This window comes from Lynx rufus, unplaced genomic scaffold (genome assembly GCF_022079265.1).
Source record: "Lynx rufus isolate CCGP_SWC_20201006 ecotype Redwood Valley unplaced genomic scaffold, mLynRuf1.p SCAF_3, whole genome shotgun sequence".
Lineage (NCBI taxonomy): Eukaryota > Metazoa > Chordata > Mammalia > Carnivora > Felidae > Lynx > Lynx rufus.
Window position 1 is genome coordinate 51,989,930 of NW_025814845.1, and position 243,793 is coordinate 52,233,722.

At 37.9% G+C, this 243,793-nt stretch overlaps 2 protein-coding genes across 10 annotated transcripts; one reads left to right on the forward strand and one right to left on the reverse strand.

Moving 5' to 3' along the window:
- Positions 1-105,152: 105,152 nt before the first annotated feature.
- Positions 105,153-187,026, reverse strand: CENPC (centromere protein C). Of its 5 annotated transcripts, none has more exons than XM_047091152.1 (19): positions 186,802-187,025; positions 182,558-182,604; positions 177,177-177,247; positions 176,374-176,468; positions 171,800-171,905; positions 166,323-166,608; positions 165,180-165,395; positions 161,566-162,179; positions 155,994-156,185; positions 149,743-150,034; positions 138,455-138,598; positions 135,743-135,825; positions 130,417-130,476; positions 124,672-124,776; positions 116,581-116,709; positions 114,512-114,607; positions 112,687-112,841; positions 106,512-106,602; positions 105,153-105,369 (listed from the first exon to the last, which is right to left on the reverse strand). In XM_047091152.1, the coding sequence occupies exons 1-19, from the start codon at positions 186,817-186,819 to the stop codon at positions 105,299-105,301; spliced, it is 2,871 nt and encodes a 956-aa protein (XP_046947108.1). In that variant the 5' UTR covers positions 186,820-187,025; the 3' UTR covers positions 105,153-105,298. The 5 variants fall into 5 exon arrangements, 4 of the variants coding, with proteins under 4 accessions (XP_046947108.1, XP_046947107.1, XP_046947109.1 ...); XM_047091151.1 differs by having other exon boundaries at positions 155,991-156,185; XM_047091153.1 differs by lacking the exon at positions 130,417-130,476 and having other exon boundaries at positions 155,991-156,185; positions 186,802-187,026.
- Positions 187,027-199,009: 11,983 nt separating this feature from the next.
- STAP1 (signal transducing adaptor family member 1) lies at positions 199,010-242,420 on the forward strand. Of its 5 annotated transcripts, none has more exons than XM_047090968.1 (9): positions 199,010-199,212; positions 207,896-207,967; positions 213,519-213,632; positions 216,334-216,390; positions 219,335-219,507; positions 220,993-221,121; positions 228,957-229,026; positions 232,736-232,832; positions 242,094-242,420. In XM_047090968.1, exons 1-9 carry the CDS (start codon positions 199,093-199,095, stop codon positions 242,114-242,116), a joined length of 855 nt encoding a protein of 284 aa, XP_046946924.1. In that variant the 5' UTR covers positions 199,010-199,092; the 3' UTR covers positions 242,117-242,420. The 5 variants fall into 5 exon arrangements, with proteins under 5 accessions (XP_046946924.1, XP_046946927.1, XP_046946926.1 ...); XM_047090971.1 differs by lacking the exon at positions 242,094-242,420 and adding an exon at positions 237,851-237,883; XM_047090970.1 differs by lacking the exon at positions 242,094-242,420 and adding an exon at positions 234,415-235,004.
- Positions 242,421-243,793: the final 1,373 nt, after the last annotated feature.

Here is a 243,793-nt window from a genome sequence, read left to right on the forward strand (position 1 = left end):
CACCAAGGGAGGAGCTAGTGATCCGCTACACCTGAATGCTGAAGTAGCAGATGATGGCCACTTCAAATTGTTAGAACGATTCCCATCTTTGAGCTGACACACTAAATTCAGAATCTCTTGGGGCACCTAGGTGGCTCAGTCAGTTAAGTGTCTGACTCTTGATATCAGCTCAGGTCATAATCTCATAGTCTTGAGATCAAGCCCCCAAGTCAGGCTTTGCACTGGGTGTGGAGCGTGCTTGAGATTCTTCCTCTCCTACCCCTCACCCACTCATGCACACATGTGCTCTCTCAAAAAAATAATAATAATAACAATAATATTGTGTTAGTCTACCCATATCCTTAACTGTAGCCCAATATAAAAATATATGCTCTCCTTTCTGGACTAGCACACTTAGAAACCATTCTTACATGTTTTCCAGATTTCTGCTGATGTTTAGCAAGTCTTTTTATGTTTAAGCTTTTTCTACTGGATTAGCTTTGTACCTGCTCCTGGGATATGCTGGGATTGACTTATGTCAAGGTATCGAAAAATGGTAGGGATACAGCATGAGGAGACTTGACATATCCTTTCAGAGTAATTGCCTCAAGAGAGGTCCTTACAAGTTGTCCAGTCAATCTGGGACCAGCCCCACAGACAGGAAGGAGGGGCTGCCTCTGACGGTAAGGGAAGCTCAGAGGGGTTTGGTTCCTCAAGCTATTCAGATTCATTTTAGTCCACTAAAATGTCCCCATTTTAATTCTTAGGGTCCCAGTCTTTCCCAATCAATGTCTGAATATTAACACCCCCCCCCAAAAAAAACTCTGGTAAGGCTGTGAATTCAACTTATGTTATAATTTAGTAACTCATAAGATCAGATTGCAGTTACATCAGCCTGTAACTTTAAGGGAGAAGAAATTTTTTTTATAGGAGACACAGAAGGTTCATACCACAGCCATACCACCCCACAGTCTTTGCAGTCTTCATTCCTATTAGAAGAGTCTCTCAGAAAAGCCCCTCAGTCTTCTAAAGCCTACATTATCCCTGGGGAACCTATGTGATAATTTAAGGAACTCATGCCACTGCATGCCACAGACTACCAGGATCCAGTTTTCCCGTAGTAACAGAAATATCACTGCCTTCAAATCCAACCAAGTCAAATAACTAATCCAAATTCCCATTAGCCAGAATTTACTTCAAGAAACAGAAATCTGGTATTGTTAACAGCCTGAAATTTAATACAGGGCATCACATGTTTGCAAAGCTCTAACAAAAGATGGGGTATCAGGTGTCAGGGTCATACCACCATGGATTTTTGAAAATAGGAACACAGTGCTGAAGTTCCACCCCTGAATCAAGAAATTACTGCCACCAATTCCACAACTCTCTCTGGACACCCACAAAGCTACTGACCAGACTCTGAAATTCTCAGCCAGGTACTCTAGCTGCCTCCTGACACGTCTCTTGCTTGCCTGCTGCAGCAGCACCAGGATAATGACCTCTGCCTCACTTCCACCTTCCAGATCTCTCTTGAGTACATGCTACTGCCAGAACATGATTTCCTTCCAGAACACCAGCTTCAATAGATTCCTGAAAATATATTTTTAACTTTCCAACCAGTATAATTCAGGAAGGCACATAAACAAGTGAGCATAAGCCTTGAGTGTCAATTGACTAAATCCAGCAAAATTCAGCCACTTAGTTCTCCTGGCCATCCGGACACTGTCTTCAATCCAACGGAAGGATTCTTGCCTTCTTCTCAGCCTTGGTTTATCTGGAGCTATCCTCACAAGAATAGCAGTCTCAGATCTGAGTTAAGGAGTTACTACTGGTTTTTGATTGTTTCTCTTGTTTTCAAACATCCCTTTACCAGCCTGTTTACAATCATCTCCTTTGGAAAAAAAAAAAAAAAGTACAGTCAACCCTTCACTGGCTCACAGAGTTGCTTTGTTTTTGCATGCTAGTTTGCAAGCCTGGGCTTGCACAGAATATGTGTGTAGTATAAGAAAAAAATTAGAAAGAGGCTATATTAGCTTCTTATGGCTTCCACAACGAAGTACCATAAAATGGATATATTAAAACAACAGAAATGTATTCCCTCACAGCATTAGAAGCTAGAAGTCTGAAATCTAGGCTCCATGCTAACATCTCAGACACTAGGTAGGATCATTCTTTGGCTAGCTTCTGGTGGTGACCACCAAACCTTGGCATTCCTGGGCTTACAGTGTCACCACTCTGATCTCTGCCTCTATCATCACTTGGCATCCTTCCCGAGTGCCTTGTCCTCTTTTTATAAGGGCCCATCCTCATTCAGCATGAGCTCACCTTAAATTGGTTACATCTGTAAAGACCCTATTTTCAAATAAGATCATATTCACAGGTGCCAGGAGTTAGTACATAAACATCTCTTTTAGGCAGGCACAATTCAACCCATAACAGAGGCAAAACGGAAATCTCACACGAAGAGTCAGTATAATCAGCAGCATGAACTTTCCCTTAGAATTTCAAGGAAAATGACAAGTGAAGGTATGTCATGGCTTCCAGTGTGATGATGGGCTTGGGCAACTTATTCCCATATAGGCAATTATGCGCATAGAAAACACAGGTGTAAAAGATGGGAAATTTGTAAACTGATTTAAGGAGAGATCATTCTTGGGGCACCTGGGTGGCTCATTTGATTAAGCTTCTGACTTCGGCTCAGGTCATGATCTCATGGGTTCATGAGTTTGAGCCCCACAGCAGGCTCTCTGCTGTCAGTGTGGAGCCCGCTTCGGATCCTCTGGTCTCCTCTCCCTCTGCTTCTCTTCCACTTGTACATGCACTCTCTCTCTCTCTAAAATAAATAAACATTAAAAGAAAAAGATTGTTCTTAAGGAAAGAAGAAATCCTTCACTAGATGATATAACACTTTTCAGAGGGTTTTAATCCTCTGATTTTAATCCAAGATAAATACAAAAGTCATTCTTAAAAAGAGACTGATTAATTGTGTGAATATGGACTTCCAGAAAGATCAGGTATCAATTATTATACACTTTATATAATCCTTTATTTTGCCTTCCTAGCTTCGAAATCCAACCTCCATTTTCACCTACTAACAAAGACGCAAATTTGTGATTCATGTAATCACTTAACAAATACTTACTGAACATCTACTATATGCCAAGTGTTGGATGCTGGGGATTCAAGGTTAATTAAAACATGGTCTCTGCTCCCAAGTTACTTCGTGATAGTCTACTAGGAAGAAAAAGTGAGTCAACACATCATTTGAGTGCCATATTATAAATGTCACAGAGATATTTATTACACAGAAGGTGTTATGGGATCAAGAGAACAGCTAAAAATTCCATCCTGGCGGTGGGGTAGTCAGGAAAATCTTCACACCCAGAGAAAACAATAGTAGAACTACTGAACTATAAAGAGTGCACAAGGGTTGGCAGAGGTGTTTTAGGCAAAGGAAACAGTGTATGTGCATAAGAAAGTGTGAGAGACAGCAGAGCACAATGTGGGAACTGCAGGAAGTTCAGCATGACTGGATTTAAATGAGAAGTGAGGAGGGGGGGGGAGGGGAAAGGCAGAAGGAAGTCACAGCTGAGGCAAGGAGCAAATATGAAAAACCTCCGTGACAAGTGCAGTGAAGAATGCAGTCAACTTAACCACTGCTCAGCAATACCTGTTCTCCTCTCCCCTGGGCACACGAAAGATTACATTTCCCAAACCTTGGAGGTAAAGGGATTGCAGGGCCAGTTCTGGCCAAAAGGCTGTGACAGAAGTGATATATGTCACTTCTGGTTCAAAGCAAAGAAAAGCCATGCAGCGTCTTCATGTGCTCCCAACGCTTGCTAGAGTCACCAGCAACATCCAGATGGTTGAGCCTCCACCAGCCTGGATCCCTGAGTAACTGTGTGAGGCAGAGTTACATACTCCAGTACCACAGGGGACACATATGAGTAAGACTTGAACATTTGCTTTGTAAAGCCACTGAGATTTTCAGCTAATTTGCTAGCACGGCATAACCGTGCTTTAACCTGATGAACACAGGGTGCTACTCCAAGAACATTTAATCAGGACAATTGCTTAACAAGATTTGTATTTTAGGAAACCCGCATTGGCTATGAGGTACAATGTAGACAGGGAATATCAAGGACGGATGCAGGGAAACAGATTAAAGGCTATCCTAATAATCCAGAGTTAATTGGTGTTGTTACCTCCTTTCCAACGAAACCTTACAATACCAAGCTTGGGGAATCCTGGGCCACACCAGGACAAACGAGGCTTCCTTGGGCCCAGCCCTCTTCCAGAATCACTGCATGTAGAGATTCCCTGCCAAACACATGTACTCATTCACGCAAAGAGCCTATGACCAGCAAAAGAGCCTGGATATCTAGTTAGGATAAGAAAATCTGTGCTGATAAAGTACACATAACAACTTGCTCTAAATTACTCTGAAAATGTCTTTTGTGCAGCCTTTACTCTGAACATGTAGCATTCTGAAATTCAGAACAGAAGAATCAGAGGGAAGAAGGCCCTCAGGCCCCATTCACTGTCTGCCTATCCATAAATTGTTCAAAAATCCGGCCGAGATTTCCCTGAGCATCACATAAAACATAAAGAAGTTACTGAGATTAAGGTACTTTAGAAGCCAATATAAAACGATCAATATGTTTGGATGTTTGGTGCTAACAAATAAAAGTGCACCACAGTGACACCCCACATGGTTACTAAACCAGTTGGAAATCGAACATACTTGGAGACAACTCTAGTCTGGGATTTCGATCTTTCGGCCACTCCGCTAGTCTAATGGTAAGTCTCTTAGTGACCTTGGACAAGCCACCCACCTTCAATGTCTCCATTTCCCTTGACTAGCTTAACAGTGAGAAGATTACTTTTCCCCTCAGAGAGATCATGTAAGAAGTTGTAACTGAAGCGTTTATTAAGCATTTTGGATGCCTTTCATACACACAGCCTGAAGTTCAAAGCAGTTCCATATATGCCTAGACAGGGACCCATAAATGCATTTGGTCTATATCAAGGGATGACTCTGCCATGTGTTACTGGTGAGAAATAAAGGACTTGTATTAAAAATGCATAATTTAATCAAGAGAAAACCACTAATCAGTAGGAAATATGCAACCTTGATGTTATGGGATTTTTTTTTATCGTTCATGTTATTAGAGCTGCCACAATTTCTCATGGATCTATTGAAATGAAAATTAATGTGAAGGAGAAGTTTTGAAAGATAAAATGAGATCAAACCATAAGGTCCTCAAGAGAGCCTGGCACTCCTCTGGGGCAAATACAGAGAAGCAAAAGCAGCATGACAGCCCGGCTGACATTGTTTCTTCCTCCAGTTCAAAGTTACAAATCTGCAAGCTAAGTTTTGCACTCCTTCGGAGGTCAACAAACCACGTGGTCACTCTATGAGGGCCCGAAGAGTGCCGAACACAGGGGCATCTATAATACAGCATTGCTTTGTCATGTACTCTCTGACTCGTGTGTAGAACTGGCAAAATCTCTGAAAATTCTACATGATCCTATCAGGCCTTCCTATGGGTTAATAATTAGATACAATCATCCAAACAAGACTTTATGAGATGCAGCAGGGAGTCCTGTTTGAATCCTATTCAGTCACCAACTAGCACATTTGACAATTTCATTAGAACTCAATTATTAGGAGCATCATTTAGACGTTCAGGACTGGGACAAGAAGTGTGTGTGTGTGTGTGTGTGTGTGTGTGTGTGTGTGTGTAGCTCTTTCTCTTTTGTGTTGTGTTTGCTAAGAGAAAGTCCAGAACAATAGAAAAGGTGGAAAACAGGAAGAACAGAATGGTGTCCAGCTAGTTCTAGCACATCCTCAGCTGGAACCACCCAGGCAACCAGATCTTGAGCCCAGGGAATTGGGGCTGGTGGAATATCACATTGGCAGCTGTCAGGCAAGATTGATTTGAGGGGTGGGCAACACTATCTTGTCCATAGCAGTTCCCCTATGTTTTAAGAACATAACTTTAAAGGTGAACATTTGTAAAAGCATACTTATCATGGTGACTCTACTGTAAGTGTTTCTGTGGGCAGCATAGATGACAATCGTCACATGAGCTTTCATTAGCTGCACTTACCAAGTGCCTGCAGCATGTAAATTCCAGAAAATAGCTAAAAATGACCTGAAAGCAGCCCTTCAAACTGAGAAACTATTCTTCATCACTAAAGCTTTTGTTTTTAAATACGTCTGTCTGAGAGAAAAGAGTGGAGGCAAGAGATGGGCAGAAGTGTGTATGTCATGCCAAGAGGGATGAAATAAGGAGAAGGTAACAGGGAGGTAGTGGATAGGAAAGTGGGGGTCTTAGGTGGAATAGGATCTGTTCTCATAGTTTCCCAACTGGTAAACCCAATACTACAATTCAACTCAAATGCTGCTATTCATCCTTGCTTTTTAAGATTTTGAAAATCATATAAAAGAATTGCTTGCAGGGGCGCCTGGGTGGCGAGTTGGTTAAGCGTCTGATTTCAGCTCAGGTCATGATCTCAGTTTGTGAGTTCGAGCCCCGCATCAGGCTCTGTGCTGACAGGTCGGAGCCTGGAGCCTGCTTCGGATTCTGTGTCTCCCTCTCTCTCTGCCCCTCCCCCACTTGTACGCTGTCTCTCTCTCCCTCAGAAATAAAATAAACATTTTAAAAAAATTAAAAAAAGAAAAGAATAGCTTGCAGGGTGCATGGGTGGCACAGTCAGTTAAGCATCTGACTCTTGATTTTGGCTCCAGTTGTGATCTCACGATGGTGGGATCAAGCCCTGCATAGGGCTCTAAGATGAGCGTGGAAGCTGCTTGGGATTCTCTCTCTCTCTCTCTCTCTCTCTCTCTCTCTCCCTCTCTCTCTGCCCCTCCCACTCTCTCTCGCTGTCTCTCTCTCAAAATAAATAAATAAATATTAAAAAACAAGAAAAAAAGAATACCTTGCTTTTTTAAAAACATCAGAGCTACCAGGGTTACAGGAGAGCTTGGCATTCTCAGGTGTCAAGTGGGTCTTGTATGCATTGGTTCATGGGGCCACACTCTTCCTAAAGTTACAGGTGATTTTTAAATATTTGTTTACTTTTAAGAGACAGTAAATAGGGGAGGGGCAGAGAGAGAAGGGAACAGAGGGTCAGAGGCGGGCTCTGTGCTGAAATGGCTGACAGCAGAGAGCCAGATGTGGGGCTCAAATTCACAAACCAGGAGATCATGACCTGAGCTGAAGTCAGAGGCTCAAGCAACTGAGCCCCCCCAGGCACCGCAAAGCTACAGGCAATTTTAAAGGTGTGGCTGAGGTACCCTTCCTTCTGCATTTCTATTATGGATACTTTTTGAATGAGGTTTTAGTTAACTGTGTTGGTTTCTTGGCAGAAGCAGAAATTATGCCAAGAATCATGATCCTATTGTCACTTGATAATCTTTCTATTTCCAAGACACAAGTTCCTAGAATTATAATTCCTATGAGGTCCCAATTCATTCCAACTCTTCCAACAGAGGCAGGGCCATACATCTCAGGCCTGAATTCCAGAATTAGAATAACAATTGACTTTTGCCACCTAAGTGCATGGTAAATGAGACAATGTTAATGACTATCTCATGATTTTTTTAATGTAATGTATACATTGCTAGTGTATACTCTGAACTCTGAAAAAATTGCCATAACATTTTTGCCTATATTGCATTTTGTAAACTGATAATAGAAAAAGAGATTTTCTTACTGTATTCTACATAACAAACTTTTATATTTTCTTTTCATTTTATTTTTTTTTTTAATTTTTTTTTCAACGTTTATTTATTTTTGGGACAGAGAGAGACAGAGCATGAATGGGGGAGGGGCAGAGAGAGAGGGAGACACAGAATCGGAAACAGGCTCCAGGCTCTGAGCCATCAGCCCAGAGCCCGACGCGGGGCTCGAACTCACGGACCGCGAGATCGTGACCTGGCTGAAGTCGGACACTTAACCGACTGCGCCACCCAGGCGCCCCAATATTTTCTTTTCATTTTAAACCAGTGTGTATTTTTGCTTTGTTTTCCCAATTAAGGTCCCAGAGCATGGAAATAAAGACAGATAGTATAGAATTATACACATACTAGTTGCATAAAAATAGTATTTATTTCTTCTCATCAAAGAAAATATAACCTATATTGTTAAATCTAAAATAGAATATACTAATCTTTTTTCAATTTGAAAAAAAGGTCAACATCTGTTGCAAATTACTCTTCAATTCTCTAAATATTTTTTCAGTTCCCACCAAGTCCACCTTATCATTCCTTGTGGTATTTTATGCCTTATGCAGAACTTTGCCACAATAATCTTAGTGGGGGAGAAATTCTTCCTTTTATATAGACTAGGTCTCTAGGACACAGACATGTTAAATAACATGGTCAAAGTAACGGAGCAGTAAAGTAGTGGAACTGGAAAGGAACGATGTGACTAAATCCTACAATGTTTGTCCTGGACTCCTTCCTCCTTCCCTCCCTCTCTCTCTCTTCCTTTTCCCTTCTTTCTTTCTTCCTATTGTTTTAAAGCCTTCTTTCTTCTAACATCTAGAAGCTGTAAGGATTCTAGAGGCCTTGCACTTCTTTTTCCTTTAATATCTTCTCAGAAAATTAGAAGGAAAGGAAATAAGAAGTAAAAGAGTGAGGGGAGAGGAGGGGAACGAAGGAGAGGTTGAAGGGAGTCCTTCCCTGTATAGTAAAACTCCTTGAAAGAGTTCTCTATACTCACTACTTTCAATCTTTTCCTCTTTACTTCTGTGTGACCAAGCATGTCCTCCATCACAGCACTGATACCGAAGCCGGCATCCAGGCCCATCCTGTCAGTTCGGAACATTACAGGTCACATTGCTGCAGGATTTTTTTTTTTTTAATTTTTTTTTTCAACGTTTATTTATTTTTGGGACAGAGAGAGACAGAGCATGTACGGGGGAGGGGCAGAGAGAGAGGGAGACACAGAATCGGAAACAGGCTCCAGGCTCTGAGCCATCAGCCCAGAGCCTGACGCGGGGCTCGAACTCACGGACCGCGAGATCGTGACCTGGCTGAAGTCGGAAGCTTAACCGACTGCGCCACCCAGGCGCCCCTTGTTGCAGGATTTTTTACCTCAATACCTGGGGTCCTTGTTTCGCCGCTTCGAAAAATGAAGAGATGGACACAGAATAAAATGAGCAGCAGGCAAAAGTTTATTAGAGTCTAAGATTAGAAAGTAAGAATAGTATGAAAGCTCTCCTTACAGAGAGGGGGCATTCAAAAGTGAATACCCCTGACTATAAGCAAAGGACTTTGTTTTATAAGGTTCTGGTCATTCCCCCCACCCAACTTCCATTCCCCCTTGTTCCTTCTCAGGTTCTACCCTTATTGGCTTGATAACTCTAGGTGCTGGGTTGTCCATTCCCGATTGGCTTGAATCTGTCATGTGAGGAATCAGACTATGGTCATGCTGTCTGTCATGTAACATAAGTATTATGGTTTACCTATTTTAGTTAGGTATTTTGATTGTCAAATTCCTGAGGGAAACCTGAGGGGAATATGTGGTATCTGTTACAATCCTAAGAGGAACCTTAAGCCTGAGGGAGTTTGCTTCTGGTCAGATGCTCCCAGCATTGTTTTAACATACATGGTTTTCCCCACCCAGGGAACTCAGGTCCTAACTTTCCCCCCTCTGTCTATTTTATCCTATCTTTCCCTATCATAATCTCATCCCTAGGCAAGGCAGACCAAGCAAGGAACACATTAGCGGAGGCTCAAGGGATGGAAATGCTTGTTCATCATTCAAAGGAATCTGTAGGACAGGCCGCTCATCAGCACTACCCTAGAGATGTAATCACCAAATGTACCAAAGGAAATCTCTAACATAAATAATAAAGATACTTTTTAGATTTCAGGTCTCTTGAGATGGAAAAGACCCCTGTGGACCAGAAGAAGTGACACCAGGACAGCTGCTAGCATGACCTCCTGGGCCTCTAGTCAACAGTGTCCACCTTCTCAGGAGACCTCTGCCCCTATTAGCTAGGATGCAATGGAGTTACTTAGCTCAGAGGACAGAAAGCTATCAGCAGGAGGAAAGAGGAGGAAGGGACAAAAGCAGGGAAGAAATGTGTCTTGTTTTGCAAAACCAGCAACTCCTGCCAAGGAGACCCCCAGCTAGGTGTTTCACCCAATACTCCCTTCCATGAGCCAGTATAAGCCATTTTGGAGCTGAGAACCTGTGCAGAAGACCTCCTGAGTTGTTTTAAAGTTACCTTTAGCTCAGTGTAATACTAAAATCTCCTATGGCTGGGGGTGAGTTTCAACACTTTTTGAACATACAATGTAGGCACTAGCATGTTGACTTACTAGCTATGCACAATCAAACTGAAGTGCCTAAGTAATAGAATATGTATAAGTTCCTTAATGTATATGCAAGTTCCCTGACCCTAATACACTGAATCAAACCCCTAATACACTGAATCAAAGCCTCCTGTACTAGCCCCACGGGGAGACAGGGCTTTGAGAGCTATCTCCCTGTCTTGTTACTTGTAACAAATAAAAAGTTCTTTGCCCTTCAGCACTCCCCTGGGTTGTATTCAATTTAATGCACCCCAAGTGGCAAGTTCAGTTATAATACTGTTCTGGCTAAGGCTACCAAGGCCTTCCACATGAAGGATTCTCAGACATGTTGGCAACATTTAGCAGACCTATAAGTAGCATTTGATACTATTGGTCACTCTCTGCTTTGAAACACTGTTTTCACTCAGAGTCTATGACCTATCAAACTTCCCTAGCTTCCCTCTTCCCTCCCAGGGTGCTTTCCCTCCATTTTCCTGGCTACTTTCTATTATTTGCCCAAATCTCAAATTTGGAGTATCCAGTGGCTTTGTTTGGGGACATTTTTGCCTTCCTATCTTGTGATTTCATCCAGCTTCATGACCGTCAATGCCATCCACATGCTGATAACTACCAAATTCCTGTCTCATCCAAGATGCTTCTCTGAACACCAGCCTAGTATATTCAACTGCCTATTGACATCTCCACTTGGATGTCTAACAGGCATCTCAAAGTTAACATGCAAAAACTGAGTTTTTGCCATTTCCAACCAAAATCTGCCTGCCCCCAAATCTTCCCCATCTCAGTATCAAGCCAAAACCTTGGCATCATCCTTGATTTCTATCTCCTTCTCACAATATACACACAATCCACTAGCATAATTTGTTCGCTCTACTTGCAAAATATATGCAGAATCCTCTAATTCTTACACCTTCCTCTGATGGCCTGGTCCATGCCACCATCACATCTTGCTTAGACTGTTGTAATAGCATTGTAACTAGAATTCCTGATGTTGCCCTTGCCCATTTTCAGTCTATTGTCAAAACAGCGGCCATGGGATCTCTTTAAAATATAAGTCAGTGCATGTCTCTGCTCTGCTCCAAACCCCCAGACAACTTCCTATCTCACTCAGAGTAAAGCCCAAAGTCCTTACAGACCTCAAGGCCCCATGCAGTCTGGTCCCCCATCCCTTCCCTGGCCATGTCTCACTAAGTTCACCCTTCCTTACACCAGCCTGCCTGCTACTATTCCTCAAAGACACAGGTACATTCCTACCTCCGGGCCTTTGCTCTTGCTGGTCACTCTTCCTAAAGTGCTCTTCCCACAAAAATCCACTTGACTTACTTCCTTATCTCTTTAGATTTTTCCTGAAATGCTATCATCTCAGTGAGAACTTCCTGATCACGCTATCTGAAATTAACAACCATGCACATAAACTTCCTCCACCCGCTTAGTTTCCTCCTTGGTGCTCGTCACTCTACCGTACTCCGTATTTTCACATTTGTCTTCTTTAAGATCTGTCTCCTCAGTTAGGCTAAACTGAATGCAGGGATTTTTGTCTGTTTTGTTCACTGCTCAATCTCTCACACCAAGAATAATAGTAGACACTCAGTAAATACTGTAGAAAAGAGGAGGAGGGAAGCAGGAAGGGAGTGAGGGGAGGAAGGAACAAACAAAGGAAGGATTGCAAGGATCATTAAAGCCCTAGTTCCTCTCAGTGTGAAAACAGCCTCTAACGTCTTTTTTTTTTTTTTTTTTTAAAAAAAAAAAGACGTTAGAGTGGGAGAGAGCCAAAGCATAAGAGACTGTTAAAAACTGAGAACAAACTGAGGGTTGATGGGGGGTGGGAGGGAGGGGCGGGTGGGTGATGGGTATTGAGGAGGGCACCTTTTGGGATGAGCACTGGGTGTTGTATGGAAACCAATTTGTCAATAAACTTCATAAAAAAAAAAAAAACAAAAAAAACAAAAAAAAAAAAAAAACAGCCTCTAACTCCTTTATGACATTTAGTCACCCCGTGGCATCAGCCTACTCCAATGCTTCCTGAGTAGATGTAGATAAATAGAAACTATCAGCCTCTAAAGAACAAGTGGCATCCTCTTAACCAAATGCACTTTTTAAATGCCCATGTGAACCAATTAAAATATGAAGTGGTTCCAACTTCCAAAAGCTTTTTTCTTAGACAACAAACCAGGCAGAGGCCAGTGCCCAAGCTGTTCCTCTTCCTCACGCCATGTTAAGTGTGATGTTGGCTCTGGATAAATGTTAAATTGCAGCTCTACCCTTTTTATTTCCCAAAACTAGGTTTTGATTTATCTTACTGCAAGTCTTGAGCGTCTGGAATTTTCCCAAATGAACTAAAATTCCTCCATCAGTAAAAGTACTGCTCATTACCTGTGTTAATTTCATCTCTTTCTCTGCACTCGATAACCCCATCTGTTGCAATTCCAGCTGTGAGAAGGGAGAAAAGCAAGAAACTGAGCAGACCTAATGCAGAGACACTGTGGGTTAGCAACAGCTCTTTCACAGAGGAAAAGGAAATTTGTAACTAGCAGTGGACACAGCTAAAATAACCTGGCTAAAATCCCTCAGATTTTACAAGATCCTTGTTCACTATTTTTAAAAAGTTCATATTTAGGGGCGCCTGGGTGGCTCCGTTGGGAGCCGACTTTAGCTCAGGTCATGATCTCACGGTTCATGGGTTCGAACCCCACGTCGGGCTCTGTGCTGACAGCTCAGAGCCTGGAGCCTGCTTCGGATTCTGTGTCTCCTTCTCTCTCTGCCCTTTCCCTGCTTGTGCTCTCTCTCTCTCTCAAAAATAAATAAACAATTTTTTTTAAGTTCATATCAGAGCGCCTGGGTGGCTCAGTAGGTTAAGCATCTGACTTCAGCTCAGGTCATAATGTCACGGTTCATGAGTTCAAGCCCCATATCTGGCTCTCTGCTATCAGCACAGAGCCCACTTCAGACCCTCTGTCTCCCTCTCTCTCTCTGCTCCCCCTCCCCTTTCTCTCTCAAAAGTAAACAAACCCTAAAAAAGAAGTGATAAAAAAAAGTTCATATTTATACTTCAAAATGTCCAGCATCATTTACTGATATATTTACTTTTATAGATATATTATATAATGCCCTGTTTTATAAAAGCAGACCCTACATCAAAGTGCATATGACCTAATTCTCAACAGAAAGCTACTAGACCCCCATGGGATACCAAAATTCTGAATATGGGTTTGCAGAACTTTCAGGAAATGCTAGGCATAATAGGTCATTCAGTAGATGCCCAAGAAATGTAAGTTGCCTCTCTGCCCCTTCAAAGGAACAGCCAAACAGGCAGGTTGAGTTCATCTGCACTTGCTGTGACAAAGCTTCTCAGCAATTCTCCTGTTGGAAGCCACACCTGGCGCTACATACCTGCCCCCTGCCGTCTTCGGAGAGCCTTCCTGAGGCTCCAGCGAGCTGCTAAAGCATTTTCTTCCTCTTCAGAATAGGATGATAAGCCAGGTTGTAGTGATTCAGGATGACACTTCAACAAGCTCGATTAATATCCAGTAGGCAAGGATCTGATTTATTTCAAACCTGCCCCTACTCTAACGGGGAGGGCTGTGCACCTAAAGAAGTGAACAGCTCTTGTGAACTTTGCTCCCTCTCTGTGCTCTCCCTCTTTCCCTCTCTCCCTCCTTCAAGGAAGGGTTCTGCAGGCTGGAGTCAAGACAGTGATTTTTAAAACCGATCAATTCTTTGCTATCAGTATTTTCATAAGTGAGGCCAGAAAGAGACCGAGGCAAAAATAAGAAGATGTTAATGTGTCTTCAATATAAGGTTGCCGGGTAAAATATAGAATGCCCAGTTTTAAACAAACCACATATCTTTTTAGTATAGGTATGTTCCTAATATTGCATCGGACATACCTACACCTAAAAATTATTTATTTTTTTTTATTCAAATTTAACTGGGCATCCTGGACTTTTATATGCTAAATCGGGCAATCCTATTTCAGATTCCCTTTCCTCCTCTTTCCTCATTCCCCACCCCCCCTCCCCCACCCCCCACTCCTCCACACTGAAAACTGGTGGGGGGGGGGGGATGGCAGTCCAGGAAGGCTTCCCAGAGGAGATGGGACCAAATTAGGTCAGGAAGAATATGCACTATACAAAAGAAAATTTAAGGGGAAAGGAGGAGAGTTCCGGGCAAAGGGAATGATCTGAGTATGAAGATCCATGCATGTTCTAGAAATGAAAATTGCGGTATTACCCGAGTATGAAATACAGGACAGAGAAGAGCGGTGATGAAAATTATGTAATAAGTAGGAGCAGACCATGACCCTGTGCGCCAAGATCAAGGGCCTGTTGCTGCAGAGCTCTTGAAATGTTTTAAGCAGGAGATGATGGGATCCAATTTGCTTTTTAAATAAATCCTTTTTGACATGTGTACAAACTACATGTATGGATGATAGAGTTAAAGGCAGAATCACCTTTCATGCACCCAGAAAAGGCTGAAGATGATGAGAAGCTGAACTGGGGATGTGTGAGAGGGATGGAGGGGTAAGGAGACAGACTTGGTAAATATTTATGAGGACAAAAGCACTTGAAGGGTCTGATGGCTGATTGGAATGAGGGGAGAGAAAGCAGGGAGGTCCAGGACCACCATATGGGTTCTCCTTGGATGCTGCAACCGTGGTAAAATTCCAAACGCGGTGGAGCCAGGTTAGGGAGAGTAGTGGAGGGATGTTATGAGCTCAGTGTGGAGAAGATAATGTTAAGGTACTTAAGGGATGTCAATAAGGAAATGTTCAGTAATTATTTCAACACATGAATCTAAGACTCAGGGGGATGAGTTTAGAGATAAAGATGTGGTAGGTATCCACATAAAAATTTATGTTTACCAATTAAGGTTATGTTGCCTGGTGTAATGTGGTTTTAACAGAATTCAGATCAGTTTCTCTGGATCTGGAGGTGTGGATTCCAGGGCTGATACGGTGGCTACAACCTATCATCAGGGAGCCAGGCCCCCAGCTTTCTGCATGCTTTCCTTCCTCAAGGTCATCTCCTGGTCTGGTGTGGCTCTTTGAGCTCTGCCCAGTATGTCTGCATTGCAGGCAGCTGAAAGAAGGTGGGCAGCGCAGGAGACGGCATTTCTAGCACCTTTTAGAAGGAGCCTCCCCTGAAATCTCACACCCCACTTCTGTTCACAGCTCCTCAGCCAGATCTTAGCCATATGGCCCCACGTAGGTGTAACAGAAGTTAGGAAGTGTGATGTTTTAGCTGGGCCCATTAACTCCCTGTGTGAAATCAGGGTTCTGCTAACTAAGGAAGAGGGATGAGTAGGTATTGATTCAACAAACGGCAATCTCTGCCACATCATGGAAATAGGTAAGATTAAGGAAGAGTTTGAAGAGTAAAAATATAGCAGGTCAAGGTAGACCCAAAGATTTAAGGATTTAAGGGAATGATGTAAGGGGCAAGCAAAGAAAAGAGACTGAGAAGGGAAAACAATAAAGGGAGGAGAAGAATCCAGGGAAGGAAGAACCTTTTTATAGTTTTCCAAATAATGATTCATTAAGCTTTCTGCAGTAGAATCCATATTTCATCCTCCAGATTTAAACCGGACACTTCTGGGTTTTTTCAATTGGTTATTCACATTCCCAGCTATAGTTTTGTATTACACACTTGTTTGTGCCTGATGTCTGTGGTCAGTTAGTTTCTTCCAAACTGGCACCTTTGGAAACCTCATTACCTCCTTCAAGCCATCAGAATATGCTAGAACAGCAACTTACTAGATAATATCTTCACTTTCAGATACTGAAAAATTTAACTCTACGGCTCATTCAAAAGTGTTGAGTTAATGAGAACATTCAAAGTAACAAACAATAGATGCCACATTGGAATGCTTAGCACAGAGAAGAAACAAAGTTATATGGATATCCCTCGATAAAACAGAGTTCATTATTAAAAGTTGTCTTTAAAGCAAAATGCTGATATTGAAACCATACTTTTCTCATTCACTTGTGCTTCCTATGGAAAAAAATCAGCCCCAAGACATATAAAACAGAACTGTCTGTCCTCCAGAGCCAAGACTCCCCTCCACTGATGGGAATGAGGAAATGAAACAGGAATGAGGAAAAGATATCATTAGCCATAGTATATAGGCTTATACTCTCTAGATAGAAAAAAGAAATTAGCAAGCCTGTCAATGAAAGGCAAAGTGGGGCTAAATGTAGGCCAGATAGGAGAAAAGAGACTCACTATCATTGTTGCCTCCCAAAAGCCAGCATGAGTGAATTTTCAAAGGATGGTAATGTTACTTACATGACCATTTCTCTATGATCCAGCACTGTCAAGAATAGTGTCTTCCAGCTAATTAAGGGTCCTAGGTGTTCATAAAATCTTAGACATCTGTAATATACTAGGGAAGTGAAATATTTTAAATGCAATATGACATTTTAAGTCTCTGAAGTCTCTTAGATCCCCTGAAGTTATTAGAAAGATAATATTACATAATCCCATTGTACAATTAGAAAGTACATGCAAAGGGGCCATCCCCACATGTGAGATGAAACAGGCATAACTGAACTTCTCACCCCCAAAGTCCTATAAGCCCATGAGAACAACACAGGTAATAAGAAATAACATTAGAACTCAAGACTTAATGCCTCCAAGATGTCTGGTCCCTCAGAATATCACAACGGCACCTAATATATATGGCTCATGTGGATTGTCAATATTCAAAATGATCAGTAAAATGCATTAAGCAATGATTTTACCTCATTGATAATAACAAAGCATGTTGCCGTATCACAGTTGCTCAGAAGCATCCTTGCAAGGATCAGGTACAGATACAGGTGTATAGAGGAAAAACTGTCTTCCTCCTTTACTTCCTCCTCTACTCTTACACGAATACCATATTTACAACACTCCTAACACCAGATGTGGGGGCACTGTCCCCTTAACAAGTAATTCTCTATGACACTGGCTGGGGGTCCTACAATTCAAGTCGATCCTGACACTATGTACTTGGAGACAATCTCAGATCTCACAAGTTAAGGGTTCCCACAAAGCACACACCCCCACTTCAGGGCCAATCACAAGTCCACATTGTCTCCTTGTTCCTGACCAACTGGCTACACATCAGAGGCTCCCATGACCCCCTCCTTGGGTTTGATTAATTTTCTAGAGCAGTTCACAGAACTCAGGAAAACAGTTTGCTTACTGTTTACCAGTTTATCATAAAAGAATACGATAAAGGAGACAAATAACCATCCAGATGGAAGACATGTAGAAGGCAAGCGATGTGCAAAGGGGCATGGAGCTCCCCTGCCCTCTCTAGGAGCACCTCTCTTCCAGCACCTCTACCAGTTCATCAACCCAAAAGCTCTCCAAACCCCATACTTTTGGGTTGTTTGTGAAGGCTTTATCATATAGGCATGATCAAGTATTAATTCCATTTCCAGCCCATCTCCTCTCTCTAGGGAATATGGGGTGGGGCTGAAAATTCCAAGCTTCTAATGATGGCATGATATATCTGGTGACCAGCTTCCATCCCAGAGCCCACTCAGAGACACCTCATTAGAACAAAGACACAGCTAACACCCAGGAAATTCCAAAGAATTTAGGAACTGGGGTCAAAGACCAAATATTAGAACCAAAAAATGTTCCTCGTGTTCTTATTATTCAGAAAATTACAAGACTTGGGGCACCTGGGTGGCTCAGCCAGTTATGTATCAGACTCTTGGTTGTGGCTCAGGTCATGATCTCACAGTTCGTGAGTCTGAGCCCCGCATCATACCCCACCCTGGCAGTGTGGAGCCTGCTTGGGATTCTCTCTCTCTCCCTGTCTCTCTGCCTCTCTCTTTCTGGAAGGAAGGAAGGAAGGAAGGAAGGAAGGAAGGAAGGAAGGAAAGAAAGAAAGAAAGAAAGAAAGAAAGAAAGAAAGAAAGATTACAAGACTTTTTAAAAGCTCTGTGCCAGGAACTGGGGCAAAGACCAATATAAATATTTTATATTATCTCACAAGATGTGTGCAGAAACACAAACAAAGGTCTGATGAAAGCTATCTCAGATAGCAAAGAACCCATTATTTTTAAATTTTCACATTTAGGTATTGTATGTAATCAGAGGTCTCAGGAGATTTATATTTAGAAACTTAGATCTTACACATGACTGATTCTAACCTTGATCCTCCTAGATAAAAACTTACAACATGGTTTCTTTCCTTTCCCCTCCCCACCTGAAGGTCTTTCAGTATTTGATTATGACACAGTTATAAACCACCGGTCCAGATGGTTTACCAACCCCAGAGGTAGATGTAGAAATATAAGAACAACAAGTGCAGTATTCTCCAAATTGACATTATCTCGGATTTCTGCAGCAACAAGATCACTCACACACATTGGATTACTTCCTGGCACCTTTCTCCCATGCTGATTCCATTTATAGGTTTAATGTCTGTTCCATAACTAATGTTACAATCTGTGGCAAGTACTAATTTCCTATTGCTTTGTAACAAATTGCCACAAGTTTAATAGCTTAAAACAACTATTATCTTACAGTTCTAAGGTCAGAATCTAAAATGGGTCTTAATGGATTTCTCAGTCCATTTGGGTTGCTACAACAAAATACCACATGGGGCGCCTGGCTGGCTCAGTCAGTTAAGCATCGGACTCTTGATTTCAGCTCAGATCATAATCTCACGGTCATGAGATGGAGCCCTGAATTGGGCTCCGGACTGACAGCACAAAGCCTGCTGGGGATTCTCTCTCTCCTTCTCTCTCTCTGTCCTCTCCCCCACTCATGATCTCCAAATAAATAATAAACTTAAAAAATACCACAGACTAGTTAGCTTGTTAGCTTATAAACAACAGAAATTTATTTCTCACATTCTGGAGGCTGGAAGTAGAAGATCAGTGTGCCAGGATAGTCAGGCAAGGTTCCTCTTCCAGGGTGATATCTGGAAGTCTGCTGTCTGCAATGGCCAAATGCAACATTCCAATGTCCAACTCTAACCCCTACTCTCCTGCCTCCTTCTTTCACGTACAAGGGTCATTGGGATCATATAGGCTCACTTAAATAATCCAGGATAATCTCCCTATCTCAAGGAGATTAATTTAATCACACCAGCAAAACCCCTTTCCCACATAAACTACCATATTCACAGTTCTGGGGATGGAGACATGAACTTCTCTGGGGGACCATTATTCCTACCTACCACAATAACAAAGAAAAACTGGGAGGAATTTAGTGGATTATCTATGCTATATTTTTAACGCTTATTTATTTGTGAGAGAGAGTGCACGTGCAAGTGGGGGAAGGGCAGAGAGAGAGGGAGAGAATCCCAAGCAGGCTCTGCACTGCCAGCACAGAGCCTGACATGGGGCTCAATCCCACAGACAGTGAGATTATGACCTGAGCCAACATCAAGAGTCAGACACTCAACTGAGTGGGTGACTGAGCCACCCAGGAGCCATTATACTATTTTAAAAAGAAATGAGACTATTTAGGGTAATTTGTATCATTATGTCTTTAGCAAGGACAATGCTTCCTATTTTCCCAGTCACTTCAAATTGTTAACCATTTTCTACAAAGTCTTCACTTACTCCCAAAGACATAGCATGAACCATAAAGGAAACATGGTTTTATATGGTTTTTAAAATGTGCAGCCTTAACCCAGCAAACATTAACTTTTGTTTTTCAAAGTGTAAGGCATGACTAAGGTCATTGCTCTGCCATATTATCAAAGGTCTTGGGACAGAAACTAAAGTCTTTTATTGTGATTCTATGCATTGTCCATAGAACTGGTCAGTAACCTCTACAGAGGAAAAATATCAGAGTTATAAAAGAACAAAGATTATCTGCTTTACTTTCTACATTTAAGCAAGTAAGAGAATCTATTCTGGCCTTAAACTTCTCCAGAGGTTTCTAATTCTTCTGAAATGAATGTGTGTGTGTGTGTGTGTGTGTGTGTGTGTAGTTAGTTTGTTTGAAAGATCTCCAGAAGAGAAAAAATAATTTACCTCAGTAACCTTTTCAAATAGGAAATAGCTTTGATTTTTCTTACACTGACTAATCTCTATGTGGCTGTCAGAGGATACTATTTAAGTAGAAAGCAAGAAAAAGAGGTCAGAAACCCATCTCGCTCAGAATAGCAATAGAAAAAGAGAAGAAAATATCAGGACACTTCTTACCAGTCTCTTCTTCCTGGTACAGGAGAAAAATCTCAGTTTAAGGCAGAATGGATTTTAGCCCTTTTACCAATTTTATCCATGTCCAAAAAAAATTTTAACAAAATCTTGAAAGATGTACATATTATGGTCAATGAGATATACATAGTCATAGATATTACTCTTATCCTAAATGTCTTGTGCTCGACTATCTATATTCTTAGAATCACAGAAAAGATGTAGTAAATGGCAGAGGATGGGGCTCTGGGCTTCTAAAACAGGTTTCCTTACCTACTACCTGTATGAGCCTGGGCAAATGACCTGACCTTTCTCAACTTTGTCTTCGCATCAGTAAATTGTTGGTAAATAACAGTACCTATCTCACCTCCCTTCAGGGTTGTTGTGAAGTACTTTGTGCAATGCCTGGCACCTACTAAGATCTTAATAAAAGCTAGTCATTATTATAATCTAAAAAGTACTCCAGGGGTGGTGCATGGGTGGCTCAGTTGGTTAAGCATCTGACTCTTCATTTCAGCTCAGGTCATGATCTCACAGTTCGTGAGATAGAACTCGTGTGGGGCTCTGCACTGGAGCCTACTTGGGATTCTCTCTCTCTCTCTCTCTCTCTCTCTCTCTCTGTCCCTCCCCAACTTGCACACACTATGCACATACTCTTTTTCTCTCAAAATAAATAAATAAACATATAAATAAATAGTACCCCAGAAATGAAAGAAATATATCAAAACAAACAGCAAAAAACAATCTGAGTCCCAAACTCAATCTTAGGATATGGAAGAAAATTAAAGAAATGCATATAAATTGGTGCGTAATTAGTCAAATTTTTGTTCACATCCTACTTTGGCACTGCAGGGTCATGTCTTCTCAATTTATTTTTCTCACTGAGAAATCTACTGAGAAGAATTTTCATCAAAGATTTCATTGCTTTGATGCCCTGAGTAGAAGGAATTGATAAGGCACAAAAGAACGGAGAACTGCCTGCTTCATTAGTATTAAGGAATTAACCCTCAAACATCTAGAATTACAAAAACAGCCACCAACCACTGGGGATTGGTTAATTATAGAAAATCAAGCAAAGCTGAGGTCTTAGCAACTTAAAATCTGGTGTGGTCTCCAAGCATAATTAATATCCAAATGCAACAAAAATGTAGGAAAGAGGCCAGGCATAACAGAAGGTGATCTGTGAATGTTGTTACATGAAGGACAAGAATGATGGAGGCAGAAAGGGAGAGAAGGAGGGAGGGAGTAAGGAAAGGAGGGCTGACTCATTTTCCAGAGACAGAGGATGATCTATGGCCAGCCTTGTTTGCCCCTTCTTTCTCATTCCAAACTTCACCTTTTCCAGCCTCCCCTTCATGTGCGTGCACACACACACACACACACACACACACTCCAATCCAGACATAGTCTAATATTAAACTCATGGGGGTCACAGAAATTGATCTTAGATGTGTGAAGCATCCCTACACAAACCATTCAAGTTTCTACATTTAAACTTGAATTGCTCTGCCAAAACTAACATCCTCTGCCACAAGGACCTAAATCTATCTCTCCTGCAAACAGTCCCTGACTTAGCAATGGCCCATTCATACAAATGGCTGTCATCACTCTCGTCCTATGCTCTATTTTACTGGAACATAAAAGCAGTCCAAAAAACATTTATGTGCTCATAGAGAACCTACTGGTTTGGAAGAGAGGGTAAAAGGAAGTTATAAAAAGGTAGAAGCAGCTTTAGTGACTCATACTCTGGGAACAGATTCCCGGGTAAAGTTAATCTGCCCTAATCAGCTCTCTTCTGCCTAATATCATTACTAAACCTGCCTGTTTGTTTGTAGTCTCACGCCCTTTGCCTTGAATTCTATAAATTAGGTATTCATTTGGATTATCAAGCCCTCTCCTTAGCATTGCAAATGTTTCACAAAAGGTTAATGGGCTTTCAATCATGAACATATTCATATTGCATTAATTCAATCAGATCGCCTTCTTCCTAACTCCTGGAAAGCATATGAATTAAAGAGTTTAAATCTGGAGAAAATATGAAGACAATTAGAGGCATTGAGAACTTTTTTTCCATTCATCCATCTATTCTTTCATTCATTCATTTAGACATATTGAATGCATCAGGTGCTAGGCCCTGTTCTAAACACTGGAGCACCTAGTGGCCAAGGGTGGCCCTTGGGGAGGTGAGAGGTGTTGTGGAGGGGAGGTGTCGGTGTACCACAGTTGAGGGTTTAGTGCAGAATGAGGGCATAGAGTCTGTAATGAGAATCCCTTCAAGGTCAAAAATATTCAATTTAGTCAAGCAAAGGAAATAGAAGTGTGGTGGACAATTTTTATCTGTTTGAGAAGTTTGTCCCACCCAGGGAAAAGAGAAAAATGTTTTTTCCTTCCATCACTGTTTCCTGGACACAAAACATAACAGAACTAATTTACTAATAACGTAATTTACTCATCTTCTGGGTCTTTTGATAAAAATTCATTCTGAGAGGGAGAGAAACTTGCTATTGATTTTATACCCTTTCAAGGTGTTTTAAAACTTACTTCCACTTTTAAACAACCCTACGTTACACTACTCCAGAACAATTATGATCTTATTCTGATTTCTTATTTCAGATCTTATTTCTGAATTCTTATTCTGATACTTGTACTGGTGATGACCTCAGAAATTATTAAAGGATCTGGAGCTGAATCTCAAACACGAAACATTCAAGAGTCTCATTCATGTTGCATTACACTTATTTTTACATTGCTTTTCCTCACTGAGTTATTCTCATCAATTGCCTATACTCTCAGTATACCTGCCTCTAGCTTGCTTCCTACCTCATTTGCAGCTCTACTCCAGATAATCCAGCCTGTGCAAACCGTGTGTGAAATAGGAGTGAATGGGAAGTCTCAGAAATTCTCCCAAAGAAAAGTACATGAGTTTTAATGTATGAATTTTGTGACATTTATATCAATGTTCAGATATTTTCCTACATAATTTCTCTGTTTTGTTTCAGGTAACTGAGGATGTCCGATAAATGACCTCCAGTTAGAAATAATAATATTACAATTTACCATAATGAAATCAGAAGGGAAGCTCATAGTGGAAGGGCTCATTTTTATGGTGATCAAAATATATTTTTGTGTTCTTAAAAACAAATATTCTTACCTTCATCTGCCCTTGCTGTATTCCCATTGTCAAATGTATGAGTGACAACTGACCTAAAGGAATAAACTTCAGTGGGGTCTAAGGACAGAAGCCAGTTTTCAATACATAGACAGAAAAGGTAGTAACAGCAACACATACCTGGTATTATATTTGAGGTGTTCAGAGAAAGTTTCTCTTCCCAAAATATGTCTGATCTAACAGCTGATTCTTTTTTAAAGCTCCATCTGGCTTAAAGCTTCTTACTTCTTATTAGGCAAATGTTCTTGGGATACTTCTTTTTTTTTTTTTTTAACATTTATTCTTTTTTGAGAGAAAGAGTGTGAGTGGGGGAGGGGCAGAGAGAGAGGGAGACACAGAATCCGAAGCAGGCTCCAGGCTCTGAGCTGTCAGTGCAGAGCCCCACACCAGGCTCGCACTCACAGATGGCAAGATCATGACCTGAGCCAAAGCTGGACGCTTAACCAACTGAGCCACCCAGGTGCCCTGGGATATTTCTGTTTTCTAAATTAAAAGTCACAATATTCTCTTTAGTACTCTCCTTACCAGTGCAAATACTTCCCAGAAGGTGATGGGTTTTAGCCATGAACATACTCATTTTGAATTAGCTCAATCAGATTGCTTTCCTCCTAACTCCTGAGAAGCATTTGAGTTAAAAAGACATTTGATTCTGGAGAATATATATTTCTTAACTTATACTTGAAACTTTCCTCTGTTGAGAGAAGACTGTAAACTGTCCACCAAAATCCTTCTCTCCTTATGACACAGAAACAAAATTGTAGCAAAATCATGTGGCTTACTAGATAGACATTTCCTGACCTCCCTTGCAGGTAGGTGTGACCACCTGACATAATTGGCAGAAGTGATACCCATTTCCTGGCCAATGTCTTAAGATAGCAGGATTGTCTCATCCACGTGGTTTCTCTTTCCTTCAGAAAGCAAATGACAGGGGCGCCTGGGTGGGGCTTGAATTTACAACCCTGAGATCAAGAGTCATGTGCTCTACCCACTGAGCCAGCCAGGGGTCCCAAGTGTTAGCCATCATTGTCATCAGTGTCTCCCGCAGAGATTATGACGACAATCTCTTAATTTCATCATCCTGAACAATTCTTTATCCCTCTCCAGCACTAAACTTAAGATGCAATTTCTTCTTCATTTTTAGGTGGCTTCCCATTGCCTTAAAATAACATCTAACTCCTTCCCATGGCTTAAAAGACCCTTCATGAACTGACCCTGCTCACTTCTCTAGCTGACCCCACTGTGTCCTACTCCCATGCCCTGTGCACTTACCAAATTGGCCCCGTTCAGGCTCCTTTAACACCCTGTACTTTCCAAGGCATGACATTTAACTTTAAGGGCTGTCCACTTGCCGTCTCTCTGTTCCTCATTTAAGCAGGAATTAAATGCATATTTGAATTGTTTAATTAAGAATGCCTCTGAAACAATGTAGTGCTTGGTCCCTATTGTCTTTGCATTTAACAAAATTGATTCCCAAATGCTACCCTATTGGTTCTTTTGTGTATGTGTGCCATGCAGAATCCTTGCCCTCTGCATTTAGGAGTTCTATTTATACTGTGATACTCTCTGAGGATATCTCTTGCATTTTGAGTGCTGAGTCTTGGACTCTTGGCTCTTATATTCTGCGGCTCAAACAAAAGATCACTTCCTACTTTACATTTAGAAACAATTCCAAGGATAGAATGGCCTTGCTTTAGCAGGCTCTGAGATAACCATTATTCTAAACTGATGAGCCAGAAAATATTGTGTGTAAGGGTGCCTGGGTGGCTCAGTCGGTTGAGCGGCTGACTCGGCCCAGGTCATGATCTCACAGTTCGTGAGTTCGAGCCCGGCGTCAGGCTCTGTGCTGACAGCTCAGAGACTGGAGCCTGCTTCGCATTCTAAGTCTCCCACTCTTTCTGCCCCTCCCCTGCTTGCATTCTCTGTCTCTGTCTCTGTCTGTCTCTCTCTCTCTCTGTGTCTCAAAAATAAATAGAATATAAAAAAAAAATAATAATGTGTGTATATGTGGCAGGTGGAAGAGATATTTGAGCTACAAAACCCAAGTTACTGTCCCCCTCTCTCAAATCCAAAGTGTTTAGAAAACTCTGGAGTCAAATTACTAAGAGTAAATACTCTCCCTGGGTTTTCATCTTCACTGAAATGACTGGGAAAAGGTTTGGTCAGGTTGCTTCCCAGGCGCATTCTCCTTCCCACTTCCACACTTCAGGTTACTCACCGTGCCTTTGTGGAATCACCTGCCCTTTGGTATCTCTCTATTTTCCCTTATAACCCTCTTCAGTCTGCCACTGACTGCCCCTGATGATTTGAGTTTTGGTTCCAATGATTTGCACTTCCCATAATGTTCATTTGAACTAATATTTGTATGCAGCTTTAGGATACGCCTTATCTCATTTAATATAAGAGGCTGCCCAGCACAGTAGCCAGAGAGCGTGCCCTAGAGCCAGACTCCCTGAGTTCATAATCCCTGCTCAGCCATTTACTAGCTGTGTGACCTTAGCTGAACTGTAAACCCATTCCAGGTCGAAAAGCAATAGCTAAACCCTCTATATCAGCTCATATTCCACGAGTAAGACAGCACTGGCTTCGCAACATAGCTTGCGAAAGAGATTAGGTCCAAGAATGTTAAAACTTTAAAGGCTCGAAATCAGAAGTTAGCTATGACTCTTCCTTCTCCCCAACTTCCCATACCCAATTACAAAGTCTGAGTGATTCTATTATGATGCTTCTTTTATCTTCCCTTCTCTTTCATCCCTACTGTTACCACATTGGCTGAAACCACTAACAATTCACACCACCAGGTCTCCCTGTCTCTCCCATTCTCTCTTCCCAATTCAACTTTTTATCACCACGTGAGTGGGTGGTATGAAAAAAGTGTAAAACACCCTGCAATCTTGTAATTCATCTGAGAAAATGGCATTGTGCATATGAGAAAACAAATTGGGTGAGGCAATAAGTACAAACAAGAAGGCCAGTGGAAAATCAGAGGAAGGAGAAATCACATCCAGTTTAGGCAGTCAGGAATACTTTAGGGAGGACACGATCTATCTGAGCCCTGCTTGCTTGCTTTCTTGATTTCTTGCTTTCCTAAATTTTCATCCAACAAATATTAATTGAGCATCCACTTTGATATTGGAAAGACATCTTAACTTTTCAGTGCAAATTAAATACAACACTACATGAATGCAGTAAGTTTTTAAAGATCCTTGAGATTGAAAATTCTATTATAAGTAAGAGCCACTAGTCTATACTAAGCACACCAGCAGAAATATTGCTAAACAACCTCTATATTATTTACAAGATGGTCACAAGTCTACAAAAAGTAGGCATGACATAAGAGAAAGAAAATGCCACAAAAGCACAAAGGTGGCCAGCACAGCTTACCTCAGAACTAAGACCAGGGAGGGTATACCCCATTGTTTAGGTCATTATATTTACTTCAGTCATGTTTGTTTATTAAGGAGTCACTCCTTGTTTCCCCCTCTCAACTTATTTTATAACCAAGAAATCCCCTCTGGTTCCATAGTAGTGGGTGTTCACAGTGTCTGTTCTGATTGGTTGATTTCAGTGCCATATCAGTTAATTTAAGACCATACTTGTACAGAGGCATGAGCTACAATACTAAGACAGTGAATATCAGAAGAACGGAATCAAAAAAACATCCTGGCCTTCATCAAAATTGGGAATTTGTCTCCTGTTACCCATTCCCAGGGGGCCTCCTCATCGTATCTTCTCTTGTTCTGTAAAATCAAGTTCTCTTCAACTCTTTATCCCCCCTCCCTCCACCAAACACCATCAAGGACAAAAGTCTGAAACTTAAAAAAAAAAAAATCTGAAACTTAGTCAGAATAAGGTATAAATGACTGATAACAATTAATGTCTCACACCTTCCAGGGTATCCTACTTTTTAGCAAGGGACAAAGCCCTCCCCAAACAATAGCTATAGTAAGCTATGTGTTGACTAAATGCTTATTGAATAAAGAGATCTATTAAATTAAATATAACTCAATATCTTATAAGAAAGTCTTTAGGGGAAAGTAGCAGGTCATTCCAGGATCTTTAAGAGCTGCCTGTTTGATCTACATCAAAAGCCAATTACAACCAGAATCTCTTTTCAAAAACTCTGTGAAGATGTGCCAAAAATAAATAAATAAATAAATAAATAAATAAATAATGTATAGCTAATTTCCCTCACAAATTCTCTAGCTCTGAGACTTCTCTTAGAAAACATAAACACAAAGGAAGCCTTCACCTATCTGGCTCTCCATCTCAAAAACACCTCTTGAATAGTATGACCAGAATAACCATGGATTTAGTTCCTATAGTCTTTGTTAACCAGGTTCTCAAACCAATGCAAATACCTTTTGAGCCTCATGTGCCAGAAATGGGTTTACTAACAGTTAAATTCAGTTTGGCTCACAAGCACAGAGCAAAACTGGGCCAATGCCGCTAATGTTGCACCAGGGACATGAGCTACAGCAGGAACCACACATGTTCATTTCAGGGTGGGGCAGAAGCAGCCAGGAGGCTGGTCCTGGAGGCTAAAGGATGGGATCCTGGCTGGTACAGGCTGATCGAATGAGCCATACAGGTGACAGAGATTCCAATTTCCTATCTTCCAGGACAGACTGTTCTCTGGAGGAAAGCCTAAGCAATGTTGTATCTTTTGAAGTCTCCATCGTAATACCCAAGACAACCATCCTTTATAAAATGTCACCCCACCCCTGCCATCACTCTTATCTCCCTTGTCCTGCTTACAATTTCTTGGTTGGCACTTCTCATCCCTTATTTGTTCACTGTCTATCTCCTTCCATAAGAATGTAAATTCCATAAGAACAGAGACTATTTTGTTCACTGATGTATACCCAATGCCTAAAATACATAGGAAGTATTTTTTGAGTTGAAATGAACAGAAAGTGTATTACCTATGGCACTGAGACAGTGCCTTGTATTCTTGGGTTAGATCTCTCCACCAAAATTAAAACAACCTCTTTTCCACTATCACCATTTTGCTTTGTTTTGCTTAGCCAGCCTACTACTACTTTGTATGTGCTTCTTAGGAGAAGCTTTAAAGGAGACAGTGTTTAGGAGCCCATCTTTACTCCTTCTGCCACTACCCCCCACTTACCTGAACCCTGGAATCAGTTTTTCTTTTTTTTTCTTTTTACACATATGACATATCTTTTCCCACATTCACCTCCTTTCAAGACGAGAGAGGAAAAAACAAAGAATAGAAAGGAGAATGGTTTAATCAGAAATGATGCCATTTGACTCTACCCATCATGCCTGCCCCATTAGCCGCTATGGTCCTGAGATGGTGTCATTTTGTGATACAATCAAATACTATCGATACCATTCTCAATTATCATATATAGACTGAGCTAATTAACCTGTTGAGGGAAACGCTGCCCAAAAAAGTTTGAATGTCTCATCTCTGGAGTTATTTCAGGTATCTTCCAAGAGCGTTGGTTTCCTTGCCTCTAAAATGAAGGTATTATTTTACTAGAAGGTCTCTGAGGGGTCAACTAGCTCTAACGAATTAGTACAATGTGTCCGCAAATAACACCAGAAAGTGAAAAAACAGCCTCCAGTGAATAATGGGAGGCATAACAACATGGTCTGGGTGTCATCATGAGATTCATTTGAATATAATCTGATATTCATTTTAAAACTCACACTCTCTACCTAAGTCAAATGTCATACTAGAGCTAATTTGTGAACCTTGATAAAGTTTGGGCAGTAAGATCTTCAAAAATATTATTTCAATGGAATCATTTTATATGTTAACTTTGAAAATGTCAACAGCAGGGGCCAAGTGGAGGCGCTCAGGAGGTCTATGCATTTGCCATTTCAAAGGCTTAGCTGTCAGTGTAGGAGTAGGGGGGCAGCCTGCTGTGCTCCATGTTCTGAATAAACATTTCCAGAAATATTTAGCAGATAATAGGGCTCCCACTGGGGCCGTGTGTTCAAAGGCACCACATTGAGCCACCTACCATGAAAGACGAGGATGCCAAAGCTGAGAGTGCTCTGGATTTCAGATTGGGTACCTGCTTCCTGTACAGGACTTCTAAACACACAAAGCCAGGGGAAACTAAAGCCCATCTTAAAGGGGAAGTGCTTAATGCTTGCCAGAAGAAAATAACATAATGGTCAATGTCTGAGTAATATTCAATAGTCTTCCATCATGCAGTAGGTCTGTGAAATAGTCTGACAACTTGAGAATTGAGGGCCAGAATTCACTGCTTGCCAGACTAACACCCATCAATTTGAAAAGCTCTGAAATCCTTCTTGACTTTAAGCAAGAAAACTGGTTGTGGTTAAAGTGACAGTGATCTTTTTTCTCCTGCATTTTACCTCTGAAGACATTAGTTCTGAATTGGACCAGAACGTTAAAAGCAAACAGATAAAATTGAGGCATTATCATTTTGATTAACTTTATGAGAAGAAAGATAGTATATGGATGTTTATCTACTTTAAATCTTCTAAGGAATGCAAAAGACAGACAGACAGACACACACACACATAAATACTACTGTGCTTTGTAAATAATAATAATGAAAACATTATGCATGATTCACACATGTTCCACAAACCTCTTTGATGACTTACAATGTTCTAGTGAAGCAATGTCCAAGTACTGAGGATTTTTAAATGCCTGAGATCAGATTCCTATTATCCAGAATATTGCAAACTAGTACACAAGAAAGGCATCTACATGGAAAAATAGTAAACAACACAACAAATGCCATAGAGGTTAGGAAAATGTGCTTTGGGGACACAGGAGAGAGTTGCCTTGCAACACTGTGGGAAGACAGTGAAGGTGTGTAATAGGCTTTATTACACCTTTGGTGAAAACTAACATCCAAAAGATCAGTAAAAGTAAATATTACCGTTCACTCTTAGATAACAATGGCGATAGAAAGGTTTTCTGGTGTGTAACTTCTTCAGACCTTTTTTTTCATAGTTTCGCTTCTTTTAGAGATGAAGTTCTTTATTTTGCTCCCCTCTCCCAGGAAACCTTGAATACCATTTTTTAGTCCTCTTTAAAAGAAAGCCTTTCAAAATGTGAGTGTTAAAAGTGAGAAACCGACCTGGGTGTGGGGGAAGTGCCCTGCTGGAAGTTTCTCATCCAGTTGCCTTTTACTGACCTCTAGTGGACACACATTGCTATGTCATGGAAAGCCAACAAATTTATACACAGAATTGTAACGTTCTGAATCATATTCAATGGATTCCACCACCCATCTTCCCTTCTTCTGTCTGGATGCTTAAAACTTTTTCCACTCCATTTTTATGTAAATGTCATCACAAACCTAGATCCCATGCAAGCTCATGATGTACAAAATACCCCTCCACATGTGGAAGTGCAAATAAGGAACCTTTCTCCCATAGTGCTGATTTCAGAATTATCTTAGACAAGACAGTGGACCTTAATAGCAATTATTAGAGCAGGGAGTCCCATGAGGTTCCAGACAGAAATTGTAAGAAATTTTTTCTTTTTATATGTCTTTCTTCCGAAACAACTAATTTCCTTACCCATCCTTATCTCATCTGAAAGAAAATTACATTCAGCCCAAGTTTCAGCTCAAGAGTTTATTGCTAAACAAAACAAAACAAAACAAAAATGTTCCCCATGATTTGTATGGCAATTGGAAGGGGAAAACTCCTTCATCCATACCCACTAGATGCCAATCCCTTTGTTCCTCTGTACCATTTCTCCTCAACTACTTTCCATAAAGAAGAAATAAACTTGATCTATAAAGGCATTAATAGATTTGATTACATTTGTATGGCAAACGGCTGGGTCATTGTGTCAGCGAGGGTATTCTAAATGTTAATGCAAGGGCTGCTTGCCACCCAGCAGATTGGAAGGTGAGACAAGGCTACGATAAAGACCTTAGTGTCAAAATGTGTGTAATACTTGGAATCTGAAAATAGATAGGATCCTTAAAATAATGATAATTAAATACAATACTTTAATAACACTAGAGGAAAGAAAAAAGGAACATATGTAGGAATCATGGGGCTCAGGGTGACCAAAGGATAGAAAAGCAAATGCCCCATGAGAAGACTGAGACCAGTTCTCGTAGGACCCCTGGCTCCAGATAACATCAAGCCCCTAGTACATGTCAGAAGGCTTTTACTCTGAAATAGCACATATCAAATCCTACAAATCTCTCCCCCTCACCTCTCTCTCTCCCTCTCCATCTCTCTCTATCTCTGTCTCCCCCACCCCCATTTGGCTGGTACTTTAAGCACAGTTTACTCTAGCTGTTGGGTAATCCACAAGTGGTCCCAGCCAGCGTAGAATGAGTTTCCCCTCAGACAGTCTAATTACAACTCAATAAATTCTTGACACACCAAAGAAGGGCTGTGCTGTAGGTACAACACAAATTAAATAAAAAGTTAGGAGAGTTTTGCCTCAGGGATGTTGTCATTCAACAAGAAGCTGACAGCAATTTATTTCCTGTCTGCCTGAGGTCAGGCACTGTTGTTTCCACCTTCATTGGATAGAACAATAGATTATGTAGATAGAGAATAGAGAGGAGTGTTCCCTAATAGATTGCAGATAACCTTTATAAGTATAACATTTTTAGCCCATTATTTAAAAACCCACTGTAGTTGCAGGAGTTTTGATCTCCAAAAGGAATAACTGCATTTTAACTAAGGGTATTAGCAAATCAAACCTGAGAAAGCCTTTGTAAAGGAGATCTTAGGTCCCAGAGATACTTGCTCTTTGAAAGATCATTGAGTAATTATGGCTCATTATGTTGAAAGGAAGGCAGCTTGGTGAATGGCTTAGAAGGTAAGAGACCTCTCAGGCTGGTTTAAAAAAAAAGAAAATATGTGAATTCAAAGTGCTACGAAAGAAGTCAAGAGATTCATAAGTCACTTGCTCCTCTTTTGGCTTTGGAGGCAAAGAATGCAGTGTATTCTTTTCCACCCAATAGAGCTTCCTATTACATTTTATTATATTTATGCCCAGTGCAGGTAACTCAAGTATTCACTCAAGGCCACTGTTAGACTATCCAATAGCTAAACTAAGAATATGCTTAAAGTCCAAGCAAAACAAGAGCACCAAAGTGGGGAGAGGAGGGGAGAGGAAATATTAATATTAATATTAATATTAATAGCAGCATAGCAAGCCTCTGAAGTCAATGCATCTAGGATTGCATCCCAGGTCTACCATGAACTACAAAACAGTACTTATGTCATAGGTTTGCAATAAGAAGTGAGTAAATTAATTTATGAAGAACACTTAGAGTATTTGATACACAATAAATGCTATACAAGTTTGCTATTACTATTTCTCTATCATTCAAATACTGTGTCATTGGCTTTGTTTTTTTTTTTCATTTTTAATACATAACAGTGGGGAGAAGGCAGAGCATCAATGCCTTACACTGCTCAAAGCATCTAAAGTCATAGTCTTGCCTTGTGAAGATAATGACAAATTGCTAACATATAATGAACATTTTCTTGAAATCCATTAAAATTAAAGAAGAAATTCATAAAATCACAGAGATTTGCAGATCTGATGTCCCTCTTGACCCAAAGGAAAAGTCATACACTTTAATAAGATAAACGGTTGGTATTTATAGTACAATAACAGAACACCTTCACATTGGACCTTATTTCTGGGTACCTGATGGAATTTCTGAGGCATCTCCAAAATTAGAATGTTTATTCCCTACCCAAGTTTCTCAAACTGAATAATTTGGGAAGTAAAGCAAAGAAATGGAGGAAGAAGAGTCAAAATATTGCCTTTAAAACCAAAGGAAGGCAACTTGGAAGATGTGGCTTGGACCAGAAATAAAGGCTTACCAGCCTGCTAACTGGTGGTACTAGACGTGACACGCCTCCCCAGGAGTGGTGGGCTGATGGGGAACGGGGGCTGCCTGTCTGTCCATCGAGGAATACAGGGGCCCCCTGATCTCCTGGCTTCTCCTAAGAGGGAGAAGTATGGAGACTAAGCCACATATGCTCAGTTATTTTCCCAAGTGTACCACCACTGTCCACAGGGCAGTTAATGGGCCAGGATTATGCTTATAGAAAATCTCTCCTCATGGAAACCAAGAGTTATGCGAAAACATTTCCCACTCCAATGTTTCCCAGTTTCCTCATGTCCATTGCATTTAACTAGTATTCCTATAGTTGAGCAGGAGTGTAGTCATCATCCTGAGGGAAGGGAAACGGTTTTCCATCAGGGCAGTCCAGTGCCCATTTTCCAAGGATGTTCCCCAGATACCAACTACTGCACCTCCTGGGAAGGCCTGTTGAACAATTAGATTTTCCCCCAGAAGGTTCTAATATAGATCAAAATCATACATCAATTAAACCAATCCCAAGGGTATTCGGAACACATAGCTGAAAATCAAGTCTTTCCCATTTCTCATTCTAAACTTTTTTTTAGAAACATTGTCTAGAGTATAGCATTTCATACCTTCTGCAAAGAGATTAGACAATATTAGAATAAAACTCACTCAATAATATGCCACTATCAACATAGAAATTCTCAAATTTTTAATAGAGAGTCCTTTCTAGCATCAACATCTCAGTGAGAATTTACAGCTCAAGATTAAGTACACTTGCAAGCTTGAGCTAAAGAAATTAAGCTCCAAAATCAAATTTTCTTTCCCTTTTGAATTGCAGTTCAAAGTTTGGTATTCTTAAATAAAAATCTAAAAAGAATCCTCCCTGACTTATTATTCTGTTCATCAGATTTCTTATGTCACCTGGATTGAGGTGTTCTGTCTTGTTTAGCATCACTAGCTATATCATCTCTCCCTGAGTGAGCATCATGACTTCAGGGCATGAATTTGCTAAGATAATGCCAACTGCTTTAATAAGTAAATACCAAAAGCCAAGCACTTTAACATGACTAAGTTTATTTCATTGGGTCCACTGTGGATTTCCTGACTACCAGGAGGGGGAGAGTGGTGCTTTCTGCTCTATACCATCATTCAGAGGCCTAAACTGATGAAAGCTAGGCCATCCTCAACTCTTCAACTCATGGCCTCCAAGGTCACCCTGCGCATGCATATCCTAAGGGCAAATCGGGAAGGGTGAAGAAGGCACATCCACAAGTTAACCTCCAAAGCCCCTGAGACACACATGGGAGAGAGTAAACACCTGCCCCCTGGATACAAGAGGGCCTGGGAAAGGGAGCCTGTGGCTGCATAGCAACACTCCACTGTGGAAGGAAAGGCAAGCCATCTGTTGTCTCTGCCACAGGCTCTGAGAAGCTATTTTATTTCAATAACAAGCCTCTGATCTGCCACACTTTCCAAAGACTTCAGAATTAATGGCACGCAGAGATTACCATCTAGCAGTAGAAAATTTAGAATATAAGGCAAGGTTCAACCCTAAAGCAGTTATCCCAGACAAATTTTGTTTCATAGAACCAAATGCTTAGTGTTGCCAAAGGCCACAAGCAAAATAAAGAATGGTATCTGATGGAAGAAGATGTCTCAGGTTTTAACCTCACCAGGCTATTTATCAGTCCAGACAACTATCCAGAATTCAGAATCTGTGGACTTAAACTCAACTCAGGAACAACTCCTAGCAAGGGCTTAATTTTGGCATTCTGCATTTACCATTTCTGAGGGGATATCCACCTATGCACAAGCTTTTAATTTCCAATTCCCTCTTGAGGCCTGTGTTCCTGGCACTTCATACTAAAAAAGACATAGACTCTACCTAATGACAGAGCCTCCACACTCTTTCATGAACAGACTTTCTCCATCTTGTGCCTGAGACAGTATTTCCACTGCTTCTTGCTATAGAATTACTTAGGAAAAAGAAAAGTGGCCCCTGGGGAATGATTTTTCTCTTAGGTAATTAACCAACAGAGAACCAACTGGAGACCACCAGGTGTGGGGACTCTTGGCCTATGGCCCGACCAGGAAAAATTCAAAGTGAGCCCCTCACAGTTGCCTTGTTGGTGTTGAACGCAAATGAAATTTGGGATAGCAGATCCAGTACTACATTCCAAGACCTGGCATCCATAATTTAAGGCTTGAAATTCACTCATGCTTTATAATAAAGGTGAAGACAGCAAACATTATTCTGCTCCAAAATGCCCCCAAAAACCTTAAAGACTTTTTTTTTCCCCTGTGTCTCAGCTGCCCATGTGCAAAATTAAATCCTTCTAGAGCTTAGGCCTACTTCTTCCCTGTAGATTCATTCAAAACAGTCTATTCCCTCTTTTCTCTTCAAATGAAGATGGCTATCTTTAGAAAGATATCTGTGGCCCTTTAGGCCATTTCTGACATGGCATGTTGCTGAGTCCTTCAGCCATCTTTGACTCACTCTCTGTGGAACAAGTTCTCGTGTGTTCGCGTTTTTCTAAAGGTATGATCCTGAGATCTGAATGTGATACTGTAGGTTAGGAATAAATAGAGGAAAGACATTCTACTGTCACTGTATATAGATTTCTAAGAATCCTGACTGCTTGAATTGACATCTTTTAACCATTTACGTGTAAAGTTAAACTATTAATTAAAATTTCAAGACTCTTTTAGAAATTCTGATGCTCATGTTCTTAATGCTTGTGTTTTCAATGACTGGGAATGTTTTTGATCCCAATTCTGAAAGCATACTAGTTTTGTCAATCCAGACTACTAGTATAACTTCCTGAGCCTCAGTTTCATCTTAGAGTTGGATTATTGTTCCTCCCTATTTTGAATTGATTTGTTAAGGCTACCATAACAGACTACCATAGACTAGGTAGCTTAAACAGCAGACACTTATTTTTCCATAGTTCTGGAGCCTAGAAACCAAGATCAAGGTGTCAACAGTGTAACACATTTCTTCTGAGGCCTCTGTCTTTGGCTTGCAATGGTCACCTTTTCCCTGTGTCCTTACAAGGTCTTCCCTCTGTGTGTCCACATCCTAATCTTGTCTTCTCATAAGGACCCCACTTATCCTGAAATAAGGCCTACCCTAATGACCTCATTTAACACTAATTATTTCTTTAAAGACCCTATCTCCAAACACAGTCAAATTTTGAAACACTGGGGGGTTAGAACATCAACACATAAATTTTGGGAAGATACAATTCAGCCCATAATAAAGGTAATTGTGTAATGAAAGGAAATAGTGCTGGAGTCACACGATATGATGTCTCAATAAATGCTTGTCAAATGCCTGAATCGGATAATGGGCCTCCATCCCCAACCCCCAATCAACTCCCCTTGAGGCTTGTTTGTTTGTTTTTATTGTTGTTGCTGTTATTTGAGGACAGGGACTAAACCTTAATTATTCCTACATCCCCAAAGAACCTCCATAGACTCATACAAATAGTTGATCAAGGAGTTCCTCCTGAATGAAACTGAAATACATTTCATTGAATCAATCTAATAAGAACCGTGGCAAAGATCCCCGTGTTAGCCATCTTCCAATTCTTTTTTGCTTTCATTATTTTCCATTCTTTCCTCTTTCACAGCCCCTGTTACTGCTCCTCCTTGTCATGTCCCCCAACAGAGCAAACTCATCAAACATCTCCCTATCTTCTAACCTCTTTTTAGCCCTTGCTTTCCTCCTTCCTCCCATGCACTTGCCAAGATGTTGAGTTGCCCTGTGTTGCTGATCAGTGACTAATTTCCTTTTTATCAGGAATAAAGAAACCCTTAATTGCCTCCTGCAATACCACTGGCATAATCCTGACACTAACACATCACAATGAACAGGAGGCCCATTAATAAACATGCAGTGCTGTGAAGAATTTCACTGATCCCTCTCCAGGTCATTAAATCTATACATGTTTGATGGGCAATAAAAGAGAAATGTGGAATGGTAATGGCAGCCGCCGCTGTCCTAGTCTGCCTTAACCACAAGGAAAGTCAGGAAATGGTCCACACATTGTTCTAAATACGTATGCATTCAACTCATTATTACTAATTGTGAATGCCTATGCATATTTCACAGGCAACTGGTTCATAAATAAAACTCGGGCTGAAATTTCAGCATTAAATTCTTTCAACATCAAGTAGGGGCATGGCATCCAGTTTGATTAAATGAGGAGGAGTGGTGTGCTCTAACTAGAAAAAAAATTTTAATGTTTATTTATTCTTGAGACAGTGCGCACGAGCAGGGGAGGGGCAGAGAGAGAGGGAGACACAGAATCCGAAGCAGGCTCCCTATCAGCACAGAGCCTGAAGCGGGGCTCAAACTCATGAACCGTGAGATCATGACCTGAGCTGAAGTCGGTCATTTAACTGACTGTGCCACCCAGGCGCCCCATCTGACTAGAAATGTTTTTGTGTGCGGGTGACTTGGAGGGCAGCTGCTAATCAAAACACATTTCTGTTTGTCACCTTTTATGATATAAATAAAGGATGTTGCCCTATGTTGGTAAGATATTAAGCAAAGTCAGATTCTAATTCCAGAAACAAATCATCAACAAGCCAGTAAAGATAAAACAGCCTCACAAGTTTATCCTTTAAAGCAAAAATCAAAGGAATAATTCATATCGTGTAAGACAGGTCAAAATTACTGTGGACATTTTATTTCTATTTCTTACCTCACAGATAAAAAGTCAAACATAGAACTATACATCATAATGTAGAATAGTTAAAATACCTAACCTTAAGAATCAGCAGATTCTACATCATCCCACAGTGATGGCTAGCACTGAACCAACAGAGACAAAAATACTGCAGTAAACCTTTGACAACGGAACATTCAATGTTTGAGATTTCATATACTTTTCAGTGACCCCCAAATTCCATGGCTTATAGTCATTTTTAATTTTGTGGACCCTGAATTTGAATCACATCCCTTCTCCACCACCCCTCACCAGGAGTCCGATACGATGAAGTAAATCCCAGAACTAGTGAATGTGCCTGGCCGCTGGGCATCTGTTCATTTGGCTATCCCTGATGTGCCTGCCCTCTTCTCTCATCTGTAATAACTCTCACAGCATAATTTTTAAAACAAGAAGGCAAGGGTGACTTATTGGGAGCTAGGAAAGGGGAGTGTAACTCATGTAAACTCTGACCCTGAGGAGAAAACCAAAGGGTAAAGGTGATAACAGAGGGCTGAGAAAGATGTAACATTTGCCATCAAATTGTGATTTGACAGATTCTGCTTAATCAGAGTTAAGTCCAAAATTTGGCTGAAGATCATGACATGAATGCACTCACCCTAGCCTTAATTTCAAATCTGAAAAAGATGAAGCCTGAAGCGATTTCAGTGAAAGCTTGGGCCAGAACAAAGGTGATTTATCTGAGTGAGAGGGTATTTTACACAGAGGGTTTTACACCCAGACTCTGGAGCCAGGACACCTGGATTTGTTCCCAAATCCATCACATTTTTATCAGAAGGGGTATCATAATACCTTGAGCATAGCCTCTTTGATAAAAAACATCACTGAAAAGCAACCTGATCCTGATTCACTGAATTCTAGATTCCAATTTCAAGAATATTCTGGCAGACATTGTTGGTACCTTTCCCATATCCCCTGAGTCCTTCCCTGATGTCACCTGCAACTTTGATGGCTAGTTCCTATATACCAATGACTACGGGCCCTACCTCAGGTTCTGTGTCTCTGGCTTTCTATGGCCACCAGAGCATTCTCAGCCAGGAGCTGGAAGTGACAGCATGCTAGAAGCAATTCTCAACCAATGAAGGACAGCATATCTCAAATAATTATACTAGCTGCCTTCTGTTCAGTGTACAATTCTACATATGTTCTTTTTTTATTGTTATTTTAGAGAGAGAGCATATGTGAGGTGGGGAGAGGGGCAGAGGGACAGAGGGAGAGAATCTTAAGCAGACTCCATGTTCAGCACAGACCCCCAAGAGGGGGCTTGATCCCACAACACTGACCTCATGACCTGAACCCAATCAAGAGTTGGGCACTCAACTGACTACTGAGCCACCCAGGAGCCCCAGTTCTAGGTACGGCCTTAACAGTATCTTAGAAAGTTCCCTGCAGGATTAAAACTTGGTTCCCCAAAACAGTAGCCAGCTCATTAACACAGTCTTGATTGGCTTCCCTCTCTCCTCTGTCTCACTTCCCTACTCCTTCACCATATTTCCTAAGATTTTCTCCCCAAATAATACATTTACACCCAGATGCTCGTCTTGGGGTCTGCTTTTGGAGGAAATCAAACTAAGATACAAGTGAAGTACAGAAGTCTCCCAGCTTTGGGAAATCCCATACTCTCTTTCTCCCCCACAGTGCAAAATTTACAATGAAAGACTAATAACCAATACCAAGACCTTATATTTCTCAAAAAGGTAAGCCTTACATTCACTCTTATACATGTGACTAAATCACAAATCCATACTTCGAGATAAAAAGCTACCCTTGTGTGGAGTCTAAACTGAACCTAACCAAAAGGTTGCCATAAAATTTGTCTTTTATTGTCTCCTCTTCCAAAATTAGCTACCCACAAACAGTTATCAAAAAGTCCCATCTCTTCTCTTTCTATATCTTACTAGTAGGGTAATGATGGATATGAATTGGGGTAAAATCTGGGAAAGGGGTATTTGGCCAGTATGTATGTATGTTAAAGGTAAGCACTCTAAACCTGAAAACAGTGTCTGCGTCTTCAAAACAGGGATAATGATGGTACCCACATGAAATACTTAATGTGAGGATTAAATATGATCATCCATGGTAGGTGTTAGCAATGTCTGGAAAATAGAAAGCTCTAAATTGAAGCTATCTATATCATTAATATTATTATTAAAATGGAGAAATGGGGCCAAGGGGATTGTTTAACCAGTTCAATTATTCTTATTACATTTTTTTGTAGGAATTGCCACACTGCTCCAATTCTGAGATGTAGATTTCTTCACACTGTAATGTTTCTAAAATCTGGATATAATCCCACCTTTGATGTGCATATTTGATACGCTGAAATGTTTTTTGTTTCTCTGACAAACTCTTTTTACATTGATGGTGCATCTTATAATCAATAGCATCTTAAAACTGAATATTAAAAAAATATCCAAAAGGAGAGTATTATGGTACATCCTATTAATGCTGTTGAAATACCGAGAAACCCAAAAAAGTTTTGTGATCTGTCACTGACACATATAAAATTCCTACTGTTCTTGAGGTATGATTGTGTCATCAATATCACAACTCTATGTGTGCTGGCTGATGTTTTAAGCCAAATAATTCACAGTTCAAAAGCAGACTCTCTATGAGATATTAGCCTATAGTTACACATAAATTTCAATAAATGCATTATTTTATAATCCATTTGTGAAAAAATGCTTATTTGGCACATAGGAGTTCATGTTTAAATGAAGTCCAATGTCTACAATCTCTACGTCAGTAGCAAGTAATAGGGTAGGATCCCATTCCTTTAGCATATTTTGAAATTTTTTATAAGCAATCACTGTTTTATATCTGATTTAGTTGAAAACTGGTGAGAAACCTGGGTAAATTATTTACTTAAAAAACAAAGTACATGGATAATCATCTAGACTTTGACAAAACTCAATGATCCATTCCTTCTACGGACAACCTTAAAGAAGAGTGATATCTCAGATAATCACACTCACATGAAAATGACTTCCAGGGGTGCCTGGTTGGCTCAGTCAGCAGACCATGTGACTCTTGATCCCCTGGTCATGAGTTCAAGCCCCACACTGGGCATGGAGCCTACTTAAAACCAAACAAACAACAACAACTTTCAAACAGTTGTTCCATTCCAAATTTCCCTACAGATAGACAAACCTCCTATTGTTTATTTAAAAAATGTTTCTATTTAGGGGCACCTGGATGGCTCAGTAGGTTGAGCATCCAACTTCAGCTCAGGTCATGAACTCACAGTTTGTGTGTTCAAGCCCCATGCTGAGCTCTGCACTGACACCTCAAAGCCTGGAGCCTGCTTTGGATTCTGTCTCCCTCTCTCTGCCCCTCCCCCACTTGCACTCTGTCTCTGTCTCTCAAAAATGAGTAAATGTTAAAAAAAAATTTAATGTTTCTATCTATGATATATGTTTAAATTGTGTTAAAAAGTTTGGAAGAACTATCTCAAAAAAAAAAAGCAGACTGACAAGAACAACTAAGCTTTTGCAGCTCTCAGCTTCTTTGACTTTGAATATAAAGATCTTCACAATGTGTAAGTCTTATGAACAAGTGGTAAGGGAAAGTGGGTAAGTCCCCCAGAGAAAGGAAAGCAATTGGAAATGGAAAGTTCTAGAAACAGGGCGAGCATGGTCTAACTGAACAAATTCTAGCCACGGGAAAAACATGGAAAGTTATCACTGCCTTATTACAAGAATAGTTTCTAAGAAAACTCAGAGGGACCACTAAGGACTTTTACTGAATTCTGATTCTGCAGATGTGGCTAAAAAGCTGATCTTTACAGATGAACAGTTAAACTTTTGACCACTCTCCATCTACACACATACTAATAACTTTTAACACCAAAGTAAACATGCAGCCAAGCTGCCTGAGTTTGAATCCTGGCTATGCCACTTTCTAGCTGTGTGACCTTAGGGAAACTACCCAGCTTCTCTGTGCCTCAGTTTCTTCACCTGTAAAATTGATACTAATATATTATCTATCTCATAGAGTTGAAATAATTGAATAAATCAATATATAGTACCTGATGCATTCAAAGCACTCAGTGTTTTATATTGTTCAATGTATAGATGTTTTGTTCCTTTGCATTTTGCTTCAATTGGTGTCTTCTTTTACAGTTTATCAGCATTTGCAAATAAGCAACTATTAATTCATATTAATGCTGGAAAATAATGAATAGGCAATCCTTTGGAAACATAATACATATAGCATGGCCATGTCTCAAAGTATTAATCTAATTGCATTCTAGATATTTCCTTCCCCCTTTCTCTTGCTTGTAGCAAAGGGCTACTTTTTCCCATCAAACATACTAAAGTGGAAAAAGAGATTCAAATTAGCATTTAGAACAAGTACCAGAGAAAGATTCTGGTCACATCCAGAGTGCCTCCAAAAAGACTAGCCAAGTCTGGGCAGGAGGAAAAGGGAGACAGAAGGATGGTGTTTCAAACAGGAAACAAAGGAAAGACCAGAGGGATGAGAAGTCCAAAGTAGGAAGGAGCTGAGAACCTTTATCAAAGATGAGACAAAAATAAAGAAGAAGGGCCTCTGAAGGCCCTCCATCATGGACCATCCCCTCATTGTCCCATGATGTCCCTCTCCTGGACTCTACACTTAAGAAAACTCCTCCCTGAGCCTCCATGTGCCATATCCTATTGCTCTCCCAATAGGATATGGCACATGGAGCCTAAATCCCTTCCCATTTCTATACCATATTCCATGGACCCCACTGTCCCTAAGCCATTTCCAGAGCCTATACCCAGCCTGTTACCCAAGTAGACCCAAGGGAAGATGCTTGCATGGATATGGTCAGAGTTTGGATTTACAGGCTAAGATGTCAATAGGAATGTACCTGAAGCCCCTCACCATGGAAGATGGAGCTGGGAGTGGAGAGGGAAGGCAGGGCCAGATGCAAGTCAATGCTTGGGACTGTATCTTCTCAGGCTGCAGGATTCTGGTGTGGAACTCCAAAGAGTATGAGAAGTCTCAATTAGAATCAGGACTTCTAGGTTGCCAGGGGCTGGTGAGAGAGGAAAATGAGGAGATGTTGGTTAAAGGCTACAAACTTCCAGTTTGAAGAGGAATACGTTCTGGGGATGTAATGTACAATGTGGTATACTTGTATACTTGAAAGTTGCTAAGAGATTAGATCTTAAATGTTCTCACCATAACAAGAACAACAAAATGGCAATTATGTGAGGTGACGGATGTGTTAACTAACATGCAATTATGCGTGTAAACATTCTGCAATATATAGACACATCAAATTATCACACTGTATGTCTTAAATTTACACAATGTTATATATCAATGAAGCTTAAAAGCAGATAATATGATAGAATACATTTTATTTACCACTTTGCCAGCTTGATGTGTAGCTTTTAAATACTTTGACTTATGGGGCACCTGGGTAGCTCAGTTGGTTGAGTGGGCGACTTCAGCTCAGCTCATGATCTCACGGTCTGTGAGTTCGAGTCCTGCATCAGGCTCTGTGCTGACAGCTCAGAGCCTGGAGCCTGCTTTGGATTCTGTGTCTCCCTCTCTTTCTGTCCCTCCCCTGCTTGCACTCTGTCTCTGTCTCTCAAAAGTAATAAAAAAAATTTTTTTTTAATTTTTAATATTTTGACTTATGGTCAAGATATCGGCCTTCATGTGTATTCTTGCTCTGGGTCCCACAAATGTTAGGGTCATGCCCTGTGAGTAGAAAGGGGATGGCCCTGCCCCTGTCACACGCATATTATAAGTTTCTACAATGTAATCGAAGGGGATATATCACAAGAGTGAAAGTGCCAAAAGGCAAGTATCATATCTGCTTTATCCATTGCTATAAACCAAAGGTAAAATAAAGCCAAGAGGTCAAACCTGGCCTGCTCTCTGGTTTTGTATGACCTGTCAGCTAAGAGAGGTTTTTACATTTTAAATGGTTGAAAAAAATCAAATGAACAATACTTCATGGCAATTAAAAATTATATGAAATTCAAATTTCAGCATTCATAAATAAAATTTATAAGCTACACTTATTTAGGTACCATCCATGGCTGCTATGATGCCACAATGGCAGAGTTGAATTGTGACCTGCAATCTTTTTTTTTTTAATGGTTATTAATTTATTTTTTGAGACAGAAAGAGAGAGACAGAGACAGAGAAAGAGGGAGACAGAGAATCCCAGGGAGGCTCCACACTGTCAGTGCAGAGCCTGAAGCCTGATATGGGGCTTGAACCCACGAACCATGAAACCATGACCTGAGCCAAAATCAAGAGTCAGACGCTCAACTAACTAAGCCACCGAGGAGCCCTGTGACAAGCAATCTCATAGCCCACCAGCCTAAATTATCTGCATTCTTGTCCTCCACAGAAAAATTTGCAGATTCCTGCTATATGCCCAGTGCTTCTTAGAAAATCTCGTATATAATTGGTTTTCAATAAATGTTTATTAAATAAATGAATAAAAGGATGAATTAATGTCCCCTCCCAGGGATTCATCTGAATCACTCTCAGGTGTCAGAACTGCATCCCTTCTCAGAGGGCTGGGCTATATTGTCACATAGTGACATATGCCACTTGGTAAAAACTTGGTACATTTACCAAGGCCCAGGGCCCAGTGACTTTATGAAGATTGCAGGCTCAAACTTGGTTAGTTCTAAAAAGAAAGAGAGAGAACCATCTCTCAGGAATGAGACTCAGGGAGTCAGAACACCCATTCATTAATTTATATTATAAACTACAACTGTTATTCCTACCAGAATACTATTATATTCTTCCTGTATTGGAAAACAACCTGGAAGAACATTATGAATAGGATATTAGCTGCTTCAGTGAATTAGTGGCATCAGACTGGATTGCCTGTTGTATTTGTTTCCACAAGAGTTAGAGGTTATTCTGTGTGATCTGAGCCTCCTTTTCCCCTGGTCAATGCTTCGATGAGAATTACCAGCACTTACTGACGGATATCTCCCTTGTCTCTGCTCCCACGCTGACCTACCTCCCCTCATTAATTACATGTGCTTATTCCATCACCTTACAGTCAATTCTAGGAGGTCTGGGAGTCATTCTGACTTAAGTTGACTTTGCCTATGTCTACTATAATTTATTATATATGTGTCAATTTTATAGATTAACGTAAAATAGGAAAGATTATTTTCCAAGTTCTGGCAAAGGAATGAGAGAAATAAATAACTCACTACACTATGCCTTATACTGTCAAATACTAATGTAACAGACACACATGTTGTGTGTGTGTGTCCACATATGACACATATGCCACATGTGTATGAACAAGAGCTTGCATGTTTTTAATTACTCTGCATATACATGTACAAGAATATTTTGTTGCCTTTGGCATTGAGGTTCTCAAGGGATTAATACTGGAGTTATACAAACTACAACAACCAACTTTAAAAAGGAAAAAAATATTACAGCTACTATAAATGGTGTGTTAATAATTATAAAGTGCCATAAGTGTTTTTATAAGTAGCAAATTACGCTTAGAACACCAAATGATGATAAAATCATTGCAGGACAAGCCAAGGCATTTAAGCAATTATTTAACTGCAGTGATGAGCTAAATGTAGCTCCATATTTAAAAGCAGCCAACATGAAAAATAATTTTAAATAACTTCAGCTAAAATTTCCCAGTGCTTTCCATGTGCCACACATTTTATGCATATTGCCTTGCATTTAAATTCTCACTGGTTTATGATACAAATACCAGCATTTTCTTTACTTTTCCTAGTAAGAAAACTGAGGCAGTTACTGTGAAATGATTATGTTTCTAGTGCTAGATTCAGACTGTCTCCATTTATAATACTGAATTTACTTTTAAATTATTAAATTTACCACCACTTACTCTGTCCTCTTAAGTAAGTTAGTTACCCTCTCTGGCCTCCAAATTTCTCATTGGTGAAATGAGATATTTGTAACTGACTCTTAGTGTTAGGCAGTTAGTTAGGCATGAAGGAGAAGGGATAAAGCAGGTGCTGGCGACACCCATAGAGCCACACCCCCAGCTCCCAGAGGTTAACAGCCTTACCTTCCAAGCGGCCTCCAAGGGCTAACAGAACAAGAAAGGCCTAGCCACTGAGCCAGCTCAAAAGCCACCAGGGACTTCCAGGAGCTGAGCATGTGCACAAAAGGTGCAACTTGCCCTTACATATCTTTAAGGTCACAACAAAAGCTCACTGACACTCATAAATATACAATACATAAATAAATACAAGTATAACAGAATGTATCATGGGTAGGCTCATGCGCAGAAGCCAAAGTGTTTTGTAACCACCAGCTGTCAATCAAAAACGTCAATCAAAGCCAAATTTATCACAAAGCACACTTAAAAGGGTGCAGCTAGAGCTTCCCAGTGCCATTGCCACTCTTGCTCCGGCAGTGATCTGCTTTCACTCTTGAAAGTGTACTATACTTATCTATACAATAAACTCTATCTCCCCATTCTGGTCTCAGGTCTCCAACTCTTTGGTGCATCTGAGACAAGAACCGAACGACTCGGTAACATTAACATCGTCATTTAAGCCAAAATTAGATAAAAAGATAAAATGGTGAAATAATCAGTAGAACATCTGGCACGTAATACTCAGTTTGATGTTGTGAGGTAGACAGAAAAGTGAGGTAGCAGGCATGAAGTCACAAAATCTGCAAGTTACAGGGCAAGACTAGGACCTGGGTTCATTTCATTCAAAATCCAGCGCTCTTAGTGCCTACATTCTAACATGTCTGCTTACTGAACAACTGATGAGACTACATTAAATGATCTCTATTATTTAATTAATAAAATTAAATTAATTTTAATTAATAAAAGAGTCTATTTTAATTAATAAAAGAGTCTATTCTTCTTCTGCAAAGACCCCAAGATGGCTTTCAGTTTTCTTCCCCACCCCCCACCCAAAATCAATGCCTACAAGAGAAGAGGAAGAATGTGTATGTTTTCCTTGGGTAGACTCTACAAAAGGCAGCCCAGATTGAGGTGCCTGGCTGTGTCCTGCCCAACAGAGTGAGCAGCCTTACAGATGAGGGGTCCTAGTATCAGGCACTTATCAGGTGCACCACTGGAAGGAGGGGGTTGCTGAAGGTGAGCTGCCACAGTGACAATCAGAAGTCAAGACAGCACCACACAGGGCACTAGCTGATTAAAAAATCTTTTGCCCCTTTTCTGTAATTCTTTTCCACCCACAGCACTCTCCCAACCCCACACACCACTGATGGGTCCCAATTGACAGACTGAGTCAGGAAAACAGGAATGGAAAAGCAGACCATACCTGCCTTCCCAGGGCACATCCTACCAGGGATCAGGCCAGGGCTGGGAGAGGGAAACGAAAGTAAGATAGACAAGGGAGCTAACTTCTTTTTTCTTCCTTTTATTTTTTTTATTTTTAAAATTTTTTTAAGTAGGTTCCACACCCTATGTGGGGCTTGAAATCATGATGCTGAGATTAAGAGTTGCAGGCTTTACCCACTGAGTCAGCCAGGCACCCCACGAGCTGACTTCTAAATTAGTCTGGAATAAGTATTTTATACCCTAAAGTGGCTAGAAAGTTATGGAATCCCTCTCTAGAAGTCATTAACAAGCAGGAAAGGAGAATAATTACATATCACAGAAGGCACTAACTACAGAAAAACAAAACTGTTTCATGCTTACATCCCACCCAATTCAGACAGTTTAATTAACTGATGGATAATATAGTTTATATACTTTATGTATGATTTATAGTTTATATGGTTTTATAAAATAATCAGTGTGTTTCTTTGTTTACTGTTCTTGTTTCCCACTAGACTATAAGTTCCATGGGGGCAGACGTCACTTCCCCAGTAGCAGCTCAGCACTGACACACAGGGTCCCTCTCACTGATATTTGTTAAATAAAATTTTTTTGATTTAAAAAAATGTGAATGTGTATAGAAGTTAACTCTCCTGAATTTTCATTGTAAAGTTTTCAATAACTCACCTTAACAATCAAAAGTATGCTTTGTCGCATCCACATATGAAAGATGCCCTAATTACCAGATTAATTGATTAAAAAATTAGACTTTGAAACATGAAAAAAAGTTGGGAGGAAAAAGAGAGAGAGAGAGAATCTTCTGCTGGAGGATTCATTTCCTCTGGAAATGCCTTTTTAAGTATAAGTTCAATATTCCTTGGAAGGAGAGGACCATGGAAAAACAGCATAGGGTTAATCCAATGGAAAGAAAGCCTCCCAAAAGTGGCTGATGTTTGTTTCAGAGAAAAGGCAGATGGGGTGGGGGGTGGAGGGAGTTACTTTTTTCTATACTTCTCTCTTCTCCTTACGTCTCTCAAGGTGATATTTCATCCCAGAGTGATCGAAGTCCCTGAAATTTCAAGAACAGGCAGGCCTTCTTTTACAAGCAACAGTAAAAAATTTTGAGCAGCTAAGCATGTTACTAGGGAATTAATAATAAATCTGTACAGATTGATATTCCCCTGAGATAAAAGGAAAGAGAAAATATTAAAAAACCGATGCTTCTGGCAAATGAAAAACTAATGGAGTGTGTATCTCTCCGGGGAGAGAGGTACTCTGCACTTGCTTTCATTCCTAAGACTGAAGCCTATCACGTGGGCTAACGGGCAGGGTGCTGGTGTCCCGTCCATGATGCTGTGACAGAATAACCCCGACCCAAACAAATAGTATGGTGCAGAAAGAGCCCAATAGGCTTAGATTAGAATGGCAGTTCTACCATTTCTCAGCTGTGTGACCTCAGTCATATAACCTAATGTCCTTGAGCCTCAGTCTGCAACAAAAAGGAGAGATAATATCTACTTTATAATGTAAGAAGAATTAAACAAGAACACAGGCACATTGGCTAGGATCTAGTAAGGATCAGTAAGCTTTCAATTCTTTCCCTGTACTGTAGTACATTTTTCTAGTTAACTTTACCTTGACCCAAAAGAGCCTTTTACTCACATAAACTACTTACTAACTCATGTACTACTCTATTTTAATAACAATTCAAGGTCCATAACTTCAGAAAGTCTTTCTTACCCAATTTTATCATATTAAATTCAACAGACATTAGTTCCTTGACATTGTTGATCATGCTACTTAGGTTCTATCTCCTTCCACAAGCCCCACATCACCACTGACATTAGCATTGGATTATAAGAGCCGTGAAGCCAACGTATATATTTTTTTTAAGTTTTTTTTTTTTTTAATTTTTTTTTTCAACGTTTATTTATTTTTGGGACAGAGAGAGACAGAGCATGAACGGGGGAGGGGCAGAGAGAGAGGGAGACACAGAATCGGAAACAGGCTCCAGGCTCCGAGCCATCAGCCCAGAGCCTGATGCGGGGCTCGAACTCACGGACCGCGAGATCGTGACCTGGCTGAAGTCGGACGCTTAACCGACTGCGCCACCCAGGCGCCCCTTTTTTTATTTTTGAGACAGAGAGAGAGACAGAGCATGAACGGGGGAGGGTCAGAGAGATAGAGGGAGACACAGAATCTGAAACAGGCTCCAGGCTCCGAGCTGTCAGCACAGAGCCCGACGCGGGGCTCGAACTCACGGACCGCGAGATCATGACCTGAGCCGAAGTCGGCCGCTTAACCGACTGAGCCACCCAGGCGCCCCAACGTATATATTTTTTCACCATTAAACCCCAGCATCTAACACAGAACCTAGCTAGCACTGTGTAGGTATTCAGTAGATATCTGTTCCCTGAATGGATGAATGTAAGATGCATTCATTGAGACAAACAACTGCTGTCCTCAAACAACTTCGATATCCCGGTGTCTTAGGCCGATGTGGGTCAGGATGCGGCTGGGCTCTGCACAACCATTCAGACACTGGGATCTTTTCATCTTGCTTTTCCACTTCCTCCAGAGCCTCTGAAACCTCCACTGAATCTTCTACATCTAACCAGCAATTAAAGAAAGAGAGAACCCATAAGGATTTTCAGGGAGATTTAGGAAGCCAGGTCCAGAAGTGACATCCATCACTTCCCCTCACATTCCATCAGCCAGAACTCAGGCATACGGGCCCAATTACCAGTAGAGGAAGCTGCATAATGTAATACAACTATGTCCCCAGAAGGAAGAGGGGGACTCTAGCCAGAAAATCGCACTTAATAGGTCAGTCTATATGCACTGAGGGACTAAGTGATCAACATTAGGAATTAGACAGGCATTTGTCATCCAGCAATAACAGTCAAGGTTTGGGAACAATATTCTAAGAGCCAGACAGGCTTGGGGGGAAAGAGAATAAACAGAGTAGAAGAAACTAAAATCCAAAATAAGAGGCTAGGACTGAAAATCAATACAGAGATTCTACAACTCCAAGGACAGTGGCCAGTGTCATAGCTCACTATCACCAAATATCAATACCAAACCAATGGCAGCAAAGCTAGCTAAGTTACACCTGCTTCAAGTCCATCATATTCTGGAAACTGAAGCAGTTGAGTTTCATGTGAGACCAATGTGCCTCAGTATGCAGAATTAGACAGAGACTGTCAGTAATGCCAACAACCAATGAAAGAGGGGTCTATAAGCCCTATTCACTAGAGATGATTGGGAAAGATATGGATCCCTCAAAACCTTAAGCCTCTGTATTCCTCATTCTATTATACACATGTAGACCAAGGGGCAGATTCTAAAAAGGTGATGCTTTTCTGGAAGGAACGTGTCTTATCTTAGTTCAGACTGCTATAAAGAGATACCATAGACTGTGTGACTTAAACCACAAGCATGTATTTCTCCCAGTTCTGGAGGCTGGAAGTCTGAGATCAGAGAGTCTCAGCACAGTTGGGTTCTGGTGAGAATCCTGATCCTGATTACAGATGACCATCTTCTTGCTGTGTCTTCACATGGCGAAGAGTAGAGAGAAGCAAATTCTCTCCTGTCTCTTCCTATAATGGCCCTGATCCTGTTATGGGGCTCCAGCCTCATGATCTGATTACCTCCCAAAGGCCCTGCCTCCAAATACCATCACATTGGGGACTGGCTTCAATATACAAATTAGGGGAGCAGGATGCCTGGATGGCTCAACCAGTTAAGCATCCAGCTCCTGATTTCAGCTCAGGTCATGATCTCACACTTCATGAGATCAAGCCTTGCATCAGGCTCTGCTCTGACAGCATGGATCCTGCTTGGGATTCTCTCTCTCTCTCTCTCTCTCTCTCTCTCTCTCCGCCTTTCCCCTGCTCTCTGTCTCTCAAAATAAATAAATCAAAATATATTTTTTGATACATAGATAGATAGATGATAGATAGATAGATAGATAGATAAAAGGAAAGAGAAAATATTTTAAAACCAATGATTCTGGCAAATGAAAAACTAATGGAGTATATATCTCTCCGGGGAGAGAGGCTTGGGATTCTCTCTCTCTCTCTCTCTCTCTCTCTCTCTCTTTCTCTCTCTCTGCCTTTCCCCTGCTCTCTGTCTCTCAAAATAAATAAATCAAAATATATTTTTTGATACATAGATAGATAGATGATAGATAGATAGATAGATAGATAGATAAAAGGAAAGAGAAAATATTTTAAAACCAATGATTCTGGCAAATGAAAAACTAATGGAGTATATATCTCTCCAGGGAGAGAGGCTTGGGATTCTCTCTCTCTCTCTCTCTCTCTCTCTGCTCCTTCCCTGCTCACTCTCTCTCTCTCTCAAAATAAATAAATTTATATATATGAGGGGCACTGGAGGGGGGCATACAAACATTCAACTGACAGCCGGCCTTACCCTAGAGGACAGGTACAAGATCCCTGCATTTGCCCAGGAGGCAGGGGCCTGAATCTCCAGCCCTCTTGCTGCTGCGACATCCTTGCCTGTACAAGGAGGTCCAGTGCCCCCTGTGGGATTGCCCTGAAGCACTGCCCTTGACAGGACAATGACAAGACAATTCTCCATTCTCACTTTCAGGTTTCCCTTTTCAGCACATTTTCCCCCTGCCAAGCATAGTAATTAGTGCTTCTTTGTGGGCTTAATTGTAAATTTGTTTTGATTAATTAGCCTCAGAGCTGACTTGGCAGTTATTGAGACATTGGAGAGAGTTTTGGATTTATTTTGTGTTCAGACCCCCCATACTCTCTGGGATTCTTCTCTCTGTTAGCAGCAAAACTTCAAGTTCAAAACTGTCTATGTTAGAAAATGCTTTATGTGTCTAATTAACTATTTGTCACTTTGAGGTAGGTACAAAGATAAAATCTCACCATCCTGTGTAAGGTGATGGATGTGTAACTTTTTATAGTGCCATGGACCAGGGAACTCAAAAATCAATTTCTAGACTTGGGAACAATGACAAAATTGTCTAATATATTAATTTGTGCTGTGACACATTACTCATGATGTACCCTTCCAAATGGTTCCTCAAAATCTTAAAGCCTCCTCTTCTACTGAAATTTTCTTAGGTCTCTACCTCCAGAAATCAATGTGAAACTGAAGCTGGTAATATTTAGCCCAGCAGAGCAGAGCCGAGAGTCACAATAAGATTTGTGGGAACAGAGTCCAACCAAGAAACTGAAAACCCTAGAATCCAATCCTATCCCTGACACTAAGTAGCTGGTTAGGACCCCCAGATATCCATCTGAAATGAACGTAAGTAAAATAGGGAATATTTTAGCTCATGTAACTGAAAAGTCCAGGGATTGGTCTTCTGACATAGCTAAATCAAAGAGATCGAACCATGTTGCCAAGGCTCTATGTCTCTCTCTCTCCTGTATTTGGCCTCTCTTTACTTTCTATATTGGCTTTATTCTGCAGATAGTGTGTTCAAGGTAGCTAGGGCAGACAGCTTACAGCAGCCCCATGTATACATGGCCCTTACAACTCTCAGTCTCATTAAAAGATAGTTTTTCTCTCTCTGAACATACAAAAGCAAAATTTTACGTTAGTCTCTGATTATCTAATTTGAATCATAGGTCCACCCCTGAACCATTCACTGTGGCGAAGGGACAAAAGAATCTGAACCATGCAGTTTCTTTCTTATATACTTCCTGCAGTAAGAAAGAGGGAGGGGAGGGGATCAAAACACAGTGATAGAATCATCATCACCACATGCAGTGGAAAAACGTGGTCCAAGAAATGAAAGATCAGGTGCTATTACCAGACACGAAGGATAGAATAGACAAACAAACAAACAAACAACAACAACCAAAGAAAACAACACAAATTTGCCACATAACTTATTTAAACCATCACTTATTTATCTGGAAAATATGCATAAGAATATCTCTATTCACATTGCCTGGAAGTATAAAGGTAAAGCACAAAAACATGCCTCAAAAAAGGACTTTGGGGAGCAAATATTTGTTAGATGCTTTAAAGAAATAAATTACATCTCTTCTACACTGCTATTGAATGTATAAATTTGCATCAACACTCTGGAAAACAATTTGCATTGTCTTGTAAAACTGAACATTCATAAACCCTACAATCCAGAAATTTCCTTCCTAAGTATCAGAGACAAAGTGACTGCATTCCATCTGCTCTCCTGCAGTTCTCACCCTCCCTCTCCTGCAGTAGGTTTGGCCATATGGCTACTTTAGGTAGAGGAAGTGTGGCTAGAAGTCATCTGTCACTTGTGGGAAAAGGCACCAAAAGGCCCAGTACAGCTCCACAGTGTCCCTGTTTCCCAAATGGGCAAAGGAGGTCTCACAGTCTTGAAGATGCATCTAATGGTGCATAATAACGTAGCCTCTGTCAGCCTGAGTCCCTGAGACTCCCCCACCAAAGTCAACCTTTGTTGTGTTAGGCCATCTATGTCTAGGGGTTAATTTGTTATCACAGCATAATCTGCTTATCCTGTCTGACAGTTCTCAAGAGAAACTTCTGCACATGTACAAGATGATCATAGCAGCACAGTTCATAATAGTAAAAATGTTCGTGCAGCCCAAATTCCCAATGACAAACATGATAGATAAAAAAATCATGGGATATTTGCACAGCAATAAAATATATTGTTACAGGCAACATGATACATGAATGTTAACAACATAAGGCCAAGTGAAAAAAGCAAGTTGGGGAAGACGCCGTAAAGTTTGATGCATGCCCTTTTATAAAGTTTAAAAATAGGCAAAGGAAAATATATTATTTAGTCCTACAGATATACATGGTTTTTGTTGCTGTTTTTTAAGCAAGAAGAACATCAGAAAAATCAGTATATTGATTACTCCAGGAGGTGACATGGGAGATGGGAGAGGGAAGAACACACAGGTAAATATAGAGTTATTGGTAGTTGCAATGGACTGAATACTGGTTTGGTTTGGTTTGGTTTGGCTTGGCTTGCCTTGGTTTGGTTTGGTTTGGTTTGGTTTGGCTTGGCTTGGCTTGGCTTGGCTTGCCTTGGTTTGGTTTGGTTTGGCTTGGCTTGGCTTGGCTTGGCTTGGTTTGGTTTGGCTTGGCTTGGCTTGCCTTGGTTTGGTTTGGTTTGGCTTGGCTTGGCTTGGCTTGGCTTGGCTTGCCTTGGTTTGGCTTGGTTTGGCTTGGCTTGGCTTGCCTTGGCTTGCCTTGCCTTGCCTTGCCTTGCCTTGGTTTGGTTTGGCTTGGCTGCCTTGGCTTGCCTTGGTTTGGTTTGGTTTGGTTTGGCTTGGCTTGGCTTGCCTTGCCTTGGTTTGGTTTGGTTGGGCTTGGCTTGACTTGGCTTGCCTTGGCTTGCCTTGGTTTGGCTTGGCTTGGCTTGGCTTGGCTTGCCTTGCCTTGCCTTGGTTTGGTTTGGTTTGGCTTGGCTTGGCTTGCCTTGGCTTGCCTTGGTTTGGTTTGGTTTGGCTTGGCTTGGCTTGATTTGCCTTGGCTTGCCTTGGTTTGGTTTGGTTTGGCTTGGCTTGGCTTGCCTTGTCTTGCCTTGGTTTGGTTTGGTTTGGCTTGGCTTGGCTTGGCTTGGCTTGGCTTGCCTTGGCTTGCCTTGGTTTGGCTTGGCTTGGCTTGGCTTGGCTTGGCTTGCCTTGGCTTGCCTTGGCTTGCCTTGGTTTGGTTTGGTTTGGCTTGGCTTGGCTTGGCTTGGTTTGGTTTGGTTTGGTTTGGTTTGGCTTGGCTTGGCTTGACTTGGTTTTAGGAGGAAAAGATAATTTGGAGCATGACACTGGAAACCACAGAATCTTATCAAGGGAACCAATTACTGCAACTTTCAATTTTCAAACTTTTATCTTCTATATAGAAGGGGCAGTCATTGGCAAAACCAGGAAACTGTTGGAGTCTCTTTGGCTAACCAGTCTCCTAAAGGGGTGCCCTTTCCCCCTTGTATTAGTCCCCTGAACCTCCTATCTTTAAGATAACTTTTACCTTCATATTCTCTCCATTCTGTCACCTACCAAAACATGGTTTTAACAACAAGCTGGAACCGCTTTTCCCTATGATGTGTTCCACTTCTCCCCACTCTCTAAACACTGTCCCAGGGCAATCTCAACAAATATGCCTTCAACAGCCCATATATGCTGACAAATCCCAAATGTACACAATTCTCTTCTGAGCAACAGAATTGTAATTCTGCCCATTTGTCATCTCTGTTTGGTGTCTGACAGACCTTTTAATTCAAAACAGACAATATGCACTTTTTAACTTTTCCCAAAATGCTATGCTTCCTCCTACTTCCCCCTTTTGGATCAGTGCTACCACTAGGTACCCAGTTTCCAGAACCCTGGTTCTGGAGTTAATCCTAGACAATTTCCTATCTGTAGATACCTGAGCTAACCTTTCCCAAAAGACACCAGCAGCAGCAGCCAGGGTAAAAATGAATGACTAGAGAAGATATAAGGACTATTCTTGAAGACATGTAAATCAATTCAAAGAATCCTCATGAATAATGGAGGGAGTGTGGATATTAAAAAGACCAGGTTCTGTGTTAATAACTATATTTGTAGTTAATCAAATCTGAGTTAATCAGATTTTACCAATAGACTGGTAAGACCTAGAAATAGTCAAATTACATAGTTTGGATGTCTGTTTCTTCTGCTGTAATGTAAATTTCTGGAAATTGTGAGCTGAGTTTTATCAGTCTTCAATTTCTCTGTGCCTATGGTGCGTCTCAATATATAGTAGATACTTGACACTGGTTACTATTTATTTTTTTAATTTTTACTGGCTACATTTTAAAGCATTTTTTAAATGTTTATTTTTGAGAGAGGAGAGAGAGAGTGTGTGAGTGAGGGAGGGACAGGGAGAGGGGGGACAGAGGATCTGAAGCAGGTTCTATGCTGACAGCCGAGAACCCAATGCAGGGCTTGAATTCCCGAACCTCGAGATCATGACCTGAGCTGAAGTCAGGCACTTAATCAACTGAGCCACCGAGGCACCCCTCAGTGTTGTTTTTGAAACCAGGTTCATTCATTTATCTTGTGGGCTTCCACATTTAGATCAGGTCATTTCCTTTATGCTATAAGAACCAATGTCTGATGTTCGTTGTGGTGACACTTATAAAGCCAGCCGGTGGACCATAATGAGGCCTGAAGTCAATAAATAAATAATGTCTGAAAAGAACAGTGAAAGCACAACTTTTGCCCACCAGTCACTACTGACTGTGAAAAGAACGCTGTGCCCATGGCAACCCAGCAGCTGAACTCCGATGGTGAGGGTTTTTTTCTAATCTTGGAAGGGGGGCAGATGTGCATTCACCCGCCTACCATACTTAATAATAACTTCTAAATCTGGCATTTCCTGATAATACAACAAGCTTATAAAACAGCTTTCATCCAAGACCTTAAGAGGTCTCAAATCAAGCAAGTATTATCAGCATTCGAAAGATAAGAAAACCCCCAAAGATTATGCAATTTGCCCAAGGTCAGACAGAAAAACTTACTAAAGCAAAAATACAGCTCAAGGCAACCAACTCCCAGTCAGTTGTTCTAATTAGACAGTCCTCTCCTGGGCTGAGCCTGAAGCTCTGCCTTAAGTTCTCACAAACCTCCAATGGATCAGCTGAAGTCCGGGGAATGTTCCCAGAGGGCAGCGGTGCTTAATTGAACACCTTGCAACTTGCACGATTCTGTTATTAGTCTCATTAATTAGTTTAAAGCGTTTCTCACAAAACAAATTCTCAAAACACACGGAAATTAAGGATCTCCCTCTTGTTTTATAATCTCATAAATTAAGACATTAGAAAAAAAATATAATTGAAATGAATGTATCACATTTCCACTTACAACTCGACAGAAAATAAAGCTACCGGTTGTACCAGGTTAGGGTAACTTGGAAGATTCTGAGCCTTCAGAGGCCATCCACAGACACTCCCTTCACGGTGCAGAGCATTCCGAGTTAAGCGGCACGAAAACAATCACTCAAAAATACTAAGCGATAACATCTAAGACATTTTCCCTTTCATCTTTACGCTGCTGCATTTGCTGTTCCCTAAACCCTGAACATCCTTCCTTCTCATCTCTCCTTGATCGTTTTAATCATCTCTTTCCTGATTCCTTGCCTGCCCTCTCCATATTTTGCCTCACCCCTCCGCAGTGGAATATAGCCCTCTGTGCTCCATGACCCCCTAGGCCTCTCTCTGTCAACTACTTCTCTTCTTGTGCTTAGATGTATTTCTCTCCCGTACCTTCAACTGAGCCCTGGGAGAGCAGGACAAGGGTTTCCATTTTGTAAAGGTGGGAGAGAAGCCAGAAAAGATCCTCATCTCCTGTGATCTAGCTTGATACATAGAAAAGTTTAGGAAAATTGTCCAAAACTGGAAAAGGGGATTTTCCTATTTCAGATCCAGCACGTAAAGAGCTTAGAAGTTGTCGCTCTAATCCTTAGAAGAAGAAAGCGAAACACATGAAAACCAATGACTTTTCTTGGACCCATCAGAGGACTGAGATTGCAGGAGAAACTGCCATCCTAAAACCTAGAAAGACAAGCGAATCCAGAGAGTTACGGCTAAGCTCTGCTTACCTAGAGTAGAAGCTGGCTGGTAGAAACACTCACATGGCAATTTGGATGAATTGCTGGAGGCCAAGTGTGGACTAGTGTGAGAATCATAAAGCCTGGGGAGCTGCAGTCTTACAGGGCCCTCTTTGTGGGTTTTACCTCCAGAAACCTTCCAGATTCTCATTGTGAACAGCCAAGAAAGATCCTCTTCTGGCACCGGTAGGGGCAAGCAGAAAGTCACCTTTGTGAAATACCCAGAGCGTTTCTGTAGCAAAGGCCCACTTTACGTGGAAAAAGACGTCATCAGAGCCTAATCCCACCTGGGGATGGGCTTTTTTCTGACTACAACCCCCTCCAGCCTTGCTGCATTACAAAAGGGGTAAAAGTAACACTAAGAAACACTTGTGAAGATCACAGGCCAGGCCGACTAAAAGACTAAAATTTAATCATAAGATAGTGGAAACCTTCCCTTGCCCACATTTCACCACCACACCAACAGGGCTCCAGTATAATTGCAATGGATTACAGCTGAGAGAGTTGCAAGATGAAGGCTCTATCCAGGGAGAGATCCTAAGGGAAGACCAAAAAGACCACACGGGATTGTAAAACAAGGACACTCAAGGAGTTTGAAGCCTCTGACACCCGCAGCTACGGCAAACATTAAACAGCCCTACCGTTCGCCATGTTTTTAAAAAAACCTTCACACACTACAGGCCTTTTTAACCTTAGTTCCTATAACTCAATACAACACGTAGGTATAGCTCTCAACAAAAAAATTACAAGGTACACCAAAGGCAGGAAAAAACTGAAGCAGCAAAGCAAACATTAAAACCGGAGTTGATACAACAGAAATTTGGGATTACGAGACACAGAATTTAAACTACCTATGACTAATGTGTTAAGGGCTCTGACAGCAAAGTAGATAATATCTGAGATCTGATGGGTAATACAAGCAAAGAGATGGAAACTCTAGCCAAGTATCAAAAGAAAATGCTAAAAATCAAAAACACTACAGAAACGAAGAACGTCTTTGGTGATCTCACCAGCAGACTTGTGACAGCCAAGAAAAATCAGTGAGCTTGAAGGCAGGCAAATAAAAACTTCCCAAACTGACATATGAAGAGAAAAAAGAATAAAAAAAACAAATGGACCATCCAAGAACTATGGGGTAATTTCAAAAGGTATTACATATGTGTAATGAGAATATCAGAGGGAGAAGAAAAACAGAATAAAGCAGAAGAAATATTTGAAGTAATAATGGCTGCAAATTTTTTCGAAATTAAGGACAAACACCCAACCACATAGCCAGGAAGCTCTGAGAACACCAAGCAGGATAAATAACAAAATAATTTACACTAAGGCATATCATATCAAACTACAGAAAATAAAACACAAAGAAAAAGTCTTGCAAGAAGCTAGACTGGGAGGAGATGGGGTGGGAATCATACCTGTATTAGATCAAGGATTAGAATTATAGCAGACTTCTGTGGTGCCTGAGTGGCTCAGTTGGTTAAGCATCCAACTTCGTCTCAGGTCATGATCTCACGGTTTGTGACTTCAAGCCCCACGTCAGGCTCTGTGCTGACAGCTCAGAGCCTGGAGCCTGCTTTAGATTCTGTGTCTCCCTCTCTGCCCTCCCCTACTCAACCTCTCTCTTGCTGTCAAAATAAATAAACATTAAAAAAATTAAAAAAAAAAAGAATTACAGCAGACTTCTCATCAGAAATCATGTAAGCAAGAGGAGAGGAGAGTGAAATATTTTCTGTTGAAGGAAGAAAACCAAAGCTGGAAAATAAGATTTTAAAAGGACTTATGTATTTTTATAGGGGGCGGGAGTCTCCTTTTTAACAACTTCCTTGGTGTATAATTGATGTACAGTAAATTGCATATGTTTTAATTGTGCAACTTAGTAATTTTTGACATATGTATATGCCCATGAAACCATTACCTCAATCAAGATAATGAATATATCCATCACCCTCCCAAAGTTTTCTTGTGCCTCTTCATAATTCCTCACTCGTAGCCTGTCTTGCCCCACCTCCCCAGGCCATCTGTGATCCACTTTCTGGCACCACACATTATTTTGCATTTTCTGTAATTTTATATGAATGGAATCATACAGTACAGTATTTTATGTCTGGCTTCCTTCACTCAGCATAATTATTTTGAGAATTATCCATGTTGCAGCATGCATCAACAGTTTATTCCTGTTTACTGCTGAGCATGGGTTCTGTTTATGGATTTCCCACATTTTGTTTATCTATTCATCTGCTATTTGCCTATTTTGGTTGTTTCCAGTTTGGGGCTGTTACAAATAAAGCTATTACAAAGTGGGTAAATAGCTAGTAGTGAAATTGGATTATATGTTATGTGTATGTTTATTTAAGAAACTGCCAAACTGTTTTACAAAGTGTTTGCACCATATTTCATTTTCACCAGCAGTATATGAAAGTCGACTTCTCCACATCCTCACCCACACTTGGTAAGGTCAGTGTTTTTAACTTTAGCCTTTCTAGTAAGTGTGTGGTGGTATTTCATGGTTTTTATTTGCATTTCTCTAATGACTAATGATGTTAAACATCTTTTCACGTTCTTACTCACCATGATATATCTTCTTTGGTAATCTATTTCCTGTTTTCTAATTGAAATTTTTGTTTTCTTACTGATTTTAGGGAGTTCTTTACGTGTTCTTGATCCAAGTCTTTTTTTAGATATATGATTTGCAAATATTTTCTCCCAGTCATTGGCTTGTCCCCTCATTCTCTTAAGAGTGTATTTCAAACACTTTGCTAAATTTCTATTTATCAGTTTTGTCTTTTATGCATCATATGTTTGGTGTCATTCCTAAGAAATATTTGCCTAATGCAAGGTCATAAAAGTTTCCTACTAAGTTTTTTACTAGAAAGTGTATAGTTGTAGATTTTGCATTTAGTTTTACGATCCATTTTGAATTCATTTTTATATATGATACAAAGTATGGTCGAAGTTACTTGGTTTTTGTTTTGTTTCATTTTGCATGTCTATCCAGTTATGCCCTTACCACTTACTGCAAAAGCCATCCTTTCTCCACTGACTTGTCTTTGCAGCTTTGTGAAAACTCAGTTGTCCATATACCTATGCCATACATATGTGGGTTTACTTCTGGACTTTCTCTTCTATTCCACCAGTCTATTTGTCTGTCTCTGTACCACTATCACACTCTTTTGATTACTGTAGCTTTATAACAAGTCCTGAAATTGGGTGATGTTAGAGGTTGGAAGGGAAAGTATGATCAGCATTGAGGTGTGGCCCCAATTTGTTTTAAAAGAACCAACAAAGGACACCCAAGTGACTCAGTCAGTCATTCATCCAACTTCGGCTCAGGTCATGATCTCAGGGTTTGTGAGTTTGAGCCCCTCGTCGGGCTCTGTGCTAACAGTGAAGAGCCCACTTCAGATCCTCTGTCCCCCTCTCTAACTGCCCCTACCTCACTTGTGCACACACGTGCCCTTTCTCTCTCTCTCTCTCTCTGAAAAATGAATAAACATTTAAAAAGAAAAAAAGGGATCCACTGAATAGCCTTGAAGAAAGCTGTAACACTGTGACATCACCTGAATTCAGATTTTTTTTTTTTACTTCGAAGAAAATTTCATTGTTGTTGTTTATCATTAAACCATGCTGTTCCTATCTCCTGATTGCATTTGTAAAAGAAAGAAAATGCTGGAAAATATTTGTCTATGAATATCTTATGTCTTATCTCTGTATGTATAGCTCAGGTGCTATCAATTGCTACCTGAAAGGATGTGTGTTGAACAGTTGCTTATAAGCGATATAGGTTAAGAATCACAGGACTGCAGAAAGCACATGTAGAAATAATCTTTAATGCAAGAAAAAAAACAGAAAATGAAACGAAGCTGGACTATTGGTGTCCTTTATGCAGTGTTAATTAGGATTGAATAACCCCAGATATGCTGATGTTTGATAATATGTGCTGAGGTAATTTTCCTACTATAATTTTCACCCCCCTCCCCCCCCCATGGGTGGGAATAGAGCCTTCTCTAAATGAAGCAGATACTTCCTCTTCAGCCATGCTAGAGAAAGGCCCCTTAGGACAGAAAATAAGAATTAGGAACTTAGCTCAGACTGAGACAAGTATCCCAACCGAAGACATGGAAATTCTTCAAGTCGATACCTGTCCATGGAGACGCACAGTACAGCAGGCAGGGAGGGCCCTCCTAGAGGACCGGCTTACACAGTAGCTGCAGTAAGGAGCCCTTGTGTTTAAATTAGCCCTTGTGTTGGACTTCCTAGATATTATCCCATGAGACTCAGCAAGATCTTGCTCTAGGAGGCAGCCTGGTTTGCGCTGTGAGAAATGAAGGACGAGGACTGGATGTGGCTTCCTTCTCAGAGGCCTGGGATGAGGGAGTGACAGCAGCAGCTGGCAGAAGGAAGCTGTGCTCAGAGAAGCAACAGGTGGCAGAGGCAGTGACACGCTGTGCACGAGGAGCGGGAAACATTTTTCCTTCCTCCTTTCTTGGTTCTTTGGCTGGTTTAATAATTCAGTTGACATAAGACCAATTAACAGGGGAAAAACACATTTTATTTTGTATGTACAGGAGCCCCATAAAAATAGGAGACCCAAAGGCAATTGAGCAGTTGGGGCTTATATGCTATCCTGAGCTAAGGAATAGGACGGGGTCTGGGGCTTCAAAGGGGAGGGCAGCTCACAGCAAATATTTGGTAATCAGCCATTTGCCCTACCATCCAGATAAAACCTTTTTCAGATGAAACGTTATTTCTGGTAATAGCTCTCTTTCTGGGCCAGGCCCCCTATCTAAAGTCTTTTAGGCACTTATGAGAGAGATAAAACTTTTTCCCCCGAGTCTTACATCATCTCGATTGCCTGGTGGCATAATCCACATGCCAAAGTGGCACACAGTGGGTGGCATAGCCTGCTCCCCTTCAAGGGGAACATGGGAAACCTGCCACCAAACGTGGAAAAGCACTGAGGAATCCTCAGAGTGTTGGTGGTTTGATGAGAAAGCATAAAGTCTGGGATCATTTTGAAGGAGAATAGAAAAGAGAATTTAACAAGGAAACATAGTTTGTGTTCAAATCCTGGCTCTGCCACATATTAGCTGAATTAACTAAGGCAAGTAATTTATCTTCCTGTCCCTTAGTTTCCTTATCTGTAAAATGGGTATAATAGTAATCCTATTATTGGGGCGCCTGGGTGGTTAAGCATCTGACTTCAGCCCAGGTCCTGGTCTCACAGTTCATGGGTTCGAGCCCCACGTTGGGCTCTCTGCTGATAGCTCAGAGCCTGGAGCCTGCTTTGGATTCTGTGTCTCCCTATCTCTCTGCCCTTCACCCACTCAGAGTCTGTCTCTCTCTCTCTCTCTCTCAAAAATAAATAAACATTTAGGGGCGCCTGGGTGGCGCAGTCGGTTAAGCGTCCGACTTCAGCCAGGTCACGATCTCGCGGTCCGCGAGTTCGAGCCCCGCGTCGGGCTCTGGGCTGATGGCTCAGAGCCTGGAGCCTGTTTCCGATTCTGTGTCTCCCTCTCTCTCTGCCCCTCCCCCGTTCATGCTCTGTCTCTCTCTGTCCCAAAAATAAATAAACGTTGAAAAAAAAAAAATAAAAAAAATAAATAAATAAACATTTAAAAAAACTTTTTAAAAATAGTAACACTATTATAAATAGGTTGTTCTGAGAAGGACATGAGTTAATACATATAAAGTTTGTAGAATAGTGTTAAACAAATGAAAGGTCATTGTTGACATAGATCAGTAAGGGTTCACCAAAGCATTTATTGGTGGAAATGTAGTCATGATGCAGTTAATGAAAATGTTATAAAATAATGTACATTTTAATCAATGCTGTCAATATATTCAGAGATACAAAGAGAAATTATGGAAAAACATAGTCCAATGTCTCTAGACTGGGAGATTACAGGCCCTTTTAATTTTTTCCTACTTCTAATTTTTTTTAAATTTATTTATTTTGAGAGAGAGAGAGAGAAAAAACACGAGTGGGGGAGGGGCAGAGAGCGAATCCCAGTCAAGCTCTGCACTGTCAGCACACAGCCCGACATGAGGCTTGAACTCACAAACCCATGAGATCATGACCTGAGCCGAAACCAAAAGTTGGATGATCAACTGACTGAGCCACCCAGGAATCCCTTTCCTACTTCTAGAATTAGCTATAGTAAACTTTTATAATTAAAAAAAATACATTTTAATACACAATGAAAGAGCAATACAAAAATTCTAGAAAGCTGATTGATAAAAATTAGATCCTTCAATATGCCCCTAAAAAATTAATTTTAAGTTTAAAATGCTCTGAGAATTCAGAGGAAAAGTCCCAATTTGACTCTTTACTAGTGTGATGTTTAACAGTTATAGTGCCTGCTGGTATCCAGCTATCCTTTTTTTTTTTTTTTTTTTTTTTAATGTTTATTTGAGAGAGAGACAGAGTGTGAGCAGGGGAGGGGCAGAAAGAGAGGGAGACATAGAATCTGAGGCAGGGTCCAGGCTCCGAGCTGTCAGCAGAGCCCAAAACGGGGCACGAACTCACCAATCCTGAGATCATGACCTGAGCCAAAATCAGATGCTTAACTGACTGAGCCACCCAGGTGCCCGTATGCAACTATCTTTTTAAACATGATTCCATCCTTGTCAGCAAAGGATACTATGCTAGAGCCACTCTCCGTGAATAGGAAGGGAATTGACAGAATTAAAAATAGTCACTTGGCACAAAAGCAGCTATACATTAACCTCATCTTGAAACACTGGATAAGACTGACCACTCAGGGGGCGCCTGGCTGGCTCAGCTAGTTAAGCATCAGACTCTTGATCTCAGCTCAGGTCATGTTCTCATGGTTCAAGAGGTCAAGCCCTGCATTGGGCTCTGCACTAATAGTGAGGAGCCTGTTTGGGATTCTCTCTCTGCCCCTCCCTCACTCTCTCTCTCAAAAAAATGAATAAATAAGCATAAAAATATTAAAAATAAGACAAAATCCTCTTGTGGAAGGTGCCATCTCTTATAGGAAAGAAAGGAACATGCTTATCTCCAAAGACAAAGGGTCGCCCAGAAGGACATTTCCCGCCAATAACTACCTTAACTCATACTCTGACCTATTGTATTTCTACAAAACTGCCCACTCTCTGTCAAACCTCGCATAAAATATTCAGGTGTGTGTCTTTGGGTCTTCATTTCCTTAATGAAGGCTCCTGTGTCATGTAAACTTATATAAATGTGTATGCTTTTCTCCTATTAATCTCTGCCACTTTAATTTTCAGACCCAGCCAGACACCCTCAGAGGGTCAAGAAAAACTTTTTCTTCCCTTACAATATACAAATAAAGGTGAATGCAATTGAAAGGCATGATACCCAGCAAATATCTGTAACTGAGGGCCCATTTATCCAGAGTGATTTAAAAAAAAAAAAAATTCTATGAAAATGACCATCCTCTGTGAATGGTGACTGAATCTAAGTCAGATTTTACACTTGGAAGACACTTTGTTTTGATGGTGATGTGTCCTTCTCCTTCTTCAAATGCAGGGAAAACTCCTTGAGCACCGCCTCAGCCTTTATTATAGAAGTCCTGCTTTGTAATGGAGTCATTATCTTTCTGAGGACTGAGTAAGAGAAAGTGTTCCTTCTTTTTTGTATTGAAGTGCCTGCTCCTTGACTCAGTTATTAAAATGAGGGAGCAAATAGCTCCTTGTTCTAATTTTCCTTATCAGCCTCCACAGGGCCCATTTCAGGCTGTCTGTGAAGTGTTAGAATGCAATTGTGTGCTTGAATAAAAAGGAGAAACTGAATTAGAGCCTCTTAAGACCATTATATTGTCTTATTTAGTGACACTGTTTGCCTCACCATTACTAAGCAATGAGCTGAGTGTTCTTCCTGAGTAATAATAATAATATCCCCATTTAACTAGCACTTTAGACTTTGCAAAGCACTTTTGCATACTTTATCCCTTTTGAGCCATTCAACAATGCCAGAGCTGATCAGGAGGGCATTATGATCATTAGTTTATAAAGGAGGGGACTGAACTGTGGTTAAGTTATCGTTTAAAACTTGAAAGCCAATATTTGAAAGCAGATGAGCCTGGTATTAAAGCTGAGCTTGTCCCTAAAACATTAAAAAGATTTTTTTTTTTTTTTAAGTGGGGTGGTGGGGGGAGGTGTGCCTGGGTGGCTCAGTTGGTTAAGCGTCCGACTTTGGCTCAGGTCATGATCTCGAGGTCCATGAGCTGGTGCCCTGCGTCGGGCTCTGTGCTGACAGCTCAAGAGTCTGGTGCCTGTTTCGGAATCTGTGTCTCCCTCTCTCTCTCTGCCCTTACCCCGCTCATACTCTGTCTCTCTTGCTCTCAAAAATAAATAAAATGTAAAAACAAATTTTAAAAAAGAAAAAGATAAGCTCGTCCCACCTTTGGGACAGACAGCATTCCAGCTAATAGGAACTCAATGCTGAGCCTCCCTGATGCTTCTGGGTAGAAGCCCCTGAATCCTAACTTACATGATTACTCTTTGAAAGGACACAAATGAGGTATATCAGAAGCACTTCATATTAGTGAACATAAGCATGAATATTTGTTATTAATCCATACATTATGGAGGACAGGTCATTTTTAAAGGGTTTACATTTTTGAACAGCTTGTTTTAACCATGCATATTTATGTGAATATTTTCATCATCTATGTAGATACTCTGTCATATGCCAAGAAAAGTCCACACTTTATAGAACATTTCAACATTGTCACAAGTGATCTTTGATTATGAATGACTCTAGCACATATATAAGCTGGTTTGCTTCTGTTAGAAACAAACATAATCCTGGATATATTTGTATAAACCAATTTTCTGATAAATCAAGTTTTATGAGAGGTTTTTTCTTATTTTGTATAATTCTCTAAAGAGGCTATTTTATGATGCGAGTAATCTGTCTTTGACTAACTGCACTTATCAATTTGTATTTTGAGTTAAGTATAAGGTTTTCTTCCAGCAGAATGTCCATGAATGACTTTTAGATATTTCAGAGCTTTAGTTTAAGGGGGCGCCTGGGTGGTTCAGTTGGTTAAGCCTCCAACTTAGGCTCAGGTCATGATCTCACAGTTTGTGGGTTCAGGCCCCGTGTCAGGCTCTGTGCTGACAGCTCAGAGCTTGGAGTCTGCTTCGGATTCTGTGTCTTCCTCTCTCTCTGCCCCTTCCCCACTCATGCTCTGTCTCTCTGTCTCTCTCAAAAACAAATAAAGCATTTTTTAAAAATGTAACCCTTTAAAGTCAGCTATAGCATCTGTTGAGTCCCTCCTGGGTGCCATGAATCTATTGCAGACCAAGAATTCGAAGACAAGCATACATACACTTGTGCTCAGGTGTTCACAAACGTAAGTGGGAGAGAAACTAACTTGGGAAATGTTCTAACTTCCCATTGATGGCCTGCAAATTCCCAGAGATTTCTAAAACTATTTACATCATTACCACAGATAGCATCCTATCTTAGCCTGGGGCCTCTGGAAGGTAGAGCCTTGGTAGTATTTTGGTGGGAGGCGGTGAGGTCAAAGCAGAGGGTAAGGAAAAAGGGCAAGGAAGCAAGGAAGGAAGGGATGGGATACACTAAGGCACCGCTGTGTGACCTTCACTTCATAATGAAGCATATTAAAACTGGTTTGAATCAAGCAGTACCAAACTGGCAGTGGTTAGGAGGGGTCCACTGACTGGAGCAGGGGAAAGGTTTTTATAGAGCAGAGATGGAAGCAAAGCAAGGAAATGATTTGACTGGCTATAGCTTGAGCAGGTCCACTATTTGGGAAAGCCTCATTGGCTGTTGTTGGCCGGTTGTCCTCAGGTTTCTATTTCTTAACCTGGAGGCATTACAGGCTTAGGTTTTGGTTTGCTTTAGTAGGTTGCTAAGGTAGAACAACCTCAGTCTACGGGCTTCCTTGTATAAATAAGTCCTCCTCTCCTTCTCTTCTGTTTCCAGCTCTTGGGTTTTTTGAACAAGGGAAAAGAATTAGAGAAAAGTGTTGTCTTTTTATTTATGGATGCTTCTGTGGTCTAAGACATGGATGCCCTCTGGGTGGCAAGTGTCCAAATGCTGGTTCTTCTGTGGAGCCCATGTGTACATCCTTTTCTGGAGGGCTGGGAGTGGAGGGAGTTTCTGCCAAGGCCTCTATTCCACAGAGTTCCTTGATGTGAGAGACATGCCTCAGCCCAGCCTCCCCAACACCCCCTTAGCTCCCACTTATGGTGGTCCACTCCTTGGGCTCTTGCTCCGGGAGTCCCCTCAACCTGGCATCCAGCCCCCTCAGGAAGATGAGAAAGGAAACTACTAGCAAGATGGCTCAAGCAAGCTACTTCTGGAGCATATACTTGTCAAAGGGGATTCCTTCACACTGTTATGGCAGTCTGAAGGGCTCAGTGATTTTTTTTCCAGGGAAGGGAAAAGTAGGGAAGGGGAGGGAAGGGGAGAAGGTGGGAAAAGAGACAAAAGAAAATGTGTAAAACTAAACACAGGTATCCAGAGCAGCCATTTCAGGGCACGAGACATCCTCAGTCGAAGCTATACATCTTCTTTAATCCTCTCTTCCATTTGATTTTCTGACCTTTGCCCTTTCCACTCAAATCACTAGCAGGTGATTAAATGACTAAAGTTAATCTAATTCCTGTTGTGGTGGTATTGACAAGTCTGAATGATGTAATGGTCTAGCCTACCAGATAACACATTTGCAGTTTACTGGGTCCTTCAAAGCCTTACCTGTAAGGAAGAGGGGTGGGGAAATGTTAATTTTGAACACTATCGCAAATCAATAAGGGAGACATTTTAGATAGGCAAGAGCATTCTTTCAGTTCTTCTTAAATCTATCATTTATCTAAGTTGCTGCTTCCTATCCTTCCTAGAAGCATTAAAATCTATATTTTTACTTACATCAAAGAGAAACATAATCATTTTATAAGATTTTTGTGGCACATCTTGAGATAATTGGAGACGTCCTAATGTGCCACAAAACCAAGGATTGAAATTCCCTGTACTAAGTGGTTTGGTAATTTATGAAAAACTTACGTATTAAGGTACTTCCAAAATGAGACCAAATACTCAAATTTTCCCTCTAGAGCCTTGGTTCTAATCCTTAAATTATTCCGATCCGCTTTTGCAGGCGCTACATGTGACAACTGAGCTATATTTGCTAGAGATACTATAAATTAGATGGTGTGTTATGTCTTTTTCTTTGATAAAGTTAAACTCTAACCATTAGTCAGAAACTGATTTAAGTAGATTACAGGTCCAGAGCGCCACCTGCTGGTATAATATGTACACTCATGCAACTTTCCTTGATTATAGCTAATACTCTGGTCATTTTTCTATTCCCAAAAATCACAAAAATAAATTTTAATTTCAGAAAAGATGTAATTAACATAAATTAAAATGTGTATATTATTTTTCTGAATTAACATCTTATAAGGAAAAAAAAGTCACTGAACTCAGATAACCTAACTTGGCTCTACCAATTTCTAGCCAGAGAATGATGAACAAGCTTTTAATGTCATTGAGCCTCAGGCTTCTAATCTGTAAAACTGGGTTTAAAAAAGACTGTTCTGGATGAAATACAATACCATAGAGTCTGAGGAAGGACAAAAAGTACTGAGAGTTGAGGAATGAATGTAGAATGAAGAATTTACTTACATTGATCCCAAGTCCTGCAAGATAAGATTTGCAGTTTGGTGGAAAAATAAGAGAAGAAGGTACTGCAAGAAACTAAAAGACACTGTGCAAGGGATGTACGTCCCTTAGGAATTTATGTAAAATGCTTCTTGTATGCCCAATCTTTAGATTAAAAATATATAGCTGCCTCTTTTAAAAAAAAAGTGTTTTTAGTAGGAAAAAACCCCTAACATCTAGACTTAGGAAAACATGAAAGGCAAGAGACTAGAGATCACAATGAGATGAGAGAAAAGGTAAACTGCAAATAAGGAAGTAAGTGGTTCGGAGGCTAGGACAGACAGGGATTCATCCCCGAGCATCCAGATGAAGACAATGTCACAAGTGTGGGTAAAAGTATATGTCACAGGGGTAGAGGTACCACTAGGTTAGGTGTTGGCTGAGTTGTCTAGTGGATATTGGTTGGTCAATGGCAGCAGAGAGAAAAGAGCATCAGCAGGTGTCAATGTCATTATGAAATATAAGGGAGAAGCTAATACAACAAGTAGGAAGAGAAGACGGTATAGGCAGATGACATCAGTGCCAAAGCAGGTGTAATTTTTGCTTGAGGACAGCAGTTTCCTCATCAAATATGTATATGTATATGTATATGTATATGTATATGTATACACACACACACATATATATATATGTATGTATATGGAGAGAGAGAGAGACCCAAAAGTCATAGTGTAGTTTAAGTTTTAATAACTCCAAAATTATAAATGCTACCAACTTGCAAAAAAATCATTTCAGGGTTTAACTATTTAAATTTTATTCACTCTTATTTAGTTTTGTGGTTTTTAAATACAAATTTCTAATGTTAACTTGTAGTTTCAGTCAGAGTTTGCCATCTTCAATCAGAGGAACTGAAAATATTTATTCAGCCAAGACTGATGAAGACCATCCAACCTACTGAGATTCATAAGCACCCCCTAGCAACAGTGGGGGTGATTTTGATTCCTATTTCATAGGAATAATTATTTGATACAGGAAGGTTGGGTTGAGTTTCCTCTCCTTCTCAGTATGGCCAGCTTCATCCAGACACACATATTCATGTATTCACTCATACGTTCAGAGACCAGTTCAAAAGCTATAAACTTGGGAAAGCTTCCCAGTTTGTTCCTGCAGATGCGCAAAACAGCTGGTCAACTGTTAAGATGTAGCACTGTCTCAATTTCAAAAACTAAGGTCATACTCCTGGGAAATTTTTGCTAAATGGACCAGGTAATAACTTAGATTTCCTGGCTTTTAACTGGTTCTTTCTCCCTTGTAAAAAGAAATCAGCTACATTGAAACATATGTTAATAAAAACTACCATCAACTTTACCATGTAAATGGTATATGCCATATGTTAGTTTGTGTCAGTGTATTGTTTATTAAACATTATACTATGTGGAAAACATATTTTTTAATGTTTTATTTTATTTTCGAGAGAGACAGAGCGTGAGCAGGGGAGGGCAGAGAGAGAGAAAGACACAGAATCAGAAGCAGGCTCCAGACACTGAGCCTGCACAGAGCTCTGCACAGAGCCGGACACAGGGCTCGAACCCATGAACCGTGAGATCATGACCTGAGCCGAAGTTGGACGCTTAACCAACTGAGCTACCCAGGCACCCCAGAAACACATTTGCTTATAAAAGTACAAGACTTGAGGTCATGCTGCTAATTTCAGCATGTGTTCAGGGGTGGTAAAATAGAATTGCTAAAAAGCATGAACTCTGGACTCAGACTACCTGGGTTCTATCTTCTAGCTAGCTAGGTCATCTTTGGTTAACCATCCTGAGCCTCAATTTCTTCTACTATAAAACGGGGATGGTAATAATACTCCTCATCTTACAGGTTCATGAAGAGAATTTAAAGAGGGAACATCTGGAAGGCTATAGCAATGCAACAGAAAGGTTGTTACTTATAGTACAATTAGTTCTACCTTCAGTCCATCATCCCTCTCCTGCCCAACCCCCCACCAATCCACATGCTAGCCTCGCCTGTCTCAGCAATCATTTGAAGTGGGAAATTAAACCTAGCATACAAATCTTCTTTTTCCAAAATCACTCTAGAAAATAATGCTCCTTTTTCTTTGATCTTCTTTCTCTACATAAGAAGTTGGGGCTTAAATGTAAGACAATTAAATTCATTTTAATTTCAGGGGGATCTGAGCATATTTGAGCCCTGTGTCTACTCACTGTAATCGACTTTAAACGTTAGATTCTAGTTCTTAGACCAAAAAGAATTGTGGATTTATTCTTGGCAAGCCAAATTCTCATTCCTTGGTGTTCCCTGGATACAAATGAAATGGAGATTATTAAAAGGTTAAAATATTTTTGGAAACTGTAACTATTATGCCTAGCTTTAACTAATTAACCCTTCCATTGAATTAATGACAGGGTTAATTAGCTCATAGAGAATACATCATTTAGTTTGGAGGGGGAAAAAGCCTTGGAGATTAGAGTCATCCTTTTGCCACCTTGTGGTTTCATTTGCACACTGCATTGTGTTAAACAGATCTTTATAAAAGCTGAATAGATACACTGTTCATCTATGTAATATTAATGTATCTCAGCATGATATTTAAAGCTGCCACTTAAAAATACTAGATGATTTCATTTGGTCCCTGTTTTTCAAAATGCCAGATATTCAAAAGTTCAGTCCCGATAACCTTTTAAAGGGGAGAATATTTTGTATACATTGGCAATAAATGACATAAAACATGAGAAACTGCCGAGTTTAAGAAGGAAGACTAAAATTTGCACAGTTCTGCGGGTTTCTTACTTAGAAGCTAGTCTCTGCAAGTGTATCGTTCCTACTTATTATCAGTAAAACTACTGATATCCCTGGAAGCTATAATCAATACGATTTCTTACTTGAAGACAAAGTGTAGTTGTGGGATGCTATTGTTAGTTTGTTAACTTTCTATTCTTACATCCAGACGGCCATTTTCTGCACCTCCCCCACATCACTCTAACTGCTGACAAGGCGAGAGCCCTAATGTCCCTTTCATCTTCAGTCGCCGCATTGGCTGGAGGACACAACTCCAGGGTATCAGTGCCAAACTCAAGAAAACCTTTAGGTTCTATATTTTCTGGTGCACTTTTATTTCCACCATACACTTGAATCATACTCTTATTTACGTAGCACATATAAAACAAAAATTCTCCTATGTTTCCATGGCTCCAACAGAGAACTACCAGAGATGACCTTTGAAACTAAAACAGAATCCACAACTTAAGCTAATCTGTAATTTCCCAACTAAAATGCTAACTGAACATTAGACTACAAACCATGCAAAATGTACTGAATTAAATAACAATAATTCTGCAGTTCAGTCACTTGGATTGGGCTCAGCCAATGGCTCTTCTGGTCTTCACCACCTCACACATACATCTCTGGTCATTTGCTGGGTTGGCCAGAAGGTGGTTGGTCTTTGAGGAGCTTAGTTGGGACTACTTGTCTCTGTTACCCATTGTCTCTCACCCCTCAGCAGGCTCACCTAGGCTCATTCTCATGCCGTCAGAGCAGGTTTCCAAGGCCAAAACTGAGAAGTATTCAAGGACTCTTGAGACCTATGCTCAGATTTGGTACACTATCACATCTGCTGCGTTCTATCAGCCAAGGTGAGTCACAAGGCCTGCAAAGTCACGTTGTAAGGGCATATATCCAGGCAAGAGTGAAGGATTATTGTGGCTTTTTTTTTTTTTTTTGGTCAATCTGCCATGTATATACCCAACACATGTAATTGCATCATCTTTAGTCAACACTGTCAAGTGACTATTAATAGACATAGAGGAAGAAATTGATAGCAATACAATTATAGTAGGGGACTTTAACACCCCACTTACAACAATGAATAGATAATTCAGACAGAAAATCAATAAGGAAACAGTGGCTTTGAATGACACATTAGACTAAATGAACCTAACATATATATTCAGAATATTCCATCGAAAATCAGTGTAATATACATTGTTTTCAAGTTCATATGGAACATTCTCCAGAACAGATCACATGTTAGGCCACAAAACAAGTCTCAATAAATTCAGAAAGATTAAAATCATATCATGCATCTTTTCTGACCACAACAGTATGAAACTAGAAATCAATCAAAAACAAAAATAAAACTGGAAGGAACACAAATACATGGAAGCTAAATAACATACTAATAATCCGTAAATGGGTCAACCAAGAAATCAAAGAGGAAATCAAAAAATACATGGAGACAAATGAAAATTAAAACACAACAGTCCAAAATCTTTAGGATGCAGCAAAAGCTGTTCTAAGAGAGACGATTATAGCAGTATAAGCCTACCTCAAGAAACAAGAAAAATCTCAAACAACCAACCTTACACCTATAGGGACTAAAAAAGAACAAACAGCCCACATTCAGTAAAAGAAGGAAAGTAATAAAGATTAGAATAGAAATAAATGAAATAGAAACAATAAATAAATAAATAACAGATCCAGTGAAAACAAGAGTTGTTTCTTTGAAAAGATAAACCAAATTAATAAAACTGTATATTAACTTTCTAATAAAACTCTATATATTATACATATATATATATATATAATGGAATATTACTCAGCCATAAAAAAGAATGAGACCTTTCCTTTTACAAAATGGACCTGAGGGTATAATGCTAGGGGAAATAAGTCAGTCAGAGAAAGACAAATACCATAGGATTTCTCTCATGTGGAATTTAAAAAAAGAAAAAAGAAAGAAAGAAAGAAAGGAACAAAGGGGAAAAAGACAAACAAAAAACAGACTTTTAAATAGAACAAACTGATGGTTACCAGAAAGGGGGGGGGGGATGTTGTGAAATAGATAAAGGGGATCAAGAGCACACTTATCTTGGTGAATAATGAGTAGTGTATAGAATTGTTGAATCATTATATGGTACATTTGAAACTAAGAAAATAAACTAAATTAAAAAAAAATTTTAACAAAAAAACATGAATACTTTCAAACTGGTTCCCATTCAGTTTAGGACAGCTGACTCCTGGTGTTACCAAGAAGCTAATAATATTTATGTGGAAACTTATTCAAATCATTTTCACAAACTATTTTAACCTGAGCATACTGTACACTTACTTCACAGGCTGTAACTAGGAAGTAATAATTACCATCAGTGCCATGCAGAAAAACAATGTATTCTAGTGAGGAAAGCAGAGAACAAAAAGCAGATAAAACATTTGCATTTTAGTGCCACCTGTGACTCCCTAAAATTGTGTCTTCAGGTTAAACCTAAGGACCAAGTAGTTTTCCAAATTCATAAACTCCACTCGACCAAAACAAGAGAAACCAATGGAATGAGGAAAGGTATATCTGGTGATGCTAAAGAAGAAGGCAAATGGTTTTCCTGAAATATTCTTTTGGGGGGTTAGCCTGATAGAACAGAAAGAGTACTGGGTTGAGAAACAGAAAGCCTGGACTCTATTCCTAGCTCTACCACTTACTGACGACCTTGGAAAGATCTTGATATCTGTAAGGTTATGTTTATTCATTTCCATAAGTTAAAGCACTAGATTTCAAAAACCCCTGCCAACTCTTAAAAAAAAAAAAAAAAAGGTATGCTGAATTCACCATGTAATCACTGTGCCTAGTTCCCATCCTTCCTCACCCTCCCACTCCTACCTCCCACCCATCACAAAAAACAAATCCAAAACTATGTGTGGAGAATGGCCTCAATCCAGCTGGGCCAAGTGTACTTGCAATGTAAATGGGAGATTTCAATATGCTAACGTTGGGAGGGAGTGAGTCTTGTTTGACAGTCAGACTACATGACAGACAAGACAAGACAAGACTGCCAACAACCTCCTGGATGTGTGACTGGGGTGGCGGGTGCAAAGAATGACAGTGACATGAAGGAAATAAAGGCTTTTCCCAGGAAACAGATGATCCAACAGAGAATAAAAATGAAGTTGTTTTGAACAAGGTAGATAAGACTTCAAGATAAACTCCTTGAATAGCTGCAGGAATAAGGTTTGAAAGCCAAAGGTTAGAAGAGGAGAACAGAGAATATAACTCAGGGAGCTGAATGGGGCTGTGTGCCAGAAAAGGGGAAGTTCAGAGAGATTTCTAGGAATGAAGTTCCAGGAAAGAACCAGAGCTCAGTTCAATTCAGTAGATTAAACAAATCTGTATGGAGACACTATTTTATGCCAAACAATATTCTTGCAGTAAAAGGAATTTTTGAAATACATATTCTTGTCCTTGTTGAGCATTTTAGTAAGGGAAGACAGACCATAAGCAATATAAATAAGCAAATAAATACGAATTAGAAAGTGCCAGGGGTTATGGGGATAAATAAAGCTGCAAAGAGGCTCACAGGTGGGATCAAGTAGGTTGCAATTTTAAACAGCACAGTCAGGGAAGGTTTCAAGGAGAAGGAGGCATTTGAACAAAGACAAGGAAGGTGTGAGGGGGTTAGACAGGTGGGCATCGTGGGAAAGATAGGCAAAGCAGAGCATGCCTTGTATATTCTAGGTGTAGAGAAGCCAGTGTAGCTGGAATGGGGTGAGTGGATGGAGACGTGCAAGAAATCAAAGAGGAGAGCTGGTGTGGGGGGGATGTTGGAAAGCCACTGTAAGGACTTGAACTTTTACTTGGAGTCTCCTGGGAAACCAGAAGTCTGGCTTCTTTGAGCAGAAGTCTGGCTTGACTGCCATGGGGCTTTGGGCTCAGTGTGGCCTGGCTGGTTCATAAACAGTATATAAGAAGGTCTCTTCCAATTTAGTTCAGTCTCTGGTTCTCCCAGAGGGTTTTCCGCCTCTCAGAGTGGAGGGTCAGCTTAGGTAACGAAGGAGGGGCATCTCCGCCCATGTTGATCTCTGAGGTATCCTAGCACCTCGCCTGGGTCTCACTTGTGAGCATCCTTCTTTCAGCCTTTTTCAGCTGAAGGATCTGAGTGCTGACTATTCTGTCAACACTGCCCACATCGGTGGTCTCCTCCACCACTGTGACTGGCTTTTGCCCTGACCCTCATTGACCTCTGTGACTTTCCCATGACCCCCATGAGCCTCCAGCGTTGAGCTATCTACCTGCAAGCAACGTAGTCCCACACTTCTGGACACATCCCACATACCCCAGAAGGACATAGGAACCATCTTCATCCCCTTCACGCCACTCATAAGTGTCAGGGAATCAAGTAGGGTAAATCCCCCACAACCACTTCACGCTGGGGAAGGACTGCTGGACCTCTCTACCCAGATTCTCTGATGGAAAACCAGCCACAAAGATACTCTGCTTTCAATTGCCCAAACTTCTCTTCCCCCCAATCCAAGGTTTATACCTTGAGGTGGGGACAGGGAGTAGGCCCTACACCTACCTCCATTCTGCAACTCTACCCTCTCTTCCCCATGTAGGCTCCTGCCTGAGCTGAAAAAAAAAGGGGGGGCACCTCTCCCCTTCTGTGTAATACATGCCTTGATATAGCCTGCATTCTGTCTCCTCAATACCTTGGTCTCAGGGTCCTTTTACACTCTTGAAAAATTTGAGGACCCCAAAGAGCTTTTGTGTGGATTGTATCTATTAAAATTTAATGTATTAACAATTAAAATGGATAATTTTTAAGTGTTTATTTCCAAATTATTTAAATTATTTTTTAACTAGCAATAAACCTATTACATGTTAACATAACACATAGTATTTCATAAGGAAAAAAAACACATTTTCAGAAAGTGTGGCATTATTTCATGTTTTTGCAAATCTATATCTACTTAATAGATGTCTTTGTTCTGCTGCTCTAACAAAACTACCATAGACTGGGTGACTTAAACAATAGAAATTTATTTTTCACAGTTCTGGAGGCTGGGGAGTCCAAGGCTACATCAGCAGTCAGCAGATTCAGTGTCTTGTGACCTAACCTTGGTCTGCAGATGATTGAAGACCTGCTTACTGTGTCTCACTTAGCAGGGAGGGAAGGAAGAAGGAAGAGGGGGCAGAGAGAGAGAACACTGTCCTGTCTGTTCTTATAAGGGCACTAATCCCATCATGTGGGCTCCACCTTCATAAGCTAATTACTTCCTAAAGACTCCATATACCATCAAATTGGGGACTGGGGTTTCAACATATGAATTTTAGGGAGACACAAACATGCATCCATAACAATAGAAGACAGCCGGATTCTCACCTCTGGGTCTGCATTCAGTGTGCTGCAACATGTTGTTTTGGTTGAAATACACCAAGAAAATCTGGTCACACAGATATGTGTTTGGAAAAAGGAGAGGTACTTTAATAACCTTTTCAGATTATAGTGTATATTCTTCTTTGATACTATGAGAAAACTTGGCAAGTGGTAGCATCTTAAATGTTAGTTGCAATGTTACATCTGAAATGCACATTATCGAACTTTCTGAACTCCATTATATTAAGCTCCATTGGTTTCTCTTATACTTAGAATGGATCTTTTATCCATATATGATTTTGCACCACACGTGGCTCATTTAAACATATTGGTTCACTGAGTTACACAGATCTTCCAGTGTTAGCACATTTCACTCTAGCATATCAAAAACTCATGTTTATTTAGGAAGCAGTTTACAGCAGATCACGGATACAAGCTGGCAGATACAAGTCTCCAAGTCTTCAAAGAAAATTCTAATTCTCACCTGAAAGCTCAAATTTATTATTGGACACAATATTCTCAGTTTCCTTGTTTTTACAGGCTCATTTAATTAAGTTTAAAAACATGTCCGCCCAATACCTAAGTCTGAATAACAATAGCCTCTATCAGTCACTCAGGTAAAAATGATGTTCCCTGAAAAAAGTGGCTGGTTCAGCTCACAGCTCAAGCATAAGTGCTCTTCCTCCAGACAGCCATGGTACTTTTTAAAAAAAATAGTTCTTTTGAGATAAAATTCATGTGCATACAGTTCATTCAAAGTGCAAAACTCACTAATTCTTGGTACATTCACAGAGTTGTGCATCAGGCATCATCACCACTATAGATTTTAGAACATTTTCAATCCCTGTGTAAAGAAAATCACCACCCTTCTTTACACATCATTCTCCAATTCCTCTTTCCCCACCAGCACTAGGCAACCATGAATAAAGTTTCTGTCTCATAGATTTACCTATTCTAGACTTTTTATATAAACAAAATAATGTGGTCTTTTGTGACAGGCCTCACTCCCTTAGCATAATGTTTTCAAGGTTTATCCAAGTTGTAGCATGTATCAGCATCATGTTTATGGCCAAATAATACCCCACTGTACAGATATCCAGATTTCACATACGCACTCATCCGTTGATAGAGTTGGGTTTGTTTCCACTTCAGAGTTATTATGAATATTGCTGCTATGAACATCTGCATACAACTTTTTGCATGAATACATATTTTCATTTTTCTTGGGTATATATCCAGAAGTGTGATTGCTGGATCATATGATAACATAGGTTAACTATTTAAAGACCTATTAGACCATGTTCCAGGCAGCTGCGCTGTTTTTCATCCCCACCAGCATTTCATGAGGGTTCTGATTTCTCCACATCCTTTCCAAGACTTGTCTTTATCTGTGTTTTTTATACTAGCCATCTTTAATGGTTATGATATATCACTACGGTGTCAATTCACATTTCTTTAATGGTTAATGATGTTGAGCATCTTTTCATGTGATTATTGGCCATTTGTACAAATCTTTGGTGAAATATCTTTTCAAATTATTTGCCCATTTTAAAATTGGATTATTTGTTTCTTTATTATTTAATTGTAGAAGTGCTTTATATATCAGATATACAAGGGTCTCTCTTTATTTTTTTTAATTTATTTTTGAGAGAGAGAGAGAGGGCACAAGTGAGTGAGGGGCAGAGACAGAGGGAGAGAGAGAGAATCCCACGCAGGCTCTGGGCAACGCAGAGCCCAAAGCAGGGCTCCAGTTCACGCAATTCAGGACTCAAACTCACGAACCACAAGATCATGACCTGAGCCAAAGTTGGATACTTAATCGACTGAGCAACCCAGGAGTCCCAAAGATACCAATCTCTTATCAGACTTACAGTTTGCAAATATTTTCTCCCATTCTACGAGTCTTTTACTTTTATTAATTTTTTAAAAATATTTATTTATTTTTGAGACAGACAGAGACAGAATGCGAGTGGGTTAGGAGCAGAGAGAGAAGGAGACACAGAATCCAAAGTAGGCTCCAGGCTCCAAGCTATCAGCACAGAGCCCCACATGGGGCTCGAACTCACGGGCCGTGAGATCATGACCTGAGCTGAAGTCAGACACTCAACAGACTGAGCCACCCAGGCGCCCCAAGTCTTTCAATATTATTAATGATGTTTGTTGAAGCATAGTTTTCGTGATGTCTACTTTGTTGTAGAATGAATGTTTGTATGCCTTCAAAACTCATACATTGAAATCCTAATTCTCAATGTGTTGGTATTTGGAAGTGAGGCCTTTGGGAAGTAATTAAGTCATGAGTGGAGCCACCATGATGGAATTAGTGCCCTTATATAAAGAGACAGAAGGGAGATTCCTTCCCTCCTCCATTCCCTTTCTATGTGAGGTCACAGTAAGCAGAACTCTGCTGCAAACCAGGAGGTGGGACCTCACCAGATACCGAATCTGCTAGTGCATTAATCTTGGACTTCTTACCTCCAGAACTGTGAGGAATAAATTTCTGTTGTGTAAGCCACCCAGACTATGGTTGTTTAAGCCACCCAGAATAAGACAACTTTAATCCAAGTGTTGTTCTCTCCCCATGTACTTTCTTGCACACTATTTGTGTTAGGGTTCTCCAGAGAAACATAACATATAGAGATATATATATAGGATACATAGGATATATGTAGAGATATAGATATTTATTATAGGAATTGGCTCTCACAATGACAGAGACTGAGAAGTGCCACAATCAGCCATCTGCAAGGTGGAGAACCAGGAAAGCCAGTGGTGTGTCATTCCAAGTCTGAAGTCTTGAGAATCAGGAAGCTAATGGTGTAAAGTCACAATCTGAATCCAAAATCCTGAGAACCAGGGGCCCCAGAGTCCAAGGGCAGGAGAAGATGGATGTCTCAGCTCAAGCAGAGAGAGAAAGAGGATTTGTCCTTCCTTAGCCTTTTTGTTCTATCTGGACCTCTAAACATGCCCACCCACTCTGGAGAGGACCATCTGTTTTACTCAGTTCATCACTCAAATGCTAATCTCTTCCAGAAACACCCTCACAGGGATACCAGAAATAACATTATACTAGCTATCTACGTATCCCTTAGCCTAGTCAGGTTGACACATAAAACTAACCATCCCACTATTACTCAAAGCCATCTTCCACCACAGCAATGCGGGGTCACAGGGAGTGAGGTGAATCAGAATAATCTCCAGCATTTTTCTGATAGAGATACCAAAGAAAACACAGCATGTGAAATAGTACAAAACTAGAATAGGCCATCTACCTATTTTTCAGTAGGAGAGATTGAAAGATGTACATAGAGAGAGAAAGAAAGACCCAGAATGCTCTCTTCTCAGAGCTGAATCTCAGTTTCTAGTCCCGAGTCTCTACTTCCTGCAGTTTTTCCTTCTAGTGAACTGCTACAATATCCTCCCAATAACATCAGCCAATATTTTTTTCTTTCTGCTAGAATTGGGTGGGGGTCACCTGGAAGTAAAAGTGACTGGACATTTCAGTGCTTTCTTATTATTGGAGCACCCTGTGGAATTAGAGGTATAGCAGCATCAGTGGGGTTAGAGTGAAACACCAGTGGGAGAACACATTTCTAACATGGTAGGAAGTCTGGATGTGTGATTTCTCAGTGAGTCAGTGGAGATGCAGCAGCTGATATTTTGATAAACAAAGGTATCTTACAAATCACCTTAACCTTGATCATAAAAAAATCCATTGGTTACCAAAAAGTTACTTTAACTCTGTTGTCCAATTGCAATTCATTAATTGTTTTAATGAAAAAAGACGACTAAGAAAACATCAATGATACCACTTCACATCTACTTGGATGGCTATAATTTTTAAAAATACAGAAGATAAAAAGTGTTGGCAAGGACATAGACAAATTGGAACCCTAGTGCATTGATGCTGGGAATGTAAAAATGTAAAATGGTGTGTCTGCTGTGGAAAACAATTTAGTGGTTTCTCAAAAAGTTAAACATAAAATTTCCAATAACACAGACATTCCACTCTGATGTATATACCCAAAATAACTGAAAGCAGTGGGATTGGGTAACTGTCCACAGGGCTGCTGCAGCAAATCACTGCAAACTTGGTGATTTAAAACAACAGAAATGTACTCTCACTGTTCTAAGTGGCTAGAAGTCTGAAATCAACGTGTCAGCAGGGCCACACTCCCACTGAAGGCTCTAGGGGAGCATCTATCTTGGCCTTTTCCAGACTGTGGTAGCTGTTGACATCCTTTCTTTAGCCTCCCTAGCATAACTCAAATCTATGCTTCCATCTTTATGTGGCTTGTGGGTGTCATTTTCTATCTTTTAGAAGGACACTAGCATTGGGTTTAGGGCCCACCCTAATCCACGGTGCTCCCATCTCAATTCTTAACTTTTTAAAAGTTTATTTATTTATTTTGAGAGAGAGAATAAGCAGAGGAGGGGCAGAGAGAGATAGCGCAGAGCCTGACCCGGGCTCGATCTTACAAAGCATGAGATCATGACCTGAGCCAAAATCAAGAGTGGGATGCTTAACTGAGACACCCAGGTGCCCCACAATCCTTAACTTAATTGCATATGCAAAGATCCTTATTTCCAAATGAGATCAATCATGAGGTTCCAAGTGGACATGAATTTAGGGGACACTATGCACCCTGTACACTAATGAAGGGAATAGGCCTCAGAGAGATTTGGATTCAAAGTCCCAAATCTTCCCCTTTCTAACTCTGTGACCTTAGCAAGGCATGTCTTTCTGGGTCTCAACACTGGAAATGTTAATTATATTCTGTTATAATATTTTGATATGATTTTAAGTGTTTAATTATATAACTAAAAAGGGAGGAAAATCAAGTAGTGGAAAAGAGACAATGCTTCATGATTTTTTCTTTTTTAGATACTCTGAAGAGTTTAATATTAAAAATTGTGACATTTTTGGTCCTCAGATGATATAGACTAATAAAGATAATGAATATATTGCTGAAATACATACTTGAAGGAGTTAATTTAAATAATAAAATTCAATACAATTAATGACATTTTCAGTGTCATCAAAACTGTTTTTGCTGATCTCTCATTCCAAATCCTGTTTTGAATTTATTTCCTCTAAATAAGTAGTAACCAGTATGAAATGATACTATCTTGTAATCACTTTTGTGGGCTGAATTGTGTCCCTGAAAAGTTCATCTATTGAAGCCCTGACCCCCAATACCTCAGAATGTGACTGTATTTGAAAATAAACCTTTAAAGAGGTAATTAAATTAAAATGAGGTCAAAAGAGTGGGCTCTAACCAAATATAAATAGCATCCTTATTAAGAAGAGGAATTTGGACACAGATACACACACAGAGGAAAGACCATATGAAGACACAAAGAACTCATCTACAAGCCAAGAGAAAAAATCAACCCTGTTGACACATTGATCTTTTTGCCTCCACACCTGTGAGAAAATTAATTTCTCTTCTTAAAGCTGCCCAGTCTGTGGTACTTTGTTATGACAGTCATAGCAAACTGATCCACTTGCCATTCATTTTTTATATATCACACTAAAATCTGAACATATTCATAATTTTCTCTACGATCAAGAACTAACTACTCTTTTAGGAAATGCTACGTGGGTTGTAATGTAAACACTGTCTGGATACATGGCTGGTGTTTCATTGAGCCCATCTGATGTTCCAGAACAAAGTGAATTTTGCCTTAAAGATAAATCTAAGCCTCTACCTTTTAGGATATAGAACACCAACCTTGACTTTACTTTTTTTTTTCCTTCAGTTTTTGTTCACTAAGATTCAAAAAAATCCCGAAGTCTAATCTCATGCAGGGATAACGCTGTCACGTTACTATGGAAATTTAGAGAAAGGAGAGCTCACATCTGGTCAGGGGGTGGGGAACGTTCCATTGAGGGGGTGATATTCAAATAGACCCCCTAACAATGAGACCAGCAGCAATTCATAGGCAGTATATTCTAGCTGGAGATAAAAGATTAAGAAAATGAATGAAGTCTGAAAATTTTGGTGTTTGGAGAACTTGAGATAATATCATTTCATTAAAGCATGTATATGTGTTTAGAGGTGATGAATAAAAACAAGAGTATTCTAGAAACCAATTATTGAAGATTATTATAAAGCTAAAGAATTTGGATATAAAAAACCAGTGCATTTCAACAATTCACCTGAGATGTTTGTTAAAAATGCAGTTTCTTGAGCCTTATTCATGATTAAATAAGTCAGAATCTCTACCAGTGACTCTCCAGAGCATGCCTTTGTAGCTAGCTCCATGGGTGTTGTTTGTCACACTGAAACGTGAGAACCATTGCAAAAGGTGGTAGGACACTATTAAATGGCCCTGAAAATTTTTGAGCAAGGGAATAATCAAATTATGTCTATATCTTAGGATGATTAATCTAGTAGCTATCGGTAACATGGCTATAATAAAGGAGATATTACAGACAAGGCAGGAGACAGGTTTGGGAGGCTGATGCATCAGTCTAGGCAGAAAACAAGGCTAGGATAAGGCTGGATATAAAGGGCCTATTTGTCATTTGAAATACATGACAAAACAGAACTGCAGAATTTTATAATAATAATATATAAGAGGATGAGAGAAAGGAAACATCTGGAAAGACTAAGGTTGCAAGCCTAAGTAGTTTAGGTAATGTTAATTACAGGTAGGGCAGTCATAAGGAAAATTTTGTTGGGCTTTTAACCACGCATGATGGATTCAGACTGGGACATGTTGAGTTTGAGATTTTTGTAGGCATCCAGAGCAAGACATTCAACTGGCAGTGTGAAATATAGACTAGAGTCCAAGAGTGAAGTAAAAGCTCAAAATACAGATTCAACATTTATCTGGCTAGAGATGAAGCAATCTGGGTGTATGACTCTTGGCTATTGTCTACCCAACACAGGCCCTAGGGGAAAGTCATACAGAACCCGTGGGTTTAATGAGAATTTGTAAGTTATAAACTGAAATTGTATTATTATTACTTTTTAAAAAATGTTTTTAAGGTTTATTTATTTTTGAGAAAGACAGAGTGCTAACAGGGGAGGGGCAGAGAGAGAGGGAGATACAGACTCTGAAGCAGGCTCCAGTCTCTGAGCTGTCAGCACAGAGCCCAATGCAGGGCTCAAACTCATGAATTGTGAGATCATGACCTGAGCCAAAGTTGAACGTTTAACCGACTGAGCCAGCCACCCAGGCACCCAGAAATTGTATTATTAATGATATAATTTCTTGCAATGTTAAGGATAGCTTACGCTATGATCTGTAACTAAAATTACATCTCTGGGCCTTCTACATTACGTTTATTTTAAAACTAAAACAAACAGCCTTCACAATATAATTTTAATGAATATTACACTTTTCAGTATAGAATCAAGTTACAGTAAAGGCTAAAGAAATGTATCTCTTGGGGCCTACCATTCCTTACTATTTCCAGTATCTTCTGAGTTCATATGTAAAAAAACACTTCTTTTCTGGAGTGCATTCTCAAGTTTCTTCATATGATGTCTAATGGTCACAAACTTTTTTAATGTTTTCATTTTAACAATCTATCTTACCTTCACTTGATTACATGGCTATGTATAGATTCTAAGTTCAAAATCATTCTATCTCAGGCTTGGAAGAAATTTTCCTTTTCTTACCAGCCCACTATTGTTGATGAGATGTCTGAAATTGATTCTTATTCCTTTGTAAGGCTCTTGTTCTATTTCTCTCTGAAAGCTTTTAGAATTTCCTTTATTATCCTTAAGAGTTCAGAAAATGTTGTCAAAATGTTTCTAGATGCATCTTTTCAAATTCTTTTCTTCTTGGCTCTTAGCGGATTCTTTCAGTATGAAAACTTTTCTTTCTTTAACTCAGGAAAATTGTCTGCCATTATTTTTCTCCTTTCCAGTCTGTTCCTTCTTAATAGAACTTCTACAAATGCTGTACCTGCTAAATCTAGCTACCATGTCCCTTAACTTTTCTGTATATTTCTCTTATTATCTCTGTCTTTCAGATTGCTGATTGGTTTTTCAACCATGTCCTTTTTAGTATTTAGCATGCCTACAGAATATTTAAATTACTAATAACTCTTTTTTATTCCCTGGCAGGTTTTGTTTTTTTTTTTTTCAACAACACTGATGCTTATTTTGTGGATCCAATTTCTTCTTTAATACTTCCAAAGATACTAACTAGAATTTTTCTTTTTTTAGATTTTTTTCTCTTACCTGAATTGTTTTCCCTCTTGGTTGTTGGGCCAGTTCATCCTGATCTTTTTCATGCCAATTTTTTTCCTGCTTGTGTGGTTTTCCTCTGCAGTTTGGTTGTTCTTTCTCCCTAATAATCCTTTCATTTGAGGAGGATAGTAGGCTCCATGTAGAGGAAGGGACACTTGTCAATAGCAAGCTTCCCTTCAGGGTGTAGCCTTGGAACCAACCAACAGGCAGACAGAGCTGCCATTTGAAAAAATAAGGACACAGAGTATTTAGCATTTTAACCCATAAATGCAGCCACCTATTCTTTTAATTTTCATCTGTATCTATTTTGGGGGATCCAAGCTGTGTTCTACTTTTTTCTCAGGATCCAGTACCTAAACCTGGAACTGCTCAACAATCTCCTCCATTCTGGGGGGTCGGGGGTGGTGGAATGTGTGGTGCTTAGTCTATTATCTTGAATTAGGAAACTTTAAGTTAGTTTCTTAACAATACTCTTTTAACCAGTAGGCATGATTAAAGTTAGATAATATTCAGATACTTTGCCTTGTATTCAATAGCAACAACAAAATTCCTTGTTGCTGCTTCTTATCATCATCATGAAGAGACTTTATTCTTTAGAGTGGTTTTAGGTATACAGAAAAATTGAGTTTAAAGTACAAAAAATTCTTACATGCCCCCTCTTCTGACAGAAGTTTCCTCTATTATTAATGTCTTGCATTAGTGTTTTATATTTGTTACAGTTGATAAATGAACAAACACCATGTTATATCACTATGTTATACATACATACATGTATGTATCTACGTTTTATTTATATATATATATATACATATATATACACATATATATACATACATATGTATGTATATATATATATATATATATATATATATATATAAAACAAAGTGATCATCACAATTAATCTAATTAATACCTGTCAACATACATTTTTTTTTTTTTTTTTCAGGGCACCTGGGTGGCTCAGTAGGTTAAGTGGCCAACTTTGGCTCAGGTCATGATCTCTCAGTTCATGAGTCAGAGTGCCGTGTCAGGCTCTGTGCTGACAGCTGGGAGCCTAGAGCCTGCTTCTGTTTCTGTGTCTCCCTCTCTCTCTGCCCCTCCCCTGCTTATGCTCTCTCTTTCTCTCTCAAAAATAAACAAACATAAGAAAATTTTTTTTATTTTTTTCTTGCGATGAGGACTTTATAAACATCTGTTAACAACTTTCAACTGTGCAATACAGTATTAACTATAGTCACCATGCTGTACACACATCCCCATGACTTATTCTGTAGCTGGAAATTTTTACCTTTTGACCCCTTCCACTCATTCACCGACCTCTCATCCCCCACCTCTGGCAATCACCAATCTGTTCTCTGTATCTATGAGGCTGGTTTTGATTGTTTTTGTTTTAGATTCCACTTCTAAGTGAGATAATGTGATATTTCTCTTAAGGTTCATTCTTGTTGAAAATGGTAAGATTTCCTTCTATTTGGGGGCTGAATTCTATTCTATAGATAGATAGATAGATAGATAGATTCTACATAGATGATAGATATAGATATAGATATAGATATAGATATAGATATAGATATAGATATATAGATATAGAATTATATACCACATTTTCTTTATCCATTCATCTATCAATGGACATTTACTTTGTTCCCCATATCTTAGCTATTGTAAATAATACTGCAATGAATATGAGGGTGCATACCTTTTTAAGTTAGTGGTTTTGTTTTCTTCAGATAAATATCTGCAGTAGAACTGCTAGATCATGTGGTAGTTCTATTTTTAATTTTTTTTAAAAGAAAACTCCATTCTATTTTTCATAGTAGATAACTAATTTACATTCCGACCAATATTATGTAAGAGTTCCCTTTTCTCCACATCCTTGCCAACATGTATTTCCTGTCTTTTCAATAACAGCCATTCTAACATGCGTGAGGTGATATCTCATTGTGGTTTTTATTTGAATTTCTCTGATAGTTGGTGATGTTGAGTTCATGTACCTGTTGACCAGTTGTATGTCTTCTTTGGGAAAATATCTATTCAGATCTTCTGCCCATTTTTAATCAGATTTGGGTTTTTTGCTATTGAGTTGTATACCATTACCATGCATTCTTATAGCACTTTATTGTTTACAAAAACCTTTAGTTGCATCATTTAATCATCAGATAGCAGGTGTCCAGTAAATACTTTTGGATCATTGAATGAATTAAGCAGCTGTTTATGAGCTACAATTGGATTGTAATTAAATGCAGATGGCAGGACAAAAATATTAAAATAACTATCCTTCTTAAGTTCAGTATGTATCATTTGCTAAATTACCTATTCCAGACTACTAATAATTCCTTGGTATCTTGATAGGGTTGATCTGCTTCACTGGAGTGAGAATCTGATATCTAAAATTTTCTCTCCCTCTGGCTCATCAGGCAACATGACTAAGCACATAATCATAATTTTTTTTAAAACACCTACAATTATACTTTATCAAAATATTGTTTTTATAACCCCACTAAATTGTAGCAACATCTGGCACAAATTATTAAAACTAGTTTTACTAAAAATATGCTCTTTATATTACCCACATTTGAATCATATGAAACATTGCTTTTGAAGGCCTACTCTGTGCTAAGAAAGTATATTCTAACTAGCAAATATTTGTGCTAAGATTTTAGGAAATTTGGTGGGAAGAAATTACCAGAATTACCAGAGGAAGAAAATGCTCAAATATTAAAAGACTAATAAGATATCTTATACTACGTAAATCCTTCATACTAACAGCATCAGTGGTTTGTGACCTACATTTTCTGATGTGCAAGATTCTCTGAGGGAAAACAAAAAGTATTCACTCATAGAGGTCTGATCTAAAAAGCTGATCTATCATTGGGTAGAAATCCAACCACAATGGTAGCTCAGAGTTTCAAAACCTAACCCTGCCATAACTATTATTTGTCTAAGTCCTTTAACTCTGATGGATTTTATATGACAATGTGGGAAAAGGGTCTATATCTTGATTGCTGAGGAAAAAACTTTTGCCATGTTGTGTCCTTTTTTTTTTTTTTTTTTTTTTAGCATTTATTTATTAGAGAGAGAGAGAGTGCAAGCAGGGGAGGGGCAGAAAGAGACAGAGACACAGAATCCAAAGCAGGCTACAAGCTGTCAGCACAGAGCCCGATGTGGGGCTCAAACTCACAGGAGGCAAGATTATGACCTGAGCCGAAGTTGGACGCCTAACAGATGGAGCCACCCAGGCGCCCCATCATGTCCTATTCTTAAGAGGCCATTAGAGGAAAAATATGGCAATAGCCAAATAAGGAAACTATTATTCTTTTCTTTTTGTATATGTTCTGCATGTTATGGCCTGATTACAGAATAATCAGGATGCGCCAAAAAAGAACTATGAGTTCCAGAAGGCCAAGAATATCAGAATAATATGAAGCCTGGGAATATTGAAGTAGTAGGAGTGTGTATAAAGTAGGAGTGTGTATGAAGCCCACTGTCATAGTCTTAGAGATCATTCTCATCTTTAACCATCATAACCTTGGCAAAGGAACACAAAAAGATTTGGTGGAAGGGAAATGAGTTTGTCGACTTCATATACCAACTACTAACCCTAATGTTGCTATGCAGTGAATTTTAACCTATTAAACTTCTTAATATAAGCCAAGAACCTTCACACGATATAAGATTTAGCCCCACACTTCCGTAATAAATCTTTAAAAAGTAGAAGATAACAGAAGAATATTCCTTAACACTATAAAGAATATTAAGAATATCTATCTTTTTAAAAAATTTTTTAATGTTTATTTATTTTTGGGAGAGACAGTGACAGAGTGTGAGCGGGGGAGGGTCAGAGAGAAAGGGAGACAGAATCTGGAACAGGATCCAGGCTCTGAGCTGTCAGCACAGAGCCCAACGTGGGGCTGGAACTCACAAACTATGAGATCATGACCTGAGCCAAAGCTGGATGCTTAACCAACTGAGTCACCCAGGCGCCCCTAAGACTATCTTAAACCAGTATCTTAACAATGTACAACAATGTACATTACTGTTATTTTATTTATTGTTAATATTTTTTAAATTTACATCCAAGTTAGTTAGCATATAGTGCAACAATGATTTCAAGGGTAGATTCCTTAATGCCCCTTATCCATTTAGCCCATCCCCCTCCCACAATCCCTCCAGTAACCCTCTGTTTCTTCTCCATATTAGAGTCTCTTATGTTTTGTCCCCCTCTCTGTTTTTATATTATTTTTGTTTCTTTTCCCTTGTGTTCATCTGTTCTGTGTCTTAAAGTCCTCATATGAGTGAAGTCACATGATGTTTGTCTTTCTCTGACTGACTGATTTTGCTTACAATAATACCCTCTAGTTACATCCACATAGTTGCAAATGGAAAGATTTCATTCTTTTTGATTGCCGAGTAATACTCCATTGTATATATATACCACCTCTTCTTTATCCATTCATCCATAAGTGGACATTTCGGCTCTTTGCATACTTTGGCTATTGTTGATAGTGCTGCTATAAACATTGGGGTGCATGTGCCCCTTCGAAACAGCATACCTTTATCCCTTGGATAAATACCTAGTAGTGCAATTGCTGGGCCATAGGGTAGTTCTATTTTCCATTTTTTGAGGACTCTCCACACTGTTTTCCAGAGCGGCTACACCAGTTTGCATTCCCACCAGCAGTGCAAAAGAGATCCTTTTTCTCCGCATCCTCGCCAACATCTGTTGTTGCCTGAGTTGTTAATGTTAGCCATTCTGACAGGTATGCAGTGATATCTCAGTGTGGTTTTGATTTGTATTTCCCTGATGATGAGTGATGTTGAGCATTTTTTCATGTGTCGGTTGGCCATCTGGGTGTCTTTGGAGAAGTGTCTATTCATGTCTTTTACCCGTTTCTTCAATGGATTATTTGTTTTTTGGGTGTTGAGTTTGAGAAGTTCTTTATAGATTTTGGATACTAACCCTTTATCTGATATGTCTTTTGCAAATATCTCCCATTCTGTCAGTTGCCTTTTAGTTTTGCTGATTGTTTCCTTCACTGTACAGAAGCTTTTTATTTTGATGAATAGTTCATTTTTGCTTTTGTTTCCCTTGCCTTTGGAGACATGTTGAGTAAGAAGTTGCTGCAGCCAAGATCAAAGAGGTTTTTGCCTGCTTTCTCCTCAAGAATTTTGATGGCATCCTGTCTTACATTTAGGCCCTTCATCCATTTTATTTTTGTGTATGGTGTAAGAAAGTGGTCCAGGTTCATTCTTCTGCATGTCACAGTCCAGTTTTCCCAGCACCAATTGCTGAAGAGACTGTCTTTATCCCACTGAATATTCTTCCCTGCTTTGTCAAAGATTAATTGGCCATACGTTTGTGGGTCCATTTCTGGGTTCTGTATTCTGTTCCATTGATCTGAGTGTCTGTTCTTGTGCCAGTACCATACTGTCTTGATGATTACAGCTTTATAATACAGCTTGAAATCCTGGATTGTGATGCCTCCTGCTTTGGTCTTCTTTCTCAAGATTGCTTTGGTTATTCTGGGTCTTTTCTGGTTCCATGCAAATTTTAGGGTCGTTTGTTCTAGCTCTGTGAAGAATGCTGGTGTTATTTTGGTAGGAATTGCATTGAATGTGTAGATTGCTTTGGGTTGTATCAACATTTTAACAATATTTGTTCTTCAAATCCATGGGCATGGATATTTTTCCATATTTTTGTGTCTTCTTCAAATTCTGTCATAAGCTTTCTATAGTTTTCAGTGCATAGATTTTTCACCTCTTTGGTTAGATTTAGTCCTAGGTATTTTACAGTTTTTGGTGCAATTGTAAATGGGATTGATTCCTTGATTTCTCTTTCTGTTGCTTCATTATTGTAAAGGAATACAACCAATTTCTTTGCGTTGATTTTATATCCTGTCACTTTGCTAAATTCATAGATCAGTTCTAGCAGATTTTTGGTAGAATCTTTAGGATTTTCCATATAGAGTATCACGTCATCTGTGAAGAGTGAAAGTGTGACCTCCTGGCCGATTTGGATGCCTTTTATTTCTTTCTGTTGTCTGATTGCAGAGGCTAAGACTTCCAATACTATGTTGAATAGCAGTGGCGAGAGTGGACATCCCTGTCTTGTTCCTGACCTTAGGGGGAAAGCTCTCAGCTTTTCCCCATTGAGGATGATATTAGCATTGGGTTGTTCATATGTGGCTTTTATGATCTCGAGGTATGCTCCTTCTATCCCTACTTTCTTGAAGGTTTTTATCAAGAAAGGATGCAGTATTTTGTCAAATGCCTTCTCTGCATCTATTGAGAGGATCATGTGGTTCTTGTCCTTCCTTTTATTAATGTGATGAATCACGTTGATTGTTTTGCGGATATTGAATGAGCCCTGCATCCCAGGTATAAATCCCACTTGGTCGTGGTGAATAACTTTTTTAATGTATTGTTGGATCTGGTTGGCTAATATCTTGTTGAAGATTTTTGCATCCATGTTCATCAGGGAAATTGGTCTATAGTTCCTTTTTTTAGTGGGGTGTTCGTCTTGGACTCAAGGTAATGCTGGCTTCATAGAAAGAGTTTGGAAGTTTTCCTTCATTTCTATTTTTTGGAACAGCTTCAAGAGAATAGGTGTCAACTCTTCCTTAAATGTTTGGTAGAATTCCCCTGGAAAGCCATCTGGCCCTGGACTCTTGTTTTTTGGCATATTTTCGATTACTAATTTGATTTCTTTACTGGTTATGGGTCTGTTCAAATTTTCTATTTCTTCCTGTTTCAATTTTGGTAGCATATATGTTTCTAGGAATTTGTCCATTTCTTCCAGGTTGCCCATTTTATTGGCATATAATTGCTCATAATATTCTCTTGTTATTGTTTTTATTTCTGCTGTGTTGTGATCTCTCCTCTTTCATTCTTGGCCCTTTCCTTTTTCTTTTTGATCACACGTTACTTTTAAAATCAGAGACAAAGCTTTGTTCTGATAATTCTGGCCAAAGTACTTAAATGTAAAACCTAAACCTCTCATAAGAACCCTCTTATAAAAGAGAAAAAATAAACACACACACACATGCATACACTTCCAAATTCAGTCCAGATGTAGATCCTAAAATAGTCCTATAACCTAGCTATAGCCCCTCTTAGCCACAGGATGAAAGATATTGAAGAAGACACAAATAGAAAGATACTACTTATTCACAGATTGGAAGAATTAGCATTGTTGAAATGATCATCTTACCCAAAGTCATCTATAGATTCAATGCAATTCTTACCAAAATTCCAATGGCATTTTTCACAGAAATAGAAACAACAATCCTAAAATTCATATCAAACTATCAAAGACCTCAAATAGCCAAAAACAATCCTGGGAAAGAACAAAGCTGGAGGCCTTACACTAAGTTCAGACTGTCTTAAAAAGCTATAGTAATGAAAACAGTATGGTATTGTATACAAATAGACTCATAATCCAATGGAACAGAATAGAAAGCCAAGAAATAAATCCATGCATATGCATTCAACTAATCCTTAACAAGGATACCAACAATGGACAAAAGGGGATCTCTTCAATAAATGGTTTTGGGATAACTGTATATCTATATACAAAATAATGGAGTTAAGATCTTATCTTACACTATACATAAAAATCAACTCAAAATAAAGACTTAAACATAAGGCGCGAAACTCTGTAACTTCTAGAAGAAAACATAGGGAAAAATCTTGACATTAGTCTTGGCAATGATTTTTGGGGGGTTTCACACCAAAAGCACAGGCAACAAGACCAAAAATAAACAAGAGACAACATCAACCTAAAAAGCCCTGTACAACAGAGGAAAAATTCAACAAATAAAAGGCAACCTACAGAAAAAGTATTCACAAATCATATATCTGAAAAGAGTCAATAACCAAAATATATAAAGAACTCCTATAACTCAATAGCAAAACTAAATTAAATTAACATGAAAATAAATACAATTTAAAAATCATAAGAGGACTGAATAGATATTTTTTCAAAGATTATAAATGGTCAACAGGTATATGGAAAGGTTCTCAATATCACCCCTCATCAGGGAAATGCAAGGAGTCAGAGTTATCACCTCAAATCCACCAGGATTGCTATTATCAAGTCAAGAAATTGCCAAATGTTAACAAGAGTATGAAGGAAAGGAAATCCTTGTACACTGTTGATAAGAATGTAAAACTGTACAGCTTTTATGGAAAACAGTATGGAGGTTCCCAAAGAAATAAAAACAAAACTACCATACAATTCAGTAATCCCTTTTCTGAATAATAGCCAATGGAAATGAAATCAGGATCTCAAAGCGGTATCTACATTCCCATGTATGTTGTAGCATAATTCACAATAGCCAGGATATTGAAATAAACCAAGCATCCACTGATGAATGGACAGAATAATATGGTACACACACACACACACACACACACACACACACACGGAATATCGTTCAGGTATTAAAAAAAAAAAAATCCTGCCATCTGCAACAACATGAACCTGGAGCACATTATGCTAAGTGAAATAAACCAGAAACAGAAAGACAAATACTGTATGATCTCACAGGTAGAATCTAAAAGAGTCAAACTCTTGGGGCGCCTGGGTGGCGCAGTCGGTTAAGCGTCCGACTTCAGCCAGGTCACGATCTCGCGGTCCGTGGGTTCGAGCCCCGCGTCGGGCTCTGGGCTGACGGCTCAGAGCCTGGAGCCTGTTTCCGATTCTGTGTCTCCCTCTCTCTCTGCCCCTCCCCCGTTCATGCTCTGTCTCTCTCTGTCCCAAAAATAAATAAACGTTGAAAAAAAAAATTAAAAAAAAATAAAAGAGTCAAACTCTAGAACTAGAGAGTAGAATGGTGGTAGCCAGGGGGTGAGGGGTGGGGAAAATGATATGTTGGTCAAGGGTACAGAATGTCAGTTATAAGATGAATAAGATCTGGGGATCTAATGTACTGCATGGTTATAATTAATAATATTGTATTGTACAATTGAAATTTATTGAGAGTAGATCTTAAGTGTTCTCACCATACATCCCCCAAATGGTAACTATGTGAGGTAATGAATGTGCTAACTTCATTTTGATAATCATTTTACAATGTATACATGTTATATATCAAGTTGTACACCTTAAAAATACATCAGTGTGCCTGAATGATACTAAAAGCGTGATCTATAAAAGAAAACAATTCATAATTTGATTTCATCAAAATTAGAACTTTGCTTTTCAAAAGACCCCATTAAAATGATGAAAAGGCATGCCACAGACTAGGAGAAAATATTTGCAAACGACTCCTATCTAAACACACGACTCCTATCTAAAACATATTTTTCCCATTTTATTGAGATATAATTGACATATAACATTGTATTAGTTTTAGGCATATATATTTTTAAACATTTATAATGTTTATTTTTTATAGAGAAAGAGAGACAGAGTATGAGCAGGGGAAGGGCAGAGAGGGAAACACAGAATCTGAAGCAAGCTCCAGGCTCTGAGCTGTCAGCACAGAGCCTGACATGGGGCTTGAACTCATGAACTGTGAGATCATGACCAGAGCCAAAGTCAGACACTTAACCAACTGAGCCACCCAGGCACCCCAGGTGTATATATTTTTAAATGATCAAATCCAACATTAAAAAATCCAAATTGAAAATCGTTAAAAGACATAAAGAGACAGACATTGCACTGAAGAAGATATATGGATGACAAATAAGCATATGAAAAGATGTTCAACATCAATAGAGAAAAACAAAGACTATAATGAGATATCACTAACAGAACAGCTTTAAAAAAGGGGGGACAATAGCAAATGCTGGTGAGGATGCGAAGAAACTGGTCATCTCATATATTGATAGTGGGAATGTAAAACAGTACAGTCACTCTGGAAAATAGTTTAGCAGTTTCTTAAAAAAACTTACCATATGTATTTCCGCACATTTATCCCAGAAAAATAAAAACTTAAATTTACACAGACACAGGTACACAATACTATACCATCTTTCCTTGTATCACATCCATACCAAAGAACACTACTCAGCAATAAAAAGAAATGAACTATTGGTATGTACAACAACTTGGATGGCTTTCAAGGGCATTATGTTGAGTGAAAAAAGCCAAAGGTTATATACTCTATGATTCATTGATGTAACACTCTGTAGGTGGCAATATTAAGAGATGAAGAATAAATGAGTGTTTGCCAGAGGTTAAGACTAGAAGGCAGGGTGGTGGGAGGAGGGGAGTTGATGTGACTATAAAGAGGGAATATAAAGGATAGCTTTGCAGTGATAGCTTTGTATCTGGATTGCAGTAGTGGTTACATATGATAAAATGAATGGAACCACACCCACACATTTTACCCATGCAAATTTTGTGTTGGACATTGTATTAATAGTTACATAACATGTAACCATTGCGGGAAATTTTATGAAAGGTGCATCCATTCAGCAAGTGAATGGATAACAAAACTGGAATACTACCAGACAATAAAAATAAATTATTACAAGCATCATGAGCTTTTGTGGGAGATGACCATGATTGATTAATGGATATTAAACTTATCCTCCCAGCACAACTCTAAACTAGCAACATGTTAAGAAGTAACTATGCGCAGGCATTGGCCAACAGTGTAGGATGCAAAAAGTTAACTCCACAGTCACCTGATTTCATTCCTAAGGGCACTTTTCAACACTGAGCACAGGGAGTGGAATTCAGAGCAATGACCTCACTGAGCAAAGAAAACAGATTATATGGGGCTGTTGACAGAGCTGGAATTGTAGAGTGGGATATCAAAAAGGAAATAGAGCTTCAGAAATCTGCATGGTGCCCAAGAACAGTGTTGTGCAATAGAACTTTCCGCAATGATGGAAATATTTAATGTGCTGTCTGGTGTGTAGCCACCACTAAGTACCAAGCTACTGAGTACTTGAAATGTGGCAAGTGTAAGTAAGGAACTAAATATTTTGTTGACATTAAATTTAAATGGCTAGAACATATGGTTTGTGGCTACTGCATTAGCCATCATAGCCCTAGAATTTGACTGAATAAATTGCAAATATGCAGAGCAAAATTCTGTGAGCCCTTTCTAGCTTACCTCACTTTGCATAATATAGTCCCGATTGATCCATGTTGTTGCAAATGACATGACCTCCTTTTTTAAGACTAGCATCTATTGTATGTATATATGCCACGATTTCTTTATCCAGTCATCTGATGACAGTTTGTTTCTATATCTTGACTATGGTGAATTGTGCCATAATGAACATGGGTGTGTAAATTGCTCTTCCAGGTATTGACTCATTTCCTTTGGATATATATCCAGAAGAGTGAGTATAGAACTGCATGATAGTTTTATTTTTAACTTTTTGAGGAAACTCCATGCTGTTTTCCATAAAGGCTGTCCCACTTTACATTCCTACCAATATCTCACTTTTATGTGTGAAATATATATATATATATATATATATATGTATATATATACACATATATATACATATATATAAAAGTAGAACACATAAAAGAGTAGAACAGTGGTTACTGGGGATGGGGAAGTGAAGGAAATCAGAAGATGGTTTTTGAAAGGGTACAAAGTCGCAGCTATGTAGGATGGGTAAATTCTAGAGATGTAATTTGCAGTGTAATGACAACAGTTAATAGAGAATAATACACTGAAAATTTGCTAAGAGTAGACTCCAGATGCTCTCATTACACACACAAACACACACACCAATGGAAACGGTGAGAAGACAGACATGCTAGTCGACTGCAGTACTCATCTCACTGTATATGTCAAAACACCATGTCATACACTTTAAATATATACAATTTTTATTAAAAGCAAACAAACAAAATATCTTTGTGAGGCCTGATGATTACCAGGAGCTGTGAGCTGACAGAAGTGGCAAAATATAGACACCAACCAAGGTAGAGAGCCCTTGTTGAACAACCCAGCCTTTTACTTTTAGACACAGAAAGGCCACACTTGAGGAAAGCTACTCTGTCTCTAGAGCATGGTTTTACAACCTCAGCATTACTGACATTTTTAAACAGATAATTATTTGGCATGCATGTTGGGGGTGGGAGGGGGTGTGTTCATTTTAGGATGTTTGCCAGCCTTCCTGGCCTCTACAAACTAAGTGCCAGTAGCATCCACACACATACTCACTGTAACAATCAAAACTGTTTCCAGACATTGCCAGATGTCCACTGAATCATAAAATCACCCCTGGTTGGGAATCACTGCTCTAGAGTAACAACCAATCTAAAACTATCCTAACAGACTAAAACAAATTCTCAACAGGATCATGCTGATCAATAATAATTTAACTTCCAGGGTGCCTGGGTGGCTGTTTGTTATGCGTCTGACAGCTCAGGTCATGATCTCAGTTCATGAGTTTGAACCCCATACTGGGCTCTGTGCTGACAGATCCCCTGTCTCCCCTTCTTTCTGCCCCTCCCCTACTTGTGTTTTCTCTCTAAAATAAACAAACATTAAATAATAGTAATTAATAACAATTACTATTATTTAGCCTCCTAAATAAAATTCTTTAAAAGAAGAAAAACTCGGTAAGACAAATGAAAGGTTATTTCCAGTAATACAAGTATGAAGAAGTCAAACAAAAATGGTCAAAAACTATCATTTCAAGGCACTGGAAATCAACCAAAGGTAAATAATAAGTTGAGAACTATTCCTGAAAATTGCTAGAGCTTTGGATAAAAAACAGTTGGGAGTCTATGGGATTCTTGAGTGAGGTTCTCATCCTACCTAAATTGGTCAGTAAAGATTATAGCTTTAACAGGTTGTAGCAGACTATAAAAATCAACAACTTTGCTGTAAGATGATGGACTTGATTCAGTGCAGCAGTGTAAACATACAAGTTTGCCAGTTAAAGTGGGGGACATCAGGAATGGACCAGGAAACCTGTAGTTACTAGCCAAAAGTTTCTGTCCTAGTTCTCGGAGAGCAGCAGAGCTGCCAGAAGTTTACTGAGATGATCTTGGAAACAAGAATGAAGGGCTATGATTAGTTCTGTAAACATTCTAGCTCAAATATGATGCATGCATAGAAGAGACCCAAGAATGACAAAACGTAAAAGTCAATGAAGACGTTAGAACTGGCTACAACACTGTATCTCCCCCATCCCACACAGGAAGCAATGAGCAGAGGGTAGAAAGTCTATAGACTCAAAAGTGTTTGATGTTAACCTCTGTTTACATCATTTCCTGATTTATATATATGCTATATAAAGACAGAAGCTACCTCTATGGATGTAGTTTTATTCTGGATAAAAACTGAAAGAATTTTAAAAATTGAGCAGAGAGAGCAAAAGCTCCACACCACAGAGGCAACAGATTCCATAGTTTGAGTCCAGGCAAGCTCCTAAGTTTAAAAAAAAAAAAAGGAGAAGGAGGAGGAGGAGGAGGAGGAGGAGGAGGAGGAGGAGGAGGAGGAGAGGAAGAGGAAGAAGAGGAAGAAGAGGAAGAAGAGGAAGAAGAGGAAGAAGAAGAAGAAGAAGAAGAAGAAGAAGAAGAAGAAGAAGAAGAAAGAAACCTTAAATATAAAACATAATCAAGACTTGCTACATTACCTAAAATGACTAATTTTCAACCAAAAATTATTAGACATGCAAAAAACAGAAAAGTATGAAACATACTAAGAGAAAAAAGCAGTAGCTAATGGTAATGGAGTCTGCATGGACCTAGATGTTAGATTAACAAATATTTCAATAAGAGATTAATAAACATGTTTAAAGAATTAAAGGTATGTGTTAAAAATGAATCAACAAAAAAGGAAATCTATATGTAAAAATATAAACTATAAAAATAACCAAATTTAAATTCTAGAGTTAAAAAGCATAATTACTGAAATTAAAAATAAAAATCATTAGATGGGCTCAACAGCAAATGTGAGATAGCAAAGACTCATTGATTTCAAGACAATCAATAGAAAGTATCCAAAGAATTAGAAGAAAAAAAGATTGAAAAAATGAACAGATCAGAAACAAACACGTGTAATGAGAGAGGAAAGAGAAAGTAAAAAACTTTTGAGTAACAGCCCAAAACTTCCCAAATTTGATAAAAAACATTAACATTCAGATACAAACAGCTCACCAAATCCCTAGCAGAATAAATACAAAGAGAATGCATCTAGAAACACCACAAAGTGATAAAATACCAAAAAAATCTTCAAAGGAGCCACATAAAAATGACACATCACAAAGAACAATATACTTAACAATGGACTTCTTGTCAGAAGTGGAGGACAAAAAGCAATGGAAAAACAAACTCAATGTGCTAGAACAAAACAAACTGTAACCTTAAAATTACCTACTAAGGGAAACCATCATTCAGAGATGAAGTCAAAATAAAAGCACTCCCAGATACACAAAAATTAAGGGAATATGTTGCTAATAGACTTACCTTGTAAGAGATACTAAAGTTCAAGCTGAAGAGAACATCACATGGTAAGTTAGATACATAGGAAGGAATGAAGGACAGTAAATATAAAAGACTGTATATATGTTTTCTCTTTTTTAATTAAAAGAGTATCACTCATTGGAGCACCTTGGTGGCTTAGTCAGTTGGGCGTCTGACTTAAGGCTCAGGTTCAAGCCCTGTGTCGGGCTCTGTGCCGACAACTCAGAGGCAGGAACCTGCTTCAGATTCTGTCTCCCTCTCTCTTTCTGACCCTCCCCGACAACTCAGAGGCAGGAACCTGCTTCAGATTCTGTCTCCCTCTCTCTCTCTGACCCTCCCCTGCTCGCACTTTGTCTCTCTTAAAAATAAACATTAAAAAAAAAAAAAAGAGTATCATTCAAAACAATAATTATAACAGTAAATTTTTGGAACATATAAATACACATAATCAAATATATGCATATCATAATGTAATTTATATAATAATGATGGCATAAATTAAAAGGGGAAAGAAATAAAACGATAGCAATGCAAAATTGCTAAATTTTACTGAAATGAGGTTAGTAGTAAGTAACCTCACACAGACTGAAATAAATTTAAGGTGAATAAAGAAATCTCTACAGCAACCACTAAAATAATTCAAAATATAAATCCAGAAGATTTAAAATGGCACACTATAAAAACTGTCTAAACCAAAATAAGGCAGAAAGGAACAAAGTTATAACAAACACAACAAAAACCCCTTAAGAAGTACAGAAAACAAAATGGCAGACATAAATCCAATCTTACCCATGTTTACATTAAATGAGTGGATTAAATATTCCAATTAAAAGGCAGAGATTAGGGGCACCTGGGTGGCTCAGTTGGTTGGGCTACCGACTTCAGCTCAGGTCATGGTCTCACAGTTTGTGAGTTTGAGCCCCACGTCAGGCTCTGTGCTGACAGCTCAGAGCCTGGAGCCTGCTTCAGATTCTGTGTATCCCCCTCTCTCTACCTCTCCCTTATTCACACTCTGTGTCTGTCTCTCAATAATAAATAAACGTAAAAAAAAAAAAAAGGCAGAGACTATTAGACTGGATTTTAAAAACTCCCAACTATGTGCTTTCTAAAAGAGACATGTCTTAAATTCAAAGACATAATAAATTAATGTAAAAGGACAGAAGATATATCAAATGGTATATGTGAGACAGCTGAAGTAATTACCAATACTAACATCAGGCAAAATAAACTTTAGAATGGAAAATCTTACCAAAAAAGGTATTTCATAATGATAAATAAGTCAACACAACAGTAAAATAATAAATGAAAATGAACCTCAATAGTCTCAAAATAGATGAAGGGAAAATTGACAAAGAAAAGGAAATATTCAATAGGTAGAATCAGAGGTATCAATATTCCTAATCAGTAATGGAAAGAAAAACTACACACAAATCAGTAAGGATATGGAAGACTTAAACAATACTATCAATCAACAGACAGAATATTCCAATAGCAACGGAATACACATTTCTAACACAGGAAACATTCTCAGACAGACCATACTGCAGATCATAAGAGTATCAATAAATGTTAAAGGACTGAAAGCATACAAAATATGTTTTCTGTACACATCAGGGACTAGCAAATCACACTCACATGCTGAATGAAGATCATTGCATTTCTGTATGTAAAGTTTTATCGCAACATCTATTTCATTTACTTTGTCTACGGATGCCTTCATATTTCAACAGCAGAACTGAATAGATGCAATAGAAATCACAGGGCTGCAAAATCTAAAACTGTGGGAAAACTTAGCAAATCTCCAAATTAGTTCAGCAAAACAAATCTGGGAAACTCAAATATTTGGTAATTATAAGAGGCACTTCCAATAACCCACTGGTCAATGAGAACATAACAAGAAAAAATTTTAAATGTCTTGAATTAAATGACATATCAAAGTGCAGCTTTCAATGGCTGAATTAGAAAGGGAGAAAATTCTAAAATAAACAATCTAAATACATTCACCTTAAGAAGGTAGAAAAAAAAATCAAATCCAAAGTAGAATGCACTGAATTATAAAAATCAGATCAAAAATGAATGGAATAGAAACACGAGAAAAATCAATGAAGGTTAATTATTCTAAAAGAGTAACAAAACTGATAAATAGCAAAAAATGACCAAAAAAAGATAAAAAAATTGTTAATAGCGTAACTTGTGCTTCAGATCCTGCACTAAGCATTTTTATATTAACTTATAAATATTTTAAGATATTATATCAAATCTCAAGAAAGCTCTTGAAAGAAAAAAATATGATCTCATGCAAATCAAGCTGAAATTTAGATATAGGCAAATTCTTCAAAAACCAAACTTACCAAAATTAAAGAGATAAGAAATATGGATATTCTGATACTTACTAATGAAGTTAAAGCCCTAATGAAAAATCTCCCCAGAGAGAAAAGTCCAGACTTGGATGGTTTTACTGGTAATTCTTTCTTAACATTTAAGAAGGAAATGTTAACAATCTTGTATACTCTTCTAGAGATTACAAAAAGAAGGAACAGTGCTCATCTGGAATACTACTAAGCAATAAAACATGAATGAACAACCGATAGACAAACCACCACAGTGGATGAATCCTAGATACTGTGTTGAATGTAAGTATTTTATGAGTCCATGTATATAAAGTTCTAGAACAAGTAAAACCTCTTTACCATGATAAGCAGAACAATGGCCCACGAGATGGAAGTCAGGCTGGCAGGAACTGGACAGAATAGGAACATTAAGTGGAAGAAATTTTGTGGGTTACTTAGGTATAAGATGTACTTGCAAAAACTCATTGAACTGTGAGATCCATGCATTTGACTATTTGTAAGTTACATCAATAAAATAAATGCTTCACTTAAAAAAAAAAAAAATCAAGCCATTGCAAATTACTGAGCAAAATCTGGCCAGTCTAAGTAAAGACCAAAACACAGCTAGTCCTATTAACTCTTTGTGGGGAATAAGCTTAGAAATTCCCTGGGTTTACACCAATGGGTTAACAAGTCATAAAGAAGTACAAAGCCATAGGATGCTCACACCAAAGTTTGGGTAAACAAGATTAGGCAAATAAGGAGAAGGGGGTGCTAAGGCCCCCAGGATAAAGTAGGGAGGAGCATAGGCCCCAATACATAGGTATATGAAACAAGATTAGGTATTCAGGGCACAAGTGACCCCCAATTTAGTACTAGAGCAGAAAGCTGCTTTCACATAGGAGGGAAGAGTCAAGTTAGGTAAACAAGGTAATAAACAGGGCAATAGACTGCTGCGCTGCCCAGAGGGGAGAGGATTAACAAAAGAAAAGGTGCCTTGTTAACCCTGAAGTCACGTGTCCTATCTCATCTCCTAGACTAGCTAAGATAAACAGAGGGGGTAGGCCTCAGGTCTGCTTTTAACAACTTTCAGCAGGGCCAGGATTTTGTTTGGTATTAACCCAAACCCTAACCCCCTAACCCCGAATATCTTCAAGACTCCCTTTCCCTCAGGTCCATGAGCTAATCTTCACAGATTTATTGTCTCTTTGTGCACGTTCATCACCATGTTTGTAAGCCTTCGGATCCTAATAAAAACAGGGCAAGGACACTTATTGGGGCTCTTGTCTTTTCCCAGACATTAGCCATCTCTGGCATTTTAATCCTGCGTCCAGCTTTCTTGCTAAACAAGAAAGAACTTTAGACTTAGAGTCTACAACACCTCTTGACCTGGGAAAGCAAGTATACCAGTTTCTCTAGTGATAAAAAGTTTATTCATTTACTAAACTCTGCAACTTTGTATGGAGACACTGAGAAGTTCATAGACAATGCCCTACCAGCTTCAAATGAAAAAGTAATACATTTACATTGATCTTTCAAAATAAGAGCAACATTTAAAACATACTGTTCAATTATAATGATGACAAATGAAACTCAGATTTTCAGGTTAATAGAAGAATACTTAAAATGACTACAGAAATACTGCTAGCAATTTGTTTTTGACATTTAACCATTTTATCCCCTAAATCTCTTTAGTTTCCTACATATTTTCAGTGCATCTGGTAAGAAGAAAGCCTGAGTTATTTTTTAAATAATCTTTCACACTTTTACTTTTTTAATGATTTTTTTAATATTTATGAGAGAGAGAGAGAGAGAGAGAAAGAGAAAGTGGGGGAGGGACACAGAATCCAAAGCAGGCTGCTTGCTCTGCACAGAGCTGGACACAGAGCTTGAATTCATGAACTGTGAGATCATGACCTGAGCTGAAGTCAGACTCTTACCCAACTTAGCCACCCAGGCACCCCCTGACTATCCTTTTAATAGAAAGAGGAATTCTAAGCAGAAACATTATTGTGAAACCTACAGAATTCAGAGAGAACATGGCCCTGCCAACATTCTGATTTCAGATTTCTAGCCTACAGAATTGAGGAAATACATTTTTGTTTTTAAGCCACCAGTTTGTACTATTTTCTTACAAAGCCTTAGGAAAGTAATTCAGATGTACTAGTGATATATATCCACAGTTCCTATTACTGGATTCGTCACTTAACACTAACATTTGGAAAAGATTTTTAAATGAATGAATATATTAATCAAATCTCTTCTAAAATAGGTATGTCCTATATTTCACCATGAGAGCAGTGATTTTGGTATTCTTTTCATGTTATTAAAATACTATGAGTGTGGGTATCAATACAGGCCTATGGGGTACATTTGTGGAAAAAGTTGAAGACACATATGGGAGTTTGAAATGTTTATCAAATAAAAGAACACAAAATTGAATAAAACTTTTATTTTAAAACATCACAAATAATTACAAAGATAAATGTCTCAACTGCACAAACTGTTTTATACATATATGTGTATATGTGTACACACACACACACACACACACACACACTTATTTAAACTTTGCTTCATCTTTCATCTTTTTATCTGAGTAAAAAGAAGAATACTTTCCTCATTCAGGAGATTTTTGATGTTGTAATAATTACCTAGAAGTAAAGCAGTAAGAAAAAAAAAACAGTTATTTCCATAGAAATCATTTCCTTTTGATTAAATGTTTAGCTATCACTAAGGCAGTTAAAAAGTATATACTACCAATTTTTTTTGAAGATAAATTCATCTAAAGTAAGTCTTATTTAATTCCATGAACTAAAAAAATCCAAGAGTTAACCATCACCTGTAATCCAGATAAGGTTTGAAAAAGTGAAAATTTTACATCATTCTGATCATTCTAAATGCAAAGATGAATCAGACAAGGGTGAAGGAAGAGGAAATTTTTCTCTGAATTCAACTGTTATTAGTTCATTGAAACTGCTGTAGATTCCCCTAAACCAGATATATGCATATAAAAGTAATTACAAAAGGTAAAACAGAATCTCAAAGTTTAAAAAGAGCAAATGCTTCTCTTAATTATAAATAACAACAGAAGTAAAATACAGAATAGCCACACATATAAGGTAGGTTTATAGCAGTGAGTACAATACTGTGACACACTGTGACTTTCTATGTATTAGAAGTTGATACATATTAGGATTAACTGAGTTATAATAAAGTGTTCACAACAGTGCTGGTACATACTAAAGACTGTATAACACTGCTACTATTACTGTCTCCTTTCATTAGAACGTAAGCTCCATGAGGACAGGGATTTTTCCCTATTTGGTTCACTTATGTATCCCATTCTTAAGAGCAATGTTTGAGAGACTTTCAGTCACCTTCACTGAATGATGAATAAACAAAAGAACAAATTAAAAGTCCTCTTTCCAAAGGCTGTGCTCTTCAACAGCTAATGAAACACACTATTCTGTATGCTTAAAATAACCTACTAAAATTGTTTGACTACATAATGTCTTAGAGATAATACAGGAGAAATAATTTTCCTCCTACATTGGACACAACATATCTTCTAACTAACTATTTTTACCTTTAGTAACAACTCCTGTTCAATTTTCAGGTAACCAAATACTAACATACTTACCTAATGATAAAATTAAAATATGTATCAAACTTCTTTGGCATCAGTCACACAACAGTTTCATTTTGACCACTGTGGCTTCCATTTGCATGGTGCTCATGAGCAACTATATAAATATTTAACTATATGAAAGAAAATGTATTTAATTATTCTTACCTGAAGGAACATAGAATGAATCCCCAGTTGTTATTATATAAGGTGTTTCATGTAAGGTACATAAAAGGTCACCAAAGTTAACATAAAAAACCTGTAAAATTAAAAATTAAAATTTCATTTCAAATTGAACCACCACAACTCACTCACTGTAATGAAACTTAAAGGAAACATTTCCTTTAAGAATAAGCAGAAAAATGGCCCTCCAAAGATGTCCACACTCTCATCTTCAGAACTTGTTTTGTTACATGGCAAAAGGGACCTTGAGATGGGGAGATAAATAAGCCTGGATTATCTAGTTGGGCCCATTCTAATCACACAAACCTTTTAAAAGTGGAGAATTGCTTCTGCTGGAAGCAGAAGAGAGATGAAGGAGAGGAAAAGGCAGAGAAATTCAAAGCATGTTAAAGACACAGACTGCTGGCACTGAAGATAAGAGGGCCATGAGCCAAGAAATAGAAGCTACTTCTAGAAGCTAAGAATGACATTCTGACCAAGAGCCAGCAAGGAAATGGGAGCCTCAGTCCTACAACCATGTGGAACTGATTTCTGCCAACAACCTGAACGAACCTGAAAGCAAAATCATCCTAAGAGCCTCCAGAAAAGAATACAGGGCTCCCAACATCTTAATTCCAGCCTTGTGATACTCTAAACGGAATACTCAGCCAAGCTCACCAAAATTCTAACCTATAGGGGCGCCCAGGTGGCTCAGTTGGTTGAGCTTCCGACTCTTGATCTAGGCTCAGATTATGGTCTCACAGTTTGTGGGTTTGAGCCCCATGTCTGGCTCTGCACTGTCAGCACAGAGCCTGCTTAGGATTTTCTCACCCGTTCTCTCTCTCAAAATAAATAAACATTTAAAAATAGAAGAATTCTAACCTATATAACTATGAGATAATAAATGGGTGTTGTTTTAAGCCACTGGAACTATACTAATTTGTTAAAACAGCAATAGAAAATTAACATGGGAAGAAATTTCTTTTGTTCTTATTTTTTACCAGCTTATGAAAATTCAGAACCACTGTAAATAAGATCACTTTAGTATACTAGAAAAACAGCTAGGTTTTATATACACCTCGTTGAAGGTTACATGCTCGGGACATGTAATTCAAACTGACAAACCAAAGTGAGAGCAAAAACAAACCAAACAAATGATACATTTAAATAAGTATCAACATTAAGAAAGTAAAAGGATAAAACCAACTCTCAGTCGTACAGGCTTCCATATTCAAACATGGCAATTTTTATATTTATGTGTACGTAGCATCCTGGCAATGATCTGTTTTTTGGCAACTAAAACAACATAAAGCCTTCAAACAATGAGATTCAGATTTTGAGATTTAGCAATCAAAAACATTCTGAGAATTATTCCTCCTCTTCCTCCTCCTTTTTTTTCTTAACTCTTTGTAAAATGAGCCTAAAATACCAGAAAAACAGCAGCTAGCACTTATTTAGCACTTACTCCTTGCCAGCCACTGTTCTGAGCATTTAATTTATATTCATTTAATGTATGTACTTACCAGTGAGACAGGTACTATTTTAATAGCTTTATACAAATGAAGAAATAGAGGCAACAGAGGGGTGTAATTTTCCAAGTTCACAATGTAAATGGCAGAGCTGAGTTTGAACTCAGGCACTTTGATTCCAGAATGCATGCTCTTAATATGATATACTAACTCCCTAAATGGGAAAAAAGCTCTTGTAATGGTTCCAAAGGTAGTTTTATAATTTAATTAAAAATATTTTTTATTACATCTAAAAAAATTTGTCCCAATTTAAAAAACAAAAGGCAACAAACATACTACCCAGAACGTCAAGCATATATTTCTAGGTGGTTTTTTTTTTTCCTTACCTATTCAGTTTGGCTCTCTAAGCACAACTCCCCATTTCTGTCAACATTTTAGTAAGAAGGCTTTTGAAATACACAAAAATAGAATGTTGAACTACCATGAGTATCTAACACCAACAACCTTCCCTGTTCAGTCCCTTTACTTCCCCCATTCCATATTATTTTGCAATAATACCCCAGCATCATAAACCCATCTATAAATATTTCAGCGTGTACTAAAAAATCAAGGTGCTTTTTCATTTTATGTATTTTTTAAAGTCTTGTTTATTTTTTTTCAGTAATCCCCACATTCAAAGTAGGGCTCAAACTCACAACCCTGATATTAAGAGTTGCAGCCTCTGACAACTAAGCCAGCCAGGTACACCTCAAGGTGCTTTTTTAAAAACACGACTACAACAGCATTATCACACCTAAACATGAATATTTAATATCACATACCCAGTCTGTATTACAATTTCCAATTGTCTCTTAAATGTGTTTTGAAGAGTTTACTTATCCTCTAAAATCACTTAAATCACTATAGTGGCTCTCAATTTGGGGATGATTTCTCAATTTCAGGACACAACAGGCAATATTTGGGAACATTTCTGATTCTTACAACTAGAGAAGTACTACTAGAGTCTATTTGGTAGAGGCCAGGGATGCTTCTAAACATCCCACAATGCACAGAAAGCCCCTACACAAATAATTATCTGGTCTAAAATGTCAATAGTGCCAGGGTTGAGAAACCCTGATCTATAGGTTCTACTTGGTTCTTTTTTATTTCTTGCAATGTATTTATTAAAGAAATCGAGCAGCAAAGTTTGTTGTAAAAACCTCTGCACAGCTGAATTTTGCTCATTACACTCCGAGGGGGTCATTTGAAAGGTCATCTATTCTTTATTTCCTATACTGGTAGTTGGATCTTAGAGTTTTGATCAAATTCAGGTATTTTTGTTGTTGTTAATTTTTTTTAAGGGGATGGAAGAGACAAGACTATTTCATACATATTGCTGTATTCTTCCATGAGGAGGCACATAATGTCTGGCTGTCTTTTTTTTCAGATGTTAGCAGAGACTGATGCTCCATATCTAGATAGATCCAACAGTTTCTCAGGGGTTGCAAAATGGTAATATTTCATTCTAACACTTCTTCCTCATGTATTAATTGGAATATTTCTAAGAGAACAAATTTTGCCTCATATCTATTTGGTTACATAATAGTACAGTTTATATGAAAAGGGCAGAATAAATGTTTGATTCTTTCCCTTTATTTACCATATCTGTTGTCAAAATGAGTTAGCTTCCTAGAATTCTCCAACAATGGTGAATTCGTTTTTCTTTTTGTAGCTGTCTTTAAAATTCATGAATTTAGATATAACAGATGTGTATCAATTCACTTAAGTTATTTTTATTGATACTCAAGCTTTCACATCTTTGTCCAATGAAAGCATCTTCAAGTTGGATCCTGTGACCTTATGACCCAATTCTAATGGTCTTTGGTAAGTTTGCCCATAGGTATGACCAAAATATTTCAAGCTCAGCCCCAGGCCTGCATTCAGACATTTCTCTAAGGAACTCTGGTTCCCTTAAGTGTGTTGCTCTCACTTTTCTGTTTTTCAGTTCTGGAACATTTATCGTCTAATTTTTCAAATATTTCTACCCTTCACTCATTTGTGCTTTTATCTCTCTTCTATTTTTTTTTTCTGTTCCCCACATCGCTTCACTTTTATATTTTCCATTTCTTAATCTCTTGTCTTCTGGGAGAGCTCCACAACCAACTCCTACAGTTAATCTGTTAATTCTTCTGTGGTTTGATTTTAACAAATCTACTACTGCTATCATGTCCCTCTCATAGAGATTCTTTAACATTGAGTCTGAAGGAAAGAGTTAATGCCCTATGCTGGTTCTCCATCTGGTCCCTTTTGTTTCTCAAAAGCATATATTGAAAAGCACGCTTCATGTTTTGGGCACCTGGGTGGCTCAGTTTGTTAGCCAACTCTCAATTTCAGCTCAGGTCATGATCTCACAGCTCGTAAGATCGAGCCCCGCAGGCTCTGAGCTGACTGTGCTGAGCCTGCTTGACATTCTCTCCCTCTCTCAAAAATAAATAAACTTGGGGCGCCTGGGTGGCTCAGTAGGTTAAGCGGCCGACTTCGGCTCAGGTCATGATCTCGCGGTCTGTGAGTTCGAGCCCTGCGTCAGGCTCTGTGCTGACAGCTCAGAGCCTGGAGCCTGTTTCGGATTCTGTGTCTCCCTCTCTCTGACCCTCCCCCCATTCATGCTCTGTCTCTCTCTCTGTCTCAAAAAATAAATAAACATTAAAAAAATAAAAATAAAAATAAACTTAAAAAAATTAAAAAAATAAAAGTGTGCTTCATGTTTAAACAAAAAATGTAAAACTATTCTCCTTGTTATCAAGAAAAAAAAACTAACTCATTTTCATTAAAAACCGTTAAAGACAATATTTCAAAGAAATAAAAATCAACTATAATAACTTAATAACATGTTATATTTCTACAGTTCCTTCAATTTCATTTTTAAATTCTAGTCACAGTAAAATAGGGAACTCTCTATTTTATAAAAGTTTGCTTAAATATTTATCCTAAAGGTCTTCTTATATGGCTATTCTTTAAAATAATATGTCTAAACTGATATAAAAATACTTAGGAGAGTACATGGAACATCTAAGTGCTATATAACTGCTTAGTATCATACAATGGTTTATCTCATTAGGTCAAAATATAAAATATAACCATTTCTTCCTGCAGCACATTTCAACTGTCTCTAATTTTTGCAATTACTATCAATGTTACAATAAATACCTACATATGTCCAGCTTCCCTAACCTTTAAATTATGTTCTTAGGAAAATATTCTGAAATGAGATTCATAGGTCAAAGAATATAATTATCTTTCCAATAATTTCTACTAGTTCAGTAAATATAAAATATCCACGTTTCTAACGTGGATTCCTTTGAATAGTGGCCAGGTTAAATACTTACAAAACATTCACTACTCAAATTTTCTTTTGTATAATAATGGCATTACAATTTAATGGGTAAGTGCTATTATTTCAATGATAGTATTGCACAATGCTTATCTAATTAATTGTTCTTTAACGATTATACAGGAATTATTACTTCAATTAAATGCGTTACTTTTACTCCTTTAATAGCACCTGAAGATCAATAACATTTTAAGATTGGTTTAAAGTATATCTTAAAGTATTTTAAATCTGGGGCGCCTAGGTGGCTCAGTTGGTTAAACGCCCAACTTTTGGTTTCGGGTCAGGTCATGATGTCACGGTTTGTGAGTTTGAGCCTTTTATCAGGCTTTGTGCTGACTGCTTGGGATTCTCTGTCTCCCTCTCTCTCTCTCTCTCTCTGCCCTCCCCCGCTCATGAGCACACGTGTGCGCTCTCTCTCTCAAAATAAGTAAATAAATAAATTTAAAAAAAATTAAAGCATTTTAAATCTGGATTCTACTTATACTAATGTAATAATGAATTACTCTTTTACTTTCATGTGTAACTTCTTTCCTTGTCTCAAATTGCCCTTCTTTGTTAATACAAATTCAAGGGCCCGCATGTTCTTTCTTTTTTTCCTTCTTGAGTTTACTTCAATTTTGTCAGTAAAAATAATTGTTTTGAAAACAACACTCTACTAATCCATGATACCACAAGTTCCTGAAACGCTACTTACTGAAAAATGTGCCTCAGACATAACGTTTTTTTAAATGTCAGTAAAATATTACTATTCTTAAAATCTGGTGATTTTCAAATTATGTAATTTTCAAATTCAAAATGTGCAAATATATGTATCTCACATCAGTGGTGTAGGGGTGTGTATCTCCAATAAGAGACAGAGGCAGAGACTGACCCACCTTGCCATCTCATTATAATTTCAGCCAGTAATACTGCCATATACAGTAATACATTATTTAGTACTTACTGAAGTAACTAGCTTCTAGTCCTCCGTCTACGCTAATTACATGATTCTGAAGAAGACTTTTAAAACCTCATTGTTGCTAAACTACATGATCTGATAAACGAGATTTAGGCTTAATTTTCACTGGCTTTACTGATTTGTCTGCAAACCTAGATATATTCTAGGATTCTTTTAAGTAAAGAAACGTCGGAATTTTTGAAGTTTGAAGTTACAGTGCTATGTACAGAACAAGTACTTTTAAATAACCATTGGCTGACCAACTCTAAAAAGACTTAACAAATAAAAAAAATTCTCATGCACTACAGTAATTTCATTTCTGAGAAAATAGTGTTTTTAATGCCTCATCAAGTCCAATAAATGAGAGTTATACCCAAACATAAATATATGGAGAAATACACTTACCAATATATCTGAGCCAACATGCTGTTTTCCCTTTTCTTGATGTGGTCCTAATATCAATTTTCCCATCGAAAAAATGGGTGTATCCAGTGTTTTATATACTTTCAATTCACCATGCTCAACAAAAAACTGATATGTATCTCGTGGCCTTAAAAGATCTAAGGGAAAAACACTACTATAAATATAAAGCAATAGCAATAATAATGATCAATGATAGAACATATACACACATGTATACAACAGAGTTATTTCTAGATATAAACCTCATTTACTCAAGCTAAATAAAATGGTAGAGGTAGAATTTTGTCTGCCTTATAAGCTGTGTGACCAGGCAAGTTATTTCTCACCCTGTGTCTGCTTCCTTTTCTATAAAATGAGACAACAGTTCATCTATGTTAGAGTTGTGACTATCAAATGAATTAATGTGTATAAGGTATTTAAAACACTGCCTGGCACAAAATAAGCATTAGATAAGCCTTGGATATTAATGATAATAGTGGCAGTATTATTATTATTTCTATTATAGCTCAGAAAACAAAATTAGCTAAGACACAAGGTAGAATTCCATATCTTTAAAAAGTTTAACAAAGCCCAAAATTAACAAATGTATCGTCATAACAACAGATTTTGTGCTTTGCCTGACTGATTATTAAATAGCAAGATTTCTGTCATGTGAAGCAAGAGTTCTAATAGATGCTCAAAAATAACTACCTCACTCTTCAATTTCCCTTTTACTTATAAACCTTGCCAAATATATAGTTAATATATTCTTTATCATCAGCTTGTTTCCTTGGATTTTTGGTAATGTTAGTAATCTCACAGGTTATAGGACATAGAAAATACATAGATGCAAGAAACAGATAAAAAGCAATGAACTCCTGACAAACTCACTACTTTTCGAACCTAAACAGCAAATGTTTTAAGATAATACACTAAACAAAATTTTCTGTACTTCTACCTGTTGCCAAATAAACAATCTGATTATAAAAATAACTGTACTACTTAAGATGTCAAATGGAACTTACTTCACAGCCAAAATTTTAAGTGAAAATACCATTACTACCTCTCTGACTTGACCTATTTGTCCTTTGACTTAGGATAAACAGTCCTCAGTACTTATTGGTACTGTCAAAACAGTTAAAACATCTAAATATTTCCTGTATGTAAATACTGCCTGGTTGCTAAACAGCTGAGTGTCCCCTACTTGCCCTTCTCGCACTATAGCCCCTCCTTTGGAACCACTCATGGTGTCCCAGGCACTGTACTTTTAATGCCTACTAGATACAACAGGAGGCTTCTAGGACCCTGTGCTGACCTTAAACTTAAACCTGGCATTTGTGTGGCAGATCAGTGTCCTTGCTAGTCATCATCCTAAAGGTCTGATATCTCAGGTATTATTTTTGGTATGCATGACCTATAAGGCTGTCTAAATCCTGCCCACAGTCCCTGTCTGGTCTCACAGTAAGAGGGTATCCTGGGATCTATCAGCTAAATTGCAACAATTACCCATAAAAGGCCCTTGTCCCCATGTGTCCTCTTGATCAAAGAAGACCTGTACCCTACCAGGGAGGCAACACTCCTAATGATAGCACTTGTAACCCAGAGTATAAATGCATTGTGTTATGTGCCCTTTAGATGTTGTTTGGTATCAATACTCCTCCAGAGTAGTCTTCACACAGGCTGCTTATTGGAATTAGATACCCTACTGGACTTTGGCTCTGAAACAGCTGGGAAGAAAAAGAAAAAGTAGATAGGCTAGTCATCCAGCCAGCAGTTTGCCCTTACTAGCTGTTAAATTAAGCATTTTCAGTATCATCTCTAATCTTACCCATGAGAATCACCTCTCTTGTTTCTGGGTCCTTTACCCTTGTTGGCTGCAACGGATCTCCCAAAGGTACATTCAGATTTACCATGAATTTATTCTCTGCAAAAGAAATATCATTGAAATAGAAACTAGTTAAATAATTCTTCTCAATTAAAAATAAGTCTAGTATGAAATATAGCTACAAACCAACCACAAAAAAATTGCCAGAGGCATAACACTCTCTTCCAATTTTCCTATTTATAAATGACCACTCTGATAAAGAAAAATTCAAAAACCACAATGATTTAGTATGGAAGCAAACATACTAAATTTATTTTTGTAAGCTTGATGTGACAACTCTTGATACTCTTGCGTCATCAAGAAGTTATATGTCATACTGAATATCCTTCAAGAGAGCTGAAGTATGTAATACACTTCAGAAAAAAATTTATTGAAATATCTATTTCATTTCATTTGTATTGAAGTAGGCTACAACAGAGTTGAACTCATGACCCTGAGATTAAGACCTGAGTTCAAAAGTCAGATGCTTACTGAGCCACCCAGACACCCCTAAAATATCTATTTTAATCATAGTTTGAGCACAGGAAAAGGCAGTTTCAGTGAAAAGCAATTTACTCATGAGGAAATGCTTTATATTATGCCATTAATGATTTTTTTAAAGAACAAAATCAGCGTATTTCCAAAATCTTGACAAAAGTGGACGGTAAAAAGTAAATTCAAAATAAAAGAAAAACATGGGGCATTGTGTGACTCTTGATCTCAGGGTTGTGGGTTCAAGCCCCGCATTGAGTGTAGAGAAAGGAAAGGGAGGGGAGGGGAGGGGAGGGGAGGAAAGGAAAGGAAAAAATGAAATGAAATGAAATGAAATGAAATGAAATGAAATGAAATGAAATGAAATAAAACAAAACAAAATAAATAAAATAAAATAAAATAAAATAAAATAAATAATACAATATTCCAAAACTCATAGAATGCAGCAAAAGCAGATGTTAAGAGTGAAATTTATGGTTATAAATGCTTGTATTAAGAAAATTTCAAATAAACAACTTCACATTACACCACAAGGAACCAGTAAAAGAAAAGACTTAGCTGAAATTTAGTAAAGGAAGGAAAAAAAAAAATTAAAAATAAATAAATAAATAAATAAATAAACAGAAGTAAATAAAATAGAGACCATATTAAACAATAACATTGAAAGTAACGACAAGTTTTGCGTTTGATTTCTTATCTGGCCCAATCTTGTGGAGTAGTGTGTTAATATTTATGTATTAAATATTTAATATTTACACTGTAGATTCTCTAGCTTTATTTTATTGTTAATCTTCAGTTTTATACCACTATGGTTGGAAAATATACTTGATATGATTTCAGTCTTCTTAAATTTGCAACATTCGTCATATTTCTTTTTATGTGATTTTAATAGGGGATTCTTCTGTGTGTACTTGAAGAAAATGTGTATTCTATTTTAAATACATCTTTTAGAACCATGTATTCTGAAGTATGCTTCAAGTAAAAAATGTCGTTAAAAAAAAAAACCTTTAACTGAGGGTACTCATTTAAAATGAAGCATATCAGAGGGGAGGTGGGAGAGGGGCTGGGTGAAATATGTGAAGGGGATTAAGAGTACACTTAAAATGAGTACTGAATAATGATGTATAGAATTGCTGAATCACTATATTGTACATGTGAAACTAATATAATACTATATGTTAACTATACTGGAATTAAATAAAAAACTTAACAGAAAAGAGAGAAGAAAAAAAGTGAATTCACCCTAAAGTATTATATCTAAAGGTTTTATAAATAAATTTCAAAATTTATAAAAGGCTACCTCTCAGAGCACTACTTATTTTTAATGTTTATTTATTTATTTTGAGAGAGAGCACAAGCAGGGGAGTGGCGGAGAGAGCAAGAGAAAGATCCCAAGCAGATTCTGCATTGTCAGCCTTGAGATCATGACCTGAGCAAAATCAAGAGTCGGAGACTGAACTAACTGAGCCACCCAGTTGCCCCACCAGCGTACTATTATTTAAAATAAAATCCAAAAGTTACTTTCAGGAATAAGTTCATACTTCTTTCATCATTATCAAGACAGATCCTTTTCCTATTAACTAATTTGTTGACTTTTCCAATGTTTCCTTTTGCCTTCCTTTTAGTTGATACTGTGTCTGGGGACAGTATTCCACCAATCACAAATCCTCCTGGAAGTTAACAACAAAAAAGGTAATAAAGTATCATACCTGGGAAAGTAAAAATATTTAAAAAAATTTAAATTAATATAGCGTATTTCCTTTCAGACTACCAGAGGATATACTACTATTCCATTTTACAGCTAGTAACTCAAATAACACAAATACCAACCAACCCCACTTATGTTTCTACTACCCTAAATACAGATGAGCTGATGGAAGATGGGAGAATGATCTCTGTTGCTTGAAATCAACATTCATCAATGGAAGGTTAAAAAACAAACAAAGAGGAGAGATTCAAGATGGCAGAGAAGTAGGGGGACCCAAAGTTCCCTCATCCCTCAAACACAGCAGTGTTGAGGCCAAAGGACTTTGAACTCCAAGAGTCCAGGCTGCAGAGTGACAGAGATTTCTCCAGGGGCCCGGACAACCTGGCAGGCCATAGAGCTACTTTAACAAACAAATCAAAGCACACCTGGTACAGGGTCCAAAACAACACTACAAGTAGGGAGATAAAGCAATCAGAGTCACAACAACAGAGAGCAAGTAACACACTCCAAAAAACACCTCCTGAAGGGCCAGGCCCTGGACAGTGTATGACCCCTCTTTAATATAGTAGTGCTCACAGGTGCAGGACACATAACAAGCTTTTAAAACACATAAGGTACAGAAAACTAGCCAAAATGACAAAACGGAAGAATTTTCCTCAAAAGAAATTCCAGGAAGTAGCAATAGCTAAGGAATTGATCAAAACAGATATAAACAATATAACTGAACAAGAATTTAGAATAAGTCATAAGATTAATCACTGGTCTTGAAAAAAGCATAGAAGACAGCAGAGAATCTACTGCTGCATAGATCAAGTAACTAAAAAATAGTCATGAATTAAAAAATGCTGTAAATGAGGTGCAAAATAAAATAGAGGCGGTGACAGTGAGGATTGAAAAGGCAGAGGGGAGAATAAGTAAAATAGAAGATAAAATTATAGAAAAAGATGAAGCTGGAGTTGACTCTAGAAGATGATGGCGTAGGAGGACACTGGGCTCACCACGTCCTGAGCGCTTAGATTCCACCCACATCTGCCTAAATAACCCAGAAAACTGCCAGAAGACTAGCAGAACAGACTCTCCAGAGCCAAGCGTAGACAAGTGGCCCACGGAAGAGCAGAGAGGCAGTGTGCGCTACACGGACTGGCGGGAAGGAGCCGGGGCGGTGGAGGGGCAGCCTGCCTGCCAAGGCAGAGCCCCCGAAGTCTGGCTTGCAAAAGTGGAGGGGCCGGACTGTGTGAGTTCTGACAGCCAGCGGGACTTAACATCTGGAATATTATAAGCCAACAGCTCTGCTCGGAGAGCAGGAGGATGACAGGACACCGGGAGGGAGAGGTGTTGAGCCCTGGAAGACAGAGCTCAGTTCAGCAGGGAACAAAGGCGCTGGCAAGCACCATCTCCCTCTCCCATCCCCCAGCCAAAATTCCAAAGGGAACCAGTTCCCCTCACCGAACTTGCTTGCACCGCGCAAACACCCAATGCTGTGCTTCTGTGGATCCATCCTTCCCACGGGTCTGCCTCCCTCCTGGTGCTACAGGGCCCCTCCCGCAGGGGACCACCGATGGCAAAGGGAGCTAAGCCTGCCCCTCCCACCACTGTGCATCTTGTGGATCCACCCCGGCTAATAGACCAGATCCCATCGAAGCAGCACCACAAGCCTGGCATGTGCAAGTAGCCCAGACAGGGGCCACACCACTCCACAGTGAGTCCTACCCCTGGGAGAGGAGAAAATAAGGTACACACCAGTCTGATTGTGGCCCCAGCAGTGTGCTGGGGCAGACATCAGGTCTGACTGCGGCCCCGCCCACCAACACAAGTTACCTGGACAGTACAGGGGAAGTGCTCTGCAGTTTAGAGCCACCCAAGGGACTACCCAAAATGACGAAACGGAAGAATTTTCCTCAAAAGAAACTCCAGGAAGTAGCAACAGCTAACAAAATGATCAGAAACCATTTAAGCAATACAACGGAACAAGAATTTAGAATAATAGTCATAAAATTAATTGCTGGGCTTGAAAAAAGCATAGAGGACAGCAGAGAATCTATTGCTACAGAGATCAAGGGACTAAGAAATAGTCATGAGGAGCTAAAAAATGCTATAAATGAGGTGCAAAATAAAATGGAGACGACCACAGCTCGGATTGAAGAGCCAGAGGAGAGAATAGGTGAACTAGTAGATAAAATGATGGAAAAAGAGGAAGCTGAGAAAAAGAGAGATAAAAAAATTCAGGAGTGTGAGGGGAGAATTAGAGAACTAAGTGATGCAATCAAATGGAACAATATCCATATCATAGGAATTCCAGAAGAAGAGAGAGAAAGGGGATGAAGGTGTACTTGAACAAATCATAGCTGAGAACTTCCCTGATCAGGGGAAGGAAAAAGGCATTGTAATCCAAGAGGCACAAAGAACTCCCTTCAGACGTGACTTGAATCAATATTCTGCATGGCATACCATAGTGAAACTGGCAAAATACAGGGATAAAGAGAAAATTCTGAAAGCAGCTAGGGATAAACAGGATGTAACTTACAAAGGGAGACCCATAAGACTAGTGGCAGACCTATCTACTGAAATTTGGCAGGCCAGAAAGGAATGGCAGGAAATCTTCAATGTGACGAACAGAAAAAATATTGCAGCTGAGAATCCTTTATCCAGCAAGTCTGTCAGAATAATAGAAGGAGAGATAAAGGTCTTCCCAAACAAAAACTAAAGGAATTCATCACCACTAAACCAGGCCTACAAGAGATCCTAAGGGGGATTCTGTGAGTGAAATGTTGCAAGGACCACAAAGTACCAGAGACATCACTAGAAGCATGAAACCTACAGACATCACAATGACTCTAAACCCATATTTTTCAAAAATAACACTGAATGTAAATGGATTCAATGCTCCTACCAAAAGACACAGGGTATCAGAATGGATAAAAACATAAGACCCATCTATTTGCTGTCTACAAGAGACTCATTTTAGACCTGAGGACACCTTCAGATTGAAAGTGAGGGGATGGAGAACTATCTATCATGCTACTGGAAGTCAAAAGAAAGCTGGAGTAGCCATACTTATATCAGACAAACTAGACTTTAAAGGCTGTAACAAGAGATGAAGAAGGGCATTATATAATAATCACAGGGTCTATCCAGCAGGAAAAGCTAACAATTATAAATATCTATGCGCTGAATATGGGAGCCTCCAAATATATAAAACAATTAATCACAAACATAAGCAACCTTATTGATAAGAATGTGGTAATTGCAGGGGACTTTAATACTCCAGTTACAACATTGGATAGATCATCTAGACACAGGATCAATAAAGAAACAAGGGCCCTGAATGATACATTGGATCAGATGGACTTGACAGATATATTTAGAACTCTGCATCCCAAAGCAACAGAATATACTTTCTTCTCGAGTGCACATGGAACATTCTCCAAGATAGATCACATACTGGGTCACAAAACAGCCCTTCATAAGTATAAAAGAATTGAGATCACACCATGCACACTTTCAGACCACAATGCTATGAAGCTTGAAATCAACCACAGGAAAAAGTCTGGAAAACCTCCAAAAGCATGGAGGTTAAAGAACACCCTACTAAAGGATGAGTGGGTCAACCAGGCAATTAGAGAAGAAATTAAAAAATATATGGAAACAAACAAAAATGAAAATACAACAATCCAAACGCTTTGGGATGCAGCGAAGGCAGTCCTGAGAGGAAAATACATTGCAATCCAGGCCTATCTCAAGAAACAAGAAAAATCCCAAATACAAAATTTAACAGCACACCAAAAGGAAATAGAAGCAGAGTAGCAAAGACACCTCAAACCCAGCAGAAGAAGAGAAATAATAAAGATCAGAGCAGAAATAAACAATATAGAATCTAAAAAAAACTGTAGAGCAGATCAATGAAACCAAGAGTTGGTTTTTTGAAAAAATAAACAAAATTGATAAATCCCTAGCCAGACTTCTCAAAAAGAAAAGAGAGAGGATCCAAATAGATAAAATCACAAATGAAAATCGACTTACACAACCAATCTCACAGAAATACAAGCAATTATCAGGAAATACTATGAAAAATTATATGCCAACAAACTGGACAACCTGGAAGAAATGGACAAATTCCTAAGCACCCACACACTTCTAAAACTCGAACAGGAAGAAATAGAAAACTTGAACAGACCCATAATCAGCAAAGAAATTGAATCAGTTATCAAAAATCTCCCAACAAATAAGAGTCCAGGACCAGAAGACTTCCCTGGGGATCTATGAGACTTTTAGAGCACAGTTAATATCCATCCTTCTCAAGCTGTTCCAAAAAATAGAAAAGGAAGGAAAGCTTCTGAACTCATTCTATGAAGCCAGCATTACCTTGATTCCCAAACCAGACAGAGACCCCACAAAAAAGGAGAGTTACAGGCCAATATCTCTGATGAACATGAATGCAAAAATTCTCAACAAGATATTAGTAAAACAAATTCAACAGCACATAAAAAGAATCATTCAGGGGCGCCTGGGTGGCTCAGTCGGTTGAGCGGCCGACTTCGGCTCAGGTCACGATCTTGCACTCTGTGAGTTCGAGCCCCGCGTCGGGCTCTGTGCTGACAGCTCAGAGCCTGGAGCCTGTTTCAGATTCTGTGTCTCCCTCTCTCTGACCCTCCCCCGTTCATGCTCTGTCTCTCCCTGTCTCAAAAATAAATAAACGTTAAAAAAAAAAAAAAATTTAAAAAGAATCATTCACCATGATCAAGTGGGATTCACTCCTGGACTGCAGGGCTGGTTCAATATTCACAAATCAATCAATGTGATACATCACATTAATAAAATAAAGGATAAGAGCCATATGATCCTGTCAATCGACGCAGAAAAAGCATCTGACAAAATTCAGCATCTTTTTTAATAAAAACCCTCAAGAACGTTGGGATAGAAGGAACATACCTAAGTATCATAAAAGTCATATATGAAAAGCCCACCACAGCTAACATCATCCTCGATGGAAAAAAAACTGAGAGCTTTCCCCCTGAAATCAGGAACATGACAGGGATGTCCACTCCCACCACTCTTGTTTAACATCGTGTTGGAAGTCTTAGCATCAGCAATCAGACAACAAAATGAAATAAAAGGCATCAAAACTGGCAAAGAAGTCAAACTTTCACTTTTCGCAGACAACATGATACTCTGCATGGAAAACCCGCAAGACTTCACCAAAAGGCTACTAGAACTAATACATAAATTCAGCAAAGTCGCAGGATATAACATCAATGTACAGAAATCAGTTGCATTTCTATACACCAATAATAAAATATCAGAAAGAGAAATCAAGAAATGATCCCATTTATAATTGTACCAAGAACCATAAAATACCTAGGAATAAACCTAACCAAAGATGTAAAAGATCTGTATGTTGAAAACTACAGAAAATTTATAAAGGGAATTGAAGAGAACACAAAGAAATGGAAAAACATTCCACGCTTATGGACTGATTAGAAGAACAAATATTGTTAAAATGTCTATCCTAGGGGCGCCTGGGTGGCTCAGTCGGTTGGGCGTCCGACTTCGGCTCAGGTCATGATCTTGCGGTCTGTGAGTTCGAGCCCTGCATCGGGCTCTGGGCTGACACCTCAGAGCCTGGAGCCTGTTTCGGATTCTGTGTCTCCCTCTCTCTCTGACCCTCCCCTGCTCATGCTCTGTCTCTCTCTGTCTCAAAAATAAATAAAACATTAAAAAAAAAAATTAAAAAAAAAGTCTATCTACCCAAAGCTATCTACACAGTCAATGCAATCTCAATCAAAATTGTACCAGCATTCTTCTCAAAGCTAGAACAAACAATCCTAAAATTTGTCTGGAACTACAAAAGATCCCAAAGAGCCAAAATAATATTGAAAAAGAAAACCAAAGCATCACAATTCCAGACTTTAGTCTCTACTACAAAGCTGTAATCATCAAGACAGCATGGTATTGGCACAAAAACACACACAGACCAATGGAATAGAATAAAAACCCAGAATTAGACCCACAAATGTATGGCCAACTAATCTTTGACAAAGCAGGAAAGAGTATCCAATGGAAAAAAGACATCTCTTTAGCAAATGGTGTTGGGAGAACTGGACAGCAACATGCAGAAGAATGAAACTAGACCACTTTCTTACACCATACACAAAAATAAACTCAAAATGGATGAAAGACCTAAATGTGAGACAGGAAACCACCAAAACCCTAGAGGAGAAAGCAAGCAACAACCTCTTTTGACCTCAGCCACAGCAGTTTCTTGCTCAACACATCTCCAAAGGTAAGGGAATTAAAAGCAAAATGAACTACTGGGACCACATCAAGATAAAAAGTTTCTGCACTGCAAAGGAAATAATCAACAAAACTAAAAGGCAACTGATGAAATGGGAAAAGATATTTGCAAATGACATATTGGAGAAAGAGTCAGTATCCAAAATCTATAAAGAACTTACAAACTCAACACCTGAAAAGCAAATAATCCAGTGAAGAAATAGGCAGAATACATGAATACACACTTTTCCAAAGAAGACATCCAGATGGCTAACAGACACATGAAAAGATGCTCAACGTCATTCATCATCAGGGAAATACAAATTAAAACCATAGAGATACCACCTCACACCGGTCAGAGTGGCTAAAATGAACAACTCAGGAAACAACAGATGCTGGTGGGATATGGAGAAATGGGAACACTCTTGCACTGTTGGTGGGAATGCAAACTGGTACAGTCCCTCTGGAAAACAGTGTGGAGGTTCCTCAAAAAATTAAAACCAGAACTACCCTACGACCCAGTAATAGCACTACTAGGAATTTGCCCAAAAGACAGGAGTGCTGATGCATAGGAGCACTTGTAACCCATTGTTTATAGCAACACTTTCAACAAAGGCAAATTATGGAAACAGCCTAAATGTCCATCAACTGATGAATGGATAAAGAAGATGTGGTTTATATATACAATGGGATACTACTTAGCAATGAGAAAGAATGAAATTATGCCATTTGCAGCAACATGGATAGAACTGGAAGGTGTTATGCTAAGTGAAGTAAATCAGTCAGAGAAAGATATTATATGTTTTCCACTCATATGTGGAACTTGAGAAACTTAACAGGAGACCATGGGGGAAGGGAAGGGGAAAAAACATAGTTACACAGAGACTAAGGAGACAAACTTAAAGAGACTGTTAAATACAGAGAACAATCTGAGGGTTGATGGGAGAGTGGGGGAGAGGGTAAAATGGATGATGGACATCGAGGAGGGCACTTGTTGGGATTAGCACTGGATGTTGTACGTAAGTGATGAACCACAAAAAAGAAATCTACCCCAAAAAGCAAGCGCACACTGTACATACTATATGTTAGCCAATTTGACAATAAACTATATTTAAAATAAATAAATAAAAAACAACACAAAGGCCAGCAATGAAATATTTATAATAATCCACATGCAAGCTTAGCTCATTGACTTACATTTACCCATCACAGAAAGGAAATAACTTTTAGAGAACACTCATTGTACTTCCTTGCCCACTCTCTACATTATGTAGAGAAATATGATGAGAAAGTGGGATGAGAACAGTAAAGGGAAATACTTAATATCTGCCAGTCATAATTTTCTCATATTCTGATCTAGTGACTCATTTTATGCATTTAAAAACCTTGTTTAATAGTATGGAATAATAAAACTCTATAAAGCTACACACTCACCTCAAACTGCTACCAAAGAGAGAAAAAGAAAAGCATCTCTATAGTAATCAGACAAATTTGTACTTAAATCTATTCTTGACTCATTTTTGAAGGATGATGATAAAATGAGGTAATCTGAGTAAATATTAAGATAGTGCTTGAAACGTAATATATATAAATAAACTGTGGCTATCCTCATTATTTTTTATTGTCAGATATTAAAGTGTAAATTGGAATTTACCTGATGGTCTTCCATGATAATCTATTCGCTCTCCTCGCCAATATTCCAAAGGTTTCAATCGTGTTCTCTTGGTCCTGCGAACATCTGGTGTGTTGGAAGGCAATACTGTAAAAAAATATTAAACAAAAATGTATACATATAAATGTTTAGTTGTATAGAACTTTGTAGTGGAAAAATTAATATTACCCTATAGAACACTAATGTTTCTAGACAAACCAATAGAAAAACAAAATTTTACAATATATTTGTGTTAGTAATTAAAGAAATGCCAATGTAACAATAAACTAAAAAATTGGCAAAGATTAAAAAACTTAACACTCAGAGTGAATGATGTTAAAGAGGCACAGAAATAAATACACTGTAGGTGGAAATGTAAACAGATTGAGGATAAATTAGCAATAACTATTATAATAATCTTTTATTCAGAATTTAATTTATAGAAAAGGAGTTTGCAAAAATATTCACAATAAGAGCCAAAGCTAGAGGTGGCCCAAAATGGTGGCATAGGGAAGACCCTCAATTCCCATTCTCATGGACACACTGAACCCACACCTAGATATAGAGCGATTCCTCCTGAAGAACTGAGAGCTGACTGAACAGGTTCTGCTCAACAAAGGACAGAGGGACACAGAGAGAAAGGAGAGACAACACACAGTATCATCAGAAACCCTACCCTGATACTGTGACCTGCAAAAGGAATGGATGTCACTGAGAAATGCAGATTCACCTGCCCTGAGGCACAAAAACAAAAGAAAACAAAACAATACAAAACAATATAAAACAAACAAAACAGTGGTTTAAAGGGTACTGGACCCAAACTGAAGGAAATTCATTTACTAACCCTACAGCATCTGCCAAAAAGTGGTGGAGCTGCCAGAACTCTCTCCAGATCAGAGGTGCTGGCAAGCACCATTGCTTATGTTCTTCCACCTTGATAACACAGATGGGATCAGAATTTGGGTGCTCTAGCTAGTCTGCTAGGGTTGCTAGACAGCCCCAGGACCCTAGCTCCAGCTATCCTCACAGGGTAGCACCCATCCCTGCACCCTAGCTCCAGCCATCCAACCAAGACAGTGCTGGCATGAAGCACCCAGGGACCCCCTCCATCCTACCCTTGCTCCAGCTCCAGCCATCATGCCAAGGTGACCCCAGCCCAAGCACAGTCCAGGTCCAGACATCCCACCGGGGCAGCCTCGACATGAAATGCCCCAGAACCCCCAGCCCATGCTCACTCTGGCTGCAGCTGGCCAGGCAAAGCTGCCAAGCACACACAGTCTATACAGGTGATATTCCTACACAAGTCCACTTCTTCAAGACCAAGAGAGGAAGCTGTTCTAATTCAGAGAAACAAACAGAACATTAGACAAAATAAGGAGACAGAAAAATATGTTGCAAATGAAAGAGCAAGATAAACCGCACCAAAAAAAAAAAAAAAATCTAAAGGAAATAAAAAGGAACAATCCACCTGGGGCACCTGGGTGGCTCAGTTGCTTAAATGTCCGACTTCAGCTCAAGTCAAGATCTCGTGATTCGTGGGTTCAAGCCCCGCATCAGGTTCTGTGCTGACAGCTCAGAGCCTGCTTCTGATTCTGTGTCTCCCTCTCTCTCTCTGTGTCCCTCTCCCACTTGTGCACTCTCTCTCTCAAAAATAAATAAACTTAAATATATATATATATATATGTATCACTATACATTAACCGAAACTAAATAAATAAATAAATATTTTTTAAAAGCGGTAGGAAAAAAAAAGCAGTATCAATAAACTGAAACTCTTATAAATAATCATTACAACTTTTAAAATACTTTGGTTGTTACAGTTTATCATAACCATCTATCTGGCTTTCTGTTAGAAGTATTTCTTCCGAATTCTCAAGAGCTAAGTTTTGGAGTCAAACTTACATACTAACTATACCATGAACCAGTTGTGAAATATCACAGAAGCTAAAGTCATTCAACCTCTGTAGTTTTTTCCATCTGTCTAATAAGGATAAATAATAGAACCCACCTCATGGAGTTTTGTGAGATATAAATTAATATAATGCTGTAAAATGCCTGATATATAGCAATTCATTAAACAGTAACTATTACTGTTTTTTTCATTCATTCATTCATTACACCCAACACGGGGCTCAAACTCATGACCTCGAGACCAAGAGTCACATGCTCTTCCAACTCAGCCAACCAGGCAACCTTCTATTACTTTTTTTTTTTTTAATGGGCAAAGCTATATAGTCAAGAATGTTCATGGTAATACTATTCATAGTTAGAAAACAAAAACCAGTTTGAACACCATCTAAATGCTCCACAGTAGGAAATTTGTAAATCGAGGTAGTTATGTGTGCATGTTTGTATACATAAATCCACTCATTTTATCTGAACAATGCAAAGTTCTATATACTAAACTCACTTTATTGGCTATATAATTAAATTCCTATGCTCTTACTTACTGTTTGTTAGAAATTTCCAATTCTGAAAGTAGTTTATTAAAATTTCCCAGTCTAACTGTACTGTTTAAATAAAAATCTTGCTTTTTCTTTTTTTCTTTATACATTTTAGTTGGTAGGTTGTTTGGTACATAAGAGTTTGTGATTTTTCTTTCTATTTCATTAATTCTTTATTTTATCACTAATGCCCTTCTTTATTCTGTTCAGCATTTGTATTTTAACCTTAAATTCCACTTTGCCTAATACTAAAATAACACTATTTTCTTTATATTTACACTAGCCCACTTAATTTTTTGACAATCTTTTATTTTAAAACCTGTTTTAAGTGTTTCTTATAAACACATAAGTCAATTTGTACTATTCAACCAAATCTGAGAGTCCCTACATGAGAGGAATTCAATCCATTTACACTTATTTAGTGTAACAGCTAACATGTTTCCTTTTATTCCTTCACACTTACTAGTTATATCAGTGCTTCTTCTTTCTCATTTTTATTGGTTCCAACAAATGCCCATTTCTTTTTCCTCTCTTCCCTTGGTCATTTCAAAGTTCTACTGTGATTTTTCGCTCTAATATTGGTCACCTTCCCATTCCTGACACTCAAAAGTCAAACTCTCATTTCTCCGTGATTATACTTAAAACATTATATAACCCTTACCAAGATACACTCTCCTCTCCTTTTTCTCATTCAGTAAAATAAAACTTTTAGACTACTTTTATTTTTTTTATTTTTTTTTATGTTTATTTATTTTTGAGACAGACAGAGCGTGAGTGGGGGAGGGCCAGAGAGATGGAGACACAGAATCCGAAGCAGGCTCCAAGCCATCAGCACAGAGCCCAATGCGGGGCTCGAACTCACAAACCACAAGATCATGATCTGAGCCGAAGCCAGACGCTCAACTGACTGTGCCACCCAGGCGCCCCTAGACTACTTTTTATACCACTCTTCTGCCACTACTCTCTTCCCTACCATACTAAGTTTTATTAATATAGTCTGGATTTCAAGGTACTATTACAAAAATCATTATTTAGCACTTATAAATCCCCATTCACATTAGCATTAGTTACTAGTCACACCCCAAGGTAATCAGCAATGATTCACACCCTTGTATAATAATCCTCTCCCCTAAGATGTATGTGTGAACTGTGACTTTCTTCTCATTTGGAGAGTATGGCGATAGTAATAGTAACAATATATAATCCTGTGATTACATCATGATTTTATACACACACACACACACACACACACACACACACACACACACACATATAGATATGACAATATATCGGATATTATACATTTAAGACACCATCTAGCAGAAGCAGAGAGAAATTCTTCCTTGCTGGCTCTGAAGAACCAAGGTGCCACACTGTGAAGGGGCCTCTGGAAAGGGTCATGTGGCAAGGAACTGCAAGTACCCTTTAGAAGCTGAAAGTAATGGCCCATGGCTGACAGCTAGCAAGAAAACAGGTACCTCCGTCCCACAATTTCAGGGAACTGAATTCTAACAACCACATTAGCTTTGAAGAGGACCTCAGATGACACCACAGCCCAGGATGATACTTTGGATTGCAGCCTGTGAGACCCTTAAACAGAGGACCCAGCTAATCTGTGCCTGGGCTTCTGACCCACAGAAAATATGGATAATAAATAAATGTGTGTTGTCTAAGCCACTAAATTTATGGTAATTTAGTACATACCAACAGAAAACGAATACACATTATTTAAATTTAACCACATATATTACAAGAACTATTCCTCATCACTGTTTCCTCTCTTTGGACTCCATTCTGATTTATCTACTTGTTTAGAATACCTCACATGAGTATTCTGCCTGGAGGATTTAGAGTAAACTCAATCTTTGCATTATCTGCAAAGTAAATTCACTTATCAGTAAGAAAAATATGTTGGCCAGATATAAGATTATTGGATTATAATACATCTCTAGGCTACAGATGTTATTTTATTCTTCCAATGTTACACAGATAAGCAGTGCTAGTCATTTTTTCTCCTTTATCTGTAATCTTTTCATTCTAAAAGCTTCCCTATATTCTTGAAATTTAGGAATTTTATTCACTGATGACTAGAAGTATATCTTTTTGAAGGATTTTGACTAAAAGTTGGCAAACTCATTCAAATTACAGATAGGAGCCAATCTTTAATCCAGAGGTTTTCTTTAACATATTACTTGTAATTCTCTCTCCTCCATCTGTTTCTCTTTTCTGTAAATCCTATTCCTTGCAAGTTTTCTCAACTGTCTCCATGTTATTTCCATTGCATACCTTTTTTCCCCTCATGATTTCCATCTTTCTATATTTCGTCTCTGAGGAATTTCTTCCATGTCAACACCAGCTACTAATTCAGCTCTCAGTAACAGTGACCATCTTTATTTTCACTTCATCTACCAACTTTTTAAATTGAAAAAATAGGGTTTTTCAATACCAGAAAGTTTTCTATGCTGTAAATGAATCTTTCTTTTATTGTTAAAATTGTTATCTATCTACTGCAAAAATTCTAGCTCACCACTAGCTGACTACTGTTTTTAGGCATAATGCTTGATTTTCCTCTCTTTGGTTGATAAAGCCCCTGCTGAGGAACATTTTTATTTCTCTTTGCCTACTCTTGACTAGTTAGCAATCCACTTCAAGATACATTAAGCACTAAGAGTCTCTCTTCATTGGGCCCAAAATACTGACAAGATGTGAGTTTGTGGTTGAAGCAATCCAAGGAAGTTTCTCTTCCAGTGAGTGGTTCTCTTCAGGTACAAGTGCAGGGGCACTCCCAACCTCAAGCACAGAGAAAAACATACAAGGGCACTCCAATCCTACAAAGGTCAGAGGTCCCATGAATCTTGACTGGCAAATATCTCTTTGGGAAGCACAGAGTTTTAATCCTCCATGGCCTCTCCATGGGTTCCTCAGCTCCCATCTTTGCCTACATATTTATTCCAGTTACTGCTTTGTTTACAAGTCAACTGGATAAAAACGGGAGTTGTCAGGGATGTCATCTACCTAGCAGTTCTATTTTACAGATTCTCTGCCCTAGCTTTTAGCCTAGGTGAAATCATGCTTCCTACTATTACTATGTGAAAAAGAGTGAGAGGGATAAAGGATTTATTAAGTGAACAATAAAGAAAATCATTGGCCGGAGATGAGTTATTATAAAATTCATGAAAACTAAACACTTGGTTTTAATTTATCTGTCAATTAATCCAAATAGTTCCCCCTGCTTCAGAAAAATTAAGTCCTACTTAGTAACAGAGATTTTATAATATGAAGATATTAAAAGAAATAATCTTACCTAACTTGTGATGTATTTTATTCACTGATAGTACTCTAGATATTTTTACTCCTGAGTCACCTGCAAAATGCAAATGATAATATCATGAATAAGACTGTTAATTCCATGTTGAATTAAAGTGTATTAGTTGGTCAATTTCAATATTAAATAAATATTAATTAAATCAATCGATTAAATCAATATTAAAGAAATTTTAACCTGACAATACATTTTACTTCTTTTACTTTCTACTGCCAAGGAATAAAGACTAATGAAACATTTCTCTAGATTTTGCTATAATGTATATGTCTAAGGAGCCTAGTAGTTAAAAATAACAGAAAAGCAGGCTTTCTATAGCTTCTGGACTTCAGGTGAAATAAGCTACTTGGTAGATAAAAATGCAGGGTGTAATAATGAACAATTAATATGCTAATAATGTAACGCATGATCTCTGAATTTCTAATAGTGCAAGTATACTAAATTATCAGTGCTCCAATTAGGTCAGAGTTTTCAACTTTAGTGTTATAAATAGCATCCAAATATAGCTGCCATCAATTCTTTGTCTTCCTATACATAAATGCTGTTCTTTATCAAGAGGCAGAGTCCAATGCCCTTTTCTTTGAATCTCTGCTAACCTGTGACTTGCTTGACTAACAGAACACGTAAGAAATGACATTCTGGGACTTCAAAGGCTAAGTCCTAAGAAGATAGCAGGTTTCACCTGGGTCTCTTGGAACTTCATTATGGAAAAAGGCGGACACCATATATGACATCTGACCACTCCAAGACTGCCATGCTGTGAGGAAACCCAAGCTAACCACATGGAAAGGCCATGTGGAGGAAAAAAGATATACTTGGTCAGCCCCCACCCACCCTGTTCCAGCCACCCCAGCTAAGTGCTATATATATATAAGTAAAAAACTCACCCTGGACTTCCAACTCAGTTTAGCTTTCAAATGAATGACTCCAGCCACAGCAGTTTGCATTTAACTATGAATGCATGACATGGCCCAAGAGAGAACTGCCTAACTAAGCCAAATAAACCCACAGAACCATGAGAGATAAATCAATTACTATTTTAAGCCACTAAGTTTTAGGTGTTTATTATGCAGCAACATGTAACTGGAACACTTAATGCCCATTAATGATCTAAAATTTTTGATACAATTTTACATGTCATACATATTTCCTGAAAAGTAAGTCTAAGCTTTCATTATATTTTCAAATAAGTCCATGATAGCAAAAGATGGTTAAAAATGACTGAATTAGATACTTCATAAAATTGCTGGCTTAGAAGAAACTTTAGTGAGCATAAAATCTAATTTCCCTGTCCAGAACAGGCATATCTATAGAGAGCTATGGAAATCAAAGTAGCAGTGCCTGAAAAGACATGAATAGACACTTCTCCAAGGAACATATCCAGATGGCCAACCGACACATGAAAAAACGGTCAACATCACTCATCGTCAGGGAAATACAAATCAAAACCACAATGAGATACCACCTCACACCAGTCAGAATGGCTAACATTAACAACTCAGGCAACAACAGATGTTGGCGAGGATGCGGAGAAAGAGGATCTCTTTTGCATTGTTGGTGGCAATGCAAGCTGGTGCAGCCACTCCGGGAAACAGTATGGAGGTTCCTCAAAAAACTAAAAACAGAACTACCCTATGACTCAGCAATTGCACTACTAGGTATTTATCCATGGGATACAGGTGTGCTGTTTCGAAGGGACACATGCACCCCCATGTTTATAGCAGCATTATCAACAATAGCCAAAGTATGGAAAGAACCCAAATGTCCACTGACAGATGACTGGATAAAGAAGAGGTGGTATATATATATCAATGGAGTATTACTCAGCAATCAAAAAGAATGAAATCTTGCCATTTGCAACTACATGGATGGAACTGGATGGTATTATTGTAAGCGAAATTAGAGAAAGACAAATATCGTATGACTTCACTCTTATGAGGACTTTATGATACAAAACAGATGAACATAAGGAGAGGGAAGCAAAAATAATATAAAAACAGGGAGGGCTACAAAACATAAGAGACTCTTAAATATGGAGAACAAACAGGGTTACTGGAGGCATTGTGGGAAGGGGGATGGGCTATATGGGTAAGGGGCATTAAGGGCATCTACTCCTGAAATCATTGTTGCAGTATATGCTAACTTGGAGGTAAATTTTAAAAATTAATTAATTAATTAAAAATACAAAAAAGTAAAAGTTTAAAAAAAGAAAGAAACCTAATAAGCATGGAGTTTGAGGAAAACAAGGTTTCCTACAAAGAAAACAAGAAATAAGTCTGCCTTTAAATTTCTACTCACACATTAGCTATCGTGAAGACAAAGACCAATAGCCAGCTAGTTTAAAGGAAAATAGATTATGATTCAAGGTTATTTTTACTCTTCAACTGGTTGTAAAAAAATAAATTCCTGAGTTCTTCTTAGCGTATATGAGCATGCCTACCAACTTTATAAAGAAGAAGTCTATCTGTTCTCACAGCAGGTACAAATGTGTTAAACATTTATTAAAAGAAAAATACTGACAGAGAAAGTTAAAAATTCAATCATGTACTGTTTCTAAACCACTTTATTTTAGTTCTGTAGTAAAGGTTAAGTAAAAGTATGAACAAAAATGTAAGAACAAACCAAAAGAAAGCAAGGATCACAATATTAATATTAGACAAAACAGACTACAAGGTAAAAGCATTGTAACAGGATCAAGATGATAAATCTGACCAAAGCAGGTACATTCCATATAAAGGCTTATATGCTCAGCAACAGCAGTGAAATGTATAGAGCAAACACTGCAGGAAACAGATGGAGGAAAAAAAGCATACAACTACAGTGGAAATACTTTACTTCAACTCTAGCAGCCCTCAGCAGATTTCAGAAATCACAAGCAAGTCTATAAAGGATCAAAATAACACCTAACGTAACATGTTCAATTCTAAGATCCTGTTCTTTTCCCCCAAATCTGCTCCTTCCCTAGTAGTCTCCAAATCAAGTAGTGACAACACCATTCTTTCAGGTTCTCAGGCCAAAAGCCTTAAAGATGTCCCTGACATCTCTCTCTTCCCATAGCCCCATCCATCAGGAAATCCTGTTGATTCTATCTACAAAAATATTCAAAATCCTACTACTGCTCTCCACCTTTCACTGCCATCACCCTAGTCTAAGCAACCTATCATTGAGATTATGGAATGTCTCACCAACTGGTCTCCTTGCTTCCAACCTTACATGAGCCCCTCAAACTCAGGAGTCCCTCCCTAACACAGCAGACACAGTAATTCTGTTTATAGGTCCGTCATGTCTCTCCTCTGCTCAAAACCTCCCCATGCCTCCATCTCTCTTAGGAGTAGCCAAAAATCCTTAAAATAGCCTTTAACATCCTACGTGATCTTTCATTCTCGTTGTCTCTGTGACATCATCTCCTACTACTCTCCCTCTCTTACTCTGATTTACCCAATCTCCTTGGTATTCACCACCAGACTCATTACCGCATCAGAACATCTTCCCTCTACCTGGGGCATTATTTCCTCTACAGCTGCATTCTCTGCTTTCTCATCTTTTTCATATTTTGCTCAAATGATCATTTCCTCAGTGAGGCCTTTTCTGCTCATCTACCTAAAAATGTAACCACCATATCCCACCCAAAAATCTGTTTTATTTTTCTACTCTCAACATCCAACAAATCATTAAGTTTTGCTTTTTTATTGCTTCTTTCCTGGTACCCCAGAAAGTAAGCTCCAGGTGGACAGTTTTTGTCAGTTTGGTTCTCTACCACATCCCTAGCCCCTAAAAGAATACATAGTAAGTGTCCCATAATATTTACCCATATTAATATTTTCCCACAATATTTACATAATCTGTAAATATTTAAGATTTCTGTAGTCAAAATATATTCAAAAATTTACACATACTTACATTATTAACAAAATAAAAAGATATATATTTGTAAATCCATACATGTATACACAAAAAAATAACATTCTCTTCTTTTTCAAGTACCCATGAGAGAACTATAAAATTCTTTCATGAATTTTATGTGTTCTAAGCATACTATACAGAATGCAAAGAAAACCTTAATAAATTCAAAGAATAAATAATAAAAGCCAAAGTTCCCTAGAACAATGAAATGAAACTAGAAAATTATTAACAAAGAACAAAACATTTTAGAATAACAGCCAACATTATGTATTTAATATAGACCAGATATTAAACTAAACAAGAAAGCTATGGGATTGGAAATGATATCACCATTTTACAGATAAGAAGGCTGAGTTATTAACACTGAAATTTTTTTACTCAAGATAGCATAGTAAGTAATATAAAATTCAGCTCAACCTGAGCTGAATTCAACTGTAGGTTCCTGGCTCTGAAGACCAACCTCTTGACTAATATATTCTTTAAAAAAAAACTCCTGGGTCAAAGAAAAATCACTGCAATTTGGGGTGTACTACAGTAAGAACATGACATTTAAAATTAAGCCACTACAATAAGACCATGACAAATAAAATTAAGCCAAAACTAAACTTAGGAAAATTCACTGTTTTTTATAAAATAAAAAGTAGAAAAATAAATACAGAAAGCATTCAACTTAGAGGAGAACAATAATAAAATAAATCTAAACACAGGGAGAAAAAAAAACTATTTAAAAGGAAAAAGAAAGAGGGTGCCTGGCTGTCTCAGGTGGCAGAGCATCTCTTGAACTAGAGGTTGTAGGTTTAAGTCCCACATTGGGTATAGAGATTACTTAAAAATACAATCTTTTAAAAAAAATTCCACCTTTCTAGCATTTGAAAAGGAAATTAAAAAGAATTAAGTGAATTAGGAAAGGAAAAATAGTATAACAGATTATATTTCAAGCATACATTCTTTAGAAGCATAAAATATTACAAAATTATTAACAGGCATTTTAAAAACTTTATTATGGAAAGTTTCAAACACATTCAAAAAAAGAAAAAATGGTATAATGAAACTGATACACCCACTATACAGCTTCAGTAATCAATACATGGCTGATCTTGCTTCATTTATACCCTTATCAGCTTAACATTTTTAAATATTAGAACAGATATTTTAAGTATCAATTATTTCATTATGTTCTACCTCAAAGAAAGGACTGTCATTGTGTCATTCTTTCTCTTTTTCTCCCTCCCTCTATCACCTAGGTGTAAGGTCTTACAAATCTCTAAACATATAGTAAGGCTCTTAAAAAGTAAGTACTCAATACACATTTGCCATTGGTGATAATTTAAATAAATTATGGCACACCGTACTCTGTATGCATAAAGCCATAAATATCGAGAGTAGACAATAAATAATAACTTACCTGAACTTTCCTGAAATTCCTTATCATCCACATCAGAATTACTCTTTTCAGATGATAAATAATTCTTGAGCCTGAAAGGTCCACTTTAACATAAAAAAGTAAACCATAAAATTTGTGCCTTTATAATACATATATCTAGTTATCTGCCTTAATGGACATTTTTCTCCTAAAACTGCCAAACGTTCCTTTCTTATAAAACCAACAGTGATTTATAGGTCACCAAGAATATACTTACATGCTACATAAAACAAAGAATCTATAATTTAATCCTGTAACTGTCAGGTTAAATACTGAATTTTATAACCTTTTAAACTAACTCATGTAATAGTTACAAACAGAGAGGAAGGGAGATAAACCATAAGAGACTCTTAAATACAGAGAACAAACTGAGGGTTGATGGGGGGGACCCAGGGGAGAGGGGAAAATGGGTGATAGGCATTGAGGAGGGCACTGGTTGGGATGAGCACTGGATGTTGTATGTAAACGATGGAATCATGGGAATCTACCCCCAAAACCAAGAGCACACTGTATACACTGTATGTTAGCCAACCTGATAATAAATATTAAATAAATAAATAAAATTTTCTAGCAGCCACATTAAAATAAATAAATAAATAAGTAAATAAATAAATAAAAATAAACTCGGGGCGCCTGGGTGGCGCAGTCGGTTAGGCGTCCGACTTCAGCCAGGTCACGATCTCGCGGTCCGGGAGTTCGAGCCCCGCATCAGGCTCTGGGCTGATGGCTCAGAGCCTGGAGCCTGTTTCCGATTCTGTGTCTCCCTCTCTCTCTGCCCCTCCCCCGTTCATGCTCTCTCTCTGTCCCAAAAATAAATAAACGTTGAAAAAAAATAAATAAATAAAAATAAAAATAAACTCATGGATCAATTAATAAATTTTTAGTCAACTCAACACCTCTTGATAAAAATCAAATTTTAAAAAGTAAAATTAGAAATCAATCAGCTTATGGAATGCAAGCTGGTGCAGCCACTCTGGAAAACAGTACGGAGGTTCCTCAAAAAACTAAAAATAGAACTACCCTGCGACCCAACAACTGAACTACTAGGCATTTACCCACGGGATACAGGTGTGCTGTTTCGAAGGGACACATGCACCCCCATGTTTATAGCAGCACTATCAACAATAGCCAAAGTATGGAAAGACCCCAAATGTCCATCGATGGATGAATGGATAAAGAAGATGTGGTGTATATATATATACAATGGAGTATTACTCGGCAATCAAAAAGAATGAAATCTTGCCATTTGCAACTACGTGGATAGAACTGGAGGATATCATGCTAAGCGAAATTAGTCAGAGAAAGACAAATATATGACTTCACTCATATGAGGACTTTAAGAGACAAAACAGATGAACATAAGGAAAGGGAAACAAAAATAATATAAAAACAGGGAGGGGGACAAAACAGAAGAGACTCATAAATATGGAGAACAAAATGAGGGTTACGGGAGGGGTTGTGGAAGGGGGGGATGGGCTAAACAGGTAAGGGGCACTAAAAAATCTACTCCTGGAATCATTGCTGCACTATATGCTAACTAATTTGGATATAAATTTAAAAAATAAAACACAAGTTAATAAAAAAAAGACAAAAAAATTTAAAAAATAAATAAAATAAAATAAAATATAAAAATGAAAATCACATATACTTTTGGAGTATATATTTAGTGACTAGGAGAATGGAATTGTTTAGGGGGAAATTTTTTTCTTAATTAGGTTCCAAGACAGTGTTCATTAACAAAATCAATTGCAGAACTTCCTCTGTTAATACTGATCTGATTAAATTTTATGTCATTTTCAAATGTGTCTTTTCTCATAAATAAATACTGCTAAATTGTTAAAAAAAAATCAAACAGCTTATTTTTTTTAAAAAAAAGCCAAAAACAAGTGGAATTTAAAATATTTAAATTTAAAAATTGCTCAGAAATGATTCAGCTTATCCCTGTCTGAGATTCCTTGCCTCTATTATGAACACAGGATAGGCATAGTAGTCATAACCCATCAAATGGTAAAGAAATCTCAGCCATCCCTGAAAAGTCTTGAGAATCTGTTATAATTTACCATTCCTTCATTTTAAAAAAGGGTATATGATTTCAGATATTATAAGAGTAGGTTAATTTGGTTTGTTCATGGAGTATGCTTGTTTTAAACACAAACCCACAAATTCTTAAATACTTGTTTTTTAAGAGACAGAATTTTCCCCTTTTCCTTGAATGTGGTCTGAATTTAATGACTTGTTTCTAACAAACAGAATAAAGTGGAAGTGAAAGTGTGCAACTCCAGAGACTAGGTCATTAAAAGGCACTATGACTTTCATCATGGTCACACTTTCTCTTGGATCACTTGCTTGACTGGAAGCCAGCTGCCATATTGAACAGCCCCATGGAGAGGGTCACATGACAAGGAAGGCCTATAGTTAACAACCATGGGAGCAAACTACCTTGTAAGATCCTTCAGTTACAATCAAGCCTTCAAAGGACTGCAAACCTGACAGATATTTTGAATGCTACATCTCATAGGAATCCCTAAGAGAGAACTAGTCAGCTAAGGCTCTTCTCCCAGACTTCTGGGCCACAGGAACTAGGAAACAATAAATGTTTTGCAAACCACTAATAAAAGTTGGGGTAATCTGTTACACAGCAAAGAGTAACCAATATACTAAGTAAATCCAATTATCCTTAGAAAACATGCATACCTTCTTTCCAAAACTGAAGTCTTAGGCTCTCCAGAATCCAAGTTAGACTCTGCTAGTGTCTTGCATGTAAATCCCTTGACCTGAGACTTCGGATGAACATTTTGTGCAGTCATACTATCTTGATCCTTTGGGCTTCTTGTACCTCTGTGAATATGTAAAGTGAAAACTTGTTTACATTTCTCCATAAAACATTCCTTCCAGAAACATACAATCAGTAGATAATATAATATTGGTTGTAACAAATATCAGATAAACCTATTCAGGTCCTAGGACTTATAACTAGCCTAGGAAGAAAATTTGTTTCTAGGACCTGCAAAGAAAAATTCTGATAAAGGAAATGGTACAGACCAGGCCTAAGATGGAAGTAATGACAGGAGGACACCCAGAGACATTACCTACGGGCAGCATATGATATATATTACACATTTAATCTACCATGGTTTTTTTGAAAATCCACAAACAACTTAAATTGTTTTCTTTGACAGCCCTAGTCAGCCTACTGAGGAACAGTACTGTGTTCAGAGGGATTCTTTAACAGCTACTAGCTAATTATATGTAAAGAAGATATACTATTCCCAGACTGCATAATTTCTCTTCTCTCACATTTCTCTTGTAAGTCCTATGTTTTGTTTCTCACTCAGTCTACCAGCCTATTCTTACCATATGTGAGAAAATAATTTGCATAAGCATAACTAAAGAGCATGCAAACTTTTGAGATTTGATGGTTTACTTCTGAAGAATCTACTCTCTCTACAAGTCCTATCATAGAGTTAGAAAAAATATTAAGAGAATACTATGAACAATTATATGTCAATAAATTAGATAACCAAGATAGAATAAATTCCTAAAGACATACGATTACCAAAACTAACTCAAGAAGAAATAATCTGAAAAGACCTATAACAAGAGAATGAATCAGTAATCAAAAACTACCCAGAAATAAAGGCCCAAATGGTTTTACTGCTGAATTCTACCAGTCATTCAAAGAATATGAATTCTTCACAAACTCTTTCAAAAAACAGAAGAGAACTTCTTAAATCACTTTATGAAGTCAGTATTATCTTGATACCAAAACTAGATAGACATCACAAGAAAAGTGCAGACCAAACAACTCAACAACATACTGGCAGAGCAAATCTAGAGACGTATAAATGTAATTATACATACATCATGACCAAATGGGATTTACACCACAGATGCAGTTTGGTCTAACATCTGAAAACCAATTAACGAAAAACATCATATCAATAATAATAAAAATTACAGCATCATCTCAATAGATGCAAAAAAAAAAAGCATTTAACAAAATCCAACACGTTTTTATGATAAAAATACTCAACAAAGTAGGACTAGAAGGAACTGCCTCAACTTGATAAAGGGTAGCTGAAAAACTTACAGCTAGCAACATAAAGACTGGATGCTTGCCCCCTAAGATTTAGGAACCAGACAAGGAAATCTGCTATTGCCACCTGTATTAGCCAGAGCAATTAGGCAGTATAAAATAAATAAAATACAGGAAAGGAACAGGTCAAACTATTAACAAATGACATGATTTCTGTACTCACAATATCTCACAAAATCCACTAAAAAGCTATCAAAACTAATAAATGACTTCATAAAGGTTGCAGATACAAGTCAAATACAAAAACCAATTGTAGGGGCACCTGGGTGGTTCAGTCAGTTGTACTCCTGACTCTTGGTTTTGGCTCAGGTCACAATCTCACAGTTCGAGAGATCAAGCCCCATGCTCTATGCTCTAGCTCAGAGCGCAGGGCCTACTTGGGATTCTTTCCTTCTCTGCCCCTCCCCTGCTGGTGCACGCTCTCTCACTCTCTCAAAATAAATAAATAAAATTAAAAAAAAAACAAAAACCAAAGGTATCTCTATACACTTGCAATGAACATCCAAAAATAAAATTTAAAAAGCAATTCCATTCAGAATAATGAAGCAGAAAAAAGGAGGGGGATTAAGGCAAAAGACTATGATTAAGAATCAGAGAATTCAGTGACTCATTAAAAAGGAACAACATCAGAATCATAGGGGTCCCAGAAGAGGAAGAGAGAGAAATAGAGGTAGAAGGGTTATATGAGCAAATCATAGCGGAAAACTTTCCTAACCTGGGGAAAGACACAGACGTCAAAATCCAGGAAGCACAGAGGACTCCCATTAGATTCAACAAAAACTGACCATCAACAAGGCATATCATAGTCAAATTCACAAAATACTCGGGCAAGGAGAGAATCATGAAAGCACCAAGGGAAAAAAAACCTTGCAGCAGACCTATCCATAGAAACTTGGCAGGCCACAAAGGAGTGGCAGGATATATTCAACATGCTGAATTGGAAAAATATGCAGCCAAGAATTCTTTATCCAGCAAAGCTGTCATTCAAAACACAAGGAGAGATAAAAAGTTTCCCAGACAACAAAAATTAAAGGAGTTTGTGACCACTAAACCAGCCCTGCAAGAAATTTTAAGGGGGACTCTCTGAGGGGACAAAGCAACAAAGATTAGAAAGGACCAGATAACACCACCAGAAACTCCAACTCTACAAGCATCATAATGGCAATAAATTCGCATCTTTCAGTACTCACTCTAAAGGTCAATGGACTCAATGCTCCAATCCAAAGACATAGGGTAACAGAATAAAGACTGTATCAAGAGGTGCAGAAGGGCATTCTATCATAATTAAGGGGTCCATCCACCAAGAAGACCTAATAATCATAAAAATTTATGTGCCAAACGTGGAGGCATCCAAATATACAAACCAATTAATCACAAACATAAAGAAACTCAATGATAGTAATACCATAATAGTAGGAGACTTCAACACCCCACTCAGAGCAATGGACAGATCATCCAATCAAAAAATCAACAAGGAAACAATGGCTTTGAATGACACACTGCACCAGATGGACTTAACAGATATATTCAGAACATTTCATCCTAAAGCAGCAGAATATACATTCTTTTCCAGTGCACATGGAATGTTCTCCAGAATAGACCATATACTGGGACACAAATCAGCCCTCAGCAAGTACAAAAAGATCGAGATCATACCGTGCGTATTTTCAGACCACAACGCTATGAAACTCAAAATCAACCACAAGGAAAAATTTGGAAAGGTAACAAATACTTGGAGACTAAAGAACATCCTACTAAAGAATGAATGGACCAACCAAGAAGTTAAAGAGGAAATTAAAAAGTATATGGAAGCCAATGAAAACGATAACACCACACCCCAAAACCTCTGGGACGCAGCACAGGCAGTCATAAGAGGGAAGTACATAGCAATCCTGGCCTTCCTACAGAAGAGAGAAAGATCTTAGATACACACCCTAACCTTACACCTTAAAGAGCTGGAAAAAGAACAGCAAATAAAACCCAAAACCAGCAGAAGGCAGAAAACAATAAAGATTAGAGCAGAAATTAATGCTATCGAAACCAAAAAAACAGAATAGATCAATGAAACCAGAAGCTGGTTCTTTGAAAGAATTAACAAAATTGATAAACCACTAGCCAGTTTGATCAAAAAGAAAAAGGAAAGGACCCAAATAAATAAAATCAAGAATGAAAGAGGAGAGTTCACAACTAATACAGCAGAAATAAAAACAATAGTAAGAGTATATTATGAGCAATTATATGTTGGGGCGCCTGGGTGGCGCAGTCGGTTAAGCGTCCGACTTCAGCCAGGTCACGATCTCGCGATCTGTGAGTTCGAGCCCCGCGTCGGGCTCTGGGCCGATGGCTCAGAGCCTGGAGCCTGTTTCCGATTCTGTGTCTCCCTCTCTCTCTGCCCCTCCCCCGTTCATGCTCTGTCTCTCTCTGTCCCAAAAATAAATAAACGTTGAAAAAAAAAATTATATGCCAATAAAATGGGCAATATGGAAGAAATGGACAAATTCCTAGAAACATATACACTACCAAAACTGAAACAAGAAGTAACAGAAAATTTGAACAGACCTATAACCAGTAAAGAAATCGAATTAGTAATCAAAAACCTTCCCAAAAACAAGAGTCCAGGGCCAGATGGCTTTCCAGGGGAAATCTACCAAACATTTAAGGAAGAGTTAATACCTATTCTCTTCAAGCCGACCTAAAACACAGAAACAGAAGAAAAACTTCCAAACTCTTTCTATGAAGCCAGCATTACCTTGAGTCCAAAACGAGACAGAGACCCCACTAAAAACGAAAACTATAGACCAATTTCCCTGATGTACATGGATGCAAAAATTCTCAACAAGATATTAGCCAACAGGATCCAGCAATACATTAAAAAGGTTATTCAGCACGACCAAGTGGGATTTATACCTGGGATGCAGGGCTCGTTCAATATCCGCAAAATGTGATTCATCACATCAATAAAAGAAAGGACAAGAAACACATGATCCTCTCAATAGATGCAGAGAAGGCATTTGACAAAATACAGCATTCTTTTTTGATAAAAACCCTCAAGAAACTAGGGATAGAAGGATCATACCTCGAGATCATAAAAGCCATATATGAACAACCTAACACTAATATCATCCTCAATGGGGAAAAGCTAAGAGCTTTCCCCCTAAGGTCAGGAACAAGACAGGGATGTCCATTCTTGCACTGCTATTCAACATAGTATTGGAAGTCTTAGCCTCTGCAATCAGACAACACAAAGAAATAAAAGGCATCCAAATCGGCCAGGAGGTCACACTTTCACTCTTCGCAGATGACATGATACTCTATATGGAAAACCCTAAAGATTCCACCAAAAACGTGCTAGAACTGATCTATGAATTCAGCAAAGTGCAGGATATAAAACCAATGCACAGAGCTTGGTTGCATTCCTACACACCAACAATGAAGCAACAGAAAGAGAAATTGAGGAATCAATCCCTTTTAGAATTGCACCAAAAACCATAAAATACCTAGGACTAAATCTAACCAAAGAGGTGAAAAATCTATACACTGAAAACTATAGAAAGCTGATGAAAGAAACTGAAGAAGACACAAAGAAATGGAAAAAGATTCCATGCTCCTGGATAGGAAGAACAAATATTGTTAAAATGTCGATACTACCCAAAGCAATCTACACATTCAATGCAATCCCTATCAAAATGACACCAGCATTCTTCACAGAGCTAGAATAAACAATCCTAAAATTTGTATGGAACCAGAGAAGACCCAGAATAGCCAAAGCAATCTTGAAAAAGAAAACCAAAGCAGGAGGCATCACAATCCCAGACTTCAAGCTATGCTACAAAGCTGTAATCATCAAGACAGTATGGTACTGGCACAAGAACAGACACTCAGATCAATGGAACAGGATACAGAACCCAGAAATGGACCCACAAACCTTTGGCCAATTAATCTTTGACAAAGCAGGAAAGAATATCCACTGGAATAAAGACAGTCTCTTCAGCAAGTGGTGCTGAGAAAACTGGACAGCGACATGCAGAAGAATGAACCTGGACCACTTTCTTACACCATACACAAAAATAAACTCAAAGTGGATGAAAGACCTCAATGTAAGACAAGAATCCATCAAAATCCTTGAGGAGAAAGCAGGCAAAAACCTCTTTGATCTTGGCTGCAGCAACTTCTTACTCAACATGTCTCCAGAGGCAAGGGAAACAAAAGCAAAAATGAACTACTGGGACCTCATCAAGATAAAAAGCTTCTGCACAGTGAAGGAAACAATCAGCAAAACTAAAAGGCAACCGACAGAATGGGAGAAGATATTTGCCAATGACATATCAGATAAAGGGTTAGTATCCAAAATCTACAAAGAACTTCTCAAACTCAACACCCAAAAAAACAAAGAATCCAGTGAAGAGGAAATGGGCAAAAGACATGAATAGACACTTCTCCAAAGAAGACACCCAGATGGCCAACCGACACATGAAAAAATGCTCAACATCATTCATTGTCAGGGAAATACAAATCAAAACCACAATGCAATACCACCCCTCACCTGTCAGAGTGGCTAATATTAACAACTCAGGCAACAACAGATGTTGGCGAGGATGCGGAGAAAGAGGATCTCTTTTGCATTGTTGGTGGCAATGCAAGCTTGTGCAGCCACTCTGGAAAACAGTGTGGAGGTTCCTCAAAAAATTAAAAATAGATCTACCCTACGACCCAGCAATTGCACTACTAGGTATTTATCCAAGGGATAAAGGTATCCCTTGTTTTGAAGGGACACATGCACCCCCATGTTTATAACAGCATTATCAACAATAGTCAAAGTATGAAAAGAGCCTAAATGTCCATCAATGGGTAACTGGATAAAAAAGATGTGGTATATATATACAATAGAGTATTACTTGGCAATAAAAAGAATGAAATCTTGCCATTTTGCAACTACGTGGATGGAACTAGAGGGTATCATGCTAAGCGAAATTAGTCAGAGAAAGACTTCATATGACTTCACTCATATGAGGACTTTAAGAGACAAAACAGATGAACATAAGGGAAGGGAAACAAAAATAACATAAAAACAGGGAAGGGGATAAAACATAAGAGAGTCTTAAATATGAAGAACAAACAGAGGATTAGTGGAGGGATTGTGGGGAGAGGGATGGGCTAAATGGGTAAGGGGCATTAAGGAATCTACTCCTGAAATCATTGTTGCACTATATGCTAATTTGGATGTAAACTAAAAAAATTAAAAAAAAATTAAATTAAAAAAAAAAAGGAGACAGAAGGAAAAAAAATAATGTTGCCCAAAGAAATATAGTAATTTGTATTGTTGGTGCTATTGTTGCAAAGTCTTGGGGAAATTTGTTTTGTGTCATTTTCCCATTTATGATAAATTATATTCTTAATTATTTTGAAGAAAACGAGTATAGAGAATTTGAATAATGTCTGTAGTTAAATAAAAGTTGATTTATCCATCAAAAAAAAAAGCAATTCCATTCACAATAGCATTAAAATAATAAAATGCTTAGAAATGAATTTAACAAAAGTGTAAAACTTATGCTCTGAAAACACTGTTGAAATAAGTTGAAGACCTCACTGAATGGAAAAGCATCCCATGTTCATGGATCGATAGATTTAGTGTTAAAATGGCAATATCTCCCAAACTGATATACAGATTCAATGCATTCTCTGTCAGATTCTCAAGTGATATCTTTGTAGAAATTGACATGCTGATTCTAAAATTTATATGGAATTTCAAGGAACCCAGAATAGCCAAAACAATCTGAAAAGAAGAATAATGAGGACTTATACCTTTTGATCTCAAATCTTTTCATAGCAATGGTAACAATCAAGACAGTGTAGTACTGGATCAAGAATTAATATATAGATTAAGAGAAAAAAACTGAGAATTCAGAAAGAAACTCACATATTTATGGTCAACTGATTTTCAAAAATGATGCCAAGACCATTCAATGGGGGAATAAGTAGTCGTTTTGACAAACAATTATGGAAAACTGGATAGTCACATGCAAAAGAATAAAGTTGAATCCTTCATAGAATATACAAAAGTTAACTCAAAATGGATCAAAAACCTAAATGTAAGAAAAACTCTTAGAAGAAAAGATAATGACAAATCTTCATGAACTTGGATTCTTAGATATGACACCAAGTATAAGCAACAAAAGGATAAAATAGACAGATTGGACTTTACGAAAATTAAAAACTTTAGTGCTTCAAAGGACACCATTAAGAAGCAAGAAGAAAACCCACAGAATGGAGAAAATATCTGCAAACCACGTATCTGACAAGGGACTTGTATCCAAAATATAAAGACCTCTTACAACACAATAAAAAAACCCAAAAAATTAGGCTGAATAGATTTTTCTCTCAAGATATGCAAATGGCCAATAAACAAATGAAGAGATGCTCAACATCATTAGTCATCTGGGAAGTGCAAATGAAAATCACAAAGAGATACTACTTTCATACCAACTTGGATGGCTAGCATCAAAGTCAGATAATAACAAATGTTGACAAGGATGCAGAGAGACTGGAACCCTCATACACTGCTGGCAGGAATGTAAAATGGTACAGATGCTTTGGAAAACAATCTTACAGTTCCTCAAACAATTTTAATATAGTTACCATATGTCAGAGCAACTCCACTCCTGGGTATATATCCAAGAGAAATGAAAACACATGTTCACATAGAAACCTGTACACAAATGTTTATACCAGCATTATTCATAAGAGCCAAAAGGTGGAAACAACCCAAATGTCCATCAGTGAATGAAAAGATAAACAAAACATGGTATAACCATAAAACAAAACATTTTTTGGTCATAAAAAGTAAGGAAGTACTGATATACACTACAACATGAATGAAACTTGAAAATTTCCAAAAGAAGCCAGTACAAAAAACTCATACTATATGATTTCATTCAGATGAAAATCCAAACTGTAGAGAAATCTATACAGATAAAAAGTAGATTAGTGGTTGCTTAGGGTAGTGGCAGAGTGGACTAGGGAAATGATAACTAATGAGTACTGGCTTTGTGAAGTGCTGAAAATACTCTAAAATTGACTATGTTGATGGTTTGCACCTATCTGTTAATATACTAAAAAAACATTGAATTGTACACATTTCATGAGTGAACTGTATGGTGTGGGGAGTACCATACATTCTCATTGTACATAAAAGATAAGGTTTGTTGGGGCGCCTGGGTGGCGCAGTCGGTTAAGCGTCCGACTTCAGCCAGGTCACGATCTCGCGGTCCGTGAGTTCGAGCCCCGCGTCGGGCTCTGGGCTGATGGCTCAGAGCCTGGAGCCTGCTTCCGATTCTGTGTCTCCCTCTCTCTCTGCCCCTCCCCCGTTCATGCTCTGTCTCTCTCTGTCCCAAAAATAAATAAACGTTGAAAAAAAAAAATTTAAAAAAAAAAAAAAAAAGATAAGGTTTGTTATAAGAATACTAGCTGAAATTTAAAAACTCAATGTAAACAAATTTTTTATCTTAACCTATTTCTCTCAACCTATAGGTAAGGCTCAACTGCTTTGTTTAGTAAAACTTTGATTTATTTTTATTATTAATACATTCAAGTAAAAACAATTGGACTACTAGTCAGAAGACCTAGTTATCTAATGACATGCTATTTAATCTATGTAGACCTTCCTCATATGTAAAAATGGAGCTAACGAGTGTCCTACCCACCTCTCAGGAATCTTATGCAAATAAATGATACAAGAAACAAGATGATATAAATATGGAAATCTGATAAAAGAGAGGCCATTACAAATCAGTGGGGGAAATGTACCATTCAACACTTACACAGAGAAAAAAAGAATTTAAATTTCCTATTCCACATCAAACACAAAAATAAAATACAGATGGTTTAAAGAAGTAAATATAAAAAAACAAGTTAGTTTTTAGGAAAAAAATATAGAAAAACAGATCCTTATAACCTCGGAGTCTACAAAAAAAGCAAATGTTCACAACACTGAAAGGCTAATAAATTCTACTACAGCTGACCCCTTGAATAACACAGGTTTAAAGTGCACAGGTCCACATATAAGCAATTTTTTTTTCAATAAATACAATCCTGTAAATGTTTTTTCTCTTTCTTAATAACAATTTCTTTTCTCTAATTTATTCTATTGTAAGAATTACATATAGCATGTAATATATGTAAAAAACAAAATATGTGTTAATCAACTGTTTATGCTACTAGTAAGGTTTCCAGTCAACAATAAGTTATTAGTAGTTAAGCTTTGGAGAAGTCAAAAGTTACAAGCAAATTTCTGGCTGTGCAGGGGTCACTGCCCCTAAATCCCATGATGCTCTAGGGTTAACCATACATTAAAATTATGTCTTCTGTATGAAAGACACGAATACATGTGACCTATTAAGGATTAAAAGCCAAAATAGATAAAGAGTTCCTAAAAATCAATTCTAAAAAAATATAAAATTGGCCAAGCAATTTACAAAGAGACAATCTATTTAAACATGAGCAAGGGGGGGCCTGGGTGGTTCAGATGGTTAAGCATCCAACTCTTGGTTTCGGCTCAGGTCATGATCTCACAGTTTCGTGAGTTCGAGCTCCATGCAGGGCTCTGCGTTGGCAGCCATGAAGCCTGCTTGGGATTCTCTCTCTTTCTCTCTCTTGCTGCCCCTCCCCCACTTGTACTATCTCTCTCAAAATAAATAAATTAAATTTTTTTCTAAGAAAAAATAAAAATGAGCAAGAAACAAATGAAAAGATATTTAACTATTTAATTTCACTAATAATTAGGAAAATGCAATGAAATCCAGAGATATACCCCATTATGAACAGCTTCAAGAGAATAGGTGTTAACTCTTCCTTAAATGTATGGTAGAATTCCCCTGTACAGCCATCTGGCCCTGGACTCTTGTTTTTTGGGAGATTTTTGATTACTAATTCGATTTCCTTACTGCTTACATACACTGCTATTTTTAAGGAACTCTAATGATTTATTTCTGTACACCCCTAGCACCCTGCAGTTTCTCACATGTAATATGCATTATTTGTTGAGTAAATGAAAGAATAAATGCTATGTTAAGAAGTAAAAATATGCAAGAACAATACCTAACTCACTAGGTTGTCAGGGACTGATGAAAATTCATTGAAAAGCTCCTAGCAAATAGTTGACACATAATAAGCACTCAAAAGTACCTTAACTATTATCACCTTAGGGGGAGAAGTATTAAGATATATTCCTAATTATTGAAATCACATTAACTTCACTCAGAAGGAAGCAGATCAAACTATACGTTAATAATGACTAAGATTAAAAGATAAAAACTAAAAGATAAAAAAATAAATTAAAAAAAATGACCAAAATGGTAAAATTTATGTTTTTACCACTGTATTTTTTTAAAAAGGAATCAACTTTTTTAATTAATTTTTTTTTTAATTTTTTTATTTAAGAGAGTTTATGGAGGAGGAGCTGAAGGAGAAAAAAAGAATCTTAAGCAGGTTCCACACCCAGTGCTGAGCCAGGTTCGGAGCTCCATCCCACAACCCTGGGATCATGACCCAAGCCGAAATGAAGAGTCAGTCCCTCAACCGACTGAGCCACCCGGGTGCTCGAAAAAAGAAGTAACTCTTAATGACAATAATACTTACTCTTATTGTATATATTAGTCACATCCTATGTACTATATATATTATTCCCCATTTTAAAATGAGGAAAAAAATTCAAGAGTTCTATGTTGCCCTAGGGCATCACCAGCTAATGGCTGAGCATGAATTTACAACCATGTCTGTCAGACTGCAGAGCCCTTTACGCTAATACTGTTTCTCCACAAATGATTAAATGACACAAACTATTAAATGCTAAACAGCAAAAATAACTATATTGTATACATAATAGACATACCCAGAATGATCATGATTTTTCTTCTTAACCAGGTCTTCCTCATCACTTTTCAATGACTCATTCTGGGAAGAACCAGAAATTTTATCATGGTCAATAATTCTTCTAGAATCTTTAGCAGTTAAAAACTCCTGTGTTCTTGAGCTGCCTGAAGTAGTTCTCTTCTGCCCTTTAAATGGAATAGTTTTGTCCCCAATATTCTTAGATGACTGGTTTGGTTTTTCAACAGGTGTTTGTCTACTGTTGTGACACACTGACAATTCATTTCTTCTTGAAGAATTGCTATAAACAAGACCTGAAGGATTCAATGATAACCTAAAGTTAGCATAATGTTTATCCAAATTATCTGGCTCACTAAAATACCAACATTATATATATTTTCATGTAAACACATACACACACACACACATACACCAATCTCGTAGGCTATATTTATTTTCAAATTAAATTAATAAACTATGCAGCTTTTCAATTTTTAGACATATGTACCAAATTTATCACAAGCTTCCAAAACCACCCTGTCTCTGCCCACTACTCTTGTGGCCATCCTTAAGATCCTGGTATTTCCCACGGTTCCAGCTTCAGCTTCTCACTCTTATGTACCTACTTTGAGGGGCCCTTGTACTCTTAACTGTAATTACTATGTAGATGCTGGTATCATAATATTCACCTATCACTCTCCTTTAAATCTGCCCCTCTGGTTTTAGTTCCTTTCTTAACAAAAAGCACAACTATTTGCTCAAATACCTACATCAGAAATCTCAGTCAGCCAAAACTCCTGTCTCTATCTGCAATCAGTCCCCTTATCCTGTCATTTCTACATTCTTAATACCACTCAAATCCACTTCTCTCAAGCTCTCCTGCCTGTCATTAGCAGGGACTGGCATCTTATCTGGATTATTAAAGGAGCCTCTTAATTAGTTTCCCTTTCTCTAGCCTTGCCGTTCTTCAATCCATTCTTCACACTGTTTCAAGAATCATCTTAGGAAAACACAAGCTGGGTCATTACAACCTTGCTAAAGTCTTTTAGTGATAATCTGTAACTTAAGGATTACGTCCAAATATTTTCAATAATTTATTTCTACATGTAGAGTACTTATTTCGTTAATCAAAATTCTATCCTCCAAATAAACAAACTGACAAAAAAAAAAAAAAAAAAAAGCAGCCAGCAATACTGAACTATTTGCATTTCTCCAAAGCACTGGTTCTTAAAGGGTTGGTCCCAGACCAGCAGGATCAGCATCACTTAAGAGTCTGTTTGAAATGCAAATTCTCAGGCCTCACTTCAGACCCACTAAATCAGAAACTCAGAGTAGGGCCCAATACTCTGTATTTTAACAAGCCTTCCATATAACTCTGCTAAAATAATCTTTAAAAGGTCACACTCTCAGCTCCAGATCTCTGCGCATGCTACTCTGCTTGAAACATTCCATCCATCCATGGGGGCGCCTGGGTGGCGCAGTCGGTTAAGCGTCCGACTTCAGCCAGGTCACGATCTCGCGGTCCGTGAGTTCGAGCCCCGCGTCAGGTTCTGGGCTGATGGCTCGGAGCCTGGAGCCTGTTTCCGATTCTGTGTCTCCCTCTCTCTCTGCCCCTCCCCCGTTCATGCTCTGTCTCTCTCTGTCCCAAAAATAAATAAATAAACGTTGAAAAAAAAAAAATTTTAAAAAAGAAACATTCCATCCATCCTCCTCACCCCACCCAGTTACTTAACTAATTCCTAATTCATTCTTCAGGAAGCTGTCCCAAATTCCCATGCTTAAATTAGGTAGCTCTCTCTCTCAACCCTCTGATAACATTTATCATCCATCTATTTATTTACTTATCTTTCTCTTCCAGCAGACTGGCAATTCCTTGAGACCAAGTTTGCTCTTTTACCTATCTCTACATTTCCAATGCCTAACATCAGGGTCAGGACAGTGGTGAAGCAATTTTTTCCCCCAGTTCTACTGAGATATAATTGACATTAACATTGTATAAGTTCAGGGTGCGCAATGTAATAGTTTTATATATGTATATACTGCAAAATAAATACCAACAAGTAGATCTTAAAAGTTATCATAAAGTTTTTTTTTCTCATCATAAAATTAAAAAACTGAAGAAGGTTCTCACTCTCAGAGTCATGCAAGTACTGAATGTGAACACACACAATCTAGAGTCCAAACACCTCCTCGAATTTCTCATTGTATATTACTCACTTGACTCACTCTAGTACTGGTTCTACCTTACACCATTCCTGCCTCACAGTGGGCATTCAATAAATTTGTCTCAACATACACGAAAAAGCAGTTCGGCCACACATCCACTATCAGCAGCTTGGTTGCTTGATAGGGAAATAAGCAATGGATCAAGAGTCAGGAAACCTGGGTTCTATTTTTTTCCAGTTCTAGCACACAGGTCTATGACCTTAGGTGCAAGTCATATTGCTTTATTGACCTTCAGACTTTCTTTTCCTACCAGATGAAGGACTGTTTGAACTATGAGATCTACAAGTATTCCTCTTTTTTGTGGCTCCCTACTCAATCAGAAATTCAACACCTGTTTCAAAGCTGCTACACAAGTCTGTTTTGATAAGTTTCAGAGTTCTAAAACACTTATACAAGCTTTGTAAGATTTTCATTTTCTCATGTATTTACACACTCATCTGCCATAGTACAGTTTCAGGCACTTGGGGCAGAAAGGTGAGTTCCTCAAAGTAGTATCAGGAGGAGATAACATTTTATATACTAACTGCATGTCACTAAATCCTTATAATGAGGTAGATGTGTTTGTAATCATGTTACAGAGTAAGAAACTGAAAAAAATAACTTAGCCAAAGTAGAGAAATAATCATTTAAACTGAGATCTAAATCCAAAATCCAAGGAAGGGTGCAACAGAATATTTCTTTCTGCTATAATCAAGGATCCCAATGACTCAAAAATTCATAGCAACAAGGCCCCAGATGGAGTGCCACATTTGTCTAGTCTCTCACTTGTTGATCTCAATACCAGAGTCAACAGTATCCATTAAATGTTACCTTATCATCTACCATCTTTTCATGATCACCTCCCTTAAAAAAATCAAAAATGTTTCCAAAACAATAAATGTTTCACCCTGTACAGAAAAGAGATAGCACTGCAGACCTAAGAATGTTATCCTTAGAAAGACCTGCTTGCAAAGTTAGCTCTTGCCTAGCCTAGCATGTGGGAACTTCAATTTTGGGAGGGTTCCCATCATTTCCTAACTGACAAATGTAGTTTAGTGTGCCTAAACTGCTTGTGCAAAAAATACAGTTTATGTCAAATACTTGCTTTCCTTCAGGGAGTTGAATTTTAGTACTTGCTAGGCAGAGTGCCTAGGTGACTACCTCCAGTAAAAGTCTTGAGCATTAATCCCTAATGAGCTTCCCTAGTAGACAACATTTTATACATCTGTCGCAAATATCATTGCTGGAGGAACTATGTGCCTCTGGTAAGAATCCATTGGGAGAGGGCTGCTTCAGACTTTGCCCATGTACTTTTTTTCTGATTTTCCTTTGTATCCTTCTGATGTTAAGGAAACTTCAAACTTCTACTATCACTTCTCTCACTTCACTTTCACCTGATGTTGTTGCTTACTATTTTCATGGAGGAAAAACAATAGAAAAGCAGATCTTTATCTTTCCACCCTCAATTCTACCAAACTACTTCCATCTGTATACTAGATCACAGTCCTGTCCTTGCCTACTCAAGGACTGTGATCTAGATTTATTCTCTACCTTTCTATGAGGTCATTTTATTTTTTTTAATTTTTTTACTTTTTGTATTCAGGAGTCATTTCAAAGTTTTCATTTATATTCCAGTTAGTTAACATTTCAGGTATACAACACTTCCATACTGTTCATCAGGACAGGTGCACTCCTTAATTCCCATCATCTATTTCACCCATCCCCCCACTCACCTCCCTTCTGGTAACCATCAGTTTGTTTTCTATAATTAAGAGTCTGTTTCTTGGTTTGCACCCCCCTCTTTCCCTTTGTTCATTTCTTTTGTTTCTTAAATTCCACATATAAGTGAAATCATATGGTATTTATCTTTCTCTGACTGACTTATTTTGCTTAGCATAATACTCTCTAGCTCCATCCATGTCGTTGCAAATGGCAGGATTTCATTTTTTTATGGCTCAGTAATATTGCTTGTGTGTGTGTGTATCTTCTTTAACCATTCATCAGTTGATGGACACTTGAGCCGTTTCCATAATTTGGCTATTGTAGATAATGTTGCTATAAACACTGGGGTGCATGTACCCTTTGAGTTAGTATTTCTATATTCTTTGGGTGAATACCTAGTAGTGCAATTGCTATATTATATCTATTTTTAACTTTTTGAGAAACCTCCATGCTATTTTCCACAGTGGCCGCACTGGTTTACATTCCCATCAACAGTGCAAGAGGGTTCTCCTTTTCTACATTCTATGGGGTTATTTTAAATAAGCAGATAAACATGTGTAATATCTTATAATTAAAAAAACAAAAAAACAAAAAACCTTCCCTTAGCCCTGTATCTGCTATGCTCCTTTATCTTACTGTCTCTCCTTCTTCCCTTCCAACTCTCTCTTGAAACCACTCCAATCAGGCTTTTGATCCAATCATTCCACAGAAACCATTTTTATCAAAGTGACCAACAGCCTCCATGTGGCCCAAAATTATACTGTCAATTCTTAAACCTCAACTACTTCAGACCATTAGCAGTATTTTAGAAAGTTCATCACTCAATCCTTAATTAAAATGCTTTCATCACTTTGCTTCCATAACCCTAAGTTCTCTTCATTTTCCTTTAATCTTACTAACTGCGCATGTTTAGTTTCTTTTGATGGATCTTCCCACTCCTTCCCAACTCCTAACACTGGTGTCCCCAACTTAATCCTTGGCTTATTTTTCTTTGCCAGGTTCAGTCTATCATTAGGAGATTTCAAGCAGTCCTAAAGTTTTAAATTCATCTATATATTGATAAGTCCCCAATTATTTATGTCCTCCCAGATCCTTCCCCCTAACTTTAAACTCATTAACCAGGCTATCTCTACGATGTATCTATCACAACCTCAAATCTTGATATCCTTCGCAAATCTGCTTCTCTCATACTTTTCCTCATCTCACTAAACAGTAGAGTTCCATTATTCTATTTGTTCAGGCAAAAAAAAAACACAAAAAACAAAAAACTGAGTCATGCTAGACTCCTGGTTTTCTCTCTTACTCTACTCCATTAATAATGAATCCAACCACTTTTCATCTCTTCTGTCCAACAATATCTTAACTAGTGTTCATGTTTCCACTTTTGCCAAGCCCTAGCTTCCTCTCTACAGAAGTAAGGATAATTCTTTTACAAGATGACTCAATCAGGGGACCTGGGTGGCTCAGTCAGTTAAGCATCCGACTCTTGATTTCAGCTCAGGTCATGATCTCACAGTTCGTGAGTCTGAGCAGCAAGGTGCATGGTCAGTGCAGAGCCTGCTTCGGAATCTCTCTCTCCCTCTCTCTCTCTGCCCCTCCCCTGCTCGTTCTCTCACTCTCTCAAAAAAATAAATGAACTTAAAAATTAAAAAAAAAAAAAAAAAAAAAAGGATGACTCAATCAAGTCACTTAAATTTTAATTTATTGCTTAAAATCTTCCAGGAGTTTCCCAATACACTTTTTCTAAACTCTCTACCACAGCCTGCCTCTCTGACTTCACCTCTCCTGGCTTACTCTTTTTTAGCCATACTGGCCTTCTTGAATTCTTCAAAGATGTCAAGTAAGCTCCATCAGAACCTTTATAAATACTGTTCCCTTGGTCTGAAATGTTCCACACCAAGTTATTTGTATGGCTCCCCTCTTCATATTTGTGATATGTGCTCTGAAAGATCAAAATGGACTCTTACTGCTTCTGTTCTATCTTTTCATCCACCCCTACTTCTGTCAACTACTTCCCATTTCTATCCTTTATCTGCTTAATTTTTCTTTATTACCTATCACTGCATGAATTATACATCTATATTGCTGGTCTTCCTCCACTAGAATGTAAGTCCCATGAGACAGAGGTTTGTTTTCTAGATATATCCCTATATCTAGAATACAGTATAGAATAGAGTCCAAATGAAGATTTGCATACTTAACTGATTTAATATTTCTATTAACGATCCAATTTAACTTTGTTCTCATAAGATTTTTCTGTGGAAAATGGTTGTATAAAACAAAGTCTCTCATAGAATGACTTTTTGGAGCTCTCAATGAACATAATTTAAATAAAATACTTACTACTCTGCTCTGACTTTACCACCCACCAATTAGATGGACGCCTCGAAATTCTTCGACTTCTTGTAATAGTTGAAGTCACCTCATCAGGTACAAGTTTGTTCTTCTTGGATCCACTGGAAAATTGTTTCTTTTTATATTCTTTAGCTTTTTTCTGATTCTCTGCATAAGGAACACTGGTGCTATTTTTCTTGCTTCCTAAATTAAACCATTAAAACAATTTACAATCTATTGAACCAAAGAGTTTTCAGAAAATCACAATAGGTAAAAAAACAAACAAACAAACAAACAAACAAACTCAATTATAGGAATATCTTAAATTTATCCAGTGAGCTTCTTTTCACCTTTTTTTTTTTTTAAGTCAAATGTTCTCAATAAGATCTGTCAGTTAAATGAAACTTTTCACACTGCTTGATGACTAACATATACTTGACATATGAATTCAGGATGAAGCCAATGTTACAGTAGGCAATGAAACTGGCAAAAGTGCTACCCAGCATTAGCTACTCTAGATACAATCTAAGTTTTTGATACTCTAGATACAATCTAAGTTTTTGATACACCAAGTATGGTTCACAGATCAGTTGTATCAGCATCACCTGGGAGAGACTGTTTAGAAATACAGAACCTTGGGTCCCACCTCGCACCTATTAAATCAGCTTATGAATCAGTATGCTAACAAAATCCTCAGGGAATTCAAATGCATATGTAAGTTTGAAAAGCACTATTCTACGTGTTTTAGTCATTCTCCCAGTTAAACTGGATTGAGTGGAGAGAAGAGAAAACGAGCCAAATTATGTCAAGATTCCTTACAGTGGTATCACTCTCCAATTCCAGTTTGAGAATAAGTTACAGGATTTGGCAATGTTCTGAATTTGAGATAAAGAGAATGATTTATGCTTATAAAAGGAGTAAAAGAAAAATAGTAGCCTTAATAATGTGAACCAGGCACAAAAAAGTTGATGAAAAGGAAAGAATATACCTTACCAATACTGTGTTTAATATTAGAATCAACCAATACTTGCCAAGTAATGAGAATGGGAGATACTGGAAGAGTCACCACAGACAGTAAAAACTCGACAATAAAGGAGGTATTTTAGGGAGTGGATATAGAAAATAATAAAAGGGTCAGTTTTACAAAACACTAAAGCAAAAATAGAGAACTTTCAACATGGTTGCCACTAGGGGCACTGGGTGGCTCAGTCAGTACTCTTGATTTCAGCCCAGGTCAAGTTCCAGGTTGGGGGAGGAACCTGCTTAAGATTCCCCGCCCCCCCCCCCAGATTTGCGTTCCTAAGCTTTCAAAACAAAACAAAAACAAAAACAAACATAGTTACCACTAATAAGTGGTTTAAGGAATTATCTGTAAAATGGCAAGAATCCTCAGCAGTGAGCATCACTTTCAGGCCTACTATGTGTCCACCCTCATTTTTCATTCTCCAACTCCTTTTCTTCTATGTTTCCCTTTTTCACTTTCCCTTATATTTATCAGAAGTATTCTCAGGAACTGTTCTAATAAATGAGAGGTGCTCATGATTTCAGAGATAACTGCCCATGTTCACGAACCGACTTAAAAAAAAAATCAGTGTGAACAATGGAAAAAGGGAAAAGAATCTGAGGAGGAAAATGCTATCACCGAAGACTTATTCAGACAGTGATACAGAAAAAGAATATCATACAAAGTCAAAAACAAACCGATTATTTCAGAAACTAATTTCAGTTCAGGGAAGATTAGAAACTGAATGACAAACAATTTAGAAAACTAATAAACAAGAATACATAAAGAAGATATAATTGATATGTGAACAGACAGTAAAGTGAAGATAGTTGACTTAGAACTGAGGAAATATATGTCCTAAGTAGGGCAATGGCCAGAAAAAGAGGTGACTCACAAGCGATAAATATCTACTACTGTAGAAAATTTTGCATATTTACACATAAAGAAGTATCGTTCTGAAGGTGGGACACGTTTTAATAAACAGCAAAATTATTCATCCAAAATAGAGTAATATTTCTGTCATTGATTAAAAATGTATGCCAATGACCCATAGAGATAACTGCTAAGGCTAAGATCTGAGGGATATTTTAGGAATAGGACAGATACAGTTCCTGTTCTCATGGAGCTTTCAGTCTAAACGCCAGAAGGAAAGATGGAAATTCAGCAACTAATTACATGTGTGATAAAATACAAAGGACGCTAATGGAGCATACACAGGAACATACCAGGGTGGCAAGTAATAAGTGGTATTTTAACTGAACACAAAACTTGGAAAGCTTGGAAAAATTAGGAAAATTTTTCTAAAGGGCCCACAGTTGAGACAGCAGTTTGTTCACAGAACTGAAAGAAATTCATTATAAAGCAACCCAGGAGATGAATCTGGAGAGTATTAAGAAGCCAGAGGGTTTGTGCATAAACTGCTACAATAATCTAAGAAATAAATGACTCTAACTTGGCTAAAAAGAATAGCAAGAGGCATGGAGAGAAGTAACAGATATGAAAGCTACTTAGGGAGAAGTCAAAAGACTTAATTAACTTTATACAGGTTGCTAAGTAAAGGAAAGACAAGTTAAAGATGATTCGAGTTTCCTTCCTGAGCTATTAGATTTATTATGGTCCCATTTATGAAGACAGGAAAACAAAAGAAGGAGAAGTTTGGAAGAATTTAGTTTCCAACACATTCAGTTTAAGAAGCCTGAGAGACATCAAAACTGGAAAAGTCCACTGCCTCAAAATAAATCATCAGTTTAGGCATTACAAATCTGTCAAGTGCCTTTTTGTTGTTGTTTTTTTTTAATGCTTATTTCTTTTTGAGAGAGAGAGACAGAGTTCGAGGAGCAGGGAAGGGGCAGAGAGAGATGGAGACAGAATCCAGAGCAGGCTCCAGACTCTAAGCTGTCAGCAGAGAGCCTGATGAGGAGCTTGAACTCACGAGCCACGAGATCATGACCTGAGCCGAAGTCTGACGCTTAACCAACTTAGCCACCCAGGTGCCCCTGTCAAGTGCCTTTTGAATTAAAAAAAAAAAAAAGAAAAAAAAAAAGAAAATCTTCAGAGTAAAAATATCTTTGGATTTAAATTATCTTCATATTATTAGTCTTTGAAAACTGACATGGTTGGCAGAATAATGGCCTCCCAAAGATGTACTCACCCAATCCACAAATCTGTGAAAATATTACCTTACATGGCAAGAGACTTTGAGGAAATGATTAAAGTTATAAACCTTAAAACAGGGAGATTATCCTGAATTATCTAGGCTGGCCCAATCTACTTACATGTGTTCTTAGAAGTAGTGGTCAGAAAGATGGGACAACGGAAGATACAAAAAAAATTGGAAATGCGAGAAGGCTGGTATTGCTGGCTTTGAGGATGAAAGAAGGGAGCTATGATTCAAGGAACAGAAGCAACTTCAAGAGGCTGGAAAAGATAAGGATACAGATTCTCTCCTAGAATTATCAGAAACAAAAGACACCTTGTCAACACATTGATTTTAGTCCAGTGAGATCAATTTCAGATTTCCAACCCAAAGAACTATAATAAATGTATGTTGTTTTAAGTCACTAAGTATGGGGTAATTTGTTATGACAGTGATAGAAAATTAATTGGTAATTAATCAGACATTATATTCACTAACCAATCTAGATAAGGAAGAATTTAATATAACTGAAAATTAGTGTGAAGAATTTTGCATTCAATAAATGTTTAACACTTATAATTAGAGTCTCCTTCAAGTATACTTTCTTGATACAATGTTTTTTCCTAAGAACTTATGGATAAATAAAAATTTTGTACCTTCAAATTTTATGAATTCATATTCTACTTAAGGGACTAATAAGAAAAAAAATTTCCTATAATATAATCTCAGTTTAGTCAGAGATTCTTTATATTTTCTTCAAATAGCCAGCTGCTAATGAGAAAGTAAAGGAAGAACAAAAAAAAAAAAAAAAAAGGAAGGGACGAAGTGGGGGGGAGGGAGGAAGAAGGAAGGAAGGAAGGAAGGAAGGAAGGAAGGAAGGAAGGGAAGGAAAGAAGGAAGGAAGGAAAAATAATTCCAACAAAAATCACCTGGGACATGTCAGGCATTTACAAAAGAGGTCCACAAAATAGAGAAGGTAGCTTTTTTTCCCCTTTATTTTAAGCAGAATTTTTCAAGTACACAAAGGTACACATGGACAAAACTATTATTTCAGGTAATATAAAGTCTATGATATAGATTACACAAAAAGAAAGCTAAAATAATTAGGTAATTATTAAAGTGGAATTTCTTTTCACAACAACTAGCTTAAATACTGTGCTTTAATATACTTTCTCCCAGGAGTGCCTGGGAGTTAGTTGAACTTCCAACTTCAGCTCAGGTCATGATCTCATAATTTGTGAGTTCAAGCCCCACATCAGGCTCTATGCTGACAGCTCAGAGCCTGGAGCCTACTTCAGATTCTGTGTCTCCCTCTCTCCCTGCCCCTCCCCTGCTCACGCTCTCTCTCAAAGTAAACATTAAAAAAAAAATTAATATACTTTCTCCCTTCTGTATCAGCAATACAATATAGTCATCTAGAATCTCTAAGTACAAAAGCATTTTTACTTACTTCAAAACTTCTTAATAGTGTTGAAAAAATATGGGCTCTACGATGGGACAGATCCTGAGCCAGCATATTTTAACCATGAGTATTTTCTAATTTATGGGATTGTCAAGAAGGATTAAATTATGTTATGTACACCTAAAGTGTCTAATACATTTGTTAAGTGCTTTCCATTCCATTAACTAAAGAAATTCTGTAAGAATGACGATCTTTTCTATTACTTAAAAAGTGGTACAAAGAAAATAAATAGATCTAGAAGACAGTGCCATCATTATACCTCAATCACTATAAAATGGGTAGCCATGTAAGGAGAGTAACGACACTTCAGACTGAGAGAATCCCAGTTTATGCTTCCTGTCCTGACATTCCTCTCATTCTCAAGTGTCCCAGTTTGGATGATAAATAATACAGTGATCCAAGATAAAAAGACCTATTGAGCTATTAGTTAGATAACTGTTCTGTGTGATTCCATTATTGTCCTGTGAATGTACAGGCATACCTGTTGGTCTACAGATACTACTGGATTGATTTTTTTTAATGGCAATAATTGTGTCTTAATAATCTTTGTAATTTCAGTGTCTAATACAGTGTCTGGCAATTGAGTGAATATTAGATAAATGAGTATAGATGAATACGAAAATGATATAAAAGAGTATAATGTTTTATCCTATAAGAAATACTCCCATACTACCCTGGGTTTTTTTCCCAGTTTATATTTTAATAAACCTCTAAGAATACATGATGCTGTCTTATTCATATTCTGGTAACCACCTGATTTACGGGCCTTTCCCCTTCACTTCTTCCTTTACATGTGCGCCATCTTAGAAGCTACACAAAACTCAAGTGACTCAGAATTGAATTATATGTAAAATAGACATTCTAGAAAAGAGCCTACAGATTTAGGTTTACTTTGCCTACTTTCCAAAGCTAAATAGAAATAGTATAAAAACATAAAGCAGTAGAATAATGTTTATAGTTATACTTAATATAAAACACTTACCTACGGGCAGCACCTGTTTTTTGGAAACGGCAACATTTATCGTATCTTCACACTCTTCCATATTTCTGTCTGAATTTCTTTGTAACTTATCTTGGGTGATATGTGACATATTTGTATTTTTATCTTTAGATTGTTCTGTATCAACCTGTTCTTCAAGTACATTGGCCTTAAATTTTCTTCTCTGTTTTTGTCTTATAGTCCTTCTGTTTCCAGATGATTTCTCTGCATTCTCATAATACAGTTCATATTTTGCAGATCTACAATGATTTTCCATTTCATTTGACAAAGCACAACCCTTATTCACTCCTTTTTGTTCAGAGGGCTGAGATCTCCCTACTGGGTGAGCTTTGCCAGAACGTTTGTCACTTGTCAAATCTGCAGTTGATACACTGTGATGTTTTTCTTTTGACTTTTTACTTTGAAGGAGTGCAGTGTTCTCTGCAGGGGTTACTGTGCATTGTTTCAGAGGCCCCGCCCTTCTGGGTATAGTAATCCAAGATGTATTGGCAAAACTTCTTTCTGATTCATCAATTATAAATTCATCCTCTAACAACTTTAGATCATTTGAAGGAGATGAATGAGGTGGAGCAGTTGCCATATGCCTAACAACAGGACTAAAACAGAACGTTACAATAAATAATAACTCAAAAAAGAGTTTTTACCTTTGCTTTCTGGAAAAAAGTAAAATAATCTGTGTAGGAATAAAATCTATGTATCTTTTAAAGAAGAGTTCACATCTCAATTTTCCCTTACCCTTGAAAATCCCTCTCCTTTTACATTTCTATAATACCTGATTATACTCATTTATAATACTAATGAGATCAAAGAAAATTTAGAGCTGCAAGAGAGCCTAGACATCAACTAATTCAATGTCTCATTATATATATATATATATATATATATATATATATATATATCAAAAAGTTGAAACCCAGAAATGTGTTAAATATAGCTCAGATACACTGACTGACAGTCCCAAATGCATGCTGTTATTATTTATAATGTTATACTAATTATATGTTTGTATAGATGTATACAGATCTCTTAGGGCCCAGATTTCTTCACATCCAAAACAAGATTATTTCCGAGACACCTTCAAATCTGATACTCTAAGAAAACACTAGTAAATTTTACATTAAATTATATTATGTAAAAATTCACTCCAAGTTTGAATAATTCACACATTTTCAAATTTAACATTGTAATCATGGTATAGAAATAAATGTAATGTATCTAGAAAGGTAAACAATTGGGATTAAACAGCATCTTTTCCAATTAGTTGAGAAAGCTTTCTGGAGAATGAAGGAATTATTCAAAGGAATAGTAATCTGATGGTACTCTTTTGCATTTCCTTCCTTTTTAAAGCAACAGCCTCAAGCAAACCAGGTACTGAAGTGAGACATGCATAAATAAAAACTTAGGGTAAACATCCAAACTCCAAAGCTAGCACATGCACTCCTGTTTCTGCCTTTTTCACTTGAGTAAGGATACTTAACCATTCTTACACACAAAAGAAGCAAAGCTAGAATGGAAGACTTAGATTACTATGTCTGTTTTTTCTGTCTTTTCATTAATAAGATATACAAAGGGGCGCCTGGGTGGCGCAGTCGGTTAAGCGTCCGACTTCAGCCAGGTCACGATCTCGCGGTCCGTGAGTTCGAGCCCCGCGTCGGGCTCTGGGCTGATGGCTCAGAGCCTGGAGCCTGTTTCCGATTCTGTGTCTCCCTCTCTCTCTGCCCCTCCCCCGTTCATGCTCTGTCTCTCTCTGTCCCAGAAATAAATAAACGTTGAAAAAAAAAAAAAAATTTAATAAGATATACAAAAAGATTATGAAATGAAAATGCCTTCTCTATTTCTCTAATCTCAAATCTGTGATAAATCTAGTAACGTAAATCTTCTAAATATACATACTAAGAAACATACTATCTTCTAATAGGTAGAGCTTTAGCAAGTTTATGTAACTAGAAAATTTTAGAAATCTAATGAAAAACAAAGTCAATATAAATAGAAGACCACAATGAATGAAACAGAAATAGAAATGTTAGTTTTCAACATTTAAAGAAATAGGCAATCTGGGGGCCTATTGGGTGGCTCAACTGGGTAGGCCAATCTGGGTGGCTCAGTTGGTTAAGCATCCAACTTCAGCTCAGGTCATGATCTCGCAGTCCGTGAGTTCGAGCCCCACATCGGGCTCTGTGCTGACAGCTCAAAGCCTGGAGCCTGTTTCAGATTCTGTGGTCTCCCTTTCTCTCTGACCCTCCCCCGTTCATGCTTTCTCTCTGTCTCAAAAATAAATAAACGTTAAAAAGAAATAGCCAATCTGTTACAGATTTGATTTGTTTTATTGTATATAACTCATAATATCTATTCATTTTTCATAATATATAGAAGTAATGCTAAGAACTTAAAAATTAAGATTTCCCAAACCAGCCAGTAAGAATTCTCTATATCTGCTCCTCTATTCCACTTCAAGGGACTTCCATAATATCAAGATCATTCAAACTGAAGATATGCTTAGGCACAACATTGATACCTGCTCAGACTGAATGTTTGTATACTTCCAAAATTCATAAACTGAAACCTAATCCCCATTGGGATGGTATTTGGGAGTGGGGCCTTTATGACAACAGAACACTTATGAATGGAAGTAATACCCTCATAAAAGAAGCAAGCCTCAGAGAGCCCCCTTGTCACCTTCTGCCATATAAGGTTAGAGTAAGAAGACAGCCATCCATGAAATAAGAAGCAGATGTCACCAGGAGAGAAAAAGGAGACTGGCACATGACAAGGGAAAATGGTATGCCAATATAGGGACAAATGCAAATGTGCATGACCAAGCTGGCAAAAAGAGTTAACTAGGGAGAGTAAAGGCCGTAAACACCAGCTAGTAAATCTGAAGTTTATATAAGCCAGTAGTTCTCAACCCTAGCTGCCATTAATTCTAGTTAACTCTACTGTGCAGTCACAGTTAAGAATCACTGAATCACAAGAACAGATTAAAACTTATTTTAGGACTATACATTTATTAACACAAGCAGAAGAAAAGGAAAAAAGACTTAAAACCTGTAATAGTGAAATACACCATGACATAATTCTATTTCTAAATACTGTCTTCATTCTGTGATATCATACAAACTAGAAAGTGCTAATATGGGGCACCTGGGTTGCTCAGTTGGTTAAACATCCGACTGTTGATCTAGACTCAGATCATGATCTCACAGTTCATGGGATGGAGCCCCACACTGGGCTCTGCACTGACAGAGTGGAGCCTGCTGAGGATTCCCACCCTCTCTCTCAAAATAAATTAATAATTAAATAAACTCAAAGAAAAGAGAAAAGAAAAGAAAAGAAAAAAGAGAGCGAGCTAATGGGCAAAAGAAATGAAAGCTGAATAAACTTATTTTCTTTCACAGTTAACTTAGTATTTATTAAATGATGGTTTTGGAGGTCATTTGCTGGTAAGAAACTACACACTCCTTATGGGTTGGGCACAATTTCAATTAAAATTTGTGCCAATTAAGATTAACTTCTAGTTGAATAGCATTAAGAATCCATGACACTGTTCACAGAATATAAAACCAAACATCTCAAAGGACAGTTTCTTAATAACTCACCTGGATTCACTTTTTCTTTTTACAGTTTCTAAAAACAGTGCTGAAAAACTCTTTTTAGTTTGTGGTTGAACTTCATATTCTGAATCTTGTACTCTTTTCTGAGATGTTCTTGACGATTTCCTCTCTTGTGGTTTTTCTGATACTTTATCCTCTGTTTCTGATAATTCATTTGGTATTTCTACTTTCTTCGAAACATTTTTATCTTCAAAATTTAACCTAAAAGGTAAAAGGACAGCAAGGTGAAGACTGTCAAAGTTTGTTCAGTTAGGAGTTTTCCTGAATTACCTTTCAGTTAAGAATACAGACTGCTTACAAAATTTTCTACTAGACCTTTATTTAAAATCTGTAAGTGCTGATTTATAACCTCTTAAAATATACAAGGCAAGTGCCCAGGAAAATTAAATTCCTTATTAGTCCATGGGAAAAAGTAAGAGAACAGGCCAAGAAAATCTATAGCTTAGAGCACTAGTTCTCAAACAGTAAAATTTTGAATCATCTGAAGAGTTTAAAATGTAGATTCTTATTCATCAGGACTAGAGAGGGTTTGAAATTCTGCATTTTTAACAAGTTTCCAGATAATGCACTGCTCTAGATACTGAGCCATAGACCACATTTTGAATAGCAAAATCTTAGAATGTACTTAACTTCTTGGCTCCAAGAATAACACAAGACACCAGACAGATATTAGTTACACTCACTGCAAAGGTCCCAACAGCAAAGGACTTTGAATGATCTACTTTTCTTCTTAAAGGCCAAAATGGTTCCCAAGAAATAGACATGGGTTTACCACAACTTATCCTCAAAATACTTATCCTTTGTTACCCTAGAAATGACCTGAGCACACCTATCCTTGTAATTACAAATAACATAGAGAAAATACTCTTAGGAGTTATAGAAAATTTATCATTAGAAGAAAATACTTTTTTTCCACAGAAAAGTTTACCCACAAACTTCTCTGAAATATACTGTAAGCTTTCCTATTATTAAATATAAACTGAAATATGTTATGCTCTTCTCCTAATATGTTAATATTCCTCAATACTTACTATAAAATACAAAAAAGACCAAATTACTTACTCTTTAATATAAAAGGTAAAAATTTTTTAAACAGGATGACTATTACTTAAGTAAATAAAAATTCACCTTTTTCTGGTTTTAAGAGAAATCTCTGTACTTGAAGACAATGTATTTACTGACTTTTCAGAAGTGTAGGTCTTTCTGTTTTGGGCAATAGATGAGACAGCACTTTGAGATACACATGTTTTTGCATCCAAAAGAACGAAAGGTGAACCAACAGATAAGTAAAATTCTTCATCAACTCCACCGTGATGACCTTTTAGTTTTTCACTTGACATTTTTCTTGAGTCAGGTGTATTTTTAGAACCAACATCAGTTGCCAAAATTTGCTGATGAACTTCATGGTCCTGAACTAGAAGAAAATTATATAAAGATATCAAAAAATAATATTAGAGCCAAATGTGCTTTTTAAAATTCAGCAAGTTAGAAATGAGTTTTCAAAAGACTCGCAGTTCATTAAGTTTATAATCAAAGATCTATGATTAAAATATGCAAGTGCTTTAAAAGTTCTAATTTATGAAATTAACGAATGTGAAGATGTATTTGATCCATGCTCTGAAGTTTTGAAATGACAAAAATTCTCAACAGAAATTCACAATTCTATGGAAAGTCAATTTACTCAAGATTTGACTAAATCTATACACAGCTAAAATAATAAAGTAATCTTAGAGAATTATGACATTTGATCTTTAGGTCAGTAAATTTAGTGGGGATGCCTGGGTGGCTCAGTTGGTTAAATGTCTGACTCTTGATTTTGGCTCAGGTCATGATCTCACGGTTTGTGGGATACAGCCCTGCATCAGCCTCTGGGCAGACATCGTGGAACCTGCTTGGGATTCTCTCTCTCTCACTCTCTCTCTGCCCCTTCCCCACTTGCTCATGCTCTCTCTCTCTCTCTCAAAATAAATAAATAAACTTTGAAAAAATAAGTCAGTAAACTAGGGCAGCTAAATGACCACATTTGTACATATACATACACATATAGAGACATAACAGATGTGTATAGAGATACATAAAAAATTATATGTACATATATAAAGATATACATAAAATATATTCTTTATACATAATATTTGTATACATATACATACATATATACACATACCTTTATATATTTATACACACACACACACACACACTCTATTCTCTTAGCCGTATGCCTCCAAATGTCAAAAAAAGTAGAACTGCAGGGGAGTATTCATATTGATTTATATCCTTAACAAGCAAATATTAAAAATTTTAAATACAATCAAAAAAGGGCTTTTGGAAGATTTACGGAACAAGACAGCATACTCAGCTTTCCCTGCTTTTCCCTCTAAATTCCCTGGTAATTACCCATGAAACAATAAGAGAACTCTGAAAGCTGGAAGGGAAAAGGAGTATTTGCTAGGAACCTCAAGCCTTAAGCCACCAAAGACAATATGATGAATCCCTTGGGTTTTCTTTTAATCTCCCGTGTACCCCCAGACTGGGTTCTAGAGATTCCTGCGATCCAGAACCACCAGTAGGCATAGGAGAAAAAACAGCCTACATTCTCCGGCCAATAGACCTGCAGAAAGGAAACACAACAAAGACCTAATGGGGAACCCCAACGCCCATTCCACAACTTGGGCCACTAACTACTCCATTCTGCAGTGGCAGTGTCAGAGCAGCAAAGACTCAGGCCCCACTCCATAAGTTCTATAGGACAGCAGTAGCAGAGGAGCAAAGTACTGGACTAACCCTGTGCCTGGACCAACCTAGTCTCCAGTTAACAATCAAGAATAGCAGGCTATATGATCCACAAAGAGCTGCAGAATACTAAAGCCTTTTACCTTCCCAACCACTGCTTCCCAGACCAAGGTGACATTCTGAACCACAGTTAGTACACCCCAGGCCTTGCTTCACAACAAGGGCACCAATGGACAGTCTAAACTACGGCAGGAAAAACATAAAAGAATCCTACACCCCCATCCTGTCCTCCACCTGTCTCAAATTTAAGGAGATCCAATCCCAACAGCTTCTGACCCCAGCCCCCACGTGAGTGAATGAGGACATGGGGTACCAAGGAAAGCACCTTCCATTCACTTGACATAGCACCAGCAAGAACTGACCTGGAATCTCAGCAGCATCAGAAAATCAAACAGACCAAAACACCACTGCTTCGGACTCTAACACTTAATTGTCACTAGAAATAAAACCCCCAAAAGTAGGCAAGAACCTACACAATAAACCAAAACAAGGCAACTATGTGCTATATAAGAAATGATTTAAATACAATCAAGAGTCTATTAAAATAATAACCAAAATGTCAAGAATATAATCAAAATGACTCATTATACAAAACCCAGAAAAACATAACCTGAATAAGAAAAATATCATCAGTGGACACATATGGACAAGATGAATCAAATGCAGGAACTATTTAAAAAGAATTTTAAAGCATCCATCATAAAAATGTCTTAACAATTAGTTATAAATTCTCCTGAACAAAAGACCAAAACTCTCAAAGAAATGAGTTCCCAAAAAAAAAAAAAAAGTTTTTTTAGATTTTAGCTATTCTTTTTTTTTTTTAATTTTTTTTTTCAACGTTTATTTATTTTTGGGACAGAGAGAGACAGAGCATGAACGGGGGAGAGGCAAAGAGAGAGGGAGACACAGAATCGGAAGCAGGCTCCAGGCTCTGGGCCATCATCAGCCCAGAGCCCGACGCGGGGTTCGAACTCACGGACCGCAAGATCGTGACCTGGCTGAAGTCGGACGCTTAACCGACTGCGCCACCCAGGCGCCCCAAGATTTTAGCTATTCTTATAGGTATGTAGTGGTATCTAATTATTATTTTAATTTAAAATTCCCTAGTGACAATGATGAACAAGTCAAAATCACAATGAGATACTACTTCACACCATTAGGATGGCTATTAGTACAAAACACACACACGCACAGAAAATAACATGTGTTGGTGAAGATATAGAGAAATCGGAACCCTTATGTACTGCTGGTAGGAATGTAAAATGATACGGCCACTACAGAAAAGTTTAGTGGCTCCTCTAAAAATATTATTGCTGTATGACTCAATAATTCCTTTGTTGGGTATGTATCCAAAAGAACTGAAAGCAGATACTACAAGAGATATTTGTACACTTACATTCACAGCAGCATTATTCAAAACAGACAAGAAGCGGAAACCACCCAAATGTCCACCAATGGATAAATGAATAAAACAAAATGTGGTAATGTATAGATCTAGATGGTATAATGCTAAGTGAAACAAATCAGTCAGAGAAAGACAAATACCATATGATTTCACTCATATGTGAAATTTAAGAAACAAATGAAATGGGGTGGGGGAGGAAAAACCAAGAAATAGACTTTTTTTAATGTTTATTTATTTATTTTAGAGACAGTGTGTGTGTGAAGGAGGGGCAGAGAGAGACAGGGAGACAGAGAATCCAAGCAGGCTCCACACTGTCAGCGCAGAACCTCACACAAGGCCCAAACTCAAGAATCGTTGAGATTGTGACCTGGGCCAAAGTTGGATGCGTAACCAACTGAGACACCCAGGCGCCCCAGCAGACTCTTAACTATAAAAAACAAAGCAATGGTTTCCAGAAGGGAGGTGGTGGGTGGGGGAATGGGTGAAAGAGGTGATGGGGGTTAAGGAGTGCACTTGCGGGGTGCTTGGGTGGCTCAGTCAGTTAAGCGTCCGACTTTGGCTCAGGTCATGATCTCGCGGTCTGTGAGTTCGAGCCCCGCATCAGGCTCTGTGCTGACAGCTCAGAGCCTGGAGCCTGCTTCCGATTCTGTGTCTTGCTCTCTGTTTGCCCCTCCCCTGCTCATGCTCTGTCTCTCTCTGCCTTAAAAATAAATAAAACAATAAAAAAAAAAAATTAAAAAAAAAAAGGAGTGCACTTGTGATGAGCACCTGGTGTTGTATGGAAACATTGAATCACTATATTGTGCGCCTGAAACTAGTATTACACTGTATGCTAATTGGAATTTAAATAAAAACTTAAGATGAAAGCTAGGATACTACATATACCACAACAAGAAAAGCTATAAAAATCACACATTTGACAATTAAAATAAAAAATCGTACTCATCAGGGCACCTCGGTGGCTCAGTCAGTTAAGTGTGGGCCTTCAGCTCAGGTCATGATCTCATGGTTCATGAGTTTGAGCCCTGCATCAGGCTCTGAGCTGACAGCACAAAGCCTGCTTCAAATCCTCTGTCTCCCTCTCTCTCTGCCCCTTTCCCTGCTCACATGTTCTCTCTCTCTCTCTCTCTCTCTCAAAAATAAACATTTCCCAAAAATCATACTCATCATATGGTTAAAGATACTATAAACAAAATATTTAACTGTCAAGGGACCATTTGGAAAAATATCTGTCACACAAATTACGGATAAACAGAGCAGAGAGACTCAATTCAAAGACCTCTCATAAACAAGAAAAAACTAATAGGCAAAGGATATGAATAGACAACTCAGATAAAAGGAAATTCAAATAGCCAGTAAATACATAAAAACAGTGCTCAAATTCAGTGGTGATGACAGACATAGACACTAAGTGACAATGAGATCACGTAATACTATCTAAATGGCAAAAAGAATAAAACAGTAAATGATCAGATAAAAGGTACTTGCCTATACTGTAAAAGAAAACTGGTGTAAAAGAAAATCGTAAAGCCTCTTCTGAAAGCATGCATGCACATGCACTCACACAAGCAAGCACACACACATTTACATAGGTTTTCATTCCAAAGTTACCTCAGCAGGATGATGGCAGTAACAATCAGTAGCACTTTTTTAATCTTTGAGGCTTACCTCAAAAGAAGGACTCTTCTAATTTGAAAAGCATTAATAAACTTTTAAAAAAGTTGCAGCACATACAAATAATTAAGAAAAATGAACAAAAGGAGAATAGAGACAAAGAACACTGACCATGTATGTACAAATATTGAATCATGTTAGGTACCTGAAGCTAATATGTTATATGTCAATTATAACTCCCTTTAAAAAAAAAAAAAAAAAAAAAAAAGGATGCTCAAAAGCCGATGGAAAGGGCCATGTGAGAAGGAATTAAGGCTTCCTGCCCATGAGTGAGTCATCTTAGAAACATACCCATAGCCCCTGTCAAGCCTTTTGATGACTGCAACCATGGCCAACATCTTGACTGCCACCTAATGAGAGATTTCAACCTAGAATCATCTAACTAAGCTGCTTCTCAATTTTGACCCACAGAAACTGTGTAAGATAATATTAATTTTTCAGGAAAAAAAAAAAAAGAAATCTATTTGAAAATTCTTAAAGCTATAGTCCCTGTAATAATTCTTACTTAATGTCTCTTACCAGATCATAGTAATCAATGTTCCCATCACTAAAATAAATAAATAAATAATCAAAAGAAGCTTATCATTCATGTTTAAAAAAACAAAAACAAAAACACTGACCATTCTGCCTGGGCTAATCCATGACCCCATCACTTAAGCCAATACAGGTAACACCTTCAGCATTTCCTTTTAAATATGTCTAAGCAAATAACACCCATGGGAATGCCACCAACCTGATCTGTTGACAACTTCCCTTGGTTCTACAGTGAACTGCCTAGAGGCTTCTTTCTTCCTTGAAGAAACTGGAACTGACTTTGGATGTGATTTCTGGCACTGAGCCTAAAAGATATACAACATTAGATCTACTCCATTGTATTAGCAATTCTGATTAAATACATTTGTTTTTAAATTGGAAAAAAAAAAAAGTATTGGAAAATAATAAAACAGCTGGCAATTTGGCATTATCTAATAAAGTTGAAATTTCATAAATCCTAACATAGAAACAATGCTGCTCTGAACAGCAAAAACCTATCTTGACAGTAAACTGGATAAATTATGATATAGACCTATAATATAATATCACACATTCAACAGTGAAATTCATAAATTACAGCATCAGGAATAAATAATTGTTAACAAAAAAAAAAAAAAAACAAGCCACAGAAGTAGGTTAAAATCCCATTTACACAAAGTTCAAAGTAGAGGCATGTTAAACTATATACACACACACACACATATATATACATATACATATACATACACACACATATATGTATATACACATATGCATATATACATATATATATACACACATGCATATATATATACTATATTTTAGAGATTCACTCACTAGAGGAGTTAACATAGGACACCTGATCATTTAAAGAACTTGCTTACAAGGCTGGCCCTTGACTGGCAGCTGGGAATTTGGCTTTCAGAATATTTCCTCTATTACCAGCTGATTAGGTTGTGCCTACCATGCCAGCCTGCCTAGACTGTATAAAAATGTGATTTATAATGAACACCTGTTTTTTTCCTTCAGGAAGTATAGGATGTTGGTTGGCAGAGGGTACCTAATATAATCAGCCCCCAATAAAAACGGGTTAAGCCTCAGAAGGCTTCCCTGGGCAGAAAGACTATATGCACTTCACTGCTAGAAAGAACAAGTGCACTTTCTGCAGACCCAGTGGGAAGCATAAAAGTCTGACTATAAAATAAAGGATGGGAATGATGAACATAAAATTCAAGATAGTGGTTACCTTTGTGCAGGGAGGAGAGGGAGAAGAACAGGATTAGAAAGGGAAACATTGATGCTGCAAAAGTATTGATTGATACATCTTACACTAAGGATAAGCACATAAGTGTTCATTTATATTATTTTTAATACCTTATATACATATATTCTTTTGTACATTTAAAATATATCAAGTCATAAATTTTAAAAATATAGAAAAGGGAAATCTCATTCATACACTGCATGTAGGAAACAAAACTTGTAAACATTTTGCAGAAAAAATAGACAATATTTAACAATTTCATTTGAAATATGCATGTCCTAGAGAAATTCGATTTACAACATGTGCACAAGGAGGCATGAACAAAGGTGTACACTGCTGTAATAATGAATACATGGAAACAACCTAAAACTCTACCAATAGGGGGATATGTAAGTAAAGAAGGTCCTGCACTGTTCAGTGAATACATTATAGAACTCAATTACATAAAGAAAGACAAGCAAGCTCTCACTAGTCTCTGTTCCTCTTGAAACCTCATTAGGATTTTTTAAACTGTATAAACCCAGGGCACCTGGGTGGCTCAGTCGGTTAAGGGTCTAACTCTTGGTTTCAGCTCAGGTCATGATCTCACGCATAACTCATATGAGTTTGAGCCCCCGCATTGGGCTTTGCACTGACAGCATGGAGCCTACTTAGGATTCTGTCTCCCTCTCTCTGCTCCTCCCCTACTCGCTCACTCTCTCTCTCTAAAATAAACATTTAAAGTATATATATATTTCTTTAAGAAAATAAAAAATAAATAAAATGTATAAATCCAGAAGTATGAAGAGAAAAGAAAAGGGAGTAGATGGGAGATTTCAACAAACTTTAAGCTAGAAAGCAAATCAGCAGCAACTAATCAGTCCACAAAGTGGAGAAAGTGCAGAAGGAAACACATTTATGTTTAACCCATAAGATCATTTATTAGAGGTGCAAGGCCACTCTAAGAGAGGCTCCAAGTTGGGCCTACGAACAGTCAAGTTGTTAAAAGTATGTATACGAAGTAGTCAAGAGTTGCAGAGCCTCTCCTCTCCCAACTCTGGCATGTTTACTCTTGAGTTTTAGAATCAGAGAGACTATAGACTCAGACACAGATGAAGGTAACAGTAATACAGTAAAAATAGAGATTTTAGGCAGAAGCATTCAAATTGTGCCTTCCCTCTGCTACACCTGGTTGAGAACATTTGTCATTGGAATCAAGCTCCCAAGCAGAAGAGATTTGTTAGAAAAACCTACCAAACCAAGTTAAAAAAAAAACAAAAAACCTATATATATTAACACCTGGACATCCACAATGACATGGCTCAGACAGATCATACCACAGTAAAATCTACCAAGGTACAAATTTTATTGTACAACTAGAATTTGCAATCACCATTTTAGTTTCCACTCTTAAATATAAGGAGACCACTAAGATTCACTGGACATCTGACAAAAGGCTCTAAAATAAAAGGAAACAACGAAGGTAAGCAAAAAGGTACTTGCAGGAAACAGAAACTACAAACAAGAAATCTTAATAAGAAGGGTTAGAGGAACCTGAAAAAAGCTGTGCTTCCCCATGGTAGACACTCTGTATGGACCAGCTTAAAACCCTCAGCTTTTGCCCCAAATTAGTTAATACTCTCAGGGAAAAAAATGACTAATAATCATCAACTCATCTTCTCAAGATTCTTCTCTCTTTGGAATTTTATCTAGATTTTGTTCTTTCCACAGCTCCCATGTCTCTAAAAATATGATTTGTTTGCATTTCATTCTTTTTAACTAGTTGTTGCAACAGGAATGTGTCCTATTGCAATTTGTCACATCCTACCTACAAATGAAACCTCTAGCATAACCCTGAAACCAAAGCCCTCCAAGAATGTTTTGAGAAAAGAAAAAGACAATACTGTTCATGAACATAGATGCAAATGCCTCAAATACTCAATACCTACAAATGAAACCTCTAGCATAACCCTGAAACCAAAGCCCTCCAAGAATGTTTTGAGAAAAGAAAAAGACAATACTGTTCATGAACATAGATGCAAATGCCTCAAATACTAGCAAACCAAATTAAAAAAGGTTAATACATTATGACCAAGTCAAATTTATCCCAGAAAACTTAAAAAGTTGATTTAACTTTCAAAAATCAGTATAATTTACCACATTAAAGAAGGTCTCTCGATTCTGAAAGAAATGGATCTGTCTACATTCCTTGGAACCAAAAGGCTATATATATAGTTCACCACAGAACAAGGGTTTGAACTGTGCAGGTCCACTTACTCACATTTGTTTGCAATAAATATAGCATAATAACATAAATGTATTTTCTCTTCCTTATAAATTTCTTAACATTTTCTTTTCTCTAGCTTACTTTATTATAAGAATACAGTATATAATACACATAACATACAAAATACATGTTATTCAATTGTTTACATTATCAGTAAGGCTTCTGGTCAACAGTAGGCTATTAGTAATTAAATATTTGGGGAGTCAAAAGTTTTAAGTGGATTTTCAACTAACACAAGTGGGTCAGCATCCCTAACCTCTGCATTGTTCAAGAGTCAACTGTATAATTAGATGTTTATACAAATTTCTAGTAAAGCTATTTCTAGCACTACATAATTTTTCTCTCCAATTAGTATTGTGCTTTTGAATAACTTGTCTTTATTCATTAGCTTCACAAACTCTATTTGAAAGTTGGCTATTTTGTAGAGTTAAGTCAACCTATCCTCTTAAGATATGATCTATAAAAGATTGATTCCTAGGGCACCCAGGTGGTTCAGTCAGTTGAGCATGTGACTTTAGCTCAGGTCATGATCTTGTGGTTCATGAGTTTGAGCCACACATTGAGCTCACTGCTGTTAGTGCACAGCCCTCTTTGGATCCTCTGCCCCTCCCCAGTTCACACTCTCTCTCTCAAAAATAAATAAACATTTAAAAAAAAAAAAAGACGGGTTCCCTTATACAGCAATAGATTAACCTCAATATTCAGAAAACAACCAAATTTTCAAATCTGGATTAGGAACTTAAGTCATTGCCTACTTTCCTAAAAACCTAATTTAATTATTATTTTAGGAAAGGTGAAAAATAATTTTGTTAAAATTTGGTATTTCTTTTTTTTTTTTTCCCAAGCGTTTTTTTTGTTTGGTTGGTTTTGTTTTTGTTTTTTTTATTCATTCTGAGAGAGAGGGAGTGCAAAGAGAGAGGGAGAGAGAGAGAATCCCAAGCAGGCTCCACACCAATGAGCCCTATGTGGGGCTCAAACCCACAAACCATGAGATCATGACCTGAGCCGAAATCAAGAGTTAAATGCTCAACTGACTGAGCCACCCAGACACCCCAAAATTTTATAATTCTAAACCCAGACCTCCAATTTCAAACACAGGAAATATCAAGTCAGAATTTTCACAAACCACCTCCAAATTATAGAAGTCAATGGGAATATAGGATTCCCTTCTAAGAATAAGACTTACAAACAACTAAAATAGATGTAACTATATTGTGTAATGCTTCACTTATTAAAGCTATATCAGCTCTCCTTTTTGACTTACCTCTTTGCTTGATGACTGAATACAAATGTCTTCCATTTTAGGTGTTGAATAAAGCACTGATTTTGTAGAATTTGTGCTAAAATCATTGGTAAGACCTTAAAAAAAGCAAAAAAAAAGTTTAAATGACATATGGTATAAAATCTTTGAGTTATAATTAAAAGAAGCCCTACATGAAATGTGAAGACGTTTGCTGACTCTTTAAACACAATTAGTTTAAATTACATATAAACATCGCTTCAATATTCAAATGTGCCTAGAAGACATCAGGAACTGAAAAAGACAAACAAGATTCCTGAAGAAATAATGAACCAGCTCTTCTTTCAGAGCTTATATAGAAGAAATATTTTTCCACTCTCTGTGTTTGTTTCTTCGGTTGGCCTATTCTCTTTTTTCAATACCTTCTGATGCTGACAAGCACTTAGAAAAGTTTTTGCAATAATTCACCATTTCTTTAAAATGAACTGCGAATCACCAAACATTCTCTCTTAGGGATCCCAAGAATTCTGCACATTTATTCCCATTACATGAAATACTTTCTCTTGCATAAGATAATTATTTATGGACTTCTAGACCATAGAACTCTAGTGTGACCTAAAGGAAATGACAAATTATGCTCATTTTTGACAGTATTATCCTTAGTTTAACAGAAAGTAAAGGATTGCACGTGTACTCAAAATTCCTGGAAAAACATTTTACATATATTTATTTAAATACTAGAACACATTTGCTGAATTTAATATTAATGAGTATCACAAATTTTCATCCAACCCAACCCTCAAGTCCATCTTGAAATGAAGCCTTACTTTTTTCTTCAAAACAATCTTGTAAGATTTCCAGTATGTTTTGGCCTTGCTTCGTATTAATGTCAGGTGCTCTAATAAGAAGGAATGAAGGGAAAATGTCACATATCATTTCCATAAGACACTTGCTATTTATGTTACCATCTACTTTGAAAATTTCATATCTCATTATAAAATATTTTACTTAATGGGAAAAATATCACCTTTATTATGTAAGGACAAAACAAGTACTTGAGTCCAAGAGTTCCCAGAAAAGTATGTGAAGAAGTATGTCATTATGTATAATAACAATTATACTCCTTGAATGAACAGTGACATCTAAAGCCATCTTAGACCACTTTTATATCTAAACAAGAACATCAACATTTTTTAACAAATCCAATCAGTACTAAGACACTTCTTTAATAAAAACTCTATAGTCACAAGTCCTAACAGCTCTAAGTAACAGTCTTCCCTACAAGTTCTCAAATGCACTTTTGATTCAGTATCATTACCCTTAGCAGCTTATGAAACAGTATAAAATTTTAACTGTAATTTCACATGCAGTTGTAAGAAATATTATAAAGGCGGGGCGCCTGGGTGGTGCAGTCGGTTAAGCATCCGACTTCAGCCAGGTCACGATCTCGCGGTCCGGGAGTTCGAGCCCCGCGTCAGGCTCTGGGCTGATGGCTCAGAGCCTGGAGCCTGTTTCCGATTCTGTGTCTCCCTCTCTCTCTGCCCCTCCCCCATTCATGCTCTGTCTCTCTCTGTCCCAAAAATAAATAAAAACGTTGGAAAAAAAAAAAAAGAAATATTATAAAGGAAATCCCTTGTTCACTTCATCCCGTTTCCCCCAATGGTAACATTTTGTAAAATTATACTATACAATCACAACCAGGATGCTGATACCAATACAATCCACTAATCTTATTTATGTTTCTCCAGTTCTACATATACAGTTGACCCTTGAACAAAATTGTTATGAACTGCATGGGTCCACTCATAAACAGATTTTTTTCAGTAAACATATTAGAAAATTTTTTGGAGACCTTCAACAATTAAAAAACTTGCAGACGAACCACAAAGCCTAGAGATATAAAAAATATTTAACAAAAAGTTAAGAATGTCATCAATGCATAAAATAGATGTAGATATTAGTAGATACTAGTCTATTTTATCATCTACTACCATAAAATACACACAAATCTATTCTTAAAAGTTAAAATTAATCAAAACTTACATACACAGTACACAGTGCCATTTATAGTCAAGAGATATAAAGACACAGTATTAAATCATAACTGCATAAAATTAATTATATTTCATGCTATAACACTACTATAATAATTTTGTAGCCACCTCCTGTTGCTATTTTTTTTTAACTTTATTGATTTATTTGAGGGAGAGGGGGGGAGGCGCAGAGAGAGAGGGAAAGAGAGAATTCCAAGCAGGTTCCATGTCATCAGCGCAGAGCCGAACACAGGCTCAATCCCACGAACCCCAAGATCATGACCCGAGCTGAAATAAAGAGTTGGACGCTTAACTGACTGAGCCATCCAGGAGCCCCCATCTTGTTGCTATCGTGGTGAGCTCCCTTGTTGGTGACTATCCCTTTAAAATGCCCATATAACACTAATCATCTCTGAGTGAACAATTCATCTCTCCAGTAAATTGTGTATTGCAGTAAAAAGTGATCTCTCATACTTCTCCCATTCTTCATCATGTTTAGTGCAATACCATAAATCTTGAGTAACACCAGGGACTCAACAAGGTTACCACTAGTGATGCTGGAGGTGTTCCCAAGAAACAAAAAAATGTCATGACACTACAAGAAAAAGTTGAATTACTTGATATATACCATAGAATGAGGTCTGCAGCTATGGTTGCCTACTACTTCAAGATAAATAAATGCAGCATAAGGACCACTGCCAAAAAAGAAAGGGAAATTCATGAAGCTGTCTTTGTAGGCTAGAGCAGGACAAAACCTTGCACTTTCTGCAAAGTACCTTTTGATCTTGTATGGAACATACAGCTTTTATGTGGATGCAGGAGTTGCTATAAAGAAGGCATGATTATGATTCTAATATGGTTTGAGAAAAGTGAAGTCATTACAAGACAACTTAAAGCAAAAGGAAGATGAAAGATCTAAAGCTGGAGAATTTAATACCAGCAAAGGATAGTTTGATAATTTAGAAAGAGATCTGACTTAAAAAATGTCAAGATAGGGCGCCTGGGTGGCGCAGTCGGTTAAGCGTCCGACTTCAGCCAGGTCACGATCTCGCGGTCCGTGAGTTCGAGCCCCGCGTCGGGCTCTGGGCTGATGGCTCAGAGCCTGGAGCCTGTTTCCGATTCTGTGTCTCCCTCTCTCTCTGCCCCTCCCCTGTTCGTGCTCTGTCTCTCTCTGTACCAAAAATAAATAAACGTTGAAAAAAAAAAAAATTTTTAAAAAAAAATGTCAAGATAACAGGAAATCAACTTTTGCTGGATAAGAAAGAGGCAGCAGATGAGCTCCCAGATGCCATTAAGAAAATCACTGAGGATCCTCAGAAAGGGTATCTACCTAAACAGATTTTAATGCAGACAAAAGTGTTCTATTCTAGAAAAAAATGCCACAAAGAGCATTTATTAGTAAGGAAGAGAAGCAAGCACCATGATTTAAGACAGGAAAGGATAGGCTAAACTCTACTGTTTTGTGCAAATGCAGTCAGGTTTATAATCAGGACTGACCTTATCTATAAGGATGCTAGTCCCTAGCTTTGAAGGGAAAGTTAAACACCAGCTGCCAGATTTTTAGTTATACTACAACAAGAAGGCTGGACAATGAGAACCCTTCTTCTGGACTGGTTCTATCAATGCTTTGTCCCTGAAATCAGGGAGTACCCTGACAGTAAGAGACTGTCTTTTAAAGTTCTTTTCATATTGGACAATGCCACTGGCCACCCAGAACCACAAGAGTTCAACACAGAAGTGAAAATGGTCTACCCGCCCCAACATAACACCTCTAGATTCGGGGGTCAAAAGGATCTTTAAGACTCATTACACATGGTACTTTAGGGAAAAGTCTGTCAACACTATGGAACAGGAACCCAACAGAGACAACATTATGAAAGTCTGGAAGGATTAAAGCATTGAAGATATCATCACTGTTACAGAAAAGGCTGTGAACACCATCAAGACCGAAACAATAAATTCCTACTAGAAAAAACTGTAGGCAGATGTTGTACATGACTTCACAGGATTTACAACAGAGCAAATCAAGAAAATCATGAACATGGGGCACTGGGATGGCTCAATCAGTTAAAAATCCAACTCTTGACCTCGGCTCAGGTAATGATCTCACAGTCTGAGATGGAGCCCCACCTTGGCTCCGTGCTGGGCGGGAGCCTGCTTAAGATTCTCTCTCTCCCTCTCCACTCCCACCCTCACTCAAGCATGTGCACATGCTCTCTCTCTCTCTCTCTGTCTCTCAAAATAATAATAAATAAATAAAAATTAAAATAAAAACATAAAAGAAAATCATGAATGAGATTATGGATATGGCAAAAAAGTTTGGGGGTTTCAAGATACAGATTTTGGAGAAATTCAAGAGCTAGTAGACATCACACCAGAGGAATTAACAGAAGATGACTTTATGGAGATGAGCACTTTCACAACAGTACCAGATGATGGGGAAAAAGATATACAAGAAGCACTGCCAGAAAACAAATTGACATTAGACAATCTGGCAGAGGGTTCCCATTATTCAAGACTGCTTTTGACTTCTTTTATAACATAGACCTTAGTTACAGGCATACAGGCACCGAATTAAACACTGGAAGGATTGGTACCATATAAAAACATTTTTAGAGAAATGAAAAAGCAAAGTCAGACAGAAATTATGATGTATTTGCAAAAAGTTCACTGAATGTGCCTGCCTCCCCTTTTACCTCCTCCACCTCTTCCACCTCTGCCACACCTGAAACAGCAAGACCACCTCAACCCTTTCTCCTCCTTCTCAGCCTACTCAGTGTGAAGACGATGAGGATGAAGATCTTCATGATGGTCCACTTCCACTTAATGAACAGTAAATAATCAGCATGCTGTACCATTAATAAACTGTGTTATGTGTGTATCTTCATGTGAAAATCTAGTTAACTGTACAGCAAGAAAGGTAGGAGACATTTTTAAGTCATCATCATCATTGTCTAAGTATTCAGTATGTAGAACATCATGTGCAAAACTTGAGTGAAGTGGGTAAGTGATATTTAACATAAAACTAATAATCTGTTTATTTTCTTACTGCCTTGTAACTTTCCTTTCAAAGAAGTACATTACCATACAGCACGACTGTCATCACAGGTATTTTTTTAAAAAGACTTAACAATGTTTCTAATACTGTATTATGAATATAACTATAATACCATATGCCATAAAAATTTTATAATGATTCATTCATTAGTGTACAGACTAGGCTACCACGAAACAATCGTATCAATTACACTAGGCTACCATAAAGCAATCATATTGCTTTCATTATCAGTACGTTATACCTATAAATATGAAAATATGAATTTCTTTTCCACATCACTTTTTCATATTTGATGTCTAGTGTTAGTAATATGCATAACATCTACAGTGTTTTGTATCATATAACTATATCGATGTAGGTAATGACAGATGATGTAGATAATGAGAGAGATGATATATTAATAAAATGTATCAATAAATACAGTACTGTAAAAGTATTTTCTCTTGTGATTTTCTTAATAACATTTTCTATTCTCTAGTTTATTAATTGTATTACTGTATTATTTTGTTATTGGTAAGGCTTCTAGGCAACAGTAGGCTTTTAGTAGCAAGTTTTGGGGGAGTCAAAAGTTGTACGAGGATTTTCAACTGTGCGGGGGTCAGCAACCCTCACCCCTGAGTTGTTCAAGGGTCAACTGTACGCATTTGTGTGTTTCTGTTCCTATTTAATTCTGTGCCATTTATCACATCTATAGGTTCAGGTATCACCACCACAGTCAAGATACTGAACAGTTCCACACCACAAAGATCCTTTTTATGTCTTTTTATAATCTATACGCACATTTTCTTTTAGCCCTACCAAATGAGCTCTATCTTTGTAATATTACCATTCAATCCATTCTATAGACTGCTTTCCCCATGGCTGTCACTTAGAACTGAGACTACCTCTTCCTGATCCATAATTTATCAGGTGAATTTCTTTCCTCACTGCCATTAAGTAGTCATTACACTGCTTGCATTAATATTTCTCTGTTAGTATAAAATCACTAAGATGACTATACTTAATCAGGGGGCACAGAAATCATGTTAGACAGAAGTAATTTCTCCCTTCTTCTTTTAAAAATCACTTCCTAAAAATGGAAATAAAAATGACCTTAAAAGTTAAATATGTAACTCACCTGGACGGTCGGCAAAATCTTCTTCTGTAGTCATTTTTGAGATGATCCTGAAAGAAAAGTAAATCATCAAACTGGTGAAAAGTTAAGTTCTTCATTTGTTCATTCAGCAAGTTTTGCTTATTGTCTATTATAGTACCATAAAGAGGAATTCTTCTGGATCAAGTGAAGGAGAACTTGCCTCATATCTACTGTTTCACAATCTTTGCTTATACTAATTTGTTCACTCTGGGAATCATTCCATCTTCCTCCCCTTACTCCCATACCTTTCCCATCATCAAAACCACAACTATCTGGGCTTCCAATAATTCAGGCTGGTTGATAAGCGGTATCTACTTATCTCCTTTCCTTGCAGGAAGATTCCTCTAAAATAATAGTTAAGGGCTACAATGGCATAGACCAATGAAAAAGACAATGAAGAGAGGACCATCTGTTAACAAATTTAAGAAATTTGTAGAAGATGGAAAATAAATGAAGTATGTTAATTGATAAAACAGAATAAAAGCAGTAGCAGACAAAAGTTAGTTCAGAGGATCCAGTCTTTGATGAGGAGTAAAGCTGATCTGCCCAGGAGAAAACCATAACAATGCAGAACTGCAAAACTCAAAATATGAGGAGGCTAAGAGTGAGAAAGGGAATGAACAGAGTAACAGACTCCCACATCCCCTATCCCTATAAACACAAGTTTAAAAAACTGTATTCTATTGTCTGTCTTAAATATCACCAGCATCTGTGGATCAGGAGACACTCAGAGGTCTCTAAAACAAAACACGAATATCAAGATATAAATTTTAAAAATGGAGAAGAAAAAGGGCCAAGAGAAAACTGATACCAAGAATGAGAAAGAAGAACATAACCCAACATACACACTTGTTGAATTATTATGTTGTACACCTAAAACTAATGTAACACTGAGTGGCAACTAGGCTTCTATTTAAAAAAAAAAAAAAGAGAGAGAGAGAAAGAAAAAACTTGAAAAAAACAAAAACAAAAATCCAATTAGTACCTTCAAGAGAGATTTGAAATACTGGACTCATAAAACAAAAGTGATATACTATAAACACTAAACAACGAAATTAAGACCAAGAAAAATTCTTAATAATTAAAAACATGATTGCCTAATGGAGAAAAAGTCTCTTTTAGCAAATGGTGCTGGGAGAACTGGACAGCAACATGCAGAAGAATGAAACTGGACCACTTTCTTTACACCATACACAAAAATAAATTCAAAATGGATGAAAAAACTAATGAAAAAGGAAACCATCAAAATGCTACAGGAGAAAACAGGCAGCAACCTCTTTGACCTCGGCTGCAGCAACATCTGACTTGACAGTCTCTGAAGGCAAGGGAAATAAAAACAAAAATGAACCATTGAGACCTCATCAAGATAAAAAGCTTCTGCACAGTAAAGGAAACAATCAACAAAACTAAAAGGCAAACAATGGAATGGGAAAAGATATTTGCAAATGGTGTATCTGATAAAGGGTTCATATCCAAAATGTATAAAGAATTCACCAAACTCAATACCCAAAAAACAAATAACCCAGTGAAGAAATGGGCAGAAGACAGGAATAGACACTTTTCCAAAGACATCCAAATGGCTAACAGACACATGAAAAGATGCTCAACACCACTCATTACCGGGGAAATACAAATTAAAACAACATTTAGATACCACCTTACACCGGTCAGAGTGGCTAAAATTAACTACTCAGCAAACAACAGATGTTGGCGAGGATGTGGAGAAACGGGAACCCTTTTGCATCGTTGGTGGAAATGCAAACTGGCACAGCCACTCTGGAAAACAGTACGAGATTTCTCAAAATATTAAAAATAGAACTACCCTACAACCCAGAAATTGCACTACTAGAAATCTATCCAAAGGATGCAGGAGGGCTGATTCGAAGGGGCACCTGCACCTCAATGTTTATAGCAGTGTTTTCAACAATAGCCAAATTATGGGAAGAGCCCAAATGTCCATTGACTGATGAATGGATAAAGAAGATGTGGTATATATACACAATGGAATACTACTCAGCAACGAAAAAGAATGAATTCTTGCCATTTGACCCAACTAAAATATATGGTTTAAAACAAACAAACAAACAAAAATGAGAATGAGCGGACAAGCTACAGGCTAGAAAAAAATATCTGCAAAAGGTACATCTGAAAAGGACTATTATCCAAAATATGCAAAGAATGTTTAAAACTCAACAATAAGAAAATAAACAACCCAATTAAAAACTAAACGGGCCGAAGACCTTATACCTCAGATAAGATGTACAGATGGCAAAAAAGCATATGAAAAGATGCTCCACATCACATATCATCAGGAAAAAGCAAATTAAAAGCCACAATGAGATACCACATACCTATTAGAATGACCAAAATCTGGAACACTGACAATTCCAAAAGCTGGTAAGGATATGGCACAACAGAAAACTCTCATTTATTTTATTTTTTTTAATGTTTATTTATTTTTGAGAGCAAGAGAGAAAGAGCATGAGCAGGGGAGAGGCACAGAGAGAGGGAGACACATGTCCGAAGCAGGCTCCAGGCTCCAAGCTATCAGCACAGAGCCCGATGCGGGGCTTGAACTCACAGACGGTGAGATCATGACCTGAGCTGAAGTCAGGCAGTTAACCAAGCCACCCAGGTGCCCCAACTCTCATTTATTTTTTAATATAAATGGTACAGTCATTTTGGAAGGCAGATTTGGTGGTTTTTACAAAAGTAAACAGACTCTCACCATGACTTAGCAATCATATTGCTTGTTATTTACCCAAAGGAGTTGAAAACTTATGTCCACACAACAATCTGCACAGATGTTTATAGCAATTTTATAACTGCCAAAACTTGAAAGCAACAAGATGTCCTTCACTAGGTAAATGGATAAAGTGTGGTACATCCAGACGATAGCATATCATTGAGCACCAAAAAGAAATGAACTACCAAGCCATGAAAAGACATGAAAAAATCTTAAACGCGTCATTCTAAATGAAACAAGTCAATCTGAAAAGGCTATGTATGTATGATTTCAACTATATGACATTCTGGAAAAAAGCAAAACTATCGAGATGGTAAAAAGATCAGTGGTTACCAGAGTTCAGTGGGGAGGGAGGGAGAAATAGGCAGAACACAGAGGATATGTAGGGTAGTAAAAACACTCGATGATACCACAAGGATGGCTACGTGTCATTAGACTTTTGTCCAAACACACAGAATGTACAACACCAAGAGTCAGACTTAGTATAAATTATGGACCTCGGGCAATAATGATGGGTGAATGCGGTTCAACAACTGTAATAAAGACATCATTCTGGTGGGGGATCCTAACAACAGAGGTAGCTATGCAGGTGTGGGAGTAAGGGGGTATATGGAAAATCTCTGTACCTTCCTCTTACTTTTGCTAAGAACCTAAGACTGCTCTAAAAAAATAAACTCTTTAAAAAAAGGAACCGTGGGCATTAGGTAAATTTTATTCCCCTCCTCTTCCTACAATGAGAATGGCTTTATTTCTGTCTAATTCTATATAATATAAACAATGTATGTGCTCACATTAAAAGGACGCTCTACAGTATTTTTTACACATCTTTATGCAAACAAGCATTACTTTATAACTTTATATAAGTGGGATATCATTGGTGAAGATTTTCTTAAAAAGAGAGATAAGAAAACACACGTTTAGGGCAGGGGCCGACATGGGTTGTACAATACATAGTAACTATAAGCAAAGTGTGAAATACAGAATACTGAATACCAAAGAAGTCCAATAACACGGAAACAAAAAATTAGTTCCCGCCCCCTTGGGCATTCATACCTTAAGCACTTTTTAACTAACACCTGCCTTTCAGAAAACTTTACCAGTAACAAGCACTCCACAAATAATATGCTTCTGCAGACCAGCAAGTCCACACGGTGTAGGCGTTTCAAAACTTCTATAGACAGAACATTATTTGGAGGACTAGAAACCAGAGTTAGACCAATAACAGTAGCAATCACAAGATTCTCTGAAGAGACAGATGCCATCACAACCAAAACTAAAAGAAACCTGAGGGGAAACAATACAAGGAAGTTAACTCCTGGCTATCAGCACACGATCAGCTCTGATCTCAAAAACTTGGCGGGCTTTTCCACTGAAATCTCCAAGAAGCCACAGTAAAACATTTCATTCTCTCCCACCCCAAGCGCAGGTGCCAGGGGCGGCCGAGCTCCCATACGCAGAAGCGGCAGGAGCCTGCACTTACCAGACCCGTCGCAGCCATTTTCCGACCCGGCCCCACCCGCGCCGGGGGTCTGGCACGCAAGCCCTCGCGGGCCGTGACTCGAAGAAGCCCGGCACAGACAGAGTCGCGGGAGGAGCAGTTAGGCGGCACCCCAGGAGCGCCCCTGAGGTGGGAGGTGGCAAAACTGAAGGAACTGCGAGCTAGTAAGCGCGCTACCGACGCTCTTCACCCATTGGCTCGGCCCTTCCGGAGCACCCAGCGGTCTCCGCGGTTTGAAACGGTCTGCACATGCGCAAAACGAACCGCTCAACCGTACAGAAAGCCGTTAAAGGCCCGCCCTCACATTGGACACTCCAACAGTCCCGCCCCTCGCAGGGCCCGCCGCAGCCCCGCCCCATCTTTCCCATAGCCCCGCCCCCCCTTTCTCTAACTGTTTTCTCCTCTTTTGCTGGCTAGGTAATCGGAGGATTGAACGTAAAGCTGCTGGGTTTACGTAAAGCTGCTCTGAGCAGGCACCGTCTCGAGAACAGCCTTTATTCTTGAGACGGGTGTAAAACTTGTCAGCGGTTCTATTACAGAGTAAAAAATAATACTTGGAAGGATAAAGGTAAAAATTGCAGAAATCGTTAGAAAAGAAATAGTTCATTGTGCGGGCTCGTCGTCCACACCGAGTCCATCTATGCATCACCTCTGAAAGTAATAACAATGTAACGTTGATGATGATAACGATGTATTCTTCTTTCAAATATGTGGGTAATATTTTCATGAAGCATTGCCAACAAAGTGACTTAGGTAAATATATGTCATTTAAGTATAATGTCCTGAAAGGAGACCTAAATCAGTAGTCTTGAAATATACTCAGCGACTAGCTGTATCATCTAGAATAAAATTGTGGCACTATTCCGGGTGTTTCCTTATTTATATAATTATATAATAGGAGAGCTTATAGATGCTCTGAAGACTTGACCATTTTATGATGCTATGAAACTTGTGTTCTATTTTTGTGATTTAATAAAAATTTGCACAGGAATTTTAATCATAAAATACATTACTTATTGAATAAATTCATTAATCAAGAGTTGAACTAATAAACTTTTTAAACGTAATGATTTAACAAATGTTATCACCTATGGTTTGTTTATTTTTGGTAGGGAAGAGGTACTATATATTAACTCTACAATCAGACTGGGTTCCATTCTACTCCCAAGAATTCTGTCATAATGGGTAAGTCGATTAAACTATCTGTTTCTCAAGTCCCTTGTCTGTAAAATGGGAATAATATTAAAGTTGCCGAGATATTGGGTTAATTCATTTTAATATCTAGGTGAAATGCCTGGAACATAGTAAGAATTCAATAAATAATGATTGGTTTTATTATAGGGTTTTGCCAATGAGACTACATTATATAATTTGATGTCATATTTGGAATACATTATAATAAAAAACTATCATTTATTCCGTACACACTATATGCTGTTTTTTTTTTCTAAATGCTCTCCATGCACTAACTTATTTTATTCTTAAAACATTCCTGTTAAAAGAAGACAGCTAGTATCCCCATCTTACAGACAACAGAACTGGGATAGTGTTTAAGTAACTGCCCCATAATCACACTACCATTAAATGGCAGAACTGGGGGTGAACCCTGGTATTCTGATTCCAGAACTGAGCACTTAATCACTACACTCTTTATTTCTCAGTGAGAAATTTTACCAAACTCAATCACCAATGTAAATTTCCACATCTAAAATGATATTCCCTGTTTCCACTGGAAACAGTAACTCTCAGAGGTATTTTGTGAAACTTGAAATGCAGTGACATGCTGGTATCGAATGCAGGGCACAAAGGGTATTGGTAATAACTACAGAGAAAATGGAGCAACACTTTATGAAAACCAAAAGTTATGGAAACTCCACCATCCCCAAGCAAACTTTTCAGTTCCCTCTGCATCTGTCCTACTATTTATAGCCCCACAATGGTTTTGGCATCCTAAAATAGGATTGCTAGTTGATGGACTAATGTTTATAAAATCTAGGTTTGTCATTATAGGCCCCCTGCACACCCCCCCCCAAATACATTCAGATCTCTCTTTATGAACTTCCATGGTAACTGGATAAATCTTGAAGTTTTCCATTCCAGCTACATAACCTAGGTGAGGAGAATGTGTGTGTGTGTGTGTGTGTGTGTGTGTGTGTATCAGTCTATGGAATTATGTATATCCGATGTGTATATGGGAAATAAAGTTTACAGAAACTGAACTTAAGAGGGTACTAGAAACTTTTAGTTGCTTAGGATTTTATGCAGATAGTTTAAAATTGGTTAAAACTAGTTTAAAGAATATTTTAGACCTTAAAAATTTCACTCTAAATGAACTTGCTCTAGGAATTGTAACACAATTGCTATTAAAATTTAAATTGTTCCGGGGCGCCTGGGTGGCGCAGTCGGTTAAGCGTCCGACTTCAGCCAGGTCACTATCTTGCGGTCCGGGAGTTTGAGCCCCGCATCAGGCTCTGGGCTGATGGCTCAGAGCCTGGAGCCTGTTTCCGATTCTGTGTCTCCCTCTCTCTCTGCTCCTCCCCCGTTCATGCTCTGTCTCTCTCTGTCCCAAAAATAAATAAACGTTGAAAAAAAAAAATTAAAAAAAAAAATTTAAATTGTTCCTTATTTATAATAAACTCAAATTGGTAATATGTCCATCATTTACATATTAAATGTAATTTATGTACATGTAAATGTAATATGTACATATTTATAAAGTGTAGTTCATCCATATGACAGAATATTCCTCAGCAATAAAAACAAATGACTGATACATGCAACAACTTAGATGAATCTTAAAAGCTAGGTAAGAGAAGCCAGACATCAAAGGCAACCTGCTGTATGATTACATAAATGTAACTTCATGAAATTATTCACATAGAAATGAAACCAATAGTTGCCAGCAGATGAAGTTGGGGGTAGAAGATGCTGACAACAAAGGCCAAGGAGGGAACATTTTATGATGCTGGAAATAGTCTATGTCTTCAATATGATACTCTTATGTTTTTGTCAAAACTCTCAGAACTGTGCTCCTAAAGAAAGGATGACTTTTGCTATATATTATACGTCAATGAACTGGACTTGAAGAGTGTTATTCACTATATATTATACGTCAATGCTATATATTATACGTCAATGAACTGGACGTGAGAGTGTTACCAAACCAAAGTGGACCCACTCCTTGGTGACTTACAGGCAGACTACACCAGGTGGAGTTGCCTCACGAGGTCAACTATTTGTACAAACAAGGAGACACAGGGAACAATTTCCAAAACAGTGTCTCTCCAACAGGGGAAAGCAGGCTCCTTTTATTAGGCCTTGGGATGAATATTCAGAAGGGATTTTAACATTATAATGAAGCTGAGGTCACCTCTGGCACTTTCTTTTTCCCTTTCTTTCTTCTTCTTCTTCTTCTTCTTCTTCTTCTTCTTCTTCTTCTTCTTCTAAATGTTCACTTATTTTTGAAAAAGAACACGCGAGCTTGTGAGGGGAGGTACAAAGAGACAGGGGACAGAGGTTCCAAAGCGCGCTTCACACTGACCCATGAACTGTGAAATCATGGCCTAAATCTCATGCTCAACCAACTGAGCCACCCCACCTCTGGCACTTCTGATTCATCTGTGCAAGCACAGGGGATCAGACCAATAGAGAGAGAGAGAGAGATAACCAAATGCAGTGTGTGAATTAGGGTCAGACTGTGATTCAAAACGAAGCCATAAAGAGAATTAAGCAATGGAAAACTAAAGTAGTAATTATTAAATGACAGGAAAATGTAAAATTTTCTTAGATATTATAATGCTCCTGTGTTGATGTAAGAAAATGTCCTATTCTTTTAGGATAAGGATATACATATGAAGTATTAAGGGGTAAAACGTGATGTTTGTAAGTACTTTGAAATGGTTCAGTTAAAAAAAAAGATATAGTTACAGCAAATCTGGCAAAACACTAACAATTATTGGAACTACATGGTAGATGTGTAGGTGTTTATTAATACTGCTCTTTCAGGGATGCCTAGGTGGCTCAGTCCATTAAGTGTCCAATTTCGGCTCAGGTCATGATCTCATGGTTCATGAGTTTGAGCCCAACATCGGGCTCCATGCTGACAGTGCAGAACCTGCTTGGGATTCTCTCTCCCTCTCTCTATTACCCCTGCCCCACTTGCATTTTCTGTCTCTCTCTCTCTCTCACACACACACACGCACACAAACACACATACAAAATAAATAAATAAACTTTAAAAAATAAAAATACTGCTCTTTCAGCTTCTATGTATGTTGGAAACTTTTCATACTAAAATGATAGGGCAAAGTGGCATTAATAAAATTACTGAAGTTCTCAAAATTTTTGCAAAAAAATTATTATGCCAAAGTGTCATAGACTCTAACTCTAAAGCTCTCTTTTGGCCAGCAAAAGAGCAGGATGCAGGATGAAAAATGAGAGATGGCTAATGTCTGGGAAAAGACAAGAGACCCAAATAAGGGTCCTTGCCCCGTTTTTTTTAGGATCAGAAGGCTTACAAACATGGTGATGGACGTGCACAAAGAGACAGTGAATCTGTGCACATTAACTTATGAACATGAGGGAAAGGAGGTCTTGAAGATATTCAGGGTTAGGGGTTTGGGTTAATACAAAGCAAAATCCTGATGCCGGCAGTCGGGCAGAAAGTTGTTTACAGGGGACATGAGGCACCACCTCTGTTTATCTTAGCTAGTCTAGGGGAGGAGACAGATAGGACACGTGACCTCAGGGTTAACAAGGCACCTTTTTTTTAATAATCATCTCTGCTCTGGGCTGCTTCATCTCCAGCGCAGTGGTCTATATCCCTTTTTACCTGTTTACCTAACTTGGTCCTTCCTTCCTGTGAAAGCAGCTTTCTGCTATAGCACTAAATTGGGGATGCTTACGCCCTGCATATCTAATCTTGTTTTTTTCATATACCGATGTACTGGGTGCCTTTGCACCTCCCTATTCTTGGTTGCCTTGTTTGTTTACCCAAACTCGGGTGTTAGCATCCTATGGCTTTGTACTTCTTTATTGCCTTGTTAACCCATTGGCAAGCCCGGGGGATTCCTAGGCTTATTCCTCACACAAAAGTCAAAAGTGAAAATATTAGCAATTTACTATAGGATAATTTTGTCAGAAAAAATTACACTCCAAAAATCAATTTGTAAAAATTATAAACATTTCAATTATAACTTAATTTGCTAAAGTGAAATAAACTTATTTATATAATTTTGGAGTTTATTTTTTAATATAACATTTAAATTTTTAAAATTCTTTACTGTCAAATGTTGTTCCATGTGTTAAGTACACTCACTTTAAGTAGCCTTTTCTCTACTAAATAGGCTAAGACTCTAATTGCCAAATTATAAAGTGTGTTTGCAGTATGCAGGTAGGTGGCAGCAACGTTCACGAAAACAATTTTATACAATGCATTAAAAGTCCCCATGAGTTCTTAATTGAGTGCTACATAAAAATCTTTACAGTTACCTCTGTGCCAAGTGTTTGATTCATAGTTGCTGTTGAATTCTATTATATATATATATATATATATATATATATATACACATTGTTTCTCTTCCCAAGAACACAACAGGGGCGACTGAGTCAGTAGGTAGAGCATGTGACTCTTGATCTCAGAGTTCTGAGTTTGAACCCTCCACTGCTGGTAGAGTTTCCTTATAAAAAAATTTTTTTTAATAAATAAAAAGAACACAACAAATACACTATTCTCTGGATCTCCATTCTGTAGCCTGTAGTTTACTTCTAGTCAGCATAATTCTGAAAAATTAGCTTTTGTCATTTAAAACACATTTAGGGGTGCCTCGGTGGCTCAGTCGGTTAAGCTTCAGACTTTGGCTTAGGTCATAATCTCACAGTTTATGAGTTCAAGCCCCACGACTGGCTCTGTGCTGACAGCTCAGAGCCTGGAGCCTGCTTCAGATTCTGTCTCCATCTCTCTCTCTGCCCCTCCCCTGTTCGCAGTCTGCCTCTCTCTCTCTCTCTCTCTCTCTCTCTCTCAAAAATAAATAAACATTAAAAAAATTTTTTTTTAAAGAAAGAAATAGGGGCTCTTGGGTGACTCAGTCCATTAAGCATCCGACTTTGGGTCAGGTCATGAACTCACAGCTCATGAGTTCAAGCCCCACGTCGGGCTCTCCAGCTCAGCACAGAGCCTACTTCAGGTCCTCTGTATCTTCCTCTCTCGCTGCCCTCCCCTGCATGCTCTCTCTCTCTCTTTCTCTGTCAAAAATAAAACAAACATTAAAAAAAATAAACTTTCAAAAAGTACAATTCGATTTTCAAAAGTTTAATACTTTCTGCATTATAATTTAACCTTGCAAAGACTTAAATTACATTAGTGGTACTAGGCAAAAATTTAAATAATAAACATTAGTAGTTATTGACACAGATATATGCTCCAGATAAGTTATATGAAAAAATGTAGTTTATCAAATATCATGTACTTATCTGATTATGTAAATATACACAAATAGAGGAAAAGTGCCAAAAAGGTGATGGTACCCATCCAAACCGTGCTAATAGTGGATGGTGGACGAGCATGTCATTTTCATTTTTTTAATTTATGCCTGAAGACTTGTTTTTTCTAGAACTTATATAAGTAAGTTTTCCATTTATTAGGAAAAATTAAGAAATTATTTTAAGTATTTATAAAGCATGCTATATGAGATGTTTGTAAATTTAAGCGCCTATAGAAATTCATAAACAATAAAGCGCCCAAACTATAGCTTGTAGGCCATACCTAACAGTGGGAAAGGGTGAAAGAAGTAGGAAAATAAACTGCAAACAAAGACACAAAGCAAAAAGGTCATAATCTCACAGTTCGTGTGTTTGATTCCCATGTCTGGTTCTAACCAGACTGGGCAGCACTGGGATTCTCTTTCCCTCTTTCTTAGCCCCTCCCCCGCATGTGCTTTATCTCTCAAAAAAAATTATTATTTTATAAATAAATAGGGGCACCTGGGTGCCTGAGTCGGTTGAGCATCCGACTTCAGCTGAGGTCATGATCTCATGGTTTGTGGCTTAGGGCCCTGCGTTGGGCTCTGTGCTGGGCTCTGCTGACAGCTCGGTATCTGGAACCTGCTTTGGTTTCTGTGTCTCCCTCTCTCTCTGCCCCTCCCCTGCTTGCTCTCTCTCTCTCTTTCTCTCTCTCTCTCTCTGTCAAAAATAAATTTAAAAACATTAAAAATAAAAATAAACATTAAAAAAATATTTTAAAAAAGGAAATGCCGTGCTATTGACAGAAAATCTGTCAGATATTGTAGAGTATTCATGTTTGCAAAATGAACTAGATTACGAACACCTTCAATGTTAGCATAAATTCTCACTTCTTCCTGTAGACAGTGCAGAACTATATTGATCAGGGGTCAGTTCTATAGAATAGAACTCGTAATAGCTACTTTAGGCAAAAACGGGATCTACTAGTATGCATTACTGGTTTACAGAATTGTTGGGATGGAAGGAGAAATAACATATTCAGGGCTTTCAGGAATGATTTCTAAAGACACACTGCAGAACTGAACACCAAGAGCCAGCTGTTGTATGTATAATCAGGAAGCAAACTGAAAAGCTGAGAAGCTAATGCTGGTGCTGGAATCTCCAGAACCATACTGACACTGCACAATCAGGAAGTCACTTCTGTTACAAAAGTGCCATGTCTAGGAAGCCACAACGAATAAGAAGTCTCCATGAGCAGGAAGCCTCCTTGTTGCTGCTGGCTCCAGAAACACATCATATTCATCGTGACAGGTACCAGAAAATTGACATTCCATGCTTTGACTATCACCACCCATGAAACTAGTGATCAACTACTGAGACTTCTGATAGTATTGCCACACAAAAAAGTAGAAGCCTATAGACCATGCTTCAGCCTAGGGGAACAGCAAATCAAGAATAAATTCTCTTTCTATCTACCTTGCTACCCAACTCCAGCTCCAAAAAAAGGTCTGGATATGTAGTTTTTAGCTTTTCAGCCTCTGCAGTAAAGAATGGCATATGGGAGTGCCTGGGTGGCTCAGTAGGTTGAGCATCCGACCCAGCTCAGGTCATGATTTCACGGTTCCCCAGTTCGTGGGCCTGAATCCCATGTTGGGTTTTGTGCTGATATATTCAGATTCTCTTCTGCTTCAGATTCTGTCTCCCTCTCTGTCTGCCCCTCCCCCATGCACATGCGTGCACACTTTCTCTCTTTTTCTCTCTCTCTCTTTCTCAAAAATAAATAAACATTAAAAAGTAATAATAATGGCACACTGGAAGGGGCTGGAATGGATACTGAGCACTAACCTACCTTATCCTAGAAAGCAGCAGTAGTGGGGTTTTTTGTTTTTTGTTTTTTGTTTTTTGGGTTTTTTAGTGGATTTTAAATGAAGCAAAGAGGAAGAAAAATGTAGACCTAAACTTTCTTTGTATTGAGCTTGATATGGCTAAAACTAAATTCATTATTGCTCTACCACCCAAACTATCACCCTATCTGGAATTTTCAGTTTCTATTACAGCTACTATTATGCAATGATTTATCTCATTTAGAAACCTGTATCTATGTGACATACAAGAAACATTTTTCACTAATATAAATAATACCCTACACTAAAAAATAGTGAGAACATTTAACTAGAAAGACTTTTATCATCCTAGATGCAACTCTTTGTACTAAAAATCATGTCAGCAAATTAAACCACTCTGACAGAGCTACGAATATCACTTCTACAACAGTGATCCCTTGCCTTTTTTTTCTGTCCCAAAACACCTAGTAGAATTTTTTTTGAGTAATTATGACTCATTATGCCACAAAGTAAGCCAGTCATTAAAATTAAAGCTGTATTCTTCAGTTATGGATTGTAAACATAAATGTATTCAAACATCTTCAAAATTTACTACAATGAGTTGTGATTGAAATGGCAATAAACCATCAATAAACATTATGTGAAACAAAGATCAGAAATTGGGAAATACAGGAGACAGGTTGGAGGCTCTAATACAGAGTGATTGATTGAATCATTTCTAATAAGTGGATAGTAAAGTACTTTAGAGAGCCTTAACTGTCATAAAAATGTGTTTTCATTTGAATTGCATTATAACATGGATGACTCAAAAGAGCACTGAGATTTTGATTTTATATGAGTTAATTTTATACTTCATTCAAAACTGTTTAATTTGTAGCCATGTATCTAATGTATAACAAACTCCTGTTCACAGAGCTGATGATGGCTGTGTCCAGCAGTTTGACAGTAACGTGATTGTTCTACACGGCAACAAAAGAACCTGCGTCAACCAATGGTCACACATATCAGAAAAAAAGAAGCTTCTGTCACAGCAGAGGCTAAGAGCTCCCAAATTAGAACTGTATTTTCCAGCTGGAAGTTAGTCATTTAATCAATGGTTACTGCAATCTACTACCTATCAACTTCAACACAATCCCTGTATTTGAAAAACTTAGTTTCCTGTTGATACAGAATGTATACTAATAACTAATATACAGTAGGCCAAATACTGTAATAAAATATCTGTAAGATGCTGTGGAATGCAGGGTGAAAGCAATGAAATTTCTCCTTGGAGATGGGGAAGGCTTCAGGAAATCAGGAAATCTTCACAGACAAGGATATATTCAACTGAGGTCTTGAAGGGTAGGCAGGAAGTTGTCATTTTAAGAAGAACGAAGGGCACCCAAACAAGATATACAGTAGTTTGAAAGGTATGAGGATATGTGAAAGACCATGAGGTATCGAGCATTGGGATTAACCAAAGTTATTAGAGGAGAGAGCTTTTTTTTAAGGAGTTTCAATTTAAGGGCCCTGTTATGAAGGATCTCGTATTCTATGTTTGAGCACATTATTGGTGCTCAATATTTAGTGTTGACTGAAAAAAAATGAAAGAGTGCTCAAAAGCAATGAGAATCTATCAAAATGTTTTAAGCTGGGGAGTGACTTGATTAGATGTCATTTTAAATGAATTAGAGAAGAAAAAGTGTGAAAAGTAGGAGACTTCTGAGGAACCTACTGTAGCTCTTGAGACGAGGGAGGAAGTTGTGATCCTAGATAAGTTAAACGGTTTGCTCAAGGGCTCAGCTGATGAGTAGCAAAACTGGCTACTCATTATTCACCACCTAAAATTTGAGATATCTATAAGAGGATTTCCATTGTCATGATGCAGTTGGAAACTGTGAGCAGGTCTAACTGGCTAATAACGTTTCAGGATGTTTGCATCTTGTAGTTTGGTTTTTTTTTTTGTTTTTTTTTTTTAAGGAGACATCATTTGAACATTGGTATATTAACAATTAATGTGACTTGCAAATCAGCAAACCAAAGCAACTTCCAGAGGCTGATAAGCTGGTTTTTCTTTAATTTTGCGTATTTTTTTCATAAGGTAGGTAAGAAAGACATAGTTAACTAGATGATTATTTCTCAGAAATATTCCTATGCTTACATTTTTCTAGAAGCATTCTTTTCTCCCTGGCCACAATGCCAGTGACTACTTTTCTCATATTCCAACCATGGCTGTTTCACAGCATCCTGTTTCCCTCCCCTTCTTTCCATTTTCTGTTCTCATTTCTCCTTTTATTTCCTGCCTGTGTTACACCAGCTACCAGTTGCCAAAAAGGTGGATTAGGTCACTTATCAAATCAGGAGGTTTTCCCTTGTCATTCATTTTCCAATTATACTGAAACTGAAAAGTAGTGTGGTTTTACCTGAAAAAAAAAAAAAAAAAAAGCAGGACTTGTATTTTATCACTGGAAGGTTTGAGTAATAATAGGAAGGAGGTCTCGACTTAATATAAAAGCAGAGGAGAGGCGCCTGGGTAGCTCAGTAAGTTAAGCATCCAACTCTTGATTTTGGCTCAGAGAATCCTGCTTGGGATTCTCTCTCTCTCCCTCTCTCTCTGCTCCTCCCCTGCTCATGCTATCTCTCTCTCTCTCTCTCTCTCTCTCTCTCTCTCTCTCTCAAAATAAAAAAAAAATAAATAAATAAACGTAAAAAGATATATATAAGCAAGGGAGTGATTTTGAATCTTCAACTCCCAATATCTGTCTTAAACTTTTTATTTTGGATGATTAATTAAACACTTTCCTCTGGTTAACTGATAATTAGTCTATATTGCTGTACCTCACTTTGTAGAAAATTTGGCTGCACATATCTACAGCTGCAGATCCAATGGAACCCATACTGGTGGGGAAAACCATGTGATGTCTCCATTAGGAAAGGAGGATCAGACTCGAGAGTCCTACCTTATTTTGATTTCTAAGAATCAGCTGGTCTCACTGGGGAGAATGCCCAGGCCTTGGCTATACTAAATCCATAGTAATTCTGAAATACAGAGGATGAAATAAGAAATGGTGGAACTTCTCAGGATCCCGGCAAAACATACCATGATTCCTTCTAGTGTTTCCTTCCCCCATCATTCCTTGCACAGTGCTTGGCCAAATCCAGTCTCTAAAGGACTGTTTCCCACGTACAACTACTGAGTGCATTTGGGCCCCAATGTAGCTTTCTAAATCTTACCGTAGAGACCCCATCTATGCATCTTCACATCAGTGATCCACAGCTCAGAAAGCATAAAAGAACAAAATAAAAGTCTGAAGTATTACAGCTTTCTCTGCCAGACATATTTTGCCAACTGGTAACCCATGAACTCAAAATTCTTACTGACAGGAAAGTAAAAAAATCCCATGTTGCCATGTGGTTTATATTTAGTGGATCATCAAAATAGGCATGGGATAAGGAACTCCAATCTTTAAAAAAATGTAAGCAAAGCTCAGTCTTAAAAGATTTACAGCAGAAATAGTACTAATAAAATTATCCTATAAAGTAATTTTTAATGGAGTCAAGTTAATTCAAGTCATATCTTGTGGGGGTAAAGATGGAAAGCAATAAATAAAAGAAGGTGGAAGAAAACAAATGTGACCTTGATGACTCCTCCAAAGTTTATAACCTCCACATCGGTTCTTTTCATCCCCTGGTGATATTAATCTTCTATTTATTTTGCTACTGTAATCCTCAGTAATTCTAAATTTGCATAGAGATCGTCCTTTCAAAGTTGGTCTATGCCTGTTCTTTCTCACCTCACAAAAAGTAAAGGAAAAAAAGTGTGTGTGTGTGTGTGTGTGTGTGTGTGTGTGTATGTATGTGTGTACTGTTGGTGGTTAAATATCGACTTGGGACTTCCTCTTTGAACAGTTGCTTTTTCCTCTCACACAAAGGAGATCTCATTTTGTTTGAGACTGGATATAGTTGAAATCAAACCACACACCAAGAGGGTATGATGGATAAGAAGCCCCCAAAACCAGCTCCTCGCAGGATCTTCCAAGAAAGGTTAAAGATTACTGCTCTACCTTTGTACTTTGAAGGTTTTTTGTTAGTCAAGAGGTCAGAATGCCAGGTAAGTCCATAGATGATAACGTTGCAACTAGCAGCTTCTGCCTTAATATAAAATTTGTTTCATGGTGATGTGATGTGACAAGTGCCACCTTGTTTCTGTTGTGATTAAGCCCTCTTCCCTGAGCTCAGAAATATGATGCCAATTTTGCATAATTATAAAGACAATGTGTGGCTTAAGCACATTCAGGTATATATGTATGTATTATATATAATAATATAACATTCTAATGTTAAGTCACCAATGTAAAAAAAATTGAATAAGCTACATTTCCAAAGAATTTATGTAAACATAACAGAAGATTTCAGCTTGGAAGATAAAATGTTTGATATTTTTTTCTATTTACTAGTATGCTTCCACAATGACTTGTATCACTTAATACAAAATATTATGATTGAAATGAAAACTTTTGCTCTTCCTCTTAGTTGTTTGAAGTTTACAAATAATGGTAAAATTATTTTTTAATAGTAAACTTTTGTAAAAATAAATTATGAAAATGCTAAAATTGATATTGTTTAACATTAAATATAGTTGTATATTCTAAAAACATGAAGATAGTGACTTGAAAAGACAATATGTAGGTTGCAGTGTATGTAATATGTACACTAAGATATATAAATACATTCATTCTAACAAAATTCAAAAAGCAGTTCATATTTTTTAAAATGTAAAAATGAAAAAGTATAATTAAATAAATTAAAATCAGTGCTTTGAAAATACCAGTTATGGATAATTTGAAATTAATGAGAGAAATAAACATGAAAGTGTCTGTTACTAATGAAAAAAGAAATCATTAAGCTGGGTCAAATTTTATGAAATTTTAAAAGTAACAAAGTAGCAAAAAGTTAAGTGTTTCAAGAAATGTCATCAGAAATGTTTAATAATGATAATAAGATATGTTTTCTTAAGATTTATTAACAGAAAAATTGTGAAAATATCTACAATAGCACATTTGAGGTTTTTGTAAAGACATGGTAGTTTATATTCTGTTAGAGGTGTTAAACATGTATTAATAAATTTGTCAGTTATATTAGAATATTTTTTGGTTCCTCCTACATGCTTTTATTTTTTGCATCTTTTTCTTTTTTTCATTTTCATTTTTTTAAGTTTATTTATTTTTGAGAGAGAGAGAGAGAGCCTACACAAGCATGTGTGAGAGAGGAGCAAAGAAAGAACAAGAGAATACCAAGCAGACTCCACACTCTCAGTGCAGAGCCCAGTGTGGGCTCCTTCCCACCAACTGTGAGATCATGACCTGAGCCAAGCTCAAGAGTCGACCACTTAACTGACTGAGCTACCCAGGTGCCCCCCCCCCCATATGCTTTGAAAGTGAATTCTACCTTGTCACAATAGGTTAGCCACATGATTACTTTGGCAGGAAAGAGGAATTGGGAAAAAGAAATTTCTAATTTGTAATTAAAAAAAATTTTTTTTAATGTTTATTTATTTTGAGAGACACAGAGACAGAGCTTGAGTGGGGGAGGGGCGGAGAGAGAGGGAAGCACAGAATCTGAAGCAGGCTCCAGGCGCAGAGCTATCAGCACAGAGCCCGACGTGGGGCTCGAACCCACCAACCGTGAGATCCTGACCTGAGCCTAAGTCGGACGCCCAACTGACTGAGCCACCCAGGCACCCCTCTAATTTGTAACTTAAATTTGATTATTCATTAAATGTTCATCGAAGTATTTGTAATAACTCTTTCTGATGATGGTTAGCAGGAAGAACAAGGATTTTAGAGTCAGTAAAACATGTCTTTACCTGATGGTTTTGCCACTTAAACTGCTTGTGATCTTGTGGAATTTACTCTATCTTCTTGAGATTCAATTTTCTCAAACTATAAAATGGAAAAACTACAATTTGCCACCTAAAGTACAATGCCTGGAATACAACAGGTGCCCACCTAATTTATTCACTCAAACAGTGTTTATAGTGTGTCCCCTATGCATCAAGCACCCTACCGAGTTCCAGAGAATATAAATATAACACAAAGATCCCACCTTCAAGAGGCTTAGTCTACAGTAAGGAGTGATGACTCTCTTACCTGACTGTTACTCTACCTTTTCTTAGAAAGCATACTTTGAAATGGAAAGAATAAACTATAGATATAAATATTTCTGATGAAATTGACTTGTTTCCACTCGAATTCATAGCAACATCTTTCACTTGTATGTCAAGGAGAAGAGAGCAAGAGGATAACAATATTGTCTACTTATAGGGTGGTTTCAAGGATTAAAGAAGATAACATATAAAATACCTGGCTTACACTAAAGGTTATATTCATTCATTTTATTATTTATTATAATCTTATTAACATACTAAAATCAGTTTTGAATCCATAGGTACGGTTGACCCTTAAACAACATGGGTTTGAACAGTGTGGGTCCACTTACACTTGGATTTTTTGATGAATATAGTACAGTGCTATATATGTATCTTTTTCTCCAATCATTTTCTTAATAACATTTTTCTCTAGCTTACTTTATTGTAAGGATAGATATATAATACAGATAGCTTACAAAATATGTGTTAATCGACTGTTTGTGTTACTGGCAAGGCTTCTGGTCAGCAGTGGGCTATTAGTAGTTAAATTTTTCTGGAGTCAAAAGTAATATGTGAATTTTTGACTGTGCAGGAGGGTCAGCACCCTAACCCCCTACATTGTTGGAGGGTCAACTGGTAATATGGCTCAAAGGAGAGCCACAGAGCTAGAGCGCTAGTGAAAATAGAAGCTGTGAGAAAAATCTAAGGAAAATAATGGGATTTCTAGGCAGCAGCGAAGTGCTTGGGAACCTTTAAAAGTGAAGGAAAGCCAGGGATATATGGAAGGTTATCTTTATTTATTTATTTTTTTTATTTTTTTTTAATTTTTTTTTTCAACGTTTATTTATCTTTGACAGAGAGAGTCAGAGCACGAACGGGGGAGGGGCAGAGAGAGAGGGAGACACAGAATCGGAAACAGGCTCCAGGCTCTGGGCCATCAGCCCAGAGCCTGACGCGGGGCTCGAACTCACGGACCGCGAGATCGTGACCTGGCTGAAGTCGGACGCCCAACCGACTGCGCCACCCAGGCGCCCCTGGAAGGTTATCTTTAAAAGAAAATGGGATAGAGGAAGTTGGGATACTCTGCAGAACGTTAAGTGGGGTCTTTGTTGAAGGAATTCAGAACATTTAAACTAGGGAAAATATAACTGAGGACTAACCTGGTCTGTAAGGAGATCACACATTTAGAGGTGCTTCCTAGCTATTTTTGTGACAGGGCACTTGTAAGAATTTAAGGATTTTTGCCCCTAGGAAAAGGTACCAACATGTACCATTTTAAATGCAATTCCAGAAAGTCCATGGATCCCAGGTCAAGAATCCGTTAAAAATACATAATCTTCATGAAAAAGATAATGTGGACTTACTTAAACCACAGCATGAGAATTTTGGACTGATCAGGAAGATTTATTTGATAATAAGTGCTATTAAATGCCACAACAGGATGCCAGTGAAAACACAGTTTTTGCAAATGGGGAAAATTCTCATTTTTCTGGAACTGTTTGAAATTAAGATAGAGGTGTGCCTGGGTGGCTCCGTCGATTAAGCGTCAGACTTCGGCTCAGATTATGGTCTCGTGGTTCATGAGCTCAAGCCCCACATGAGGCTCTGTGCTGACAACTCAGAGCCTGGAGCCTGCCTCGGATTCTGTGTCTCCCCCTCTGCCCTCCCTGCTTGTGCTCTATCTCTCTCTCAAAAATAAATAAACATTAAAAAAATTAATAAAAAAATCGGAGATAGAACTTGGGCAACATTTCATAGTTTCTTCAATCTGTGATATGCCTTAAAAACAATATGTATAATATGTCTTTTTATTAACTTGAACATAATAATGTGGTCACCATATCAGTGTCAAAATAACATATCTCTGACTAGTCCTCACCACTAGTTCATTTAGAATTATACTGGTATATTTATAAGAGCTTATCCGAAACTCAATCAAGACTGTGACCCATTGGTCTCTGCGTACTGAATATAAGTTTGATCTATTCTTACGCTTGTGGCTGTGGTTGAAGTTCACAGGGTCTATCGTTATTTGTAATCTTACCTTTCCTCCGGGCTGCCTTTATTCTTAGCTCACTACCTTTGTTCTTGCTTCTTCCCCCCGCCCCACCCTTAATAAACCCTCCTTAATCCTTTCCATGAATCTGTATGTTTATCATAACTCTTATTTTTCCCTGATTAATTCTACCCAGTTCATATCATTCTCTCCTGACTGAACCACCTCTGTAATTTTTCTTAGAAGCATAGATGGTTGTCACCTGTATGTATAGAAGGAACTCAATAAGCTTTGGCAATGAGGGATTTTAGTTTTCCTATCATATGGCAGGTTAATACCCATAAATCTAATTTGGAAGACGAAGAGAGTGGTACACTTTGATTTCAGAGTTTTCTCTTGCTTACTTTTCCTCCAAGAATCATAGAATCTCCAGTTTGAACTTGATCTTAGATGCCATACTCCAGTAAAACCACACACCCTGTCATTAAGTTCTCCAACCAATTTGCCTGCATTCTGATCTTCCCTCTCTCCCTCACTCCTGTCCTAGTTCCAAATTATAGTGTAGCTTCGACTTGATTCCTGCATGGCAGAGGCTTACCAGTAGAACGGGATGTGAAAGGCTTAAAAAGAGAGATATGATTGAAAAAAAAAGTCCCCCCAAATCAAATTGTTTTATTAATCAGAAGTCAAACTTGAGAAAATCCAAGTACTTTTCAACAGAGTGGCTAGACACTTTCATGGTTTTTATAGAACATCTGCCTGATTATGGAGACAGTATATATTGACAACTTTTCAAGCCAAATTTCCCAATGCAGTTTTATATTTCTCTACTGAAGACAACATGAAGGCACCCTTTCATAGTATATGTGAATGGAGATGGGTTTCATTACTCTGGTTCACAAGATACCCTCCCCTTCTCATACATAATCCCATTGAAGGAGATCTATTTTGGAGATTTTTGGATGACACCACTGTCACACGCACATACAAATCTCCATCCTCAAAAAGTAACATATGAATAATGAAAAATGCAAAGTACCTGTTAATGATGTGAGTGATGAGGTAATGCTTTTTTTTTTTAAGTGGCTAACATTTATGGTCCACTTGCTATGTCCCAGGTCCCATGTGCTTTATACACAGTATTATTCCATTCAATCTTGAACAACTCTGTAAGGCAATAGCAGGAGGCTGGTTTCTACCTCTATTCTTGGTCCTCTAGCAGTACACTCTCACACAGGAAAAACAATGGTCATTACCATCATCATCATCATCATCATCATCATCATACTTCAGTGCTTTTAATATATTCAGAAAGTTGTTCAACATCACCACTATCTAGTTCTAGAACATTTTCATCCTGCTAAAAAGAAATCCCATTAGCAGTTAATCCCTCTTCCCCTGCTGTATACATTTTTATATGCATTTGTTGGGATTTTTTTCTGTCTCCCAATTTTGAAACCAATTAAAAATTAAGACAGAGGAATCCCACACAGATCAATTAGGTACTTTTATCATTAATAAAATCTATTGCTATGTAGTTTAGATTTATGGCCAAAACAATGCTAACACTTTATACCAGATTTAGGTAGGCTTGAGCTACCTTGAGTCACTCACTAACTCAGTTTAAAAGCCACAAGCCTACCCCTCCTGGAGGCCCTTTACCACATGGCAGGACCAGAAAAAGAACACCTACTCTCTCCTAATACGCTGAGCAGAGAGAGGATAGAAAGGGGCTAAGTTGAACATGTTGCCTCTTAATTCACTCTGGCTGTACTGTGCAGGATAGATTGGAGGGCATAAGAAGGTGGCAGAGAAACCAGGTAAATGCTATCGCAATGCCAATAACACATTGGCTGATTCTTCAATCCTATGCCCCTTTGAATTGGTCTTTTCTATGTTAATTTGTTCTTAGGAGGTATCAGCAGGTTCCTTATATAACATTATAGCCAGCTCTCAATTAGGAGGTAGGATGGACTGGAAAGACCACAGGGTTGGACAAAGAAACTTGTCCCACATTCCAACTCTGCCCCTGAAGTAGATTGCTACAGTAATACTACCAATTTGTTCAAGCCTCACTGTATGCATTCCCCCTTTGAAATGTGACTTCTCTGGTCTTTCATGAAGAGATTGACTTTATTTTTCTACCCCTTGAAATCTGGACTAGGTCATGCTTCGGTAAATGTGACAAAGGGAGAAAATTAGAAACCTCACACATTAGGTTTGCCTTCTCTCACATCCTTCTGCCAGCATGTGAACAAATATAGGCTTACCTGACTGGAGACAAGACCCTGTGGAGTGAGACTCTGGTTTTCTCAGTAGAGTGTTTTCCAACACCAACAACCAATTCTCTGACTCTCTGGACACCATCTGGCTGTTCAACAATTCAGCTGAATTCTGACACTACCTATCCAGATGTAGTGCAGACCCCACTGCTTAGTTAAGGGCACAGTCCCACAAGACTGCCCTCCACTTCAGTCACCAACTGAAAGTCCCAGACCTCCTATACTTCTGACCAGCTCACTATAAATCAAAAGGTGCCATGATTCCCTCTGAAGACTTTATAATTTATTAGACTGGCTCACAGAACTCAGGAAGCCACGTTACTTACATTTTCTGGTAAAAGATACAAATGAACAGGCAGATCAAGAGGTCCATAGGGCAAGATCTGGAAGGGCCCCAAGCACACATGCTTCTGTCCGTACTGAGTTTGGCTGTACCAACCTCTCAACATGTGAATGTGTTCACCAATTAGGAATTTTATCAAATCACATTGTTCAAGAATTTTTATGAAACTTAAATCTCCCAGCCCATCCCCCATTTTTCCTAGAGGTTGGTGGGTAGGGCTGAAATTTCCAACCCAGTAATCAGTTGTCCTTTTAGCCACCAGACCTATCTTGAAGCTATCCAGGGATTCCATCCTAAGTCATCTCATTAGTATAAACTCAGGTATTACGTAAAGTGACTCATTACTAGTAACAAAAACAGTCCTACCATTCAGGAAATTTGAAGGGTTTTAGGATCTCTGTGCCAGGAAATGGGGGACAAAGACCAAAACATATTTCAGTTCTGCATTCCCAGCTAGGACCCCAGGCAAGTGTGTGAGGCCACCCCTAGACCAGCCACAGTGAAGTATATCCAAAGAACGATCATCCAGCCACAGAATAATGGGAAATAGCAAACATTTGCTATTTTAGTCCACTAAGTTTGAGGGTGGCTTGTTACACAACAAAAGCTAACTAATATAGCACTTTATCAGCCATGAAGAAAAAGGGATAAAATAGTTCTACTAAGAACATGAGAAAGATGATTGTTGTAATTCAAAATGAATTTAATCTTGAGCTTCGTGGGAACCAAGACAAATAAAAACAAGATGGGTTACAGAGTTTCCATTATTTGAGAAAAGAAGTATATCAGTTCTGAAGAGGTGAGAAACAGTTTGATGGGCTAAGAAAGGATAAATGGTATGTCAGTATTAAAGAGACACAAAATGCCATAATATATAAGAGTGTCTTCACATTTATAAGCATAAGAAAAAAATCATGTAATTCTCTTACATTAATCTTCAATATAAGTCAAGATAATCCAGCATGTCATAAACATTGAGCTTATTAAACTCTAAAGGAATGATTAACATGTCTATAAAACTGGAATTTTTAAAAACATGCTTTTGGAAAGAGCTGGGTATGAAGGTAAGTATTTACACTTGGAAGGATTTTATTCTCGAAACCCCCATGTCATTCTTTTGTACTACAGCCAGTCTTCACAGAATGTAAATTCCCCTTATTTAAATAACTTTCACTTGAGTGAAATGAAACTAGGTTATTTAACCTAAAAAGTTGTATTTCTATAAAACCCATAATAATGTGAATGTAGCAATAATGAATGAAATTCGGACTTCAATGTTTAGCTTTGATGTTAAACTATTTTTATGATTATGAACTATTCCATTGCCTTTATTTATATAAACATACACTATTTATAGGACCCACACTATAAGCCATGTACTCTGCTAAGTGCTTTACGTATGCCAATTTATTCAATCCTTTCAATTGTCCTGGAATCTAGATATTTAATGCTTGTCCTATCTTGACCCCTAAATGGCTCCTCTTATAGGTGCAGGCTTCCACTGATGCCTACATAAAAAGTCAACTGTCTTAAATCAATGGGGAAAGTTTTGAAAAATGACCTATTTAAACACAAATCAAATTACATCCTTACCTCACACCTTATGCTAAAATAAATTTGTGAAAGATTTAATCAAGACCTAGATGTAAAGGGGAGCCCGGGTGGCTCAGTCGCTTAAGAGTCCGACTCTTGGTTTCAGCTCAGGTCACGATCTCAGGGTTTGTGAGTTCAAGTCCTATGTTGGGCTCTGTGCTAACAGTGCAGAGCCTGCTTGGAGTTTTCTCTCTCTCCCTCTCTCTCTGCTGCTCCTTGCTCTCTGAATGAATGAATGAATGAATGAATGAATAAATGAACTTTAAAAAAAGGAGTTAAATGTAAAATTAAGCCATAAGTTAGGTGATTTATCTCAGGGTAAAGAAGAAACCTATATCAAACAGCAATTAAGGAAATTACAAAGAAAAGTGGTAACAAGAAAACAGTTGAATATATACCAATGAAATAATGCTCTTAATTTCTTTCCCACAGGAGTATAAACATTACTGGACAGAGTTGAGAGGAACTACACTTTTTTTTTATTCTGACAAAAAAAGTCCAACAGTAAGTAGTTAAACACATTTGACTGGTTCAATTTTTTCCAATATAGACATGTTATATAGTTTTATTCATTTGGGGTTTTCTGTCTCTCAAGAGTAAAGATATTCTAGTAAAACCAATTCAAATAAGAACATTGATATCTGTGGATACTATCAGATATAAGACCTATGGTAAAGTTTCCAGGGCACCTACGAAGAAGATATAAACTTGTGTCTTTAGTTTTGCATTTTTTTCTTTCTGATCCCAATGGTAGAAACTTAGTTGAAAAGTGAAAATTTTAGCTAGGTAACAAGATACAACTTGCTTAATGCCAAGGGGTAGCCTTAATTTCCCCAGTTTTTTATCTTGCTGTATCATGCAGTTATTATCCGAAAGAAACTAGGTGATCCCCAAAGCCTCATAACATAAAATATGTCACAATTTAATTTTTCTAGGGAGATGAAAACATAACCTGCTAAAGGGACTTCTAAGAGCTTAAGCATGAGAATAAAGAGATTCTGAGATTTATTTATTAGTATAAATTTCAAATAATTTATTTTTAATTTTTTTATTTTTACATTTATTTATTTTTGAGAGACAGAGCATGAGCAGGGGAGGGGCAGAGAGAGAGGGAGACACAGAATCTGAAGCAGGCTCCAGGCTCTGAGCTGTCAGCAGAGCCGGATGTGGGGCTTAAGCCCACGAACTGTGAGATCATGACCTGAGCCCAAGTCGGACACTCAACCAACTGAGCCACCCAGGCACCCCTATCAAATACTTGATTTATATTTCAATTTTTCCACAAAGATCAAAAACTGTGTATTTCATTTTTCCCACAAATAAAATGTAGCGTTTTAGTGTCAAATGTTTGCCTACCACGGAATGCTATAGGAGATTTTATGATCTAGTAACTTGTTTAAATACAAACATTTTGTACCATGGATGCAGTAGCCCACAGTTCTTGGAACATCATTATTACATGCCCAGATTTAATGAAAGAGACAGAAAAAACAGCCTTTGTGATGTATTCCACCTTGCAGGTATTTTAGTGCCATTAGTGGTAACTTAACCAGAAATCATTTAAAAAACAAACAAACAGGGGCGCCTGGGTGGCGCAGTCGGTTAAGCGTCCGACTTCAGCCAGGTCACGATCTCGCGGTCCGTGAGTTCGAGCCCCGCGTCGGGCTCTGGGCTGATGGCTCAGAGCCTGGAGCCTGTTTCCGATTCTGTGTCTCCCTCTCTCTCTGCCCCTCCCCCGTTCATGCTCTGTCTCTCTCTGTCCCAAAAATAAAAATAAACGTTGAAAAAAAAAATTAAAAAACAAACAAACAAACAAACAAAATGTGTTGAGCACTGGGTGTTACACGTAAGGGACGAATCACTAAATTCTATTCCAATATTACGCTATATGTTAACTAATGAGAATTTAAATAAAAGATTGAAAAAAAAAATAACATGCAAAAACAAACAAACAAAAACAAACTTAAAATGATGACTTTCACCAGAGTTCTGGACAGGTAAGATTCATATGGAGGTATGGGGCGCCTGGGTGGCGCAGTCGGTTAAGCGTCCGACTTCAGCCAGGTCACGATCTCGCGGTCCGGGAGTTCGAGCCCCGCGTCAGGCTCTGGGCTGATGGCTCGGAGCCTGGAGCCTGTTTCCGATTCTGTGTCTCCCTCTCTCTCTGCCCCTCCCCCGTTCATGCTCTGTCTCTCTCTGTCCCAAAAATAAATAAACGTTGAAAAAAAAAATTAAAAAAAAAAGATTCATATGGAGGTGTTTTCAAATGCCATAATAAATTTTAATAAAATGAATCCCTCTGTTGTGCCTTCCAACTTCCTACTGATGTCAGTGAAACTATGAGAGACCCTGGTCTAACCCTTGTACAGTATACATAGTGGGTGAGTGAATAGTTATTGCTCACTTGTTACCTGGCATGAGGCAGTACAGCTTAGTGAGTACAGCTTAGTGACTGCTGCCTGGTCTTCAGGCAGACTGCCTGGCTTGTTATCCTGTCTCTGCCACTGTGAACTGTGGGTCTTGGGCTAGTTGCCTAACCTGTCTGTGTCAGTATATCAGACAGGGAACTGGTAGGAAACAGATGACATCTCAAATTGGGCATTTTTTTTTTTTAAGATTTTATTTTTAAGTAATCTCTAAACCCAACGTGGGGCTCGAACTTACATATGCCCCTAACCGAGATCAGGAGTTCGTGCCCTACTGATCAAGCCAGCCAGGAGCCCCTCAGATTGGGCATTTTTGAAGAGAGCTTAATGAAGATGCTATATTCAAAGCAGTGGACAGGATATAGGAAAACTACAAAGGATAGAATAGAACTCTGAGGCTAGGAACAGTTCCCTACTTTGATGCCCAGAATTTAAAAAAAAAAAGTGGGAGAAGAGTGAACAGAAGTGTATGACGATGACTACATTGAGAGGAGTAAGATCTTTGACCGAGGAAGCAATTGCATAAATACCTCACTCTCCTCAGGCTTCTGATCTCCTGCCAGTGTTAACTAGGGTCCAACCCAATGGGAATAAAGGGGCCCTTGATGTTGTCCCCACAGGTCCCTCTCCTGTGCACAGCACTGTGTGGTAAAGGGATAAAAGGAAACCCAGGGAAGCAAATAAAAGATCTTGTCCAACATCATTTCCAAATCCCTAAAATTAGGATAAAAAGAATCACCCATTACATGAGGTTATCAAAAGGATTAGACGAGATAATGAATGTAAGGACTTGAGAGATGAGCTGCCACATAGCACGCATTCAAGCATTTTACATACATTATCTCATCTAATTCGCATAGCAACTCTTCTGAGTGGTATACTATTTTAATCACCACTTATAGATGAGAGTAGTCAAGTTTAGGGATTCAGAAGTTGTACAAGATCAGACAGTTAACGAAAGGGGTACCATCCAGGTCCTGCTCCTGAGCCAGCATTCTTAACCACTATGCCATGAACAGACTGTTACAATGAAATACTGCAGAATTGTCCATCTACCCATTTTGTTAAAAGAGGGTGCAGACTTTAGGAAATTTGGGGAGGGGGCGATAGTCTCAGGAGAAAGCATAGAGATAGAACAGGTGAGAAGTGGAGATAATTCAGCTTATAGTAGGGAAGAATTTAAAGCTGCCTTGACATATTTGAAAGACTGTCAGGAGGTCATGTGAAAGAGTCAATGAATTCGTTTCATGTTATTACAGAGAAAGAGGACTAGGACCATTGGATGGAAATTAACTGGAGGAACGACTGTGCCTTAATACAAGGAAAAGCTTGCTAGCAGGCAGAATGGCATAGAGGCATAAGTTCCATGTTGTTTGAGATATTCCAACATAGACAGGATGGCTACAGGGAGGGATGCCGTGGAGGAGATTCAAGCATCAGATGGCAGCTGGATTAGACAGATGACCTTTAAGGCTCTTTTCAACCCTACAATTAAAAAAAAAAAAAAGATAAAACTTCCTTTCTTCTAATCAGTAGATCAGCACTCTATCTAATTCGGCCACTTCCTCCTCTGTTGCTTCCTCCTTTGTCTCAGCAAAGTTTACTTAGCTTAATCTAGACAATCCATCGGAAAAAGATTTGTGTGCAATTTTTTAATTCTGTCCTGCTTCCCTTATACCTTTCCGTCCATTTTTAATTGCTCTTTGTCCATTGAAAATAAATAGGTCAACCCAAACGAACCCACAACTTCATCATTATAGAAATAGGTCTGGAAAAAAATTTACTTATTTTTCTGCCTTACTTTATTCAGAAAAATAAAATAAGGACACGAAGCAGAACCTAGTAAAATAAGTTCTACTGGGCAAAACAGAGGAAAATAAAAAAGTCAAGAATGAGGCTAATTCAGAAAAAAAAATTATGCCATAAAAACTCTACTATACTTACTGGAGGTGAATTTGATCTTCCCACACTAGAGAACAGGTCTGAACAGCTGCATACAGAGTAGCCCATATATACCAGTTGTTCAGAAGAAATATTCTAATTGTATTGGGCTAAGAGAGGAATTTCTTAATAGGATCCTTATAACCAGCGATGTGATAAATGTTGAAGAAGAGCATTCTTGAAAAAATCGTGTGTATGAATATATGTATACAAGTTTATTATAAATATTACTGATATAAAGAATGTGTAGCACAAAGTTGAAAAAATAAAATATACAATTTTTAAAAATATTTTCTTTCTTAAAAAAATTTTTTTAATGTTTATTTTTGAGAGAGAGAGACAGAGTGCAAGCAGGCACAGGGAGAGAGAGGGAGACACAGAATCTGAAGCAGGCTCCAGGCTCCAAGCTATCAGCACAGAACCCAATGTGGGGCTCGAACTTATGGACTGTGAGATCATGACCTGAGCCAAAGTCAGACATTTAACGGACTGAGCCACCCAGGCGCCCCTACAATATTTTTTATTATAGTTTCCATATAGGTAATTGATTCTCACAGATACTTTCATTGATCTTTCTGAACTTGGATCCACAGGCAACTAAAATTGCAATTCAATCATGATTTGACAAATGCAGTTGTCTTCCAATCTGCTGTTTCCCTAATAAATTTGTCACTAAATGTGACATTTGATATGAATGTCGACTGATATTTTTGTTTACATTAATGATAAGAGGAAAGCAAAGCGATAATCATGTATGTTAGAACTTCACCTATTTTGATAATGACATGGGTAAGTTCTTTGCTAAACAACATGATAATTTCTGAATCATGGGACAATATTTTGTCAATTTTTTTTGTTCTGTTCACAATGAAAAAGTTTCAGACACAAGAAACTTTAACATTTTATCTGCTTTATTAATATTTTACCCCTCACTTTGCTACCCAGAGCCCAGCAAACTGTGGCCCTTGACCCAAATGTAGCCAGTGGCCTGATTTTGTACAGTCTATGAGCTAAGAATGTTTTTTACATTTTCGAAGTATTGTATGAAAACAATAAGAATTTGCAACAGAGACTCTGTGTGGTCTGCAAAGCCTGAGACATTTACTATCTAGCTTTTGCAGAAAAAAAATTGCTGGCTCCTAGGACAATTAACAAAACAATAAATCAAGCCCTAATTTGTAAGGTTTACCAATTTCCAAGGTGTAAATACTCCCACCACAGCTGATTTTAACCTATCAATGTGACTTTCCTGAATTGGGAAGAAAGATATGGTAATACACTGTTAGATAGTATTTCCCTCAAACAGAAATGAGGATGTAAATAACCTCAAGGGCATAGCAAATACAATGTAGCAATATAATTAGAAAATAATGAGTTTTGAATTTTAGTTACCTTTGTTTTTAATATAATTGTATGTTTATATAATTTAATTTTTAACAACTGTGTTTAGTGACTGGCTTGCAAACTTCCTAAAAATGAAAAAATCAGCTTTTGCAAAGTCATGTGGGCCAGGTCCAGCACACCATCACAGAATACATCTCCAAATGCCTTCTGAGTTCGGAAGGCTTGCGATGCCCAGTTGAAAGCCAGGATTTCATGCAAGGTCCAAATCAGTTATGTTCCTCCTTTCTAGAACTAATGTATGTTACCCATGAAACAATTTAATGAGATTTCCCTTATCTTTGCAGTATGTTGACAAGTTAGACATAATAGACCTCACATGCCTTACTGACCAGAATTCAACCGAAAAGAATTGCGCAAAATTCACCCTTGTTTTACCAAAAGAGGAAGTGCAACTGAAGGTGAGTGAGGAGACGCAATTAGTTGGAAACAAGTTGTTATAAATAGCACTCGCCTCTTCACAACCCACTGGGCTGAGGTAAAGAGGAATCGTAAGAGGACCTGCCAAGTCTCATTCTTTGTTCGTATTTCTTGCCTCTTGCCAAAAACTGCAGTTTTCTAAATAGGGAGTTGAAAGGGCCTGTCCACTTGTTTAGTATACAAGCACATTGAAACCATACACTTCTGTCCTCTGACAAAGTCAGAGATCCCACCTGGTGTTTTTTTTTTTTTTTTTTAATTTTTTTTTTTCAACGTTTATTTATTTTTGGGACAGAGAGAGACAGAGCATGAACGGGGGAGGCGCAGAGAGAGAGGGAGACACAGAATCGGAAGCAGGCCCCAGGCTCTGAGCCATCAGCCCAGAGCCCGACGCGGGGCTCGAACTCACGGACCGTGAGATCGTGACCTGAGCTGAAGTCGGACGCTTAACCGACTGCGCCACCCAGGCGCCCCCCACCTGGTGTTTTTAAGAAGTTGTTCTTGAGTTGATACTTACCAAGTTCCCAGATGAATCTGAGACGTGTCCAACATGATACATGTTTGGAACTACTGAATTAGACAAACCCGCATTTCACAAATCGAGAGATATTTTGCAAGGCAATTGGCCTATACTGTAATCTTCAAAAATATCGCTGTGAGAAAAGCCAAAGGAAGGCCAGACACCTGTGTCCAATTTTGGAAACTGTGGCGTATGACAGCTACATGCAGTGTGTGATCCTGGACTGGATTCTGGGCTAGAAAAGGAAAACAAAAAACTATAAAGAACATTACCATTACAATTAGAAAAATTCAGAAAAGAACTGTGTATTAGATATACACCGTTTGTGAAAGATGGTATTAATCTCATAAAACTCTAAGCCCCACACGAGCAGAAATTTGTTTGTTAAATTCATCACTGTACAGCTAGCACTTGCACAGAAAAAAAGTTTTTCTTGAATTGACATTCAAAGCGAGCCAGTTAAAGTCAACCAACAATTACAGTGTTAAACGTATTGTTGCAATTGAATAAGAAGTTGTTCAGTTGGCCTTGCAAGCACTGCTCATGAATCTTTACAGTACCGTAGTCCCCCTCCCCCCCCTTAAAGTGGTTACAGTTACCCGTGGTCAACTGCAGCCTGGAAGCAGATGGTCCTCCTTCTGACCTTATCAAAAGGTCAGTAGTAACCTAACACTCCACCACAAGGCCTACGTCATTCACCTCACTTCATCTCATCGTGTAGGCATTTTATCATCTTGCACCATTGCAGGAAGAAGGGTGAGTACAGCACAATAAGATATTTTGAGAAAAAGACCACATTCACATAACTTTTATTGAAGAATATTGTGATAATTGTTTTATTCCATTACTGTTGTTAATCTCTGTGTCTGATTTATAATTTAAACTTTATCATAGGCATGTATGTACAGGAAAAACATAGTATATGTAGCACTATCTTCGATATCAGGCATCTACTGGGGGTCTTGGAATGTATCCCCATAGATAAGGGGGAATACTGTACTAGGAATCGCTTGTTAGGAAATCTAGACCCTACCCCAACCCTGGGCCCCAGATTTTTTGTTTTAAGCAAACTTCCCAGATGATTCTGATATGGTGGATAAAGAACACGAGATTGGAATCATATGTCTGGGGTTGAATTCTGGCTGTTTTATTCATCAGCTGTGTAATTGTAGGCAAGTTACTTAACTCCTTTATGCCTTGGTTTCTTCATCCACAAGTAAGTCTTTACTCAGATGTATCTCTCTTACTGAGACTACCTGGACCATTTTATTAAAATTGCAACCCTTTTCCTCTCCCCTAGCCCCTAATGACATTCTCAATGTCTCTTACCCTGCTCTACATTTTATTCTCCCATTTATTTCCTTCTGATGCTACAATATTTACTTACTATTCTACTTATGATATATTATTCCATAACTAGATCCAAAATTCCAGAACAAGGATTAGTATTCTGTTCTCTGATGTGAACCAGCACCTAGAATAGTGCCTAGCCCTTAAGGTACTCAATAAATATGTTAAATGAGCAAATCTATAAAATAAAAATTTCTTAAAGTACCTTTGCAGAATTACCATAAAGATTAAATCATTTAATATGTGAAGTACTTAGAACAGTAGCTGCCCCTTATAAATAATAAATGTTGGCTATATTAGTAGGATTTAGAGCTAAGAATTGGAAATTTTTAAGGACTAACTATATTGGTCTTACCTGGTTGCAAACTTAAAGCCAGTCAATATTAAATACCAGTGGGGTGGATCAACCATTAATTCACACATTGCAGAAATAAGAGAATAACATTTACTTTTTTAAAAGTAAATGTGCATGATTTTACTTGTTTGGTAAGCAGATAGATTGAAGCTATATACTTCTGACAAAAGAAAATAGTTTTGAAATTTCATAACATACACATTGTCTTAAACAAAAAGGAAAATGAATTGTTTCTTCAACTAATTTAAAGTGCTTTAAAAATTACAACTGACTTTTTAAAACAACGTGCTTCAATAGAAAGATATGCATTTTGTCAGCCTTGCTGGGTTTTGATAGCTTACACATTTGGAGTCTTATGAAACAATCATATGAAATTCTAAAATTACCTGAAGTTAATAAAAGTGTTAATGTTCACACTTATGTCTTTTCTTCTTTATGTTTTTGTTTTCATCTTCAGACAGAAACTGCAGAAAGTGGGGAAGAGTGGAGAGGCTTCATTCTTACAGTAACAGAGGTAGGAAGGACATTACTTTTGATTGATTCATTAATTCAACAAATATTTACTGGACACTGACTATGAACCATACAGAGTGAAAAGGGTAAAGTGAAGATACAAGAATTGAAAAGGACAGATATATACCCGTACATTTACTCATGAAATTTATATTTGTATGAGGTGGATGGAAAGGAAGAAAGGCAATAAACAAAATAGTTTAAAATTGTGATAATTGTTATGAAGAAAATAAACCAGGCCATGTGCTAGCTAGAGAGTAACAGGTGGTCAGGGAGATCTACTTTTTGGTCTTTTGACACAATGGTTCTTTGTATGTGCTGATAGTTACAGCTTATATAGCATCATCTAAAATACTTTCCAATTCCTTTCTTATTCATTTAATACATATTTATAAAATGCTGAGATGAATTTTATGAATAACATAAACAATATAACAGAAAGACCATCAAAATGAATATTCACCTTTAAACATTTGTTTAGTTAGTCTTAAGACAAAAGGATCCTTACCTGTTCAACTGCCATGGCATCTTCTCAGAGACAAATAGTAAGATCTACTGCTTATAGTTAACAGTTGCAGCAGGATGTCTACCATTATTTTAAGTGAAGCTTCTGTAGCAACTGTCTTATAAACATTAGGTACTTTAAGAGCCAGCCCCCAAAGAAGGACCATGTTCTCTGGTACTTTTAGAGAAGAAGTCAGTTAAGTACAGACTATCCAAAGCGAGTTCCTAAGTAAAGGCTTTGCAGTCACATGAGATAAGCACTGCACTTTACTGAGATGATGGATGCTGGGGTTTTTTTAGGTTTCCTTATTTATTTTAAGAGAGAGAGACAGTGCAAGCAGGGGAGGGGCAGAGAGAGGGGGGGGAGAGAGAATCCCAAGCAGGCTCCATTCTGTAAGCACAGAGCACAAAGTGGGGCTCAATCTCATGAACTGTGAGATCATGACCTCAGCCAAAACCAGGAGTCAGATGCTTAACTGACTGAGCCACCCAGGTGCCCTGATGCTGGCTTTTTATATCAGCCAATAACAGGTGAAAGTTGGACGTTCAGCTACCATGTAGGGAAGTCTTAGGAGGTTAGAAAACTGGACGAGTTAAAGATGTGAAAGACATTTTGACTTGTGTGGAGGAAGAAACTCAATGGGGAAGTCCATTGATGTTGTGAAAAAGCATCTTTGTGTGGCACAGCACTTTTATATTGGGATACAAGTATCCCAAGGGTATATGAGTAGGTATCAAAGAGAATACCAAAACCACTGGAAAGCCTTGGGGTGCATCTACCTGGTACACTAATTATGTTTTGGCAAAAAGAAATTGTTTTTTAGTTGTTTTCCTTAAGTTAAGGATAAAAAGCATTATTTTAATTAAAATGTACATAATTATATTACAGAATGCAAAATAAAATTCATGTGAATTTCCAAGAGAAGAACAGTTGTCTTAAATTTTGTGCTGTATGAATGTTGTTTTTTACTAGGTTCCCTGAACACTCTGTGTACATTCACACCATGCTGTTGTTAGGACAGCTTTACCAGAAGTTCGAGAAACATAGACTGTAGTTGAAAGAGCAGAAAAAAAAAAAAAAAAAAAAGAAAGAAAGAAAGAAGGGAAAAGAAAGAAAGAAAAGAAAAGAAATGAAAAGATAAAAAAGAAACTTTGCTTTTGAATTAAATAAACTGGAGTTTGAGTCCACAATTTTCTAGCTATGTGACCCTGTTAGTTATTTAACTTTTCTGAACCTTTTTCTTTCTCCTGACCCTTTATTTTTTTTCCTATTTGTAGAGTAGGGACAACATACCAATCTTATAATATTGCTGTGAGGATTTGCAATAGCACAATGCTTGGGACATAATAGGCAATTAATAAGCAGTACCTTCCTCATTAGTTTCTCCTCATTCTATTTTATTTTCTGGATTGGTATATAAGGAAATAACTGTACTGATTATTAGTTAGCTTAGCTAAGTTATCCAGAAAAAACAGTCTCTAATTTTTTATTGTGTACCCTTATTCTGTTTTTATTTCACACTTCACAAACACACATATATGCACATATATAAGATATAAACAATAGGAATTAATAAGCACATGTAAATAGGCCATAAGGAGATGGAAATCAGGGGTACGAATATCAGGAGGGTGTAGGTTACTCAATCCAAAATACATCTCTAGAGAAGGCTAAAAGAAACTAAGTACAACAGTATCATAATCCTAATGTGTGAATGAAAATTTGAAATACACACACAGATACACCGAAGTCTAGACCTCTGGCTACAGACGCTTGGTCATCTAACGAATAGTTCCATCTGAACCCTATGTTGCCATATGGCTGGTGCAGCGAATTCCAGGTTAGCTGTGGGACAGCAAGGCACCTCACTGGTACTTTGGGACTTAACTGGCAGCAAGAACTAGTGAGGTCAGAATGAAAAATGAGAGATATGTTGTTACTTGAATTAGCCTGTAGTGCAAGGTGGGTAGACTTTGCTATGTGCCAGGCCAAAAGGAACAGTTCTAGGAAGAAGGAAGAAGATTGGGCACATTGTGCAAGTTAAAGCTGTGTGGTTGGCTTGAAGGCAGTTTTTTTTTTTTTTTTCTTATGTCTATTTTTAAGAGACAGAGACAGAGAATGAATGGGGGAGGGGTAGAGAGAGAGGGAGACACAGAATCCAAAGCAGACTCCAGGATCTGAGCTGTCAGCACACAGCCCAATGTGGGGCTCGATCTCACAAACTGCGTGATCATGATCTGGGTCGAAGTCGGCCACTGAACTGACTGAGTCACCCAGGTGCACCTCGAAGGAAGTTTTAAGACACCAAGATCCTCTATTCATGATCCTCTCCATCCATGTCAGATAACTGAAGCTCCTTAGGACCACAGCGGTCTCCTCTTTGCTGAAATCACTTAGTTACTCTGCTTTCTTGTTTGCCTACTGACTTAATTGGTTTCAGCTGTCAGTTCCCCTACACGTGTCACTCCTTCCTGGGCAAGTAATTCGACTGCAAGAAGTCCTAGAGAGAGAGAAAAGGAGGAGGATTGAGACAGAGCGGATACCGAGTTCAGCTATAGAAAAGGAGCAGGAACCTACTGAAGATTATGTGGATGTACTGAACCCTATGCCAGTGTAAGTGTACCACAAACTCTAGTTTGTTTATTAGATTGTTAATATTAATTTCTAATTATCAAGGAGAGTGAGCCATTGACCTCATTAAACCAGGGATAGTAAACTGTCTTGTGGATGAACATTAGATCTCGGAGTAGATGCCACATTTCCTCTTCTAGGTCATGATCACCAAAATTTAAAATGCAGGTTTTACCGCACAGGAAATCCCCTTCCACCCACACCTTTAGACCAAATAGATATTCTTTCCAAAGCTCAACCCTAAATAAAAACCACTATGTAGAAGGAAGGAAAAGATGTTGTTTTTTTTTTTTTAACCATGCAACTCCATGGTTGACTGTTTTTCTGTCAGAAAATTAGACCAAAGAGTTTCAAGTATCTGAATGTTCTATTCAGTTGTCTAATCAGTGAGTACTGATTGAGCTTGTACTTTGAGGAAAGCCCTGTGAACAATGTAGAAGGTGTTGGTAGGAAAATGAAGAGTCACAGACAGGCTGAATCCAGCAACATCCTTATTTTTCACTCTTATATTGCTGAAAAGTGTGGCTAAGATTGGGATCCCTTTCCTCCTGAAGTCGCGGTGTTCTTGTCAGGGAAACTTACGCTGGTACCACCTGCGACATCAGGTTCTGCTCTGTACAGTCTAGCTGTACTATAAGTGCTGACACCTGCCTACCATCACTCTCAGCTGAAACCAGTGACATTTGAAGGACTGATAGGTTAAAAGTCACACAAACTGCCTCTTTTTCTTTTTTCCTCAATAAAACAAGTAATATGTATTTTTACAAATAGATAAAAAGAATATTAAAACCATTCTTTTTCCCACCACACAGAGATATTCACTGTTAACTTTTTGGGGAATTGCATATCTTGCCGTATTTTTCTCTGTTGAAAAAACCCAGACTTTTAATTGACTACAAAATTTATTATAAAAATGAGAAGTGCTTTCTTAAAGATTTATGCATTAAAATAGCATCAATGCCATTGGAAAGCCATATTATACTAAAAGGAGTGGATTCAGATATGCTCTTAAATATCAGTTATTTAAAACAGAGACCATAGAAGAGAACCATCTATAGAAATGTTTTGTATCCCTGAAGAGAAACCACCAACCAGTATTATTTATCCAAGAGCTTATTATAAACTGAGATCATGAACTGGAGATATACTATTAATTCTTATTTTAGATTTTCAAATGGTAATGGTGATTACATATTGACCAGTAGGTAACTTTTCAGATCCTCTTTGGTTAAAGAAAGAGGTTTGGAGGGATAAGGGAAGAAAGACCTTAATTAAGCATAAGTGTACTTAATAGTGCCCCAGGCTTGTAATAACAGTAATTATATCATTGTAATTGTAGTAATAAAACTGGGAATTAAATTAAGAAAAATTAATAACTACAGCTCTTAGAGTTATTTTGGTAGCATCTTTTTCAAGTAATGATCTTCATCAGTTAAAAAAATCCTGTTTTTCATCTCACCTTTATAGATGTTTTTATGCGGTGTCCCGGAAAGAAGCCATCGAGATGCTTGAGAAGAACCCTTCTTTGGGAAATATGATCCTGAGGCCTGGTAGTGACAGCAAAAACTATTCCATCACTATCCGGCAGGGGATAGAGTATGTTTAATTAAAAAAAAAACATATGGCATTGTTAAAAGCACGGTATCACTTTAAAAGGCAAAGTCACACAAGATCAGCAGCTGCTGTGTGTTTTGTTGGGGCTAAAGATAGAAACACAAGAATCGAGAGAGAATGTTATAGAAACAATGCTAAAGACTGAGCCAAGGCTAATATTTACTGCAGGGAAGAAGAAGAATGGACAAATTACTTTGATCTTGAGTATAGTTCTATTGTTCATTCATTTCAACAAATATTTATTGAACAACTACTAGATGGCCAAGTAATATGTTAGGTACTGAGGATGGAGTAGTGAACAAAACATCATCCCTGGTTTAAGGAGCTTACATTCTTGTAAGGAAACATGGACTATAAATAAATAGCATAACTAAAAAGTCATATATATGGTAATAAGTTCTATAGAAGTAAAATAAAAGAGGATGAGGGAGATGGGAACTGTCAGAGACGATATGTAGAGAAACGTTTTCTTATTGCTATTGTTGTTTTAATACAGAGTGGTCAGAGAAGGCCTACTTTATTAACTGACATTTAATTAAGCAGAGGCCTGAAGGAAGTGAGGGAACAAACCTTGCCCAGGTCTGGGACAAGAGCATTCCTGGTAGCAAGTGCATGTGCCCAGAGGCAGAAGTCTGGGTTTGTTCAAAAACAGAAAGAGGCTGCTTGGTGATGCCAACAAGGAAACAGTGGTAGATGAGATTCCAGAGGTGAGGGTGGGGACCAATTACTCTAAACCCTACAGGTCATTGTAGGGACCTGACCTGGGTTATATACTCTGAATGACATGAGAGGTCACTAGACCGTGATGAATGAAGACGTGACATAATCTGACATCTATAAAAAGGACTGCTTAGGAGTCTGTTGGAAAGGTGAATAATTTCTTTCTGGTAAAGTGGCTTACCTTTGATGAGATCAGTAACACATACAGAAGTTGATTTTTCCATGTAGCTAAGGTGGTTGGATCTTCGAAGATCCACTCCAGCTCTCAGGGTCCATGAAATCTCACATTTCAATAGGTACTCTAGGTTAGTTAACACTTTAACAAATGATAGTGAAATTAAAATACAGATTTTTATCCTAAATGAAAATGTTCAATAAGTAATTATCTTTCATATAAAAATATAAACAGAACTTTGATTCTTGAATGTATTATTCTTTGTGGGGATAATATTCCATCAATTATTTTAGCTGTAACATTATCTACCAGCCCACTGTAAATATTAAATATGAAGACACTGACTGTGAATAAAGGCAGTAAAGAGAAAATAATTACAGTGAGCCATGGCCCAATCAGCTTCATCACTTGCCAATTACTCCATATAAACAGGGACTTGTCTTTATACTTCAGCCATATGCACCGAATAGATGGCAAGAATGATAGATGGCAGATCAGATCCTGGTTCTGTGTGTGAAGAGACTCCGTGCGTGTGTCATTTTCCACAATGAATATCTATGTTAACTTAATGTTCTTGTGGTTTCATTATTTTTTATTATAATGACTGACACTTGGGGTTGATGTATTTTCTTTAATTTTTTTTTTTTTTAGTTTATTTATATTTCATTTAGAGAGAGAGCACAAGCAGGGGAGGGTCAGGGAAAGGGATAGAGAAGACCCTAAGCAGGCTCTGCACCATCAACACAGAGCCTGATGTGGGGCTCGAACTCAAGAACCTTGAGATCATGACCTGAGCTGAGATCAAGAGTCAGAGGCTTAAGTGACTGAGCCACCCAGGTGCCCCGGGGTTGATGTATTTTCAACTAATATGGTAGAATATCACAGATTAGTCAATTTTAATTTATTTGATTTATAATTTAATTGATTATTTTGAAACAAATCCAGAAGAAATAAAAATTGACTGCCATTAAATATAGGGGGGCTTAGAAGCGTCCCTGGGAGAAAAGTGAATTTTTCTGCTGAGTAAATCTTGGTCAAGAAACTTGTCCTTTTTCACGGTTTGGGCAATTGAATATCACATAGAGTACAGAATGCTTTTAACTAATTTACTTTCGCTTTAAAAATGAAGAGCATATAAAACTGAATTAAAATCTATTTCTCAGATTTTCTAAAAAAAGAAATTTAATTGCTTGAAAGCTAAATCACACAAGAGAGTGATTAGCTTTTCTTCCTTCATTTTATTCTTGGTTGGATTGAGTGTTTGATCCATCAGTATGTGAACGCTGTGTTATTATTCTGTATAAAATGAACAAAGTCCGGAGACCTAATGACTCCAAAGACTGTATGTTTCCTGCACAAAGCAGCCTGGTCTCTTTAAGGTGGTCTAGATTACCCCAACTTTTGCATTGCATTTTCCATACATGTGAGCTATCAGAAATAAGTGTTTTCTTTTTTTCTTTCTAAGTTTATTTTTTGAAGCTTTTTAATTTTTTGTTTCTTTTGTTTTTATTTATTTATTATTATTTTTTAAATATAATTTATTGTCAAGTTAGCTAAAATACAGTGTATATGGTGTGCTTTTGGCTTCAGGAGTAGTAGATTCCCATGATTCATTGTTTACATACAACACCCAGTGCTTATCCTAATTAATACCCTCCTCAATGCCCATCACACATTTTCCCCGCCCCCCCCCACTCCCTTCCACCCTAAGTTTGTTCTCTGTATTTAAAAGTCTTTTATGGTTTGCCTCCCTCTCTGTTTGTAACTATATATATTTTTTTCTTTCCCTTCCCCGATGGTCTTCTGTTAAATTTCTCAACTTCCACATATGAGTGAAAACATATGGTATCTATCTTTCTCCGACTTATTTCACTTAGCATAATATCCTCCAATTCCATCCACGTTGTTGCAAATGGCATGATTTCATTATTTTTCATTGTCAAATAGTATTCCATTGTATGTATGTGTATATATATATATATATATATATATATATATATATATACCACATCTTTTTTATCCATTCGTCAGTTGATGGACATTTGGGCTCTTTCTATAATTTGGCTATTGTTGATAGTGCTGCTATATAACATTGGGGTACATGTGCCCCTCTGAATCAGCACTCCTGTATCATTTGGATAAATTCCTAGTAATGCTATTGCTGGGTTGTAGGGTAATTCAATCTTTAATTTTCCGAGGAAACTCCACACTGTTTTCCAGAGTGGCTGTACCAGCTTGCATTCCCACCAACAATGCAAGAGGGTTCCCCTTTCTCCACATCCTCGCCAACATCTGTTTCCTGAGCTGTTAATTTTAGCAACTCTGACTGGTGTGAGGTGGTATCTCAATGTAGTTTTGATTTGTATTTCTCCAGTGATAAGTGATGTTGAGTATTTTTCATGTGTCTGTAGGCCATTTGGATGTCTTCTTTGGAAAAGTGTCTCTTCATATCTTCTGTCATTTCTTCACTGGATTGTTTGTTTTTTGGGTGTTGAGTTTGATAAGTTCTTTATAGATTTTAGATACTAGCCCTTTATCATTTGCAAATATCTTCTCCCATTCTGTTGGTTGTCTGTTAGTTTTGTTGATTGTTTCCTTTGCAGTGCAAAAGCTTTTTATCTTGATGAGGTCCTAATAGTTCATTTTTGCTTTTATTTCCCTTGCCTTTGGAGACATGTCAAGTAAGAAGTTGCTGCATCTGAGGTCAAAGAAGTTGTTGCCTGTTTTCTCTTCTAGGATTTTGATGGTTTCCTGTCTCACATTTAATTCTTTCATCCATTTTGAATTCATTTTTGTGTATGGTATAAGAAAGTGGCCCAGGTTCATTCTTCTGCATGTTGCTGTCCAGTTTTCCCAGCATCATTTGCTAAAGAGACTATCTTTTTTCCATTGGATACTCTTTCCTATTTTGTTGAAGATTAGTTGTCCATATATTTGTGGGTCCAGTTCTGGGTTCTGTATTCTATTCCATTGGTCTATGTGTCTGTTTTTGTAAAGCTTTTAAAAAATGTTTATTTATTTTGAGAGAGAAAGAGAGAATGAGTGGGGGAGGAGCAGAGAGAAAGGGAGAGAGAGAATTCTAAGCAGGCTCTGAGCTATCAGTGCAGAGCCTGACACGGAGCTTGAACCCACAAACTGTGGGATCATGACCTGAGCCAAGATCAAGTCTGGCCACCCAGGCACCCCTAAAGTTTATTTATTTATTTTATGAGAGACAGAGCACAAGCAGTGGAGGGGCAGAGAGAGAGAAGAGAGAGAATCTCAAGCAAGTTTTGAGGTCAGGGCAGAGAGCCCAACACAGGGCTTGACCCCATGAACTGTGAGATCATGACCTGAGCCAAAATCAAGAGCTGGACGCTTAACCGACTGAGCCACCCAGGCCTCCCAAAATATAACAGTGTTTTCTGCTGTAGGTGTGGTTTGTGACCAAATGCAATATGTTTCTATACTTAGGATATGAACTTCATGCCATAGTGTTTACTTATATTTGTCTGTATTTAAACTCCTGTCTGGCAAAGGAGTTCATATCAAACTTACATAATTCTAATTTTAGTAAACTTATTTCCAGTTTGAATTTATATAGAAATCCATGCCTTTGTACAGCTGATGGTCCTAAAAACATAACATTTCCTCCTCTCCCCCCCCCCCCCAAAGTTCATATTTAGAAAGAGTGAGGGGAATGGTCAAAGTAGAGCATTCTAATGCTACAGTCACTATATGCTCACTTAGGCTCAGGGAAATAGTTTGTGGTTGGAAATGGATAAGAAAAACTTGAACTGTTGTTGTACCAGTTTTCCTTATGAGTCAGAAATATCTATGATGTTAGCGACTGTTCTGTGCATTGCCTAACACCTCAAAATAGAACTTTCAGAGTGCCTGATTTCTATCTTCTGTTTAACAGAGGATAGCACTTGTAGAGAGTAGTAGAATGTTAGCTTGTTAGACTGTAGAGCTTAATGTAAAGATTTAATGTAAAGCTTAATGCAAAAATTTAGATGATTAGGAAGCACCTGAACATAGGTGAGTAACAACCCACAAAACCAATTTATTGTCTTATAGGTTATAGGAGAAATATGCAGGTATGCAAGTTTAAGTGAGTGTATCTGGCAAAACACTGGCTGAAAAGGACAGGCTAGTTTACAAAGCAGTACTTGAAAGTAAAATTATCTCCATCTGTTAACAAACCAGTTGTGGGAGGGTAGATTGATTCTTCTCCGGAAGAAGCAAAAGTCATTCAGTGTCAAAGTATCAGGTGACTCCTCTCTTGATACAAAATACCATCCACCTTTAGCCAGCCCAGTGGTGTGTGAATTCATAAGACGTAGAGCTGTTCTTACAACAAACTTAGTGGTTTGGCTTTGTTTTCTTAAAATTGTTATGACTACATGGCAAGCTAGTAGTAAACACACTTTGGAGATCCATTAGCCAAGGAAACAGAAAATATTGACCCCAAATTAACTCCTGTAAAAAATTGGGGTCAGAAGTAAAAAACAAGTACTTATACCACATTTAAGCCACACACTTGTTAAAAGACAGGTTCCTTCTTTTTTGAGGTCATTGTCAGGAAACCTCAATATAGCACATTTTATCAATCTTGTTTTTTCCTCGGTCTTGATTTTTTTGGAGAAAGAAAACAAAGTATGAAAGAAAAACAAAAGTCTAAAATGAGACTCAAACCCTAAATGACTTCAATGGAATTTTTTTTTCCTACCTTTCTGCTTCAGAATTTAGTCCTTCTAGTCAAAAGCTCCAAGAGACCCTGCTCATCTTTGCTACCCTTCCTCCCACAGTTTTGTCATGAATAATGATGATGATGATGATGATGATGATGATATAGTGGCTATTATTAATAACAACAATCATTGTCCCAATTTGTGGGTGCTGTGTTGGGTGCTTGACAAGCATTTCCTTCAGGAACAATAAAAACAAACAGTTTTTTTCTTTTTTCATGTTTTACAAATGAAGCAGTTGAGCCTTGCAGAAACAACTAAGTTAAAATGATAAATTTAAAAAGTATCAAAAATAGTTATGATTTACTATATGTCTAAATGTGCCAGACGTTGTACTAAGGACTTCTCAGACAATAACTTACAATAGCCCTGTAAGGAATGGCATTTCCATGTCCGTTTTATGGATGAAAACATGAAGGGTGAGAGCTTACACAATAGAATCACAATGTGAACCTAAACTTTCTTGTGATAAAGATCATGCCCTTCAAGTTTTCTATCAGTTATTCCAAGGAATAATACAGGAATTTTTAGGAATACAGGAATTCTAATTGGAATGGGTGAGAGTTTTCAAAAGTAACTATGATTATAAAGATCTCTTCATGTAGAGATAAAAATAAAGCTAGAATCAACCACCCCAAAAGAAGGTACCTTTGTCCAAAAATGTTTCCTTCACCAGTCTGTTACTGATTCCTGAAAGTTCAGCAATAAAGAATACTTTTTAATTTTAATTTTTTTCAAAGGGGAGAGGGTTTGTTAGGCTTTATGCAATGGTTTAAAAGTAAAGCTCTACAATAAGCCACTGGAATAAAAGTATTAGCTATTTTCCAATGTGATATTCAATTGAGAGAATGAATATTTGGATATAGTAGTAGATGAGGAAAAAGTCCCTTAAAAAGAAGTGTACTTCAGTCCTAGAGACATGTGACCTGGAAATGGACAGAGGATTGATTAGGAAGAAGTGGGGAGGGGCTCCCGGGTGGCCCAGTTGGGTGTCTGACTCTTGATTTCCACTGGGGTCCTGATCTCACGGTTCCTGAGTTCAAGACCCACATCAGGCTCCATGCTAATAGCATGGAGCCTGCTTAGGATTCTCTCTCTCCCCTCTCTCTGCCCCTACCCTGCTTGTGCTCTCTCTTAAAATAAATGAATAAACTTAAAAAAAATTAAAAAAGAAGAAAGAAGGAGGGAGGCCCTGCTGACAAACTTAACCTGATAGACAGCTTTTAGACTGCTTCTGTGTGATGTTGAATTAGTTTCTCTTTCAAGCAAATGGCAGTGTAGTAAATGCTTTTAACTTTTCAACATTAGAAGAAGTCCTGGTTGTGACACTGTTGTCATATGAATCAAGGGAATTCAAGGTAAATCTACTGGCTTCTCTCAATATAAATTAATTCTATCAAATAGCACTTTAAGATGAGCTTGCAATATTTTAAAGCTTCAGTTTCATAAATATTTATCGTGTGCCTAATGCTGGAAGACAAAGGTGAATTTCTATTCTGTGCTTCTTGTTCTTAAGCAATTCTAGTCAGTAAAATACCATGTGTTTAGGGTGGTAATAATTTAGAGTGCTATGTGACCACAGAAGAGGAATCGCGTTATGATTCCTCTGCTGTACTTACATTGTCTCCTACATTCGTATAGTACCTAATACTGAGCATTTTCCCTGTCTCTAAGTCGTTCCTGAAGTTAGTGGATATCCAGAGTGGTATATGAGCTAGCAGGAAGAACAGCCATTCAGGGATTTCTGCTAGGATAGCGATAAGGTGGAGTAGAAAGTAATTTGCTTTCAGCAATTTTTTCTACTTCCCTTTTATTATAGAGGATATATATTTGATTTGTATGTGCCTACATAGGATCTTACAATGTTGCCTGCTTTGTAAATTATTAGCATTAAAAAATGATTTCAGAGCCTGAAAGATTTTCTGTTCTTGATTCCTTTTTTTTTTTTTTTTTTTAGTTATTCATTCACCCACTCAATGACTCAGGTTTCCTATATCCCTAGCATATAACCCCCCAAGAGAGACATACAGAACCAGGTAAATAATAAAATAAAACCTTTTTTTTTCCTCCTAACTATGGGAATGGATACATAGGTTTTACTGTACAGGTGATATTTTATACTCCCTTTAGTTTGATTTGATCCAGTAGTATACTCAAATGGAGAGTAACATTTTTTTTTTTTTTCATTTTAGCATGCCAAGAATCAAGCACTACAAAGTGATGAGTGTAGGAAAAAACTACACCATCGAACTGGAAAAACCTGTAAGTAGCTATTTCCTTGTTTTTGATGAATTTTCTTCTGCTTTTCCCTAAATCTACCTTATAGAATTCAAAGAAAGGTAGAAAAGTAGACCCCTTGCCTAGGAACATAGTGCTGGTGAAAAACAGCCATGTTAAGGAGGCCTGAACGTGGCAAATGTCAGGGTAAGAAGTGAGGTATAAGCGCAGGGGGATGTGGCACAGTAGAAGATAATCTGCTAAGAATTCTTTCTACTTTTGTTTCTCTGCACTCTTTATCAATAGAGTTGCTTCAGGGAGAGAATATTTTTTTGTTAAACATCCGTTCTACATCCTCCAACTATATATATTTCAATGCACTTATTTCTAAAGGGAAAAATTCTGTGTGTGCCTAGTCCTCTTATACCCATCATGCAGAAGTTCAGAAATGCCTGTCATAATAGCAACATAATCATGAAGAAATGGTTTGCTCTTGATCTGCAGCCCCTCTGTTATCCCAACCAACTTATCATGGGGCTAATGATATAATATCAGAATCACAAAGTCACTGTATTAGAGAGCTAAGTACTTTACCGATACCATTTAATTAATTAATTTTAATGTTTATTTTTGTGAGAGAGGGAGAGACTGAGTGAAAGCAGGGGAGGGACACAGAGAGAGGGAGACACAGAGTCCAAAGCAGGGTCCAGGCTCTGAGCTGTCAGCACAGAGCCTGACATGGGGCTGGAACCCACGAGCCATGAGATAATGAACTGAGCTGAAGTTGGACACTTAACAGACTGAGCCATCCAGGCGCCCTCCACCCCACCCGGATACCATTTAATTTCATCTTCACCATTACCTTGAGGTAATGCCTGTTATAGATGTTAGAAAACTGGCATTTACGTTCATCTCAACCAATGAAAATGTAGTAATGTGGCTATGGTCCCGGATGCCAGAAAAGGGAATATAGTTGTGGGATCTTAGGCTGCAGTGGCAGGGAAGATCGGACCAGAAAAGTGATATGACATAAATGGAACTGATGAGTCTTGAAGATACTTATTTTAACTTCTCTAAAATTAAGTTCTTCTTAATGCCTCTGCCTCTCTAGGCCCACTGTGTTAATCAAATAGAGAAAGGGACAGTATGGTTGAATTTTTTTTTTAATGTTTATTTTTGAAAGAGAGAGAGCGTGAGCAGGGGAGGGGCAGAGAGGGGGACAGAGGATCCAAAGCTGGCTGTGCACTGACAGCAGAGAAACTGATGCGTGGCTCGAGCGCAGGAGCCATGGGATCCTGACCTGGGCCGAAGTCGGACGCTTAAGTGACTGAGCCACCCAGGCGCCCCTGTATGGTTGAATTATTAATGTTTAGACCATAATTCTTTGCATGCAGTGGTGACCTTTGCCAAAAGGAGAGAAGCTGCCGATTTGTACATCCCACTTACATCTTTGCCATAAATGTCTCTCAAAGCTTCTCAGTTCTCACATCCGTGACTGCCAGGGCTTTTTCAAAAAATTCTAATGAAGGAAACAAAGAACTAGATTGCTCAGGGATAACCCAAATACCAACTGACTGGAAGCAATCAGGAATAAGAATGTACCTCTGTGACTGGTGAACTGGGGCTCATTTATCCATAATTAGCCTGAACAATCCCCTGGATTGTTCTTTCACCTTCCACACTCCCTAACACTACCCCTCAACCAGATTGTCATTCTATGAATTCTTTTTCTTTTTCAAGGTTACCAGGGATATTCAGGCTTAACCTGATTTTACTTTTTTTTTTTTTCTTCCAACGTTTATTTATTTTTTTTGGGACAGAGAGAGACAGAGCATGAACGGGGGAGGGGCAGAGAGAGAGGGAGACACAGAATCGGAAACAGGCTCCAGGCTCTGAGCCATCAGCCCAGAGCCTGATGCGGGGCTCGAACTCACGGACCGCGAGATCGTGACCTGGCTGAAGTCGGACGCTTAACCGACTGCGCCACCCAGGCGCCCCTACTTTTATAAAAATATTAGCTTGTCAACATCACTAATCATCTGGGAAATACAAATCAAAACCACATTGAGATATCACCTCACACCTGTCAGAATGGCTAACATTAACAACTCAGGCAACAACAGATGTTGATGAGGATGCTGAGAAAGAGGATCTCTTTTGCACTGTTGGTGGAAATGCAAAATGGTGTAGCCACTCTGGAAAACAGTATGGAGGTGCCTTAAAAAATTAAAAATAGAACTATCCTACAACCCAGCAATTGTACTACTAGGTATTTATTCAAGGGATACAGGTGTGCTGTTTCAAAGGGGCACATGCACCCCAGTGTTTATAGCAGCACTATCAATAATAGCAAAAATATGGAAAGAGCCTGTCAATAGATGAATGGATAAAGAAGATGTGGTGTGTATGTGTACACACACACACACACACACACAATGGAGTATTACTTGGCAATCAACAAGAATGAAATCTTGCCATTTGCAACTACATGGATGGAACTGGAGGGTATTATGTTAAGTGAAATTAGTCAAAGAAAGACAAATATCATATGACTTCACTCATATGAGGACTTTAAGAGACAAAATAGATGAACATAAGGGAAGGAAAGCAAAAATAATATAAAAACAGGGAGGGGGACAAAACATAAGAGACTCATAAATATGGAGAACAAACAGAGGGTTACCAGAGGGGTTGTGGGAGGGACGATGGGCTAAATGGGAAAGGGGCTTAAGGAATCTGCTCCTGAAATCATTGTTGCACCATGTGCTAACTAACTTGGATGTAAATTATAAAAAATAAATAAATTATAGGAAAAAAAGTAAAAATATTAGCTTGGGGGTGGCAACACTTTTCAGCTACTCTTAGTCAAGTAAATGATCCTGTTCCAGTGAGATATTAAAGTGCTAAATTTTCCAGCTTTAACTGTTCTTTGTTTTCAAATGGAAGAAACCAAATAACTAACTTAAGCAAAAAAGGATTTATTTAAGAACATAGGAAGAAAATGACTGGAAAGCTGGAAGACCTTCAGGGACTAGGAAGCAGTTACTTGTATGGTTGACCCTTGAACAACATGGGTTTGAAGCGCCTGGGTCCACCTACATGTGGATTTTTTTTTTTTAAATAAAGAGTAGTACTGTAGATATATTTTTCTTGTGATTTTCTTAATAACATTTCCTTTTCTCTGGCTTACTTTACTGGAAGAATACAGTATATAATACATATACTAAGTATGTGTTAATCAACTATGTTATTGGTAAGGCTTCTGGTCAACAGTAGGGTATTAGTGTTTAATTCTGGGAGGAATCAAAAATTATAACATGGAATTTTGAGTGCATGGGGTTGGCATTCCTAACCCCCTGTTGTTCAAGGGTCAATTGTAGTAAGAACCATCTAGTTAGGAATCTACTATCCTTTCTCGTTCCTCTACTCAAGTTCAAATTTCTGGCCTAGCCTGAGTCACATTCTTATCTGGTAACTGGGGAAAAGCAGCATACCAAATTATTGTCCACCAAAATGTATCCAAATGGGAAAAGGGAAATTTCTCAACAGGGAATTCGATATTATAAAAGAGAAATACAATGCATGGGTAGTTAAACCTTGGCCATTCATTCAATACCTCATTGAAGTGAGGTATTGATGTGTTTTTCTAGAGATCTGGAAATTCACAGTAGTCTTCATTAAATTTCACGCGAGCTTTCTCTTACTCTATCTTTACACAGATGACACTGAGCCTACTCTCACTTTCTTTAAACAGGTAACGCTCCCAAACCTGTTCAGCGTCATTGATTATTTCATGAAGGAGACTCGAGGAAATTTACGACCATTTATATATTCAACTGATGAACGCCTTGGTATGTTCTTCACCTCATTACTGTGTCAAGGAAAGCAAAACAAAACAATAACTCCCTGCCCCCACTCTCATCCACCGTATATGATTTGTAATACCAGCCAGGTAGGAATGTAGTTCAGCCTTTAAATTTATCGATCTGGATGCCATTTTGTCACTAACCCTGTGGAAAAAAAGGGAGTACCAATATATCCTAGTGGATACAGTATTGGCCCATTCTAGAGAGAGAAAAGCCCAAAGGCATGTAATGTGACTACTAATTTCATCCATTATTCTACTTGGCTTTATCAAACAAGTTCAGAGATAAGAAGAAAACCATGCTCTATGGTTTCCATAGAGTCATGGAAACCAAACAGAGAATTTAAAAGTATGATCTGTCAACAATATCAGATACTCTAGTCAGATTAAAATGTATGATGATTAAGGAGAGGCTAAGGGAATTGGCCATTAGGCAGTAGAGGACTTGAGAGAGAGGCCTATTCCACCTAAAGACAGGAGTCAGTCTAAAATAACAAGGAGGGAGTGGGTGGTGAGGAACTATAGATAAAAATTGTAGTCAGGACTGGCTACAGAACTTGTGGGTCCCCTTGTTCATAAACTATTAAAAATTTCAAAGCAGTGATAACAGATCATTAAACCAAGAATGGGACCCATTGCAATTGCATAGTTCTCATGACCCGAAACTGGCCCTGTTTGCAGTCCAGATTTAGCAGGGCAGGAGGGGGCTGAAGGTGAACCTTTCTCTCTGTCCTTTGAAACAATTCCTGGTACACATGGTCATTTGACAAAAGCTGTGGGCAGGAGAGAGAAAATATCTCCAGCTTGTTTGGATTCAGTTATCAAAGGAAGTCCCCATTCCTACAGATTATGAGGAAAAACAACTTTGTTTGGCTGCCTGCATCGGGGCATATCCGGAAAGTCTGGTTAAATATTAAAAGCCAGTTAGTTTAAAAGTCCAAGGTCGCAAACATAGTGATGATTCCTGTGATGCCAAATAATTAAAGAAACTCAGAACCTGAAGGAAATTTAGGAAAATTATATAGTACAGTGTCTCACTCTGTATAGAAATAACCTGCATACCCAGTACAGAAAATATTTCTAAGATGCAACCATTCAGCTTGTTTGAAAATTCCTCATGATGGTCATCTCACTGATTTTTGAGGCAGTACACTTCACTTTTGATCAACTCTCATGTTAGAGAATACTTCCTTGATACTGAATCAGAAACATTTCTTCCTTTAACTTCTACATATTAATCCAATTTCTGGCTTTGAAACAACTCAGGGTTTTAAAAAGTCCATCAAATATTTAAAAGCAGCCACCATGCCCCCCCCCTCATCCCCCCGCCCCGCCTTAGTCTCTCTCTGTCCTCTATAGGTTATTGGTCCTTCAGCTCTCTTACTCTCATCTTTGACCTCCTCTGTATACTAATTTCTGAACATCTGTCTTAAAATAGAACTACAAAGGAAGAACATATTACTATAGATATGGCTAGAATAATTTATTACCCTTAATGCAGGAAAACACCATTTGTAGAGATTTTAACAATTAACTACTAATATGATTTTTTTTTTTTTTTTTCCCAGAGACCAAAGGATTTCCTGTATGATCTCTAAAACTGAAAAAAAATGTTTAGGGTGGCGGGGATTGTGATATAATTGCTTCATGTCAGTTATCTAATACTGTGTAACAAACTACCCTAAAATATGGTAGTTAAGTCAGTAACCATTTTATTCACAATTCTGTGCTTTGGCAATTTGGATTGGATTCAGCTGGGCAGTTCTTCGCTAGTCTCACTTGCTGTCACTTACACAATGGTAATTAGCTGGTGGCCTGCCTGGGGCTGTATGTTTCAAGTTGGCATCATTCACACATCTGATGCTGGTGGTCAGCTGGATCTGGCTGAACCACTCTTTTCACATATTCTCTAATAATTGAGTTAGCTCAAGCTCTCCCACACAGATCTCGGAGCTGTTAAGAAAAGGATAGCTCAAATCCTTGGGCTAGAAATTCTTAGTGTTAAGAATCAAGTATGGCCCTGTTGGAGGTTTTAGTATGGCAGAAACTGTGAATTAAGTAAATAAATTCGAGAGTGAAGTGTCTTATGTACAGGGGCTGTACATCTTTCTTTTTAAAAAATTTAATTTACATGCAATAAAATTCACTTTTTGGTGTATGGTCCTATGAGTTTTGACAACCACCACTAGAACAAAAATACAGAAAGTTCTGTCACCTCAAAGAAATGCCCTAATTTTCTTTGTCATCCCTTCCTTCTTTTCACCCACAATCCCTGGCAACTACTGATCTGTTTTCCATTCTCCAAAAGGTCATGTAAATGGAATCACAAAATGGAAACTTTTGAGGCTCATTACTCTCACTCATCATAATGTCTAGATTCGCACAAGTGTGTGTATTACTAGCTTATTCTTTTATTGCTGAGTAGTATTTCACTGTATGGAAGAACTAGTCTGTTTATCCACCCAACAATTTAAATATATTAGGGTTTAGGTGCCTAACCCCCATCCCCAGGGTTGGTTAAATGTCTGACTTCAGCTCAGGTCATGATCTCATGGTTCATGAGTTTGAGCTGCACATAGGACTCTGTGCTGACATGGCAGGGCCTGCTTGGGATTCTCTGTCTCTCCCTCTCTCTCTGCCCCTCCCCCTGCTCAAAATAAACAAACAAACAAACAAACAAACAAACTTAGAAAAAATAAAATTAGGATTGTTTCCACCTTTTGGCAATTACTTATTAAACTATATAAATATTCATTTTGCCTAACCTCTTTGCCTAACCTAAGATCACAAAGATTTTTCTTCCTATATTTTCTTCAAGAAGTGTCCTAGGTTTTATGTTTTACATTATATCTATGACTCATTTGAAATTCATTTTTAAGGGCGAAATTAATTTTATTTGCATTTATGTATGAAATTGTTCTAGCATCACTAGTTAAAAAAAGATAATCTTTTCTTAATCAAATAGCCTTTGCACCTTTGTAAAAAGAAAAAAAAACAATTGACCATATTTTTGTGGGCCAATTTCCACTGAGGTATATTCCTACCCTTTTGCCAATACCATGCTATCTTGATTACTGTAGACTTACCGTAATTCTTGAAATCAGAAGGTATGAATCCAATTCTGCTTTTTCAAAATCGTTTGGACCAATCTAGTTTCACTGCCTTTCAGTATAAGTTTTAGAATCAGCACATTATTTACAGAAAAATCCTCTAGAGTTCTGATGTGGATTTTGTTGAAGCTTTAGATGAGTTCTGAGAGAACTGACATCTTGACAATATTATCTTTCAATTGAGGAATAAATATATCCCTCCAGTTACTTAGGTTATCTTTGATTTCTTTTACTGTTCTTTGTAGTTTTCAGCACACAGATGCTGCACATATTTTGTTAAATTAATACCTATTTAACTTTTGGTGCTATGGTGAATGATGCTATTTTTAACATTTTGGATTCCAATTATTCATTAGTAGTAGACAGAAATACGATTTTTGTATATTGATCTTGTAATTCCAAGATTCTATTTGCTAAACTCATGTATATATATATATATTTTTTTAACGTTTATTTATTTTTGAGACAGAGAGAGACAGAGCATGAATGGGGGAGGGGAAGAGAGAGGGAGACACAGAATCTGAAACAGGCTCCAGGCTCTGAGCTGTCAGCACAGAGCCCGATGCGGGGCTCAAACTCACGGACCGCGAGATCATGACCTGAGCCGAAGTCGGCTGCTTAACCGACTGAGCCACCAGGCGCCCCTCATGTATATATTTCTAAGAGAGTTTTTTTTTTTTTAAAGATTTCTTGTAATTTTCTATGTAGAAATCATTCTATCTGTGGATACAGATAGTTTTAGTTCACACTTTCTGATTTGGATACGTTTCATTTATTTTCCTTGTATTATTGCACTGGCTGGGAGGTCCAGAACAATGACAGATAGAAATGGTGAGAGTGGACATCCTTACCTTGCTTCCTGTTTTAAAAGAAAAAACATTTCATCTTTCACTAATAAGTACAATATTGGCTGTAGGTTTCCTGTTTTGTTTTGTTTTTAGAGAGAGAGAGAGAGCATGAGCAGGGGAATGAGGTGGTAGAGGGAAAGGGAGAGAGAATCTTAAGCAGGTTCCATGCCCAGCATAGGTTCCATAGCCCAGCCTGATGCAGGGCTCAATCCTATGACTGAGATCATGACCTGAGTTGAAATCAAGAGTCAGATGCTTAACAAACTGAGCCACCCAGGTGCCCCAAATTGTCTCATTTTATTTCTCCCAGCAATCTTATGAGGAATGATTATTATCCTTGTTTATGATGAAGAAAATCATCACTTAAGCAGTTTTCACACAAGGCTAGTTAAAGTCAAAAACACGAGTAAATGAAGTTGGAATCCAAACCTGTTTATTTCTGAAGGCTTTTTAAAAAACCTCAGTAATTCTGCATCTTCAGTGATAAATATTTATATATAGATACTGATATGCTCTCACTTTCTCTCTCTCCTCACTCCATCTTTTCCTTTATGTGTGTTGGGAGTCTGGGCTGGGCCTGTCTTAGCTGGGTCTTCTGCATTTTTAATAAAGGTGTTGGCCAGAGCTGGATTGTCATCTGAGACTTGACTGAATAAGGATCCACTTCCAAAGTCAGTCAGGTTGTTTGGAGAATTCATTTCCTTGCAGCTCTGGGATTCATATCAGCTGGATTCTTCAAAGATAGTCACGAGCAGGAAGGTGGGGGATGGGGATAGAGAGCAAATCTTCTAGGAAGATGGAGTCTTATATAATGTAATAAAATTACGGGAATGACATCTATTATACAATATAACATAACCATGGTATTGAATCCCCCACTTTTGCCATATTCTATTGGTTAGAAATCAAGTTACAGGTCTCCAAACTACCCTTAAGATATGGGGTTTACACAATACATGAATACCAGTAAATGGGAATCTTGTAGGTCAATTCACTACAAGGTACATATGCTTTTTTTTAATTTTTTTTTAACATTTATTTTTTAGAGACAGAGAGAGACAGAGCATGAGCAGGGGAGGGGAAGAGAGAGAGAGGGAGACACAGAATCCGAAGCAGGCTCCAGGCTCCAAGGCATCAGCACAGAGCCTGATGCGGGGCTCGAACTCACAAACCGCGAGATCATGACCTGAGCCGAAGTCGGACACTTAACCGACTGGGCCACCCAGGCGTCCCGACATATGCTTTTAGGATTGTTGTCTTTTTGGGGATTAATCCCTTTATCATTATGGAATTTTCCTTGTCCTGGAATGCACTTTGATGTTAATAAAACCACTCCAACTTAAAAAAAGCGTTTGCATAGTTTTTCAGTCCTTTTACTCATCTGTGTCATTCTATCTATCTAAGCTAGGTTTCTTGTAGGCAACATATATTTAAGTTTTTGGTTTTTAAAAAATCCATTCTGGGGGCACCTGGGTGGCTCAGTTGGTTAAGCATCCGACTTTGGCTCAGGTCATGATCTCGTGGCTCTTAAGTTCAAGGCCCGCATTGGGCTCTGTGCTGACAGCAGAGCCTGGAGCCTGCTTTGGATTCTGTGTCTCCCTCTCTGTCTGCCCCTCCCTTGCTCATGCTCTGTCTCTCTCTCTGAAAAATAAACATTAAAAAAAATATTTCAAAATCCAGTCTGAAAATTTCTGACTTTGAAATGTCTATTTACATTTAGTATGGTTTTTGATATGGTTGGATTTATGTCTAACATTTTTTCACCGGTCTTCCTGTTCCCCCAACATCATCCTGACCTCTTTTTGATATGAATGCTTCTTAGTATTCCATTTTTATTTATTGACTTTTTGGCTATACTTGTATTATCATAATGGTTGTTCTAGAAATCACAACATACATATGTAACTTTTCTCAATCCATTTAAGGTTAATAATTTTGCTACTTCAAGGAAAATGTAGAAGACTTGTAACCACAAAGGTCCCTTTACTCTTTCCTCTAAGTTGCCTTGTACATTATATCTACATAACAATGAGAATCCCAACAAATTATAATTTTTGTTCTCAATAGTTACATTCAAGAATTTGAGAAAAGAGGGGCGCCTGGGTGGCGCAGTCGGTTAAGCGTCCGACTTCAGCCAGGTCACGATCTCACGGTCCGTGAGTTCGAGCCCCGCGTCAGGCTCTGGGCTGATGGCTCAGAGCCTGGAGCCTGGTTCCGATTCTGTGTCTCCCTCTCTCTCTGTCCCCTCCCCCGTTCATGCTCTGTCTCTCTCTGTCCCAAAAATAAATAAACGTTGAAAAAAAAAATTAAAAAAAAAAAATTTGAGAAAAGAGAATTTCCTAGGTATTTCCCATTCTTGTTGCTTGTTTTCCTGTGGTATCATTTTCCTTCAACTTGAAGTACTACTGAGCCCATCAAGTGAATCTCTTATTTTAGATATTTTTTTCATTAAAAAAATTCTGCTTGGTTTTTATTTCTTTGTTGAGAACATCTATCCTTGATTTGTTTCAAGAGTGTTTATCACCATCTCATGGAGCACAGCTCATTAAAGCCTTTGTCTGATAATTTCAACATCTTGGTTATCTTCATTTTGGCGTCTGTTGTCTTTTTGACAGTTGGTCACATTTTTTCTGGTTCTTTGTCTACCATGTAATTTTGGTTTGTATCTTAGACATTTTTGGTATACTAAGTCACAAGCCTCTGGAGGGTTTTTATTTTTAAAAGCAGCAATCATTCTAATTAGATTGAACCTATTCTGCCTTACCATTTGTGGGAAGGGGTTCCAGTATTGTTGTTTGCAAAACCATTGTTATATTGGTTTGGGTCTGTCTCATGCATGTGTATATCAGGGATTGGTCTGGGACTTAGTGGTTTATAGTTTAGTTATAGACTATACACATACATAATAAACTACATGTATAGACAAACTGTTTATCTTATATAGTTTGGTGGTTTTTATTTTACTTCTCAAAGCCTTTGCTGTTTTGCCTGTTCTGTGCATGCACAGATTAGGGGTGAGCCTGGAACTTATGTCACTTCATACACAGAACTAGTGGGTGCGTTTTCAGCTCTCTCACCTCTCTAGAATTTCCCTCACTCTCCAACTACCAATGGTCCTTTTTCCTGGTCTTCTAGGTAAAGATAGGGCTTCTTAACAGTTGGAGCCACCTGTGCTGCCATGTAGTTCTGTGAAACTGGGGCTGCCCTTGGGAAAAGACATTAAAAGAAGAGAAAGAAAAAAATATTCCAACCTAAATCCAATCCTTGACCCTGGCAGTCCTTGCCCATCCTGTCCACCCATTCTTTAGGCCACAAGGTCCACTTTTCCTAGGTTCCTTAACCAGAATGAGCTTTCTCTGGGGGTGTTAGGTGCTTATGCTGCCATCCATTGCTACAGTGCTGAGCCATCCTCAGAGCAGGGTCAGAAGAGAAAAAAATAAAGAATGGAAAGAAATAACCAAAAATGGTCTGTTCACATAAAATGTCAATGCTTTTAGAAACAGACAACCAGATTACTATTGCTCCGGTGACTGAACTGATTCAGTTTGCTTTGCGATCAGAACAAATTAGTCAACATCCCTGGATTTCAGATTGCCTTGTTAGAAGAGTTAGGGAGCGACATATGAACATATCGAATTAGATGGTCACATGAAGAGAGACTTCAAATAATTAGACTATCTTCTGTAATGTATTTTCTTTCAAAAGCAGAAAGATGATGAAAGAGTAAACTGGAAGAGTAAATGAAAGTGGAAAAAGGACTTAAAAAAAAAAAAACCTACAAAAACCAAAACCCACTTTGACAAATAGTGTGTAAGCTTTAAGGAAACTGTGGGGAACCCTACAATTGTTTTAGGAGTTTAGGCTCATAGTTGCTTGAGGCACAGTGGGGATGCTGGGGCTGTGAGCTTTAACTTGCCTCAAGTTGGGAAATGGCAGTTGTAGAGCACCTAAGGGTTAAAATCTGGAGACTTGGAGAAAATTAAGATGTTTCCAAAAACATACTATCAAAAAGAAAATGAGATTTTCTTTGATCCTGATGTTAATCCATGTCAACATTCAACTTTTTCTTTGACACCAAAAGGAAAGAACAATGATAAAACCAGGATGATCAAAGATATTTCCTTAATTTATTTTTTCCAATCTCAGAAATCAGCAGTTTAAACTAAAAGTCACTTTAAAATATGGTAGGGTACATAACTGATATTAAGCTAGCCAGGAAGGAAAACTATGCTCCCTAGAGAAAAATTTATTAAGAACCAAGTCACAAGAATAAAATAAAAATCTGAAAAGCATATGAATACTCATTATTTAATTAACATTTATTAAACACACCACCAACGTTCCAAGTACAAAAAAGAAAATCAATTCACACTGAAATTAAAGAACTGCTCTGTTCCTTGATACTGGTTCTTTACTTAATAAAGCGTTTACGCCCACAATTTCTAGGCTGAGAACCCATCAAAGAAGGGAGAAGAAAAAGGTAGGAGAAAAATCTACATATTGCATGAAATAAAATAGGAAAAGCACCTTTATGTATCTTGATAACTTATTATTTTTAAAAGGAAGATCTTGCTTGTAAAGAAAATTACTTCTATTTTCCTGATCCTGATTACCAAGTCACTTACCTGAATACCAGAATTCATTATCTGAATACAATTTCATGATCTTACCTGAATGAAACCAATTTACTGGGAAACCATACAAAATGGCTGTGAGAATAACTCATAGATATACACAGTCCATGCAATGATATAAGTTGGAAACATATGGTTCTTTCTCAAAGAAATTTTTATTTTCCTAGGCTTCAATTAGGTACATTTTCCTCTACACGATTTTCCCTAGCAGATTTTCTAGTTCTCCTAAATTCTAGCCAATTCCAAAAAAGCCTCACTAGGTTTGGTTGAAATCTGATTTGATCAACTTATCAAATACATTCTGAGTATCTAGTTAGAAACCAGAGACATGAAACATACTAGAAGTTCTTTCCTAATGGAAAAACTCCATTCTATTTTCTCTTACTGGAAATAAATAAAATTTATCAATTTTCATGTTTTCCCCCTATGTTGTCTTTTTTGCTAGCTTAAAATCAACCCACACTTCCTTCTGTAAAAATATTAATCTACAAAGATGGTAAAAGGCTATGTAATCACCCATTTCACAAGTATGACACAGTAGGAGACTGATTATAATCCGAATTCCTTAAAAATACTAACTCTTCAGCCCCATACTAATCTACTGAATCAAAATCTCAGGAATATTTTTTAATTATTTTTTTCCCTTGAAAAATAAGCTTATGTGAGAAAACTTATTAGGAAGACAATGTGAGATGCAAGGAGAAGATGACCATCTACAAGCCAATGAAGCCTCAGAAAAAAGCAACTCTGCTGACACCCTGATCAGTCTAAGCCTCCAGAAGTGTGAGAAAATAAATTTCTGTTGTTAAAGCCACTTAGTCTGTGGTATTTGTTACAGAACCCTAGCAAACCAATTATATAGGATTCCTGAAAATACGCAGAATCCTAAGCCTCCTTAGCCTTACAGAGTTAATTTCTAGAAGTTGTTGGCCCAGAAATTTGCCTTTTAATCACACACCACAATAAAGTCTGCTTTATACAATCAAGTCTGCAAACTACTTCTTTAAAATCTATTGTGATATCAAGTGTGTTAACTCATGCAAAGATAACAAAAGAACCATCAAATCTGATTCTTATTCTTAAAGGCCTTACAATTGAGTTAGTCCAAATATTGATAAGAAGTAAGAGAATGGGGTGCCTGGGTGGCTCAGTCAGTTAAGAATCCAACTTCAGCTCAGGTCATAATCTCGTGGTTCAAGAGTTAGAGCCCCAGTTTGAGCCCCACATTGGGCTCTCTGCTATCAGTGCAGAGCCTGCTTCGGATCCTCTTTCTCTCTCTCTGCCCCTCCCCTGAACATGCTCTCTCTCAAAAATAAACATTACAAAAAAAAAAAAAAAATTAGAAATAGGAGACTAAAGAGCTCCAATTTGCAGCCATCTCAAAATGTTAAGGGTGGAGAGTCTAACAGAAGACCGCCGACAAAATCAGCTGGGAGAAACAACAAAAATAAAAACCACAAAAACTGCAGAAATTGAAGTTGGCAAAGACCATACAATGGCCCTTATAAGGGTAAAAATAGACATTACAAAATATCTGTAGGGGACAATAAAACTATAGAAGGTAATCTAACAGTAAAAAACAAAACAAACAAACAAACAAAGAACTGAACAGAGCTTCCAGGACTGAACAGAACTTCTGGGACTGGAAAATACAAACACAATTAAAAGCAAAATGGACGGCCATAACATACAAAACAGATGAAGAGAAGTAAACTAGAATATGGGTCAGAAGAAATGATACAGAATAATGCATGGCAAGACAAAAACAACTGGAAAACACAGAAGACAGGTTTTAAACAGAGAAGGCACAGGAAGTCTGCTGTGTTTGATGACAATCGCCACTGAGGAAAAGAGAATGGCACAAGAGGCAGTATGTGAAGTAGTATTGAGACTTCCTTAGAACTAACAAAAGACCAGATCTAGATTTAAAGAGCTGAATAAATCTCAAACAAGATTAATAAAAAATTCATATCCAGACAATAATTAAACTTCATAAAACGAAAACAGATCAAGAGATTTCTTTTAAAGCTTCAATATTTAGCTTGATGGCTGACTCAAAAGCAACAGGGGAAGTTTGAAGAGAGTAGAAAAATATCTCTAATGAAAGATAATAAAGGCCAAATCAGAACTTTATATTTAGCAAAAGTATCTTTGCAGAATGAGGGCAAAATAAAGGTATTTTCAGACACAGAAACCATAAGCAAGTAAGCCACCGGGGGGGGGGGGGGCTCACAAAATTAAATTCTAAAACATGTCAGGTGGAAAGAAATTTATTCCAGATGGTAAGGCAAAAAAGAATACAGCCAAGAAGGTGATATATGTGTACGGGTAACTACAATACTGACTACCTAAACA

Bases quoted from the DNA above. Each gene is read 5' to 3' on its own strand.
- STAP1 (XM_047090968.1), top strand. From the start codon at position 199,093: ATGATGGATAAGAAGCCCCCAAAACCAGCTCCTCGCAGGATCTTCCAA. The intron at 199,213-207,895 runs GTAAGTCCATAG...TCTTTCCCACAG, and splicing joins TCAAGAGGTCAGAATGCCAG to GAGTATAAACATTACTGGAC. The intron at 216,391-219,334 runs GTAGGAAGGACA...AATTGGTTTCAG, and splicing joins TCATTCTTACAGTAACAGAG to CTGTCAGTTCCCCTACACGT.
- CENPC (XM_047091151.1), bottom strand. The intron at 114,608-116,580 runs GTATGAACTTAT...TTTCTTTTGCAG, and splicing joins TCTTGATAATGATGAAAGAA to AGAATAAATTCATGGTAAAT. The intron at 105,370-106,511 runs GTAAGAATAATT...CTTTACTTCTAG, and splicing joins TTCATTCTATGTTCCTTCAG to GTAATTATTACAACATCAAA.